General features: G+C 39.6%; 2 protein-coding genes, 3 long non-coding RNA genes and 1 pseudogene across 5 annotated transcripts; 5 read left to right on the plus strand and 1 right to left on the minus strand.

Annotated features, from left to right (window-relative positions):
• Positions 1-7,847: 7,847 nt before the first annotated feature.
• LOC139037689 (uncharacterized) lies at positions 7,848-25,128 on the plus strand. The gene is made up of 2 exons (XR_011490520.1): positions 7,848-8,092; positions 24,317-25,128. It is a non-coding gene; the product is annotated as an uncharacterized lncRNA (long non-coding RNA).
• A 26,360-nt stretch (positions 25,129-51,488) lies between these two features.
• Positions 51,489-153,605, plus strand: FREM3 (FRAS1 related extracellular matrix 3). The gene is given in 17 exon segments (XM_070475813.1): positions 51,489-51,529; positions 58,545-58,691; positions 59,070-59,952; positions 59,954-60,806; positions 60,809-60,873; positions 60,875-61,477; positions 61,480-61,677; positions 61,680-62,328; positions 62,331-64,319; positions 65,933-66,022; positions 118,821-118,967; positions 124,493-124,723; positions 127,823-127,964; positions 139,636-139,770; positions 139,772-139,884; positions 148,572-148,721; positions 152,962-153,605. Coding segments are annotated over 17 exon segments (6,678 nt in total). The 3' UTR covers positions 153,204-153,605.
• Positions 96,507-97,505, plus strand: LOC110127993 (malignant T-cell-amplified sequence 1 pseudogene; annotated as a pseudogene).
• Positions 153,606-159,018: 5,413 nt separating the features above from the next.
• SMARCA5 (SNF2 related chromatin remodeling ATPase 5) lies at positions 159,019-196,859 on the minus strand. The gene is made up of 24 exons (XM_070474811.1): positions 196,229-196,859; positions 192,598-192,672; positions 187,641-187,807; positions 185,519-185,619; positions 183,692-183,792; positions 182,745-182,924; positions 181,324-181,479; positions 181,095-181,226; positions 178,847-178,915; positions 176,006-176,115; positions 174,069-174,295; positions 172,409-172,530; positions 172,180-172,332; positions 170,824-170,956; positions 167,520-167,668; positions 167,223-167,342; positions 166,270-166,380; positions 165,804-165,917; positions 165,500-165,622; positions 164,631-164,763; positions 163,534-163,652; positions 162,895-163,107; positions 161,070-161,177; positions 159,019-160,293 (listed from the first exon to the last, which is right to left on the minus strand). The coding sequence occupies exons 1-24, from the start codon at positions 196,403-196,405 to the stop codon at positions 160,228-160,230; spliced, it is 3,159 nt and encodes a 1,052-aa protein (XP_070330912.1). The 5' UTR covers positions 196,406-196,859; the 3' UTR covers positions 159,019-160,227.
• A 136-nt stretch (positions 196,860-196,995) lies between these two features.
• On the plus strand, positions 196,996-199,873 carry LOC139037736 (uncharacterized). Its single transcript, XR_011490611.1, has 3 exons — positions 196,996-197,272; positions 198,465-198,513; positions 199,483-199,873. It is a non-coding gene; the product is annotated as an uncharacterized lncRNA (long non-coding RNA).
• Positions 199,874-218,862: 18,989 nt separating this feature from the next.
• LOC110140957 (uncharacterized) lies at positions 218,863-222,074 on the plus strand. Its single transcript, XR_002314932.2, has 2 exons — positions 218,863-219,020; positions 220,618-222,074. It is a non-coding gene; the product is annotated as an uncharacterized lncRNA (long non-coding RNA).
• Positions 222,075-224,423: the final 2,349 nt, after the last annotated feature.

Below are 224,423 nucleotides of genomic sequence, written 5' to 3' on the forward strand. Positions count from 1 at the left end.
AGGCTGTCTTAACTTTAAAGAAACACCTCCTGTTCCAAGGAAATATATTTCTAGTGAGAAAGCACAATCTCTTGATTTGTATAGATTCAAACTTAAATTACTTCAGAGAAACCTCTGAACTTCTTTATCTCACTCTTTTGAACTATTAAGTGATTTGATAGCACAAAAACAACATAAAAACCAAAATTGTATGGCAGAGCAACCAATATACTTAAAGAATGAGTATTGTTTATTAATTTGCATGTTTTCCTTCATGTGACATTATAACTATAAAGACATCTTCAGATATAAGTAATATCTTTATAAGTATTAAAATATTGAATATAAAGAAGAAAATACAAATTTTGCTGCTTCAAAAATTATTGTTTTAAATTGCACTCTTAATTTTCCTTGTGAGTAACCCTCTGGAATCATCAAATTAACTTCAGATACATTCAATGCTTGATAGATTATAATATATTTGACAATTTATTCTGAGAAAGTCAAGGTCTTAACATTTCAGTGTTTTTTTATACATTTACATGTGGCCTGAAATGGTCTTCTTAGAGTAAAAGGTTGATTTAAAATAATCAAAGCATAAAGATTCAATTCCATCCATTCATATCAAGAGCTACAGCTTCTCTCATTTGTAAAACTAAGTCAGACACTCAACAAGATCTATTTGGCCTGTATTGTATGTACCATCTTGGGCACACTAAGAATGTATTAACTTGCTCTTTGAAGTATTTAGTTCTCTGAGCAGAGGAGAATTCTGTATCATGCCTTCCAAGAAGAAAAGAAATAGAAGAAGAAGAAAACAAATGAATAATAAGACTTCAGATGCATATAAATGTTAAATTCAAGCAAAACCCTCCAAACAGGTAGAGTATTGCCAAAAATCATAATCCTGCCCTAACAAATGGATAATTGTCTCTATGGCCAAAATGCTGTAACACATAATTGGCTCTTTGGAATTCTATTCATATTGTCTTGTTATGCTTTTGGTATCATGTCCAAGAAATTATTGTCAAATCCAGCATTGTGCAGAATTTCCCTTGTTTTCTTCTAAGAATTGTATACTTTTAGGTCCTACCTTTAGGTCTTGAATCCATTCTGAGATAATTTTTGTAAATGGTGTCAGGAGAAGTACAGTTTCATTCTGGTGCATGTAAGTCAGTGTTGGTGAGGATATGAAAATATTGACACCCTGTGCACTGTTGATAGGAAAGGAAAATGGTACAGCCACGATGGAAAACAGTATGGAGCTTCCTTAAAAATAAAAACTAGAATTAGCATATGATCCAAAGAATTGAAAGCATGGCCTCAAAGAGAGATGTTTGCACACTCACATTCATAGCAGCATTATTCACAATAGCTAAGAGGCAGAAGTAAACCAAGGACACACCCACAAATGAGTGAATAAACAAAAGGTGGTGCATACATACAAATGGTAGATTCAGCCTTAAAAGAGGAAAAAGTGCAGGTACATGCTACAACATGGATGAAGCTTGCGGTAAAATTAATTGGTGACAAAAGAGAAACGATGTATGGTTTCACTTTTATGGGGTATATGAAGTAGTCATATTCATTGAGATAGAAAATAAATTGGTGGTTGCCAAGGGGTGAGGGGAGAGGGAGAAATGGTGATTTTTTTTTTTTTTTATTTAATAGGGATAGAGTTTTGCAAAGATTAAAGTACTGGAGGTCTGTTGCACAACAGTGTGAATAAAATTAACAGTACTGTACATTTAAAATAGCTAAGATGGTAAATTTTAAATTATGGTATTTCACTATAATTAAAATCAATTTTGAATATGTCACCTATAAATACAATTATATAACATACCTGGTTAAATTTTAAAAGATCAAAATGATACATAGTCCCATAGTGTATCTATTTGTGATTTTTGAAACAAGACAGTAAAATCTAGAAAATTCAAGGAGAAATAAAGAGAAAATTCTGTCATTTTACAAGATCTAGAGACTGAAATTTTTCTTGAATTTCCTTGAATTGCTTATTTCAAATTGTTTGCTACCATAACATCAGCGACTCAATGGCCATGCATTTCAGCAATCTCTGGGAGAAAATGAAGGGCAGGGAAGCCTGGTGTGCTGCACTCCACTGGGTTTCAAAGAGTTGGACATGACTTAGCAACGGAACAACAACAAAGATACACTTGTTATTAACAAAGTTAACAGTATACCAGTAATGATGCATGATAGTTTAGGGTAGCTTCTGAAAAGATCTTATTCTTCCATAGAGCATATTAAATATTTAATATTTACTTTATTGCATTTCTTTATAAAAGAATAAGCCAGAAACATACTAGCTTGTAGAAGTGGTCGGGTTTATTCACTTGGTTCAAGATCACAGATGCTGGCCTTGGGTAGCCTGGGTCAAAGTCCCTCCTCCACCACTACTAGCAGTAAGATTTAAGTGTATTAATTCTTCTTAGCCTCATCATCTTTATCTGTAAATTGAGGATAGTTTTCTTAGTATTAAAGTAAATAAGATAGTGCATGGTGTTCTTAACTGAGTAATTTGAATTGTAACAAGAAGAAAGATAATCTGGGAGATGGGAAATTACTGGCTAAAACTGATGGCTTTCAGAAATAAGCCTGCATGAATGGCAGATGACAAGGGTCCACAAATACAAGCTACATGGCAATGATTCAAAATTTAACTGGAACCCACTTCTTGGGGAGCTTCCCAGGTGACGCTAGTTGTAAAGACTCCCCTGCTGATGCGGGAGGCGTAAGAGACTGGGGTTTGATTCCTGGGTTGGGAAGATCCCTTGGAGAAGGGCATGGCAACCCACTCCAGTATTCTTGCCTGGAGAATCCCATGGACAGAAGAACCTGGCAGGGTACAGTCCATAGGGTTGCAAAGAGTCAGACATGACTAAAGCGATGGAGCAAAAGCATGCACTTTTTTCGGGGGAGAAAGAGAGCAACTTTCAACTGTGCTTTAAAACCTAGAAGTCATCCCCAACAATAAAATCTCAAAAGGAAACTTGATAAAGAAGGACTTTCAAAACCAAGATTATATTAGAGGAATCATGTAAGATTCTAAATTCCAAATAAGGTGATTGTTTCTCTTCATCTGGTCAATTTTGTCACATAGATGTAACAGATATCAGAATGAATCAGGATGTTGATAAGGTTTGGGAAAACTGCATCCAAAATGTTATTTTGATGTGAAAGGATGCCAAATACTAAGTGCTGATAGTAACCTTAAATATCTTTAAGAATTTCAATGTCTGCTTTTACATGCCCTTCAAATTGGACGGAGAAAGCTGCATTTCTCTAGGATTTTGTTTCTTTCATGGGAAAAACATATAAAAAAGAGATACTTTGTGATGTGAAATTCATCCAGGTGAGTAAGGGTGGCAATTGTCAACTAGATGCTTCGCTTTTTGCTCTCTACTAAAATGGGCATCAATGAGGTTATTGCAGGAAAGAAGCACGTTCACTGCTGTATATTACAAGAATTCTTAAAAATGTATTGCTAACACATATATGTAAACAGTATATTTGGCAGGATAGTGATAAACCAGTGCAGTTCCTTTGACTTTGCTCTAATGAGGATCTACATCCAAGGATTATAGGAAGTGATATACCTGGAATTTGGGTTATCTCCACAGTCAGTTAATTATATTATCATGATAGGAAGCCAGTTATAAAATAGAGTGACTTTGAGTCTTTGCATAGTTTATTTTTTCTGGTGATGGTATTTGATTTTTATTTCTATAGCACAGAGATTTAAATACTCTATGACATCAACCATTTGATCTTCTTTTATCATTATAATTTGTTATTTTTTAAGTCACAAGATAGTTAATGGACTTTTCAAAGGGATAAATGCAAACTTTCAGTCTTTGGGGTTATTTTTAAATTTTAGGTCTATGATCACTGTCAATTCAAAATCATGGTTTGACCACAAAGACAGATGACTAGACAGAGCTTTTCTTTTTCTGATCTTGTTCATTCAGCTCATCAAGGTGTGCAATCTGTACCTACACTCTTCCTTTTCCTTACAGGTGCCTGTGTCCTAATCCCCGGGATGCATGACTATGTTATGTGACATGGCAAAAGAGAAACAACATTATAGATGGAATTGAGGATGCTAGTGAGCTGACCCTGAGATGGGGAGACTAACCTGGACTAGCGGGTGAGCCTAATATAATCACGAGGTTCTTTAAAAGTGAAAGAGGGAGGCAGATGAGGGAGAACAAGAGACCTGGCAGCATGGAAACGACTTGGTCTGACATTGCTGGTGATTAAACGGGGCCACAAGCCAAGGAATGTGAGTGACCTCAAGAACTGGAAAAGACAAGGGAATCAATCTTCCTTACAGCCTCCAAAAGGCACCTGCTCTTGCCAACACCTTGATCTCATCACCCATTTTGGGCTTTGGCCTCCAGAAATGTAGGATAATAAATTCTTGTTGCTTTCAACCATTTCAACCATTTCAACCATGGTTGTTCCTAACCATTTGTTAGGAAATCAACAAATATTTATTGTCTACTCTGGACCCAGGGAGGTAGAGTTGGTCCCTAGGGGTCTCAGCAAAAACAGTAGAGGCAGCTTTCAGAGTAGGATCTCTAAGAAAGGGCTGTGAGGCTGAGAGGAAATGTGAGGAGTCTCTGGAAGATACCATTTAGGTCTGGAACAGCATGTCTTTGAACATCTTTTAATTTCTTCATCTTCTTCATGTTTTGGGTATTTGGTTTCCTCTCTCAGGAGACTGGCATTTTCTGCAGAAGCATTTTGTTTCATGGAAATACTTGTCTTTACAAAAGTAAATGAAGTCAACAATATGAGGTTCAGGCATCGAAGTAATTAGACATGGTCTTCTGTTGTTTAGTATCTTTTAAATTAATGGAAAATTAATTTTGTGCACTTCAATAGCATTTTTACTTTGAAGGATCAAAGAAAGTATGTTCTACAGACTTATTCAGGGTGCTTTCCTTCACTTTGCTCCCTGGGAATATGAGCTGTACCCTACTGAATGTCCAAAGGTCCCCCAGCAAATAAGGAATGCTCTGATGCTTAGCCAAGGAAAATGTTGGCAGAAACTGCAGGAAAGACTAGACTTATAGGAAGCTCCCTGAAGCAGAATCTTAAGAAACATTAAATGGAGGACATGAGAAAGTTGAAACCACAATCTACTCATTATCCTACGTAGTCACATTCTCCCATAAGCCTTATTTTTATGTCCAACTATAAACCTGGCTTCATTATGATTTTACTTGTCTGAAACTTGTCAAGTTTTTTGTTGACTTGCTTTTCTTCTTCTGTCCTTTTTCTGTGGCTTCCCTAGTGGCTTCAATGGTAAAGAATCTGCCTGCAAAGCAGGAGACCTGGATTTGATCCCTGGGTTGGGAAGATCCCCTCCCTGGAGGCGTGCATGGCTACCCTCTCCAGTATTCTTGCCTGGAGAATTCCATGGACAGAGGAGCTGGGCAGGCTACAGTCCATGGGGTCAGAAAGAGTCAGACATGACTGAGCAACTAACACTTTCACTTTTAAAGGACAGAGTTCTTTTACGAAACGTGTTCGGGCAGTATGCCGTAGTAGGAAGAGCAGCTACTTTGGCATCAGAAATCCTCCATGACAATATGGCATTGCCACTTCCTAAAGACAAGCTCCCCAGATGACTTCTATCTTAATTTCCTCCTCTGTAAAGTGGGAATGGTGATAAACACACACCTTGTGGGGCTGTTGTAATAATGACATGAAACACAACATATAAAGCCTCACGACATGGATGAAGTATTGAATTAATGGTAGGTGAATGAATGAATGCTAGCTCCCAGGACAGTGAAAGGTCATTGCATCCAGGTACCCCAGTCCTACCCTAGTAGTCATGTGATCCTCAACCGCTCAGGAAGGAAATTTCAACTTCCTCTATCTCCAAAAGAGAAATAATCTTAATACCCACCTCATAGGCTTACTGTGGGACTTCCCAGGTGGCTCAGTGGGTAAAGAATCTGCAATGCAGGAGACAAAAGAGACAGAGGTTTGATCCCTGGGTTGGGGAGATCCCCTGGAGGAGGAAATGACAACCCACTCCAGTAATCCAGCCTAAAGAATCCTGTGGATGGAGGAGCCTGGTGGGCTACAGCCCATGGGCCACAGAGAGTCGGACAGGACTAAAGCTACTGAGCACAGGCTTTCCGGGAGGCTTATTCAGGCCACGTATGTGAAGGCCTGGTGGTTTGTCTGATTTTAGCTGAATAAGAATCTGACTATATGGTTAATGATTACAATTATTGGGCTGGCTCACAGACACACACATGCATATCCATACACAGGCAGATAAATAGAGCTTTTCTACTCAAAGTTAAAATTTTCCGGAAGTTTTACATCTATTGTCAATATCACTTACCTGATTAGGGCCCAGAGTTCCAAGTCATAACTTGATAATGCCTTATAAATGCAGAGATATGCCTTGATGTGCTCAAGAGTTTTTAATCTTTCGTTAATGTTTATGAAACAATCTTATGTACAATGTGAAAAGACATCTAGCTCTCCCTCCACTGGAAGGTACTAGTTTTTCTTGTGCGTGTATTTGTTTTTCCCCATTAATCTTCCTTTATTTTCTGTTGAATTCTGAAATAAATGTGTCTTCCAATTTGTGGTGAGAGCATAAACCCAGATTTGATCTCCCAGGGTTTGGAGGAGGAATTAGATTTTGCTTTTATGCTTAGTGCAAAAGTCAGCCTCATGTATTGAGCAATAATTCTTTGTTTTTCTCGTCTTTCTCCTGAGAAAATAGGAAATTAAGTGTATCCCAGCAGAGTGACTTGGTATTGATGAAGTGGCACTTTGTCTCATTAAGCGGGAGTTTGGGGCTCAGTTGATTTTATTCAGGGACTGAGGCTGATGACAAGAAGATAAATGTTTCATTTCCACTGGCTGCTGCTTGGTTCACGTGACCCAGACACCTCACTGCTTCTAAGATGCCTCAAGGAGATGAACCACAGAACTGCAATGCATTTCATCATTTATACCAAAAATGTGTCAAGTACTGTCTGCAACTGCCAGCCTGTTTTCTTGTTTTCAGTCAAGCACTCAGCCTTGGGAAAAACATTCAGCCTTGAAATACCTGGCCTGAAGGACCGTCACTTTCATTTTATAGCCAGATCACCATTCATTATATGTATCTAGGATGACTGAATCTGTGTGTATTCTCTAAGTCGTCTCCTTTCAGAGAGAAAAGGGGCCTCTATTTAAGGGATAAATAAACATAGTGCAATTGGGTCAGCATGTTGTTTTAGAAACAGTTGCCGTTGCCACACAGTTCTGCAAAACTGCCCAAACCCATGCATTTGTCCCCAGATAAGAAGCGCTTCCTGCTTATCCACCACATACAAACCTGTAGATACAGAAATTTATCTCAGCTTCAGAATTGCACATAAAACCTGCCTGTGGTTTCTCTACATAGCTGCTTCAACCATCAGCCTGAGAGCAGAGGTCAGCAATGGAACACAGTAATATTTTTAAAGGAAGTCTGCAATTAGAGAGAAACAATAGGAAATGGAAGCATAAAGACAATGTCAGAGGCACTGGGAGAAAATTTGCGATGTTTACTGTATTGGACATGAGCCCTCCGTCCCCTTCAGGTTCCAGCCTCTTCCTGAAACCAATGCTTACAATATAATTAAATATTTATTCAGTTGCTTTCAACTCCAGTTGCACCACCCACAGAACCTGCTGTGTTGATCTGTGAATTTTGGCTTAACTAGAGCAAGGCTTCTGAGCTCTGCCCACAGTTCTAACTCCTCCCCTCTGTCCATCCTTACACCCCCATATTCCACAGAAGAGGTCCTGCCCATGAAGTGCATGTAGGGCCAAGTGGGTGGACATGGAACGGTAGCAGAGAGAAGCTCTAAATAAATGAGATTCCTGGGGAGTGGTCCTCAAGATCTTTTGGAAAAAGATGATGCAATATGCCCAGCAACCCTCTGAAATATTAAGGAAGGCATTGGTTTATGTATGGTACCACAGGCAGAAGCCACATGATTTACTCTGACCACCAAAGGAAATAATGACTTCAACAGGGTGGGAGAAGTGTGGAGCAACCTCCAGTCCACTGCTTCTCCATGAGGTATGGGCTTCTTGGGCAAGAATTCTATCCCTATCTTTATACTTCCATAGTGCTTATCATATAGAGTACATACATAGAACTGTATCCCTTTCTCTATATTTCTAACACTATTTAAATGGCTTACTTCCTAAGCCATGTCCAGCTCTTTGTGACCCCATGAACTTTAGCCCTCCAGGCTTCTTTGTCCACGGGATTTTTCCAGGCAAGAATCCCTATCTCTGTATTTCTGACATAGTTTTTATCATAGTAAGTTCCCTATATACAAGCCTTCAAGCTGCAAACTTTCCAAAGTTTGCAAAGATATGAGCATGTGTGCCAGCCCCTGTATGCCAGCTGTTTGTCCTGCCCTACTGTACTTTTCAAGGTACTGTACTGTAAGATTTTAAATGTTTTCTTTATTTCTTGTGTTTGTTTTTTATCTATGTATTTTTTGATGGAAAGCATCAAATCCTATTACAGAATAGAACTATATAGCTGATTGTGTTAGTTAGGTACCTAGGCTAACTTTTGGACTTACAAACAAATTGGACTTACAACCATGGTCTCCAAATGGAATTGGTTCATATATATATATGGGACTTTCTGTAATAAGTGACTAGTAATGTTGATTGTTTGGATAAATGATCAATTCCTTCATTCTATTTCACCTCTGAGACCACATTTTAAAAAAAAATTAATAGGTGACCATAATCTTCTTACTATGATAACCAGGGAGATTGCCTAAGAACCAACACTGGCTTGAACAGTACTTCTCAAACTAGGCATTTTTTCAATACAAAGATTCTGATTTAGGTGGTCTATGACGAGATCTGAGATCCTGTGTTTTTCATATGATCCCAGATGATGCTGGCTTTGCTTGTTCACAGAACACAAAAGATTAGAAGACATTGGGTCATCCAACAATATCATGATTACTATTCCAGAGTGATACTAGGCTGAAAATGATATGAGGATGAAGAGAGAGATTACAGAAAACTCACAGAGAATAGGTGAGCCATAGTACAGAATGCCCTGATTTTTGTGAGCCAAATAAGATTTTAGCCTACTATGGTTCAACTGTTGCAGAATATATAGTATTTGTTGATTCCTCTGTTCTTTTAAATGAGGTGTTCATTTGAAATGTAGCCAGCTGTCAGCAAGCTTGTAACAGCTTGCAAGTTTGGGGGTTGATGCCAATTTCCTGACCTTTCCATCCAGAAGAGAAATGTCTCCAGACTTTTTACAAAGCTTAGACTCTAGGACATGGTATTCTGTACAAACATACCAGAGGAATCAATCTATTGAATATGGAGTTAAGGAAAATAATATCAGATACTTAGAGCTAAAAATGAATTAAGTGTCAATAAACTTGTATAACTTTCTAGGCACTACCCAACAATCTCTTACAGATACAAAATCTTGAGCCCAGAATTTCTACGGGCCATTCTGCATTCTACTTTAACATACTTCCCATGTATTTCACACACACCTTGCTGTTCTTCTCACATCCATGAAAGTTGATTCCTCCAAAACTTTTGGGAAATCAGGGTAAAACAGCTTCACATATTTATCCACAGCACAAAGAAACATGTTAAACCCCAGAGAACATCTTAGGAGATGTTCCACACACATGGATTCCTCTTTCTCAAGTCCAGAGATCTTTCTGATTCTATGATCATCAAGATTTTGATCCTTTAGAACACATTTCTGTTCAGGTATTCATTTTTAAATGTTTTCCCTCTAAAACTGCTCTGCTTCTCAAAAATCTCTCAATTTAACCTCATGAAATCCAAAACTGACTTCTACTATTCATGTATTTTCTATTTTCTTGATTGTCACTGTAGCATAAACATCAAATGAATTTCATGTGGCCTGAAAGTGAAAGTCACTCAGTTGTGTCCATCTCTTTGTGATCCCATGGACTATACAGTCCACAGAATTCTCCAGGCCAGAATACTGGGGTGGGTAACCTCTCCCTTCTCCAGGTGATATTCCCAACCCAGGGAGTGAACCCAGGTCTCCCGCATTGCAGGTGGATTCTTTACTATCTGAACCACAAGGGAAGCCCAAGAGTACTGGAGTGGGTTGCCTACCCCTTCTCCAGCAAATCTTCCTGGCCTAAGAATCAAACCAAGGTCTCCTGCATTGCAGGCCGATATTTTGCTAACTGAACTATCAGGGAAGCCCAACCAAATGTCAATATTTCCAGATTTTACTCAATTATATATCTCACCAAACTCCAGGAGTCTCACCCCAAGGTATGTCACATTGATTGTGAGAAATGATATCAATTACAAAATACGGTGTACAATAAATCATTTCCTTGCATATTCTCTGGGCCTACTTTTTTAAAAGATGGCAATAAATAAAAACAAGGTGATTCTACCAAGCTGATTTATTATTTAATGAACTATTATGGCACTTCAGCTTAAATACTAAGTGTAAAAGGACTGAAATTTGATTTTTCAAGCCAGAGCTTATGATTGTAAGATAAGCAAGCAATGTAAGGAAATTTGCTAACAAAGTACCCAGGCCTCGCTCAGAATAGCTATCACTGAAACTATGGGAGGAGCCCAGCTCACCATGCAACCTACTGATTCCTCTGTTCCAGGTTATGTATCTCCTTTCCAGAATGGACTTTCTTCATTATTCCTTGTATGGTTACCAGATTCTTCACATCTGAGTGGGTACTATTCTGCAAATAGCCAGCTCACAGTATGATATCCTAATGGTGAAAGTAGAAGTGTTAGTCGCCCAGTCGTGTCCAACTCCTTGAGACGGACTTAGACCTCCAGGCTCCTCTGTCCATGGAATTCTCCAGGCAAGAATACTGGAGTGGGTTGCCATGCCCTTCTCCAGGGGATCTTCCTGACCCAGGGGTCAAATCCAGGTCTCCTGCATTGTAGGCAGATTCTTTACCATCTAAGCTACCAGGGAAGCCCAATCCTAATGGTACTAAGCCTTGTATCTAAAAGTTTGTCTAAGGTACCATTTGTATTGTGGTAGCAGCCATGACACATAGTTGGCTTGAGTTGATGTTTTAAGGTTTTATCAATGTATGTTGCTTTGAAAATATATATGAAGCAGCTCATCAGTCTTTATTCAGTATCATCCTTCAGGTTTCCTCTGATTATCTCATTTTTAAGCTTAAATACATCCTCTTAGATGTCATTTTTTACATATTTTATGCATAATTCTTTCTCAGTGGTAATGCAAATGCCTTAAAGACAGCAAGTGTCATATAAACCCATGTAATGTTTTCTATGGGTGGTTTAGCATGCAAGAAGTTCTAAAAAACAAACAAAAATGTTACTTAAATTACTATTTTACTAAATTTAACTTCTTTTTCAAATAAATATCCTTTATATACATTTGTGTGTAAATGTATTTGAGACATAAAGACTTAACACATGAAAATAATGTGATTAAAAGAAACTAAATACAATATGGACAAAGAAATTGTGGCATAGCTGTATAATAGAGCATTATTCTTTCAATAACTTCATGCTGCAGAAAATATTTAACTTTAAATGTTCAGAATATAATGTTAGAGTTTTAAAAATCAAGATAAAAAATAAATCTTTCCACCAATTGCTAATAATGATCTCTAGGGGCAGTAAATATATTGGTCAGAACTCTTAGATGATTCAGCAAAAAGAGGAATTTATTAATATAATGCCAGTTTATATCATGTGACCTCTTAAGGATGGCAGTGCACTGAGCCTCAGGAAAAACTAAAATGAGGAGTTCGGATGCTGTCAGGACTCTCTCTGGAAAGCAAAGAAAAAATAACAACAATAATAACCCAATCACATCAATAATTATATTAAATGTCAACACTTGAAATAAATCTTAGAGTGTGTCAGACTTGGTTTGAAAACACAAACCATAACACAGATCCATGTATATACTGGATTGGTAGTTAAGTTAAAAAGTTACACTTTAAAAATAAGGACACAGATAGGTTGAAAATAAAAGGATATAAAAAGATATTTTGTGTAAACACTAATCATAGGAAGATTGGTATGATTATACTGATATCAGAGAGGAAACTTAAGTATTAACCAGGGGTAAAGAAAAAAGGAAAAGAATCATCTGAAAGAAATAATGTATGAGCCTAGCAACTTAGCTTCTTAATATATGAATTGAAAATTTATCAAACTATAAAGGAAATTACAAAGGAAAAAAAACTATAAAGGAAAAGACACTTGCTCCTTGGAAGAAAAGCTATGACAAACCTAGACAGCATATTAAAAAACAGATACATTACTTTGCCAATAAAGGTCCATCGAGTCAAAGCTATGGTTTTTCCAAGTAGTCATGTATGGATGGGAGAGTTGGACTATAAAGAAAGCTGAGTGCCGAAGAATTGATGCTTTTGAACTGTGGTGTTGGAGGAGACTCTTGAGAGTCCCTTGGACTGCAAGGAGATCAAATCAGTCAATTCTAAAGGAAATCAGTCTTGAATATTCATTGCAATGACTGATGCTGAAGCTGGGACTCCAATACTTTGGCCACCTGATGCAAAGAGCTGACTCATTGGAAAAGACCCTGATGCTGGGAAAGATTGAAGGCAGGAGGCGAAGGGGACAACAGAGGATGAGATGATAGGATGGCATCACCAACTCGATGGACATGAGTTTGAGCAAGCTCTGGGAGTTGGTGATGGGCAGGGAAGCCTGGCATGCTGCAGCCCATGGCATCACAAAGACTTGGACATGACTGAGCAATTGAACTAAACGAAAGGAAATTTTTTTAATGCAAACATAGATGTAAAATATAGAACACTTGTCTCAGGAATTAACAGAAAACTCATACAAAAACTAGTGAAGACAGAATATTTCAACAAAACCATTAATCAATCTGCTCTGACTGATATTAGAAAATATCAGACAGTGATTGGGCTTCCCAGCTGGCTCACTGGTAAAAGAATTCCCCTGCCAATGCAGGAGATGCAGGAGACATGGGTTCGATCCCTCAGTGGATAAGATCCCCTGGAGGAAGAAACAGCAACCCACTCCAGTATTCTTGCCTGGGAAATCCCAAGGACAGAGGAACCTGGTGAGCTACAGTCCATGAGGTCACAAAGAGTTGGACACCTCTGAGCACACATGCCTGAGACAGTGATTGCAGAAAATATTCAAGTGTGCATTGAACATTTGCCAAAATGTAGTATATACTAAGCCATATTATAAATCTTAATAAATTATTTAAAAATTAATGTAATTTAAAGAGAACTCTAAGAACGTTAAAAGGCAAACCACAAAAACATGGAAATAAATACCATTTGGCGTAGCTAAAGGAGTACAAAGTGGATACCTCTAAGGAAGAGAACTCATAGAGGGAAAGAGATGTGGTAGGAGACACATATATAAATATATTTAAGTATAAATATTGGGCTTTTCCTGATGGCTCACACAGTAAAAGAAAAAAAAAAAACCACTTGCAATGCAGGAGACCTCGGTTCAATCTCTTGGGGAAGATTCCCCTGGAGAAGGGAATGACAACACACTCCAGTATTCTTGCTTGGAGAATTCCAGGGACAGAGGAACCTTGGTAGGTCACAAAGAGTTGGACACAACTGAGCGATTAACTCTTTTTCATATAAAATATGTTACTTTATGTGTATTATTTTTATAAAGATAAAGTTAAATACAAATTATATCAACAATGTGTGTGTATAGTCACTCAGTTGTGTCCGACTCTTTGTGACACCCTGGATTGTAGCCTGCCAGGCTCCTCTGTCCATGGAATTCTCCAGGCAAGAGTAACTGGTATGGGTTGCCATTCCCTTCTCCAAGGGATCTTCATTTAATAAAGTACAAAAAATACACTTAATCTTAATAAGTACTAATATCTTCTGTTTCAAATTAATCTTAATAAATTAGAGAAGAAAAGACACTAACTTGTTAAAGTACCTTTGTATTACTTCAAATACTGACATTGTGCTTAAAGCTAAAATGTGAGAAGCAATATTATTAAAGCAAGATACAGTATGCATTATCATCCTTAATATTTAACAATGTTCTAAAAATTCTAACTGATGTACAATGGAAATGAAAAGATAAAAGAAACATACATAGTTCTCATTATTTAACTGATATAATCATCTGTGTGACTGAGTGCATGATGTCACTTCAGTCATGTTCAGCTCTTTGCAATCCTATGGATTGTAGCCTGCCAGGCTTCTCTGTCAATGGGATTCTCCAGAATACTGGAGTGGGTTGCCATGCCCTCCTCCAGGGCATCTTCCCAACCCAGGGACTGAACTGCGTCTCTTATGTCTCTTGCATCGGCCAGGCAGTTTCTTTACCACTATGCCATCTGGGGAGCATGTAAAGTTAAAAATCTTAAATAAAAATGCCAGTTTTAAGTTTTCTCTGAAGGTACAATTACAGATTTTTTTAAACTTTTGCTTATCTGTATTCTTAATATTTGTAATAAAAAGCATTCTTTTATAATTTCAAAATTATAAATGTTAATTGTTCACTTGAAGTGCAAATGTGAGAACAATTCTGTTTATATTCACAATTCATTCATATTTTACTCAAGTGTAAATTCTAAGAATCAAAAAAGTTAGAGAAGCATTTACTGGAAGCATGTGTTTTATCAGTTTTCTGAGACAAAACATGTACTATGTACAAAAATATTAAAATTTCACCTATGTGTTGAAATTTATTGTAATTTTAGAAAATTTCCCCGAGACTGCAAAACACGACAATATAAATTCTTCATAGAGGAATGAGGTTAATCAGTTTATATTTTAAAGATACAATCAATTTAAAAGGATTTTAGGGGCAAGATGCACCAAATATATCCTAAGTTCAGTAAGTTTTGCCTCTGTAGTTCAATAGGTTATTCTATATTTCTTCAGAATTCATCCTCATTTTAGACATCTGAATTAATGTGAGTAAAAGAGACATTTGTTATTCTGAGTCCCCCTCTTCCCTCCCTTTAGACTCAGGAAAATAATATAACCATCTTTCATTTCCTCAGACAAAGCAGTTTAATAAATTAATGATGTGTCCTCCATGACATCAAATTTAAAGTAGTTGGCAGTACCTAAAGATGTAATTTCAACCCACTGTGACAAGGCTAATGGGTGATGCCTTGCTGGAATTCAATAACATCTATATCTGTGACGCTTAGTTGGCCAGGGCATACCATGACTTTTATAATTCTGCCCTTTGAAAGCAAATCAGACTATTGTTCAACTTAGAAAGTCTACAAAAAGCATATCTTGCCACTGTAATAGTGATCTCTATAATAGTGATCAATGGCATCTTCGTAATAATCTCATTTATTTCTGTTTGGCTGTGCTGGGTCTTCCTTGCTGCCAGGGATTTCTCTCTCATCTCAGTGAGAGGGGGCGTCTCTCCAGTTGAGGTGCGCAGGCATCTCAGTGCGGTAGCTTGCATTATTGCCCAGCTCAGGCACCAGGGCACTCAGGCTTCAGCAGCTGCGGCATGTGGACTCAATAGTTGCAGCTCCTGGGCTCTAGAGCACAGGCTCAGTAGTTGTGGTGCATGGACTTAGATGCTCCGAGGCATGTGGGATCTTTCCAGATCAAGGATCAAACCCAGGTCTCCTGCACTGACATGTGGATTCTTTACCACCGAGCCACCTGGGAAGCCCTGATCAACTGTATTTTAGAAACAATATCCAACAAACAAATTAAATGACCAACTTATGTGTTATTACTCTAAAAACTGGAGATCAGGTTTCACGGCATGGATATGCATGTCTCTGCATCAATTTTTTTTTTAATATTTAAAATCTTCCATGAAAAAGTCCTTAATGGAATTTTTTTCCTATTCTTTCATTTCAAATCCTCTCTATAATTCACATGGTTACCATTTAGATAGTTGAGCTATATGCTAATTTCTAACACAGGACCACCTTCTTTCTGAGACAAATACAGATTTATACAAGATTTGGATATATTTTAATTAAAGTCTTTTTATATGTTTATGATTTATTTAAAATTTTCAAACACTAATGATAGTAAAGTTAACCATAAAAAAAAAAAACTTACATATATATTTTATAGTATTTCCCTTCAAATCTTATCTTGTCACTCTGTAAATATAGGATCTGTTAATGTGAATTCATGGTCAAACCTCAGAAGGTCATGATCACTCTGAATATTTGGAGCAGTAAGCACATTTTTCAACAAAAGAGTTCCTAATTTTTCATCAGTTCAAAAAATATCAGTGAACTAGAAATGTGAAGGTAACAATTTTGGGGTCAAAGGAGAGGGCTTTATTTTTATTTGTTCTATAGTGACATTTCTCTGACTCCCCAGAATTATAAATTTGACCATTTTATAATTTTACTATAATTCTTAGTCAAGGACAAATTGTGTAACCAGACTTCTGTGTACTCAGTAGCTTCCTATCACATATGATAGTCTTTCAGATAAGATAACCTCGTGTTTTTACAACTCTTTCTTTGTGAATGTAAAATTGTTTATTTATATTTATCTATATTTACATTAGAGTTTCTAATTAATCAAGACTTTTGGTTATTACCATGTTCAATACATATGAATTAGAATCATAGCATTTTACAAAGGTAAGTTTAATAGATATTGGTTTTTATCTTCCAGGCAAAGGATGAATATTGTTCATATCACCCTTAAAAGATGATCAGTTTTCAGCCTCTATCTAGATGTTTCTAGTGACAAGGAACTCTCTACATGATAAGCTGATCCAATTCATTTTTGATAACTCTAGTTATTAGGAAGTTACGAATCCACATTAAGGAATCTGAATTTCATCCTAAGACTGAAAGGAAACCACTAAAAGTATTTATGCTTTAAAGTATGCACTAAAGTGTAAAGAATAAAGTAGGGCTTTTTAAAAAAAAATCAGCTAAGAGGCTGTTACAGATACTCAGGTATAATTTTTTGATGGTGATCTAAACAAGGCTAGCATAGAAACAAAAAATTTACAGTTTTTTAGGTGATTAAAAAAACAATATTTAGTACTTGTTTGCATTTAGAGGGAAAGAGAGTTGAAAGAATGACAGGTTTCTAAATGGAGAGTGATAATTTTAAAGAAATAAAATCTCAAAATGATGACTTTATGGTGGCTCTACGGCACTATGAAGCTCATATAAGAAACCCAGACTCAAAACATTCATTTTCAGAATCTTAAGAGTAAAACTGTAAATGAAGTCATAAAAGTGGATGAGATTGCAGTTCAATAATAAAAGAACAACCTAGCTCCTTAAAGGGCCAAAAATGTGAACAGACACTTCTCCAAAGATGAAATTTGTTGTTTAGTCGCCAAGTCACGCGCAACTCTTTTGCAACCCCATGGACTGCAGCCCACCAGGCTCCTCGGTCAATGGGGTTTCCCAGACAAGAATACTAGGGTGGGTTTCCATTTCCTTCTCCAGGAGATCTTCCCAACCCAGGAATCAAACTCACGTGTCTTCTGCACTGACAGGTGAATTCTTAACCACTGAGCCACTGCTCCTGCTGCTAGGTCGCGTCAGTTGTGTCTGACTCTGTGCTACCCCATAGACGGCAGCCCACCAGGCTCCCCCGTCCCTAGGATTCTCCAGGCAAGAACACTGGAGTGGGTTGCTATTTCCTTCTCCAATGCATGAAAGTGAAAGGTCAAAGTGAAGTCGCGCAGTCGTGTCTGACTCTTAGCAACCGCATGGACCACAGCCCACCAGGTTCCTCCGTCTATGGGATTTTCCACGCAAGAGTCCTGGAGTGGGGTGCCATTGCCTTCTCCGACTGAGTCACTAGACAACCCCAAAGATGAAAGTTGAAATTCAAACAACCAATAAGCATGTGAAAAGATGTCCAGTATCATCTGCCATCAGAGAAAAACATTAAAATGACAAAGAGAAACCATTTCACACTTATTAGCATGGCCATGGTGCTTCTTAGGTGGCGCAGTGGTAAAGAATACACAGGAGACTCAGAGATTTGGGTTCGATCTCTGGATGGAGAAGATCTCCTGGAGTAGGAAATGACAACCCACTCCAGTATCTTTGCCTGGAAATTTCATGGACAAATGAGCCTGGGGACTACAGTCCCTGGGGTCGCAAAGAGTCAGACACAACTGAGTAACTGAACACAGCACAGCATGGTTATAGTTAAAAAAAAAAGATAAATGTTGGCAAGAATATGGAGGCATCAAATCTCTTGTACACTGCAGGTGAAGTCATGTAATCTCTTTGGAAAACCGTTCGGCAATTTCTCAAAAAGTCAAACACAGATTTACTATATGGTCTAGTGATTCCACTCCTAGATATATATCCAAGAGGAAAAAAATATATGTCCACACAAAAACTTACACACAAAGGTTCATAGCAGCATTATTCATAACAGCCAAAAAGTAGAAAAAGCCTAATATCCATCAGCTGATGAATAAATAAGATGTGGCATCACAAGACAATGAAATATTATTTAGCATAAGAAAGGAATAAAGTACTGACACATGCTACAAATAGTTGAATGTTGAAAACACTATGCTGAGTGAAAGGAGATACAAAGGACCATATATTATATGGTTCCATTCACATGGAATGTCCAGAATTTGCAAATTTTTAGAAACAGAAAGTAGCTTAATAGTTGGATATGGGGAGGAGTGTGGGGAAATGAGGAGTGACCAACTGTTTATGGGTACTGAGTTTCTTTGGAAAATGATAAAATTGCTTTGAAATTAAAGACGATGATGGCTACACCATGCTATGAATATACTAAAAACCAGTGAGCTCTACACATTCAGTGGATGAATTCTATAATCTGTGAATTATATATCAATTTTTTAAGTGGATGAGATTGATCATAGAAAAATGTACGAAAGAAAACAACAGGAAAGCCTAGACAGACCCCTGAAGAGCAAAGATGTGTCAGAAATGGAAGAAGAGGAGCCCACAGTGGAAATCAGGCAGAGGAAATTGAAACGTCAAGGGGAAAGGTTGCTGTCAGGGGTGTGCCGAAATCAACTCCTGGGAGTGTGAGAGTCACTGAATCATGCTGTACTCTTTGTGACCCCATGGACTGTAGCCCACCAGGTGCCTCTGTCTGTGGAATTTTCCAGGCAAGAATACTGAAGTGGGCTGCCATTCCCTTCTCCAGGTGATCTTTCCAACCCAGGGATCGAACCTGGGTCTCCCACATGGCAGGCAGATTCTTTACCATGTGAGCCACTCCTGGGAAAGCCAACTGCTGAACGCTAAATAAAGGTAGGCATAATTAAGGCCACGGTGGAAGTATTTACACCAAAGAAACTCAACACTACAAATCAGGGCTTTCTTTTTCAAAAAGTCGGTTTATCAGCACACCATATGCTGTCACTTAAGGGTGCTGAAGTACCAAGTATAGTTTCAAATCATTTTACACATGCTTTTACATGAGTCCTCACACCTACCCTAAGAGCTGGGTCCTGTTATTATTCTTAACTATGAGAAAACTGGGGCTTTCCAGGTGGTTCAGACAGTAAAGAATCTGCCTGCATTGCAGGAGACGTGGGTTCGATCCCTGGGTTGGAAAGATCCCCTGGAGAAGGGAATGGCTACCCACACTAGTATTCTTGCCTGGAGAATTCCATGGACAGAGGAGCCTGGCAGGTTGCAGTCCATGGACTGGGAAGGAGTTGGACATGACTGAGCAACTAAGGGTCATGAGGAAACTGAATCCCAAAGATGTTGAGTGGCTTCCCAAGGTCATGCAGCTAATCAGTGTCAGAACTGAGAACAGACAGCCTGTCTTCAGAAACCTGAAACACACAGACAACAGGCTCCAATGCCAAGGGATGACACTGCTTCCAGAAAAGGGTTATCATCAGTTGTGCCAAATGCTTCTGAAAGGTCAAATAATTAAATAAAAATTCAAAAGTGTTCACTGGACTTAGCAAAAAATGAGTCATCAGTGACCTTGGCAAGAACACATTCAGTGGCCTGAAAAGATGTCTATTTCTGTGAAATGAGAGACAACAAAGGATTTTTAAAAATCATGTGGACTCTTCATTGACGTCCTTCAGTAACCGCTGGAGCTGTTCATAATCTCTAGTTGGAGTGAAGACTTGGACAAGAACAACAAGAGGAGCAGGAAGCCCGTGGCAATACCAGGGAAATCACCATTACTGGAAAAAACCTGAAATGAATAGACGCAAAAACAGTCTACAAACTTAGTTTTCATGAGCAATGCTCTTATCATAAGGAACCAGCAAGTGTTAAAGACACAGATAAGCAATTTGAACACACATTTAAACCCATAGTTATGTCTTGAAAGTGAGACAAATTACCATACATTTATGAAAACATTTTATCCACTATCTTTTTAAAAAACAACTCTATGTGTGCCAGTAGATACACAGATAGATATGTTTAATTTACTCCTTCTTTAAGAGAAAAAAATTTATTAAATCTTGTTTTTAATGTGTCCCTGGCTCCTTGAGTCATATAATAGCAGTCCCCAACTTTTTGAGCACCAGGAATGGATCTCATGGAAGACAATTTTTCCATGAAGCAAGGAGTAAGGGGATGGTTTGGGAATGATCCAAGTGCATCACATTTATCGTGCAATTTATTTCTATTATTATTACATCAGATCCACCTCAGATCATCAGGCATCAGATCTCAGAAGTTGGGGGCCCCTGTCATATACAGTTTTGTCCCCAATTTAAATTAAAATTTCCATGTGTCAATAATATTAACCACTGATGAAAGAAAAACATGATGATATCTATGGAAATACATAAAATTAATTGTGTTGGAGTTATATATTTTGTATATATATAGTGATTTAGTTGCTAAGTCATGTCTAACTCTTAAGACCCCATGGACTGTAGCCCACCAGGCCCCTCTGTCCATGGGGTTTTTAAAGGCAAATACACTGGAATGAGTTGCCATTTCCTTCTCCATGGAATCTTCTTGACCCAGAAATTGAACCTGGGTCTCCTGCATTGCAGGTGGTCTCCTTCATTGCATACAGACTCTTTACCGACTAAGTCACCAGGGAAACTATATACATACATATATATATGTCAACAGTGATGGTGAAACAGAGAAATCATAGGCCTTTAGAACCATGATAGGCAAAACTTTAAATATTACTTATGTGGCATTTACAAGTCCATCAGCAGCCTTCAAAATTTTCATTCTCTTTGGGCCAGTAATACCACTGCTGGAAATATATCCAAGAGGAATTAATCTGATATACCAAAATTTCTGGCTTAAAAAAATTATAAAAATTTTCAGAAACACAAATATGCTAGATATTCTCATTTGACCCACAAGAGATTGCCCCTTTCTTTCAAGCCTGCTTTATATAATGAGAGGCTGAGCTGATTAGATTGCATCAAAAGATTTCTTTTGCTTTGGCCTTCAGTTAGATCTGGCCAATGGCAGACGCAGGCAGGGGAATAATCAGGATCTGGGAAAAGAGTAAAAGTGGGATCTTTTCTACTGAGACTCTCTGCTTTTTGGACCCCCAGGGTTAGTGGGTTTGCTGTGCCCCTCTACCCACAGCCTTGTCAGCAGAGAAGCAGCTCACTCCATACACATGCTCTCTCCAGTTCCGTTTCCCTCCATCCATATTGTGGCTGGCTTCCGGGTGTTACACCACTTGTACCACTGTACAAAAAAGGAGGCAAGTGCTAGTCATTATTTTGTGCAGAGAAAAAAGAATTTAAAATATTTGGCAAAGCAGCCTTATCTTTATTTCCAATAGATTTGCTCTGATTTTTCTTCTTTAGCCCATTAGATTTTAGAATATTCTTTGGCTAGAGACATAATATAAGACAATATGTTTTGCTGTGTGTTTTTTTTAAGAAGACAGTCATTACATTGAATGATTTGTTTTCTTTTCTGTTGCATACCACTTCTGTGATTGTAGTGTTATTTCTTGGTTTTGATATCTTTGGACAGAAAAATAAATGCACATTATTTTAAATTAATTTTTCCTTGTCTTTGAAGCTCAGTCTATAAATGTGTTATTAAAACAGAAATTACTTGTTTTTCATCACTTAAATACTTGAAAACTGAAATTAATAACATATAAGATGAATTAAATTTTTCTGAACAGACTTCTTTTTTATGTGAAAGCTTTTCATATAGGAAACCTGAAGTTAGTATCATACTTAACAGTGAAATACTGAGTAATTTCTCCCTAATGTAGAAACATGATAAGAATGTCGACTCTTTCTGCCTCCACTCAACATTATGCTGGTTGACATAACCCTTCCAGTAAGGCAAGAAAAAGACATAAATTCAAGAAAATGAGAAAAAAGGAAATAAAACTGTCTTTACGTTCAAATTGTTTATTGTTTGCATAAAAAGTTATAAAGAATATAAAAAATAACTATTAGAATTAATGTCCTAACACAGCACAAGCTACAAGGTTAATTTACAAAAGTCATCAAAAATGTCCTGTTTCTGCATAAAGTGGTATCAATTTTACATTGAACAGACTGTTATCAAGCCCCAAGCCTTATTATTGGGTGGCTATTATATTCATATGCACATCATTTCACATATGAACAATTATTCACATATAAACAATTAGGCTTGAGTTTTAAAATAAATGGAGAGGCAAGAAAAACTGAGAGACATAAGGTTGCTGGGTCCAGACTGCAATTGTTTCTTGCAGAGATGTAATCAGACACCACCTCTCTGAAATATTTACAATATTTTTTCTTCTTCAGAGTTTTTAAAGTATACTTTAAGAGGACTATGATATCTAAATCCAATTCTCACTTCTATACAATTACAACAAAGCAGGAAATAGAATTCTATTCTCCAAGAGATAAGCTATCCTATGCTACAGATCTTAATAAGTTGCACTTCATAATTTACCTTAGTATTCTTAACAGCACCTTTACATCTATCTTACCCACACGCATCACATGGTTCTATTTTTCTGGTCATGGTGTTGTATTTTGTACTCTGTATTTTGGCCCTATTTAGGTGAGGCACATTTCTAACTGATTTCTTATTGAGAGGAACTGCAGCTTCCCTTTGGAGTTTTCTGAACAATTTGATTTCCATTTTCTCATCCTGCAAATTGCTGTTCTTTTCAAGAGCTCACGGAAGTCTTAGCTCTTCTGGGAGCCTTGGATTTAAAGGTCAGAGATTTACCCCCTGGCTAAACTGAACAGGAAGTGAGGAGATGGAATTGACCCAGATAGGATCTGACCTGAATTTGATCCTCACAGGCTGGCAATTTGTGTTTGTCCCCCAACTTTGCTTTCTCCTGAGTTTCCCGTTTATTTAAAAACTTCCTGGGGCCTAAGCTATTAAACACCAAATGGGCTTATGACTGTGCTCAGAGGCATTTAGTAAATGTTCATAGAATATAGCCTATTCAGCAAATGATCTTGGAAATTCCAACTTCTTATACCAATGGAAATTCTAACTCTTGACAAATAACTGCTTGAGAAATAACACCTAAGATTCTTTTTTTCTTTTTCCCAATTATTTTTATTAGTTGGAGGCTAATTACTTTACAATATTGTAGTGGTTTTTGCCATACATTGACATGAATCAGCCATGGATTTACATGTGTTCTCATCCTGAAACCCCCTCCCAGCTCCCTCCCCATCCCATCCCCATGGGTCTTCCCAGTCACCAGCCCCGAACACTTCTCTCATGCATCCAACCTGGGCTGGCGATCTGTTTCACACTTGATAATATACATGTTTCGATGCTGTTCTCTCAGATCATCCCACCCTCGCCTTCTCCCACAGAGTCTAAAAGTCTGTTCTATACATCTGTGTCTCTTTCTCTGTCTTGCATATAGGGTTATCGTTACCATCTTTCTAAATTCCATGTATATGCGTTAGTATACTGTATTGAACACCTGAGATTCTAACCCTTGAGAAATAACTGTTTTAAAAGGAACCTCTTAAAAGCCAAGAAGAAATTAAATCTTGTATTAAATTTTAAATGTTTAATATTTAATAATATTTCTTGTCCATTACAATGTCTATAATGCCTCCTCAACAAGAAACAGGTTGAGAACATAAGATGACCTGATGATCTCAGTTATCTTTTTAGTCTCAAAGTTTTATGAATACATAATACTCATCATTTTAATTAAGCCTACATTATCACCTCTTTTGATTCTAATCATGAATAAACATATTTCAAAGTGTACCATAGAATGTAGGACAAATGTTAATATGCTATTTATAAGTATAGATATATATATATGAATTACACTTTATTTCTCTACTTTTAAATTCTTTGATGTTAACATTACTTCTTTTTCTAACTTAGGGACTGTTTGGTTACTGTCAACAAAACTCAGTGAATAAAGTTTAAGCAATAGAAGAAATGTAAAAATATCTCTTGGGCTTCCCCAGTGGCTCAGTTATAAAGAATCTGCTTGCCAAAACGATTAAAAAAAAAAAAAGAATCTGCCTGCCAATGTAGGAGACACAGGTTCAATCCCTGGTCCAAGAAGATCCCATGCACCAAGGAGCCCTGAACCGCAACTATTGAGCCTGTGAACCATACTGACTGAGCCCAAGCGCCGGGGCTGCTGAAAGCTGCACACCCTGGACCCCGGCTCTGCACCAAGAGAGGCCGCGATGAGGAGCGTGTGCACTGCGCCTGGAGAGTAGCCCCCACTCGCCGCAACTAAAGAAAAAGCCCTCACCGCAACAAAGACTCAACACAGCCAAAAAAATAAATAATAAAATAAATGTGAGGCTGCCAGGGCTAACACCATGACAGGCAGCCCAGACCTAAGTTTCGGTTTCCCCCGAAATGGTAAGATTCCCTACCCCCATCAGGCCACCTGGAGCCAGCCAATCAACATGCGCCCAGTAAGAAAAAGGGAACCTATCAGGGGAAAGCTGAAAAGCCCGCGAACGCCCAAGTTTGAAAAAAGCCTGCAAAAGTTTGGACCAATAAAATTGCTTTGCAAACATGTAACCAAGCCGCTTAAGCCAGCTACCAACTGCTTATGCTCACCCTATAAATTTGTGTAACAGCTTGGGCTCGCGGCTCTCTGACCCCGCACCACTGCGTTGGATGCAGCAGGAGCCCTGACTCTAGTCAACAATAAACTTCCCTTTTTGCGAGTTGCATTGTCTTGGAAGCCTTCTCTCTTCCTGCTCGGGGATTCGGAAATCGGGCATAACAATAAATAAATAAAATTTTTTTAAAAAAGAATGTCTTGTAAAATTCAAGGGTAAATTTCAACAGTCAAATCTCAAAAAGAACTGGAACTAGGAACTGAAAGTCAATAAATAAGGTTATCTGCACCTTCTCTTCTGTGAGTGAAGTAAGTGACCGAAAGTTGCTCAGTCGTGTCTGACTCTTTGCGACCCCATGGACTATACAGTCCATGGAATTCTCCAGGCCAGAATGCTGGAGTGGGTAGCCTTTCCCCTCTCCAGGGTGGTAGAAATAAAAGGGAAAAGGGGGTGGGGGGAAGATTGTGAAAAATAAGTAGAAAATTCCTTTTTATGCCAACTAAATGTTTATCCTCTAAACCAGGGTTTCTCAACCTCAGCAACACTGTCATTTTGAGTTCAGTAATCCTTTGTTGTAGGGGTTGTTCTGTACATCGTAAGATGTTTCATAACATCTTACATCCTGGGACTTTACAGTAGATGCCAGCAGTATCCTCACTCACCCGTTCCTCCCCATCCATGTGATAACCAAAAAGTCTCGAGACACTACCAAGTGTCCCATTGGAGGAAAAATGCCCCTGCTTGAGAACCACTGCTCTAAAGTTACCCTAATAGCACTTTTAAGTAAATTATAAATAATTTAAATATACTCATATGTATGTACATATGTAAGATTGCATATGGGGTTCAAGTGTTAGTCACTCAGTCATGTCTGACTCTTTGCGACTGCATGGACTGTAGCCCACCAGGCTCCTCTGTCCATGGAATTCTCCAGGCAAGAATACTAGAGTGGGTAGCCATTCCCTTCGGCAGGGGAACTTCCCGATCCAGGGGCCGAACCTGGGTCTCCTGCGCTGCAGGCAGACTCTTTATCAGTTGAACCGCTAGGGAAGCCTCAAAGTTACCCTATTTAAATGCAGTCATATATATGTACACATGTAAGCATTCATATATGTATTAGATTTATCTCAGAGAACATTAGGCCAGTAGATCTTAATTAACTAAACGAACAGCTGTCAAAATTTTCCCTCAAATTATATTTTATTTACTTGTTTGTTTGCTTATTATTGATTGGCATCTCTCCCTTCTATAATTAGATACTCAAATCCCTGTGTCCTATAGAAAATCACAAAAAGCAATTCTATTACAATCAAAAAACAGCTGAATTCTCACCTTGTCTAGATCAATTCTAACATGAAAGTAAATTACACATAAAGTAAACAGACAAAATATTTTAACTGGTTTTAGTCAATAGCATCAGTTTTTTACCAGCACCTTAGTAAAAGTGTTTTTAAAATTACTAAAAGTTGAAAGATTTCACATCATGTACTATGAAATTTTGATTGTAACTGTTTCAGGTAATGAATTGAAAGCTAAAGTATTTGTGAGCTGGGACATGGGGAGCCAAGGGCATGATTAATCAACTGCTGAATCATACATACAAGCTTCTCTTTCCAGGAAAAGGCAATAAATAAAAGTTAAAGGAACAAAACAACGCCTTCATAAATATCGTGCATGTTCTCTGGGTTCTGTTCTCTTACCCATGAATCGTAAAATTTGTTTTCGGGAACACAGATTGTGTGAACATAATCATACCCTTTAGACTAAGAGATGGGTAAGGACATAGAAAAAATATTTCAGCAACTCTGGAGAAAAAAATCCAAAGATTTAGGGCTCTGCCCTCCACCCAGGAGGCTGGCAAACCTCCACAGAAAAATATAAAAGAGGTAGCAAATTGCAAAAAGTAATTGCTTTTATAAAATTTGTGCTCGAGTTGACCCTGCTCCATACCTCCCCCACATCTCTGCCCACTCTGTGTCTAACTCCAATTTGTTATTGAATCCTGCTGTTTATTTCAGCTTGGAAATTTCCAGCATCAATTTCTTGGTTGACCTGCTTCTCCAGTCTTCAGCCCATAACTTTGCCTCTGAGCTCTATTATCTCAAGCAATGAGACTACACTGAAATAGGGAAGAATGGCCTACCCTGGAAGGTAAACATTGAATGATTACAATACAGGTTGATGAGTTTTGTTGAAAGAAAATTATAAGGGTCTTCTGAATTGAACTATGCCCCCTAAAAATATATATTGAAGTTCTAACCCCTAGTCTCATGAATGCCACTGTATTTGGAAATAGTGTCTTTGCAGATGTAATCAAATTAAGTTGAAGTCATCAGATGGGCCCTAATCCAATATAATAAGTATCCTTGTAAGAAAAGAAAAACACTGTGTGAATGCAGAGACATGGAGGGGAAGCCATGTGATGACAGAGGCAGAGATTAGAGTGATGCAGTTATAAGCCAAGGAATGCCAACTATGCAGGCCACTTCCAGAAGCCAGAAAGAAACAAGAAAGGATTCTATCTAGTCTAGAGAGAGCGTGGCCCTGCTGACATCTTGAATTTATACCTCTAGCCTCCAGAACTGAAAAGAAAACAAATTTCTGTTGTTTTAAGTCACCCAATTTGTGGTACATTTTTTATGGTAGCTCTAGGAAACTGATCATAGAGCAGTGGGAGTGAATCCAATCTGAAATTCAAGCAAAATTTGCAAAGAATTTGTATTTAAGCTAAAATCTGAAGGATGAGTAAGAACCTATTAGGAAAGAAGAGGAGGGGGAACACTTCAGGCAAAGAGAATGGTAAGTGTAGGATGGAAATAAATGGACAAGTTTAGAGAAGAAGTATTTAGAGAACTGAGTCAGTAGCAGTTGAGGATTAACCAGACATGTAAATGAAGAGAAGGGAAGAGCACTTACTGATGAGTCCAAACTTTCCGCTAAGACAGTGGGTGGTAGTGCATTCACTGAGAAAGAACACAAGAGGGGCAGCATGATGTCCTACTGACTTTGAGGCGTCCATAAGGCTGTTAGACAAACTGGGCTCCGGAAAGGGGGGTAGGTTGGACGTGCAGACTTGGGATTCATTAGTCTATAGCTGAGAATTGACACTATGGAGTAGGATAAAGTAGACTAGAGAGAAGACATAAAATGAGTAGAAAAGATAGGAACATCCCTGGCAGTTCAGTGGTTAAGACTTGGCCTTTCAACGCAGGGAGTGTGAGTTCAATGCCTGGTCAGGGATGCAAGATCCCATATACCTTGTGGCCAAAAAGAAAAAAAAACAAAAACCTAAAACAGAAGCAATATTATAACAAATTCAATAAAGCCTTTTTTAAAAAATGAGAAGAAAAGAAGACCAAGAATAGACACAGAAAACACCAAATTTTAATGGCAATCAAATAAAGATGAACCTGTGAAAAAAAACTAATAGTGGATACTCACAGGGTAAGGGGAGAATAGGTTAGAAAGTGATGTCCTAGAAAACAAAGGAGCATTTCCATAATGATTCACAGCATCAAATAAGTAAGATCAAGATTGTCAGTCACTAAAACCATCAAACTGCCAGAGAGAGGAAAAGTGGAGGCTAAGATTTCAGTGGATTTAGAAAAGAATAGGGAGGAGAAATGAAATGCACTAATTCATTTTAAAAACTTGGGAGGGAAAAGAAGGCTACAGATGGAGCTGAGCTCAAGAGAGATGCAGGATTGATGTACATTTTTAACATAAAAGAGACTACAGAATCCCTGCTAGGAGAAAGGAGGGAACATTACTGATGGAGCTTTAGTGATGCAGGCGATAGAAGAGAAAAGTGATGGTTTGGGGAGGAAAGTTTCAGAGAAGAGAGAGTTTAGATTTTAGACCATATACAGGAGAATCATCACATCCTCTGAGATAAGAGGAGAGGAGATGAGAGGGGTAAGGGAGTTTTAAGTGAAGGTTTCTGATTTATAATAGGGAGAAAATTGACTGGGAGAGTTCTAGCTTGATGGCCTTAGTTTTCTCTGTTGAGAGTAGAAGGAACAGGGATTGGAAAGCTGAAAAGAGAGGTTAAAGTTGGTAATGACAGCTCTCTGTAGAATCAAAGAGGTCATCGAAGTTGACCTCTATACCTTTTTTTTTTCCATTTATTTTTATTAGTTGGAAGCTAATTACTTTACAATATTGTAGTGGTTTTTGCCATACATTGACATGAATCAGCCATCTATACCTTTATTAAATTTATTTTTCATAAAAAATATGAGCGACTTTGAGAGCAAGTAGTTTTAAAAGCTACCCAATAAAAACCAACAAGAACCTACTGTGTGGCTCAGGGAATCAAACTCAGGGCTCTGTGGTAACCTAAATAGGAAGGAAATCCAAAAATGAGGGGATATGTGTATATGTACAGCTGTTTCACTTTTCTCTACAGTAGAAACTAACGGAGCACTGCAAAGCAACTATGCGCCAATAAAAATTAATTTAAAAATAGATTAATACACTACATACTATGTTAATATGGTGGTTTAGTCGCTAAGTCAAGTCTGATTCTTGCGACCCCATGGACTATAGACTGCCAGCCTCCTCTGTCCATGGGATTCTCCAGGCAAGAATACTGGAGTGGGTTGCCATTTCCTTCTCCGGGGATCTTCCCGACCCCAGGATCGCACGCAGGTCTCCTGTGCTGCAGGCAGACTCTTACAGAGTTTTATAGATAAAAGATAGACTTTTGCGGGGGTCCAGCCTCCGCTGGTCCAGGGAACCCTTGGGATGAGCGGCGTCGGCGAATGCAAACACACACACACACACACTTGCAGTGGAAAAACTTCTTCTCTCTTTATTTTTTCTCTAACACCTTATATATCTTTTTTTCTACTGGGGCCAAGGTACGAATTATTGTTTTCAGATCTTTTCAGATGACGTCCCCCTTAGATCAGCAAAACAAGTCAGGGGATATTTTCCAAGACATAATTTCCCAGGGTACAAAATCTTCCGTCCCTAGTGGCGCGTGACAAGGATTGTTTTGGACCTCTTAGCCCACTCTGTTTTCAGGTTTAAACGTTCTTCTTGCTTCACTGCTTCACTTGAATAGACAAACATCAGCTACAAAGAAACACATAGCTACAGGCAAAAAATATTTTAACAGTTTTACAGTATAATCAATCACTTAACCACTATAGCTTCTATTATAATTTTACCTACTATAAAAACTTAACTTTTATATTATACACATACTACAATATCTTGCTTACTATTTAATCTACAAGCCATAATTCATTCTATTTTCACACAGCCGCCTATGATACCTATAGCATTAACACTACTTCCTAGTGTACTCCCAGGCACACCATGGGCAGGGGAAATGGAGTAGCAGCAGCGTCGCAGCTGCCTTAACCCTTACTCTACAATATGAGAATTATAGCATTGTGTGGTTATTAAACTTACAACTAAATCTAATGGTGTTTGCGTGTCCAGGGATGGGATTCACAACCACATTTATAAGCAGTTTTAACTTCTAATCTATTTCCATATTCCCTAATATATCTTCTATATATAAAATCCCACATATCTATAAATGGCCTAAATCTAAATACCTCCCGCATACCAGGTTATTCATATGGTTCCCATCTCCCTGGGGGCAGAGTAAGCCTAACTCTTCTGGGAAGCCCCCAGACGTTTACACCCTAGAGATGTCCCTGGGACCTTCCCCGAGGTCTACCAGGAACAGCGAAAAACCACCAAGAATTCCAAGAAAGAGTATTAGCACAGACAAGACACATATAGCAGGAATAGGGAGTGTCCCGGAGCCTACTGGACTCGGATTCCCCTGGGTTCATGGCCTCCTTGGGTCCATGACCTTTACCCAGAGCCTTGTCATGGGCGGGGCGTTCGCTTGTCCTCTTCTTGGCTCCCGACAGACTTTTATCTATCTATTTATTTATATTGCTATATTTATATTTTAAAAGTTACTCCAACACCATCAATAATAAAATATCCAAATATTACCCTACTAAGAAGGAAAAACAAATCAATGTCTATTGTGTACCTACTACATACTTAGACATTTTTATATAGTGTATTAGCTCATTTAATTCTTATAACAACACTAATGAGATAGGTAGTAAGTTATTATTCCCATTTTATAAAAGAGGAAACAGAATTTCAGAGCCATTAATATCAGATCACAGCTGATCAGGTTAAAAAGCATTGCAGGCTGCAAAGTCAGGGACACTTGTTATTCTGTGCAAGCAACTGGTGAAACTGTCACCTACAGTGTTTTAGACAGCGTGCCCCCATACCCATGCAAACTGTGAGTTCTATGAGAAGAGGTTAGGAAAAGCCGGCAGGCCAGTGTGTGATTTGTTGCTTCTAGAAAGACACTGTGGAAGGGAGAAGAGCTCTGGCAAGAATTAACCGGTTTACGAGCAGATGTAGAAGGAAACGCAGCTATCCTAAGGACTGCACTTGATAGGTGACCTGATAGTATAGTCAGTTTAGTGTCTTGCAGGGTTGGGAAGTCCATCTGTATCTGGTCCCCAAATAACAAGAGATGAGATCACCACATGGTCAAGGGGAGCTGATTTTGCTATGAAGATCAGATTGCTATAGGACTTCTTTGGTGATCCAGTGGTTAAGAACTTGCCCTCCAATGCAAAGGACTCAGGTTAGATCCCTGGTTGGGGAACTAAGATCACGCATGCTGCTGGGCAACTAAACCCACAGTGCACAACTAGAGAAACCTACACACCACAGCTACTGAGAGTGGGCAATCTAGAGCCTGAGCTCTGAAACAAGAGAAGCCCAAGCACCACAGTGAAGGTCCAGTGCAGCCAAAATACTTAGAAAAGAAAAAGGCAGACCAGATTATTGTCTTTGCACCCAAGCTTATTGGTTCAAATGCCCTGAAGGGGTGTGTGTGTGTGTGTGTTTGTGCATGTTGGTCACTCAGTAGTGTCTGACTCTTTGGGACTATAACCCTCCAGGCTCCTCTGTCCATGGAACTCTCCAGGCAACAATACTGGAGTGGTAGCCATTCCCTTCTCCAGGGGATCCCCACCCCCCAGACCCAGAGACTGAACCTATGTCTCCTGCAAAGCAGGAAGATTCTCTACCACCTAAGCCACCAGGAAAGCCCACCCTCAAAGTGGTCTCCATTTATTTGGGGGAAACGGAAATGATCTGAACAGAAGCCAATAAATTTTTTAGAAAGACGAGATTTAGAATATGTAAAATCTATGAACAGAAGGGAAATTTATATGCTATTTCTTTGACATGGAAATGACTGGAAGCAAATAGCCCATAAGACTATTAAATCTTACTGTAATCATATTGTCAAGAAAACAGCAAGCTTGGCTAAAGAAAAACCTGAAACTATTTGGCCTTGAAATAGTAAAAGCTGCACACATCCCTAAATCTGCACCAGGGAAAGAAACGAACAGGCTACAGAAGTTCTGTACCTCTTTTATAGGGCATATTCTCCAGCATCTTCATCAGATATGTGTGCGGAGGACGATAGAAAATGAAGAATCACACAGAGCGGAGAGCTGGGGAATGGGGGAAATAGATAATGGTGTCTATCCAGAGAGAAGAACCAGTCAGTCTAACCCGAGAATTAACTCCACAGCCAGGTCAAGCCCTCTTCATCATGATTTCCTCTTACTGTGGATAGTTAACTACTATGTGTTTCCTCTTCTTTCTTTTCTAAATGGTTGTTTTTTTACCATAGTTTTTCTCTAAATGGGGAAAGAAGGATGCTGGGGGGAAAACCAAGGCACCTGTCCTGTTCTGCCACGATAGACCAGGAAAGCCACATCCTGACCAGTCCTTCCCAGACCATTTCCTGGGGTTGTATTTTCAGCAAGCACCCTGAAGGGATGAAGTAATCTCTCCCTCCAGAGGAGGAGCTGCTGGCTGTACAAAGGGTGGATTCCCCAAACTCAGGGTTCCTCAACTGCGACAGAAACCCATTGCATTTGCCTTCTGGCACCCTGGGGCCCACTTGGACCCTTCTGAGTCACTCTCTGGGACTTAGAGAGCCAGGGAACCAGTGTAAACTTGCTGCTCCTGCTCCTGCTTTTCTGTGAGTTATAAAATTCTTTATTTCACACCCAGCATCCATGAAACAGCAACAGGCTGACTGAAGTGTCTTCAGGAGGGTCAAACCAAACCCCAGAGCTGACAGCTATGTGGTGAGATCTTAATGGGATGTGGGAAGAAGTGAGTGTAGTTTGAATGCGGGCAGAATGTGTAATATATATGACCACACAAAAATGTGAATGTACTTAATGGCACTGAATTGGACACTCAAAAATACTTAAAATGGCAAATTTTATGTTTTATTTTACTACAATAGACACACACACACACACAAACACAGCCAAAGAGCAGAATATAGTAGTTTTTAAAATATGATTATACATTTATTGACCATTTTCACTTCCGAAGGGAAAGCCAGATTCCCCTTCCTTTGAGTGTGGACTGGACTTAGTAACTTGTTTTAATGAACATAACATGGTGGGCATGATGGTGTGCGACATTCAAGGCTAGGTCACTAAAGGTGTTAAACTTCCTCCTTGTTATCTCTTGGATCACTTACGCAGGGGGAGAAGCTGCCAGGTCATAAAGACACTCAGACAGCCTTGTGAGGATGCCCATGTGGCAAAAAAAAGTTAGACCTACCAAGAGCCAGATGAGCGAGTCATCTTGGAAGTCAATTCCTCAATCAGGCCTTCACATCAGTGCAATCCTGGCCAAGGTCTTGACAACTCAGGAGAGACTCTGACCCAGAACCTTCCATCAAAGCCCCTCCTGAATTCTTGAACCACAAAAATTGTGAGATAATAGATGTTTGGTGCTTTAAACTGCTACGTTTTCAAGCAATTTGTATGTAGTAATAGATGATGGTTACAGATGGGAAGCTGGATATGAATAACTCATGTATTACTCTTTAAATCACCAGAGCACAAAGACCCACATTTGAAACTAATGGAAAGTACTATGTACCACTTAGAGTTCCTAGACTCTGAGCTGGAAGAGGAAACTTGATGGAAACTTGGATTATTGCCCTTAGCAGGAGGGTGTTGGTATTCTACAGTGAAAATAGTTGTGTGGATTAATACTTAGGTAGTCAGAAGAGCTACTTGTATCTATTTTCTTCTTCTTCCTTTTAGTAATAGAAGGTGGTCATAGGTCTACCATCTTAAGATACTTCTCACTGTTCATTTTCCACACAACCAGGTTCAAATTGATGAGACAGGGAAGGAAGTGCTGTGTGTAACCTTAATTAAAAAACTTCTTGCTTTGAACCCTCTTTTTCCCCTTCCTGAGGTCAGAAGGATGTGCAGAGAGGTGAATCAGCCTAAAATACTCAGACAAGGATAAGATGGCTGGGTGGCATCACTGACTCAATGGACACGAGCTTGAGCAAACTCCAGGAGATGGTGAAAGACAGGGAAGCCTGGTGTGCTGTAGTTCCTGGGGTAGCAAAGATTTGGACGCAACTTAGCGACTGAACAACAAAGGCTAATCTATAGTGGATGGCAATAAGCTGAGAGAATGCTTCTAAAGAGCTTGGCTGTGAATGGATCTCTTCTGTTTTTCTTACTAAGATGGATACAGATGGAAGACATGGGTCAGTTCTACTTGGACATTTTTTAAAGCTCACAGGAAAAGATCTCATGAACAAATAGCTGAGAAAGAAGATATTTTTGTGTAGGTTAGGGTTAGACTTACTGCTGTAACAAACAGATCCTGATAGTCAGCATTTTACACAATAAGAGTTTATTTCCTGTTCCCCTAACAATCTGATCTCTGGGTATTTCTAGTCAGGTAGATTTCCCCCCTGCAGTGTCAGGGACAATGAGTCCTTTCCATCTTATGTTCTCTTCTTCAACACTAGGTTTCCAAGGTCACCGTGGGGGTCATTTCCATTCCTGACACCTGGAAGTGGAAAGACCTTCCAGGTTGTGTTCAACACAACCTGAAAGAAGATTGTGTTTCAGAAATTTCAGGGTCTCAGCCAGGACTCAGCACATCTAGCTTCTGTTCACTTTCCATTGACTGAATTGAGTCATGGGGCCACACAACTGCAAGGAAAGCTGGGGAAATGGCCATTCAAAATGCCTGGGTGGGAGAGGACAAGCTTGGCAGCCTCTTCAACAAATTGAGCGTGGAATAAAGAAACTTTATTAAAACCCAATAGACTTGTATCTGTCTCCTGGAATCTAGATCTTTTATTCTCTAGTATAAAGCATTTGTACTGCAATCATCAATGCACAATCATTTGTGCATTATTTTTCTAGGATACATAACTAGAAGAGGAATTGAAGTGTTGTAGGATATATGAATTTCAGCAGATTATGCAGTATGATTTTATAAACTGGTTTTACCAATTTATGCTCCAAGGTGCAATGTTTTAAGAATTCTTGTAGCTCCAAACATTCCTCAATACCTATGGTTGTCAGACTTTTTCATTGTTAACCTGGCAGATCCTTAAAATATCAAAATACATATGAGTTTTCAATTTCCTTATTACTAGTGAAAAAGTTGGAACATCTTTTTATATGTTACTGCTTATTTGGAGTTAGGGTCTCATAAAATGGCTACTCAAGTCCTTTGCCAACTTCTCTACCAGGATATCTTTTTATCTTGTCAACTTATGAGTACTTTTTATATATTCTGGATACTAGTTCTTTGTCAACTATATGTATTGTATTTAGCTTAATCTATTCTACAGCTTGGTTTTTCTTTTTATAGAGATTTCTTATATGTATAGAAGTTCTCAATATTGCTTACTGATGCTGCTGCTGCTAAGTCGCTTCAGTCGTGTCCAACTCTGTGCTACCCCATAGACAGAAGCCCACTAGGCTCCCCTGTCCCTGGGATTCTCCAGGCAAGAACATTGGAGTGGGTTGCCATTTCCTTCTCCAATGTGTGAAAGTGAAGTTGCTCAGTTGTGTCCGACTGTTAGTCATCCCATGGACTGCAACCTCCCAGGCTCCTCCATCCATGGAATTTTCCAGGCAAGAGTACTGCAGTGGGGTGCCATTGCCTTCTCTGAATATTGCTTACTAGAATATATCAATAATTTCCTTTGTGGGTAATGGTTTTTATATCATGTCTGACAAAACCTTACCTACAGCAAGGTCACAAAGATATATTCTCATAATTTTTTCAAAAAGCTTTATGGCGTTGCCATTTACATTTAGGACTTTAAATGTAGCCCCCATGGTCCTCTTCCCTGGGGGGGTTGCTGGTGACCATGATCTTATTGGGAAGTGGTTGCATGATTATCCATTCACAGTTAAATTTAGGCATTGGAGTAGCAAGAGATGCCACTATGGATCCATTAAATCCAAGCACAATCAATCCTTTCTGCCCTTATCATGTGATAGCAATTATACCTTCTCATGATGGACTAAATCTCAATTGCCTGTTGATCTAACAGCGAGAGGGGCCCCAAGTACGACCAGGCCACCACCAGGGGTTTAGCCTTGGTCGCATTCTTCCTGAGTCCCCACTCTGGGAAGCAGACCTCTCCACCCACAGAACCTAAGCAAACCAGAAGCAGAAGCCAACCGCCACCCAAGGGAGTCAGAGAATGACGGCTGGTGGGGCCACCAAGCTGCGTACCAACCACCACTCAGTGATTTTGTTTCTTATCTCGGCAGTTTCAGGGCCACAAGGGGAAGGGTGCATTTTAAGAGCTTCCACTCAGCCTTCTCCTATAATGACAGTTTTTGTTTCATAAGTTGATAAATCGAAAATGAGAATTCTTCTAACTCACGGCTAATCACCAGGGCCAGGAATGTGTCTATCAGCTGACCTCTGCATGCCTCTGCTCGAACACAGGGGTCATGATGATAGTTTGGGTCCCTAGGTGTCAATATTAGCTCAGACTCTGTATCCAAGCACCCTCAAAACAGCTAGTGTACTGTGCACCTAAGTGCGCTTATATTAAGTGGCCTGATATTAAGTGGCCATAGATCCCTTTGGGGAGTCACCAGGGGAATGGCTACTGTACATGTTTGCTGTGCTATTACAAAGTCCTTTCCCAAGAGCATGCACCATGAGCTTTGTGTCTAAGAACTGGCTCATTTATGAAAACCCCCTGGAGTGGCCAACATCTGACTTGATGCTCATCTGTTCTGATATCTTCTGATTATATATAGTAAGTCATACTCTCTTCAGATGTCCTTATGAATGTAATGATGTATTAGTCATCAACATGCATCTCTATATTCTTGGTTGCCATTCTGACCCTGCTCCCATTACTTATTTCCATTTTGCCTCTGATGATTCAGTGCTATCATCTGACCCCTTCTGTTCTGAAATCCTGTCATTTCCATTACACTGGCAAGTCACATTCCATCACAGAAAACCTTGCAAAAAACCATTAGTATAGCAACAGCCGTTAGTAAGGTTCTAAATGACACCAGTAATATAATGATACCACTTTAGTGAAGGCAGTGTCCTCTGGACCCTCCTAAAGAATATCATCTGGAGATTCTCAGATGTATCTTATTAAATAAATTCATTCAAAAATTCATGTTTCTATGAGCCATTCCTTAACATTTAATGTGGGCTATTTTTTATTCCAAAGTTAGGCGTCATCCTAGCACTACAAGGATGGCTCCAGGAGCCCCTGCCTGAGCATTATAATCTAAGCCATTCAGTTCAGTTCAGCTCATTCACTCAGTTGTGTCCGACTCTCTGTGACCCCGTGAACAGCAGCACGCCAGGCCTCCCTGTCCATCATCAACTCCCGGAGTCCACCCAGACCCATGTCCATTGAGTTGGTGATACCAACCAACCACCTCATCCTCTGTCGTCCCCTTCTCCTCCTGCCCTCGATCTTTCCCGGCATCAGGGTCTTTTCAAATGAGTCAACTCTTTGCATCAGGTGGGCAAACTATTGGAGTTTCAGCTTCAGCATCATTCCTTCCAGTGAATATTCAGCACTGATTTCCTTTAGGATGGACTAGTTGGATCTCATTGCAGTCCAAGGGACTCTCAAGAGTCTTCTCCAACACCACAGTTCAAAAGCATCAATTCTTTGGCGCTCAGCTTTCTTTATAGCCCAACTCTTACATCCATACATGACCACTGGAAAAACCATAGCCTTGACTGGTGGACCTTTGTTGACAAAGTAATGTCTCTGTTTTTCAATATGCTGTCTAGGTTGGTCATAACTTTCCTTCCAAGGAGTAAGCGTCTTTTAATTTCATGGCTGCAACTACCATCTGCAGTGATTTTAGAGCCCAGAAAAATAAAGTCAGCCACTGTTTGCACTATTTCCCCATCTATTTCCCATGAAGTGATGGGACCGGATGCCATGGTCTTAGTTTTCTGAAAGTTGAGCTTTAAGCCAACTTTTTCACTCTCCTCTTTCACTTTCATCAAGAGGTTCTTTAGTTCTTCTTTGCTTCTGCTATAAGGGTGGTGTCATCTGCATATCTGAGGTTATTGATATTTCTCCCGGCAGTCTTGATTCCAGCTTGTGCTTCTTCCAGCCCAGCATTTCTCATGATGTACTCTGCATATAAGTTAAATAAGCAGGGTGACAATATACAGCCTTGACATACTCCTTTTCTATTTGGAACCTGTCTGTTGTTCCATGTCCAGTTCTAATTGTTGCTTCCTGACCTGCATACAGGTTTCTCAAGAGGCAGGTCAGGTGGTCTGGTATTCCATCTCTTTCAGAATTTTCCACAGTTTATTGTGATCCACACAGTCAAAGACTTTGGCATAGTCAATAAAGCAGAAATAGATGTTTTTCTGGAACTCCCTTGCTTTTTCGATGATCCAGAAAATGTTGGCAATTTGATCTCTGGTACCTCTGCCTTTTCTAAAACCAACTTTAATATCTGGAAGTTCACAGTTCACATATTGCTGAGGCCTGGCTTGGAGAATTTTGAGCATTATTTTACTAGCATGTGAGATGAGTGTGATTGTGCAGTAGTTTGAGCATTCTTTGGCATTGCCTGTCTTTGGGATTGGAACGAAAATTGACCTTTTCCAGACCTTTTGGAATTGAACTTTTCCTGTGGCCACTGCTGAGTTTTCCAAATTTGATGACATATTGAGTGCAGCCCTTTCACAGCATCATCTTTCAGGACTTGAATCTAAGCCATTGGAGAATGACATATATCAATAAATTCATCCTTACCAGCCTTACCTTCTGTCTCCACACCCTAGTCCAGCCCCCTCAACATCCATTTCCACACATTTGGGGGTTACTGTTCCCCAGCACATCTACCCTGACATTTCTCTCTGAATTTTGAGTCCCATTACTTCTCCATTAGGGTCTTGCTTTGGCTTAAAAGACTTGTCAAGGCTACAAATTCCATTCTTCTTCTCTGATATTCAGGTCCTAGACCAACATTTCTAGGAGACATAAGAACCAAATGTAGTGAATAGTTCTTGATTGGATTCTGAAGAAAACAGTTGTAAAAGACATTTGGAATGAATTTAAAAATATAAACAAGGACCGTTTGTTAAACAGTGTATAATATGGAGTTCTTGCCAGGGGGAGGGGTTATTTGGTATGGTGATGGTGGTGATGGCAGTGGTGGTCTGAGTATGTAAAAAGAAGTCTTTGTTTTTGAAGATTCACACTGTGATATTTAGAGATAGAGTGTGGTGGTATACACAGTCTTCTTTGGGGATAAAAAAGAAGCAAGTATTGCAGATCACTAATAATTGTTTTATCTGAGGGTTGTAGATATGGATGTTTGTTATGATATTCTTTCTACTTTGCTGTTTGGCATTTTCACAATAATAATAAAAAATATCGATAGATGAAGGAAAAGTTTAGACAGGTATGCTGGGTCAAGATGAGGAAACAACCAGGACTCTCACGAAAGAAACCTTTAGAATAGTATAGGATAAATGATGCTGAAACTATGTATTGGGTTCTTGGAGAATGAAAGAGTGGGCAATTTTTAAATGGATGACACCACTTGTCTGCAGAGGGAGGAAAGATCCCCTACTCTACATGAGTCAATGCTCTGAAAATATGTTTCAAAAGGAAATCAAGAAAAAATTTAAAATAATATATCTGCTCCTAAAATAGAATACTTGCTCTCTCCCCTCCTCCCAAAATAGTTCATTTTAAATGAGCCATTAAGGCTACAGACTATAAAAACGCCACATAAACTCTTTCTATAATTTTTCCTCAGATCTTAGAATACCTTTAATCCTTGGAAGGAAGTCCAAAACAGGATCACTTTATACTAAATTCAATTTTAGTATTAAGATTCTGATGTATAGAGGAAAAATTATTGCTCACACTGCTCTTAAGAAACATAATTTGTTCCAGCAATACACCCAGATATGTACATCTGCATATATACCCACAGGAAACAAAGTCATTATTTTGAAGAGATGTCTGAACTCCTGTGTTCACTGCAGCATTATTCATAACACATGGAAATAGTCTAAGTATCCATTGACAGATGAATGAATGAAAAAAATGCTATGCATACATAAAATATATATACAGTATTTTATATACATTAAAAAATATTTTTCAGTTTTTTATAAAAAATAGGAAATCCTGCCATCTGTGATGGCATGGAAGAACCTGGAGGGGATTACACAAGGTGAAATAAGCCAGACAAAGGAAGATAAACACTGTGCATTATCACTTATGAAAGGGGAAAGGGTTAGTTGCTCAGTCATGTCCAATGCTTTGTGACCCCATGAACTATAGCCCACCAGGCTTCTCCATCCTTGGAATTCTCCAGGCAAGAATACTGGAGTGGGTAGCCATTCCCTTTCCCCAGGGATCTTCCCAACCCAGGGATCGAACCTGTGTCTTCTGCATTGCAGGCAGATTCTTTACCATCACCCTGGAGAAGGAAATGGCAACCCACTCCAGTACTCTTGCCTGGAGAATCCCATGGACAGAGGAACCTGGCAGGCTATAGTCCATGGGGTTGCAAGAGTCAGACACGACTTAGCAGCTACACCACCCTTTACTATCAAAGCCACCAGTGAAGCCCATCACTTACGTGTGGAATCTAAAAAACAAGAGAAAAGAAAAAAATTCAAATTCATAGAACCAGAGAGTATAAGGGTGGTTTTCAGCAGCTTGGGGGTGGGGGGAAAATAGGGAAGACTTGATAAAAGGATACAAACTTTCAGGTTAAACGTGAATAAGGTTTGAAGATCTAACATGCAACATGGTGGTTATAGTTGACAACACTGTATTGTGTAATTGAAATTTGCTGAAAGAGTAGAATTTAGATGTTCTTCACACACACACACACACACACACACACACAAAGGTAAATGTGTGAGGTGATAGATGTGTTTATTAACTTGATGAAAAACCTTTCACAGTGTATACTTACATCAAATCATCAGATTGTATACTTTAAGTATATTAGCATTTAATTTGTCAATTATATCTTAATAGAGCTGAAGTGGGTGAGGAAAAGGAACACAATTTCTTAGTCAGATTAAATCAATCAGATAAATTATCTTTCCTTCCACAAATTACCTCTTTCTTGGAACCTGAGAATTTTTGAGACTCAGTTTCTACTTCTAACTGCACCTTAATTATCATAAATGAATTTCTAGGGGCTTAGGTCAGAAAGTCACAGAATTCCTAAAATATTGAGTGGTAAACTGTCTGGTGTACTTTATTGCTTAGTATCTTCATCTTGTAACAATTTAAGCCAACTCACTGGAAAAGACCCTAGTGCTGGGAAAAACTGAAGGCAAAAGGAGAAGAGGGCATCAGAGGATGAAATGGTTGGATGGTATCACTGATTCAGTGGACATGACTTTGAGTAAACTCTGGGAGATAATGAAGGACAGGGAAGTCTGGCAGGCGGCAGTCTATGGGTTCCCAAAAAGTTGGACGTGACTTAGCAACTCAACAACAACAATTTTAAGCATCCCTGTGAATATTCTATATTCTCAATCATTTTTCATCTCATAGAGAATAATCCCATTTAAGCACACTTGCCAATTCTTGACGGAGTGGGCTTTATTCATTCATTCTCTCACTGAAGTGTCCGAGCCTGAGCTATCTCCACCATTTAAGTGAGTGAATAAAATTCTGTGGTGTACACACGGTGTGCAATGTCCAGCCAGACCCTGTACCAGACATCAGAATGCCATGCACATTAGGCATAGCAGGTCCCTGTCCTCAGGAAGCTCACTGTCCTGATAAGGATTAATCAGACTTGCAAATAATTAATTAATTAAATTAATTTAACTTAATTTAATTAACTAAATCATTACAAAGTGTTGCAATGTGCTTTAAAAGAGAAGAACAAGAAAAGGGAGCTTCTTGGATTGTAAAATATGGAGGTAACAGGATATCTTTGTGGAATCTTCAAGGTGAATGACCAGGGAGTCAAACATGGTTGGGAAGAAAAAGAAAATTGCGTGTTTTTGGCAAAATGTAGGGTGTTGAAGAAAGTGAAAGTGTTAGTTACTCTGTGGTGTCTGACTGGTTGAGAAGCCATGAACCGTCACCTCTGTCCATGGGATTTCCCAGGCAAGAATACTGGAGTGGGTAGCGATTTCCTCCTCCAGTAAATCTTCCTGACCCAGGAATTGAAATCGGTGTCTCCCGCATTGCAAGCGGATTCTTGACTACCTGAGTCACCAGGGAAGCTGCTGCTAAGTCACTTCAGCCGTGTCTAACTCTGTGCGACCCCATAGACGGCAGCCCACCAGGCTCCCCCGTCCCTGGGATTCTCCAGGCAAGAACACTGGAGTGGGTTGCCATTTCCTTCTCCAATGCATGAAAGTGAAAAGTGAAAGTGAAGTTGCTCAGTCTTGTCCAACTCTTTGCGACCCCATGGACTGCAGCCCACCAGGCTCCTCCATCCATGGGATTTTCCAGGCAAGAGTACTGGAGTGGGGTGCCATTGCCTTCTCCACCAGGGAAGCTATAGAATATTAAAGCTGAGGGGAAATTCTTTAAAAGATAAAGAAACCATAAGACCCTTTCTACCAGTGGCCAAATGGAAGTTTAGCTAATATGGCATGCAACAAATGGTAAAATGTAGACATTTTGCTTTGTTTTGATTTGATGTTCATTTTTTACTTTTAATTGGAGTATAATTGTTCTACACTGTTGGGTTGGTTTCTGCCATACATCACCATAAATCGGTCATAGGTATGCGTATGTTCCCTCTCTCTTGAACCTCCCTCCCACTCCCATCCCATCCCTCTAGGTTGTCACACAGCACCAGGTTCAGCTTCCTGCATCACACAGCAAATTCCCACTGCTATGTATTTTACATGTGAAAATGTATACATTTTAATGCTACTATCTCAATTCCTCCCACCTTCCCCTTCCCCCAAGTGTGTCCACAAGTCCATTCTCTACGTCTGCATCTCTACTGCTGCCCTACAAATATGTTCATCTGTACCGTCTTTCTAGATTCCATACACATGTTAATATTCAATATTTGTTTACTCACTTCACTCTGGATAACAGGCTCTAGGTTCATCCACCTCACTAGAACTGACTCAAATCCTTTGCTTTTGATGGCTGAGTAATATCCCATTGTATATATGCACCACAACTCCTTTATCTGTTCATCTGCTGATGGACATCCGGAGTGCCTCCATGCCCTGGCTGTTGTAAATATACTGCAGTGAACACTGGAGTACATGTGTCTTTTAGAATTGTGGTTTGGTTTTCTCAGGGTACATGCCCAGTAGTGGGATTGCTAGGTCATATGGTAACTTTATTCCTAGTTTTTAAAGAAATCTCCATACTGTTCTTCACAGCAGCTGTGTCAATTTACATTCCCACCAACACTGCAAGAGGGTTCCTTTTCTCCACATCCTCTCCAGCATTTACTGTTTGTAGATTTTTAAAATATTTTCTCCAGCACATTCTATTTGTGATATTTGCCAAATTAACTGGTGCTATCCCAGAGAAATTATTCCATTTTTATCAATAAACTGACATCACATGAAATAATGCTTCACAGATTCATTGAAGATTACATTACTCACAAATGTAACACAAATTATCAAATAAAAGGTCTACTCTCAACTACAAATACTTCATTTTATTCCATAGTTCCTACTCTTCTTGCAGAAAGATTAAACCTGCTCTTTCTCTCTGCTCCCAAAGATTTAAATTATTTTTCCATAGCACACTGAGGATATAATTATGAAATAATTTCTCCTTTAGCATACACTGGATTTATAATCTCTCTTACTTGCTCCAGATTCTAGAAAGCTTAGTTTTCGTTCTTTCTCCCAACATACAGTGAAAATTCTAACTCATTTCTATTTTTTCAAATATAGAGACTGAGACAAAGATCCCATTACCTTCTAAAGTATTGCTGTTATTGTTGTTATTCAGTCACTAAGTCTTGTCCGCCTCTTTGTAACTCCATGACTGCAGCACTCCAGGCTTCCCTGCCCTTTACTCTCTCCTGGAGTTTGCTCAAATTCATGTCTGTTGAGTCAGTGATGTTACCTTAATCTCATCCTCTGCCAACCTCTTCTCCATTTGCCTTCAATCCTTCCCAGCATCAGGGTCTTTTCCAAGGAGCTGGCTCTTCCCATCAGGTGGCCAAAGTATTGGAGCATCGGCTTCAGCATCAGTCCTTCAAATGAATTCTCAGAGTTGATTTCCTTTAGGATTGACTGGTTAGATCTCCTTGCAGTCCAAGGGACTCTCAATTCTCCAACACCACAACTTGAAAGCATCAATTCTTAACTATTAGCACTATCATTATAATATTTCTTACTTTGGAGGAACTGAAATTCTTTATCTCCACCAAACACTCAGAAATTTTTAATCACTCTTCAAAAATGTATTTCTGAATTTAAAAATCATAAAGGTTGGACTATTACCAGGAGACTTTCTAAATCTGGGTAAAATTTCAGCGCCAGACATGAGTGACCCAGAGACAAACAAATTCTCCCTATAATTCATCATCTAATGCCAATGTGTAAGCTATATCTTTTGTTATCTCTGAAAGGACAAAGATGAAATATGGTAAGGGCAGCATTTCATAGCCCTTTACCAAATGTCTCATCTCAGGAATACAACATATCTCATGCCTCAAATCCACAGTTCAACATTCAACATTAAAAAACCCACCACAGATGTTGTCTATCTGTCGGGGAAGGGGAGGCTTAGGGAAGAGTCAGTTTGTTGAGGGAAGCCAAGAGCACCAAGGGTAACAGAGCAATTCCCAACTGCCAGGTCAGGTCAGAGGTCAGAAAACAGTCCCAGAGGACAGAGGTCGCTGCGCAAAGGAGAACATGGTAAAGGATACAGAAAACGGGCTTCTGGATCTGGTTGTCAGATCCCAAAAGCAGAAGAGCTTTTGCACAGTTGACTTTATCCAGACTTCATTGTGTCAAGGCAGGCATTATTAAGGGCTTCCCTGGCGGCTCAGATGGTAAACAATCCAGCTACAACGTAGGACACCCAGGTTCAATCCCTGGGTTGGGAAGATCCCCTGGAGGAGGAAATGGCAACCCACTCCAGTATTCTTGCCTGCAGAATCCCGTGGACAGAGGAGCCTGGTGGGCTGCAGTGAACAGGGCTACAAAGAGTCAGACACAACTGAGCGACTACCACTTTCACTTTCAGGCATTATCAACTACAGACTGCCATCAGGAGGACAGAGACCCAGAAGCGGACAGTGATCTGCAGCATTTGCCTGCAGGAACATCACTAATAAGCAGGGTCCAGATCTTCCCACCACAAGTCCAGGGCTCTTTCCAGTCACTCAGATTTGGACCCAACTGTCATAACCCGAGGCACTACACTTTACTGTTGGTAACTATCGCAGCTTCTCTTACTTACCATGAAAATTCTAGATGTTTCATGGGCTTGGGATCCTGTTTGTTTCTTTTTATGCGTGGAAAGAAATCTGTTTCAAACAGATACACAGTCATAAATAACAGGTTTTGAAGAGCTCCCATTGCAATTTCAGGAAAATTCCAATAAAGATCACAGGAAAGGCATTTTTCCAACAACTGCACAAAACTGAGATAAGCTAACTGCACATATTGTAGCCTTGATTGTCTCCAATAGCAAAGGTACAGAATTTAATGTGCCTGTCGCTTTTGTAACCCAGTTTAAATAGTGTCTGTGTGTACATACATACATATAGATATATATGCACATACAGAGATGCATATAAAGATGTGTATGTGTGTGTGAGTGCTCAGTCCTTTGTATCCGACTCTGTGACCTTATAGCCTGTGGCCAGCCAGTCTCCTCTACCCATGGGATTCTCCAGGCAAGAATACTGGAATGGGTCGCCATTTCCCTATCCAAGGAATCTTCCAGACCCAGGGATCGAACCTTTGTCTTCCTGCATCTTCTGCACTGGCAGGTGGATTCTTTACCACTGTGTCATCTGGGAAGCCCAAGCTACATATACACACAGTGACAAAATTAGAATCAAGTATTTGGAAAACAAGGTATTGTGCTAAGCCTATACCACTTCATGGCAAATAACAGAGACGCATGATCAGAGCAGAAGTCGTGCAAGATGTTAGAGACTTGGAAAATAGTATGATATTCCAGGCATAAAGTGACAATATCTGAAGGAGGGTAGTTACAGGGAAAAGGAAAGGCAGTTTGCAATATAAGAAAATGAAGTAATAACTAGCCAAAAGTCTGAGTACACTCTATGCCCCCTGCAGGCCAGATGCATGCATGCATGCTTAGGTGCTTCAATCGTGTCCCAACTCTTTGACTCTATGGACTGTGGCCCGCCAGGCTCCTCTGTCCATGGAATTCTCCAGTAAGTACAGAAGGCAAGGAAGGGGAAAGATTTTACTCACTTTTGAATGTGAGCCACTCAGAAGAACAATGTCACTATTCGTTAAAATGGGAAAAATCAGTGGTGAGAGAATTCTGATTTAAAAATTATAATGAAATTCCATGATGATGTAAACCTGGACTATTTCTGCTGCTCTATTCCTTTTAATGGGCCTCCCAGGTGGCACTAGTGGTAAAGAACCTGCCTGCCAAGGCAGGTGATGTAAGAGATGTGTGTCATCCCCTGGAGAAGGAAATGGCAACCCTCGCCAGTTTTCTTGCCTGGACAATCCCACGGTCTTAGGAGCCTGGCCGGCTACAATGCAGGGAATCGCAGAGTCAGACACAACTGAAGTGACTTAGCACGCATTCCTCTTAAACACACGTGACCTGTAATTGAACTATGAAAGTGTTCTTGGGTCCTGCTATCGTTTCTGCAATAATATGAGTCAGTACTTTCTTCATGATCACTGTCTTCTTTCCTAATTTCCTAGCACCCTTTAAAAACTTCTGTGACTCTATGAAGAAATTAAGGAGAGAAAGGGAAAAATGTGTTGATCATGCTTTGCCTAAAACTACAGCAGCCAAAAAGGCCCAATAGGTGGGAGTGCCATCTGGCTATGCTAAACATTGGAAATAAAAGATAACCCTGGCAATGGCTTTACGGATTTCAAGGACCTGTAATTATGCCAAACATGAGATGTATCTAGCACGTCTCTGACTGCATCACTGGTACAGAGAAATAGTTAAGACTGTTACTCAATGAGTCCTACCCATGAATTTAGCTATTTTAAAACCAAAAGAAGATTTCTTATTCCAGAAAACAGATTGTTTAGTTGGAAGCATTCTCTCAGTTGTTCATCATTTTCTATTAATGCTCTTGTGGGCCTTTTTATATAAAAGGAAATTCTCTATTTCTACCAAGTCTGGAAATGTTATCCAACTCTTTCTCATAAAGTCCACAGTTTGCAAACTTAGCTCACAAATGCAAATAGCTATGTAATTACCAACCACATATTTAATTTAGAGCATCTGACATTATAAGGCACACAAGTGAAAGTAATGGTATCGAATACCATAAGTGTTTTGAGAGCAAGTAAACCAATAAAAACATTATTCAAGATAATGTGTTCAGTAAGAAAACTCGTAGAGAATTTATGCATATGCTTAGAGCATCTATTCAACATTTGCTTTTACAGTCACTTTATTTTTTGTTTGTTTGTTTTCATTTATTTTTATTAGTTGGAGGCTAATTACTTTACATCATTGCAGTGGTTTTTGTCATACATTGAAATGAATTAGCCATGGATTTACATGTATTCCCCATCCCGGTCCCCCCTCCCACCTCCCTCTCCACCCGATCCCTCTGGGTCTTCCCAGTGCACCAGGCCCGAGCACTTGTCTCATGCACCCAACCTGGGCTGGTGATCTGTTTCACCCTAGATAATATACATGTTTCAATGCTGTTCTCTTGAAACATCCCACCCTCGCCTTCTCCCAGAGTCCACAACTCTGTTCTATACGTCTGAGTCTCTTTTCCTGTTTTGCATATAGGGTTATCATTACCATCTTTCTAAATTCCATATATATGTGTTAGTATACTGTAAAGGTCTTTATCTTTCTGGCTTAGTTCGCTCTGTATAATGGGCTCCAGTTTCATCCATCTCATTAGAACTGATTCAAATGAATTCTTTTTAATGGCTGAGTAATATTCCATGGTGTATATGTACCACAGCTTCCTCATCTATTCGTCTGCTGATGGGCATCTAGGTTGCTTCCATGTCCTGGCTATTATAAACAGCGTTGTGATGAACATTGGGGTGCACGTGTCTCTTTCAGATCTGGTTTCCTCTGTGTGTATGCCCAGAAGTGGGATTGCTGGGTCATATGGCAGTTCTATTTCCAGCTTTTTAAGAAATCTCCACACTGTTTTCCATAGTGGCTGTACTAATTTGCATTCCCACCAACAGTGTAAGAGGGTTCCCTTTTCTCCACACCCTCTCCAGCATTTATTGCTTGTAGACTTTTGGATAGCAGCCATCCTGACTGGCGTATAATGGTACCTCATTGTGGTTTTGATTTGCATTTCTCTGATAATGAGTGATGTTGAGCATCTTTTCATGTGTTTGTTAGCCATCTGTATGTCTTCCTTAGAGAAATGTCTGTTGAGTTCTTGGCCCATTTTTGGATTGGGTCATTTATTTTTCTGGAGTTGAGCTGGAGGCGTTGCTTATATATTTTTGAGATTAATCCTTTGTCTGTTGCTTCGTTTGCTATTATTTTCTCCCAATCTGAGGGCTGTCTTTTCACCTTGCTTATAGTTTCCTTTGTTGTGCAAAAGCTTTTAAGTTTCATTAGGTCCCATTTGTTTATTTTTGCTTTTATTTCTAAAATTCTGGGATGTGGGTCATAGAGGATCCTGCTGTGATTTATGTCGGAGAGTGTTTTGCCTATGTACTCCTCTAGGAGTTTGATAGTTTCTGGTCTTACATTTAGATCTTTAATCCATTTTGAGTTTATTTTTGTGTATGGTGTTAGAAAGTGTTCTAGTTTCATTCTTTTACAGGTGGTTGACCAGTTTTCCCAGCACCACTTGTTAAAGAGGTTGTCTTTTTTCCATTGTATATCCTTGCCTCCTTTGTCGAAGATAAGGTGTCCATAGGTTCGTGGATTTATCTCTGGGCTTTCTATTCTGTTCCATTGATCTATATTTCTGTCTTTGTGCCAGTACCATACTGTCTTGATGACTGTGGCTTTGTAGTATAGTCTGAAGTCAGGCAGATTGATTCCTCCAGTTCCATTCTTCTTTCTCAGGATTACTTTGGCTATTCGAGGTTTTTTGTATTTCCATACAAATTGTGAAATTATTTGTTCTAGTTCTGTGAAAAATACTGTTGGTAGCTTGATAGGGATTGCATTGAATCTATAGATTGCTTTGGGTAGTATAGCCATTTTGACAATATTGAGTCTTCCAATCCATGAACATGGTATATTTCTCCATCTGTTTGTGTCCTCTTTGATTTCTTTCATCAGTGTTTTATAGTTTTCTATGTATAGGTCTTTTGTTTCTTTATGTAGATATACTCCTAAGTATTTTATTCTTTTTGTTGCAATGGTGAATGGTATTGTTTCCTTAATTTCTCTTTCTGTTTTCTCATTGTTAGTGTATAGGAATGCAAGAGATTTCTGTGTGTTAATTTTATATCCTACAACTTTACTGTATTCGTTGATTAGCTCTAGTAATTTTCTGGTAGAGTCTTTAGGGTTTTCTATGTAGAGGATCATGTCATCTGCAAACAGAGAGAGGTAGAGAGGTAAAACTCATTCTATGAGGCCACCATCACCCTAATTCCCAAACCAGACAAAGATGCCACAAAAAAAGAAAACTACAGGCCAATATCACTGATGAACATAGATGCAAAAATCCTTAACAAAATTCTAGCAAACAGAATCCAACAACATATTTAAAAAATCATACATCATGACCAAGTGGGCTTTATCCCAGGAATGCAAGGATTCTTTAATATCCACAAATCAATCAATGTAATACACCACATTAACAAATTGAAAGATAAAAACCATATGATTATCTCAATAGATGCAGAAAAAGCCTTTGACAAAATTCAACATCCATTTATGATTAAAACTCTCCAGAAAGCAGGAATAGAATTAACATACCTCAACATAATAAAAGCTATATATGACAAACCCACAGCAAGCATCACCCTCAATGTTGAAAAATTGAAAGCATTTCCCCTGAAATCAAGAACAAGACAAGGGTGCCCACTCTCACCACTACTATTCAACATAGTTTTGGAAGTTTTGGCCACAGCAATCAGGGCAGAAAAAGAAGTAAAAGGAATCCAGATAGGAAAAGAAGAAGTGAAACTCTCTCTTTGCAGATGACATGATCCTTTACAGTCACTTTAAAAGAATAATCAACATGTCACATTACTAAAAATAAACCCATTCAACAACAATAACAAAAGAAGCAGCTGGTACGGTGTGCTTCTCTTCCACTGCAGCTGCTTTATATTATTAAAATTTTACATTTTGCAACTGACACCAGAGCAATCTAGACTTTTCAAAATGTGATATTCATTTGTACTACTTTAACAATTTTCTCTTAGAACTCAAAAATGTAACTTTTTAAACTTGAAAACATAAATTTTAATTGTTCTGTTGTAGTGTTCATATTGCAGTGTATACATGTTCAAATATATTAAATGGGTGTGGTTGAAACTTAATGCAATTCGTATACTATATATTTCATCTGTTTATAAGGTTTCTGTTTCAAAAAGTTCTGAGGAGGAAAATAGAAAAATAGAAACAATCTTCAAAATAGAAACCATATTTATTCTTCTGTGTATTATACAGAGAATAATGCTAAGCCTGGAAAAATCCACTTATAAAATATTGTATAATCATGTGACCCATGACAGTTGAACATAAATTTTGGAATAATTCAACTTTCAAAACTCATATTGAAATCAGTATGTTGTACACCTATAACTTCTTTAACATTGTCCTATACTTCAACAATACTTCAAAGCCAATCCACTAACACAATATTTTAGTGAGAGAAACACAGATAGAAAGTACTGTGTTTATTGGAAGGAACCAAACCTGGAGAATGGGCAGCTCAGGGCCAAAAGACCCAAACTCTTCAGTGGCTTTCAGGGAAGTGTTTTAAAGACAGTATGAGAGAGAGGGCCACAGGATGCAAGATCAGCTGGTGCTCAACTCTCTGTTGATGGTGAGGTAACAGGCTATGTTTAAAGAATCTTATTCATCAACCTTCTAGTTCCAACCAGTCAATATGCTGATGCTCAGCCCACAGTTGACTTCCTCCACCTATCAGGGATTTTAGTATCTGCAAAACTACTCAAGCATATGGCTCAGGATATTATCCACAGACATTGAGAAAGAACTAAAGGTCCTTGAGTTTGTTTTCTGACTAAACTATTATTTTGTCTTTCTTGATTTTTTTTCCCTTTGTTTACAGTTTCTCACTTCTTTGATTAAATTTGCTCTTTGGAACCCGGGGGAAATTTAGGAGGCCAAAATTTTTCTACAAACTAGAGATGTCTGCTCCCTGGGAAGTCAGGGTTCTGCTCAGTTTCAGATTTACAAGTTCACAGATGGAGAGGATTTTGCCCAGGATAAATCAGACCCCAAGCCTCACCCATAACTGATTTAGATGATATTTGGATATTTTGGACTTAGAGCTGATGATGGATTGGGTTAAAGACTTTCAGAGATAGTGAAATGGGGTGACTGTATTTTGCATATGAAAAGGGTATGAATTTAGAGGGACCGGAGTATGAATGTTCTGGGTTAAATTGTGCCAGATAACCATAGTACCTCAGAATGAGATCCTCTTTAGAGATGAGATTTTTACCCAGGTAATCAAGTTAAAGTGAGGTCATTAGAGTGGCCCTCAATCCAACATGACTGGTGTCCCAAGAAAAGTGGAATCTGGGCACAGAGACGTGCACAGAGGGAAGATGATGTAAAGAAACACAGGCAAGGGACTTCCCTGGTGGTCCAGGGGTTGAGACTCCATGTTCCCAATGCAGGGGTCTCGGGCTTGATCCCTGGTCAGAGAACTAGATCTGCATGCCACAACTGAAGCTCCTGCATGCCTCAACTAACACCTGGCACAGCCAAATAAATTTTTTAAAAAAGGATACACAGGGATGGGATGGCCATCTACAAGTCACAGAGAGAGGCCTGCAACAGAGCCTTCTCTCACAGCCCTTGGAAGGAATCAAGCTTGATTTCCAACCACGCACCTCCAGAGTTGTGAGACTATAAGCTTTGTTGTTTAAATCACCCAGTCTGTGGCACTGTGTTACAATAGCCCAAACAATACACACAACACCATTTAATTATAACAATTTAACATAGAAAACATATTGATATTAAAATCATAGAGTTTATGTGACATTTGAACATGTTTAACAACAATTGATAATTTCTTGCAGTAAGTTAGTGCTACTTTTAATCTCCTTATAAAATATATTTAATAAAGGTAGAATCATACCTTACTAGTTCTGTATTTCCTGTGCATATTCCATACTTATCTTATTGATTGAAAGAAAAAAAGTCAAAATATAACACTCTGAAAGCATAAGCAAAAGAAAAAATGCTGAGAGGTAATGTGGCTTAGCAACTGAACCACAGCAACAATAGTAACTATATGTAATTGATAAATACAGTAACAAAGCATTTTTAGAATTTGGCTGAGCTGTAAATTTTGGAGTGGAAACCATGATTATAAAACACCACAGATCAATTCTTAACAGAGAGAAACGCTGACACTAAAAATAAATAATTCCCCATCACATAAAACTTGAAGACAAATAAACAGAACTGCTTAAAAGCCAGACTTTCTATTAAATCATTCAAATTCTGTTAATGGACACCCAGGACAAAGAACAAAATATCACCTTCTTTAAATTATTCTGACATCAGATTCTACTAAGATTTCTTAAAAAAAAAAAAAAAAAAAAACACTGCTAGTTAAATAGTATTACTCTTCCTCATCATGTGAGCTTTGGCTTCTAAATCTTTGAAACTACTTTAAAGGAAATCACAGCTAAATGGACATGATGTCGAAATATACAATCAAGGAACAAAGAATATCAGTTAGATTAGAAAATCACTCAATTATTTAGCTCTGACTATTTTTTTAACATATAATTTTAACACCTTCCTTTGAAGTGAAATATAGTTACTTCCTTAAGTGTTGTATGATTTAAAGGAAGATAATCAATTATCATATGGCAGGTTAGAAGAAGCCTTCTGGTCTTCCAGGGTCTTATTTTCAAACGGGAATGAAAGCGTCTGAGTCAGTTCTCTGTCCTGATGCAAACTAGAAGAGTCCTTTCCTCTCTCACCTCCTTAAGCTCCCTGCCCTTAGCCCTTGGCCTTCAAGGCTGAGCTGCAGGCTTCCCTGAGCGGCTGCGACCTGCATGGGAGCCCTTTCTTTGGGAGGTCATGAGCCCAACAGCCTGAAGGGCAGCTCCCTCTGGCATGAGAGAGCCAGGACCATCTGCTCTCTTCCAGACATTAGCTGGAATCTCAGAAGAGCAGGAAAATGTATTCTGAATCCCCTCTTCCCTCTCCTTCCCCATACCATCCAGTTCCCAAATGTGCTGACTTCACATTAATAGCATGACTAGCACTATCAATATCAATAACTGGGAGAAATATCAACAACCTCAGATATGCAGATGACACCACCCTTATAGCAGAAAGCAAAGAGGAACTAAAGAGTCTCTTGATGATGGTGAAAGAGGAGAGTGAAAAGCTGGCTTAAAACTCAACATTCAAAAAACAAAGATCATGGCATCTGGTCCCATCACTTCATGGCACATAGGTGAGAAAACAATGGAAACAGTGACAGACTTTATTTTCTTGGGCTCCAAAATCACTGCAGATGCTGACTACTGCTGCAAAATTAGAAGGCGATTGCTCTTTGAAAGAAAAGCTATGACCAACCTAGACAGCATATTGAAAAGCAGAGACATTACTTTGCCAACAAAGCTCCATCTAGTCAAAGCTATGGTTTTTCCAGTAGTCATGTATGGATGTGAGAGTTGGACTATAAAGAAAGCTGAGCGCTGAAGAATTGATGTTTTTGAACTGTGGTGTTGGAAAAAACTCTTGAGTCCCTTGGACTGCAAGGAGATCCAACCAGTCCATCCTAAAGGAAATCAGTCCTGAATATTCATTGGAAGGACTGATGCTGAAGCTGAAGCTCCAATACTTTGACCACCTCATGCGAAGAGCTGACTCATTGGAAAAGACCCTGATACTGGGAAAGATTGAAGGCAGGAGGAGAAGGGGGCGACAGAGGATGAGATGGTTGGATGGCATCACTGACTCAATAGACATGAGTTTGAACAAGCTCCAGGGAGATGGTGATGGACAGGGAAGCCTGGTGTGCTGCCGTCCATGGGGTCACAAAGAGTTGGACATGACTGAGTGACTAAACAACAGCAGCAGTATTTATTGGGTGAGTTTAAATGAATGAGTGCTGCATCATATCTCTGATACAAGCTGTGTGGCTACTGCCGTTGGGTAGCCCAACTGGGTGGAGCCTGCCTTTAACAACACCCTGTAGTGTATGGAGGCACAGAAAACAGTAGTGCCATCCTGCAAGGCAGGGAGACCCTTGTCCATTATGCAAAGGAAGATGTGGTCCTGGGATACAGCCATTGAGGTGGAGCCGTGGCTGCTGAATTCTTCAGGTTGGGAGGGACCGATAGGAACATAGATGCCAATTAACTCCATGTGTAATGGGGGGCAAAGTTGGCTTGGCCAGTGCCAGACTGTGTACTTAACCCCTCTTGAAGCTGTTGTCTTGGCAGATGACATAGGACCTACACAGCCAATGGAGGTCATTTTAAAGTTTTGGGGAGGAGGGGGTTATTTTTTTTTAACCTGTTGCCTTACTGGAACATGTTTTTTAATGTCCAAGAATCCATTGTTGGCCCCAAGGTTGACTAGAGGAAAGCCTCTGGGTAGGTTTTACTGTGGTGAGGCATTCATCTTGCAAAATTTAGGGTTTAGGCCCTTTTATTTCTCCAGTTAGTAGAGAAAAAGCAACTTCAGCAAAGATCAGATTGAATAACTGGGCTCCTTTAGCCTTGAATGGGGAGCAGAGATACTGGTGTGGAACTTCCTAGTTCGTGAGGCACAGCCTTCCACCTGGTCTCAGTCATTTCTCCTGAAGTTGGATGTGATTTTACTGAAAATGGACTGTCTCCCTGCCGAAGCACAAGCACAATATTTGCATATACAGTCTCTTTTCTGTGACCTATTAAATACCATTTACGAACTTCAGGCAGAGCCAATTATTAATGGAGTGGGCATGATGGAAATTCTCCTGGGGCGACAGGGGCATGTGAGGACTCCTTTCACATCCTCTCACATGTCCTATTAAAAGTAGGACAACTTTTAGTGATAGTTGAATTAATTTACAAGGTAAAATTTTTCTACTTAACTCCTGTAAATCTCCACTTCTCATCTATAATTGTAACTTCATTATTGAACACTGTGTGCCAGGTACTACTCAAAGCTTTTTCTGTGCAGTAATCTATTTAATGTTTATAATAGCTGCATGAGATGGGGTCTATCATTACATATAAATTAAGACACATAGCCACCTTGCAGGGTTCCAAAAGAATCCAGCGACACAGGGCACATGAAAACCACCAGCATAGCACAGTCTGTAGTTCTTTTCTTTTCTGTTTCTTTATAATTGTTTTACAATGTTGTGTTGTGCTCATTTCTGCAGTACAACAAAATAATTCAGCTGTATGAATAAATATATCCCCTCTGTTTTGAGCCTCCCTCCCACTCCTCCATCCCAGTCTTCTCAGGTCATCACTGAGCACGGAGCTGAGATCCCTGTGTTATACTGCAGCCTCCCACTAGCTATTGTACATGTGGTAGTGTAGATATTTCAGTGCTACGCTCTCCGTTTGTCCCAATCTCTCCTTACCCCCCAACCCTGCCCCATGTCCACAAGTCCATTCTCTAGGTCAGCGTCTCTTCCTGCCCCGCAAATAGGTTCATCAGTACCATTTTTCTAGATTATATATATGCTGTAGTTCTTTTCTTTCCCACTTAATACAGACTTGAAATGCAGCTCAGGTTTAAAAGAGAAATTTGGGAAGGTAAGAGATAAAAGAAATACAATATGGATAACTGAAATTGCCCTGTGCAAAGAAAACTCTAATAAAATGAATAGTTGGTTAGAAATCAAATTTGTGTCCTCTGAACAGAACAATCACCAGCCTCTAATAAACTGTCATAGTATGAAGCAGAAAGAAAGAAGTGATCCTACATTTGCAGTGGGTTTTTTCTACCTAACACCTTGGCTTTATAGTATGTCAGTTACTAATTCTGAGACTTTCCTTCTTTTATTCATTCATTCAGTTAACAAATGGTTATCATGTACCTTCTACACATAAGCATTAGGTATCAGGTGTGAACAGAGCACACTCCCCACTCTCATGGAGCTTAAAAGTCTAGTGGAGAAGACAGATCTTAATCAAATGGTCTGTAAATGTATAATTGCAGAGATTTAATATGGCTTGGGGAGCATAGAAAAAAGACTTTTGAAAAATTAGGATTTGAGTGGAAAGCAAAGAGGAAAACCAGAAGGGTATAGCAAATGGACAATACCAACCATGGCTGTTGGATTTTTCCATCTAGGTTACTAATGACCTTAGCAGTTTTGTTGAAATGAAAGCATGCTAAGAGGGAGTTGGTAGGAGGTTATGAAATGGAGATAGTAAGCAAAAACAAACAAAGCACAGGAAGAAAAAGTACCACCTTCAAGAAGCTTCATAGTGAAGAAAAGGAATGTTAGCTGGATAGGGCAGATCCAAGGGCAAAAACATCAACATGTTTTAACTGTCAGCTCAACTGCCCACCCCATCTCTGCCTATAATGATAATAGCACATGAACAAGATAGTTGCCCAGATTGAGGGATGCTTGAATGGGAATCAAAATTACACTCACACAAGAATATTCACTTGGTAAAATTTAATATATGAAGACAAATGAGAGTTTTATTATTTTTAAAAAATTTGGACAAGGTAGGAGCTTTATAAAATATAATGCCTCTTTCATTTACAGTGAAATTTGACCTGTGTTTCAATTTAAAATATTCTTAATAATACTTTCCAGACACACCAGAGTAGCTCTGCACAATTAGGCTAATATATATTGTTTCAAGTTTACCATCTCTTAAAGTTCTGTTATATGAACAAATCTATGTGTTAAGTAGTATTCTACTTTGGTGGATTATATAGACCCATAGCATGTCACTGGTTGGTTAAATTAAATATTTAGGGAGAAAATTAACTATTTCAATCCACTAGCAGTTTATTCCTGCTCTGGGAGTCAGTCAGTTGTTGCTGCTGCTCAAGTGAATAAAACAGGCTGTTAAAAAAAAAATTATTTAAAAAAATCGAAAGAATAATTTAAGGATGATATTCTACAGATTTATATTCCCCTTAAAGCTATTTTTATCAGTACAGTTTTAGATGCATCTATTTCTCCATCATCAGTAGGTCTCTCTCACATTTGCATTAATTGCTTTCTAAAAATCACATTTTATTTATAGGAAGAAATTTCTCCACACTGTGGCTAAATGGACACCTCTGATACTTAAAACATGAGTATGAGGCTAAGAACCTAACCCCACACCAGGGAGGGCAGGTATCCCTCATCTGAAAGTCAAATTCCATCACAGATATTGAATGGGTTAGTTCACAGAAATTGATCCAAGTAACTGTGGTAAGTATTTTCCCTGTTACTGTTTCTCTTGACATCCTCCCCTCTGGCTATGATATATTTTTCTACAAAGAAAGTAATCAGGAAATAGCATATCTAATAAACTCACAGGCAGTCACTGTTGATCAGATATGGAAATCACGCCCTAAGAAAATAAAAGCCACCGGGTCCATCCAGTTGTGTGAGACGTGAGACCCACTGACTAGAAACAAATTAAAAGCTGTTCACCAGTCAGATGCTGGTGCTCTTCCCCCCAAAACTGAGGAGAAATGTTGGGGTTAGCAAGGAATCACAGGATCCGAAATAAGCTGCTTTATCAGGCAGACAGCTAGAAAATCCTATTTGCAAAATAGCTCCCACTAGTATCTTTTATGTCCGAAGCTTGAGACTCAGGTTTGGCTGGAAAGTGCACTCTTGTCAGCGGTAAGGAAGAGGAGTGGGGTTTCTCCCCACTCTCAGAAAGACCGTTGCCTGGATAAATGAACCGCGGGAGCGAAGTGTCTCACACAAGCAGAACCGACCCGGCGATGGTCACCGTCTCCGGCCCCGGAGGACAATCCCGTTGAGCCGCCCGGGAAGGAGAGTATCCAGACCGACTGGTCGGAGGTAGGCAGCCCAGGGTTGTACCTTGGCCGGCCACCCCTCCAGGCTTGAAGGTCGGTAAGATACCCTAGGTAAAGGTACCAAGGGGCAGAGGGGAATGCTCCTGCACGCTTCTAGGTCTCCGAGCGCTGGGGCACATCTGGACAACGCCTGGTGCCTGCAATGGACAGACTGGAGAGGGGGAGGAGCAGAGGAGGCTGCGCCCCTTCGCCCGCCCTCCCACCGGCACTCCGCTATCCACCCCCCGCTGCTTTTACCTGCTGCGGCTGAAGCGCAGCCCCTTGAAGGCTCTTGTTGAGTCCGCTCACCCGCTCCAGAGTGGACAGCAGCCACCGTCTCCACCGCCTGCACCTGCTGCTGAACGGGCCACTCTGAAGACAGGATACTCTCCAGGCAGCCCAGAGCCAACGTCCCATGGCGGGCACTTTTCCGCGCCCCGCTGGGACGCCCCCGGCAGCTCGCCGCCGCGCTCGCCTACCTGCTCCTGAGCTGCCCTGCCCTGCAGGGACAGACACCCTCGCCTGAGGCTGAGCCCCCTCGGGCGCCCTACCTGCCCACCTGGGGCGCCCTCGGTCCCACTAGCCCCGACGGCCCCAGCATCCTGATTGCCAACCCCGGGATCCGGGTACGCGTGGGCCGCTCGCTCTGGCTCGACCCGCTCCGGGACCTGGTGATTCGAGTGCAGCCGGGGGACCGGTGCGAGGTGACGGTGCTGGACGCCCTGCCGCCACGCCACGGCGCGCTCTCCCCGCGCCGCTTCCCCTGCGCCTTCGGGCCCCGCCAGGTCCGGTACACTCACTAGGGCGCCCGCAGCCCCGGACGCGCGCGGGTGAGGCTGCAGCTGCGCTACGACGCCGGGACTTCCACGCTCGCGCTGCCCTTCATGCTCGCGGTGGACGTGGTCTTCCACCGGCTGACGCTGGTGACGCGCAACCGGCCTTTGGCGGTGGAGAAGCTGCGCGGCTGGAGCCACGCCATTGACAGGAGAGTGCTGGCCTTTGCCTCCCCGGAGCCCGGGACCGCGGCCACCCGCAGGTGCCGGCTTACCCCTGTTCCCCCCGAGGGTGGCCCGCTGCCCAAGTATGGGCGTTTGGTGGATGCCACGGGGGCCCCTCTCCCCAGGGCCAAGGCCATAGACTGCGAGGCTTTTATCCGGGCTGGGGTGCGCTACCAGCACACCCCCACCACCCCCTCGCCCAACCGGGACTATGTGCCCATGGTGGCGGAGCTGCTAGGCCTAGGGGACCCAGGAGTCAGGGGAGTTGCTGCTCCGAGAGCATTTCCAGCGGCTGGTGAGGATCCGCGAGGGATCCGAGAACACGGCACCCAGGCCCAGCCTCGCAGCTCCGATGATGCTGGAGGTCCATCAGTTCCTGCTGACCTCCCTGACACCCGACGCCCTGGCTGCGGAGGACAAGGAGTCTAATGCCGATGACCTGGTCTTCAACATTCTCAATGCTCCCATCACCCCACCGGAGCACCAGGGCTACGTGGTCAGCACTGACGACCCCCTGGGCTTTCCAGTGTCGTTCTTCAGCCAGCAGGAGCTGCGGGAACTGAAAATTGCTTATCAGCCTCCTACGGAGAAATCGGATGCGGAGCACCTCTTCCAACTGGAGATGGAGGTGGTGGACGCAGACGGTGCCACCTCAGACCCCTTTACCTTTATGGTGGTCGTAAAACCCCTGAACAGCCTGGCCCCAGTGGCTAACTATGACCGGGGACTATTACTTTTTGAAGGTCAGTCAAGGCCCCTCTCCAGCGCCCGCAGCCTTCAGATCAGTGATAGTGATCACCTGGGAGAGGTGAAAGTGTCTGCCATCAGGGGCTTGAGACATGGGGAGCTGGTCGTGTTTGGGGCGCCAGCAGGGTGCAAGCATTTCACGCCAACAGACCTGGCAGCAGGGCGAGTGGTGTACCAGCATGATGGCAGCAACACCTACAGTGACAACATCGTCTTCCGGATGGAGAGTGGGCACCACCAGGTGGACTTCCTCTTCCCTCTCGCCATCATCCCTGTTGATGATGAACCACCAATGGTCACTGCCAACATCGGGCTCTCAGTGACTGAAGGGCAGGTGGTCCAGATCTCCCCCTTTGTCCTGAGTGTGACAGTTGTTGCTCTGAGGACTCAACCATCCACTTTGTGCTAGAGGACCAGCCGCTGGAAGGAGAAGAAGAAGAAAGAGGGGGCAGATCTGACTCCCGGTTCCTCCAGCTCAAGTCAGCACCTGGGGGAGATGCTGCTGCGGCAGTCAGAACCACCTCGGGCTCCTGAAGATGAAGGCTGGTATTACGTGGGAAAGGAAGGACTTTATGAGAAGGTGGTGACTGAGTGGCTTCAACAAGACATAGTGGAAGGGAGACTCTTCTACCGCCATCTTGGAGCCCTTGGTCCTCAATCCACAATGGCCCAGATAACTTTCCATGTGCAGGATGACCATGACCCACCCAATCTATCCAAGCAACATTTCTTCACCATCAGAGTCCAACCAGTGGATCTGCAGAGTCCAGAGCTGTTTCCAGGAACTACCCTAGAAATGACCGTGCAGCTCATGGTCACTACCAGCTACCAACTCACTCACTTCCAGAAGAAATTCCTCCAATATATTGACCGGGACTCAGATGACCAGCACCTGTGGTACTCCCTACTGATGCCCCCTACTGACACAGATGGCAACCACCAAGTCCGGGCTGGAGAAATTGTGCTCACTGCTTCACCAGACACACCCATTGTGCGCTTCACCCAGGCCCAGGTAAATCACCATGAAGTTGCCTACCAGCCCCCCCCCCCCCCCAGAGGAAGCTGGGTATTGTACCACGGATTGTGCGGTTCACCTACCAGGTGGAGGATGCTGCAGGAAATAGTGTACCTGGCACATTCACATTATTCCTGAAGCCTGTGGACAACCAGCCTCCCCAAGTCACCAACAGAGGCTTTACTGTCTCAGAAGGAGAGAGTTTCATCCTCAGCAGTAATGAGCTGAGGATGTAATGAGTAATGATGTTTCAGACCCTGACACAGACATCGACCAGATTGTCTTCATATTAGTTTGGGGTCCCCAACATGGACATTTGCAGTACTTAAAAAAGGGTATTGTCCCAGGGGAATATTTCACGCAAGCTGATATTGTTAATGGGAGTATCTCTTATCAGAACCACAGAAACCAGGCCACCAGCAATACCTTCCATCTGGAGGTAAGTGACAAGGTACATCACATACCTATCACTGTCCAGATTTCTGTGCATCCCACAGCAGCTGACAGAAGTCCCAGGATCTCTATTATAGGTAGCTCATTATTAGATGTGTCCATAGATGTACTAGAAAATATAGCCTCTGAGATTGCCATGGACATCATCCATGGTCAAAAGGACACAGGCGACTTGATGCTCTCTTTCACTGTGGAAGACAGCCCATAATTGGGCACTATTCTGGTGAATGGTTTACCCACAGAACAGTTCACCCAAGAGGACCTCATCAGTGGGACAGTAGTCTATGTCCACACAGGAGGGGAAGTTGGATTCCAGAAGCAGCATGATGCCTTCAGGCTTGCCCTCTCCAAGGATTCCAATCAGCGGATGATGGGAGACAGCACAGTGAAAGAAGTGCAGGTTCAAGTGGTTGTGCTGCCCGTCAACAATGTGGCCCCAAGGTCTTGATCAGGGAGCCTTACTCTGTCCATAAAGGTGGGAAGGGTGCCTTGACCTTACAACATCTCAGCATCGAAGATGCAGACACTCCCCAAGATGAAATTCTCTGCACAGTAACTGGTCAGCCAGTCTCTGGCTACCTGGAAAATATGACACCAGTTCCCAGATCAGAAGAGACCCAAGCTGGTTATCCCATCAGTGCTTTCTCCGTCAGAGATGTCCAGCTAAGCCACATCAACTATGTACAGAGTATCCACAAGGGGGTAGAACCACAAAAAGATCAGTTCACCTTTTATTGCTCTGACGGCATCAACTTCTCCCCAAAGGTCCTCTTTCCTATAATGACCTTACCCACCAATGATGAGCAGCCTGAACTTTTTGCCAGTGAGTTGGTGGTATTAGAGGAAATGAGCATTGTCATAGACACCCCACTTCTCAATGGAGCTGATGCTGACCTGCCACCAAACGAGCTTCACTTTCAGCTCACAGCCCTCCCTCGGCATGGGCGAATTATACAGCAGCTGGCCACAGAGAGCCAGCCCGTCCGTAGCTTCGCCTTACAGGAGATTCAGGAGGCCTCCACCATTGTGTATGCACACGATGACTCTGAGAGTGCAGAGGACAGTTTTGAGGTCTGGCTGAGTGACAGTAAGCACACCACCCACAGGACGGTGCCCGTTGTGGTGATCCTGGTGGACGATGAAACCCCTCGGCTGACCATCAGCAATGGGCTGGAAGTCGAGACTGGCCACGCTGGGGTCATCACCAGTCGGGTCCTCAAAGCCACAGATCTCGACTCAGATGATAAGAGCCTCAGTTTTATCCTCCGCTCTGGGCCTCAACAAGGGCTTCTACAGAGACTGAGAAAACCCAGAGGGGAAGTGAGGAACAACCTCACCCTAGGAATGAACTTCACCCAGGGTGAGAATGACCGAGGCCTCATCTGTTACACCCACACAGGCCAAGGGCTTTGTGACCTTATCAAGTCTGATGTGACTGATGGGATTAACCCTTTGCTAGACCGCTCTTTCAACATCACCATTGGCAGCTTAGACAGGGTCTTCTTCCCTGAGGTGGTTAGCAAAGGGGTCACCTTGACAGAAGGTGGCAGAGTGACCCTCACCACGGATCTGCTTAGCACCAATGACATCAACAGCTTTGATGAACAGCTGCACTTTAGCATCACACGGGCTCCTAGCCTGGGGCACTTGGAAGTCTCTGACCACCCTGGGGAGCCCATTACCTCTTTCACTCAGCGGCAGTTGGCTGGCAACAAGATAGCCTACGTTCACACTTCAAATGATGAGATAAAGATGGACAGCTTTGAGTTTCAAGAGGCTGATGAACATAATCCCGTGTTTCAAACCTTTAGGATCTTCATCACGGATGTAAATAATAAGAAACCTGTCATGACCATCCACAAACTGATATTGCAAGAAGGGGAAAGAAAATGCATTACTCCCTTCGAGTTGACAGCGGAAGACAAGGACACCCCAGATGACCTCCTCCTCTTTACCATCACCGAGGTGCCCATTCATGGCAGGATTTTGTATAATGGCAGTCATCCTGTGACCACCTTCACCCAACGGGACCTGAACGAGAACTTGGTTTGCTACTGGCATGATGGCAGTGAGACAACTGAAGACAGATTCTTCTTGACTGTGACAGATGACACTCATGCTGATTTCTATGTCTTCCCAATCACTGCTGTGGAGACACACAGACCTCAGGTAATGTGGATTCACGTAAGAAACTCCCTCGACAACAGGTTCTCCCAGACTGCCTTCAACAAAGATGCCCTGGCCTTGAAACACCTTCACCCTGGGCGTGTGGCCTTCTTGATTACCAGCAGGTCTCTGAAGACAGAGGATTGGGACAGTTCCCACAGGCTCCAGAAGTATAAAGTGACCAGAGGACCGGTGCACGGCTCCATTATCAACACTGGCCTTGGAAATGAGAACACGCGAGTTTTTACACAAGGTTAGTACACAGTGTCCCCTGATGCCTTTGTCCTGCTCCTTAAGTAGATCAGATCTCCCAGCTCTGCATGAAATTGTCCTGACCTCAGCTTTAGCAGAAAGATTCTAATTCTAATGAAATACAATGGAATGAGAAATTAACAAACAATGAAAGGCAACAGACCCATTATCAGCTCTTTCATCAGCATGCTGTTTACACTGGAACTCTCAGGCATTCAATCAGTTTTGTAGTTACACATTAAAACTGCCAAATATAGGTGGACAGCTTCTGCTTCTGAAATATTATAAGATTACAATGATTTTGAAAAGATCAGTTTAAGTTTGAATTTTTAGTAAAGAATGACATACCTAGGAATCACTTGCATAGTTTACCAATAAGTCTGGATTTCTGAAGATAGTGGTTTGATGTCTTGATTTCAGATATAAAAATTATACTGCATATTTTATTGTACTATTCAAATTCAATTTCTGTATCTAGAAAATGCATAGAACTAAGTTTGCCAAGAGCCACTTGCAATGCAGGAGACACAGGTTTGATCCCTGGATAATGAAAATCCCCTGGAGAGGGAAGTGGCAACCCAGTATTCTTGCCTGGGAAATCCCATGGGCACAGAGGCTTGGCAGACTATAGTCCATAGCAAAGAGTCTGACAGGACTGAGCGACTTAAGACACATGCATGCACACAAGTTTGCCTAACTATGGGAGTATATGTTTTCATGATCATTTTTCTTTATATTTGTTGTTACCACTAATGGTGAACTAAAGGCAGGTCCCTCTGGCTTCCCAAGTGATAAAACACTGGTACCTTGGGCTGCTCTTCACATAGTCATAAAACTTTTTCATGTAGCTCTGTGCATGAGATGTGAAGAGATACATGGAATTTTACACATACAATACACACAAAGCTGGATGCAATTTTAGAGTAAAACTAAAGAAGGTTGTTTAAAAAACAGTTTCTTTACATTTTCAGAATTGCTTCTAAACCAAGTGAAATCATATGAGGTTCTATAAAAATTGTTCTTGCAAATGAATACTCCAAAATGCAAATTGTCTTGAAAATACTAGTTTCAACAGTACAAAAACAGAATTATAGACCCAACTGGCATATTCTCAAATATCCAAGAGAATGGGCAATGGAAAAACATCATGATTTTATTCTTATTTCCTTTTTACTGAGGATGCAATAGTTATTCTTGTTTAAATTCATTTCAACAGTTAGTTCGTGAGTATCCGCGTATTTCAACCTTGGATAGAAGACCTAACACCCGCTGGACTAATCTGTCTGTAGAGGACCAGGGTATTGTGAAGCGTGCATAGGTAGAACCTGGGCATCCTTCTTGGATGCCCATCTCGTCATCCCAGAGATCATACACAGAGAAGAGCAGTTACAGAATTTAAAATTATAAGATTCCATTTTTTGCTATTGCAACTTTAAGAAAAAGTTAAATTCTTATTAACCTCGTTATTTTTTTTAAAGTTAGATTCGTGTTCATTTAATCATTTTTAAATTTACTAATTGCAGTATTTTCATGCCCTATAAAAAACAATGTTGTTCTTATCATATTCATTTTCTGTGTGCCGACATGGTATATGTATGATGCTTACTCTTTTAGCTGACATTGATGAGATGAGGATCTACTACATCTTGAATGAAGGCAGCAAGGCAACTAAAGACATCTTCTACTTCTCTGCTGAAGACAATGGTAAGTCAGTATTGAGACCATACCCAGCAGTCTTGGTTAACTAAAGTCAATATGAGATGGAAAAGAATTAAATCATGTACATAGTAACCACAATCAGTAATGCCATAATATCATCAAACGAATTCTTTTGGTTTTATTTGTAGTCTTCTGCCAAAGCATCCTTGACAAATCACTTTTTAGTGCAAAGCAATGAAAAATGTCAGTAATCAATATGAAGTATTTTACCTGACCAAGGTGATGCGGGACATCCTATAGGCAAGTAAATTTCCTCTTCAAGAGGATCTGAGAATGCAGCTGGTAGTGTTACTGCAGTAAGAATGCAGTCTTACTCTAAAACGAAAACAAATCTACAGAAGGGGAGGATGGGATGAATTGAATACTAGCATTGACATATATACATGACCATGTGTAAAATAGATAGCTGGTAGGCAGCTTCTGCATAGCACGGGGAGCTCAGCTACATGTTCTGTGATGACCCAGATGGGTGGGATGGGGGTGGGGGTGAGAAGGAGGTTCAAGAGGGAGTGGAAATATGTATATGTGCAGCTGATTCACTTTGCTGTACTGCACAAACTAACACAATATTGTAAAGCAACTATACACTAAATAAAAGAAAAGAAAAAATGAAAGTAAATTAATCTAAAAATCGATCATTAGATGTTGTTAGGCATTTTAGCCCCAGTACTGAATCTTAGTGACTCCTTGATCTTGCTGCTGCTAAGTCACTTCAGTCGTGTCCAACTCTGTGCCACCCCATAGACGGCAGCCCACAAGGCTGCCCCGTCCCTGGGATTCTCCAGGCAAGGACACTGGAGTGGGTTGCCATTTCCTTCTCCAATGAGTGAAAGTGAAGTCGCTCAGTCGTGTCCGACTCTTAGTGAACCCATGGACACAGCCCACCAGGCTCATCCGTCCATGGGATCCCCCAGGCAAGAGTACTGGAGTGGGGTGCCATTGCTTCTCCTTGATCTTAGAAGTGTAGTATTTCTGGGTAGGGTGAATGACTGGTGCACAGGAAAACCTTCATTTAAAAACATGCCTATTTATGCTGCGCCTCTGTGCGTGCACTGTGTCTTCAAAGTAGAATACTGGTCAGCAACTAGTTAACATAAGGCACTTTCTTTACTCAGCCAGGGATGTACTGATTATGTGGTCAAGAACAATCATTTTGCAGTAAGACAGGATAATTGCAGCAATTATGTCCATGTACCACTTGCCACTCTATAACCTCTTTTGGTATAAATCATTACTCATTCTCAGTAAATAACATGAATTTTCTGCCTACATCATGTGCAATCAGTCAGGACTATATTTACTGAAAACCAGTCTTCAATGAGAGGCAATGTGGTATACCGAGTTTGAATCCCAATTGGCCCCATGTGACCTTGAACAGGTTACCTTGTCCTTCTGGTGATTCATTTCCCTCATCTATTAAATGATGTGTCTTCATACCTCTTCCAAAGGGTCACTAAGAGAAATAAATGAGATAATGTGTGTAAAGCACTTGACTCACATTGTTTAGTCGCTAAGTCATGTCCAACTCTTTGCAACCCCATGGACTGTAGTCCACCAGACTCCTCTGTCCATGGGATTTCCCAGGCAAAGATAATGGAGTGGGTTGCCATCTCCTTCTCCAAAGAATCTTCCCAACCCAGGGATTGAGCTTATATCTCCTTCTTTTCCAGCAGATTCTTTAGCACTGGGCCACCTGGGAAGGCCATACTTGGCTCACAGCAGATGTGTAATAAGAGTTAGTTACCTTCTATGTTTCTGATGAGACTGACTACAGTGGCAACCACTGATCCCTCCTCTCCATCTTTTCACTTAGGGTTTACAGATCTTTCCTTCTTTCCCTAAGTTCTCAAAAAATCAAAATTACTACAAAGGTGAGGATGAATTTAAGCTTTCTCAACTGATTCACTAAGGTAAAACACTTGTAAGATTCAGATGGTTTATAATGATTTTTTTTTTCTGTTTTTGAGGATGATATAAAAAGATGTACGTCTAACTTGGACACTGTGCTTTCTGGGCAACATCAGAGACAAGGGTCAATCAGTGATGGTAATAATGTGAATTTTATATACCTACCATTGTTGAGTGCTTTTGTGGGCCAGTCACTGCAAAATAAAAAGCAAATGTTACTAGGCCCATTTTTAAATGAAGACACTGAGGCTGAATAACTTGCCTGAAGTCATATGCGTAATAAGCAAGTGAACTGGAATTAAACCCAGATCTCACAGATTTCAAAGCCAGGGCTTTTAACCACTAATAGTAGGCTGCTTTTGTTTTGGGAAACTAAAATCATGAGCAGAAGTCAGAGAACAGGGCAGATAGCACTGCCTAACCTGGCAAAGAAGCACCTTGTAAATTCCAGTGGTCAGAATGGCCAAACAGATTCCAGAACATTTGAGGACATGCTTGCTCACAGTTGGATCTTGAAAAGTATACATATCCATAAGCTAATTAAATATTTTTAACATTTATTTCTTTAGCATTCATTTAATTCAGTGGATGCTTTTAATTGTTTTCTAAGTACTATACACAGAGCTAAAATACATGTCTACCTATGTGGAGCATTCTTGGAATAGCTTACAAATTCTGATGAAAGACTCCCTTTAAACTTTTTTGTATTTGCTATTCTCAAATTTTATGAATGTCTGTCTTTACAATAGCCAACTTAATCTTTTTTTCTTTTTAAAATATCCCCACTTTTTAAGTATTTCCCAAATGGAATGTTTAATGAAACTTGCACTGTGATCTATTTTTTGTTTGTTTGTTCTATTTTATTGAAGTATAATTGATTTATAAGGTTGTATTAATTTCTACTGTACAGCAAAGTGATCCAGTTTTTTATATATATATATATATATATATACACACACACACACACATATATATATATATACATACATGCATACATACACATGTGTATATTCTTTGTTATATTCTTTTGCATTATGGTTTCTCCCAGGATGTTGAGTACAGTCCATGTGCTGTACAGAAGGGTCTTGTCCATCTTTTTTATATGTGGTGCTGTATACTTGTTAATCCCAAGTTCCTCTTTTATTCCTCCCCTACCTCCCCTTTGGAATGTTTGTTTTCTATGTCTGTGAGTCTCTTTCTGCTTTGTAGATAGGTTCATTTGCATCATAATTTATATTCCACCTAAAAATGATATCATGTGGTATTTGTCTTTCTCTTTATGACTTACTTCATTTAGTATGACAAACTCTAAATCCATCTATGTTGCTGCAAATGGCATTATTTAATTCATTTTTATAGCTGAGTAGTATTCCATTGTATATATATACACTATATCTTCTTTATCCATTCCTATGTTGATGGACATTTAGGTTGCTTCCATTTCTTGGCTACTGTAAATAGTGCTACAATGAACACAATGTGATCTATTAATAATTCTCTTTCCTAATAACATATAGCACTGGCAGGAAGTACTGCTTCCAGTTATTCAAGGAATTTGGATGGACACACTGTCCATGTAAGGCCTTGCACCAGAGTCTTACAGGTGGAGATACTGGCAGGATGACTCTAGAGTTGCAACTTACTGAAACCCCAAGACTGAAAGCAGGGAGGCTGCCAGCTCATAGGCTCTGAAACCAGGCTACCTGGATTCAAATCCCAGCTTCACTGCTCAATAGCTGTGTATCTTTGAGAAACTCTGCTTTGGTTTCCTCATCTGTGAACCAGAGGTAATTGTAGCAATTGCCTCATAGGATAACTACGAGGATGTTATTTGTTTCCTATTGCTCCTATAGTAAAGTATCACAAACTTAGTGGCTTAAAGCTATGCAAATTTATCATCCTATAGTTCAGCAGGTCAGAAGTCCAATATGGCTTTTATTGGGCTAAAATCAAGGTTTGGACAAAGATGTATTTCTTTATGGAAACTCTAGGGGAGAATCCATTTCCTTGCCCTTTCTAGCTGCTACAGGCTGTTCTCTTCCTCCAACTTTGAAGCTGGAAGCAGCTGGGTCTTTCTCAAGGTGCTTCACAGTGACATGTTTCTGTCTCCCTCTTTCACTTATAAGAACGCTTGTGATTTACATTGGTTTCACTTGTGTAATTCAGCCGAATTTCCCTCATCTCAAAATTCTGAATTTAACCATATCCTCAAAGTTCTTGTTACCATGTAGTATAACTTATTCACAAAGTCCAGAGATTAAAATATGGACATTTTTGTGCTAAGTTGCTTCAGTCGGGTCTGAAGTTTTTTGACCCTATGGATTGTAGCCCACCAGGCTCCTCTGTCCATGGGATTCTCCAGGCAAGAATGCTGGAGTGGGTTGCCATGCCCTCCTCCAGGGAACCTTCCCAACCCAGGGATGGAACCCACATCTAGTGTCTCCTACATTGGCAGATGGGTTCTTTGCCACTAGCACCACCTGGCAAGCCTAGGCGTCTTTAATTCAGATAGTTCAGTCGCTCAGTCGTGTCCTACTCTTTGTGACCCCATGAATTACAGCACACCAGCCCCCCCCCCCATCACCAACTCCCAGAGTTTACTCAAACTCATGTCCATTGAGTCGGTGAGACCATCCAAACATTTCTCCTCCTGCCCCCAATCCCTCCCAGCATCAGGGTCTTTTCCAGTGAGTCAACTCTTCACATGAGGTGGCCAAAGTATTGGAGTTTCAGCTTCACCATCAGTCCTTCCAATGAACAACCAGGACTGATTTCCTTTAGATGGACTGGTTGGATCTCCTTGCAGTCCAAGGGACTCTCAAGAGTCTTCTCCAACACCACAGTTCAAAAGCATCAATTCTTCAGCACTCAGCTTTCTTCACAGTCCAACTCTCACATCCATACATGACCACTGGAAAAACCATAGCCTTGACTAAATGAACCTTTGTTGGCAAAGCAATGTCTCTGCTTTTTAACATGCTGTCTAGGTTGGTCATAACTTTCCTTCCAAGGAGTAAGCGTCTTTTAATTCCATGGCTCCAGTCACCATCTGCAGTGATTTTGGAGCCCAAAAAAATAGTCTGACACTTTGCACTGTTTCCCCATCTATTTCCCACGAAGTTATGGGACCAGATGCCATGATCTTAGTTTTCTGAAAGTTGAGCTTTAAGTCAACTTTTTCACTCTCCTCTTTTACTTTCATCAAGAGGCTTTTTAGTTCCTCTTCACTTTCTGCCATAAGGGTGGTGTCATCTGCATATCTGAGGTTATTGATATTTCTCCTGGCAATCTTGATTCCAGCTTGTGCTTCTTCCAGCCCAGTGTTTCTCATGATGTACTCTGCATAGAAGTTAAATAAGCAGGGTGACAATATACAGCCTAGACATACTCCTTCTGTTGTTCCATTCCCAGTTCTAACTGTTGCTTCCTGATCTGCATATAGGTTTCTCAAGAGGCAGGTCAGGTGGTCAGGTATTCCCATCTCTTTCAGAATTTTCCACAGTTTATTGTGATCCACACAGTCAAAGGCTTTGGCATAATCAATAAAGCAGAAATAGATGTTTTTCTGAAACTCTCTCACTTTTTTGATGATCCAGCGGATATTGGCAATTTGACCTCTGGTTCCTCTGCCTTTTCTAAAACCAGCTTGAACATCTGGAAGTTCACGGTTTATGTATTGCTGAAACCTGGCTTGGAGAATTTTGAGCATCCCTTTACTAGCATGTGAGATGAGTGCAATTGTGCAGTAGTTTGAGCATTCTTTGGCATTGCCTTTCTTTGGGATTGGAATGAAAACTGACCTTTTCCAGTCCTGTGGCCACTGCTAAGTTTTCCACATTTGCTGGCATGTTGAGTGCAGCACTTTCACAGCATCATTTTTCAGGATTTGAAGTAGCTCAATTGGAATTTCATCACCTCCACTAGCTTTGTTCGTAGTGATGCTTTCTAAGGCCCACTTGACTTCACATTCCAGGATGTCTGGCTCTAGGTGAGAGATTATCATCATGGTTATCTGGGTCATTAAGATCTTTTTTGTATAGTTCTTCTGTGTATTCTTGCCACCTCTTCTTAATATCTTCTACTTCTGTTAGGTCCATACCATTTCTGTCCTTTATTGAACCCATTTTTGGATGAAATGTTCCTTTGGTATCTCTAATTTTCTTGAAGAGATCTCTAGTCTTTCCCATTCTGTTGTTTTCCTCTATTTCTTTGCATTGATCACTGAGGAAGGCTTTCTTATTTCTCCTGGCTACTCTTTTTGGAACTCTGCATTCAAATGGGAATATCTTTCCTTTTCTCCTTTGCTTTTCACTTCTCTTCTTTTCACAGCTATTTGTAAGGCCTGCTCAGCCAATTTGCTTTTTTGCATTTCTTTTCCAAGGAGATGGTCTTGATCCCTGTCTCCTGTACAATGTCACAAACCTCCGTCCATAGTTCATCAGGCACTCTGTCTATCAGATCTAGTCCCTTAAATCTATTTCTCACTTCCACTGTATAAGCATAAGGGATTTGGCTTAGGTCATACCTGAATGGTCTAGTGGTCTTTAGAGGACCATTATTCTGCCTACCACAAGCATTCAGGGAATCAACACACATCAGGCACTTAAGAACTCCTGGCACATATCAAGCACTCAATAAATATTATTATCTTTAGAATTATCACTTGGCCTACCAAATTTTGTATTTCTCTTCTAGATAAAGAGAATTTTAATCATTTATTCCTAGAAATCTATAATTAGGTCACTTGATTATAAAAGGTCAAATTTTATACTATTAGGGTAAGTTTCTTTATTGGGGTGCTGCCTGGAAAACTCCAGTTTTTATCTCTTTTTCTCTGCCCACTTCTAAACTGATTTCATATTTGGAAGTTCACCAAGGGGCCAAGGAAAAAGAGGAAGTAACTTAAATCCACTGTTCTTGTCTTTTCCACTACACACTATGCTGGTTTACACGGGAATGTCACGCCTGTTCTCACCTTGTTTTCCATCTCAGTTTTGCCTTTTCCCATCTGCTCTGCTATAGTCACATGAAGTAACATACCAAAAATATAATATAAGGCCTAGCATTATTATTCCCTAATAAATTTGAATTTTCTTTTTTTTCTTTCCTTTCACGTACTTATGAACATAACTATACTTGTGTATACAGATAAACTGGGAAGTCAAACAAAAAATTTTTACAATGTACCTAATTTGTAGATTCCATCAATTTCTGAAGTTTTGAATTATCCAGCCTAAGATTATTTCAGTACAAAATCACCATCTACTTTGTAACATTGATGGGAAATTTCATTATGTTCAAGGTTATCATGAAAGTCACTGGTAGATGGGAAATACATTTTAGATTTCTAAAGCTCTGAACTGTGCCAATTAAGCAAAGTGTCAAGTTCATTTATCATCCTCTCCCAAAGTTATTATACTCACAGATTTATGTTGAAGTTTTGCATAACTCTGCTATACATAATGATGAATAGTCTTTTCCACTTACCATAGAATATTACCTTAAATTTATATATTACTTAATATTTCTACACTTACCAGGTGGCTCAGTGGTAAAGAATTTGTCTTCCAAGCAGGAGATGCAGGTTTGATCCATGAGTCAGGAAGATTCCCCTGGAAAAGGAAATGGCAACCCACTCCAGTATTCTTGCCTGAAGAATCCCATGGACAGAGGAGCCTAGTAGTCTATAGTCCATGGGGTCACAAAAGAGTTGGACACGACTTAGTTGCTAAACCACAATAATATTTCTACAGAGTGTTTCACAAATGTTATTTCATTTGATCCTCACCATAACCTGTGAGATGGGAATTGTTACTTCAAATTTTAAGATGAGGAAATGAGCTTGAGGAGTTAAAGGATTCAGAGAAGGAAACCATCAGAGGAACCAAGTCAATTCTTTCTAATAAGTCAAACTTAATAGCTAAATGGCAGTGAGGCAATTTTAGTTTGAGGATGTACTGTGGATATTTAATTGTGTTCATAAGACCAAAAACAGATTGTTTCATTTTTCTCTTAATTTAAATTATTCAGTATTTAAAGCCAATTTGATCAACACTATGCATTTTAGTATTTGAATTTGACCTGGTACTTGTCTCATGGTCCATGTGAGTACTAATTTTCTGTTCCAATGAACTGACTTTTTCAAGCAAGTGTGAAAATAAAATACATAATAACAGATAAAAAGGGTTTGGGGGAACAATAATAGAACTAATCATAAATCCAGTGTGTCTGTCTAACATGCAATTAAGGTAATATCACATTTATTTAGAACTTTAACCTCTCTAAAATCCACTGAAAAATTCAAAAGCAAGGCAGAAATGTCACTGAATAGTCAAATTATCAAAATCTGTGGCCTGAAATTTTCACACCTGACTCAAATAAGCCTTTTCTTAGAGTCTGCTTACTCTTATTTCCCAAACAAGTGTAATTTTATTTTAAATAAAAGCAGCAGGAAAAAGTGAGTAGGAGTTAAAAGCAGAAAAAGTCACAGAATGCAGAAGACATAGGTTAAAATAAGCAGATAAAGAACTCAAATCCATGAGAATTCAAAAGGCAGTGTAACAACGGGATATATCTCAATGTATGTCTACAGCTACTTATAATACACATAACAGAAGTCAGAACAGAAGTAAGGCTAAAAAACATTTTGCAGGCCTTCAAGATGATGTCATAATAAATCTATATTTATCATTAAATGAAGAAAGCCCAGTGGGATATAGTGTAAAGTCATAAAGGATGTTACATTTTCATATAAGATAATTTATATACTACATAAACATGAAAATGTCTAAAACATAGATAGAAAGATGTTAAAATGATTTACAATGGCAATGATGGATTGTAAGTTGTTTTTATTTTCTTTTGATTTTTCCTTACATTTGCTTGGGTAAATACTTTTTCAGTGACCACGATTATTATCTGAAAAATTCAGTTTCCGTTTAAGAGAAATGTACTCTTGAATACATCAGAACCATCTGGTTCAATAATATAGATTTAAGTGGCTAACCATGTGATATTGGCTTATAAATGATTCAAAAATGTCCCACTTAATAATGCAAAGAATTCGAAAATTCAAACAAAAAAGAATCAGGGCAGATGCTTCTCAGGGAGAAAGTAATCAACAGTTAGGCTTGCTGACACCTTCCTTCATGAGTCCTTCCTGGCTGTTTCTTTAATTCCTTCGCAAAAGGTGGCCAGAAATGAGTTGCCAGCCCTTGGGCGATCTACAAGCAAGGTAGGAGCAGGAGGAATAGAGAAGACAGCTGGAGGGGCAGAGGGAGCTCACCCCAGTGTTTCCATGTTCAGTAGAACCAATCTCTGGAAGAATTTGTTCAGAGCTGTGAAATATACAGCCACACAGGGCCAAGTTTGCTGATCTGGTGTAAATATAATTTTGTATCAGCTATCACACTATCTATATGCTAGATAACATCTGTTTGTGTCATTCGTGATTCAATTAGATTTTGTTCATTTTTGTTTTATACTGAAACCATTGATTTTTTATTGTAGTTGATTTACAATGTATTAATTTTAGGTGTACAGGAAAATAATTCATTTATATATATATTTTATGTATATGTATATGTTTTAGATTCTTTTCCCTTATAGGTTAGAAATCATTGATTCTCTATAGAAAGATAGAAAAGGTACTTCCTATTTATTTTTAGATCACCTCAAAAGCTATTCAAAGTCCCCCCTCAGCCTCACTTCCTTTTTCTGTTATGGAAGCCAGGGCTGGAGTCTGACAGTTGCTGCTGGTATTTTTTTGGTTTGTTTCTACTACAAATTAATCATTTTAGAAGTGGCAACACCTTTTTACAATACCCATGATTGAGTCATACTGGGGAACCCATTCAATGAATGGGAGAATGATAAAGAACATATTGTTAACAACCTTAATGGCACACTACCACAGCCTTGCTTTCAGCATTGTTAATTATACATACAACTGAAAGCTTTAAGTCTAAAATTTTGCATTAAAATACATGAACGCATAAGCATTTGTAGTATACCTAATCTAAAAACATGTAAGTGCTTATAATTCCCCAGATGTCTTATCAATATTTTTTAAAAGATAAATGCATGTACCTGGTTAAAGAATAATAATTAATAGGGAATTCCCTGGTAGTCCAATGGTTAGGACTCCAAGCTTTCACTGCCAAGGGCATGAGTTCAATTCCCACTCACAGAACTAAGATCTCCCACAAGCCAAAAATATTTTTTAATTTTAATAAAATTTTTAATAAGAATAATAATAATTAAACTGTATTGATACCTAGTCCCTTTCCCCAAAGAGGAACTGTTCATATATTTCCTTACAAAAAGAAAATTATTCATAGCAGAATATCCTTTTTATTTACACAGAAGAAATTATTTTCTATTCTCAGTTCTAAGCCTGGCCTGCTTTAACTTAAAATGTATGTATATGATATATGATATATGTCCATATCAATTATGAACTAGAACAAATAGATATACCTTAACAGCCTTATTCTTTTTAAACAGTTATATAATATTTCATTTTATGGCTGCATTTTGCTTAATTAACTGGTTATTGAGTAAAAGGCATTTTTTTCTTTTTCGGTTTCAATGCTACTATGAACTTTATGTTAACTTACATTCAAATACAAATGTATACTTTTACTTAAGAGTGAAAATGCTGTTTTAACCTGGCTATTTGAATGTCTAAAACATTCTCACATTTTCTTAAATGTCATACTTGCTTCAAACATTAGAAACTTTTTTACAAACATGCCCAGACAGACATGAAACGGGCAGAAAATATGAGAGCAGTTTATTCCAAATTTAATAGTTAAATTTACTTCTAATCTTTAGAAGTTAAATAAAAGTATGAGCACGGGAAAAAACAATAAACAAAGGCATTTTTGCTGTTAGAGGCACCAAGAAACCTCTGGAATTGTAGACCGGTGGTAGTTCTTGCTTGTCTGGCTCTGCCAGGGCTGGCCCTGGAAGAGTCTCTATCTCCAGTACTTTCAAGGTATGTCGTGTTGAACATGCAAAGATTTGAGTCCGCAATTTAGAATTAAGTCTGCAGTTACAGTGTGGCCCAAGACAGACCTCTTGTCTGAGTACAGATCAAAATGAGTTTTGGTAATTAATTTCTAGTCAGTGGGGTCGTGGGCACCAATGTGCAGTAACAATGAGAGAGAGGAGAACCGCGTCCGTTTACATGTCACATAGCAGAGTTGGGTGTAATCCCCACCCTCTATAAAATATTACACATCTGTCCTGGGTGCTTGACTCTTGTACCTTATTCATGATGTAAGAACAAATGGCTCTTAAGCCTTCTATTTTGAATCAATGCCTGTGCTTTATTTTATATGATGTAGCTTGCCAGCACTCGAAAAAAAATAGCTGCTTTTCCCATGTCCTCATAACAATTAGAGTTCTTTAGACTTCATTTCCACATAGAAAATTAAGTGGGGATTCGAGATAAAAGCTCTTCGTTCATTGAGGCAAATGTGAAGTGACTTCCAGAGAACTTTCTCGGTTCTCTATTTGAAGCTGCTAGTGCTAAACCCTCTGGGTTTTGCGGTATTTTAAAAAAATAAAAGTATGTGCTCAAATAAAACAAATTCAAATAATGCAGAAGAGTATAAGATGAAACGCAAAAGTTTTCTTTCCTGTTCCCATTTGTGCTCCTATTCCACGGGAAGCCAAAAACTCTGTGTGTGTGTGGGGGGTGGGTGTGGGTGAGCAGGCATGCATGCACACATACATAGCTCTAGCTGTAACTTAGTTTTCCATTAATTTTTAAAGTCCTGGAAGCCTGGAAGATAGTAGATAAACTTAGACTTTACTTATTGGTGAAGTTTTAATCTTCCTGTAAGAGGAAACTGTTTAGAATCATACCTTGACCTATGTACACTAGCAAAAGAGGAAGAGAAGATAATCAGGCTAATTAAATTGCTTCAAACAGTGAAATAATATAACACTGGTCTGTGTCAGAATTGAAATGCCTCCCTGACAGTGCCTGACATATAATTGATGTGCAAACATGTTGGTTGATAGACGAATAAACACAAATTCATGAAAAAAATTCCAAAGATAAATTCATTTTATGACTGATAGAGGTTGAATGTTTAATTGTAGCTGTGATTTAAAAAAGAAGAGTGCTCTTTTAAAAATTGTGAATCACTGTGTCATACACCTGAAACATATAATATTGTATATCAACCATACCTCAGTTAAATATTTTTAATTTTAAAAAATTAAATAACATTGATCATAATTGTGGATTATTTGTAAGGAGACTTTTTATAAATAAATAAATGTGTATTGTCTGATCAACAATAAGGAGCCTCAAAGAAAAATAGCTTTGGTCTCTTTGAGTATTGCATGAAAGCATTTTTGTTCAATGTTTTTCCCTATAATATAAAACACGAGTTTATTTTTCATCAGTTTATTTTTTTTAATGGTGAAATTTCACACACAAAATTAGAAAGCCAGTTTGAGCATGCAATAACCTAAGAAAGTTTCAGCACAGGAAAATAATCACACTTTTCAAAAATGATTAATGAAAGGAGAAACCATTTGTGAAGGAAAAGAAGTGCTATGAATGATGGGTCTTTTAGTATTCTCTACCAGTAAAGCAATGCTTGCTATCCTCTGGTATATAGTGTATAATTTTGATCACATTTTTGCATATCTCTTGCTTTTCCTTTTCCAGTTGCTAAATATCATGAGTTGCACTCAGATTGATTTAAGAAACATTTTATTGCTTGAAAAGAAAATTTATTGCTTGAAAGAGTCACGACTGATCTTGTCTTGCATTATCTGGGCCCTTGAATAGTCACTTCAGGGACAAATTTAAAAGTTTACAACCTCAAGATTAAGTCTTAGATTCCACCTGCATGCATATATAGCTTCCCAGGTGGCACTACTGGTAAAGAATCCACCTGCCAAGGCAGGAGACACAAGAGCCAGCGGCACAGTCCCTGGGTCGGGAAGATCCGCTAAAGAAGGAAACGAGGAAATGGCAACCCGCTCCAATACTCTTGACTGGAGAATCCCATGGACAGAGGAGCCTGGCGGGCTATAGTCCAGGGGGGTCGCAAACAGTGGAACACAACTTAGCAGTTAAACAACAGCAACTCTTGTCCCAGGTATCATACTAGACATTTAAATACCTTAGTAAGGAAGGAAGGAAGTGTTAGTCGCTCACTTGTGTCCCACTCTTTGCAGCCCCATGGACTGTAGCCCACCAAGCTCCTCTGTCCATAGGATTTCCCAGGCAAGAATATTGGATTGGGTTTCCATTCCCTTCTCCAAGGGATCTTCCCAACCCAGGGATCAAACCTGGGTCACCTACATTACAGGAGGATTCTTTATCAACTGAGCCACCAGGGAAGCCTTCTCATTTAATCTCCAAAAATCATGAGATACATATTATTCCCCATTTTATGCATAAAGAAGGTAAACCTTGATGGCATTGAGTAAAATTTTTATTATTACTAAAGTTATTAGCACTCGAACATTCTAAGGGAGTCTTGTGGAAAGATAAGAAAATCACAAAATCCTAATCCTTCTAAAACTAAGTCACTATAAAAATTATCCTTAATGCATTGATCTGGTTTTTGTTCAAAAGTTACATGTTTCTCTGGAAAGCAGAAGACATTTAATTTATAAGAAAAACTACAAGGCTAACATCTGGAGGCTGATGTTTATATACAACACAGACATAAAACAGATCCTTTGTAAGGGGATGACAAGGGGCATGAGTGCCTGAATGATGCCATTTCCACTTTCAGGAATCAGAAATCACAGTGGTTTGGATGATCCATCCATAGTTTTGAATGACTGGAGCCACTGTAGACAATATTTTTATTTTTATTTTCCAATTCTAAATTGTTTTTTATTTTTTTTTTTTTATTAGTTGGAGGCTAATTACTTCACAATATTGTAGTGGTTTTTGTCATACATTGACATGAATCAGCCATGGATATACATGTATTCCCCATCCCGATCCCCCCTCCCACCTCCCTCTCCCTTATCTGCAGATTGCATTCTGACTAACCTTAAAATTAATCAAGCTGCTGGGCATTTTGTTTGTCTTTCTTCACCAGGACCCAGACACACTGGGTTATCTCTCTGTATGACAGTGACTCATGCTCTTCTAAACTGATTTATAAAAAAATAGGAATGAATATGTGTGTATCCATCTATACAGTTTCTCTCAGCCTAAATTGATGAGACGCTGGCAGAGAAACAAAATATATGTAAGAAGTGCAGAGTGGATATCAAACCCGGTACATGTAGTAAAACATTTAAGATACAGTAAAACATGTAAAATAGGGCTGATATTTTAACCTGGTTGAATTTCCTAGAGATAGCACAAAACTAGAACGTCAGTAGCCATATGTATCAGCCCCTTGATAAAATCTCAAGCCAACATTAGAGGTAAGGGATAACTGATTAGGTGATCAAGCATCACAGTATTTTGTCGTTGACATGCAAGTAGAATGCTCTGTTTTTGCTTATGTTTCTTGCCAGTCTTTTGAGACGGTGAGTACAGAAGTTATTGGCACATGGTGTCGCATAGCAGAGGGAGCGTTAGGGCTCCAGATCGTGGTTAGTGACATCATCAGTATTCCAACTCTTGGCCCTTACTGTCATGGTCTTCCTGACTCTCTGGCTATTCTCTATTCTCATTTTCTCCCTCTTTTTTCCATTTCTTCAGCCCAGTGTGTGGAATGAGCTCCGGATGCACATTGTGTTTATCTTGTTCCACTGTTCTTGGTTCCCTTTCCTGCCCCGCCTATGCTTCACCTGTGGTTTTGTTCACATTACTCAATCCTACTTACACCCAATTTTTCATTTGGCAAAATAGTTTTCAGGAGCTATAGCATCCTCTGATTAATTTATGAAAGAGTGTTTGCAGAAAGCCAACAATTCTGCTATTAAAATAATCCTGACATAACAACTCTCTGACCTGAGTCATATCTAATAAATGTGCTGAGGAAGGTGTGCAGGATATTTTTTTACTATTCATTTATTTGGCTGTGAGGTGCTAGATGCTAGATGAAGCATGCAGGATCTTCTTTGCATCTTGCAGGATCTCTCCTGTGGCACGCAGACTCTCTAGTTGCCGGGCATGGGCTTCATTTCTTCGTGGCATGTGGATCTTAGTTCCCCGAACAGGGACCGAACTCGAGTCCCCTACAAATCAAAGTGGATTCTTAACCACCAGACCACCCAGGAAGTCCCTAATTTACTATTTTTAGAAGTAAACATTCTCTGAAACAGAATGTGTTGTCATGATGTTTAAAAAAGCCAAGAACATTAGAAAACTCTACTAGAAAATAAAGTCCTAGAGAAGAGAGGGAAGCTGAATTCGCTTTGAGATTAGTACATAAGATGTTTCACTTATTCAGTGAGCTTCAAGGAGCTCCCACCTTCTGTTTAGCCATCAGAGACGGCACTAAGCCATCCTTAGGGCGGAGCCTCTGGAGACTGGCACTGTTGCATCTGGAAGTGTCTCTGGCTGGCAGTGACTCAACTGAAAAAGTTTAGGTAGACTGAAAATGGCCTTTGATCTCTGCTTCCTGTGATGAAAGAAATGTGGAATATGCACTAGTTGGTGAGGAGTTAGGAGAAAAGAAAATGGGTTTCTTGAGACAATGGCAGTCTAGTTTTGTGTTGTTTTTTTAAGTGACTGGATATAACTATTGGAGTTCAATGACTATTTGGGGAAAGACTTGTAATAGATTACCATTAGTATTCCACTGTACCTGCATATGCTATGTTTTATTTATCCATCCTATTGATGGATACTTTGGCTGTTTCTTCCTTTTAGCTGTTGTGAATAATGCTGTAATAAACACTGATGTACAAATGTCTATTCAAGTCCCTGCTTTCTGTTCCTTTGGGTATACACCTTCAAGTGGAATTGCTGGGTCTCATGCTTATTTTATGTTTCCTTTTTTTAAACAACTGTCAAACTGCTTCCCACAGCAGCTGGAGAAATTTCTCTTTTAATGTTCTGATAATTGTGTTACAATGTAATTGGTTTTTACATAATCCTATGCATTTTCTATAATCTATGCATTTACATGATCCTATGCGTTTAGAGATGTTGTTCTAAGAATGTAGACTGCCAAAGGGCTTCTGTGGCCCAAAAATGTCCAGAACCTCTGCACATTGCCTTCTCTTTCATCTAAGGCAAAATAATTTAAATCTGTAAAATCCTGTCAGGTGTTTGGTGTCAGGAATTAAAATGTATGGTCATTACAAAAATAATGATGTTGCATTATCTTAGAAGTACAGTACAAGTGGGCTATACTAATAACATTTTAAAAATGCTTTCAGAGCCAAGTTTTCCTGATTGGTAACATAATAAGCATCTTTACCAATAAACATATTCTAAGAAAACAAAACATGCAATCCAATGGATAAGTAGAAGTTCAGGCCTTTAAATATACCAGAACCTAAGGGCCAGTTAGGTGCATACACTTTGAGAAGTGAGACAGTTCCTAAAATGTGGTTGATTTAATCATCGATTCTATTGGAGTTCTGCAAAGAGAGGATGAAATGGTTGGGTGGCATCGTGACTCAAGGGACATGAGTCTGAACAAACTCTGGGAGATAGTGGAGGACAGGAAAGATTGGCATACTGCAGTCCATGGGTCACAGAGAGTTGGACACAACTTAGTGAATGAACAACAAAAAAAGTGAAAAATACAGTGTTTCAACAATTTGCATCTCTTGTGCAGAGCTGTAGTCAGTGTAAAACATTATGAAACACGTTCATTCACAATGTGCAACCAACACCCTGTAACCATTACATGGTATCTTACTCTGCCATCACTATGGGCTTCCTCTAACTTCTGTTTTAAATGAGAAAACTTCTTTAACCACTTAATTTTCACTGCCCAGGATTCAGAATATGATTATCATCAAGTGCAGAATGAGACAAACAGCTCGAATTCTAGAATAGGCATGGTCCTGTTCTGACTTGACTGTAGCATCGTTCATCCAATTAACAAATATTTATTGAGTACCTGCCCTACTCTAGACACATGGGATGTGACAGGAAATAAGAAAAGACAGCTTTCTCTGCTTTCAAGGAACTTGCAGTTTAACTGGGGATAAGTTAAAAGGCTGTGTAAATGCTATATTATTGAATAAGAGTGAGCTTGGGCTGTTTATAATAACCTAGACATGGGAAAAAACCCACATGCCTATCAACAGATGATTGGTTTAACAAGATGTGATGTGTGTGTGTATGAGAGAGAGAGTGTGTTTGTATAGGAATATCACTCCATACATAAACACACATACATAATATATATATATATATGTGTGTGTGTGTGTCTGTGTGTGTGTGTGTGTGTTTATATATATCTGTGGTGTTGGAGAAGGCTCTTGAGAGTCCCTTGGACTGCAAGGAGATCCAAGCAGTCCATCCTAAAGGAGATCAGTCCTGAGTGTTCATTGGAAGGACTGATGCTGAAGCTGAAACTCCAGTACTTTGGCCACCTCATGCGAAGAGTTGACTCACTGGAAAAGACCCTGATGCTGGGAGGGTTGGAGGCAGGAGGAGAAGGGGACAACAGAGGATGAGATGGCTGGATGGCATCACCGACTCGATGGGTATGAGTTTGAGTAAACTCCGGGAGTTGGTGATGGACAGGGAGGCCTGGCGTGCTGCGATTCATGGGGTTGCAAAGCATCAGACTGAGCGACTGAACTTAACTGAAACATATATATATATATACACACACATATATATATATTGATCTTTTTTCTTAAGAGACTTCAAAGCTTCGACAATACTTGTTGCAAGTGATTGATGTTGTTTAGTTACTAAGTCGTGTCTGACTCTTTGCAACCCCAGGGACTGAAGCACGCCAGGCTTTCCTGTCCATCACCAGCTCCTGGAGCTTGCTCAAATTCATTTCCATCGAGTCGGTGATGACATCCAACCATCTCATCCTGCTCCTTGGAATAAAGGCTTTGACCAACCTAGACAGCATATTTAAAGCAGAGACATTACTTTGCTCAGAAAAGTCCATCTGGTCAAAGCTATAGTTTTTCCAGTAGTCATGTATGGATGTGAGAATTGGAATATAAATTTAAGCACCAAAGAATTGATGCTTTTGAACTGTGTTGTTGGAGAAGACTCTTGAGAGTCCCTTGGACTGCAAGGAGATCCAACCAGTCCATCCTCAAGGAAATCAGTCCTGAATACTCATTGGAAGGACTGATGCTGAAGCTGAAACTCCCAATACTATGGCCACCTGATGCAAAGAACAGACTCATTGAAAAAGACCCTGATGCTGGGAAAGGTTGACGGCAGGAGGACATGGGGATGACAGAGGATGAGCTAGCAGGGAAGCCCTTTATTGGTCTTTAATAAAAGTTGTGTCCATGAGCAAGAGGGTGTGGGAAGACTCAGTAAATTTGGCACAAATCCAGCAAGCAGAATTTTACTTTTCTTTGAATATAAGTGCTTATATTTCCTGATAGCTCAGTTGGTAAAGAAGCTGCCTGCAATGCAGGAGGCCCTGTTTGATTCCTGGGTCAGGAAGATCTGCTGGAGAAGGGATAGGCTACCCACTCCAGTATTCTGGTCTGGAGAATTCCGTGGACTGTATAGTCCATGGGTTTGCAAAGAGTTGGACACGACTGAGTGACTTTCACTTTCACATGTTATGAAGTGAAGTGAAGTGAAATTGCTCAATCGTGTCCGACTCTTTGTGACCCCATGGACTGTAGCCTACCAGGATCCTCGGTCCATGGGATTTTCCAGGCAAGGATACTGGAGTGGGTTGCCATTTCCTTCTCAAACAGAGTTCAAAATTCATAGGGAATTTTTAAAAGTATCTCTGAGACTTCCAAGCTCACAGCCTGTAGCTATGCCCCAGGTCCTGCTCCCTTCCCCTCCTCAGAACTGGTTCATTTTCATATGCCCCGAGAGTTATTCCGGTTTTGAGAAACCCTGATGGAATGAATCTATTTTCTTCAGGTAGTTAAAACTTTAAAGACTTCAAATAATTTAAATGTTATTTCCTGAATGGAGTCCTGTAGAACTAGTTGTTAAAAGGAGTTTGCATTAAAGTAAAAAAAAAAAAAACCCTGTGTTTAAGTATATTTAAGAAATAATGGGTTTATCAAATGTACAGGTGTTTTTTTTTTTTTTAATTTGAAACTTCTCAGATGGTGGAGAGAGTTCTCTTAGTTCTTGATCAAAATGAAAGACTAGAACCACCTGGTATGATCTTTAAACTGTGACCACTGTCAATGGCCCACAAACCTGTAGACATTTCACCAAAATTACCACTTTGCCTTTTGGGGGAGTGAGGATTAACATTATGTAAGTTTTGCTTGTGCAATATTATATTTCTGCTTCTGTATACACTACAGGGTGCTCACCACTAAAAGCTTATTTTCCATCCATCACCATATAGTTGATCCCCTTTACCTGTTTCACCCTCACCTACCATCCCACTCCACTCACTCCTCTGATAATCACTACTCTGTTCTCTGTATTTATATCTTTGCTGTTGTTTGGTTTGGTTTGTTCATTTTTTTAAGAATTTATTTTCTTATATTTCACATATGAATGAAATCATATAGTATTTGTAATCTCTTTTTCTTTCTTTTTTTTTCTTGGTTGCGCTGTGTGGCATGTGGGATTTAGTTCCTGACCAGGGATCATACCCCTATCCCTTGTAGTAGAAGCACTAAGTATTAGCCATCGGACCACCAGGAAAGTCCTAGTCCTTGTTGTTCAGTCACTAAGTCATGTCTGACTCTGCAACCCCGTGGACCGCAGCACACCAGGCTTCCCTGTCCTTCACCATCTCCTGGAGCTTGCTCAGACTCATGTTCACTGAGTCAGTGATGCCATCCAACCGTCTCATCCTGTGTCACTCACTTCTCCTCCTGCCCTCAATCTTTCCCAGCATCAGGGTCTTTTCCAGTGAGTCAGCTCATCACATCAGGTGGCCAGAGTATTGGAGCTTCAGCTTCAGCATCAGCCCTTCCAATGAATATTCAGGACTGCTTTCCTTTAGGTTGACTGATTAGATCCCCTTGCTGTCCAAGGGACTACTAAGAGTCTTCTCCAACACCACAGTTCCAAAGCATCAATTCTTCAGCACTAAACCTTTTTTGTTTTCCAACTCTCACATCCATATATGACTACTGGAAAAACCATAACTTTGACTAGATGGACCTTTATGGGCAAAGTATTGTCTCTCCTTTTTATACACTGTCTAGATTTGTCATAACTTTTTTTCCAAGGAGCAAGCATCGTTTAATTTCATGGCTGCAGTCACTATCTGCAGCGATTTTGGAGCATACAAAAAGAAAGTCTGTCACTGTTTCCATTTTTCCCCCATCTATTTGCCATGAAGTCATGATGGGACCAGATTCCAGCTCCTTTTCCCAGTTTTTTTTTTTAATTAGATTGTTTCTTTTACTCTTGTTAAGTTGTATGAGTTTTTTAATACATTTTGGATATTAACATCTTATCAGATATATGATTTGCAAATCTCTTCTCCCATTTAGTAAGTTTTTTTTTTAATTTATTGATAATTTCTTTGCTCAACAGAAGCTTTTTAGTTTAAGATGTAGTTCCATTTGTTTGTTTTTGCTTTTGTTCCCCTGCCTGAGGAGACATCCAGAAAGATAGAAACAAACACACTGCCTATGTTTCCTTCCGGAGTTTTATGCTTTCAGGTCTTACATTCAAGTCTTTAATCTTTTTGAGTTGAATTCTGTGTATGGTATGAGACAGTGGACTAGTTTCACTTTTTCACATGTGGTTTTCCAATTTTCCCAACACCATTTATTGAAGAGACTGTCCTTTCTCCATTGCATGTTCTTTTCCCTTTTATTGTAAATTAATTGTCCAGGTACATCTAGATTTATTTTAGGACTGTCAGTTCTGGTCCATTTGTCTGTGTGTCTCTTTTTTTGGCCAAATACCACACTGCTTTGATTACCATAGCTTTCTAATATAATGTGAATATATAACATTGTGAAACCTCTAACTTTGTTCTTTTTTCTAAGGATTGTTATTGGGGTTTTTTGGTGGTTTTTCTTTTTGTTTGTTCTATTTCTGTGAATAATGTCATTGAGATGTTGATGGAGCTTACGTTGAATCTGTAGATTGCTGTAGGTAATGTAGATTACCTCTAGGTAATACAAACATTTTAACAATGTCAGTTCTTCCATTCATTCTTACAAGCACAGAATATCTTCCCATTTCTTTGTATCATGTCCAGTTTCTTTCAACAGTGTCTTGTAGTTTCCAGTGTACAGGTCTTTCACCTTCTTGGTTAAATTTATTCCTAGGTATTTTCTTCTTTCTTCTTTTTTGCCATTGTAAATGGAGTTGTTTTCTGAGTTTACACCTTTGCTCTTCATTTCAAAAATTAAGTTGACTGGAACAGTTAAGTAGAAATCATCCAAATGTTAATTTTGGTGCACTGAGAAGAGATTCATGAGAAAGTACCCTCTATATGTAAAACCCTCCGATTTTACGAAGCTCTGAACACAGTTTAGTTTGTCTGCAATGTTTCTCTTCTGTCAACTTGTCACATGTGACAGAGTTGGACTTGGCAATGCCCTTTCCTCTCACTGTTTCACCTGGGCTATTTTCTGGTAAAATTGCTTCATGCTGGCAAATACATTTTCTTTGATTCATTAAGCATGAAGGGGTGATATTTTTCTACATAATTTCATCTTTCATGCTTTAAATTGATTTTCCTTTGTATTTTTCTTTCCCATGAATTCATTTGTTAGGAAAAAGAGTCCCAAGTAGGAGGTTGCTGGTGCATGAATGATAAGGTTATCTGGAGGGGATCTGTGACATTGCTACAGAGACTGTAGGTCCTAGCCACAGCCTCACAGTTCTAGGACTCACTGACCTGAAAGAACCACCTGATGTGGGAATGAAGAGAACAGCTCTACTACAACCATTCCCACCAGCCATTTGCTCCTTGCATTCTCGCTTTAATTCCAGCCCGGTTCCTTACCTGGCCCAACGTACTCTCTGCACAGTTTATCGCAAAGTAGCATGGCATAATGGATAAAACACAGGTTTGGAAATACTGTTTCACAAGTTACCACTGGGCAAGTTCAGGATGGTTGAGTCTTCCTTTTCTTTAAGGAGGAATTCCAAATGTCAAGGAAAATGAGGCCAGTCCAGATTAGTGGTTAGCACTACCTTAGTCATAGTTGTTTAGGAAGAACATGGTATATACATCACATGCCAAAATCTATAAGCCACATATGATGGGAAGCAAGTAAAGCTAGAAGACTGGAAAGAATTGGGTTCACTCTGCTTATCTCTTCCTTTTACATCTACCAACAATCATTTTATTATTTTACCATTGCACTTCAAGTTGCTAATGTTAATTTGTAGACAAAAATGTGTCATACTAAATATATTTAAACCAGTAGTCCTCCTAAGGATATTAGTCCACTGCTAGCCATTGTTTAGCTTGTATAAAAATTCTTACTGTATGTACCACCTACTGAAAAGAGCTTTTTTAAAAAATTTTTGATGTTTCAATCATTCTGGCAAGCAAAAGAGGAGGGTCCCCTACTTCCAGAATTACTTAATAGACATACATTATCCTTGTGACAATATTTTTTTGTCTAATTAAATTACCTGGAAAGTTTTATAGAAACTTAAGTCTGTTCCCAGCCCTCCAAATACACTTATTTAATTTGTCTGAAGTAAATCCTACACATCAATGTTTGCTAGCAACTCCATAGGCAAATGTGATGTGTAGTCAAGTTGGAAACTGTAGTAGGCAAAATTTTGAAATAACCCGAGTGTGCACTTCCCGTATAACTTTTCTCCCTTGAGTGTAGGTGTGATCCGTTTGTTTCTTGACGTGTGTGTGTGTGTGTGTGTGTGTGTGTGTGTGCACTCATGTACTCAGTCACTCAGTTGTGTCCAACTCTTTGCGACCCCATGGACTGCAGCCTGCCAGGCTCCTCTGTCCAAGGAATTCTCCAGGCAAGAATACTGGAATGGGTTGCCATTTCCCCCTCCAGGGGATCTTCCTGACCCAGGGATCAACCCCATGTATCCTGGATCTCCTGCTTTGGCAGGCAGATTCTTTACCACTGAGCCACCCAGGAAGCCATATATATATATACATGCATATTTATATATGCAACCTCCACCTTACTAGCACATGCTGGAGAGATTCTCCATTGGCCTTGAAAAACCAAACTGCCGTGTTGCAAGTAAGCTACCTGCTGAAAGATCCATATGACAGGAGACTTTTGGAGGCCTCTAGGAACCAAGAGCAGCCTCCAACCAATAAACAGTAAGAAGCCGGAACTCTCAGTCCTACAGCCAGAAGAAAATGAATTCTGCCAGGAACTAGAGAGAGCTTGGAAGCAGATTCTTCCTAGTCAAGAATTTGGATGAGAATGCAGTACTGCTGCTCACATTCTGATCGCTATTTTGTGAGACCCTGAGCAGAGGACTCATCGAAGCCTAGTCTGGACTCCTGACCCACAGAAGCTATGAGATAGTGAATATGTGTTTGATTCAACTCCGTAGTTTGTGGCAATTTTTACATGGCAGTAGGGGGCCAACTGGGCTGCCCCGGTGGCTCAGACAGTAAAGAATCTGCCTGCAGTGCAGGCGGTGTGGGCTCGATCCCTGGTTGGGAAGATGCCCTGGAGAAGGGAATGGCTACCCACTCCAGTATTCTTGCCTGGGAAACCCCACAGACAGTGGAGCCTGTGTCCATGGGGTCGCAAAGAGTCAGACGTGACTGAGTGACTAACACGCATAGAGAGCCAACCATGTGATTACAGGGCTGGAACCTTCAGAACCACCCTCCTGACTTCCCCAGAAGGGAGAGGGACTGGGTCCGTCAGCAGTGGTCAGTGACTGGGCCATCCATGCCTGTGGAATGAAGCTTCCATAAAGCCCAAAGGACAGGGTTTGAAGAGCTTCCAGGTTGGTGAACACAGATTTGGAGAGAATGCCACATCCAGAGATCACGAGCTCCTGCCCTTTCCCATATACGTTGCCCACACATCTCTTCCATCCAGTTGTCCTGAGTTACCTTCTTTTGTTACAAACTGATGATCTAGGAAAATGTTTCTCTGAGTTCTGCAGGCCTCTCCATCAAGTTAATTGAAGATGAGGAAGGGGTTCATCGGGACCTTCAGTCTATAGTCACTGATCAGATGCAGAGGTGACAACATGTACTTGTGACTGACTTCTAAAGATGGCAGAGGTGGGGAGGGGGTGCAGTGTTGTAGGACTGAGCCCTTAACCTGAGCGCTCTGGTGCTATTTCCAGGTAGACCGTGTCAGAACTGGGCCTCCCAGGTAGGGCAAGTGGTCAAGAACCCACCTGCCAGTGCAGGAGACATAAGAGACACGGGTTCAATCCTAGGTCAAGAAGGTCCCCTGGAGGAAGGCATGGCAGCCTGCTCCAGTATCCTCACCTGGAGAATCCCATGGACAGAGGAGCCCGTCGGGCTCAAGTCCACAGGGCTGCAAAGAGTCAGACACGACTGAAGTGACTTAGCACACAGCTCAGCAGTTATCAGAACTGTGTTAAACGGTTGGACACCCAGCTAGCGTCGAAGAGCTGTTGGATGGTGTTGAGAAGAACACACACTGGAGTTGGTGTCAGAATCATAACAAGCATGGTCTTTGCCTCAGTCTACCCACCTCACAAAATTCAAGATCCAAAGGGACTGAGAGACTGAATGGACTTTTTTTCTATATTCCATTTCATCTGCCAGCTTCATTTTCTATTGTTCATCATGGCTTTTAGAACTCTCATGTTTTATTATTTTCTCTTCAAGGCGGATAAAAGCACTTTTGAATGAATTGCTTAGTTATTTTTAAAACTATGTCTTTACGTAACACCAGAAAAAAAAATAAAAAAGAATAAACAAGGAAGAAATTGGCAACAGTTAAAATTAGGCACAAAATAGTGAGATGCTATGCACAGCTGTGGACTTACACAGAAATATAAAACATGGAAAAAGTGTAAATTGTTTGTTTCTCAGAGACTGAAAAAAATGTAGCTCCAAGAACTGGCTCATTGAAATGGAAATATTAATACTATTACATTAAAATACAGTTTCATTCGGCCCGCAATTGATTCTTCTGTATAAAAGCAAATGTATGCTGTCTTTGCCTCCCTTGTCCCCTTCATCCTCCAAGAGGTACAAAGAGAAACTGCTTTCTCACGGGTCAGAATACTTTCTGATGTTCTTCTTGAGTGCACACAGTTCTAATTATGTAGAAGCTAGATCTTTTGTAGGGTCTGACCAACTTGTTAATAAAGAAACAGATTTATAGCATCTTATTTGACCACTTTACTAATCAGGAACCCCTAAAATGAAAGCCAAATTACCCTCTGGCGGCAAATGAATTCCAAGCCCTTTCCCACCCCCAGAGCATCCTGTTCTGTGCAACTGTGTCCCTCCACATCCCCATCAAGGGCGATGGGATTGTTCGCTCATCATCACTGAGTATTTGAGAACTGAAATGTTGGTCTCTTGTCAGGGTACTTCCACCATCCTCTGAGCGCCCACTGAATTCATTGGAAATCAAAGGTCTGTGTCTTGCTTGATTCATGTACAGCAAGCCAAATGCTTAAAGAGATGTAGCAAAGCAGTAATTACAGAAGCCATCTACTTGGTTAGCATTAACTATTGGGTCGTAGAGTCTGTGATGATTTAGAGTAAAACAAGTGACAGTTCAGAACAGGGAAATGAGATGTGTTTTTTAAACCCCTCAAGGCTCCGTTGTTTCTCAAGTCCAGGTTTAACACTGTGGACTTACCTTATTAGTGCTTCTGGCAAAAACCACAGAGCATTATCTCCTGTTTAATAGTGAGTAATAGGAAAGCATACAAATATTAGTAAAAGAAGTGTTCCGACCACTGCAGGAATCAAAACAACAGTGCAACAATGAGCACTGAGTTCAGTGACTTGCCAAGAAAGGAAATGAAGAGTTCAGAGAGGTTCACCGAGAGGAGATGATGGGGCCTGTGCACCCCAGAAGGAGGCAGCTCATTGTGACGGTGCTATTTAAGGGCGGGGCACAGGAGCCGGTGCAAGGATCCCATAGCACGGATATCATAGCTGAAACAAACACCATTGTTCAACAACCAGAAAGACTCTTCAGTTGGGTCTGGTGAGGGTCTAGCATACCAAAGTCATCGGTGCTCTTCAGCTGCTGGGAGGTTTAAGTTCATAGTCATTTATTTTCTCTGGCTGGCTAGAAAAAACTGTGAGTAGTACAGTATCCAATTCTGATATCTCTTAAGGGCAAGAGCTGCTGCAACTGGGAAATTCTTCTGCAGTCCCTTCTTCTGATTTTCATCTCTGACAAAACCAAGTGACTACAGGATAGGAAAATCATCAAATTTTCAAGTCTATAACACTATTCTGATGGGATGCTGGTGGTTTAATTGCTAAGTCGTGGCTGAATCTTGCAACTGCATAGACTGTACCCCAAAGGCTCTTCTGTCCATGGGGAAAGGTTGTTGCTGAACGATAAGATGCCGGGATTCTTGGCCTCCGGAGGAGACGAATTCAATCCGGGGCCAGAGACGAGGCTGGATCGCTCAGAGCTTTTGTGTAATAAAGTTTTATTAAAGTATAAAGGAGATAGAGAAAGCTTCTGACATAGGCATCAGAAGGGGGCAAAAGAGTACCCCTTTGCTAGTATCAGCAATGGAGTTATATACTCTCCAATGAATCCAAAGAATGTCACCAGACCTACTCCCATAATTTACATTTTAAGATAACAGAGTTGGCCAGAAGGTTTAATCCAAAGATTGTCCTCAGGCAGGATACATCCTTGTAAAGACCAGACCTACTCCCATAATTTATGTTTTAAGATAACAGAATTAGCCAGAGGGTTTAATCCAAAGACTGTCCTCAGGCAGGATACATTATTGTTATATAGTCACTCACAATCTGTTAATGAAAAGAAAGGCATGTCATAAAACTTAGAATGGCACCAGATAATTCATCCCTGGCCATAAAACTTGAATTGACTTGAGTCTTGTAGAAGGGCAGATTACCGACAAATAGTTTCGTTTACATAGATTAGGGGAACAATACCTGAGTAAGTAGGTTGGGCCATTTGGCAGAACCAACTTGAAGATAGAGTCATAGCTTAAGACAACATTTCCATAAGAAAAAGAAATGTATTGGTTAACTCAAGGTTTGAGAGTAGTTAGCTTCAGGTGAAACTAGGTGTCATGGCAACACAGCATTTTAAGAGAAACCTCCTTTTAAATTTATATAGAGAAGAAAAAATATCGCTGGTTTGTTTCCTCCTGCCACTTAAGAGAGAGAAAAATGTCTGGCACTTGCAGCCTATTTCCTCCGTTTGGAGACCCCTGGCCTTCCTAAGCCTGTTACCCTTTCAGTGGGATTCTCCAAGAAAGAATGCTAGAGTTGGCAGTCATTTCCTTCTCCAGGGATTCTGATGGGGGGTAGGGGCTAAATTCATGCAATATAATTGTCTTTATCAGCATAACTCCAGATTTCCTTTATTGTAGACTCATTAGTTGTATTAATAGATGGAATAGTGACTGCGCTATAGCATTTGTGACTTTGTTAGCAATTGACCTGACCAATGAAACTATGAGCCATGCCATGTAGGACCACCCAAGACGGAGGAGTCATGGTGTAGAAGTCTGACAAAACGTAGTCCACTGGAGACGGCAATGGCAAACCACTTCAGTATTCTTGCCTTGAGAACCCCATGAACAGCATGAAAAGGCAAAAAGATAAGACACTGAAAGATGAACTCCCCAGATCAGTAGGTGCCTAATATGCTACTGGAGAAGAGTGGAGAAGTAACTCCAGAAAGAATGAAGACATGGAGCCAAACCAAAAACAACTCTCAGTCGTGACTGTGACTGGCAATGGAAGTAAAGTCTGATGCTGTAAAGAACAAAATTGCATAGGAACCTGGAATGTTAGATCCAAGAATCCAGGTAAATTGGAAGTAATCAAACAGGAAATAGCAAGAGTAAACATCGACATTTTAAGAATCAGTGAACTAAAATGGACTGGAATGGGCAAATTTAATTCAGATGACCATTATATCTAATACTGTGGGCAAAGAAACCCTTAGAAGAAATGGAGTAGCCATCATAATCAGCAGAAGAGTTCAAAATGCACTACTTGGGTGCAACCTCAGAAATGACAGAATGATCTCTGTTCATTTCCAAGGCAAATCATTCAATATCACAGTAATTGAAGTCTATGCCCAAACCATTAATGCCAAAGGAGCTGAAGTTGAATGGTTCTATGAAGACCTACAAGACCTTCTAGAACTAACACCCAAAAAAGATGTCCTTTTCATTATAGGGAACTGGAATGCAAAAGTAGGAAGTCAAGAGATACCCAGAGTAACAGGCAAATTTGGCCTTGGAGTACAAAACAAAACAGAACAAAGGCTAACAGAGTTTTGCCAAGAGAACGCACTGGGCATAGCAAACACCCTCTTCCAACAACACAAGAGAAGACTCTACACATGGACATCACCAGATGGTCAATACCGAAATCAGATTGATTATATTCTTTGCAGCTGAAGATGGAGAAGCTCTATACAGTCAGCAAAAACAAGACCAGGAGCTGGCTTTGGCTCAGATCATGAACTCCTTATTGCCAAATTCAGACTTAAATTGAAGAAAGTAGGGAAAACCACTAGACCATTCAGGTATGACCTAAATGCAAATCCCTATGATTAAACAGTGGAAGTGACATATAGATTCAAGAGATTAGATTGGATAGAGTGCCTGAATGACTATAGATGGAGGTTTATGACATCATACAGGAAGCAGTGATCAAGACCATCCCCAAGAAAAAGAAATGCACAAAGGCAAAATGATTGTCGTAGGAGGCCTTACAAATAGCTGAGAGAAGAAAAGAAGTGAAAAGCAAAGGAGAAAAGGAAAGATATAACCATTTGAACACAGAGTTCCAAAGAATAGCAAGGAGAGATAAGAAAGCCTTCCTCAGTGATCAATGCAAAGAGATGGAGGATAAGAATAGAATGGGAAAGACTAGAGATCTCATCAAGGAAATTAGTGATACCAAGGGAACATTTCATGCAAACATGAGCACAAAAAAGGACAGAAATGGTATGGACCTAACAACAGAAGTAGAAGATATTAAGAAGAGGTGGCAAGAATACACAGAAGAGCTATACACAAGATGATCTTAATGACCCAGATAACCATAATGGTGTGATCACTCACCTAGAGTCAGATATCCTGGAAAGTGCAGGCAAGTGGACCTTAGGAAGCATCACTATGAACAAGGCTAGTGGAGATGATGGAATTCCAGCTGAACTATTTCAAATCCTAAAAGATGATGCTGTGAAAGTGTTGCACTTAATATGCCAGCAAATTTGGAAAATTCAGCAGTGCCCACAGGACTGGGAAATGTCAGTTTTCATCCCAATCCCAAAGAAAGGCAATGCCAAGGAATGCTCAAACTCCTGCACAATTGCACTCATCTCACATGCTAATAAATTAATGCTCAAAATTCTCCAAGTTAGGCTTCAACAGTACATGAACTGAGAACTTCCAGATGTTCAAGATGGATTTAGAAAAGGCAGAGGAACCAGAGATCAAATTGCCAACATCCATTATATCATAGAAAAAGCAAGAGAATTCCAGAAAAGCATCAATTTCTGCTTTATTGACTAGACCAAAGCCTTTGACTGTGTGAAAGTGAAAGTTTAGTTGCTCAGTCATGTCCGACTCTTTTCAACCCCATGGACTATAGCCTACCAGGCTCCTCAGTCCACAGGACTTTCCAGGCAAGAGTACTGGAGTGAATTGCCATTTCCTTCTCCAGGGGATCTTCCTGACCCAGGGATTGAACCCAGGTCTCCCACATTGTAGGCAAACAAACACTTTACCATCTGAGCCACCAGGGAAGTCCGGGTAGGTAAGACTGTGTGGATCACAGTGAACTGTGGAAAATTCTTCAAGAGATGGGAATACCAGACCACCTTACTTGCCTCCTGAGAAATCTGTATACAGGTCAAGAGGCAACAGTTAGAGCTGGACATGGAACAATGGACTGGTTCCAAATTGGGAAAGAAGTACATCAAGGCTGTGTATTGTCACCCTGCTTATTTAACGTATATGCAGAGTATATCATGCAAAATGCCAGGCTGGATGAAGCACAAGTCAGAATCAAGATTTCTGGGAGAAATATCAATAACCTCAGATATGCAGGAGACACCACCCTTGGTGGCAGAAAGCAAAAAAGAACTAAAGAGCCTCTTGAAAGTGAAAGAGGAAAGTGAAAAGCTGGCTTAACATTCAACATTCAAAAAACTAAGATCATGGCATCTGGTCCCATCGCTTCATGGAAAATAGGGAAACAATGGAAACGGTGACAGACTTTATTTGGGGGCTCCAAAATCACTGCAGATGGTGACTGCAGCCATGAAATTAAAAGATGCTTGCTCCTTGGAAGAAAATTATGACAAATTAGACAGCATATTAAAAAGCAGAGACAAGGGCTTTTATTGATTGCAGGGTGTGCGTCGTTCTTCTCTTTCTGCTACTAGAATGATGGCTCTATCTGTCTTCCTTCTCTAGTCCCGCCCTTTCAGCTACGGGCTCTGGATAGGGATCGGTAACCCAGAAAGGGCCAGCAAAAGCGGTGACGTGTTTAGAGGAGTGGAAGTAGTCAAATGTCTCCGAACACCGTAAAGTGCAGCTGGCTGTCTCCCTTTCCAGATAAAGACAGCAGCTCCGACTGTCAGTGCCAGCCTTCCTCCTGTAAGGGGATCTGCTGGACCCTTGCTAATTCAGTTTTTCTTCCCCATTCCGGGCCCTTCCCTATCGTCACCCCCTTCACCTTGGATCATGTTCAAGAAATTTGATGAAAAAGAAAATGTGTCCAATTGCATCCAGTTGAAAACCTCAGTTATAAAGGGTATTAAGAATCAATTGATAGAACAATTTACAGGTATTGAACCATGGCTTAATCAAATCATGCCTAAGAAAGATCCTATCAAAATAGTGCAATGCCATGAACATATAGAAATCCTTACAGTAAATGGAGAGTTACTATTTTTTAGACAAAGAGAAGGGCCTTTTTATCCAACCCTAAGATTACTTCACAAATATCCTTTTATCCTGCCACATCAGCAGGTTGACAAAGGAGCCATCAAATTTGTACTCAGTGGAGCAAATATCATGTGTCCAGGCTTAACTTCTCCTGGAGCTAAGCTTTACCCTGCTGCAGTAGATACGATTGTTGCAATCATGGCAGAAGGAAAACAGCATGCTCTGTGTGTTGGAGTCATGAAGATGTCTGAAGAAGATATTAAGAAAGTCAACAAAGGAATTGGCATTGAAAATATTCATTATTAAATGATGGGCTGTGGCATATGAAGACATATAAATGAGCCTCAGAAGAAATGCACTTGGGCTAAAAATGGATATTGTGCTGTATCTGTGTTTGTCTCTATGTGTGACAGCATGAATACAATACCTCTGTGGTTATGCTGAATAAATTCAACAGATGCTAAAATTAAAAAAATAAATAAATTAAAAGCAGAGACAATACTTTGCCCACAAAGGTCCATCTAGTCAAAGCTATGGTTTTTCCAGTAGTCATATATGGATGTGAGAGTTGGACAACAACAAAGGCTGAGCGCTGAAGAATTGATGCTTTTGAGCTGTGCTGTTGGAGAAGACTCTAGAGAGTCCCCTGGACTGCAAGGCGATCCAACCAGTCAAACCTAAAGGAAACCAGTCCTGAATATTTTCAGTCCTGAATATTCTCTGGAAGGACTGATGCTGAAGATGAAGTTCCAATACTTTGGCCACCTGCTGTGAAGAACTGACTCGTTGGAAAAGACCCTCATGTTGGGAAAGATTGAAGGTGGGAGGAGAAGGGGACGACAGAGGGTGAGATGGTTAGATGGCATCACCAACTTGATAGACACGAATCTGAGCAGCTCGGGGAGTTGGTGATGGACAGGGAAGCCTGGTGTCCATAGGGTGGCAAAGAGTTGAACATGACTGAGCAATTGAACTGAACTGACCTAACCTGACCATAACAATAATGAGGAACAGGAAAAGAAGCTATGTAATTCATCTGGATAGAATACTCCCAATTAACTTCCTGATGTGCCAAGTCCAAGCCATGAATGTAGATGTCATGGATTGGTTTTGTCAACTTAAAAAAAAATTAATAATCACAACCCAAAAGTTGAGAGTCATGTTTTATTCAGTGGACAAAACTGGCCACTTAAGTCTAACATGTAGCCTTTCATATACTTCTAAGGGACTGCATCAAAGAAGTAAGGGAGGAGCCAGGGTATATATAAAGAAGTTTTTGCATTGAAGACCAGATTGTCAGAACACCAAAGAGTACTTTTAATTAAAGAAAACCAGGCATCTCAAGTTAAAGAATTTAATTTCCCATTCTTTTCCATGCATGGGAAGATGCAAGAGTCTGGGCTTACTGAAATTATTCCTTTGACATGCACCTCAGCTACGTGAGGCAAGTATCCTCTGCCTTCTCATCCAGACTCTCCTCAGGATACATCACTGAGGGTGTCTGCAGTGTGATGAACTGATGGATGCAACAGCCTTTATTTACTAATATGGCAGACAATATTTTTTCATTAATAATTCGTTCAATTTGAACAACCAATTGGTTTGTTCTTAAATTTTATGCAAATTCCCCTCAACTGGTCCTGAAACATTCATCCAGAAGCAACAGAAGCTATTAACCAGCATGGAAGCAGAGCTTTGATTCGCCAGTAAATTGTATGGAGCAATTCTGTTGCCTGGTACACTATAGCAAGAATGTGGAGGCGCCTTGGTCACTCCTGGACTGCAAATAGGGTTCCATTTGACAGGCAAGGTGAGAGAATGGTGTATACACAGCTTTCTAACTCAACTACCCAAAGCCAAGGAAGAAAGCCTCATTCCAAGAGTCGAATGTCGAACTCTTCCAGGAAGGGTTAAAGTAAAATGAGTAAATTGTGATCAGCATGAATTATTGGTACCTCAAGGTGATGGGAAATTTAAATCTTGTGAAAGGGCTTATTAACATTTCCAGGCTGACATTTCTTATTTCTGGGTTGGCATGAATACACAGCTGACCTTTGAACAACATTGGTTTGAATTATGCAGTTCCACTTGTATTGATTACACCCAACTTCCATAAAGCTATCATTTTGCTGCTTCTTTGTTATCAATGCATGAACTGTTATACCTGTAAATAAATGTGAACTTCTTTTTCACATTATCTTTTCATTTTGGTATCTGATGTTAAAAATACATATAACATCTACAGTGTTTTGTATAAGATAATATTGATGTAAATCCCAACAGACGATTCATCTTGTAAATGGATGACAAACTTGTGATATTGAGACTTCCTGGTGGTCCAGCAGTTAAGACTCCATACTCCCAGTGCAGTGGGCCCATATTTGATCCCTGGGCAGGGAACTAGATCCCACATGCCCTCAGATTTTACATGTCTCAACTAAAGATCCCTCATGCCACAACTAAGACCTGGTGCAGCCAAAGAAATAAATAATTTAAAAAAATTTTTTTAACTTATGATATTGATATAGTACAGTATATAAATGTACTTTTTCTTCCTTATGATTTTCTTAATAACATTTTTTCTTTATTTTATTGTAAGAATACAGTATATAATACATATAACATATAAAATGTGTGTTGATCGACTATGTTATTGATAAGGCTTTCAGTCAACAGTGTAGGCTTAGTCAATCAGCCGCGTCTGACTCTTTGCAACCCCATGGACTATAGCCCACCAGACTCGTCTCTCTGTGGCATTCTCCAGGCAAGAATACTGGAGTGGGTAGCCATCCCCTTCTCCAGGGGATCTTCCCGACCCAGGGGTCGAACTTGGGTCTGCAGATTCTTTACCATCTGAGCCACCAGGGAAGTCCTCAGTCAACAATAGGCGATTAATGATTATATTTTGAGGGAGTCAAAAGTTATACATGGGTTTTTGACTGAACAAGGGTCAGCACTCAGCACTCCTAACCTCCACATCAAGGGTCAACTGTGTTTAATTTTACAAAGAAAGATAAACAAGAGTCTATACAGCCATGTATGGTGTCAGGAGAAAGGCAGAGGTTTCCAGAAAACTGAAGTGCTGATCAGAAGTTTGCCTGAGGGACAAGATGAGCAGAGGATCATAGGATGTGAAACACGGGGTGACTAGAGAGAATTTAGTTACCATGAGGAGTTGATAGCTGCGTGAAACCGGGTGCCGTCTCTGGGTAGACAGTGTCAGAACTGAGTTGGACTTTTGCTCACCTTGATGTTATGTGGAAAGTCCTCCCACACATGTGTTACAATTGCAGCCAGGAACCTAATTTAACTATCCTTATTAAGATCATAAGCCCCAGAACTTAATTTTATAAAAAACCAATCCTTAGCTCCAGAAAATACACTGGGACATATCCCCACACAACACTTTAAATAAACTTGTTAATGCATCACTTTCACAACTCAAGTTTTCCTCTGTAGGATCTTTGAGGGGATATTAGATATATTTTATATATATTAGGTGTATTTTATATAAAAACACTCTTAAGCCTTTGTGTTATATTGTTAATCTTTCATAGTATTTTCAAGCCACACTAAATGTTCATTGGTTTTAGAAACATAGATTTCTTTTCCTTTCCACCAATTATGTTTTCTTTTATGATTGATCTGGGTTTAAAGCATCTTGATAGCTCACGGCTAACTGAGTAGCATTAAAGTGTTTTATCTCTCTCATTGGGGAAGGGCGAGAATTCTCCCTACAGAGCATTTCTGCAACAAAGCCTATATGCTAAATACTTCTGATCGGATTAAAATAAGCAAATAAAACAAGAAGACAGGGTCTGAACGTGTAAATATGATGAAAATTAACTAGGGCAAGCCATGAGGGGAGGCCTTGCATCTAGAAAAGTTCAGAAAAGTGTAATGTATCAGAAAAAAAGAGCTGGAAGAGAATATTGTGGTGACTGTATTAGTCAGGGTTCTCCAGAGAAACAGAACAGTAAGAGGGGTGTGTGTGTGTGGCAGAGACATAGGTTTATTGACTCACATAGCTATGGGACTGGTGAATCTGAAATTTCCAGCAGGCAAGAAACTCCAGCAGGCTTTCTGTGTTGAAGTCTTGAAGCAGAATTGCTTATTTTTTTCTTTTTTAATTTATTTATTTATTTTAATTGGAGGCTAATTACTTCACAATATTGTAGTGGTTTTTGCCATACATTCACATGAATCACACATGTTCCCCATCCTGAACCCCCCTCCCACCTGCCTCCCCATCCCATCCCTCAGGGTCGTCCCAGTGCACCAGCCCTGAGCACCCTGTCTCATGCATCAAACCTGGACTGGCAATCTATTTCACATATGATAATATATAAGTTTCAATGCTATTCTCTCAAATCATCCCACCCTCACCTTCTCCCAGAGTCCAAAAGACTGTTCTATACATCTGTATCTCTTTTGCTGTCTCACATATAGGGTCATCGTTACCATCTTTCTAAATTCCATACATTTGCATTAGTATACTGTACTGGTGTTTTTCTTTCTGACTTACTTCACTTTGTAAAATAGGCTCCCATATATGCTGTCTACAAGAGATCCACCTCAAAACAAGGGACACATACAGAATGAAAGTGAAGGAATGGAAAAAGATATTTCATGCAAATGGAGACCAAAAGAAAGCAGGATTAGCAATACTCATATCAGATAAAATAGACTTTGAAATAAAGGCTGTGAAAAGAGACAAAGAAGGACACTATATAATGATCAAAGGATCAATCCAATAAGAAGATATAACAATTATAAATATATATGCACCCAACATAGGGTGTGGTGGCAATATGTAAAGCAAATGCTAACAAGTATGAAAAGGGAAACTAACAGTAACACAATAATAGTGGGAGACGTTAACACCCTACTCACACCTATGGCTAGATCAACTAAACAGAAAATTAGCAAAGAAACACAAACTTTAAATGATACAATGGAGCAGTTAGACCTAATTGATATCTATAGGACACTTCAACCCAAAACAATGAAGTTCACCTTTTTCTCAAGTGCACACGGAACCTTCTCCAGGATAGATCACATCCTGGGCCATAAATCTAGTTTTGGTAAAATAAAAAAAAAAAATGAAATCATTCCAAACATCTTTTCTGACCACAATGCAGTAAGATTAGATGTCAACTACAGGTCCGTTTTCATTCCAATCCCTAAGAAAGGCAATCCCAAAGAATGCTCAAACTACTGCACAATCGCACTCATCTCACACGCTAGTAAAGTAATGCTCAAAATTCTCCAAGCCAGGCTTCAGCAATACGTGAACCGAGAACTTCCAGATGTTCAAGCTGGTTTTAGAAAAGGCAGAGGAACCAGAGATCAAATATTGGATCATCGAAAAAGCAAGAGAGTTCCAGAAAAACATCTATTTCTGCTTTATTGACTACGCCAAAGCCTTCGACTGTGTGGATCACAATAAACTGTGGAAAATTCTGATCACAATAAACTGTGGAAAATTCTGAAGGAGATGGGAATACCAGACCACCTGACCTGCCTCTTGAGAAACCTGTATGCAGGTCAGGAAGCAACAGTTAGAACTGGACGTGAAACACCAGACTGGTTCCAAATAGGAAAAGGACTATATACTGACACCCTGCTTATTTAACTTCTATGCAGAGTACATCATGAGAAATGCTGGGCTGGAAGAAGCACAAGCTGGAATCAAGATTGCTGGGAGAAATATCAATAACCTCAGATATGTAATGACACCACCCTTATGGCAGAAAGTGAAGAGGAACTAAAAAGCCTCTTGAAGAAAGTGAAAGAGGAGAGTGAAAAAGTTGGGTTAAAGCTCAACATTCAGAAAACTAAGATCATGGCATCTGGTCCCATCATTTCATGGGAAATAGATGGGGAGAGAGTGGAAACAGTGTCAGATTTTATTTTTTTTTGGAAATCACTGCAGATGGTGACTGCAGCCATGAAATTAAAAGACACTCACTCATTGGAAGGAAAGTTATGACCAACCTAGATAGCATATTAAGAAGCAGAGACATTACTTTGCCAACAAAGGTCCATCTGGTCAAGGCTATGGTTTTTCCAGTGGTCATGTATGGATGTGAGAAGTTGGACTGTGAAGAAAGCTGAGCGCTGAAAAATTGATGCTTTTGAACTGTGGTGTTGGAGAAGACTCTTGAGAGTCCCTTGGACTGCAAGGAGATCCAACCAGTTCATCCTGAAGGAGATAAGTCCTGGGTGTTCATTGGAAGAACTGATGCTGAACCTGAAACTCCAATACTTTGGCCACCTCATGTGAAGAGTTGACTCATTGGAAAAGACCCTGATGCTTGCAGGGATTGAGGGCAGGAGGAGAAGGGGACAACAGAGGATGAGATGGCTGGATGGCATCACTGACTCAATGGGCATGAGTTTGAGTAAACTCCAGGAGTTTGTGATGGACAGGGAGGCCTGGCATGCTGCGATTCATGGGGTTGCAAAGAGTCGGACATGACTGAGCAACTGAACTGAACTGAACAGGAAAAAAAAAACTATTAAAATACAAACATATGGAGGCTAAACAACACACTTCTGAATAACCAACAAATCACTGAAGAAATCAAAGAAGAAATCAAATATGCATAGAAACAAATGAAAATGAAAACACAACAACCCCAAACCTATGGGACTCAGTAAAAGCAGTGCTAAGGGGAAGGTTCATAGCAATACAAGCTTACCTCAAGAAACAAGAGAAAAATCAAATAAATAGCCTAACTCTATACCTAAAGCAACTAGAAAAGGAAGAAATGAAGAACTCCAGGGTTAGCAGAAGGAAAGAAATCATAAAAATTAGGGCAGAAATAAATGGAAAAGAAACAAAGGAGACCATAGCAAAAATCAACAAAGCTAAAAACTGGTTCTTTGAGAAAATAAATAAAATAGACAAACCATTAGCCAGACTCATCAAGAAAAAAAGGGAGAAGAATCAAATCAGCAAAATTAGAAATGAAAATGGAGAAATCACAACAGACAACACAGAAATACAAAGGATCATGAGAGACTACTATCAGCAACTCTATGCAAATAAAATGGACAAATTCTTAGAAAAGTATAACGTTCCAAAACTGAATCAGGAAGAAATAGAAAATCTTAACAGACCCATCACAAGCATGGAGAGGAAACTGTAATCAGAAATCTTCCAACAAACAAAACCCCAGGACCAGATGGCTTCACAGCTGAGTTCTACCAAAAATTTAGAGAAGAATTAACACCTATCCTACTCAAACTCTTCCAGAATTGCTTCTTGAGGAAAACTCAGTCCGTCCTTTTTTGGCCATCACCTAATTGGATGAAATCCACCCACACTGTGCTTTACTTAAGGTCAACTCAATAGCAGCACTATTTACAATAGCCAAGACATGAAAACAGCTTAAGTGTCTATCAATTTATTATATCTCTTATACCTTCTTTATCATTCATCTGTTGATAGGCACTTATCTATATATAGGAGAAGGAAATGGCTACCCACTACAGTATTCTTGCCTGGAGAATTCTCCCATGGATAGAGGAGCCTGGTGGACTACAGTCCGTGGGTCGAAAGAGTTAGACATGACTGAGTGATATATATATATGTGTGTGTATATACACACACACACACAGGAATATTACCCAGTCATAAAATAGAACAAAATAATATCTTTTCCAGCAACATGTTTGGAGCTGGAAATGATTGTATTAAGTCAGACAAAGACAAATATCATATCATTTTTATGTGGAATCTAAAAAAATGATACAAATGAACTTCTTTACAAAACAGAAACAGACTCACAGACATAGGAAATAAACTTATGGTTACTGAAGGGAAGGGGGGAGGGATAAATAAGGAGTTTGGGATTAACAGATACATACTACTATATATAAAATAGATTGCCAACAAGGACCCACTGTATAGCACAGGGAACTCTATTCAATATCTTGTAATAGCCCATAATGGAAAAGAACTTGAAAAGGATATATGTATGTATGCATATGTATAACTGAATCACTTTGCCATTCATCAGAAACTAGCACTACATTTTAAACCAACTATACTTCAGTCAATAACTAAATAACTTTTTTTTAAAGTCAACTGGTGTGTTAATCACATCTGCAAAAATCACAGTAACATCTAGACTAGTGCTTAACCAAACACCTGGGCACAATAGCCTCACCAGGTTAACATGAAATTAACCATCACAGTGACGATTCTGTCAAAAAGTTCTAACCATTTCTGAAGCAAATAGAAGTACCTTCACTTGATGAAAAGACAATCAGGGTCAATCAGTGTCTGTTTTTCTCAAGCTTGACTGCTAGGGGCGCTCAAAAGAACTGATAAGCAAGTTCAGAAACCGCTGAACTCTTCACTCACCCCAGCAAAATCCCAGTGCTTTCCCTGATCATCTCACCATCCGCCCAAAGCGGTGTTTCCCTGATCTCAAGTCAGGTGACATGTCTACTGTCAGCCCAGCTGAGAGCCCATGCACACAGGCTGCTTGAGAAAAGCAGCCTCATACGGACAGAGGAGTCTGACGGGCTAAGGTCCATGGTGTCGAAAAGAGTCAGACACAACTGAGCGATTTACCACCCAAGCACATAGCTCATACACCCATGGCGGATTCATGTCAATGTATGGCAAAACCAATACAATATTGTAAAGTAAATAAATAAACACAACTGAAAAAAAAAAAGAAGAAGTATTTCTTCTCTTTTCCCCAGTGATACTTATTCCCAGCTTGTCATGTCACCCATTACTGATATGAAGGGAGTGGGCTACTCTCTGGGCAATGATGAAAATAATCATTGTAGGAAGGGTAGTCTTGACAGAAACAGCATATTTTAACTCTTATTTTTAATATTTTTTGATGTGGACCATTTTTAAAGTTCTTTATTCAATTTGTCACAATATTGTTTCTGTCTCAAGGTTTTTTTTGGTTTGTTTTTGGTTTGGGTTTTGTTTTTTTTTGTTTTTTTTTGGTGAAGGCATGTGGCTCCTCAACCAGGAATAAATATAGACAAGTATTGGAAGGTGAAGTCTTAACCACTGGACCACCAGGGAAATCCCCATTATATTTTAATTCTTGATTCATGACTTCTTCATGGGCTTGCCTGGAGAAACCCAAAATCCACCTACTGTGTATAACCATAAAACTACTCTACTATAACAATGGAAGCTCCATGCTGGGCAAAGAAATGACCTTGGCTTAAGGGGCAGTCATGTGACAAAAAGTCATACACTTTTAGTGGAAAAATGTTTCTTTTCCTTACAGACTCCAAGACATACTTTCCCAAAGAAATCATGTGCTTTTCTGAGTTTTTATTTTTTATTTAAAAAAGAGCAAAATTGTAGAAACTATTATTGTTATTATTGTGTTCACTTAAAATCATAGACCTAAAGACTGGAAATGACATCACAGATTATACCCATTTCTGTTTCTTTGTTCAACGAAAGATAAGGGAGATTTACCTTGAGATCTTATCACAAACTTCAAGGGAAATACTAAGTTTGATTCCAGTGGTAGGATAAAGGCAAAGAATAAAGTAAGAGACTTCTTTGCAGATGCTGCTTATTAAATAATTTCTTATGTTTTAAATTTTAAAAAGAGAGTGTATAGAAATACTAACCAGTGTTCTAGAGCTGGGAAGAGTTCATGTTTATATAAAGAAATAGAACTATAGAAGGAGAGGCAGATACATGAGAGCAGGGTTAGATAAAAGAGACAGGAGAAGGGGCTTTGGCAAAAAAAATTTTTTTAAAAATACATGTCACACACACACAGTCACAACCACACACAATCAGAAAGGGAATAAGAGAGAAAGAAAGACACAGAAGACAGAAAGCCTAGACTATTCTGTGTGTTTGGCCCCAGTTACAACATTTCTTTCCATTTTAAGTGTCCCCTGATCATTATATAATAGCATCCCCATATCCGATTACACAGCAACGTAATTCAAACAATGATACATATAATCCACAGTTACCAAAATAATTTTTTCCTGGTGGCTCAGATGGTAAAGAATCCTCTTGCCATGTGGAAGACCTGGGCTCTTTCCCTGGGTCGGGAAAAGCACCTGGAGAAGGGAATGGCAACCCACTGCAGTATTCTTGCCTGGAGAATCACATGGACAGAGGAGCCTGGTGGGCTACAGCCCATGGTGGGTGGCAAGGAGTCAGACACGTCTGAGCAATTAACACTTCCACTTTCAGAATATACTGTAAATGACTTTTTAAACTGAATTTTCCTTTACCATTAATATAGACAAGTATCAAGGATTCAGTCCGGATAGTCACAGACCTATGAGCTATGACCTATTCTGCTATCTTTTATTCTTGCTAGTCATTTCCTTTCTATTTTCCTTAAGGGTCCACAAGATTTATGGATTTGACATTTGATCGCTTTAGTGGAAACCACTGGGATTGTTTATAGCTTGTGTTATTTTAAAAAGGACTTTTACTTTCAAGAAAATGAATATTCTACCCAAGAGTTTGTAAGTTGAGTGGAAGCTTTTCATTTATCTAGCAATTGTTGATTGGTGGTCTGGCAAAAAGGATTTGCTGACAAATGGAAGACTTCCCTTGGAAGGAAAAGTTCAGCTTATATGCTTCGCCTGATAAGTGCTTGCCAAGGACGAGGCTAATGACATCTGTTGGCTCTCTGGCTTGACCATTTCTGTAAAGAGCTGACTAACAATGGAGATGACTGCTACAGAGTTGTATCTGTGGTTTATTTTAACTCTCAATCTTTCCTCCATAATTATTGTTTTGTCAAACCTCAAGAAGAGCTCTCAACCAGAGGTCATCCTCCATTCATTTAGAGATTTGTTGGAGGGTTCTAAGTTTTGACCAAACCCACTTACAATAGCATGTCCATGCACTTGGCTCTAAAGTCTGGTCTGTAAACAGTAGAAGTTTATTTTTACGCCTCCGTGAGGCTTCCTTTTGGTCTCCTTTTTCTTCATGTGAAACTTCATGTGATTTCTCCTTTCCTGTGATAATATGTATGAATCGAATTGCTCTTGGAACAGTCTTGTATCTCTTTGGAGCATACAATGTTCATAAGTTGGGTTGGGATGTGAAAATGATCTCTTTCTTCTTAGGAGAATAGGTGATTCTGGGTGCTATGTCCACTATTTGAGTCACTTGTCACTGGCCTTAGCATAGTCACTCTGGTGCCTGTGTGTGTCCTTGGACACTTATAAGGAGCTGAGCGACTTGGTTTAGTAAGGGATTACATCTTCCTAAAGCATACAGTGCATTAGGGCTTTTCAGAAAATGATCTTTTTCTTTCTTTTCTTCCTTCCTCCCTTCCTTCCTTCCCTCCTTCTTTCCTTATGCTATCTCATTTCTAATGCCAGTCAAGCACAAATTTATGTGACCAGTGTCATGGGATCAATTTCTAGAACATGAGAAGAATTCTGACTATGAGAAGTTTAAATAATAGGTACTCTGGAAATGTAAAGCATTTTTTTAAATCATTTTAAAGATTTCTGTAGAACAATCAAACTTACAGAACAATCAAACTTAGATTATTTCATACTCTATGTCCATAGTATTTTGTAGAAGAAAAAGCTCAAAGTTAATCTAAAAGCCTGGCATGCAGGCATGCAGAATAAAACTACAGCTTTATACTATGATAGTAATAGATTTTTTAAATCATTATCTACATTCTCACAAAGCAAGGCAATAGAGTAATACATTCACAGATTGTACATAGGTTAAATTATTAGCAGTTCTCATCCTACTCTTCAAATCTACATTTATGTCAGTTTTCCTCCAGGAGGCATTTCAGTTCAGCTCAGTTCAATTGCTCAGTCATGTCTGACACTTTGTGACCCCATGGACTCCAGCATGCCAGGCTTCACTGTCCATCACCAACTCACAAAACTTGCTCAAACTCATGTCCATTGAGTCAGTGATGCCATCCAATCACCTCATCCTCTGTCGGCCCTTCTTCTCCTGCATTCAATCTCACCAAGGATCAGGATCTTTTCCAATGAGTCAGTTCTTCACATCAAGTGGCCAAAGTATTGACGTTTCAACTTCAGCATCAATCCTTCCAATGAATATTCAGGACTGATTTCCTTCAGCATTGACTGGGGTTTGATCTCCTTGCAGCCCAAGGGACTCTCAAGAGTCTTCTCCAACACCATAGTTCAAAAGCATCAATTCTTCGGGGCTCAGCTTTCTTTAGAGTCCAACTCTCACATCCATACATAACTACTGGAAAAACCATAGCTTTGATTAGATGGACCCTTGTGGGCAAAGTAATGTCTCTGCTTTTTAATATGCTGACTAGGTTGGGCATAGCTTTTCCCTCAAGGAGCAAGCATCTTTTAATTTCATGGCTGCAGTCACCATCTACAGTGATTTTGGAGCCCTCAAAAATAAAGTCTGTCACTGTTTCCACTGTTTCCCCATCTATTTCCAATGAAGGGATGGGACTGGATCTTCATTTTTTGAATGTTGAGTTTTAAGGTAACTTTTTCACTCTCCTCTTTCACTTTCATCAGGAGACTTTTTAGGTTCTTCTTCACTTTCTGCCATAAGGGTGGTGTCATCTGCATATCTGAGGTTATTGATATTTCTCCTGACAATCTTGATTACAACTGTGCTTCATCCAGTCCAGTATTTCACATAATATACTCTGCATATAAGTTAAATAAGCAGGGTGTCAGTATACAGTCTTGACGTACTCCTTTTCCTATTTCGAACCAGTCTGTTGTTGCATGTCCAGTTCTAATTGTTGCTTCTTGACCTACACACAAATATCTCAAGAGGCTGGTAAAGTGATCTGGTATTCCCATCTCTCAAAGAATTTTCCACAGTTTGTTGTGATCTACACAGTCAAAGGCTTTGGTGTAGTCAATAAAGCAGAAGTAGTTTGTTTTTTTTTTAACTCTCTTGCTTTTTCTATGATCCAGCAGAAGTTGGCAATTTGATTTCTGATTCCTCTGCCTTTTCTAAATCCATCTAGAACATCTGGAAGCTCTCAGTTCATGTGTTGAAGCCTAGCTTGGAGAATTTTGAGCATTACTTTTCTACTGTGTGAGATGAGTGCAATTGTGCAGTAGTTTGAACATTCTTTGGCATTGGCTTTCTTTGGGATTTCCAGTCCTGTGGGCACTGCTGGATTTTCCAAATTTGCTGGCATATTGAGTGCAGCACTTTCACAGCATCATCTTTTAGGATTTGAAATAGTTCAGCTGGAATTCCATCACCTCCAGTAGCTTTGTTCCTAGTGATGCTTCCTATCACCCTCTTGACTTTGCATTCCAGGATGTCTGGCTCTAGGTGAGTGATCACACCATCATGATTATCTGGGTCGTGAAGAGGTTTTTTGTACAGTTCTTCCGTGTATCCTTGCCACCTCTTAATATCTTCTGCTTCTATTGTTAGGTCCATACCATTTCTGTCCTTTATTGTCCCATCTTTGCATGAAATTTTCCCTTGGTATCACTAATTTCCTTGACAAGATCTCTAGTCTTTCCCATTCTATTGTTTTCCTCTGTCTCTTTGCATTTATCACTCAGGAAGGCTTTCTTATCTCTCCTTGCTAGTCTTTGGAACTCTGCATTCAAATGGTTATATATTTCCTTTTCTCCTTTTCCTTTCACTTCTCTTCGTCTCTCAGCAATTTGTAAAACCTCCTCAGACAACCATTTTGCCTTTTTGCATCTCTTTTTCTTGGCGATGATCTTGATCACTGCCTCCTGTATGATGTCATAAACCTCCATCCATAGTTCTTCAGGCACTCTGTCTATCAGATCTAATCTCTTGAATCTTTATGTCACTTCCACTGTATAATTGTAAGGGATTTGACTTAGGTCATACCTGAATGATCTAGCGGTTTTCCCTACTTTCTTCAATTTAAGTCTGAATTTTGCAATAAGGAGTTCATGGTCTGAGCCACAGTCAGCTCCTGGTCCTGTTTTTGCTGACTGTATAGAGCTTCTCCATCTTCAGCTGCAAAGAATATAATCAATCTGATTTCAGTATTGACCATCTGGTGATGTCCATGTGTAGAGTCTTCTCTGGTGTTGTTGGAAGAGGGTGTTTGCTATGACCAGTGTGTTCTCTTGGCAAAACTCTGTTAGTATTTGCCCTGCTTCATTTGGTATTCCGAAGCCAAATTTGCCTGTTACTCCGGGTATCTCTTGACTTCCTACTTTTGCATTCCAGTTCCCTATAATGGAAAAGGACATCTTTTTTTGGGTGTTAGTTGTAGAAGGTCTTGTAGGTCTTCATAGAACCGTTCAACTTCAGCTTCTTCAGCATTACTGGTTGGGGCATAGACTTGGATTACTGTGATATTGAATGGTTTGCTTTGGAAATGAACAGAAATCATTCTGTCATTTTTGAGGTTGCATCCAAGTACTGCATTTCAAACTCTTTTGCCAACTATGATGGCTACTCCATTTCTTCTAAGGGTTTCTTTGCCCACAGTAGTAGATATAATGGTCATCTGAATTAAATTTGTCCATTCCAGTCCATTTTAGTTCACTGATTCTTAAAATGTTAATGTTCACTCATGCCATCTCCTCTTTGACCACTTCCAATTTACCTTGATTCATGGACCTAACATTCCAGGTTCCTGTGCAATATTGTTCTTTATAGCACCAGACTTTATTTCCATACCAGTCACATCCACAACTGGGCATTGTTTTCACTTTGGCTCCATGTCTTCATTCTTTCTGGAGTTATTTCTCCACTCTTCTCCAGTAGTATATTGGGCACCTACCGACCTGGGGAGTTCATATTTCAGTGTCCTATCTTTTTGCCTTTTCATACTATTCATGGGGTTTTCCAGGGAAGAACACTGAAGTGATTTGCCATTCCCTTCTCCAGTGGACCACATTTTGTCAGAACTCTCCACCATGAACTTTCCATTTTAGGTGCTCATACATGGCATGGCTCATAGTTTCATGGAATTAGACAAGGCTGTGGCCCATGTGATCCTTTTGATTAGTTTGGTCATTTAGTCATTCAGTAAGTATTTATTAAGTCCCAATTAATTGCTGGGAACTATGCTATGTACTATGTGCTTGGAGAAGGAAATGGCAACCCACTCCAGTATTCTCGCCTAGAGAATCCCGTGGACAGAGGAGCCTGGCAGGCTACAGTCCATGGGGTCACAAGAGTAGGACAAAACTTAGTGACTAAACCACCAAACCACCATGCTATGTGGTAGGGACTGCATTATAAAAAGCCACAAGCAGTCAACTCCAAATATACAATAGAAAGAGAATCGGACATGGAGACAATTAACTGCAGTGCCACGAGAGGCACTATCAAGGAAGTATGTATATGAGGGGCAGAGATGAGAGGTTGCCCAGGGAAGTTTCATCAATAAGTAATGCCCAATCTGGGCTTTGAAGGATGAATAAGAGTTTTCAGAGCTGAACTCAAACAGCACCATGAGTTTGGCAAACTGCACATAGCTTAGTATAGTTAGCTTACACATTCCAAGGCAGCTAGAGAGTAGGAGATAATGGAGAGGTGGAGAGGATCCAGATTGCAGAGAACTTTTCATATTTTTTAGTTTATTGACTTGCTCTGTGACCTCGAGTGAGGCATAGTTACTGAACCATAAGTACTTAATTTGTCAAGCAGGTGATATCATTTGTATAATGTCAACTGGGCTCCTCAAGGTTGCTGTGCTAATTGGATTTTCATGTGAGGTAATGGATATGAAAGGACCAGGTTATAATATGCAGCTGGGGTGATGATCATGCCTCTAGATAAGCCAGTGCACTTCTGTGCCCAGATAGTTCGTGTGCCTTCAGAGATTTCCTTCTCCTTGCCTGTCTTAGGGCTCAGGAGAGCTCACCACTCACATTTAATATATCAAGTTACACCAGCTTGCTGCTGCTGCTGCTGCTAAGTCGCTTCAATCGTGTCCAACTCTGTGCAACCCCACAGACGGCAGCCCACCAGACTCCCCCGTCCCTGGGATTCTCCAGGCAAGAACACTGGAGTGGGTTGCCATTTCCTTCTCCAACGCAAGAAAGTGAAAAGTGAAAGTGAAGTAGCTCAGTCGTGTCCGACTCTCAGCGACCCCATGGACTGCAGCCCACCAGGCTCCTCCATCCATGGGATTTTCCAGGCAAGAGTACTGGAGTGGGGTGCCACTGCCTACTCCGTACACCAGCTTAGACTAGTAATATTATTGTTCATCCAAACTGGGACAGAATAAGTTAATATGTTTTCTCTATAGCTGTGATGGTACCAGCTAACAAGTAAAGCAGAAAAATCAGGAAACATTAAAACTGGACAGGAAAGATTCTAATTCCACATGCTCATTTGAGAGAAGGAAAAATGAGGTCTTGAGAAGGAAGCATCTCCTCCAGGGCTACCCCTCTAGTTCGTGGAGCCCCTAAGACCACAACCTCTGTCTCCTTCTCCTGAGTCCAGCTGTCTTCTTACTGCATCCTGACACCTCGCTACGTGTCAAGTTGAGCTACATAAAATTCCTAACATTTCTGATCTGAAGAAAACAAGCATTTCCCGTGGTTTGATCTAATAGGACCACCTGCCTATCTGGCCAGCTAACTGCCTGAATTCCTCTTCCTCCGTGACCTCTGTCCATGGAGGAGGCTCTCTGCCCACTCAGACTCCTGCCAGGCTGCGTTAAGGGAAATTCAAACTTTTCCAAAGCTTCCGCATCCATTATCACACTTGATCTTCATAACAATTTCAACACAGAGGGAAGAATCTCTGAAAGAAAAGTTGTGTTAAGATATTGCCAAATAAACATTTTAGAAATAAGAGTAAATTGCTTGTTTCACACAATGTTTCAGTAATCAGAAACATGAAACTGAAGTGTGATATACAGATGATGTGCCTGGATGTGGTACTTACCTAGTCAGCCACCGACTGGCTCTCCAGGATGCTGAGGGCCATGACGCCTCTTGCTGCCTCCACACCCCCATTGGTCTGGTGGGTGGAACTGGAATCCGTCACATGTGTCTCCTTGATAATGATAAATCAGAACTCTGGCGAGGGCAACTTATTTAGATTGCTAGATTGTTGAGGGAACAAAGACCGCTAACATCACTGATTTAAAGCATAGTAATCAAATATAGTGTTCACCTCCAACGGGGAGGGAAAAGAAAATAGCATGAGATTAATTTAGAAGAAAAGATTTTTTAGTTCAATACAGGAGGTTAGCTGGACACTTTGTATGGATCTATCTAGATTGTATCCAAATATGAGAATGATTACTCTGATCACCAAATAGGAAGTTGCTATATTACATTACATTGTATTACATTACACTACACTACTATACTATACTATACTATACTACATTACATTACATTCTCTGGAATGAACAATATGTTTCATATCTTCCTTGAATCCTGTACACTCTAGAGAAGGAAGGCACAATGTTTTCTGTCTTCCAGTTAAGCCATATGGAACCCCAAATCCCAGGCAGAAATGGCATTGCAGCTGGTCATGCGATCAGTGTATTTCTACTTTCCTACTATTAATAGTTGGAAAATAGGAAGTTGACATTGATATATTGGGTCTGTATCTTTTTATCACAAATGTAGATTTGTGTAATCATATAATTAACAAACAGAAACTTTTTAAACTTTACTACTATTATTATCTAAAGTCTTGCTGTGAGAATTTGGGGGGTGATTTTATTTTGTGCCAAAAGCAACATATGGTGATGCCCCTACTGAGGCATACAAAAGAATCTAAGAAAAGCTCATGGCCTATTTTTTTTACCCTGCTTCCACTGAGTTTATATTGAAAAACTCTAACAAGGACGCAAAGGGCACAGAAAACTTGTATTGTTATCCATAGCAGTAACATGTTGAGTTCATAGCCTTTGAAATGGAGAGCCAAATATATCATCAAAACAGTTTGGGGATATCTCCAAAAAGAATATACCAAATACCTCTTTTTAAAACACATTAAACCTGCCACCCTCTGTGGCTCACACCTGCCCAGCAGGTGACCACAAAGATCTCTCCCTCCACCACCTGCCCCCAGATTTCCAAAGACTGAAGAAAGGGATTTAGAAGCATTGCACGGAAGGAAGCTTGCTGTACCTTAGGAGAACCCAGCGAAAGCCATGGCTGCTGGTAGCTTATCTGTCTGCTCTGGATTACCCCTGCCAACTCCTTTCTGAAAAACCTGATGTGAGCATACACAAAACAGCCAGTCATTTCTCAAAAAGAGAATGGGCATGACCCTTTGCAGCTGGAAATTTCAAGAGGAGACAGTTATCCTTCCCAGTCCCGGAACATGAGTACTTGTATCCACTAAAGGGAGAAAAGCAGGCAGGCCAAGGAATCACCGAATAGAAGTGAATTACACAAAAGAAATAGAAACGGAATAATCAGTATTCTTGTGCAGGAAGGGGAAGTGGCATATTTCAGCTAACAAAGCACATTTCTTAAATTACCACCTACAGCTCCAAGATCAAAGGGAGACAGACGGGTTGAAAATGGTGATCTGTCTGATATGCAATTTGACTTTTTCTCTTACCCAATTTTCTAATTCTTTTATCTCAAGTTACTCGCTTTTCCCTGAATGTATAACTCTATTTTTAAAACCCACTCTATTTATAATCTGTGGACATGATTATATGGAGTTGTATATATCAAGTCACAATCCATGGGAGCATGTTTCCCCCCAAGGAGGCACCACAAAGCATTTTCCAAATGACTAATGACATAAGCTGACACTTTGCGACAATCATCAGTTATAGGTATTATTTCCAAATGCATGACGAATAGGTGCTTATGGAGTTCAAATACATTATCAAGTTATATTATGCAGGTAGCCATAGAAGCTAAATGCTTATGACAATGAAGCTATTTGAAAATGGCATGGAGTAGTAGAAACAAAAGTACACGCAACATTACATTTTTATTGGGTAATTATTAAATATTTAAGATCAAATATCCTATTCAGTTAAATCTTTTTCCAAGTTCAGGGTCATAAACCACTAACATTTGACAATGGCTGCTACTTTATCCTTCAGGATTTGATTTTGCCTATTTGAGCATCTGCATTCATTAAATTCGTTTTCACAGTTGTCTTCAGGCATGTGTAATCTCTTCTTTTGGGTTTTAAAACTTAATTTTGATTTTTAAATCATTGCATTTTTGAAAGAATTAGTAAATCATTTATATCAAAATGAAATATTCCTGAATACAGTATTTAAATAAAATACTTTTTGTATGATTCCTTTTTTTTAACCTAATAGGATATAATTGTGAAACATAAAAGCATTATGCCTTTCAAACTCAGCAAACTATGAGTTCCACATTTGGTTGTTTTTCTCCATTATTATTTTAATTGTTGCTTTTTTTTCTTTTTTAATTTTTATTAGTTGGAGGCTAATTACTTTACATCATTACAGTAGTTTTTGTTATACATTGATATGAATTAGCCATGGATTTACATATACTCCCCATCCCAGTCCCCCCTCCCACCTCCCTCTCCACCCGATCCCTCTGGGTCTTCCCAGTGCACCAGGCCCGAGCACTTGTCTCATGTACCTAACCTGAGCGGGTTATCCGTTTCACCCTAGATAATATACATGTTTCAATGCTGTTCTCTTGAAACATCCCACCCTCGCCTTCTCCCAGAGTCCACAAGTCTGTTCCATACATCTGAGTCTCTTTTTCTGTTTTGCATATAGGGTTATCGTTACCATCTTTCTAAAGTCCATATATATGTGTTAGTGTACTGTAATGGTCTTTAATTGTTGCTTTTTAAATCATTCCTTTTCCAAAGTTCACCTTTTGTTCACTCAGGCACTTTCCTTGTCCTGGTGGGTCCGGTCAGTGCCTGTTCACTGACTCCTGTCTCCTTCATCTTGTTTGCCTCCATCTTTTCTTTTTTGCTTGCAAACTATACTGCCTAGCTCAGTGCCTGGCACATGAAGCGTGCATGTTGCTCCCTCTTTATCCCCATCGCCTATTATGAGCTTACATTCTCTTTTTAGAACATTCAGTTCAGTTCAGTTCAGTTGCTCAGTCATGTCCAACTCTTTGCAACCCCATGGACTGCAGCATACCAGGCTTCCCTGTCCATCACCAATTCCCGGAGGTTGCTCAGACTCATGTCCATCTAGTCGGTGTTGCCATCCAACAGCCTCATCCTCTGCTGTCCCCTTCTCCTCCCTCCTTCAACCTGTCCCAGCATCAGGGTCTTTTCAAATGAGTCAGTTCTTCGCATCAGGTGGCCAAAGTATTGAACTTTCAGCTTCAGCATCAGTCCTTCCAATGAATATTCAAGGCTGATTTCCTTTAGGATGGACTGGTTGAATCTCCTTGAGGTCCGAGGGACTCTCAAGAGTCTTCTCCAACAACACAATTCAAAAGCATTATTTTTTTGTCACTCAACCTTCTTTATAGTTCAACTCTCACATCCATACATGACCACTGGAAAAACCTTAACTTTGACTAATATGGGCCTTTGTTGGCAGAGTGGTGTCTCTACTTTTTAAAATGCTGTCTAGGTTTGTCATAACCTTTCTTCCAAGGGGCAAGTATCTTCTTATTTCATGGCTGCAGTCACCATCTGCAGTGATTTTGGAGCCCAGGAAAATAAAGTAACTGTTTCCATTGTTTTCCCATCTATTTGCCATGAAGTGATGGGACCATGATCTTAGTTTTTTTGAATGTTGTATAATGTATACATTGCACATCACCAATAAGGCTGACCATCAACAGAGACCTGTGACCTAGTGTGGGTGAGACAAAATCAGATAGAGACCTTATAGCCTTGTCTGCATTATGCATTATGCAACCCTCTACTTGCATAATTTTTAGACTTTTAACACATCCGAGTTCAAGACACATTACTAGGTTTCTATAGTGATAAAATAAGAAAATATATAGTGGGCACTGTCTTCAAGGAACCTCTAGACCAGTGTGGGAGCAAATGGATACACAAATAGTACAAAGTATTAAATCAGAGGGCAGAGGAAGAAAGCCAAGCAAAGAGGCATGGAGAAAGGAAGCAAACAAGGGAGGCAGCAAGGGAAGGATGGAGACCAAGGGCAGGATGGAGACGTTAAACAAACTGAATTTAAACAACCAAGCTTGGGACTTCCCTGGAAGTCCAGTGGTTAAGACTTTACCTTCCAATGCAGGAGGCACAGGTTCAATCCTTGGTCAGGGAGTTATGATCCCACATGCCTCACAGCCAAAATGCCAAAACATAAAACAGAGGCAATATTGTAACAAACTCAATGAAGACTTTAAAAATGGTCCACACCAAAAAAATCTTTTAAAAAATAAAATTAAGCTGCCTAGTTTTAGTAGTAGTTTGGTCGCTAAGTCGTGTCAGACTCCTGTGACCACATAGCCTGTAGCCTGCCAGGATCCTCTGTCCTTGGGATTCTCCAGGCAAGAGTACTGGAGTGGGTTGCCATTCCCTTCTCCAGGGGATCTTCCCAACCCAGGAATTGAACCCAGGTCTCCTGCACTGCAGGCAGGTTCTTTACAAATTGAGCCAACAGGGGAGCCCTAGAATTCTGGTGCCTTAGGCCTTTCAGGAACAGACCCACAGTAATAATCCCACACTAAGCAGGGGAAACAGGGCTCTAAATGGTGCTCATAGCACTCTAAAAAAAGCAAAGCCCTTTTCCTATCTATATAAAAGTGAACACTTATTTTTATTTTTTTTTTTTGGTCTTCATTCTTTTTTTTAAGCACTTATTTTTAAAAACTCGACTTCAGAAGCAAAATGCAAACTTTGGTCATTCATATTTTTTCATCCAATAGTTCATCTAACATCTCTTTGACCCCTGTCAATTACAGGAGGAAATAAGCTAACAAATCAGCCTTTCCACCTCTCCTGGGCTTGCATTGCGTTAGAGAAAGAGTATTACATTGTGGATGAAGACTCCGTGTTCTTAGAAGTGACCCTGACACGCAGAGGATCCCTTGGAGAAACATCCTTTATCAGTAAGTAACTTTGAGTTGCTTGTTGGCCAAAGTTAACAGAAACATGAAACTAAGGCTTAAAACTAAGTATAAGAGAATAGATTGGAAGAGAATCAGTAACAGATCTGGGGGAACCTCTAAAAAATTAATGTGTGAAATTATGCCATGGTTTTCACTCCATGTGAGTTACAGGTTTATATATGGCAATGTTTTCTTCTTCTATTTTCCCCCTTTCTCTTTCAAGTCAAAGGATTCTAGGAAAATTAAGACATTTCATAACCGTATACCACAATCCCCAAATCACTCAGTTTATTTCAAAATTCTTTTTAAGCATAGAATACATTATTATGCTCAGTTCTAGCTATTTCTTTTAAAAAATTATTTACTGAGTGCATGACACATTATTGTGTTTAGCTGTAGCTATTTCTTTTGATTATGTATAATTGTTTCTACCCTGCTATCAGGTTATAAATTCCTCCAATATGTGTACAGTGTGAAATTTTTCTGTGTTCTATAAAGATCTATGCCTCTTTGGGGTAAATGGATATATAATGCCTACATAATACATCCCATTATCATCACTAATAATCAGCAGTAATTGCTCTAAAGATGCATTACGTTTTTATAACATCTCTATCTGCCAGAAATTTCAGAGATCATTTTATCTTTTTCACAATCTGTTGTGAAGACAAATAGAAGACAGTAAAATGCCTTCATTTTACAAGTGTGCATTGTGAATTTCTGAGACCTTTGGGGTCTAATTAGAGTCCTGCCAAAACCACTGGAGAGAAGCCAAGAGGGAGATGGCTGGGAACAGGCAATCAAGGAATGGCAAGCTTTTCCCAGATCTATTCTCCAGGCTCAGGGTGTCTGAGTTAGGACCACTCTCCCAGAAGACGAGGTCAGCCAGAGAGCACCATGATTTCTGCATGGCCCTTGGTCTCAGTTACTTCCCAGAGGTTACTTCATCAACACACAGGGGAACTTTCTGCCAAGAACTTCAGCTGAAACACACATCCCTTCTCTTGTAGGGTTCTGTCTCCACAGTTCTTTATTTTGGGGATGTCTCATAGGCAAAGATTTGGGTTTTTATGTCAAGAGGTTTTTATATCCTGTCTGACTCAGGGGGAAAAACTGTCCATCTTCCCAGAGTCATTTGAATATTTGTAGAAGAACTAAACTCCTCAGTTCAGTTCAGTTGCTCAGTTGTGTCCGACTGGAGATCCAACCAGTCCATCCTAAAGGAAATCAGTCCTGGGTGTTCATTGGAAGGACTGATGCTGAAGCTGAAACTCCAATACTTTGGCCACCTCATGCGAAGAGCTGACTCATTGGAAAAGACCCTGATGCTGGGAAAGATTGAGGGCAGGGGGAGAAGGGGACGACAGAGGATGAGATGGCTGGATGGCATCACCGACTCGATAGACATGAGTTTGAGTAAACTCCAGGAGTTTGTAATGGACAGGGAGGCCTGGCGTGCTGCGATTCATGGGGTCTCAAAGAGTCGGACATGACTGAGTGACTGAACTGAACTGATGTATATATAGACACTATATATATAGACAAGCTAGTGAATATAACAAAAGGGAAACCATTCAGATACAGAGAGCAAATTAGTAGGTTATCTGTAGGGGTTGGAGCAGTATAGGGATAGAGGAGTAAGAGATATGAACTATTACATGTAAAATAAGCTGAAAGGATATACTGTACAACATGGGGAATATAGCAAATATTTTATAACAACTACAAATGGAGAATTACCTTTAAAAATTGTGACTATTTTTTACATGTACATCATTGTACATCTGTAACCTATATAATATTGTAACAACTTTCCTCCAATTTTTAAAAATGAGTGAAAATAAAGTGTAACTGAGGATACACCCCTCTTCCATATCTTCTTCACCTCAACATGGGACCAAAGGAGGCGCTTCAAAACTGGACATCCATTCTCAGTTACCAAACCAGGATTAATCCAGACTTTCTTCAACACTTTTGAAAAGTCGTCTCCAGCTCTTCTATCCTGGAAATTATTTTCACACTTTAGAGCTTTGGGTATCTTTTACATGAGATCAGATTCTCTGAGAATGAGACAGAGCAAATGGCAAAGGGGTTATGAGGCTCATTTTATGTAAAGCTTTTCTCATGATAACTGGTGTCAGGTCATGATATCTGATTTCACACATCCAAACAACTGCAGAGTCTAAACCTTATAATGAGGCCTGAAGTGATGAGACATGGGTGTTTGTGCTCCACTGGATATTCATTGGGGTATCAAATCAAAGCCAAATGATACTAGAATACTTCTTGAACATTCTATGGAGAGGGGAGGATCAATTCAGTCTTGAGGGGCTACCATCTGCCACCCTTGTATCTCACACTGAATATTTTTCTTGATTTTTAAAAAACTACTTATTTTTGGCTGTGTTGGGTCTTCATTGCTGCTCGGGCCTTTCTTTAGTTGTGGCGAGGGAGGGCTACTTTCTAGCTGCTGTATGCCAGCTTCTCATTGTGTGGAGCACAGCTTCTCTTTTTGTGGAGCACGGGCTCAAGGGTGCTGGGCTTCTGTAGATGCAGCACATGGCCCCAGTATTTGGGTTCACTAGGCTCTAGAGCACAGGCTCAATAGTCATGGCGCACTAACTACCCTGGCTGCTCTGCGTCATGTGGCATCTTCCTGGACCAGGGATCGAACCCATGTCTCCTGCATCTGCATTCAGATTCTTTACCACTGAGCCACCGGAGAAGCCCCTTGATTTTTTTTAATGTATTTATTTATTTTTGGCCGCCTCGTGCTGCATGTTGGATCTTAATTCCCTAAACAGGGATCAAACCCATGTTCCCTGCATTGAAAGGTGGAGTCTTAACCATTCACAGTGGTCATTTTAAAACTACTATGTTGTTCATTTGCTTCAGTAATTTGTTAGTTCTTATTTCCTAACACTGCTGAAATCTATTCCCAGCTCTCCATCTCTACCAACGGTGCCCTAATTGTCTGGAAAATTACTAACAAATTTCTCACCATCAAAAATCAGTAAGCACACAACACTGTAAAGTAACTATGCTTCAATTTTTTAAATGGTTAAAAAAATCACACATAGGGGAAATCCTTGGCAGTCTAGTGAGTGTGATAGACGCTCAGCACTTCCTCTGCAGGGACATGAGTTCGACCCCTGGTCAGGGAACTAAGATCCCAAATAAATAAATAAGTAAAAATAAAGTTTTTCTTTAAAAAAATATGACTACAAAGGTTTTTTTTTAAATCACACACAAAAGAAACACATCAGTAGATTAAGACAAAAAAATCAGTAAATGCATGAAAAATTAAGCCACCATGACTAAATGTCTGTCTGAGAAAATAAACTATAGTTATCCTCCCAGAAGGGCTTCCCAAGTGGCTCAGTGGTAAAGAATTTGCCTGCAACGCAGGAGATATGCATTCAATCCCTGGGTCAGATGATCCCCTACAGAAGGAAATGGCAACCCACTCCAGTATTCTTGCCTGGGAAATCCCATGGACAGAGGTGTCTGGCAGGATATGGTCCATGGAGTCACAGTTAGACTCGACTTAGAGACTAAACAATAAATGCTCTCAGGGATTGCAGAAATGATTGGATACAAAATATTAACTCAGAAATGCCCAGCACTGTTGTAGTCACCAGTTCTCCAGTGAAACAAACAGCCCAAGGTCTCTACCTCCATGGGGTTCACATTCTAGAGTCCAGATGTTGTAGCCGCGCGTTCCGGGAAACAACTCACTCAGCAGGACAATGCAGATAGTGAAATGCAGTTTATTACACCGGCAGGCCCAAGGCAGAGTCTCCTCTTAGCCAAGGACCCCGACCGACTTTTGTGAAAACCTTACATACCTTAAGTGTACTGCTCAAGCCCACATCCCCAGATTCCTTAAACCTAGCCTGAAAAGTGTTAAAGGGAGACACAATCAGGTTATAGCCGTGATTCACAATCAGAAGGGTCAGCTGGTTATGCATTCATTGTAGCCTACACCATGAAGATTACAAAGCTGACTGACTGCACAAGGGGTTATTACATTCTTTTTGGCAACGGGAAACCTGGGTATGGAATCTGATGTTTATCAGTCTGGGAGGCCAGTTCGGCTGTATATATGTTATCCCCATGGCTACCAGGCACATAGTCCAAAGCTCACTGAAAGGGCAAGATCTAGTTTCCTTCTTTTTCAAGATGGAGTGAGCTCAGCCTGTTCTTCTCCTCTCTCACAGAGACTCTGAGCTTTCTGGAACTGGGGCATTTTCATACTCATTTCTGAATCCCAAGCATCCAGCAGAGTGTGGCACATCAGATGCCCTCACGAGACATTTGATAAAATATCCTTATTTTATGAATGCCTGTTCCCTTTTTCTGTCACTCCTCTTTTTGTCTGCCTCTCTGCTTAGACACACTCTCTTAGCCAAAAGTAGTTTATAACTCTAATTCGAAAAGATACAGGTACCCCAGTGTTTCTAGCAGCACCATTTACAATAGCCAAGATGTGGAAACAGCCCAAGTGCCTATCAAAAGACAATTGGATTAAGAGGATGTAGTACATATATATATATGTACTGTGTACATAGTACTATATTACTATGTACTATATGTAGTATATATATATATATGTGAGTACATGTATATACAATATTGCTGCTGCTAAGTCACTTCAGTCGTGTCCGACTCTGTGCGACCCCATAGACGGCAGCCCACCAGTCTCTGCTGTCCCTGGGATTTTCCAGGCAAGAACACTGGAGTGGGTTGCCATTTCCTTCTCCAATGCATGAATTACTCAGCCACTAAAAAAAGAATGAAATAATGCCATTTTCAGCCATGTGAATGAACCTAGAGAATATTGTACTTGGTTGAGTAAGTCAGACAGAGAAAGACAAATACTGTGTTATATCATTTATGTATAGAATTTAAAAAATAATGAAATATATCTATAAATGGTAAATAATAAATTAAAAAATAATGAAACAATATATAAAATAGAAGCAGGCTCACAGACACAGAAAGTAACTTTATAGTTAGCAAAGGAGGAAGGGAGTGAGGAGGGACAAGTTAGGAGTATGGGATTAACAAACAGCTATGCATAAACTAGATTAGCAACAAGGAGTTACTGTATATCACAGGAAACTGTATTCCGTATCTCATGATAACATACAATCAGAAATAATCTGAAATATATATTATAGATATATATAACTGAACCACTTTGCTATACATGGGAAACTAACACAATATTGTAAATCAACTATATTTCAATCCAAGGAAATCACAAAAGTGGTAGCTTCTGGTGGCTCTGTGGTTAGGATTCCAGACTTTCACTGCTGTGACCTGGGTTCGGTCCCTGGTTAGAGATCTGGGATTTCACATGCCACACAGCCAGAATATATATTTAGCTTATAAGTGTCTGCTGAGAACATTAAAAGAAGCAATTTCTGTGCTGTTAGCGTTTCATTGACAGCAGAACCCACTGTGAAAACCTCCCTTCAGTTACTTGGCTTTATATTCATAGTTTCCTGATTTTTGTTCAGGCATTGTAATGAAAGATGAAACTGCAAAAAAAGATAAAGATTTTAAAGGAAAGGCCCAGAAAGAAGTCCAGTTCAGTCCCGGACAGACTACAGCCATGTGGAAAGTGAGAATTCTATCAGACAATGAATACGAGGCTTCAGAGACCTTCCAGATCATTCTGACAAACCCTGTCAGGGGTGTACTGGAGTTTCCTGAAATGGCAATTGTTGAAATTGTGGATCCTGAAGACGGTATGTGATTCCTATTGGTATAATCTATTAATGGGTTCCTGGGTTCATTTCAGGTGTTTATACCTCCACCAAGCTCCATAAGCCACTGGGACACATTCATATCACTTAGGATTTCAAATTAAGTAACGCACCTCAATGCAGTCATTTTTCTTTGTTTTTAGGGTCTTTGAATAGGGATGTAGGAGAGTGAAACAGACAAGACTTTGCCAAGCTTACTTTAACAAATGCCCAGTCCTCCCTCCCAGCGCTCCGCACACTCAGTAGGGCAGAGCTTTGACCCCAAATGGCTAAGCCTCAGGGCTTGCTCCATCTTCTCACAATTTTCTGGGAGCTCCCCACCAGATCAGGTGGGAACCTCACATATTCCTCACCCTAGATGCGGCTGCTGGGAACCAGCCAACTGATTCACATTAGCATGCGTTCTACAAAGTTCTGTTATAGCTCTGCATAACACTCTTGAATTCATCAGTTCATTATTGGTTCATTCATTCAGCAAATATCTCCCCAGAGAAATTAAAAAAGTAATTAGTCAGTGATTGTGACTTTTTTTCCTGCTCCTTTTTGTGAAAGTAGAAGAATAGATCCTAAAAGAGGATTTCAGTATTCACATCTGAATGTTAGACATATCGATTATCATGAGAACTGAAAGAATTTGCATACCCCCCAGAGTGGGTGACTTAACTATCAGGAAGGAAGTCTTAGTTAAATGCCATAAGAATCATTGACGAATCCCCTGTATCAGCATGTCCCAAACTGCAGAGCAGAAAATATAATACAATTTATACAGTATGGTCAGTAAACTTTCCATGGACCAAAGAAGTCTAGGAAACTTTTCAAATATCTCCTTTGAAGCATCATAATTCACACTAGCTTATTAGGTTCCTGAGAAAACTCTTCTACAAAGAAACCTGTTTAAACTAAGGCAACATTGTAAATCAATTATATCTCAATTAAAAAAAAAAAGAAATCTGTTTGACTTTGTTTAACCAGTTTTCTCAAATTAGAATATAGATTTTTTTTTTAATTTGTCATACCCAAGGAATATCTTTTAAAATCTTTAAGTTCTAGTTTTCTTGGAACACAATTTGAGAACCACTGTTTTTCATGTGCTTGGCACTCCAGTAGACAAAAATAGAAATCACGGCCTTCACCACCCAATGAAGAGGTATTTCATTAGTTTTGTTGATAACAACGCTTAAACACATTAATCAATTAAGAAAGCTACATGTGAGGGTACATGGCAAAAACAGTGTTCTGAGCTAAGAAACTGGAAAGATCACCATCATTTCAAACTATTAAGCTTTTTGTAGTAAGCAGGATTCCAGCTGAGTCTTGAAGAATAAAATGGGATTTGGATTCATAGATGGATAGGAGCAGCTTTTCAGAATGGGAAAATAGAGAATGTGATTGGATAACTAAGTCCCAACGTATCGGTTTTTTTCACTTAACATTAATAACATTACTTTTAGCTTCTTCCATGGTGACAATCCTTTGAATCAAGAGATGTCCAGACAGTAGAATACCACAGGGGGGTAAAATAGCAGAATGAAAATGATCACTGGTCTTTTCCCTCTGTAATCAGGACCAGTGTTTTCTAAAGACTGATACCAGCATCTGTTGAGATCAGTTTAGGCAGGAAAATAAAGGAGAAAAAATTAACATATGATAACTAGATAATAACATTGAATTCTGGGTAAACTTGTAGTGAAGCGAAATGAAAGTCACCCAGTCATGTCTGACTCTTTGCAACCCCAGGACTATACAGTGCATGGAATTCTCCAGGCCAGAGTACTCGAGTGGGTAGCCTTTCCCTTCTCCAAGGGGTCTTCCCAACCCAGGGATTGAACTCAGGTCTCCCGCATTGCAGGAAGATTCTTTACCAACTGAGCCGCAGGGAAGCCCAAACTCAGTTCCAAAAGAAGAACAGATGGTGTACTACAGTATTTTTCCTTCATGCTTCCATTGTCAAGAGGAAGAATTTGTGTATGTGCATATGGCACAGTGGTAAAGAATCCGCCTGCCAAGAGATGCAGGTTCTATCCCTGAGTCAGGAAGATCCCCTGGAGGAGGTCATGGCAACCCTCTCCAGTATTCTTGCCTGGAGAATCCTATGGACAGAGGTGCCTCGTAGGCTACAGTCCATGGGGTCGCTAGGAGTTGGAGATGACTGACCGGACTGGGCACTGTTTGTGTGTGTGTGTGTGTGTGTGTGTGTGTGTGTGTGTATATATATATATATATATATATGTATATATACAGAGGAGATATTTCAGTCTATTAAATGTGGTTTGACTCAGAAAGTCACTCAGTTCGCCACTTGATTCTATGAGTAGAAACAATCCACTTCAAATTTTTATTTTTTCTAAAACAAACACAGGTATTTCAACTATGCATTGCATTCTTAATGTAAAGCCTTGGAAAACATTGAAAAACCCCAAGAAAAATAGTACACATCAAGAAATGACCAGTATTCATACCCATATTGCAGCAACTGTTCTGATGATGCCTATGTGCATGTTTTTACATCCCAAACTGCATGACAGAGAACGGTAATGTAACAGGTGTTCACACACACACATCCAGCTCAGAAAATTTCAATGGGAATATTATCTTAAGAATTAAGAGCAGAATGAGTAGCTTATTTTTCTCAGCCCTGTGTCTTATCCATGGTGTCTGCTTGATAAGTGTTGAATCAAATGTTTGTTGAATAAAGCAGAAAACATTTCTTTATACTCATGAATAGATGACTTGATTGTTCAAAAGCATTTAAAAAAATAAACATTAAAAGTAAAACATGGAAATCTGTGATCTTTATTTAGAAAACATAAAATGTGACCTCCAAAAAAGAAACCAAATTGCTGATATTCCTTCCCATTTCAGTGCTAGATAACCCTTTTAACATTTCAAAGGGAACCTCCTAAACTTAATTTCACTACCTCTCCAGCTCCGCTTAATGACAGATATTTCCTATTCTTACTATATTCCATAGAGTTGGAATATAAAGAGGTCAAGATCATGTACATTTCCACTCAGGCTGAAATATCACCAATAATCACCAAACTTAAGTCTTGCTAAAAAGTAATCTATCCTCTTTTCTAGAATCAACAGTTTATATTCCAGAGGCAGAATACAAAATAGAAGAGGATGCTGGGGAGCTTTTGATTCCTGTAAGACGGTCTGGAGACATAAGCCAGGAACTCACGGTCATTTGCTCTACACATCAAGGTATGAGACTTTGCTGGTACTGATATCCAGGAATAGGGTCCCAGTGGTGATGCTGGGGATGGCTGAGTGGTGAGTCAGATGCTGGGGAGGACAGGGAAGCCTGGACCATTCACAGTGACTCCCACACAACCCCGTGAAGGTATCCTAAGATACCTGGTCTCCGAGATCAGGGATAGAATCGTATTCAAAATCAGAATTACATTACATTACCATAGGTGAAATAGATAGCCAGTGGAAGTGTGATGTAGGAGGCAGGGACCCAAAGCAGGTGCTCTGTGACAACCTGGAGGGATTGGGTGAAGAGGGAGATGGGAAGGGAGGGATTCAGGATGTGGGGGACACATGTGTGCCTATGGTCAATCCATATTGATGTATGGCAAAACCCATCACAATGTTGCAGAGCAAAATAATTTAAAATATAAGCCCCTCTGTTGTGAGATTTCCATGGTGGTCTAGTCGTTAAGACTCTGAGCTTGTAATGCCAGGGATGCAGGTTCGATTCCTGGTCAGGAAACTGTTAATAAGATCCCACGTGCTGTAAAGCAACTAAGTCCATGGGCCACAAGTATAGAAGCCCACTTATCACAGCAAAGACCCAGTGCAGCCAGTAATAATAACAGTAATAAAAAAAAACTTCAATTGTGAATACCCACAAAATTTTGTGAGGGTCAAATGAGACATTTTATGTAAACTAGTTTATATATGCTGGTGGAAAATATAATAAGGATTCTTATTTTTAATAGTCATGTTTGCATCTTAGAAACAATGTGAAGTAGTCTCTATATACTCAGTCTCTTTCTTCTCCTCCCTCCAGCCCCCCAACAACTAAAAATGCCCCCCAATTATAGGCCACAACGCCCTGTGCTTTCTGACCTCACCACTACTGTACAGTCAGAATTTAGCTATTCTCTGTCCACTCCCTAAAGGTCATGTTTTCTAGCTCATTAGAATTATGTGATGGGCAAAAATGATGGAACCACATGCAAATTCTGTAAAAGTTAGCTACACTTTCCTGTACTCATTTCACTTTTGACACCAGATGTGTGCAGGTTTTTCCCACACCAAGTAATTCTCCAGTTTATGCAGACTCCAAGTGGGTATCCTAAAATTCTATTCAATTCTGACACTATCTCCCCAGAGACAACAGAGAACCCACAGTTTAAAGACTCAGTCCCACAAGACTGCTCCCACTTCAGATGCCAAAAGCAAGTCCAAGTTCTCACCTGTGCTTCTAATTGATGGGGTATAAATTGGAGGTTCCCACCACCTCTTCTTTGGGTCCAGTGATTTTCTGGACAGCTAACATAACCTGGGAAAACAGATCACTTATTAGATTGCAGGTTTATCAGAAAGGTTAGGCTTCCCTGGTGGCTCAGAGGGTAAAGAATCCGCCGACGGTTCAGGAGACCTGGGTTCGGGTCCTGGATCAGGAAGATCCCCTGGAGAAGGGAATGGCTATCCACTCCAGTATTCTTGCCTGGAGAATCCCATGAACAGAGGAGCCTCAGTATTGGCAGAAGGAAGAGATACATAAGCTAAGGTGGGTGGAAGGGACACAGAACTTTCATGCCCTCTGAGTAAGTCACCCTCCCAGCAACCTAGAAGCTCTCTGAATTCCTTCACTAGGACTATTTTATGGAGGCTTCATTACTTAGGCACGATTGGTAATTAACTCAACCTCCAGCCTTCCTCTCCCTGGAGGTCAGGGAGCGGGACTGAAAGTTACAATGATCACCTGGTTGGTTTCCCTGGCAACCAGTCCCCATCCAGTGGCTCTGAGAGCTCCAGCTAGCAGTCATTTCATTGTTTGTTTTCAGTCGCTAAGTCGTGACTCTTTTGCCCCTCCATGGACTGTAGCCTGCTAGGCTCCTGTGTCCACGGGATTTCCTAGGCCAGAATATGCTGGAGCGAGTTGCTATTTCCTTCTGCAGGGGATCTTCCTGACCCAGGGATTGAACCAGTGTCTCCTTCATTGGCAGGCAGATTCTTTACTCCTAAGTCACAAGGTAAGCCCATCATTTCATTAGCATACAAAAGGTACCTGGCTTCAAAGACTTATGAACTGTGTGTCAGGAAATGGGGACAAAAACCAAAACTTTATTACATCACAGGCTAATTTATTCAGAGTTCACTATAGCAAGAGGGTCAACCACTATCACTGCACTTGGCAGAGACTCAAAGGCAGGCATCATTTCATGCAAATAGATCAGGAAAAGTGGAAACAGTGACAGATTTCATCTTCTTGAATTTCAAAATCAATGCGGACAGTGACCGCAGCCATCAAATAAAAAGACACTTGCTCCTTGCAAGAAAAGCTATGACAAGCCTAGACAACGTATTAAAAAGCAGAGACATCACTTTGCCAACAAAGTCCATATAGTGAAAGCTACAGTTTTTCCAGTAGTCATGCACGGATGTGAGTTGGACCATAAAGAAGACTGAGTGCTGAAGAACTGATGCTTTTGAATTGTGGTGCTAGAGAAGACTCTTGATAATCTCCTGGAAAACAAGGAGATCAAACCAGAGAATCCTAAAGGAAATCAACTCTGAATATTTATTGGAAGGACTGATGCTGAAGCTGAAGCTCAAATACTTTGACCACCTGTTGGGAAGAGCTGACTCATTGGAAAAGACCCTAATGCTGGGAAAGACTGAGGGCAGGAGGAGAAGCGGGTGACAGAGGATGAGATGGTGGGATGGAATCACCAACTCAATGGACATGAGTTTGAACAAGTTCCGGGAGATGGTGAAGGACAGAGGAGTCTTAGTGGTTGAATGACAATAATGACAAAGGTAGGCAGAGGAGTGGGAAGCTTCATAGTGAAGAAAGGGTATGCCCTGATTAGATGCTGTCGTCGTGGGTAAACTGGAGGCAGTTGGATGGACAGGGGAGCATATTTGGCTTTCTCTGGTTGCTCCCAAATTGGAAGCCAGGCACGAATCAGGAAAGCTGGGGGTTATTGATTAAGTTCTGGCAACTTGGGGCAGATAATTCATAGAGGTTGTGGTTTGACGCCCTGTGCTAGCTGCTGCAGGTTGTGTGTCAGAGTTCTATTTTTATACATGATCTGACCTTCCATATGTCCAGTCTGTCAGAATCTATGCTTATGCTCACTAAACATTTGACAACACAAAGCATAGCCACAACAATAAACAATTATCTATCTAAAATACAGGGACTTCCTGGTAGCTCATACTGTAAAGAATCCGCCTGCAATGCAGGAGACCTGGGTTCGATCCCTGGGTTGGGAAGATCCCCTGGAGAAGGGAAAGGCAACCCACTCCAGTATTCTGGCCTGGAAAATCCCATGGACAGAGGAGCCTGATGGGCTACAGTCCATGAGGTCACAAAGAGTCGGACACAACTGAGAAACTAACACGACTACTGTCTAAAATATCAGTTTTGAGCATAACCTTGCTAGCATGTGAAATGAGTGCAATTGCTCAATAGTTTGAACATTGCTTGGCATGTTCCTTGGTATTCCTTTGAGACTTGAATGAAAACTGACCTTTTCCAGTCCTGTAGCTACTGCTGAGTTTTCCAAATTTGCTGATGTATTGAATGCAGCACTTTAACAGCATCATCTGTTTAGGATTTTAAATAGCTCAGCTGGAATTCCATTACTTCCACTAGCTTTGTTTGTAGTAATGCTTCCTAAGGCCCACTTGACTACACACTCCAGGCTGACTCAGCTTTTCCCTGGTATTACCCCATGGGAAAGGCAGCAGGAAAAACAAGGTGAGGCAGTCCTTGAGGACTTCTGGCTAGCTGATCCTCAGGAGGATGTGCCAGCCCTCTCTCCCAAGTCCACACAGAGCTTCAGTCGGGGTCTTTGCAGAGGAACAAGAGCCTGGGTCTTTGGGGCAGTGGCCGCAGGTGGGCGGAGCCGCTGATGGAGGAAGTGCCCTCATCCTCTGCTCAGGATTCCCGCTGGGCTACTTCCGGTACCAGTGGCATATTTTGCGTCCGCAAGCAGAGTGTCTGGAGGACAATGATTCTATGCATGGGAGAAATAAAGTGATAAACAATCCAATTTGGAAGATTGTATATAATTGCTAAAATGGGAGAGGCCACCTCTCTCTCTGGAAAGAGCTACACTGTGGGATGACAAGCAGAAGAAATAGAGAGCTCAGAGGGTCTGACAGTGTGATATGGAGATGTCTCCACCTCAAGTGGGAAAAGTTACACACAAACTCGCCTCCCCGCAAGGGCATTAGGTTCAAAAGAGCTGGTGTTCCCAGAAAACTCCCTGCATAGCTGACACGCACAGCTCAGACCACTTGACACCGGAGCTTTACCCTTTGACTCCTCACCCTAAGGACTGTTCTCATGCTTGCAGCAAGAAGTTCAAAGAGAGACAGTGTAACAGAGCCAGGGTCCTCACCTAGAGTATGGAACCAGGACGTGCACAGTCGCATCCTGATTCTTCTACCCCTCTGTGAGATTATAAGACAGCAAGAACTTGTTCAGTTTGCATGCACATTCAGGTAGCACTGTGGCAGTCCTCGTCACCTAGTCTCCATAGATACTTAAGTATCTCAGTACATAAAAGTTTAATTTGGCTATTTAAACCTTTCTGAAAGTCTTGCTAAAATAAATGCTTACCAATTACTTATTTTCATGACTGAAATAAGCATGAGCTGATGTATAAACAGTTGAATGGAAAGCAGACTTATTCTTTGTACATTAATAATAATTTACAGATGCTAAACATGTATTATACTTACAAGAGGTGAAAGAAGTAACTAGTTTTATGCTGTGATTTCATGGGAACCTCAAGGTCCCAAAATGTTATCAGTGTTCTCAGACAATGATGTAGAGGTATTGTAAAAAAAAATAAATAAAAAAAAAACTGTTTGGGAGAGGAAAAGAGCTAGAGGAATAAATTCTCCCTCATTGGCTATGTTGGAAAAGGACATGCAAATTAGACGCTTCTTAGCCCTGTCTTATTCTCAAGATAAATGTCATCTGTCTGTTTCTTCTTTTAGTCACTTTCTCATTAGGAAATTGCTCTTATTGGAAAGACAGCCAGTGAAGAGCAAACCACAGGATGTAAAACCAAGAGAACAGGAACAGTGTTGAATCATCCTGTGGTTTTGGTCAACCCCAAGTCAAACATGCTGAGGCTTTTAAATAATCAACTTTATCCAGCTGAAAGGGATGGTGTGGTCAGCCACAGTCATGTCACCCCACTTCTCTGATTGGCTGCTTCTCTGTTGGCTGTGTCGCTAGGTAAAGTTAAGGAGGAAGTGAACAGCAGTTTCCAAGCACATTCAGCAAAAGACTTTCTTTTTTCTTTCCTTTAAAAAAAAATCTGTTTATTTATTTGGTCATAGTTGTGTATGTTAAGTTATAGAAATTATACCTTGCACCTCAGAGGAGTTCTTTGGATGATTTAAAAGCTCCTTGACTCTAGGTCTACTGAGGGTAAATGCTCTTGCATATCAAAACATGTCTTTATTTCAACCTCATTCTTAAAAACTCTAGATTGACAGTTACTATCTCAAACCACTTTGAAGTTATTATTCCATTGTCTTCCAGCTTCCATTGTCTTGTCAAGAAGTCTGCTCTTAGTTTAAAAGTCATCCTTGTAATGAATTATCTTTTTTATGCATTTAAGATATTTCTCACATGATTTGATCTGAATCTGTGAAAGATCTGGGGGCTTTCCTTGAGGAAGTTTTTCTCCAAGGAGGATTTGCATTGCTTCATCTGGCATCTGAGAACAATGCTGACCCAGAAACACTCCTGCTCCCCTGCATCCCGGACCAGATCCCAGAGTTTCAAGCTCAGCTCCCTGATGGGCCACAGCACAATCTCCCTTCAGTGTCGACTCTGAATTCCAGCTAGAGTGGGATTTGCTCCTCTAGCTATAGAGGGGTTAGGGCTCGGTGGTTTTAGGGTATTGTTTTTGTTTTGTCTTGTTTTTTGCCCCCTTGATAATTTCTCTTTCTTCCTATGAGCACAGAAAAGGTGGAATAGTTAGTTCTTCTAGATATTTTGTAATGGAAGAGCGTCTCAGCATACCTAGCCAAGCCAAATTGCTGGGAACAGAAGTCTCAATGACTCCTCCAGACAGACAGTCCCATGCTTCTCCAACCCTGTCCCCCGTCTCCCCCAAGTCATGGACTTTTCTAGACATGAACTGAACTGTGCCAGGGGCTTCTGACACCGTCTGATTTAATCAGGAATTAGATGCTGTGCTTTAAAAGAAAGGTGATTTCTTGTCTCACTGCCCTATTAAAAATACACATTAAAGGAACTTTGTGTGCTTTAAAGAATGTATAATGTATAATAAAGATTGTATAATCAAGTAGTATAGTAAGACAAAGTGGGGAAGTTAAGAAATACTCTAATCAAAAGATGAAGCTTTGACTCCTGGACAAGACACTGGGGTGTTCTCTGCCTCAGTTTCTTCATTGATAAAATACCCTGCATGCTTAGTCGCTCAGTCATGTCCAACTCTTTAGGACCCTTCAGACTGTAGCCCACCAGGCTTCCCTGTCCATGAGATTCTCCAGGCAAGAATACTGGAGTGGGTTGCCATTTCCTCCTCCAGGGGATCTTCCTGACCCAGGGACCGAACCCATGTCTCCTGCATGTCCTGCATTGGTAGGTGGATTCTTTACCACTAGTGCCACTTGAGAAGCTTCCCTCACAGCTTGAGACCCAGCTGCTAACGTGTCTTTATGAAAACAGCCTGGAAATGACACACCAGCACTCCTTGGAGACTGTTAAGTAAGGGATTTATCCAGATCATAACCAGAGACCTCAGTTTGTATCTCAAGTTACATTTGATATTTTGGGAACAAAACTTTCTCCTCTAGCTCTTGGGGATTCTTAACTTGCTATCAATAAAATAGAGCCCTTTTTATGACTAAAATAAATACTAGTATTCCATGTTCTTGACTGTTCCATATAACTGATCAAATGGTTTCCCAAAGTAAAATTTCCAGAATCCTAGGAAGAATGGGCCATTTAGGCAAACTGAATATTTTGATTACCTGAGACATAATTAAACTATCTTTTTTCCCCTGTCAACTCTCATTGTTAAAAGCTTGTATGGATTGTTTTGCTTTCTGTTTTAGCAGAATTCCTCAAGTCATGATTTTCAATAAGAGTTATATTTCAGTCTTATTATTTAACCCAGAAATCTCCCTACTTAAGTGCATTTTTATTTCAACCAGTGGAGCTGTCAGCTGAAAGAAAGTTAAACAGGAAGGGGAAAAATACCAATTACTTTTGTTTCATGAATTGTGATAAATCAATATTTGACTATTCATTAGGTGAAATATATTGAGAAATATATTTAATAAAGATTTATAGAGATAGTATTGGGTACTTACTCTGCAAGTCTAGTGTGTACCTGCTTTTAATATTTATTCAAAATGGCTAAATGTGTAGTTTCTGACAGAGATTTTTTTTTTTACACTGCCTTTCTTACCAACATTCTGCATTCTAGATGACTAGGGGAAAATTAAAAAGTATACTCTCCAATGTAAGTGTCTTTTTAAATTTCAGGCTCGTAAAAAAACATATCAACCATTGCTTGTCACTTAATCAGATTGTTATAAGAATTTATGACTTTTTTCCTTTTTGTGTGTATACCTTGGAACATAAAAAGTCTCCTTGACAGAGCCTCTCATCACTTCCTATGGGCTTTCTAGATTGCCAGCCACTTACTTTCTTATTTACTTGGGGACTGCCTGTCTCTAGTACTTGATAGCTCTTGCCTCTGACAGCCTAAGAACCAGCTTCTCCTTCCTTGCTAGAGTTTAGAGAGCGCTTTCATAAGTAGATATACCAGGACTGAACAGGGTGGAAATGTCATACAGGAATAAAATTTCAAAGGGCAGGCTGGCGCTGGAACGTGGCTGATTTCCTGACCGCGTGATAATCCCCCTTGTAAGCCGTCCATTTCTAACAGCTCCTCTCTGCCCCAGCCAATGTGTTTTACGCTCATTGATTTTTCCAGCTCTAGTCTTCTAGGTTCCTGGAATGACAAAACAGTTAACTTGTTGTTTCCTAGTAATTCTAAAACTTGTTCCATTGAAAAATCATCCTGAGACACTTTGTGAGTCAGTGCGCTTCTGGGCACATCCTCTGAAGTCAATTTGGAAACAATTCTTATTTTTTAACAAGCCATATTTATATGTGTAGTGCACACTCATAGATGTCAACTTGTATGTGTGTTGATTCATATTAGCAAGAAGAAGGTGGATATTGGTGTCAGCATGCATATATGCACTTACCTTAGCTATAAGCAAGACAGACCCTTGCAGGACCTAGAATGTCCCATCTAGAAGCTCACTCTCATATCCCCATTGCTTCTTGTTAAGAAGTGTGGTGGAAAATAACTGTGCTTTGCAAAAATCACTTATTTGATATATTGAGTTATTTTTTTTTCTTAAATGGGTGTTTCCAGTTTTGATATCGGATTGTAGAAGTTCATTGTATATTCTGGAGTCAGAATCTCCCCCCTCACCCCCCTCCCCACACACAGCATGTGGGATCTTAATTTCCCAGCCAGAATTCAAAACTGTGTCCCCTGCAGTGGAAGTATGCTTCCTGGACCACCAAGGAAGTCCCTGTGGAGTTATTTTAAACAGTCTTTGTCTCCTAAAACTGTTGTAAAACATTTCAATTACTGTGACTACTCTCTACTCTTTTAGCTCTATACTTGTGCGTTACTATGTTTTTAACACCGAAAAAAAAATGCATTAAATTGCACTGTTGGTGGGATTGTAACATGGTATCTAACTGCTATGGAAAACAGTACAAAGGGGCCTCAAAAAATTAAACATAGACTTACCATATGGCTTCCCTGATAGCTCAGTAGGTAAAAAAAAATCTGCCTTCAATGCAGGAGACCCCAATTTGATTGCTGGGTCAGGAAGATCTGCTGGAGAAGGGATAGGCTACTCACTCCAGTATTCCTGGGCTTCCCTTGTGGCTCAGCTGGTAAAGAAATCCACCTGCAATACAGGAGACTGGAATTTGATCCCTCGGTTGGGGAGATACCCTGGAGAAGGGAAAGGCTACCCACTCCAGTATTCTGGCCTAGAGAATCCATGGACTGTATAATCCATGGGGTCCCAAAGAGTCAGACACGATTGAGCGACTTTCACTTTCATGGTCCAGCAATTCTACATCTAGGTGAGTGAAAATTGCTCAGTCATGTCTGACTCTTTGCAACCCCATGGACTATACTATACAGTCCATGGAGTTCTTCAGGCCAGAATACTGGAGGGAATAGCTGTTCCCTTCTCCAGGGGATCTTCCCAACCCAGGGATTGAACCCAGGTCTCCCACACTGCAGGAGGATTCTTTACCAGCTGAGCCACCAGGGAAGCCCAATACATATACCTATACATCTAGGTATGTATCTAGAAAAATTAAAAGCAAGGTCTCAATATATTTGCACACCTGTGTTTGTAGCAACATTATTCGTAATAACCAAGAGGTGAAACCACCCAAGTATCCATGACCCGATGAATAGATAAACAAAATGTGGTATATCCATACAATGAAACATTGTTCAACCTTAAGAAAGAAGGAAAATTCTTGCAACATAGGTGAAACTTGAGGACATTACACTAAGTGAAATAAGCCAGTAACACAAAGACAAGTACTGTAAGATTCCACTTAACTGAAGTACCCAGAATAGACAAATTCATAGAGACAAAAAGTAGAAAGGTAGCTGCCAGAGATGGAGGCAGGAGGGAGTGGCAAGGTGTTTAATGGGGACATACTTTCAGTATTTTTGTAAGATGAAAAAAGACATGAAGATCTGTTAAATAACATAAACAGACAACCCTACCGAACTATATGCTTAAAAATAGCTAAGATGGTACATTTAGGGTATGTTTATTTTATCACAGGGAAAATAATGCACTAGATCCCAGAAATCCCACTCCTAAGTATTTACTCAAGAGAAATAAAGATGACATACTGACTCAAAGACCTGAACTTGAATATCTGTGGCATTATATCTTAGCTATTATTCAGAATAGCTAAAAAAATTGGGAACAACCTAAATTATCAACTGGTAAATGGAAAAACAAATTGTGATGTAACCACACAATGGAGAACCCTATTCAAGAACCCTATTCAAGAGTAAGAAGGAATAAAATCCTGACACATTGATGAATCTTAAATGCATTATGCTAAATGAAACAAATTAGATGCAAAAGACTAAAAAATGCATGATTTTATTTACACAGAATTCTCATCAAGCAAATACATCTATAGTGACAGAAAAAATCTATAGCGCCAGAAAAAATTAGGGTTGGGGTTACGGTTAAAGAGAAAGAAAATGGATGAGTGGTTTCCAGGGCCTGGAGACAGGGAAGAAGATGGATTACAAGGGGTACATGTGTTGGTGGATAAAAAATATTCTATACTATGCTTGTGGTAATGGGTGCATGATTATATGTATTTGTTAAAACTCATCAAATAGTGCATTTAAATTAGGGAATCTTGATGTATGTAAATTACTATAATAAAATTTTCAATGCACTGTCTCTAAACTGAAAGTCAGTCAATCTTGTATTCTTTATAAAATAACAAATAATTCCATGGCTATATTATAGTACCACACAAAGAACTCCATCAGGGCATGAGGGTCAGATTACTGAGATACAACACATTGGAAAAGACCCTGATGCTGGGAAAAATTGAGGGCAAGAGAAGAGGGAGGCAACAGAGGATGAGATGGTTGGATGGCATCACTGACTCAATGGATATGAGTTTGAGCAAACTCAGGGAGATAGTGAAGGACAGGGTAGCCTGGCATGCTACAGTTCATGGAGTCACAAAGTCAGACACAACTTAGAGACTGAACAAGAATGACAACTTACAGCTCTGCTGCTGTGGGAAGGGCAGGGGCGGAAGCAAATCTACACATTATCATGGTATAGACTCTCTGGTCATAATTTATCTGTACTTCAGTTTTCCAGTCTATGACATGAACAAACCACTCTCTGATCCTTCAGTTTATTTAGCCCCTAATATAAACAAAACTTATTCAATATATACCCTATTCAAAGATCCTGATGCTGGGAAAGACTGAGGGCAGGAGGAGAAAGGAGAGACAAAGGATGAGATGGTTGGATGGGATCACCGACTAAATGGACATAAGTTTGAGCAAACTCCGGGAGATGGTGAAGGACAGGGAGGCCTGGCGTGCTGCAGTCCATGGGGTCGCAAAGAGTCAGACAAGACTGAGCGACTGAATAACAACAGTTCAAAAACCACTAACTGTGAATCGTGCCAAAATAGCCAGGTCTGTTTTAAAAGTCTTCTAATTACCATATTAATATTCGTGACTGTAAGGGATAAGCATGCCTTATAACTCAGAGAGCTGTTATTTTAAAAATGCCATTTCCTGGTGGCTCAGACAATAAAGAATCTGCAATCTGCATGCAATGCAGGAGTCCTGGATTCAATTCCTGGGTCAGGAAGATCCCCTGGAGAAGGGAATGGCAACCCACCCCAGTATTCTCGCCTAGAGAATTCCATGGACAAAGGAGTCTGGCAGCTACAGTTGAACACGAGTCAAACACGGTTGAGCAACTATTCTCATTCTCTATTATCTAAAAATAGTCTGAAGACCCCAGGGGCAACAGGTTTCCTGTTCAGAATTGTTTCTTCTTACTCCCTCTGTTCTACCTTCTGTCTCCACAAGTTCTGCCATAGGCGCCATTTCTTCTGCAGGGTTATCTTTCTCTGACTACATCTCACGCCCCAAAGACCACACCAGCATCCTCCGCTTTGCCAAGGATGAGGCTGAGAACACCTTCTGGGTCCTCATCATCAATGACTCTCTATGAAGAGGAGGGACCCTTCAGCGTTTCACTGAGCCTGCCAGTGGGAGGGAAAGTGGGGGCCCAATTCCCCACCGCCAAGGTGATTGTCCTGGCTGATCGTGGTGATGGTAAGCCTATTTCCTGTTTTCCACTCTTGGTAATAGCTGCCTTCTTCTCATCCTTTCCCTCAACAGTTGAAGAATAAATCAAGCTTAAATGACCTATGAAAGGAATTGTTGATGTTGCTTCTCTAACATCTCTGAGTGGCTTGTCTGATACATAGTTTTCACCAACACCGAGGACAATGCAGCGATGCAGAAAGATTAAATATTTGTGTGTGAGTGTGTTAAATTATTTTTAAAAAGAACATCCCAAGGAAGTGACCTAAGACTTTAAGGCAGCCAAGAAGAGGACCTATGTTAAATGTGTGATCACCCAACCAGAACTGCCCCACAGGACACTCATCCTAGCCAGCCAAGGACCCTCCCTCCAACAACAGGAACAGGAGTCTACAAGTGGTACAGGGTACCATGAAGCTCCCATGAGTAGGCACCCAGATCTCTTTTCCTAGCCCTACCCAGCTGGGAGTTTGGCTCTAGTCCCAGCTGAAGCACAGAATCAGAAAAGAATAGGATGCTCTTCATGCCTCGAAACCAACCCCTCCCAACCCCTGACTCCCAATACTAAGCCCAGTATTACTTTCTTAGTAATTGCCCTTTCTATAAGAGACACTTTTAAGAGAAAATATTGATAAAGACAAGACCAGGATCTGACTATTTTATTATGAGTCTCAAATTCGATTGACCACTTCATCTCTCAAATATACTTCTGTCAGGATTTGAGTGGCTATGAGTTGCTGTGTTCAGATCTAGATAGGATCAGACTGGGCGGCTATCACAGACCCAAAATTTGTGTGAATGTGTAGATACAGTGCAGAGCTTCCAAGAAACTGAGAGCCATGTCAAGAGATGAACCAGATGGAGCAGAGGTTGAAAAGTATATGTGCTCTTCAGTTGGGGATGAAAATTTATCATGTATTATATCATTCTGGGGCTTCCCTGGTGGCTCAGATGGTAAAGAATCTGCCTGCAAAGCAGGAGGCCCAGGTTTGATCCCTGGGTCAGGAAGATCCCCTGGAAAAGGAAATGGCAGCCCACTCCAGTATTTTTGCCTGGGAAATCCCACAGACAGTGGAGCCTGGAGGGCTACAGTCCCAGGGTCCTATTGTTCTAGGACAAAGGAAAATATCAGTGAGATTAAAGTTGGTTTGGTTTTTGTTTGTTTGGTCTCCTAAATTTTGTTTGTTATTACATCCTGTGGACAAGATCTCAGAATGCTGTGAAAGGCCAATTTTGCTCTATTTAAAAAAAAAAAATTGCCAGGGACTAAGTTCAGTTCCCAAATATATTTTCACAAGTCTCAAGAGCTAAGAGTAAGTATAGACTCTGATGTCTATGCATTCTTCATTGTGTAATTTCTTTTTAAATATTGCCCCCTTAGAATTAAGATAACTGTCATTTTTCTTAAAATAATGCATATGACAGTCCAGTATAAAAGATGCTAACAACTCAATCAAAAAATAAGCAGAAGACCTAAATAGACATTTCTCCAAAGAAGACATGGAGAAGGAAGTAGCAACCCACTCCAGTATTCTTGCCTAGAGAATCCTGTGGACGGAGGAGCCTGGTGGGCTGCTGTCTATGGGGTCGCACAGAGTCGGACACGACTGAAGCGACTTAGCAGCAGCAGCCGCCGCCAAAGAAGACATACAGATGGTCAATAAATACATGAAAAATTGCTCAACGTCACTAACTACTAGAAATGGCAAGTCAAAACTACAGTGAGACATCACCTCACTCCAGTCAGAATGACCACCATCAAAAAGCCTACAACTAATAAATGTTGGAGAGGGTGTGGAGAAATAGAAGCCCTCCTACACTGTTGGTGGGAATGTAAATTGGTGTAGCCGCTATGGAGAACAGTATGGCGGTCCCTGAAGAAATCAGAAACACAGTTGTCATAGGATCCTGCATTCCTATTTCTGGCTATGTATCCGGAGAAAATTGTAATTCAAAAAGATACATGCTTCCCAGTGTTGAATGCAGCACTGATTACAACAGCCAAGACGTGGAAGCAACCTGAACGTCCATCAGCCAATGAATGGATAAAGATGTGGTGTGTATACACACACAACAGAATATTGCTCAGCGCACTCAATTTTCAGTATACTCAACAGAAATTTAGAATTTCTATTCTATTCTCTGTGAAACCAAAGAGATATTAGGGGCTGACTACTAAGAACAAATTTCGCCATTCATGACACTAATGGTTCCGAATGGTGCCATTGTATTTTGGCCTTGAGGAAACAACCACAGTGGTTACTAGCACACCACTACATGATTATCATCTTTTGGACTGCTTTTGTGAAGTGAAAAGTGCCCTAATTCAGCATTTAAACAAAAACATTGATCAAATTCTATCACAGCTCAGGAAGTAGTTCCATTGCCCTTTCAGCCAGGAATGAAAACATGTGTCCTACAAAACCGACTACTTGAAAGAAATTGGGAAAAGTCCACACTCATTTTCTGGCTAAGTATTTGTGTCTAGAAGGTCAGTCTGAGCACATGTTAAATACCAGTAATGCTTCCTTTTTTCAGAAGTATTAAGTCCATCATCTTATAGCAAAAGCTTGTTTTTCTTTAGGCCAAGTGATGACATGCTATCTAGCAACACAAAGATGTAACCAAGCAGCTCAAGAGTTAGAACTGGGATGAAATGTTTTTATTCTCTTTAGCTAGAGCCTGGGAAATGTTTAGCTTTCTTAAACAGAGATCAACTATCCCCTCATCAAATGGGTCACCTGCAGGAATGTATTTGTAAAGGCAACTACTGTGGAGTGATGCTACGCAAAGAAATGGCACCGGAGCAGAGACGATCTAACAGCTCAAGACCCTGGCCCTGCACTGACAGGAAAGTCATGATACGTCAGCTCCGTGCAGACAGAGGCCACAGAATATGGCCAGTAAGTGTTAACTGAACTAATGCATAGTGAGCTTCCTGTGCATTCACCTACTAAAGACCTTAGCTTCCATTTGCACTTCACAAGGTCAAGATGAAACTAAAGACCCTGGTTAATTAGCACAATGTGTCTGTTCTGTTTGTAAACACATTATAGTAGGTCTCCACCTAACTGCTGAAGACATTGCACTTTTAACGTGCAATTAGAAAATTCTTGTATCTGCCACAAAAAAGAATTGATGTCCAATTTCAGATGGCTCTTAGTTTTGTCCTGAGGTAATAAGATTTGTATAAACATGCATAAAATTTGCCTATATGGGAGGGGAGTTTGGCAAAGAATAGATACATGCATATATATGGCTGAGTTCCTTTGCTCTTCACCTGAAACTATCACAACGTTATTAATTGGCTATACTCCAATACAAAAAAAATAATAAGTTTAAATTTGCCTGTAAAGATTGTCAGCTAGATTAGTGTCTTTGTCAGTAATGGTCATTTAACAGAATAATGACAGATTTAAGAAAACGCTGCAAGGAAAACTTGCACAGAAACAAAGTGTTATTTTGGTGAAATTACATCCAGTTTTGTTTTTTTTTTCGCTGTGGTTAATACTATTGCTATGGGCCAAGATAAACTTCAACACAAAATGTTTTTAGAACTAGAAAGACAGATTGCTGTACTTTAAAACCCAGAAAACTGTTTGGAAGAAAGAGTAACACTATGCTTTAGAAGGTTAGTCATATTATAATACAGTTGTTAAAGGTTTTAAATGCAGAAAAAATTTTATTTCGTTTCTTATTTTTTAATTTAGGCATTATAGTTCAGTTGACACAGTTTTAAGTTTAATAAGGTATATTTTGGTTGTTGTGCCACTGATTACCGCTATTGGCTTACACACATCTTTCTGCCGATACTTGCTGAATTTAACATTGTGGTCACTTATATTTCTCAATTTTTCCTATTCTCTCGATTTTCCTGGATCCACTCTTGTCTCCGTCACTCTTCCTCTGTCTCTTTTTTTGAGTTCCTTCCCCTCTGCCAATCTCTCCAGTGGTTGACACCGCTACACCCGTTCTCTTTACTCATTCACATTGGATGATCATATCCTCTAAAACAGTACAAGATTGTCCACAACTTGTACACTAGTGACTCCTAAATCTCCAGCCCTGACTAGATTCTCAAACTCCAGATTCACACATTAAAGCCTTTCCACCCCTAGCCAAGACTGTTTCCCCACCCATCTTCCCAACTGAGTTTATGATGATCCCATCCGCACACTGGCGGGGCATCCTAGAAGCCACCTACGTCCAATCACTGGATGCTGCTTAGGACACTAACTACATCCATCTCTCCCACTCCATCATTAGTATACACACCAGTGAACACTTCAAACCATCCTCATGTCTCACCTGTATAATTGCAATAGCTTCCTAACCAGTAGCCCTAGCTTTTCCTTAAATCTGTGACGCAAACCAAAGTTGGACAGATGTACAGAAAACAAAAAAAAACCAACCACCTTTCCACTACTTCAAATTGGCCCCTATATTCTAAGCAGAGTCTAGAATGTGAAGTCCTATCTACTTAAAGTGGATCCAAGTTTATGTAGGATCTGATTTCTCCCTTCCTCTCAAAACTCATCCCCTCATTCATCCACTGTCACCTTAAACATTTCCAAGAAACGCTCTCTTTTATTCCTTCCCAAACACTAGGCTTTGTCGTGCTTCTGGGCTTTTCTTTTTCATATGAGCCACTCTGTTGGGGACATCCTTCCCACCTTTCTCCTGGATCAATTCTCATTCATTGTTTGAGTCTAGCACAGTTATTTTCTTCCAAGACTCCTCCCTCTGAGCCTTGAGTTGGTTGCTCCTTTTGTTGGAGCACTCAGGCTTAGCTGATAGGCATCAGTGTGGCTGCCCTGTTACACCAGAAACACCTTAACAGGAAGAACACACTTCTCTTTACATCCCCATAGTGAGAACACACGGAGGATGCTCAAAAGGTGTCTGTTTAGCTGAACCAAAAAAACACTAAACTTAACTTCATGAAACCAGATGTTAAAAAACCGATACTGACTCATCGGCATTGCCTCTTCCGTTTCTAAAGATCCAAAAACTGTTGAAATAAACTTCCAGAATTTTTCTAGTGATTAAGCTTACCTTCTTGTTTCCAGAATCTATTTTGTCTTCCGAGGTAACTTAAAAAACGTTTTCCAATCTTCCATCTCTCGGCATCTATCCTGTTCAGGGTGGTTTGTCAAAGTTTAACAGCAGCGTGTCTGTGTCTTCAGCTGTAAGTCCTCTTTGGATCTTGGTATGAAATTTCTCTGAATCTGCATAGTGAGCTCATTTTAAAATGATGGTCATATCTCTTTCAAAAGTTTCCCTTTCCACTTTGTCATATTTCTTTTTCTTATTTCCATTTAAGGGACATTTTCTTTTAAAGGAGAGAAAAACACCGCTATGGCTGTGGAATCCACTTAACATAAGTGGTCAACATATTCTACTCTCATAACTGCCCACCCATAAGAATTATTGCCAGCATCTCAGATTTTTAAACAGACCTTGAGTGACAACTACTTAGAGATACTGCTGGCTGCCCAGTGCATCTCTTTCCTCTATTTGAACAAATCTCCTTATGCTCAGTATACAGAGCATCTCAGAAGAATTTCATGATTTCTCTTCTAAGTCACGCTGTCCTCCTCTTATATTCTGTATCTTAAGGTATTCAGAGAGGCTTGATTCTTGGGCTCCCCTTGTGGCTCAGCTGGTAAAGAGTCTTGATTCTTACATTTTTTTTTTCTGAACAGTGACATTACTCAATTTTTTTTTATCTTTCTTATCTTTCTTCCTTCCCTAATACCACACACAGTAAATTCTCTGCTAAATAAGCAGATCCATTAGTCTCAACTTTAAAAAATATTATTTGTAGTAAGTTCAAAGTATATCAGAAGTGAGTTAAAATTAGCCACTCGACCAATTCTTTAATACTTATAACACAGCAACCGAACTATTTCTAAGGGGATGTGGAATGTGGTCCCTGGTCTGGAGGTATTGGTAAGGCTCTGATAACACAGAACAGTGTGTGAGAATGGCGGCTTTAACATTTTAACTTTTTAAAGAGGTGGTGAGTCACGAGACCGTGATAAGGGTGATGTGTGTCACCTACAGTGTGGAGGAAACTGGCTCTATCTGGAAAATCTCAGTGTAGGAGATATGCTGATTAGCTGCTCTGATAGATGAGCAAACAAGAGATGCATTAAGATGAGGCAGTATCCCTAGGGTGTATCAAGCAAAGGATGCAGGAAGCTTGTCCTGGACCAGCTGTGAGCCACGCTCGCGGCAGAGAGCCAGAATGGACCCGTCTTAGGCCTTGTCCAACAGCGCCATCTAGAGGGATGAACAATCCCCACAGAAGCACCGCCAAATCCTAATATATGAGGAAGGTTTAGCGATCAGCCCGGACAGGGATGCAGACTGAAGGGGCTTAGCACACATACATCCTTATCAAAGGGATGGCAGATGAGAAGCACTCAGCCATGGGAATGAGAGATCTCCAAAGAACACACCGAAGTGCCCATGAGAAACAGAATCTGCTTTCTTCCATCTTCTAAGACCCAAGAGTGTGGTCACCATAATAAAACCCATCAAGATCTTGTCTGCTTCTCTTGCTTCTCCACCCTGTGTCCTGTCCAAGCTTAGAGGTCTCCAAAACATCCGCCAGCAGCAATGGGGAGGTGGATGAAACTTCTGAGTCAAAAAGAGAGAATGGGGACTTCGCTGGTGATCCAGAGGCTAAGACTTGGCATGTTTCCAATGCTGGGCGTCTGGCTTCCATCCCTGGTCAGGGAACTAGACCCCACCTGCAGCAACTGAAGATCCTGCATGCTGCAACCAAGACCCGGTGCAGCCACAAAAAGAAACAAAAAGTTTTAAGAGAGAATGACCTCCCCACACCCTTTTCTGAGTGCAGACCCCACCTGTGATACAGCTGAGGACAGCAAATAGCCAGAGTGACCCATCACTGCATCTAGTGAGCTGTGCAGAGTGTCAGGGGAGCACGGGATAAGGAACAACTCCCCCCTTAAGGGCATATACGGCCTCCCAGGGGCTTCCCAGGTGACACTAGGGGTAAAGAACCTGATTGCCAATGCAGGAGACACAAGAGACATGGGTTCGATCCCTGGGTCAGGAAGAGAACATGGCAACCCAATCCAGTATTCTTGCCTGGAGAATCCCATGGATTGAGGAGCCTGGCAGGCTACACAGTCCATAGGATAGCAAAGAGTCGGACACGACTGAGCGACTTAGCATGTACGCGCACACGCACATGACCTCCCAGAGCAGGTTACTCAGTCAAAGTCTTACAAAAGGAGTGTGTGAAATTAGCATGTTGAGAAGGGAGTTTCAGCTCAGAGGACATCACCAGTGAAGATGGAGGCCCTGACCACGTGCTGTGCTGGCTGCCTGGAGAGCTATTCTGTGTAACAGGGTCACGAATGTTACATGAAGACTCCAGAAAGAACAAGACGCTAGTCAGATTACGAGAACTCTTGTGCACTACCGTCAAACGTTTGGTAAAGCTCTCTGCAGCACGAAGAGATCTGCTAAAACATATCCTGGGCAAATACTGCTTGTTACAGTGGATTTCTACCTTCCAAAATCCAAATTCCATCCTGACATGCTTCTGTGTTGTATCGTGCTTGCCGAGGTTTCGTCTCTGTCGTGTTGATTTTCCATTTATCATCTCAGTGGTCACGCCTCTGTGGTGAAGCTGCTGCCTGGTGTTGATATCTTTTTGCCTCTGAATTTCACAGTCTGAGGAAAAGCATTCATTTCTGACCTTTATCATGTCAAATGTAACAGCTGGCCCTTGTATAAGCTTTGAAGAGTCAGCTAAGCTCATAGGCTGCGTTTTAGAACCGAGAGAGCTAGCAGTGGATGAGTACATCTGCTTGGCCAAGTCTTGGCTTGTCAAACTTTCCCCCCATTAGATGTTTTCCTCTCTTCCACCTACTCTTGGGCTTCCCTGGCGGTTCAGATGGTAAAGCGTCTGCCTGCAATGCAGGAGACCCGGGTTCGATCCCTGGGTGGGGAAGATGCCCTGGAGACAGCAATGGCTACCCACTCCAGTATTCTTGCCTGGAGAATTCCCAGGGACAGAGAAGCCTGGTGGACTACAGACCATGGGGTCACACAGAGCCGGACATGACTCGGCAACTAGCACATTCACTTTCACCTGCTCTCAGAGCCTGATGCCCACCCTGGCTGCCCCCAGCCTTCTATTCTAGGGGACCCCTTCCCTGCCTCTGCGGGTAGCAGCTCAGGAATAGAGTTTCTGTCTGTCTTTGTGACAAACAAACATATGGGATAAGGTGCAGCAGCAGACGCCGAGTTCAGACCCCTGGCTGGACTGTGCCTCAACATGAAGGGCCCTTCTCCCTTGAGAAAAAAAGCCTCCCTAATTCCCCACCATCTCTTTCCAAACGATAGCTGGCTTGCCGGAGTTACAGCTAGTTGACCAGTTTCCCCAACTGGGAAACTTCTTTGCACGACAGATCTCTCTTAAAGGAGGAAAATGAATAGAATTGTGATTTTCTCTCACTGCACTTCCTGGAATCTAAGCCATCATGGCATGAGACTCCTTGATGTGGTCTTTTGTGTGTTTTGCCTGTTTCCTCTCGAGCCCGTGGAACCTGTCAAGTCTGGTGATTGTGAGAAACACCCAGGCTCCCGCGGGGCCAGAGATGAGGGTCCTGGGAGGCTGCAGCGTTCTTACTCGTCCCTTCACGTCTCCCCAGAGCCTGCCTTGCACTTTGGGGACACTAAATATCACATTGATGAAAGTGCTGGCTCCGTGGAGGTTTGCGTCCAGAGGACAGGCACGGACCTTTCCCAAGCGTCCTCTGTCACCGTGAGCTCCAAGAGAACAGAGCCAGCCTCAGCAGAAGGTGAGCAGCCCATTTTTAAAATATGTCATCATCCTGACATTCATATAGGGTGAGGTCTAGTCTGTTCTAGTGTAGCATGCCAAGTCTTTGTGGAGAGGCTCTGATTTAAATTTTCTCTTCCCTGGGCATATAGAATGACTTCTGCTGTTTACGGAAGAAACAGAATATTCAAGTAGCAGCCTTATGACTTGCTGATTCGTTCATTAACTACTTAGGAAAGTGAAGTCGCTCAGCCGTGTCCGACTCTGCGACCCCATGAACTCTAGCCCACCAGGCTCCTCCGTCCATGGGATTTTGGGATTTTCCAGACAAGAATACTGGAGTGGGCTGCCATTTCCTTCTCCAGGAGATCTTCCCAACCCAGGGATTGAACGCAGGTCTCCTGCATTGTAGGCAGACGCTTTACCGTCTGAGCCACGAGGGAAGTCCCATTAACTACTTGCTTGGGTCCAAATTAACCTTCCCAAGTTAAGAATATTCGCTGTGACAACCTAGAGGGGTAGGTAGAATGGGGTGGGAAGTGGAGGGAGACTCGAGAGGGAGGGGACATAAGTATTTATTGGCATAAAACAACACAATATTGTGAAGCAGTTACACTCCAATTAAAAATAAATACATTTTTGAAAAAGGAATATTTGTAGGACTTCCCTGGTGAGCCAGCAGGTAAGACTGCACCCGCCAAAGTAGGGGGCATGGGCTCCTTCTCTGGGCCGGGGGGATTGCACGCCCCGCGGGGCAGCTGAGCCCGCGCACCACGACCGCCGAGACCACGTGCCCTGGAGCCTGTGCCCCCAGCGAGGAGCCCGTTCTCGAAACTAGGGAATGCACGCGCGGAGGAACAAGGACCAGCACAGCCCCAAATCAACTAATTTAAAAAAGAGTACTTGTGGATACTAGAAGCTGCTCAGAAACACTATGTCATACCAAGGTGTCCCTGTGATGACTGAGCAGGTATGCCAGCTCCTGGGAGTCTCCAGGCACCTATTGGCCCCCCAGGAGCGTAGGAGGCTCTCACGTCTGACTCTCCAGCATTTTCCTTGGCTTCAAGCAGCATGTTCTCACACCCCACTCCCCTTTGCCTTTCCTGATGTGGACAATCAAAGCCTGGCTGGCAGTAGAGTTAAATGGTTCTGAGCATCACTTTCCCTGTATTGAAGCTGCTTTACCAACCAAAACAAATAAACAAAGACAAAAAAAAAAAAACAAAAAAACAGTAGGATTCAGGAAGAGAAAGGGAAATTTCCATCTGCGTTGAAATCCACATTTTTTTCATTGTTACCAGGGACCTTAATCTCCTGGGACGTGACAGGCAGCATAGGATTAGTGTCATACAGTCCAAGACACATGAGGATACGTGAAGATAAAAACTAAGTAAAAGCACAAATCTTGCAAATAAAACCCAGCAATCTAAAAACCTGCAGGAACAGGACATGAAGAGAAAATGTTTCTATGAAAATGTGCACCCAGTTTCAACATGTACCCAAGAAACAGTTAAGGGAACGGAAGACAATTTGCTCTTGGGAGTATTACCATATTATAACACGCCAGTGAATATATCACATCATACTACATGATGCCAGTGATGGTGGGCCTTCTGCTGAGTTCTTTTGTTGTTGTCTTGCTTTTTTTTTACTTTTCTTTCTTCCTTCCTTTGCTTAATTTTCAGGCCAGGCTCTTTCTCACTCTATATATGTTTGTGAAACCAAAAGTGAATAGATCAGTTGGTTCCTTGGACTCTTTTTATGGTTGGAAAAAAAATTAAAATTTATTTGGGTGAATTCCTTTTTATACCAGTAATGACCCTCTGCTAGCCCTCAGAGAGGGATGGACAGATAGAAGTGATCTATGCTTGAGGTCATGACTCATGGGTTTGAACTGGAGCTATGCAGAGGTAACAGTTTAGACTTGATAATCTCTAGAGTCTAGAAAATGACATCTGCTCAGGCTGGTGAATTAGCAATAATAATGATGCATACATAGATCATCATTATTTATGACATAAATAATAATTTCTGTGTACTGAATGCTTGCTATTTGACAGACTCTGTGCTAGCATCCTTGCTGTATTATCTCTAATCTTCACAACAACTTTGGAAAATAACAATAATCTTCCCCATTTTGATGTTAAAGAAATTGAGACTCAAACAATGAAATAGTTTATACAAGTAAACAGCAGAATTAACATGTGAACCAAAACTCATAAGATCCCAAATCCCCTTTCTTTTACTCTCCTGCCTTGGTGCTTTTCACCATCATCTTGTCTTATTTTTTTCTTAATGTAATTATCTCAAACTTACAGAAAAGAAATAAGTACAGTAAAAAAAAAAAAACCACTTTGTTTTTCTTGAACCACTGAGAGCAGGTTGCCAATAAATCTCGAACCATCTCTTCAAAAATGTGGAGGTCATCTCCTATAGAGACGTTCTCCTGTGTACCCACAATACAAGCTTAAAATCAGGATACTGATACATGACTACACTCTTATCTTCAGACCTCATTCAAATTCTACCAGTTGTCCCCCAAATCACTCATAAAGCAAGAAAGTTCAGTTCAAAATCACATTGTATTTAGTGCCATGTCGTTTAGTTTTGTATACCATCTGGACAGTTTCTTGGCTTTCTTTGACTTCCATGACTTTTCTATTTTTCAAGATTATAAACCAGGGGGAGGGATAAATTAGGAGTTTGGCATTAACAGATGGACACTAATATATATAAAAATAGATGATCAACAAGGACCTACTGTATAGCACAAAGAATTGTATTTAATAGTCTTGTAATGACCTAAGTGGGAAAAGACTTTGGGAGAGAATAGATATGCATGTATGTGTAACTGAAATGTCCTGTTGTACACCTGAAACTAACAGCATTGTGAATCAACTACGGGGCTTTCCTGGGAGCTCAGACGGTAAGGAGTCTGCCTGCATTGTAGGAGACCTGGGTTCGACACTTGGGTCAGGAAGATCCCCTGGCGTAAGGAAGGTCAACCACTCCAGTATTCTTGGCTGGAAATCCCATGGGCAGAGGAACCTGGTGGGCTGCTGTAAGCCACCCGGCTTCTCTGTGCATGGCGTCACAGAGTCAGACACAACTATACTATACTCTAATATAAAATAAAAATCTAAAAGAAATATTACTAATTAGTTTTGTAAAATACCCAGCAGGTTGGGCGTGTCTGATTTTCCTCATCATTAGATTCAGGCTCTGCATCTTCAGAAGGAATATCACAGAAATGGTACTGCCTTTTCACTGCCTTCTAGCCAGTGGGACACAATTGCCATTTATCCCGCCATTGGTGATATGAACTTTGATCACTTGGCTAAGGTGGTTAAGGTGGTATGTGCCAGGTTTCCTTACTATGAAGTTACTTTTCTTCCTTTGTAATTGAGAAGTCTTTTTGTGTTAGTCGCTCAGTTGCATCCGACTCTTTGCAGCCCCATGGACCTGCCAGGCTCCTCTGTCCATGGGGATTCTCTGAGCAAGAATACTGGAGTGGGTTGCCATTCCCTTCTCCAGGGGATCTTGCCAACCCAGGGATCAAACCCAAGTCTCCCACATTGCAGGCAGATTCTTTACCATCTGAGCCACAAGGGTGGCCCCCAAGAAGTCTTTTATGGGGAGATAATTTGAGACAATGTAAATATTCTATTCTTCCATTTATTTATGTATATTACTCAGGGTTTCTTATTCTATTCTCTTTGACTATAATTTGTCATGACATTGGATGACCTTTTAAATAAATAGCAAATAAGTGATATAATGAGGTGAGCCAGCTTACAAAATGATTAATAATTGAGAAAATGGCAGAAACTTCATGGCCCAATAAAACTGAGCAGAATATTGTTAAGTTTAAACTAGATGTCTGGGAAAGGTGAATGAGTGAAACCTGGTCAAAACGAAAGTCACAATCATGATCTTAACGGTTCCAAATAGAAAAGGGAAATGCCTTCATTAAAACTTAAGTTGCCTTGAGAGCCTTCAGTGTATCGGTGGGATTTTTGTGGAAGTGCTTGGAAGCTGATGGAGAGCATTGGTGGGGATCGCACGTGGTGACAGATGTGTGGTGGTTGTGGCATTTTGTAGAATGTGGAGATTGCCCCTTTCTGAGGATCAAGCCAAAAAAAATGAGTTTGAGGGTGCCATATACATAGGACAATGCTAAGGACCACCCATCTTTCTCTGAAGGAAAACGTCGGGCAGTGACTCCTGCATCTTACTCTTGGCTTTTCCTTTCCCACTAGCTGGATTAGATTATATTGGCATCAGCCAAAAACTGAACTTCGCTCCAGGAGTGCGTGTTCAGATGTTCCGAGTGACAATCCTTGCGGACCTGGGACAGCCCATCTTTGAGGGTTCAGAGCGGTTTGAACTACTTCTTCAGATGCCACTGGGTGCAGCACTTGGAGAACCCAATAAAACCACCATTTTCATCAATGACACCATCGCTGACTGTAAGCAGAGTGCTTGTCCTCCTTTTGGTTGAAAGACTTTAAAGGAGAGGAAGCAGCCAAAACAGTTCTCCTAACAACAGTTTCCAAATCACTGCAACCCTGGGATATCATTGGTATTGTACTGTCCTTGGTGTTACATACATTCTGGTGATATGTGCAAGTGTAGTTTATGCAACTGTATGAAAACATAAAGAGCAAGAATAAGCCTACAAAGCATTATTAGACTGGGCTCTGTTTTTTCCTTTTTTGTCACCAAGGCCAGTGAAACCCATTGTCATCAATTAAATCAACAGTTAAGAACAAAAGGCTGAACCTTTCTTTGTCCACTGATGCTGGGCAAAAAGCACATTTCAACTACAGTGATGCCCTCACCCTCTTCCAGTTTTTCAGGTTATAGTGCTGAGGGTGCCCTTAGCACTCGTTCCTGACCCTCTCTCCAGATACAGGAGCTGATAAAAAGAAGGGCACTCATACTCAGCATATCACCCTGAACCACTCTAAAAAAGCCAGACTTCCTTCCAGACTGGTTCCCAGGTGGCGTGGCTCATCAGCAAATAGGAATGGAAGCTGTAGGTTGGGATCCTTCAGGCAGCACCACGTCCATCTGTGGGGTGCATCTGGGCTCCTGCTCTTGAGCTGCCTCGTGCTACCAGCCTCCCTTCTCCTCAGACCTAAGGCTGATGCCACAGATGAGGAAAATGGCCCATCTGTAAGCTGCTTTAACAGCAACCAGACAGGAACGCCGCTTGGAGGTTATGGTGACTCCCCAGAAGTCAGCGCAGACTCTGCGCTGCAGGGTGAAAGGTCTTCTCTCCAAGTTGACCTTGACCATCCCTAGGAGATGTTGTCTGTGCATCAACACAGAGACATGTTTCTGACTTCAGACCAGATCAATCATGTCTCCAAAGTGACAATACACAGGGAAAACGTGCTCAGAATGGTAAAAATGGTATTAAAAAAAAAGGGTCCTTTCTGTGAAAGATGACACAATCAACCAAAAGCATTCTGTCACCGAGTCCAGTTGACCACTGTCTATTCATCACATTATCCCTATAAGGAGAGGCACTTATCTCTCTACCAATGAACATCTCATCTTCGCTATGACTCAGCCATTATTCATTTAATGACCCACACACTCAGCATGCTGCCTTTTATAGTTTCATAAGTGGATTTACAAAATTGAGTAGAAAAAAGCAAGTCACAATCCAAGGTTATGTAGCATTTGTCCCACGTAAAGGAAAGGGAAACCAACAAGTATAGTGAGAGGTGCTAACTCGGTGCATCTCCAACTTCGGTAAGCATCACCGGGAGGGCTTGAGACAGAAATGCAAAGCCGCCCCGCCAGGTTTCAGTTCAGCAAAACGGAGGACGGTCTGAGTGAGTATCTGTAATTTTAACAGCTCCCGGGCGTTGCCGCTGCTGCTGCTCCTCCAACCGCACACCTGCCTCAAGGTAACCGCGAGGCAATGACTGATGCTAGACCGTTACAACTCACCAGAAAAACCTCTTCTAAAACTATCTGCAGATCCAAAATTCAACTTAAAAGCATTTTGGGGTTTCCCAGGTGGTGCTAAAGAACCCACCCTGCCATTGCAGGAGACATAAGAGATGCGGGTTCTATCCCTGCGTCAGGAAGATCCCCTGAAGGGCATGGCAACCCACTCCAGTATTCATGCCTAGAGAATCCCAGACAGAGGAGCCTGGCAAGCTACAGTTCAGAGGGCTGCAGAGTCGAACATGACTGAAGGACTCAGCACACTCTGAAATAATATTGGATCTTCCTCACCTAAACTAAAAAATGTTACCCTGTTGTTATATGTTAATCTTCACGTTAATACGAAGACATTTGTATTGAACAACTATTAAGGTTTCATTACTTTGCTTTGGTAAAATGAGTTTGAAGCAGTACTTTTCAGATTTCCTGTGCATGAGTCACCTTTGAGCATCTTATTAAAATGCAGATTCTAGTGCAGCAGGTCTGACGTGAGGCCTCAGATTCTACATTTCTAACAAGTTCCCATGTGAAGGTTTTAGTCTATCACTGCAAGTACAAAGATGACCATGTTCATCGTTTTCAAAATACATCAGATTCAGGGTGATATATCTTTCCAAGTCAAACTTGCAGTACTGAGTGATACCTGAGACACAAGCAGAAAAGTGGCTTCAGAGAGAGGTATACGTGGTGAGGATAGCAGAAAGCTACCCTGATCGCTTCTGCTGTCAAGTTCCACCAATGTTCAGTGAGTGACTGCCCAAACACATGCAGTAACGTTCAACGTGCACAAATCCACGTGTGAGGGCTATGCTGTATTCTGGCTTCAGACAGACTGAGATAGGTTATGCTATTATTTTTACAAAGAGCTGCACCTGCCTTTAAAATGGCTACAGGACAAAGAGGACACAAACAGATGGAGAAATATACCATGTTCATGGAATGGAAGAATCAATATTGTCAAAATGGCTATACTACCCAAAGCAATCTATAGATTCAATGCAATCCCTATCAAACTACCAACGGTATTTTTCACAGAACTAGAACAAATAATTTCACAATTTGTATGGAAATACAAAAAACCTCGAATAGCCAAAGTAATCCTGAGAAAGAAGAATGGAACTGGAGGAATCAACCTGCCTGACTTCAGACTATACTACAAAGCCATAGTCATCAAGACAGTATGGTACTGGCACAAAGACAGAAATATAGATCAATGGAACAGAATAGAAAGCCCAGAGATAAAGCCATGAACCTATGGTCACCTTATCTTCGACAAAGGAGGCAAGGATATACAATGGAAAAAAGACAACCTCTTTAACAAGTGGTGCTGGGAAAACTGGTCAACCACCTGTAAAAGAATGAAACTAGAACACTTTCTAACACCATACACAATAATAAACTCAAAATGGATTAAAGATCTAAATTTAAGACCAGAAACTCTAAAACTCCTAGAGGAGAACATAGGCAAAACACTCTCCGACATAAATCACAGCAGGATCCTCTGTGACCCAGATCCCAGAATTTTAGAAATAAAAGCAAAAATAAACAAATGGGACCTAATGAAACTTAAAAGCTTTTGTACAACAAAAGAAACTATAAGCAAGGTGAAAAGACAGCCCTCAGATTGGGAGAAAATAATAGCAAACGAAGCAACAAAGGATTAATCTCAAAAATATACAAGCAACTCCTCCAGCTCAACTCCAGAAAAATAAATGACCCAATCAAAAAATGGGCCAAAAAACTAAACAGACATTTCTCCAAGGAAGACATACAGATGGCACAGAAACACATGAAAAGATGCTCAACATCACTCATTATCAGAGAAATGCAAATCAAAACCACAATGAGGTACCATTATACGCCAGTCAGGATGGCTGCTATCCAAGTCTACAAGCAATAAATGCTGGAGAGGGTGTGGAGAAAAGGGAACCCTCTTACACTGTTGGTGGGAATGCAAATTAGTACAGCCACTATGGAAAATAGTGTGGAGATTTCTTAAAAAGCTGGGAATAGAACTGCCGTATGACCCAGCAATCCCTCTTCTGGGCATACACATCGAGGAAACCAGATCTGAAAGAGACATGTGCACCCCAATGTTCATCGCAGCACTGTTTATAATAGCCAGGACATGGAAGCAACCTAGATGCCCATCAGCAGATGAATGGATGAGGAAGCTGTGGTACATATACACCATGGAATATTACTCAGCCATTAAAAAGAATTCATTTGAATCAGTTCTAATGAGATGGATGAAACTGGGGCCCATTATACAGAGCGAAGTAAGCCAGAAAGATAAAGACCATTACAGTATACTAACACATATATATGGAATTTAGAAAGATGGTAACGATAACCCTATATGCAAAACAGAAAAAGAGACTCAGATGTATAGAACAGACCTGTGGACTCTGGGAGAAGGTGAGGGTGGGATGTTTCAAGAGAACAGCATTGAAACATGTATATTATCTAGGGTGAAACAGATCACCAGCCCAGGTTGGGTGCATGAGACAAGTGCTCGGGCCTGGTGCACTGGGAAGACCCAGAGGAATCGGGTGGAGAGGGAGGTGGGAGGGGGGACTGGGATGGGGAATACATGTAAATCCATGGCTAATTCATTTCAATGTATGACAAAAACCACTGCAATGATGTAAAGTAATTAGCCTCCAACTAATAAAAATAAATGGAAAAAAAAATAAAATAAAATGGCTACAGGAACCAAGATAACTATGCCTGAAACAAGTGCATTATTTTGGACTTGGCTCTTCCTACTTTTCCCAATTTGAACCTGCCTGTCCACTGAGTTAATTCCCCCAGGGAAACTGACAGGAACAGTGTTCAGTGTTAAGGACTGGTGGTTCCTCAGAAATGAGATTTATGTATGTTCCTTAAAATGTCACTACAACTGAACTTATCCACAACACTAAGACGTCTTTAACCGTTTTTTAAAATCACATGTTCACAGAGTCAAATATTATAAAGCGTAATCACATTTGAAATAATTACTTAAAACCAACAAATTGGTATTAGCTGGTTTAATATTAATGTATTGACCCTTTTTACTATCATGTTCCTGTCACACTTGACACTGAATGTTCTACAACATGTAGGTATCCATAAATGCCACTTACCCTAAATTAGGGTATTGAGTTCAGATTAAAACATTATAATGAGCATATGTAAGCCCTGCAATAAAATTAAAGCACATACTTTAAGTCTACTATATGAATGAAATACCCTAAATTAAAAAAAAAGTTTGCTACTGGAAAATTTTCCATTTTTCCCTCCCAAGGTTACATTAATATTTAAAACACTGAAGTTGAAATGTAACATTAATTTTACTAGATATCTTCCCAATAAAATATAATCTTCCCAACAGAGCAATACATAATTATTTATTAAATGAAATAGTCTAACAACTGTGACCCTGTGGTCACCTAGGTAAACACCTAGCCTCTTCTAAGCTGGCTTTAGGACCATTCATTTCACCCATTTAAACTTCCTATTCCTCAACTGTAAACTGAGGAAATCAAATGGGTTCCAATTTTGAGTCTCCTCTACCATCAATTCCTCTTTTAAAATAGTTGGTTTGGCTTAGTCATCATGTTTCCTTAACTAGCAATATAAATAAAAACTTGGCTCTATTCTAGATAAACGTCCAACAGTGATATCGTAACTGACCTGTGAACCACAATGCTAAACGTTGTTGTTTCTTTTCATGCTTTTTTCAAGTGTTTCAATTTACACATGTACCTCCCAGTGTCCCTGAGCTCTGAAGGGCTGGCACTAGCTTCCTTTTACATTTCCACTCTCTCCATTCCCTCCCAACACACACACACACACACACACACACACACACACACACGGCATTAGCTGTTTTTGTCTTGAAAACACTTCTCCTGTGATCTCTGTAAAGTTTTCTTCAACCTTGTTTTTCCCAATTATTTCTTCCAAAATAAAGCCACCACTCTCAGTAGCTTTTTCCATGGAAAGAGTAACCATTCCTCAATTTCTGCATACATTATATCTGTAATTGTTGTTTTAAGAATCCAAGGTGAGAAGTCAATGGGGGGGGGGGGGGGGGGAAGAAAACACAAACAGATCACTCCATAAATTGCTATAAACACTGCATTCTGCTTGACACCGCCAGCAACAATCCCGCTTTTTAGAAGTAAGCAGTATTAGTAATATTATAGAAATCAGCATTATAAATAGAAATCTCAATTATGTGTGGGCAGATAAAAGCAACTGATATGGGGAGAAAATCTAAGGAAAAAAGATAACATCCCAAGGGGAAAAAGTGAATAAAAATCAAATGAGAAAAGAAAATTAAAGAAATGGAAAGAAAAGACCACTTAAGGATTATAAAAGTTATATTTATTCACGATGCTACATTTATTGCATTCCCTTAGAAAAATGGAGAACTATTTATGTACCCAATTTGCACATATAAAACTTTATACAAATTATGTGTAGCACATAAAGGCCTCTGGTACAGCTAAAATCCTGACACTACAATTTGGGTAATCCTGCTTCAGGGTCTCCAGTTTATCAAGTCTGTCCATAGAAAATAAAAACTGGAATTAATTCATTCTTGCTGTTCACACTTAGAAATTATTTTAAATATAATAAAATAAAATTTTCAATTACTCTAAAACCCAAAAATGGTTAAACCGGAAAGGGATACATTTTGTTACCAATTTCAATTTAACAGTACGACAAATTGACACCTTATTTTGGCTGGGTCTTTTTAAAAAAAGAAAAATCATCTTAAGTTTTGACATTATCTTTCCAAGTTGTGGCTGCTTCAGAAGGTTAATTTGTCAAAAATATTTACCAAACAATTAAAAAAAATAATAATAATATTCCTTTTACAAAATGGTACAATAACACCTTAAGGAACCAGAAAATACTAAATGTCTTTGGCTATACAACTAAAAGGCCATTCTTCCAAACAGAACAGGGCATATTCACCTCAGAACTATAGAAACAGCGCAACAGAAATATGCATAGAATTTCATGAGAATTTGTCTTGCCTTTTTTTCCCATTCTACCCATATAACAAGCAAGGAGAATGCAATGTACATAATCTTCCTGGATGAGACTCAATAGCACTACAAAGAAGATACCCAAACTTCTGCAAAGGCAAAGTCAATTAAAACAATTACACAACTAAGTGAAGACTGAAGGGACATGTGTTATCTGCAATTTTCTTTTTTTAACTTGTTTGCTTCTTTTTAAGCGTCACAAGTATAGAAATTATAGCTCATAAACAAAGTCACAATCCTCACAAATGGAACTATAATAGAAAAATAAATCAACTGAAACATTTATTAATAAATGAAGCCTATTTTATTACTTCAAGTGTTAATGATAAAAAAATTTCAGCACAGCTGTTGCATTTAAAAAAGTGAAACTACATACTATGTTTCTAGCTCGGTAAACAGATGAACCTGATGTCGTTGAATGACATAACAATTGAGCATTGTACAGTACATCTTATGAAGACCCGTAAATTAAAGAACTACTGGTTTAAAGTTAGTGATTATGAAACAAATATGTATTCATAGTTTCAGCTTCTTTTTTCTTCCTCGGCCATCAGGTGCTCCATCCATTTTACGCTTCTGTGTCTAGTAACAAACAAAAGGATTTCCTTCATCACACGAGTAATATTAACATGAAATACATTGGAAGACACACGATAGCACTTTACTAATAACTGCCACTTGGTAACAGGTATTAATTTTCTTAACCCGAAGAACCTTAATTCTCTAAATAATCTTATCTACATATTTTACTAACACAAAAATTTTACTGCTATTAATGAAGTAATGAGTAATTCACAATTAGCAACAGTAAGTCAATACACCAAACAAATGTACAACACATGCTTCTTATTAAAAAAAAGCAGTAATGAGAAATACTTCGTGAGGTTACATGAACACCAGATTTTCTGCAGATGTTCATTTACTCATGACCCTATAAGTTATTACTAAATAACAAAATTAAAACTTTTCCTCTCTTGTAATTTTTGCCTTCACAATGCTAAGAGGTCACTGGGGAAAGAAATCATAGTCTAGAAGTGAACAGTAAAAGGTCACTGCTTTCCTAATATTTCTTTAAATATTCTAACATTGTAACCTGTATTCTCATAGTCAAGGGTAGACTCATGGCATTCACAAGACAGACCTTACCAAACTTTTACAGATCCCCACATTGTGAATTACCATAACATGATATTCCCCACACAATGCAATCAAGTTTGTTTATACTTTTTAAGCAATTTAGGTTATGCTATCTACCAAAAAACAAGATTAATGCATTAGTGGTAAGCCAAGTAATATTCAAATTCTTGAAAAAATTTAAGTCTCCCAAGAAAACATTTACATTTTTCATCAGTACTTACTGAAGGTTTTGGTCCTCTTTTCTTTTTCTCTGCCTTCTCCTTTTCTTCTAGTTCCATATTTTCTCTTTCAATCAAGGTAATTAAGGTGTTACACCTCCTCTGCAGTTCCTAAGTTATAAACACAACTTTACATGATAAATCTGTATTCTCCATCTATAAGTTTTCATGAATACAATTTCAAAACCAAAGGTATGTTTTAATAGCATAATATCATTTACACTCCCAATAGATTAAAATTTTTGAAAGCAAAAAACTACTAATTTTCATACACATTCCATGCCAGGAGGATTAAAAAAAGATGTGTACATCTTTCACTTCATTATTTAAGGCCATGCTACTGTGTATTCTACATACATCCTTCCTTCACTCAGGAACTGAAGCAGTGAAAATGACCATCTCTTAATATGTGCAATACTGCTACTAGCATTGATGCCTGAGAACTGTCATCTATATATAAACTTAAAATACTGCCAATTAATATTAATATTTGAGGGTTAAAACCAACTTAAACTGTAAAACTGGTGTTTTCCTTGTTGTGACAGTACTACACAAACAATCACAACAAAATCATTTAAAAATATCATATAGGACACAACCATACAAGGTTTGGAAATATCTGCAATAGTACATATAGAGAGAAGGTACACTACATCCAAGTTCTGAATTTACTGAGATACACAAACCAGAATGTTTTACAGATGTGCTATGATATGAATCTGCTTGGCTTATAGACAAAGATTATGCCTCAACTGTTTCACCACAAGGGGAAGGGGCCATACACATATTATCATTTTGTATGTGTGCCTTAACATGAAACATGTTAGGAAATAACAGTTTTAGACTATGGTATTATACCAGTAATGTGACACTGCATCTTGCTTCACTTAATATAAAATCACTTACTATAAATTGTTCCTACTTTAAAAGATATAATACAGAGCTTACAGCAACTGAATCTGTCTCCTCTAACTGTATATTTATAATGCATTTATAGAGCAACATTTCCCAACCTAGAGTTTCATAAAACACCAGCCTCCAATGACATTTAATGGAAAAAAAAAAACCCTTCAGTGGTCAAACACTTAGAGATTGCAAACTATCCCATCCTGAAGAGCAAAAATGTATTTTAAATACACTGAGAGAAATTAAGTCTCAAAATTAAGACTACAGAACTTTTTTGGCATTAAATAATCCTGAAGAACAAAAGATGAAGCTAAAAATTAAAAGGTGGTAAAATACATAAGGGAAGAGCAATTCATCAAAGCTGTATTTTTCTGAATTCTAATTTTAGGTCATAAAAATGGAAGTTGCTGATCAGAACCTAGCATTAAAACGGTAGTGTTTTACCACACTATGCTCTTTTTAATTAACTGAAAATTCAGTATTCTGATGGGCAGATACATGAGAAGTCCTTTCTTTATAAAAATGTGTATTATTTACAAAAGCAAAAGTCAAATTTTAAACTGTGATCATCTTATTCACAAGTTAATTGATGCGACTTTTCCTTCTACTTAAAGCTTGATTAAAATTCACACAAAAAAACTAATCCTATTGTATATAGTGATGTTAAAAGAAGTGCTATCAAACGATGGAAAAAATAAACTTTGTAAGTGACTTATAACATTAGGTTTATAACTGTGGAGGTGAACTGTTTCTTAAGGAACTACTTTAACCTATGATACAAACAGTAATCTAACAAAAATTTACTTCAAAGATACACAAATTTTCTCTTAATAAAATTTTAAAAGTTACCTTAAACAATACTACATTATCTACTTCCTCTGAATTATCTGCTTCATTCCACAAAAAGGCCCCCAGTGCTCACCATTGCGGTTCTGGACTTTAGAAACCAGTCGAATCTGAACTGAGGAGAGTTGCGAATACACTGCCGCAATTCATCATACACGTTTTCTTTGTCGAATCCAAGCTTGTGAAGCATACAGATCAGAAAGCGGTCTTCCTCTTCAGTATAGTTTTTTCCTTTGTTAGTACCATAAGATATTCTCAGCTGATGAAAAGGTGCTTTGTACCGTCCAATCTATGAAAATCAGATTTCCCATTATACAAAATACAAATCCTACATAACCTATATTTCAAACTCAGTTTTAGTAAAGTTAGCTATAAATGTTGCATTTCACATCCATTTTCTATCCAAAGCACTTCCATCATTCTTAACCTTTGTCCTGAAACAACTTTGGTCTTTATTATTCTAAAAAGAAATACAGACTCAGATTTTCTAGTACTATTTAGCAAAGAGCTAAATCACAGAGACTCTGACTCACATATACCAACTGAAATACTGAGGTAAATCCTGTTGAGAATCCCCATGAAGTTTGAATGTTGTTCTCTGAAGAAATTTTTCATTCTAAATCATTTCTTTTCCTTTTAAATAGTTACTTTAACTCTTATACTTACAGACAGGAGTTATTTTATTAACTACAATACTTATTAATATTCAAAGTACCTTCGTGTCAAGTGCTTTTTTGATACTAATTCTTCTTTGAATTCTTGCCTCTCCTCTTTCAATCTGAGCCATAATCTTTTCTATGTCCTGCAGCTCATTGCATCTTTCCCAGAACACAGCTGTTAAGAGTAAAATTGGGCAGAGGGGATAGGTGGAGAAAGGGAAGAAATATAAGTAACTTGTTTTTATAAATGCTCTGATCTATTTTATTTGCTAAGGATTAAGAAATGTTTCCCTTCTTCCCACATCTAACACTACTAAGTCACACAATTACCTCTCTTTCCTTAACTTTAAAAAAAAAAAAAAGGTGAACTGCATGATTTAAGTATCTCCCAACACTTAATTCTCTGCTCTTTTGAAATTTTCAGCAATCACCATAGCACAACTTACACACATCCACTTGTCAACCCAACAGACTTCAGGAAACAGAATTATATAGTATTTGAAAAGTTATAAAGAGAAATGAAGTAAAAAGAAAGCACAATTATCCAGTGGCCTATTCTTGTTTTCTTGGCTACAGTTAGTTAACGAGGGTAAAAAAAAGAAAAATTAATGATGCCATTTTAAAGAAGGGGAGATTTTCTAACTCAATTTTTAAAAAACAAAATGAGACACCATTGTGGCAAACTTTAGCTTATCAAAACATCATTCACGGACTCCCCTGGTGGTTCAGATGCTCAGACTGTGCTTCCAGCCCAGGAGGTGTGGGTTCAATCCCTGGCCAGGGAGCCAAGACTCCACACGCCACATGTGTGCTGTGCGCAACCTCTCAGGCGTGTGTGACTCTGTGACCCCAAGGACTGTAGCCCGCAGGCTTGTCTGTCCATGGGGATTCTCCAGGCAAGAATATTGGAATGGGTTACCATGCCCTCCTCAGGGGATCTTCCCGACCCAGGGATGGAAACTAGGCCTCCCGCATTGCGGGCAGATTCTTTACCATCTGAGCCACCAGGAAGTCCACATGCCACATGTGTGGCCAAAAATTTTTTAAAAATTAGGAAAACAAATGCATCATTCAGAGTAAGAAAATCTCAACTTTCCAACTGCCCTCCAAAAGCCTGAGAACATTCTTATACCTATTAAAATAACAGAAGTACCTGAGTATTCAATGACTTCTTCTGGAGTTTTGCCTTCTACTTCTCTTGCTATATTTTCAATATCATCACGACCCCACTTCTCATTAGCTTTGATAAACTGGTTAAAATCTCTCTTATTCCAATTGGTAAATCCCTTCAAAGCAAAGAAAACAAAGCATATAGTCCCTGAGCTTGGGGGAAAAGCTATTAAAACTTTACCAATCCTGCTAAGTATTATGGAAAAATTTCAGTTGCTCCAAGTTCTAAGTTATTTTAAAGTGGTAACTAGGCACTTTAACAATACATCATATACATTACTTAGACAGCCAACCAACTAAGTCTGAGTCGGAGAGTAAGAAATGCTGCACAAAAAAGTGACATTTTCACTGCGTTTTCAAGGAGAAATTGTTTGTCAGGAGGAAAGAATGTAAAGAGCCAGAATGAACATACAGAGCAAACATATAAACCAAGCGGCAAAACAAAGTAATAATAAAGCTTTAAAGGTAGGTTAAAGCTAGATTCTCAAAGGCCTTAATTGAATCCTAAAGGATGTTTACAAAAAGCACCAAGCAGATACTTGTAATTGAGAACAACGACATAGTAAAAATGAGAAGATCCCCAGGAAAGGGGAGGTGGGAGAGCTGGAAAAAAGGTGATCAAAGATACTGACTCCACAACAATCAATTTGGTGCACATCTACCCTCTTCTCTCCTACCTCCACAACTAATGACAATCACAACGTAGCATATACCCAGATGCCCATGCTCATCACCTCCAATTATTCCACTTGTGAAAAGAGAAACTTTACTTCTTTTGTTTACCCGCACAGAACCTAACAGGGCACCTTACAAAAGACCTGTCACTAAACCTGGTTCTGGTTGAAAGCGCACCTGCGTCAGGAGCTTCTCCTTCTCCTCTAACTCTTCATCATTGAGGGGCTCGGCTTCATCAATTTTAAGCTGCTCTTCCTTCTGTGCCTGTGCTGCATTCGGTAGGTCAGGATTTCGAGGGACCTAAAAACATACGTATTTTTTCCGTGTCATCAGTCAATAGATTTCAGGAAACACGTGATGAACTAAACTCTTAACCAACTACATGAAATTTTATAAGTTTTAATCCAAGAAAATATATTGATATCATGCATTTAGTAAGTAAAAACAAATGAGATTAGTTACAAAGTGTTACTTCTGTTACCTTGTAACCAATTGTTTTTCTGTAATATAGAATTTCTTTTTCCAATAATTCAAATAGACGTGGAGGAAAGAACTGGAAATCCTGAACATTGGGTTGTTTTGGAGGTCGAGGAGCCTAAAAAAAAAAACAGCATTGTTTGTAAAAAAAAAAAAAAAGAAAGAAAGAAAAACACAAACCTATTTTGCTTTAAATCTATCTGAAATCTTTCTGCACTCTATAAAACCATGACAGCCAATTCTCCAAGCAACTGAATGCATCTTCCATAAAATTTAACAAACATCAAGCAAATGTTAAATGCTTACATTTAAAATTAACTTTTAGAAAACTTTCAACAAAAGTTGAAGGAGGTATACTGGAAGAAACCACATAAAATTGTAATTCTCAATCTGATTTTATTGCAAGAATATAAGAAGAAAACTAATCTGCATTTCCAATATTTTTAGATATCTGTGTCCTGTCAACTCACCTTGGGTGCTTTAGGTTCACTGACGCGAAGCGCTTCCCTGAAATAGGCGTCAACAGCATAGTTGGCTTTTCTTTCCCGTTTAGGAGGCTCGATCCACTCTGTGAATGCAATCTAACCCGTGGGAGACAATTCAAATCACCAGCTTTTATTACACAGTCACAGATCTTACATGAAGGCAACTCCTACTGTGCACATTAATATGACCTATTTAAGAATGCAGGTGTTCATACACCCTAGACTACATGAGGCTAGGAACCATGCAACTAACACACAAGAGGATATCTAGGGAACAGCACAAACATTCAGTGATTGTTTCCTAACCAAATGAATAATGATTGGGTGAAAAAAGAAATGCTACAGATGGCATGCTAGAACCAAAATTAGGAGAGAAATGTAGATAAATATTTAGCCTAGAAAAAATTCAAAGGATATAAATGTCTAAATGTTAAAAGGGAAATCATTAGGTTGAATTATTTTCCTTCTGCCCAGCAGGAATTTTCTAATTTCACTATATAATACCAATTAGGAAGGAAATAGCAATTTAGAAATTAGAAGTTCATCCCTTTAATTACTAATAGCCAATTCTGCTTTAAAAAAACTCCACAACTAATAAGGTTGTGACAGATTTTACTTTTGGCAGTAGTTTTAATTTCCAAATATCCCCAATTACTATAATCACCCCACACAATATACTTTACTATAACAGTACACATAAATTTTTATAACATTTCAGCGTTTACCAACTGAAAATGTGGCATTAAATTTAACACACAAATGAAAATAATTCAGATGTGAGCAAACAGAATTGACTGCTATTTGAGATAAGGCATCACACCTAACACTTAAATTCCAGACTAAAATATTAAGTCTTAATATTCCAGACTTAATATTCCACTTAAATTCCATACTAAAATATTAAGTCTTAAGGTAACCAAAATCTCTTTCTAAATTACCTTTTGTTTTTCTCTATAATCTTCTCCTTCAAAGTTATAAACGCTTGACTCTGTATCCATTGTAAAATTTCTAAGTGAGCTTTCACCCATCTTGGAGAGCTTTTCATTCATCTCTGCGGTCTAAGGAGACAAAAGAAACATCTTATTAGATTTGAGAATTTTAAAAAAGCATGAGAACTGTAGTCAAAATGAATTGGACTTTATAACTTCTGTAGAAGTATAACTTACATAGCCATTTCCTCAGTTTTGGTTTAAAATATTTTATATACTAGAAATACCATTTAATCTGCATCTCACCTTCTTTGCACCTCTTTCCAAAATACCATCAATATCCTCATCAGTAATCTCACTCTCCTTTGAAGCAAATACATGTGTTGCCCCATGCCTTATCATTTGAAGCATTTCATCTTTCCCAATTTTGTTCAGATTCTGATCCACAAGTCTTCCTGAAAAAAGATATTGTGTAATGTTAATCAAACTTCTGGAATTTTAAATGTTCGATATAAGCCCTCAATCATTTCTTAATCATTTCTATTTATTTACATTTGATAACCTTCACTTTTACATAAAATGCCAAATTTTAAGTTGTTAATATTTAACATATTATAAATATTATATTATTTTATAAATATAAAATATTATATTTAAAGCTTACACGTTATGTAATGAAGTCTACTGAATACCATCTCAATAAAATATATTCTCATGTGAGAATAACAGCAATTTGGGATATCTGAAAATCCAATTACCAAAACCTAGATGAGAGTATTATAAATACAGGAAGTTTCTGATAAGCAGAAACTGATTAGTATTATCACTAATAATCCCAAATCAGCCTTTTTTACTTAGAAAATGAAGTACAAAAACCTTCACATTGCCAAACTACAAGAGCTATTCACATTTACTTGTGTTTCAATTTTTCTACTTCAATCAACTTGTAATGAGTGCATAAAGATACAAGTTGTTTTCTGGGATCTTAAATCCTTGTATCATGGTTTTAGGTCCCTCACAGAATACACGATCAAATATTTGTGACTTTCAAAGTTAAGACACATATTTAATATAAAGAACATGACTCCTGAAAGCTATCTCAATGCTACAAAAATGTTCTTAGGCTTACAGGAATTACTTTCCTCTTGGTGGGAAGGAACTTTTCAGATGTAAGTACTTCTATATATTCCCATTTTTTTTTTTATTATATCCCTTAGTACACAAAACATAACCCGGCCGCATACACCAAAGGCTTGCTGTTTGACTAGTATGTCTATAAATGGGATTAATAAAGCTATTAGCACAAATTTGTTCCAAAATTTGCCCTAAAAAAAAAAAAACCAAAGTCAAAAGACTTTTTCTCAGCTGACTGTAAAAGAATTAGTTTAACCTTTTTAAAAAAAAAAAAAAAAATGCTGTTTCAGAGATGAAAATAATTGACAACAAGAACCACAAGGCAGATGTCTTTCTAAAACCATGCATGAGTGTGAGGACCATTACATCACTCATAAGAAATTTCACTGTTTGGCAGTCCCCAGAGACTTTCGTAATTAGACATTTCACTGTAGTAATTTATACAGCTTTGGAGGCCCTGGATGACTCACTTCCTAGCTATATACATGATAGACAAGCGACTCACTTTTATCTCTGATGCCAACCTCCAGCTGCCATGAAGACTAAAGATAATACTCTGTATTTAAATATTGAGCACATCACTTGGTACAAAATAAGCCCAATATGTTAAACAATTATTAACAAAAATAACTAACAGTATACAATCATGTATTGTCTTTATGTATACAACACATGGCTAACTTTATGGATGGCATTCAGTTCAGTTCAGTCGTCTCCTACTCTTTGCAACCCCAACGACTGCAGCACGCCAGGCCTCCCTGTCCATTACCAACTCCCAGAGTTTACTCAAACTCATCTCCATTGAGTGGCTGATGCCAGCCAGCCATCTCATCCTCGTCCCCTTCTCCTCCTGTCCTCAATCTTTCCCAGCATCAGGGTCTTTTCCAATGTGTCAGTTCTTCGCATCAGGTGGCCAAAGTATTGGAGTTTCAGCTTCAGCATCAGTCCTTCCAATGAATATTCAGGACTGATCTCCTTTAGGATGGACTAGTTGGATCTCCTTGTAGTCCAAGGGACTCTCAAGAGTCTTCTCCAACACCACAGTTCAAAAGCATCAATTCTTCAGCACTCAGCCTTCTTTATCTAGTCCAACTCTCACATCCATATAGGACTACTGGAAAAACCACAGCTTTGACTAGATGGACCTTTGTTGGCAAAGTAACGTCTGTTTTTTAATATGCTGTCTAGGTTGGTCATAACTTCTCTTCCAAGGAGCAAGGGCCTTTTAATATCATGGCTTCAGTCACCATCTGCAGTGATTTTGGAGCCTCCAAAAATAAAGTCTCTCATTGTTTGCAGTTTCCCCATCTATTTGCCATGACGTGATGGCGCATTATGGGATATCAAAGAAATGTAACATTCCCTTCCTTATAAGAAACCTAAGACACTGCCTGACAAAACCAAAACACACAAACGGAATAATCAGTAGATAACATGACAGCTCCCTGGTGGCCCAGAGCTTAGGATTCTGGGCTTTCACTTCTGCGGCCTGGGTTCAATTCCTGGTCGGGGAACTGAGATTCCACAAACTACATGGCAAAAAAAAAAAGTTCTGATGTAAAGAATTTTCTGATTTCAACAAAGTCCATTGGACTTCTCTGGTGGCTCAGACGGTAAAGAATTTGCCTGCAATACGAAAGACACGGGTTCAACCCCTGGGTAGGGAAGATGCCATGGAGAGCTGGACACAACTGAGCAACCAACATTACTGGTGCACAGGCGGTTGAGCGGAGAGTTCTCGCCTGCCATGTGGGAGGCCCACGTTCGTTCCCGGCCCGTGAAGCCACAGCATCCCCCTGGGGGCTTTCCTGGTGGCTCCGACAGCAAAGAATCTGCCTGAAGTGCAGGAGAGTCAGGTTCCATCCCTGGGTTGGGAAGATCCCCTGGAGAGGGAATGTCTACCCACTCCAGTATTCCTGCCTGGAGATTCCAAGGGCAGAGAGCCTGGCGGGCTACAGTCCACGGGGTCGCAAAGAGCTGGACAAGGCTGAGCGACTACCACGACAACACGACAGTATACCTCTCCGCTTCAGGGACAGAGAAAATGTATTTGGTCACAACAGTTTGGGAGGAAAAGACACCAATGCAGGCAAGAGGCTGAGGGTTTGTTTTCATTTTTACATTTTACATATCCCATCACTAAAAGATGCATCTTAAGCTTCATGAAAACACAAATGTCTTCCTTGAAAGCTGATCTGGCCCAAGAACCTGAAGTTCCCTTCAGTTCATCCAAAATAAAATCCCACTCTCACCATCTAGTCCTACTTACATATAAGTTTATTCTGTGTCTCACTCTCACTGAATTACAAACACCTTGAAAGTAAAAACACTGGTTGGTTTCAAGTCACCTTTGTATTCTCAGCACTGAGAACAACGCCTGGCATCTGTGGTTGTTCAATAAATAATTCTGAACTAGGAAATCCAGGGGAAAGTGTTATAAATTCAACCTGGTAAATGTTCAAAGTCCTAGGCTCACCCTGCTGGATGACGATTGAATCCAGCCTGAGTTTCATCTCAGCACGCTCCACTATTCTCTCTTCTACAGTGTTGTCAGTTATGAAGCGGAACACTCTGACTGTCTTGGTCTGTCCAATTCTGTGTGCTCGGTCCTAAGAAAATAACTAGGTTACTCTGAATCCAGTTGAAAATTCACATAAATAACATTTGAATGTGTATCTTGAGAAACAAAATGAAAATATTCTCAAGTTCAAGATGGTTTTAGAAATATGAAACAAAACACTGATGAATTCATAACATTTCATTAACATTTCTTAAAGTCTCAATTTCAATCAAATTAATCAGTTATCTCACAAGAAATCCTTCCAGAAGCATAGAATGTGTTGAATCTGTGAGAAACTACCATAATAATTTTACCAGGTTATATGGAAATAAAATACAGTGTCTTCAGACAACACAGACAAAATTATAATCTTTAAGTATGACAATAAAACTTTTTTTAAAATTCTTTTTAAGTTTAAATTCAAAATGTTTCTCTACTAAAGCAAATCTAAATTTTCACTACAATTAAGGGGAAAAAGTGACACAAATAAACAAACTCCACAAACAATATAAAAATCCTAGTCTAAATAGTACCCAATCAACTACATATAAGAAGTCAAACGAATTTGAATTCCATTTTCTGTTTCACTTCTGTTAAGTTCAGAAAACACATTCTTATAAAGCATCCCTATTTCTAATTTATCGATTTCCCCCAGCCACCTTTACAAAGAGTCACAGGATGAAAGTGGCCAACAAGAAAGATGTAAACACCACAGGTCAAGTTATTAGCAGTACCAACTTACAAACTTTTATGTTTTTGTATTACTCTATAGATCAATAAGTTTTCTCAACATAAGAACGATTCTCTTGATCAGGCCAAAATACTCAAGATGCATGGGCCTAAAATTTTAAAAATCAAACATGACAGGCAGTTTAGCAGCTCCCAAACCTGCTTACCGTCCCACCTAGGACACAACTATACTATTAGTTACCAACTCTTATGCAGTAAGTTATACTGTGTGATTGAGTACTGGCCAGTGAAAGTGGGGACACTGTCAGTTCTGACCCATAAAAAATTCCCTGGGCAATTCCCAGTTTTCTCTCCTGATGCAAACGATATAACAAAACTCTAAGGTCCTAAGATACGGCAAAGATGTAAGATGGAAATAACCTGATTTAGATGGATGATCACCTGCAAAATACCCTCACTGAACTATTAGGTCAGAGAAAGTACAATTCTATTGGATTCAGTCACTGACATTTGTAGACTGCTCGTTAGCTTACTTTAAGTGAAAACATCTATTAAGCACAGAGAATATTTGTTATCTCTTACCATGGCCTGAAGATCTACTTGGGGATTCCAATCTGAGTCATACAAAATCACAACATCAGCAGTAGCAAGATTGATGCCAAGACCACCAGCTCGTGTGCTTAACATGAAAACAAACTTTGTGCTGTTTGGTTCATTGTATGCATTGATGGACTCCTATGATATAAAATAAAAGTCAGAAGAGTATTTTATCTGATACTTTTGCCATCTCCCTTCCCCAAATTCTACTCACTTGTCTCTCATCATGCGGTGTCTGTCCATCCAATCTACAGTACTCATAATTCCTCCACATGCAGTAATCTTCCAAAATATCCAATACCCTGGTCATCTGACTGAAGATCAGTACTCGCGAACCTGTTGGCAAATATAACAGACCACTATCAGAAGCTTCGGAAGTAAAACAAATTTATTTAAATTTACGGCTAACCAAAACCAAGACTAACCAATTACCCCTTAATTTCAGGTAATGTAGTTACAAGGAAAAGACTACACATCATTTATTATCCAAGTCAGTCACTCCCCACATTTTTCCCATCAAGGCACAAACAGAAAAGGGTAGTATTTATAAAAACACACTGAAGTAAACAAGAAAGGCTATTTGCCTCTGGCCTGGGAAATCTTGCCATCCCAAAGACAGCTTTATATCCCACATATTTAAAAATAAGCCTCCACCACAACAACCCTTCCCTGTGCAAGGCCCCAGGCATCCCTTGACACACACCCAGTACCCTGATTTCACTCTAGTTCTGAAGACCCAACTCCAAACGGAAGGACCATCCAGATGTGCCTAACACCTGCACCATCATCCTTCATTTAGGCCACAACTCAAATTATCCAATGCTTCCATTTCTTTAGCTAGCTGCACAATGCCTTCAGTAGGATATAAGACCAGTGGATCATTTTGGAAAATAGTAACTATGAAACTATTTTGTCTCAGAATCTGAGGCTGATAATCTGCTCATGTTCCACGTTCTCATGCCCGAAATGCGTAAGGATGTTCAGTAGTCTCCTACCAAGTTCTTGCCACCCTTCCCTGCATACTCAATTTCTTCAATTACTTAACTTTTAAAGAAAGCATTTTAGAAAATACATTTCTCAAGAAAGGTATAAAAAGAAAACAAATTCACTGACAACTCTAATAATGTTTTCAACAGTCAATATCCTAAAACAGATTCATCTACTGGTACAATTATCATTCTTATAAAAACATACAGAGAAACACAAATGGAGAAATTTGAAACCTGTGTACTTCATTTTATAGAAGGAATAATTTGTTCATGAAATGCCTTGATGTCTGGGATATGGTTCAAGAGTCCAAAAGGAGGAAACAGGTACAGTACAGATGAAAACAAGTTTTGCCATTAGTTTATAGTTGTTGAAGCTGGCTTCATATAAAATTCGCTCTACACTCATGTAATTTAAATCAATCTGTACACATACTCATTTTCATATAAAACTCAGCATATTGTAAATAAAATTGCTTTGGGTCCATGCATATAATGTTTAATTAAATTAAAAAACACACATAAACTGAAGAGCACCACCATGAACACACCACCACTGTCTATCAAAGGCTCTGTGAACTGTATGAGTGGGAAGAGCACTCTTGACATAACAAAAAAATGCTATTTCTAGGAACGTGTATAGAAAATGAGAATTTTCCCTCAAAATCCAGTGAGTGTGACTGCCCTAACTATAGATCGCTTTCTGAAAAATTTGAGGCTTAAAACTGGGGGGTTGGCAGGGTGTGGTGTGAAGCTCAGATTAATGGATAGGAGTTTTTCAATGTCCAAACTTCAGCTTCACAAAGTGCCGTGTAGGGGAGCCCCCTCATTTTAACATCAGAATCTTAAGCTTCCACGGCTTCTCCGTTTGATGCCAGCAAGAGGTACCTTGTTCCTTTAACTTAGGGAGCAGCTTGTCCAGCACCACCATTTTGCCACTGTTGGTGACCAGATGCATGTCTGTTGTGTAAGGTGGACCCGGCTCAGCGCCATCAAAGAGATAGGGGTGGTTACAGCACTTCCTCAACTGCATCAGGATGTTCAGCAGCCGCATTTTGTCCATCTTCCCTGCAGAGTTCAGTATATCTATGTCCTTCATTAATATCCGAGTGTACCTAGCAAAAAGAAAAACATTTTACGATGGCTCAAATGTTCCTGGACAGGTCCCCGCCATTTTATATACTTAACCCCATCTCAACCTGAAAATACCCATACAAAACAACCCATCAACTTCTAATGTGTGCTGAGGAGTGTTATCACCCGAACGTCTTTTTTCTTCCGTTTCTCCTTGCTGCCTCCAACCCCACCCTCGGTGTTCTAATGTGCACCTATAACGCTTGGGCCTAGGGGCCCAAAAGAGTAAATTCATCTTCTTGGGATGAACTGAAACAAAAATATAATGATACAACATTTTTAAGTAATAAAGCCAAACTTTAAAAGTAAGTTTTAAACATAATTTTAATCTGTAGTCTTTTCCGAAAGAAGAATGCTACTATCCATTATTATTCAGTGTAGCCAGTGTATCATTTGGGTAACAAGGAAATAAGAATTATGAGAACATAAGGCATGATGATGAAAATAAAATACAATAGCTCTAAATGTTCAAGTGCATGGGCTAAGGGAGAGAAGGGGGCAGTTAGGCTAAGGTTGGATTATTATGAAAAGCCTTGACTGTATACACTAAAAAGTTAAGACACTATCCTAAAGGAAAGAGTAATCTGTCCAAATACCAAAGTTTCAGGACCCTGAATTCTCTGAGCAACAACTTAAATAACCAAAGCCATCTATGCTTAACAACTCCAATTAGGAGGCACAAAATAGTCAAGGCAGACCTTTCCATCACAATTCTAATGTAAAATTCACCAATGTGGTTATAAACGAAAAAAAAGTTTGCTTTACCTCAGCACTGATTCATGTCTTAATTCTGTATTTTAGAGCCATATAAGACAAGCCTAACTCTTTGCTACTCTATTAAAACCTTTCAAAATTTTTGAGGACATTTAGAATGGGCTACCTTTTGCCCATTTCTTTGCTTTGTATCTTTTCTGTCCTTTTACCAACAACTCCAGCCCCTTAAAAATACTGATCAATGCTGAGCACTGAACTGAACATACTTGAGATGCAGTAAGAACAGAGTGGCTAGATTATTTCCCTCCTCTGAACACTTAAATCAGCAGTTTCTAGCCTTTTAAGATTTCATACACCCATAAAACTTTTAAAAAAGGAAAACAGGAAAGACAAAAACAACAGAAACTTAGAAGGTTTTCAGCTTTCTTAGTATGCCCAATTTAGGTGCTTTTAAAATAGCTATCATGTGTCATTACTGTAAATTCACAAAAGGACATTTTAATCTTACCTAAAACAAAACATCAGCTCAAAATGGACTTATAAACTAAATAAATATGGCTTTCTGAGATAAGAGAAAGCACTTAACTTTTCTCAGACCTCTACAATCTCCAACTTCATCAGGGACTAGCAGGAACCCATGGGCCAGTATTTATGACCCACCTGTTAACCACGTCTCACATCCGTGCCACCATAGTTTCTTTTTTAAAAACCCATGTAGAGAGCTTTACACCCATCTCTGTTAAATGCCAAGTTTAACTTTTGAATTCATAAACTTCCCAAGCTGATTCTGTCATCTTTAACAGAGACTTGGTATCATAAATTTGCTGATAACTCCCAGGTTCTATATCCGGGAAACTGGTCAGGCTGAGCGCACACCAGCAGACTGAATCCCTTGATGACACAAGCACAAAAGCAAAGTACAAATGAAAGTCAGTGAAGAATTAAGAATGATTTCAAAAACGTCTCAAAACACATACCATTCCCTTTGCATTTTGCTGAGGCCCACATAGATTTTTACTTCCTTCTTTGGAGGTAAACTCTTTTCAACATCAGCCTTAATTCGACGAAGGAGGAATGGACGCAAAACCTTAAAAGAGCAGAAAGAAATGGAGATGACCTTATTGGTAACATAAGCAACAGTTCAGGATCTCAAAATGTCCACTAAATACACAGAAATGTGCCGTCTGAATATCAAAAGATTCTTAGGACTTCTTTTTAAATATATAATTTATTATTGCAGACTTCCTCAAGAGTATGTTAAGAGGGTTATTCAATATATAATAAGTAAACACTTGATACACTTGTCATATAAGTGTAAAAAAAATAGTAAATTTTAAAGATGATATTTTCAACATTCACTGCCTTTCAAATTTAAAACTAGTTACTTAAGAAAAGGCTAGGTCCACATTATGATGTCATCATGGTTACTGTTCCCTCATTTATCTTTTTCTCATGGAAGTAGACAAATATAAAGTATACAAATTGTAAATATACAGTTCAATACATTTTAATCAAGCAAACATAGCCATGTAACTATCTCCTAGATAAACAGAACATCCCATAAATCCTTCTGTAACCTTTCCAGTCACAATCCCCTCGCCTTCCTTCCCAAAGGTAAGCAATATTCAGTTTTTAACATCATACATTAGTTTTGCTGGTTTTTAACTTTATTTATATACAAAGACTGACAGTATATGCCCAATTTATAGCTGGTTTCTTTTACACAATATTACATTTGTGAGACATACCCCTGTTATATATAGCTAATTAATTTTCATAAAATAATTTTAAGACAGCTATAAAGCAAAAGATATCCTTTTATATATTCCTTTGTTCTATTTACCACTAGCTTATAAAAATGTGATCAAACAACAAAAATTGTTGAGAAAATAAGCAACGCTTCTCGAGTATCATCCCATAAGGAAGCTGGTGCAGCCCAACCAAAAGCTGGCACCAACTGCCAGCATGTGAGTGAGGACCTTTGGCCCCACGAGCCCTCTTCCAGAGCTGTCTATGTACATGCAGCTGGGTAAAACTGGGCAAAACCAGCAAAGAACTCACTCAGCTGACTCGTGAATTCTGGGGCTAACATACACAAGGTAGGCTCTGGTGCGGGACTGTTTACAACTAAAGAAAACTCCTTTATCAAGGAAGAATCCTCTCATGCCCAAGTACACCATGTGATTGTGAACACACTCTTTCATTACAAGACACAGGAGCTACAGTGGGAATCTCAGGACAGCTCGGAGAGGCAGCTACCGGACCTGTACCCCCTCCCCCGATTTGAGAAGCATCTTCATGCTACTATCTAAGTAAAATAAACAAATGCCAAAACTGGTATTCTGTTGTGCTTTAGTATGCTTTACCTACATGTACCTATCTATTTATTAAGCAAAGTCTACGCATACACCCCACAACCCTCTGAACAAATAAATCTAAATTGAGTGCTTACATGCTTGAATGCCATCTAAACTGAAACAAAGGTGTCTAGGAGACCATTACCTTAAAACATGTAGAAAAATAAAATTTCAGTACACAGAATTTTAGAGAACCTTAAAATTAATTTATACACAAATATTTGAATACTCAAAAGTTTTAAATTTTTCCCCTTCATCAAATATCCACTTTGAGCCAGGCATTATGCTAGGGATACAAAGGCAAATATAAGACATATCCTGCCTTTGTGCTTACAATCCAGAGGGAAAGCATTTGTAAAGGAGTCATTTCAGTAGCCTGTGCAAAGTCCTATAATGTTAGAATGTTGGACTATTAAAGACAGGCTAGAGAGGAGTCTCTAGGCTGGCCTCAGCCTGGGTACTCATGGAGAAGGTGACATCACCACCGAATCCTGGCTGAAGTATTATTTGTAAAGGCAGGGAAGAGAATACTGAATGTGGAAGAAAAGATAAGCAGAGACGCAGAAATTAGCACAGTGGTTATAGAAAACCTGACAGTGGGGTCAGCAATTTTAGCAAAGTAAAGCTTGACTAAGAAATGAATCAGCAGCTGGAGAACACTGTTAACAGAAACATTAACTCTCTAGAGGAGGAGTGATGTTGCCCCACAGGACATGTTTCTAGGGCCTTGAAACATTTCTGATCGTCACAAATGAGGGCCTACTACTGGCATATACTGAGCAGAAATGTCCAGGATGCTGCTACTCAACAAGAAAACCACCTTCCCATCCTCCAAAAACTGCACCAAAGGTCAACACAAGTTGAGAAACGCTGAGTTAGGTCATGAAAGGCCTTGTATGTCATGCTTACATGCTTTATCCTGCTGGTCCTGGTATTATAATCTGGGGTCTGTTAAAGAAATTTCTATCTTCCTACCAACTTTCACTTGTGAATCTTCACAGGAAGGAACAAAGCTGTATGTCACAGTAAAAACATCAACTCTGTTGACACTGCACTATTAGCAGTTGCTTGTACACAATCGATTTAAGAGCAACAGATGGACCTTTAGCCTTTCAGAAGCAAATCTGTTAGATTCTCCTATGGAAGGTTAAATAGAACTAAAGATTCCAAAACTTGTTCATGTTAAGTTCTTATGTAACTCTTCTTCCCCTCACTGTACATTAACTCTAAGGGATTAATTAATTAATTTACTAAGTTAGAATTTCACCCTAGGTTCTAAGACTGAAACTGCCATACATTACCCCCTCCTCCCATCATAAGAATAAGAACGAAAGTGGGCAGATTCAAACAGATCTGACTCTAAAGCCACTGTGCTTTTTGTTAACAGAAAAATAATCTACTAATCTGTATCATTTTTCCCATTAGAAACATGCTTTTTTAACCCTACTCCAAAATACTTACCATATGAAGCCTCTCAACTAGCTTTTGATCCCCAAGGCAATTATTTGTATCAAACCAGGAATCAAAGTCCTAGATTAACAAACAAAAAAATACATCAAGATTAGAGATAATAGTAACATTGTGTGTGTTCAGTCGCTAAGGTGTGTCCAAGACTCTGCAATCCCATGGACTGCAACACACCAAGCCTCCGGACCTTCACGACCTCCCTGTTTGCTCAAATTCATGTTCTTAATAGTAACTGCAAACACCTTATTATGCTAGGTTATATAGCACATAACAACTTCTCAATTAATAGTTGAACTGTGAACTGCAAAAATCACTTAGTTCCTTTTTTTAATGTGTGTTATTGTTAGCAATTCATTTTAGAGTCATGTATTTCCTAAACATCAAGATGACAAGTTTCAAAATGAAAAAAAAATAATTGGAGACAGTTTGTAGATATGAAAATCAATATTCTTGAAAAAAAAAGTTTGTTTCAGAAAATCTTAAAGGTTAAAACCACTTTATAGTTTGCTCTCTAAGACCACTCATATACCTCAAACACAAGGTTTCTAGAGCAACGTCAATTTTTGTTAAACTTACTGAAAGTAAAATTGAGAATACCAACATTTCATTAGTATTTGGGTAGGATTTAAAAAGGACAGTTTCCCTAGCTTTACCTCTTTAGCATGTGTGTTATATACAGTTGGCTCCTGACCACCACAGAGGTTAGGAGCACCAACACTCCATGCAACTGAAAATCCACATGTAACTTATAGTCAGGTTAACCACTGCATATCATGCAGAACTGTAGTATTTACCACTGAAAAAAAATTCATGCACGTGGACCCACCCACTTCTATTGTTCAAGCATTAACTGTATTTGCTGTCTTAGTAAACATAATCTTAGAACTGTGTCAACTAAAACAAAGTTTTAACAGAGATTATTAAACAAATAAACATGTCAATGGGGTAAGAAAAATTATCTCAAAAAGAAAAATCAAAATATGTAAAAGCAGAAATAAAGGAGCTGGCTGACAAGGATTAAATTGTCTTTCAAGAATACAATCTTCTCAAAAAAAATTTAAAATGTAAAAATAAAAATAATAAAATCTACTCTTAAAATGATCCTTACATAACACACCCAATCAAAATTAACACCTTTTTACTTATTTGAATAAGCTCTTCAAAGCCACACACACACACACTCTCTCCAGAAATGGGAGCAAAGGTTCAAAAATGAAGTCGAGCCTGAGAGAAAACCAAAATTACTAATTGCACAGACTGCTGACATAATGTACATTTTGTTAAGAGCAACCAAGAGTTCAAATTGTCAATCAACCATTTCTATCACCACAAATAACCTAATCAAAGGTAAGGATTAGTCTCTATGCTTATTAGACCAAAAGAAAATATGGCTAGACAGACTTCACCAAATTTGAAGGCCATCCTTGGAAGAGGCCATCCTGGGGACTTAAAACTCAGGCAACAGGAAGTACCCAAATTCACTTGGGGAATATCCTGAGCACCACCTTAAGAACAAAAGCAGTCTACCTAGAGCAGTGTCAGGCCAACGTGACCACCTGATAAGAATGCAAATCTATGACATTCCAGAGAGAACAAGTCATGACTTCAAAAATGAGACTGAAATCAAAGGCACAAAGTAAATAAATTCTCGGATGCCAAAAAAAACTTGGTTGGTTACATGAGGCTAACTACCTAAAAGAGTGAAAAAGTAATGATTACCTCAAGCAGTACGAAAAGGTAGGCCAAACTCTTTAATTCTTCTGGTTTTACTGAGATAAACTGACAGCTCTGGATGAGGTTTAAAGTGTACAGCGCAATGACAATGTTTAGAGAACATCCATCATTTAATACAGATATAAAATTTTTAACAGAAAAAATATTGTGAAGAGAACTTTAGGATTTATTGTTATTTACCTTTTTTTTTGTTTTTTGGGGGGTTTTTTTGTTGTTGTTGTTTACTCTTAACAATTTTCATATATAACACGCAGCAGTGTTACATTTATCATGCTGTACATCTCAAGTACTTAATTATCTTATAAATGGAAGATAAATAAGTACAATGAACTTTGTACCTTTTAACTGCCTTCATCCAATTCTGCTTCTCCCCTAGTTCCCACCTCTGATAACCAAAATTCTGATCTCTTTCTATATAAATTTGTATGTTTCTTGAAGCAGGCCAGTTCTATTACAAAAATATTTAATATCAAAATATTACTCCAAGAAAATAATAAAAAATACTTACATCAGCTGAATTAAAGACATCTGGTAACAAAAAATTAAGAAGTGACCAAAGCTCATGCAAGTTGTTTTGAAGAGGTGTTCCAGTTAATAATAGTCGATTTGTAGTCTTGAATTCCCTCACTATTTCTGACAACTGAAAAAACAAATTCATCATTAGAATGAATATTCTGCATATTGATCAAATTCGAAACTAAGGCACAAATGATTTTCAAATCTAAATATCAAATTACCTTGGATTTTTCATTTTTGATCCTGTGAGCTTCATCAATAACTAAGTACCTCCAATTAAATTTTTTGAAAACAGACTTTTCTTTAATAAGCATTTCATAAGAAGTTACACATACATCCCATTCTCCTGGTAACAAAACATCTCTGACAAAAGCAGCCTGTTTAACAAAAGAAAAAAAATTCCATCATGCGGAAATAAACTATATATTAAATTTACTAATGACAAGGACATAATCTACTATATAAAGGGGGGTGGGAATATTAAAAAAGAAAAAAGAATTAAGAGTTATCTATAGTACACAAGCAGCTAGAACTAGCTCAAAGTAACTTCATCAATCTTGTCACAGCCATGTAATAAATAACTGACAAAATTCTTTGGTGCAAAAGTCAATAGACTAATTCCTAAAATGTCTTCTTTCCACAATGCCACTAAGTGTTGAAATTTTTTGGACACAGGTTTAGAAAAGGATAAAGAGTTTTCTGACATAAAGATAGATAAGGACTAAAGGTTAGTTTTCAGTAAGCATTTTCATTCATTTTAAGTTTATAGATCTATTAAGACATTGCTATGAATTTTCTCATTTTACAGCTGAGGAAACTAAAGCAAAGACTGGTTAAACCACTGGGTTTCAAACCATAGTAAGGATTCTGTAACTAAAAATACCCAAAGCAGCTAAAAAGGGAGAAAAGAAAAGAAATCTAATCATCACTGATAGCTGAATGAAGGGAAAACAAAATTTAATACATAGTCCTTCGATACATTATGAGTCCATTTTTTAATCCAAATTTTATATTCTTAATAGCGTCAATTATTTCCATTGTTGGTGGTGCTATTTTAGTCTCTAAGTTGCCTGATTTTGTGACTCCATGGACTGTAACCCACAAGGCTCCTCTGTCCACAGGATCTTCAAGGCAAGAATATGGAGTGGGTTGCCATTTCCTTCTCCAGGGGATCTTCCTGACTCAAGGATCAAACATTCTTTACCGCTGTGTCACTAGGGAAGCCCACATTATTTCCATTTCTGCTCCCAAAAAGGATGTGTTAACTGATCAATATTTTAACTTATTCTGATCAATATGACACCAACTTGTCAAGTTACTATTTCCATTTTTACCACTTACATTATTATGAAGAAATTGCTCTAGAATGGGAATAAAGCCTTCAACTTTATAACCACCCCCAAAAAAGCAGGAGAAACAAACTATACTCTTATAGCTTTCTACAGTCTACAATTCCTTTTTCCCCAGTATGAATCTTAGCCATCAAGCTAACATTCCACTTACAAATTACTAATATTTATGAAGACCAGGCTTATTACTGGGACCCTTCCTCTTCTTTTATCCCTCCTCTAGTTATCCCCTTTCCCCAACCTAAATTCAAATTCTTTTAACAGCAAACACGTAATGAATATGAGAAGCTCACCCTTTGTTCTTTATCTCCTATTAAACAAACAGATCTAAGCGTTGGCACCCATCTCTTGAATTCACTCATCCAGTTGTGTAGCGTAGACTTAGGCACCAAAACCATATGAGGACCAGGAATGTTCCTATAGTGTTTCATGTACCCAAGAAGAGAAATTGTTTGAAGTGTCTTTCCCAGGCCCTGAAAGAAAAAATAACCACAAAGCAATGAAACAGAGAACAAAACAGACTCCTGCATTTATATTTCCTGACTGGTACAGAAACATTTAAAAGAAAAACTGTATGTACACCTAACAAATAGCAAGAGTTTGATATGTGTCAAGTGTGCAAGCGTTAACGGCATTTAACCTTCACCAGTCTGTGAAGGATGTACCATTACCACCTCCACAAAGCTCAGATACAAGCTTTCCCAGAGTCACCCAGCAGAGCTAGAATTGAGACCTATTTCTTTTGACTCCATTACTTTCTCCAAGCAGTTGTTTTAGCGCTGCAGCTATAGAGAAACTTAAAACATTCACTATATAACTAGTCAATAGTAAACAAGATATAATGTTTTACAAGATAGAACTGTACAACGTGCCATCAGAGAGAAAATATTGATAACATTCCATTAATCCCCCATGTGTCTCACAGAAGTGGGGGGAAGGGAGCAAGGGGAGATGGTCAGACCATTGTATTACAAAAGTCAACCAAAGGCATGCTTCTCAAAATGTATTATTTTTAAATTTATTACACTTTCATAGCCAATTTCTCACAATTGAAGTATATAGATATAGATCCCACTTAGGCAACTAAAGTGAGCTTTATTAGTGTGACACAGGATTAGTTTGCTAACAGTCTATAGTATAATCAATAAACTATATCTTACAAATCTTTTATAAATCTAAGTGGTATACAAGGTTTTAAATTATAAAATGTGGACCTCTACAAAAGCTACCAAACACATACCATTTCATCTGCAAGGATACCATTGATGCCGTTCTCATACAAAGAAATGAGCCAATTTAATCCTCGGACCTGATAATCTCTCAGTTTACCCCATTTTACATCTAAGAACAAAAGAAAAATGACATGCACATTTTAAAGACAAGAAATACAAGTGGGCAGCCCTTCCTTCATTTGATACGCAGAGGTTTAACGTGGGCCTACACCTCTTTATTCTGACTGTGCCTTCTTCACTAGATTTTAAGAATGGGAGTTTTCCAAGTCCCGCGTTAGGAAAGGGAGCTACTGCGGCGTGGAGCAGAGAAGGAGCAGATGGATACGGAAGACAAGAAACACGACGGAAGGCGTCAGAGTGCCCGGCCACTCAGGCCTTACGTTACCATGTATCGGTCTTAGGGATTCTCTGACCGAGTTCCTTTTTCAATGTCTGCACAAGTGTTTCTTAACAAGTGTTTTCACCTTCCCTGATGACCAAAACAGAGGTTTACTGGGGACTGTGTTTTTCTCTTAACAAAGGGGAAATAAATAGAAATTATTAATAAAAGACTGTTTTTCCTTTACCCTTTCAAGAGGTCCTACAAAGAGGAACAATATCTTTTTCAGGGTTTACTATACATTTCCCATCCCAGAATAACTGCTAAATATATGGATCACAAATAACCCAACTTTTAAAAAAAAATACATCTTTTAAAAAATGTATATTCTATACTCCATCCCCTTTGACAAACACTGCTCTGAGATGAAACGTTAATCAACACTAGGAAAACTGGTTACACTGTAAGAATGTGAGGAAGAGACAACTCAAATACTTCAAATTTACTTTCTCTCTGCACCACAAATCTGGCCCTGGCCTCTACCTTCATTATAAGAAATGAAAACTGGGTACTCTGTAGCCAAAAGAAAAAAAAAAAAAATTTGGAGATACATACTTTAACCAGACTGGTGCATTTCTAACCAGATCCTATCCTCCCTGAAGTTTAGTCTGCTAAGAGTTCAAGGTGACAGTTAATTATTAAAACAACCAATCCAAATTGTAAATCCTATACTATTATAAATTTTTTTTTTTTTGCTCACAACCACTATGATCATACAAACTTGTCATCAAGTGAGAAAGACAAAGGAGGTCAGAGGAAAAAAATTACTGGCCTTCAGTAAAGAAAACTGTGCCACCAGACAACCAAAATTATACACGCATACATGCTATGTCGCTTCAGTCGTATCCTACTCTTTGCAACTTCATGGACTGCAGCGTGTCAGACTCCTCTGCCCATGCGACTCTCCAGGCAAGAATACTGGAATGGGTTACCATGCCCTCCTCCAGGGGACCTCCTGACCCAGGGGTCGGACCAATGTGTCAGTCTCTTGCACTGGCAGGTGGGCTCTTTACCACTAATGCCACTTGGGAAACCCAAGATTATATATAAGTAAAACCTAAACCTGGTTAACCATGTTTTCTTTTGGAAAACCACTTACAAACTTTAAAACAAATACAAAATCCGGAGATGAGTAAACAAAGTCTTTAACAAGTACGTTTTCCTACACATCTTTCTTCCTGGGGCAAATACACGGCAAATTCTATTCCCATTTTTACATATACATTCAGGAAACAAGCACAGTGGTTTTATGCCCTTTTGAAATACAGCATCACTATCATAATGATACACCATCACTTCTAGCCAAAAAGTATCTGAAGTTCATTTTACAATCGATAAATTTCAAAAGATTACTTAAAATTCCCTTTATAAATTACAGCCAAGAAAAACCCCAACATTAACCAAAGGCTACAAGGAGATGTTTTAAAGATGAAGGAATTAAATATGCACAACATACATGACGGAGAGTCTTCAAACCGAGTGCAAACGTTGGTCGCTTTGGAGCTCTCCGTTAGTAATTCTTCATCTTCCTCTTGCTCTGTCCTTCGGTGCCGGTAGCTGCCAGGTTTGAAATGAAACCAAGCGATATGAGTCTTGGCTTTGATTACCAGCTTTCAACATAAGAGTCAACAGGCTGACCAATATTTCACAGGGTCTTAAAAGGCATGTAAATGAAGACTATAGAGTAATACCTTAGGTTAACCAGAACCTGATAAACATAAATGTGATCATCTAATTTCAATGAAAGATGCAGTAAGAAAAACCTCCTAGTTCATATTTTAATGTTAAGTATTTTGCTCCCACCCCAAAAATAGTTCCCCCAGAAATCACATTTTAAAAACTATAACTTTCACCAAAAGCTGCAGAATTTGCAGAACAGAGACTTAGGGCTTAGGCAATGACATCTTTAACTACAGATTCATCAGAATTACTTAAAGCTTGTTAAATACACATGCCCAGATTTTACATCCCAACACAGTCAGATACAGTCTCCTAAAAACTAAATTTTTGTAGCTATAATATTGCCAGATTTCTTAATCTCTAAAGGACTCAGGTTAGTAAAACTACTTACTCCCCAGTTTTCAAATTTCCAATTATACCTGTATACTTTCAACAAATATTTTCATTCAAATCAGAAAACAGTAGATTATATTCCACTCTTGTGGTCTCTAAACCTAAATTATTGCTTGATTTCTATTAAAACTACATGCTTTGTGGGAAAGATAATCAGCCTTCCCAGATAGAGAGACATTCCTCAGAAATGCAAGCGAAGGCAATAAAAATCCAAGGATTTTTTTTTAATAGCGCTTTTTTTTTTTCACATTTATCTGGCTGCACCGGATCTTGGCTGTGGCATGTAGGATCTCTGATCTTTGCTGTGGCATACAAACTCTTAGTTGCGGCATGTGGGATCTACAGTTTCCTGACCAGGAGTGGACCCCAGGCCCTCTGCACTGGGGGTGTGGAGTCTCAGCCACTGGACCACCTGGGAAGTCCCTTCCTGCTTGTCACATGTGTTTACTTCTTGTGCTTCTCTGCACTCCAATCTTATGAAAACTTAATTCAAAGATCTACCCCTCAACCCCAAGTTACTCTCCATAAACTAAGAGAGAATCTTAACTTTGCTTTTTTTAAAAAATAATATCTCCTTCATAATGTTATTATCAAGATGACTGATTATTGTGGTTGTTAAACTAAAGATAAAAGCTGGCATATGCTTTGTTACTTCAGTTAACGCTTACTTTCAAGCAATGAGAGTGCCCTAAATTTATTATTACTAACCAAACATCTTAGTTAGGGCTTCCCTCAGAGCTCAGTTGGTAAAGACTACGCCTGCAATACAGGAGACACAGGTTCAATTCCTGGGTCGGGAAGATCCCCTGAAGAAAATGGAAACCCACTCCAGTATTCCTGCCTGGAAAATCCCATGGACAAAGAGGAGCCTGGCAGGCTACAGTCCATGGGGTCGCAAGAGTTGGACACAACTTAGCATTTAGCAACTAAACCACCACCAAACATCTTAGTTATCCAACCAGAACAAATTCTAAGAATGAATCTATAATTCAACATGTAAGAATTACTTTAAAATTTTTGCACCACCACCTAACAATGGCACCATACAACTTGACATTTCCCTTTATATAAACAAATTAAGTATATAACAAAAATTTTAAGCAGACTACCATGACATAAATCATACCATCTACACACAAACAGAGACTTCAGATAAAAGCAGTACTCTCAATTCACATACATGGTTTAGGAGACTAGAGAATGCCCCAAGTCAGATCTAAGTTCAAAGTCAGATTATTCTAATTCTTTCTAGATGATGTTAAGCAGGCCACTTAACCTTTGCATTTGTTTTCACTTCAAGGAGAAGGTAACATCTGAATTCCCTACTCAATCCATATAAAAATAAAACCATTATGCCTATTTTTATTTATTTATACATGTATGGCTATATCCTGCCAAGCCAACTGGGCCAAATAAATAATAGCACTATAACTATTTTTTTAATAAAATGATTCTGTGCTTCTAATGAAGTCTGGTTCAACTATTAACTATCAACTATTACTCACTCGCCAACTGATAGCAAGTTCTGTTTCTCATCCTTCTTGATTCGTGGACGCCCTGGTTTCATCTTCAAAGGTGAGGTTGGCGTCTTCTGAGCAGCAGGCTGAATGAAATGTGCAAACAGTTCTGTCTGCTTTAATAAATACTCAAATCTATTTGCCCGGTCAGTTTGCTGGAAGAAATGTGAAAACACATTTTATCAGAATATCAATAAAAATTCAGAAATCAAAATTTCAACATCTCCATACAACAATCTCAGCAATAAAAAGGAACTACTGCTACATGCAAGAACACAGATGAGATTCAAAAGTATTATACTATGCGAAAGAAAGCAAACATGAAACTACATATTATACAATCCAAAATTCTAAGTAGTGATTTTCTCTATGAAATTCTAAATAGTGATTTCTCAGAAAGGAGATCTGAAGCGTCAAAGGGATGAGAGCAGGAGCAATCATTTCGGGGATGACAGAACTGTTCTACATCTTGACTGTACGGTGTTTAAATGGCCTCAGCTATTTGCCAAAACTCACTGAACTAAAAACATAAAACTACTGTGTGTCAGTTATACTTGAATGTAGTTGAAGAAAAAATATCAAAAAAATAAAGACACTGCAATACAGGTGTATTTATTCAGAAGAGGGGGAAATGCTGTGCCAAATTTTAAAACGCTATCAGGCTTGAAAAACATCTATTAATTTCATGAAATATTCATTAACCCTATGTAGTTCTTAATACCATTTCTTATTTTCATATCTAAGATCTGCTAATTTGATTGTTTCCTATTATCACACAAAGAGAACGGAAGACCAAAATGTTTAAAATGTCAACTTTACAATGAATCACAAAACACTTTACCTAGCAAATACCAAAGGATGTGCTTTTTAAATGAAAACATAGTTTTCAAACATCACACCAATGTAAAACTGAAGCCCAGTTTGATACTGAAGCCACATGGAGACAGCGTGTCACTGGATGAAATGCAGCCCAATCCACACCACGGACAACAGGCTGTCAGCGTGCTTCTCCTTAGTAATGTCCTACCAATGACAAGCTTCAGTCGTTTCTGCTTTAAAGTACTGAACTGAGATCCATATATACCTATTTTGCACAATTTTATTTTCCAATACATATACAGTAAAAGAAAAACCAAAAACATGCAATGAGAAAATGATGCTATTTTAAAAAGACTACTCTATTATTGTAATTATGTTTGGATCAAGCTAAATAAGCTCTGGAAATAAATTCAGATAGGTCAGAGTGTAAGATATTTTAAAGCAAAAGTTACTCTACAGTACTCAAGTCACTGAATATATACACTCTTCTTTAAAAACATTTTCAAATCAACATTTTCTTCTTAAATGTCTACTCAATTCAAAAAATACTTTTGTGTGCAGACCAGAAAAGTATTTTGTTTATGAAGTCTTCATTATAGTACAATATTGAAAATAAAACATAACAAGTAAATTACGAAGACTGTCAGAAAACAAAAACTCAGAAGTAAAAATAAAGCACAGTAAGAACACATGGGAAGTGGAAATAGCACCAAATTTTAAGCAGGATGATTAGGAAAATGCCAAGAGATGATGTTTCAGAGAAGGGAGGAGTCCTCCCAATTCTTAGACCTTATCACACCTCTCTAGTGCTCAAGATCCTTTAATGGTTCTAGCTGTCTTAAGATGGTATTTTTTCAAACTGTGGTTCATGATCCGTTAGATCAGAAATATCCAAAATCTTTGTTAGCTTCTACAAGGTCAAGTCTGAGAACTACTACCTTAAAGATCGAAGTATAAACTTCACGAGAGCTCTACAAAAGATATCATAATTTCCAAAATCCTCTCACTGATTCAAGTAGTGGTGGAGTTACAAACTGTTGCAAAAAAACAAGGAGTTTAGAACATTTACAGAGTAAGCTTTCAGTAGAACTGCAGCAAAGGTTTAAGGGGATTAACAGGCAAAGACCTCATTGCTTGAAAAATGAAAACGTTAAGATAAAAATGACAGAAGAGGTGCAAAGAAAATGAAATTATCTACAAAACAAGACACAGAGATCTGACGTGCGGTTGCCAAGGCAGAGGGGAGGAAAGGGATGCACGGAGAATCTGGAGCTGACAGTTGCAATGTATCACATTTAGAATGAATAGACATCACAGGTCCTACTGTGTAACACAGGGAACTATATCCAACTTCCCTAAAATAAACCATAACAGAAAAGAATATTTAAAAGATTGTATACACCTGTTAAACTGAATCACTCTTCTGTATAGCAGAGATAGACACATTATAAATCAACTATACTTCAATTAAAATAAGAGGTGTAAGGAGAAAAACTACTTCCTAAAGAGCAAAAGCAATAAGATCAAGAACCTAAAAAAAAAAATGAATTGTAAAATTAAAGCAAAGGCTAAAATCAATGGCCTTGGAAAAAGCATCTTTCTCTAAGAAAATGACCAGGATAGTGGAAGCCATACATGTTTGGAAATAAAGAGGAAATAAATTGACAATGGACCTGTAATTCTTTGTGGAGGAAGACTGAAAGTGAGAACATGACAGAAAAGAAGTAGAAACTTAATCAGAGTGGCAAAGTATTAGAATGGCTAAAGGATTGTTAGAAATAACACAGTGAAAGCCAAAGAAAGTGAAAACCATAAATTTATCCCAGTACCAATCAGAGTAATTACTTTAGTTTTCACAAGCAGTACTTGGCATCTTGGGTTCAAGAATAAAAAGTGAGTATCAAGACTTACCCATGAATAGGATCTAGCAGATGATAAGGAGTCTGCTCAGAAGAAAACTGCCTGTCAAGGTCATGATTTTGAAAAAGAAAATTAAAATAGGAGACTGAAAAATTTGTAGGAAGTGAGAAAAAAAATTGCAATAAAGGGAGCTGTGGAGATGAGAAGCATTGTAAAGAATCACTGAAAACCTCCATTATATAACCAGATCAGTGTCACAGACTTCACAAAAACACAGATCTGGAAGAAGCTAGATCATGAGAAAGGAGCCAAATGAAGATGCCAATGAAATAATTCATGAAACAGAGAATAATGAACTAGGGTGATGGGGAAAAGATAAAAGAAATATTTATGAAGTTAAATCTGCCAAGACTATTAAAACTATGACAAACTGTCATAAACAGCTTGGGTATTTACTATGAAAAACTTTCATTCATTGAGAGAACACTAAATAACTGCGTGGGAAAGAGATAATGAATTCAATTTTGGATATTCCTAAATAAGACTTACCAAAGGGATTTAAATGTTCAACAAGCAAATGAAAATACAATGATTGGAGGCATCTGAGTTAAATATTCAGAAGTACTCATTTAAACATGGCAGATGAAAACCAGTGACAAGGCTAAAACTGTCCAAGAACAAGTGTTCAAAATGTAATGAAGGACAAACAAATAATCAAGTAAATAAGGTATCATCAAAGAAAAAAGATCTCTCAAGGCAAGAAAAAATTTTGTGGAGTGGCCAATGCTGTCAAATACAAGTATGATTAAGGAGAATGTAACTAAAAATAAGCCAAAGAATTGGCCATTAAAATTACTAGTATATCACTTCTTAGCCTTTTGGCTAAGATCAAGTAGAGAATCACTAATATAGTGTTAATGACAGAATCTAAGTTGTGAAGATTTAGAGGAATGACTGGGAAAAGTAAAAATGGAAAAACATCTTTTCTTCAAATAAGACTGACAGCAAAGAAAGGTGACAGGACAGTTACAGATATACACAAAATGTATATATACAAAACGTAACAGAAATCATAGAGAGTAATAAATCACTTATACTGCACATATTACAATATGCATTATGTACATTATATATGTGTATACAGATACATATATGCAACTTTTAGGACTTTGAAGCTATTTTTAGAAATTTCAAAAATATTTGCTGATATTGATGAGAAAGTCAAAGAACAAGGGGAAAGTAATACTTGTTAAAATCAGTATTCTATGAGCCAGATACTATTCTGGATGCTGAAGACAGAAAGACTAAGACACTGTTTCCACTCTTAAGGAGGATACTGTATTGTGTAGTGATGATATTCTTACACATGCTATTTTAACTTTTTAAGATTAAAAAAAAATTAAGTTTAATCTATATAAAGCACATAGAACAGGGCCCAGTACATACTATTCATTCACTGTCAGTCATTATTATTTAATCTAAACTTAAATTCAAAGCTCTTTGTAGGTACTGGTTAACTCATGGTAAAATAAAGATTCCCAAGAGGATGTGAAATGTGAGCTGGATCTTTAGCAAGTATAATATTCATATTCTCTTTTGTAAAGCTTTCATCCATATTATAAAAAGGCAGTAGGCAAGAAATATTACTATTCTATATACCATATATTTCTGTATTTTATATTGTAAGCATACGTGCGTGAGTGCGTGCTCAGTTGCTTCAGTCATGTCAGACTCTGCAACCCTATGGACTGTCAGCTCCTCTGTCCATGAGACTTTCCAGGCAAGATCACTGGAGTGGGTTGCCATGCTCTCCTCCAGGGGATGTTCCCTAACCAGCGATCGAATGTGTGTCTCCTGCATTATAGGTAGATTCTTTACCCACTGAACCACCTGGGAAGCTCATTATATAGTGTATATGTTATTATAAATTATACATGTATTACTCGCTTTATAACCAGTAGAGTACAATGCTAGACAGATGCAGAATAAACACATCTTGAATAGTTACTTCTCTAGTCTTTTAACTCATCTCACTCCCAATGCTAAATCTAAAAAGGAATATTAATATAATCCACATATTTATATACTATGTGAATTCATGAAATACATCTGTATTTGCTTTACATAATCAAGTAAGTCGAGTAAGATAAAAAAGTTACAGTACTCCATGTTACACATATTTAAATTAGATATCTGTGCCTCAACTTCAGTAAATTTAATCACCTAATAAAAAACTATTATGATTATTCATATACCTAGAACATACCATTTTTTCTTCATAGGTGGGATCTGGTTCTTGGATTTCTTTTTGCTTTCCAGGAGATGCATTGTCAAATACTTCCTGGTAAGAGGGAAAAACCATGGTTTGTTCTTCAAGAATACTCAACATATCATTATTACACTGATTTCAGCCCAAAACACATTCAAAGTAATAAACTCCTGTCCTGAATTCCTAGATACCTAAATGGCAGCCTATCTCATAGGAAACCTTGATGCAAAATATGACAATAATAACAATTCACTTAACCCAAATACGTAAACCGCATGGCCACTGCCAAGATTAAAGCACAAGGTTATTATCTCCAACACCCTAGAACAAAAACTTCAAGCAAATCTGTTTTGTTTTCTAACCAAAAATTATAAAGCGAAATTGAGCAATATAAATTGTGAAGGAAATGTTCCCTTTTAATAAAAGTGCAGTGTCTACTGTACTACTAACCAAATGTATACCTGGGAAGTCACAGTCACCCTAAATTTCCATCTAAAACATTAAAAAAATTCATCATGCACCCTACAGTGAATACTTTAACTATAATTTGATTACTTAATTGATAATAAATGTGCTATTTTTGCAAGTTTATTCACCCTGACATTCAGAAAGTCACAAAAACCAAAAAAACAGCACCAACTTCACTGCAAAGTTCCACCCATCAATTAAAAGAACACAAGAACAGCTGGTGAAAAGTACAATTTTCATTAATGATGTACTGGTCTGTGGTGCTACATACTATAACAAAGTTACCTATGATTAAAAAGCTGAGAGGATGGGCCTGGTACAGCACTAATATTAAGAAATCAAATGACCCAAATTCAAGTCTAACTTCAGTGCTAAGACCTTTATGAACGTGTATAACCTTAAGCTCATCACAAATCTCTGGTCTCCAGAGTAAAAGTGAAAAAGCCACCTATCTAGAATAATTCAGAAAATGGTACTGGGATACCATGAAAAGTCGAATATTTCTTTCACAGTCTTAACTAAAACAGGCAAATGATTTGGATTTAGGACTCTTGAGGTCATATGGTTATTGGTATATAGTGTACCTACCTATCAGTCCAGGTAGGTATCAGAAATGAGAATGACCAAGACAGGCCCCATTCAGGTTGACAAAAAGATCACACTAATAAAAAAAAATGTGACTGCTCCCAACACCTACCAATACCAACCAAAAGAAAAAATTAATCTAATACATAGGAAAGCTAACTAATGTTCCTAGGAAAGTGGGCTTTGTCAGAAAATAAATGATTTTGGAAAAATGCAACTTAAAAAGAAAAAAAAAAAAAATCACACTATAATGTGAAGGAAAAAACAAAAACCAGTCAGTGAAAAGACTGGTAAAATATAAAATCACTGATGTTACTATCCTGAGAAGGCGAAAAATAATGAAGCCATTTTTCAATCAATGAAACTGTTAAACAACACATTTTTGGTAAAAATATGACAGGGCAAGATATTTGGGGAAGGGTCAGCTTCAGAGCCACCCACTCCAGTGCTCTTCTTGCCTTAAGAATCCCAGGGACGGGGGAGCCTGGAGGGCTGCCGTCTACGGGGTCGCACAGCCGGACACCACTGAAGCGACTTAGCAGCAGCAGCTTCAGAGCCAGATGTGGGTTCTATCACAGATTCTACTTACAAGAAGGCTCAATCTACCCATCTGGCAAAAATACTACTGACAGTCATCGGGTACTTGTTACATCATTAATATTCATAATTAAACTCTAATTCCACTTTACCTTAAAAACAGCAACTGAAAGCCAAAATATTTAGTTTAGGCTTTAAATTATTCTGCTTTCTGGTATTTCCTTAACACTTCTAGTGAGACTTTGGTTGCTACTCCAAAATTTGAATGACAGCCTCTTGAGAGGCTGACAACAGTGGACAGCAATTTGCAGAGAAGTGCAGTGAGTGTTCTGTCGCTTCAGCCTTGTCTGACTCTTTGCCAACCCACCAGGCTCTTTGTAGCTCGCCAGGCTCTTCCATCCATGCGATTCTTCAGGCAAGAACACTGGAGTGTGTTGCCGTGCCCCACCTCCAGGGGCTCTTCCCAACCCAGGGATCGAACCCACGTCTCTTTTGTCTCTTGCACTGGCAGGCGGGTTCTTTAACACTAGCGCCACCTGGGAAGCCCTGAGAACTGCGTATTTCATACCATTGCTTTCAGTGTCAAACTTTCAAACCCCCTTAAACCAGGAAGCGGCAATCCAAGTTAACCCTGGCAATTCAAAAGAATCATTTAAAACCTAAAGAAAAAGAAAACAAGTAACACTGACATGAGCTGAAAACAAACTTCAAGTCGCTGAAAGCTATAGAATACCAAAGGTCCTAGTCCACCAAAACCCACTGACCTAAAAGTTCTTTCAAAAATTAGTAACACGTTACTTCACCCTAGGTAAGGCCGCTGGCTGCAGAGAGTAGGACACGACTGAACTGACTTAAGACTTAGTACAGCACCCAAATAAAACTACTGAGCCAAATGCTCTATGGTAAACTGCCCTACCATTTCCTTATTGTGTTAATTCTGCAGCAACATTCCCTTTTAAAGCAGTATTACCTTTGCTCAATCTATTCAAGGATGGAAAAATTCCAGAAATCTCTGGGCTGCGACTATAAAATATCTCAAAACAGATCGAAGGCCAAGAATAAAATTGGAAGGAGCAAGCAACACTTTGTTCCCAGACATCGCAAAACCTTGGAGCACACCCAAGAGACCCGCCTGGCAGTTCCCCAATCTCTCCACCCTCGAGGTAGTTACCATTCCCTGACCCTCCAAGCCCCAGGCCAGAAGGTAGGTAACCATAGAGAGCGGTACCAATTTTCAAAATAAGGCCAAGGCCCCCAAAGAGGAAATGCGCTGGTCTGAGAGCAAACTACCCGCCCCCTCACTCACTAATTCATTCATCCATCCATCCACCACACCCCCCCCACACACACACACAAAATGAAATGGGGGGTTCAAGACAGCTGCTGCCGCCTTGGTCGCTTCCCTTCCCCATGGAACAGTGCCTGGGAGGAGCCTCCTCTCCCTTCGAGGTAGCAGCTGTGCCCCGCTTATCCCCACTGCGCCCTCGGCCATCCAGCCCTCGCCATTGTTTCTGCGGAACACATACCGCCCCCGCAAAGAACGGGATGAAGAAAAGGAGGCCCAAGTCCTCGGATGCGCTGCTTTTAAATGCCTTCCCCACCCCGCCTGTCTACCCCCGTTCCTAGAGGGAAATTTCCCTCGCCCTCCCCCCAAGTTTAGCGGAAAGTAAAATCGAGATTCAGAGATGCGCGAGGGAATTATGGGAGTCCAGCTCTTAAAAAAAAAAAGAAAAAAGAGGTAGCTCCTCACTCGGCCTCAGTAATCAAGAACATGTGTCTAATAAGAGCGTTCGAGGATTTGGCAAGGTTCGCCAAAGAGACAAATAATATAAATGTGAAGTGCCAGAAACCCACTTGAGGTTGCCTGCATAGCTTAAGCGCAAGGGTGAGAGCATCATTTCCGACCCAAAGGGTCTGAGGCCGAGTTGGAGTGCGAAGGGGTGAAGTTTGGCTCTGCGTCTCATCACTGCTACAGAGGCGAGGGAACCAGTTCCTCCTCCCCATCCTGCCCTCTTTCCAAGCCACGAGCCGCCCTCACCTCCATCTCCGAGTCCGCGGGGCCGGCGCTGGCCACGGAGGGAGCCGCCTGGGCTGCGACGCCCTCGGGGCCGCCTTTGTTGCTGCTGTTGCTCCCGCTGCCGGCGGCCGAGGCTGCGGGCTTGGAAGGCGCGCTCTCGGGAGGCGGGGGTGGCGGAGGATCGGCCGCGGACGACATGATGTTCCGTCTGCGTCACCCGCTGCTGCCAGAGGCCGGGCCCGGCAGGGAGGAGGAGGAGGAGGCCTAGGCCTGGGTGGCTACGTCGCAACGAGCAGATGGAGAAGCGAGAGGACTACCCGAAAGCCCCCTGCGCCGCGGCTCGGCGACGAGCCCAGACCAGGCCCAGCAACCTCCCCCTCTAGTCGTCCTCCTCTTCCGCGGGGCTCCGGGTTCGACCGGCGCTTTACCCCACGGCGGGAATCACGTCGACGAGAGTGGGCGGGGCCACTCGGGTCACTGAGGTCAGGGAAGGCGGGCCGATTCACAGGAGGGCGGAGGGTTGGGGGGAAAAGAAAGGAAAGCAAAAGAGGGGAAGAGTCTGGGAACTGGCTTGGCTGCCTCCTCTTCTTCCTCTGGTAGATATCATCTATCTCGCCAGCACTCAGGTCTACTACCTACGCCACCGACTATCAACACTCGCGAGATTGATAGTTAGCTACAAGACTGGGTTCCCAGTGCGCATGCGCATTCGCCCCTCCTTGCCCTTGGCCACGCCTCCTCCGAGACCACCACAGGGCTCTTGGGTAAGGAGTGGGCGGGGCCTCGAGGGAGAGCTTGGAGACGTAGATTTGTGCGTCGGCTCCCCGGCGTGACGCGAGCGCTGTCTTCCAGGCGTTCTTAACGGCTCACGGTCCACCGGCGCCTCGTCTGCCCTGCTTGGCAAGGGTCTGAGGCACTCCCTGAAAACTTGCCCAGGTTTTGCGCCGCCTACTGCGGCATAGAGGCCTGTGCAGGCCTTAACACTTTCACTGCCGCCGCTTATTGGTGTGACGCCAGTTTGTTGAAGATGGTGTAGTTATCCCAGTTGTCTAAGCAAAAGGGCCCGTTAGTGTAATTTTTTTTGTCTACACGTTGGCTGTTTGAATCATTTATAAATTCCTTCTATTTCTCTTTGGTACAGAGTTAAACGATATTTTCTCTGAATTTACATGCTAAGCATAAGCAAACTGCCCATCACCATGTAAATGAGAATCATGAGTAATCGATAGATAAGAGAGGCTATGGGTTGTATCTTTTTCTCAACCACTAAATATTAAATTAAAATGTACAGACTTCTGTACATTTCTTTCTCCTTAAGAAATATTTCGAATAGTCACCAGTGGTTACGCCTTCCGCTGGCCTCAACACAGCCTGTGGGTCTTTTGCGCACGGATCTGCTGCAGATTATCAAGAACATCGTGTTCTACTCAATAGAAAATCGTACTGCTGTAAATTGCTATCTGCCCTGCACAGGCTCTTATGCATCTTTTTATCCCCATAGCCAGTATTCTATATCAGTATGTATTGAATAGAGGAGACACACTTTTCAAGAGTTAAGATTTGAGCAAACTGTTGATTATGTTGAATTTCAAACAGAAGGGCTCTCCTCTGAATCAAGAGCCTGCAAACTTTTAACTGATCAAATGATAATTTTTTAATTGAAATCTGGAAAAATGCCCCCAGCCCATCAGAAATGCTATTTGTGAGACTATAAAGAACCATCTAAGGATATGCGAACAGAAAAATACACAAATGATGTTTGTTGTAGTCTTCGCCTGTTACTGCAAAAAGCTAGCAGTAGTGAGTCCAACATAGAAAGTATGATTTTAAAGCTATTGTACACCCACACAGTGAACTATTATTGATCTTTAACAACCATTAATGTAGAAATGTTTATTATATAGCATTAACTTAAAAAAATTAAGTTCAAAAACATGAATAAAACATTGGAAGGATAATCATAAAAGTATTGAAAGTGATTGTTGTTGGCATGTATTTCCTAATTCTTTTCAGTTTGTATTTTTATTTTTTGCTGAAGTGAATCTGTATATTACTATATTGAGCAAACTTATTTTTAATATTTAAAAAATAATTTCACCAGAAAAAGATTATGTGGAAGTAAAAAGTTAGTGTCTAGGGTAACAGACACTGACATACAGTCAACAAATACTTAGGAACAGATATTTATTTAATATTGACATTAAGAAGAAAGTGTATAATATGTATTTAATATTCAGACTATTTCTTCACTCTCCAGGTAAATATCTTGGATCTTGGTTTGGAAACCCTAAAACTACACTGAATATGTAAGTGGATGAATCTTGAAGGCTGACAATAAGAAAAACAAGTAGCAAGAGAAACAATAAAATTACCTCCAAAATCACACCTGTCTCTCTTAACATAGACATTCATACTATGACTGCGTTTCTCATACAAAAGCTATATGAGAATCCTGTGGGGGTAATAACAGAGGAAAGGAGGAAGAGGAAACAGAATGTTTGAACCCAGTAATCCAACCACAGGGACAGAGAAACATTTTGATCAAGGTCTAGGAGCAGATAGGAAAGGGAGCGAGGAGCTACAGAAAAGACAGTGTCTGAAAACCAAGTGGCAGACAGTAGTGCCCATTTAGTGGCCAAATGACAAAGGGCTATTGTTCTTCAAATGCTGACAGGCTGAAACTTCTAGCTAGTTCTGAAATTGATAGCATTGTATAAGATTAGTGTAGTTAGTAAGAGTAGCTTGGAGAGTCAGGCAAGTCTGGAATCTCATGTATGTACAAGAACTTAATATTTGTGTGAATTCAGGCAAATTCACTGACTTCTTTGAAGTCAGTCTTTTCCTCATCTTTTTATTATTCCAACTTTATATTTGGATGACATTCTTACAATGTTATAAGAATTATAATTATAATCATAAGCTAATAGTTATATTAACCTAATTATAACATAATAATGTCATAAGAATTAAATGAGATCGAGTATGCAGGGTGTTTAATACAGTGCCTGACATAACACTGAGCTCTGGGTTCAAGTGTTAGGTGTTCTAATACTGACGAATCATAAGCCTAAGGGTCAGAGTAGGGTCATCTACTGTTTTTATTAATAAGGAGGAGGGTAAAGGGAATAGTGTCACGAAAACACTAGAAAGAAATACTTCTTTAAACATGTTCCCAGAAATAAATACTATAATGTAACATCATGATAGTTTATCTCAAATATGCAAATACATGTTGTCTGCACCTAAAATTCTCTCTGCTGGATTTCGTGTACTAGAACGGTATGTGCTGTGCTGAGCAGAGTGGAGCCGAGAGATAACTGCCACAGGACGAAAGATGCCAACGAGCTGGGACTCTTTCAACATTTTGGCCTTGAATGGTAACAAAAAGGATTTTATTAAGTTTATCAAGAACACGGGAGGAATGCTGAGCCTGAATGCTGAGCCTGTCTTTATCACATGCTCATTTTATTTTGTGAAAACCTAGAAAAGTAAGTCTGGTTACTACCTGACAACAATAAAACAGTATTGAGTTTGTGAGTATCTTAAGAATGGGCGTTTCCAACACTAGATACCAATGATCGCATGTACATCTTTTTCAGAATTCTGTTACTTAGGTCATTTGCCATATGAGGGGATTTCAATTAAAGAAAAGTATTAAGTAAAGTTCCAATGCGTCTCCCTCATGTTTGGTCACCAACTCATATCAGTGGGTGACTCTGTCTGCTTGGTGTTTGTACATGTATTTATGCCGTCATTTAAACTTGCCTTTTCTCCCCTACTATTTACAAGTTAAAAATTCAAGTTCTCTGTGCATTTCCTCCCTTGTAAAAAAAAATTTTTTTTTCTTCTTACTTGAATGCTTACTTTCAAAAAAGGGGAATAGTCTCAAATCTAAGCTTCCATCTCAGAAGCCTAGAAAAAGAAGAGCAAAATAAATCCAAAGTAAGCAGAAGGAAAAAATAAACGCAAGAGCAGAAATCACTGAAATTAAAATCAGAAAAACTTAGACAAAATAAAGCAAGGAACTGGTTCTTGACAGGATAAAATTGACAAAATGTTTGGAAAACTAACAAAGACAACACAAATCATCAATATTAGGAATTAAACAGAACTCATAGTTACTGACATTGAAAACATCAAAAAGATAAAGGGAATACTACAAGCATAAATTTGACAAATTAAATAGACCACTTTTTGGAAAAATAACTCAGACAATATGAAGTAGATAATTTGAATAGTGTTATAACTATTTAGGAAATTAAATTCATAAGGTAAAAGCTCCTCAAAAGAAATCTCTAAACCCAGATGGTTTCACTGGTGATTTCTATCATCTATTTCTACACAATTCTACACAAATTTTATACAATCTCTTCCCAAAATATAGAAAAGGATACACTTCCCAAATCATTTTATGAAGCTACTATAACCCTCATACCAAACCAAGGATATTGTATAAAAGAAAATGAAAGCCCAATATCTTAATGAATATAGATGTAAATATCCTTAACAAAATATTAGCAAATACAATTATGCAATGGGTAAAAAGAACTGTGTAAATAGAATTTATTCCAGAGATGCAAAAGTAGTTCAATACTTGAAAATTAATGTTATCTGCCGTATTAACAGGTTAGAGAAGAAAACTCACTTGATTATATCAAGCAATGCAGAAAAGGCATTTGACAAAATTTCAACATCTTTTCATAATAAAAACTCGCAGGAAAAAAGGTATATAGGGACACTTCCTCCACTTGATAAAGAGCATCTAAAATACCTACAACCCAACATGATACTTTGTGAGACTGAATGTTTTTCCTCTAAGATCAGAAACAGGCAAAGATCCTGCTCACACCCCTGTGTGAGTGCTGGAAAGGAAAAATAAAACTGTCTCCATTTGCCAATGACACGATTATCTACATAGAAAATCCCAAGAAATCTGCCAGAAAAATCCAAAGGCCTAATAAGTGGATTCTGAAAGTTTTCAGGGTAAAGAATAAGCATTCAAAAATCAACTGTAGTTCTACAAATCAGCAATGAACATGTGGACTCGGTGCAGAGGTTTTTCAACAAATGGTCCTGGAGAAATCTCCATGGGGTGGGGGAGTGGGGAGAGAAGCAACCTTGACCTAAGTCTCACACCTCACACTCTGTGCAAAAATTAACTCAAAATAGATGGTAGACTTAATGGAAAACAGAAAACTAAAAAGTTTTAGAGAAAAATAGGGGAAAATGCTAAGGATCTAGGGTTGGGCATAGATTTATCTTTGACACCAAACACATGATCAGTAGAAGGAAAAATTAATAAATTGAATAAAAAATTAAAAGCTTTTGCTCTATAAGAGAATGTCAAGGAGATGACAAGTTGCAGAGTGGGAGAAAAATATTTACAAACACATGTCAAACAAAGAATGAGTATCGAATTTTATAAAGAACTCTCAAAATTCAACAGGAAAAAAAGCAAGCAGTAAAACATGGGAAAAATAAATGAAGAGACATTTTGCTGAAAAAGGCATACAGATGGCAAATTAGCACATTAAAGATGCTCAAAAGCATTAGTCATTAGAAAAATGCAAATTTAAACCACAATAAGATATTCCTTCATACCTAACAGAATGGCTAAAATTAAAAACAATGACAACATGAAATGCTGGTGAGTATACCAAGAAAATGAATCACTCATACGTTGCTGGTGGAAATGTGGTGCTAAGGAGCTCGTAGGCCCCAAACCCTGAGAATGGGTGCTTTAGGAAAAAGCTATTTTCCTCAAAAAACAAAAACATGTGCACAGCTGTATTTCTCTGAAACTATTGCTCCTAAGTGTGTGATCCCAATCATTTGCTTTAATCGTGACTTCCCTGTGCCTCAGATGGTAAAGCAATGCAGGAGACCCAGGCTCCATCCCTGGGTTGGGAAGATCCCCTGGAGAAGGAAGTGGCCACCCGCTCCAGTAGTCTTGCCTGAAAAACTCCAAGGACTGTCGCCTGAGGAGTCTGGTAAGCGATAGTCCATGGACTCGCGAAGAGTCGGACGCAACTCAGTGACTTCACTTTCACTTTCTTTAATCAAAGAAATTTTTTTTTCCAGAAAACTAAAGGGTAAGTCATTGTGAACTGTATGATCTACATTTTAGCAAACTAGCAAAGCTTATGAATACATAGAACACAACTTTCTGCAGCCACACACATCCTTTATAAGGTTTCACAAAGTGGCAAAAGTAAGCATGTTCATTTAACAGACACAAAGAAATAGTCTCTTTGTAGCGTTTAAAATACAAAGTGAAATGGTATACACTGAAAATTATGCTTAGTGATCAATGTTTCAATGTCATGTCTTAGAAATGACTTAGGCATCCAAGGAATATCTGGGAATCAGTTTGTTACAAGTCTAAAGTATTAAGTTATCTAAGTAAATTATCCTTAAGCTAACATACTGTAAAATGTAGCTTCTATTGAAAATCAAAATAATAATTCATTTTGGCTGGAGTTCAACTCGAGTCCTTGCTGGTAACCACTGTGGGATATATTTTTATTCATTTTCCTGCATGTCTCTCTAGAATGGCTTTCTCCACTTTGTCTTGGTTCCTCTGCTCTTGATTAATTAAGTACAATGTATTTGGTTTGTCCCAGTTTCCAGTTGGCTGTGCATTCTAGTACTTCATAGATTACTATCAATATTTCAATTTCAAATTCCCAGTGTTGGGAAATGGATCAACCCGGCTCAGATCAGATGCTCATTCCAGATTTATTAGGTGTTAAAAGGGGTCCGGCTGCTAGATACAAATATAGTTACCCAGGTCTGCCTCTTGAGCAGGAGCCAGGATGGGAAGCAGGTTCTCGAAGAAGAGTCGGAGATGCAAAGCATTGACTGGCATCTCCAGCATAGGTTTGCAGTCTATATGCGTCACAGAAAGTTAAAATTTTTATTAAAAATAAAATCTACTCGTGTTTCCATTCAAGCACTATGATTCAAGTTACAAGTCTAAAGTATTAAGTTATCTAAGTAAATTATCCTTAAGCTAACATACTGTAAAATGTAGCTTCTATTGAAAATCAAAATAATAATTCATTTTGGCTGGAGTTCAACTCAAGTCATTCATGGGCAGGGCCGAGAGCCGGCACCAGGTGGACCACGGGAAAAATAAATTTTCATTCATGGTTTAAATTCCATCAAAGGTATCAATTCTAAGCTCAATTGCATTTGAAGTACATTCAGCTAAATTGTATTTGAAATATATTTTGTGAGAGCTTTAATTTCACATCTGAGCTCTTTTAGGTATGTGTGTGTGTGCTCAGTCGTGTCTGACTCTTTGTGACCCCACGGACTGTAGCACGCCAGGCTCCTCTGTCCATGGAATTTTCCAGGCAAGAATACTGGAGTGGGTTACAATTTCCTTCCCCAGGGAATCTTCATAAAAACAGATGTAAACTTAGCATCTTGTCAATTCTAAAACTTCCTTCATCAGCTTTCGACCTCTCTCAAAATAGATGCTCTTCACAAGTGTTGAAGGTAATCTTCTGTCCACAGTAAATGCCCCAGAGGGCTTGGGAGGGGGAATTCCTGTCACTTGGTTACCAGTCAAGAGACCACTGAGTTGCATTCTTAAAATAGCACCACTTTTGGTTCTGCCCTGGGAAGATGGGCTACTTCAGAGCCTAGCTAGGGGAAGGAAGTGGAGATTATGTAAGTCTCACATTCAGACATTAAAGAGAAGGCCGGAAGTCAAAGGGGGCATCCATTCACTATTTTGTAAGAGAAGCAGGAATTATGGAGCAGGGACCGTGACTTTACAAGAAGTTTGTAAGACTCTCTAACCTTTGCAGGCCACTCTTGCTTGTCGTTTTTATCACTCTTTTTGGTGTACACTTAAAATCTGAACTCTTTTACCACTGAACTGTCTTCTTCTATAGTCCTTTCAGCACTTTGATGAACCACTGATATTTGGAAATAGTCTGAATTATTTGCAAATATTTAAAACTTTTTATTATTGGAAGATAATGGCTTTACAATGGTGTGTTAATTCCTGATGAACAGCAACAGGAATCAATTATCTGTATACACATATCTTCTCCCTCCTGAGCCTCCCTCTCACCCCACCTCCCCATCCCCCCACCCGCCCCCCAGGCCATCACAGAGAGTAGAGTTGAGCTCTTTGTGCTATATAGCAGGTTCCCACTATTTATTTTGCACATGCTATTGTATATAAGTCAATGCTACTCTCCCAATTAATGGTCCAAATTTTAATTCTGGATTAAACTCTCAATGAAGTGCTTATTTTCATGATGCTGTAATTTCCTTTATGAAACTGGTAAGTCTTATGCAACTTCAATTCCAACTCAGAACCTTAAGGTGGAAATAGTGATTGTAATTGTATCTTCAGATGGTTGGCATTTTATTTACATATGGTAATCATGTCCTTAGAGCAGTAGACACATACGAAAGGTTTGCTGGGTGGAGACACCGGTTAGGGATAAAGGGGGAATGCAGGAGCAGGCAGGGAGTGCCTTCAGAGATGCAGGAGGAACAGTTGTGAACAAAAGGGGGAACACATGTGAACACTTGTGAACGGGAGGACTGGGAAGGAAGACGCTCAGCTTTCAGCAGAGCTCTAAGAAAGATGGCGGCCAGGCTGATGCGGAATTTTTAAGCCACAGTCTCTTGTGAGGTCAGTGCCATGTTGCATGCTAATGCCCCTATTCTAATAGCAGTGCCTGCTTGGACAGACTGGAAGGGTACACAGCAGTACGGGGGTCAGTAGTTTGGGGGTGTTTTGAGGGGTGGGGGTAATAAGCTGGGGGTCAGGAAGGTGGGCCAAGATGGGCAGTCGCTGAGGCTACCGTTGTAGCACATGGTAGTTTCATGATGTTGAACCAGAAACTGTCACTCCAAAATATGCTGGTTTGGCGTGATTATTATTGTGATCTGGAGGCAAATGAGAATCAGAGCCAACAGATGCAGAAAGAAGTCTTCCTAGAGCTAAAAGCAGAAACCTCTGAAAAATGAAGAAAGCCATGACTTCCCTCTCCCGGGGAAGTTTTATAGCTAGGAGGAAGACAGAAAGTCGACATATACACACTACTGATACTATGTATATTGACAAAATAGATAACTAATGAGAACTTACCGTAGCACAGGGAAGGCTCTGTGGTGACCTCAGTGGGAAGGAAATCCAAAAAAGAGGAGAAATGTGTATACGCATGACTGATTCACTTTCCTGTATAGTAGAAACAAACACAACATTGTAAAGCAACAATATTCCAGTAAAAATTAAAAAAAATAAAACAGAAAGTCAGCACCAAGATGAACCTACACAAACCCTAGTCCATTCTTTTCCTGCATATATTTACCTTCCTACATTTTGCAGCCCTTGAAAGCCTAAAATCTAGTCCTTTGTCTTGTCACTACTCAGCAAATTTATCATTCTTTTGTTAAGATACTGTAGAAGCTCAAGTTCTAAGCACTCCCTTTAATTACTCTTCATTGAGGTTTCTCCTGCAGTTTGTACACAACACATTTATAAGCTGTTTGGTTTTTCTCTTGTTAAGCTTTTGTCAGTCTAATATTGTAGGGCCCCAGACAAGGAACTTTGGATGGTAGAAAGAACTTTTTTTTTTTCCCTAGCAAGGCCACAAACATATATGACATATTTTAGCAAGAGAAAGGTACACTTTTAATAAATTTGTCTTCCAATTTTACTTAACTAATTTCAAATGAGTTTATACACACAAATATACACACACGTAGGGCTTCCCAGCTGGCACTAGTGGTAAGGAATTCACCTGCCAATGCAGGAGACCCCAGAGACACGGGGTTTCAATCCCTGGGTTGGGAAGATCCCCTGGAGGAGGGCATGGCAACCCACTCCAGTATTCTTGCCTGGAGAATTCCATGGACAGAGGAGCCTGGTGAGCTACAGTCCTTAGGGTCACAAAGTCGGACACAACTAAGGAGACTTAGCACGCCTACAATCTTCCATCAAAGCACAAACATATACACAAACACTCACAATCTTCAGTGTAGAAAAATCAAACATCAACTTATTCTTGAACCTTTAATTTGGACTTACAAAGCTCCCAGGTATTCAGAGGAAGGTAAAATCTAGATGAAAGGAGGTTTGCACTTTGATGAAGGTGATATCTAACGCTTATTTGTTAGCTACATGTATCATGCCAAGTGCTGGTCCAAGTGTTTTATTAACACAGTGTTAACTTATTTGGCCCTCACATTGTTATTGTTGTTTAGTTGCTGAGTTTTAGACTGTAGCCCGTCAGGCCCCTCTGCCCATGGGATCCCATTAGCCCTTGAGAAAAGGGTAACATCTGTTCCCATTCTGCAGAGAGAGAAACAGACAGAGAAGGTAAAGTGGTTTATACATTGTATAGCCAGTGTGTGATACGGAAGAGAAGTTAGACCAAATTACGTTAGAGTAAAAGATGAGAAACCCTATGGTTCAAGGCTGGTAGCTTATTATGAGTGTGGAAATCAGTGAAGACTACACAAATGAGAACAAAAAGAAGTTATTTATTCAGAGCTGACTATACCACAGAAGTTCACAGCCATCACTTGCTCTAGGTGGAGTGGGAAAGCTTTATAGTGGTACATTCTTACCCTGCCGGCTACACAGCACCACCTAAAAAAAAAAAGGGGAACCTGTGTGCCCAGCTCTCTGGTGAAGGAAAAATTCAAACACAGGAAAGAGGAGATGGAAAATACAGTTTCAGAAAAGTAATACTCAAAGCCAAGCATATCCCCAGGGGCATGTCAACTCAGCTCCAAGGCAGATATCAAGAAAGAGACTATTCCAACGGAAAAAAAAGATTGTCAGATTGGATAACGCAATATAACTAATCTAAACGCCACTCATAAGAGACACATGTTAAAATAAGGATTCTTGAAGGTTGAAAATAGAGATAGAAAAAGATAGTCCTTGCAAATACTTAACCCGGAGCAAACTGTTATCATTATAATAACAAGAAGCATTACTAGAAATAAAAAGAGATGATACTTCATAGAGATGAAAGAAGCAATTTAGCAGGAAAACATAAAAATTCTGCTTGTATGCATCTACTGACAAAGCCTCAAAATACACAAAGCAAAATAATTAGAAAAATCTATCATCAAGTGGGAAATTTCACATTCTTTTCTGAGAAACTGATACAACAAACAGCAAAAAGAAGTCAGTATGGATAGATATAAAACTGATATCAAGCTTGACCTAATTAACATATGTATAAAATTGCACCTGCCAACTGTAGGTACTCATTCTTTTCAGGAACACATTTGCCAAATTTGAGGCTATGCTGAATCATAAAGCACCTGTTAATAAATTTCAAATACTTGAAATCAAGAGCATTTTCTCTGATCATACAGGAATTGAGCTAGAAAACAGTAATTTTAAAATTACTATAAGTCTCTCATGTTCAGTAATTAGTCAGTGTAGCTCTGAAAAAGTAAAAATGGCAATTACAAAATATTTTGAACTAAATGGTGGTAAAAATATGAAATTCCAAATTTGTAGAATAATAGCTAAAGCCAGAATCAATAATCCAAGTATTCATCTCTGTAAATTATGAAAAACTCAGCAAAGTAAATTCATACTGAAAGGAAGGATATGGTGAAAGTAATGTTAGACATTAATGAAAGAGAAAAGAGATGTACAATAAGTATCAGCATTGCCAAAAACTACCTCTTTGGAAAAACTAATAAAATTAACAAACTCCCAGAAAGGCCAGGTAAGAAAAGCGGAAGCACAGTAAAATAACAAGAGTGAAAAACAACATTGCTACAGAGTCACCTGGCTTTTAAAAGACAATAAAAGCTTGTTATGGACATTTTTCTAAGAATTTGAATTTTTTGAAAAGGACAAATTTCTAGAAAAATATGAAATCCAAAACTGGCAAAAGGACAAGTAGAAATTTTGAACAGTTTTCTGTTTGTGTGAAGTATTCCTGTTTCCATCAAAGTCTTCCTGGGCTCTGAATTCCATCTGAATTCCATCTGAATTCCATCTGAATTCCATCTCAAGGAGTTTACTTCTACAGTTAGTCCTTTTTTAAAAAATTATGTGTTTATTTGGTTGTGCCGAGCCTTAGTTTCGGCACTTGGGATCCTTGATCTTCACTGCAGCACGAAGGATCTTTAGTTGTAGCACATAAACTCTTAATTGTGGCATGTGGAACCTAATTCCCTGACCAAGGATTGAACCTGTGCCCCCTGCATTGGGAGGAGTCTTAGCTACACCTCCAGGACTACCAGGGAGGGAGGTCCCCAGTTAAACCTTCTCTTCTCTGTATCATAGATTTTTTTTTTTCCTTCTCTATTAGATCTTTGCCACCAGCATGTGAACATGGGTTAATGTCTGATACTCTAAACAAACCTCCCCCACCCCCCACACACAACTAACCCCTCTAATATCTTTGATATCACATCCCTCAATATTTTTTTTAATCTTTTCGTAGAAAAATTTCTTGAAAGGGCTGTTACACGGATTGAAGTCTGTACTTGGGAACCATCTGGACTGCCCTAACCACACTCTTGTCTCCAGCACTGTACTGAAAATGCTTGTGTCAATCAATGATTTTCATGGCGTCAAATCAAATGGCTGTTTCTCTGTTCTTTCACCTCTCAGTAGGATTTCACATGTTTGATCACTCCCTTTGTCCTGAAATACTCTGTTCATAAGACTACAAACTCCTGGTTTCCTTCCTGCTTTAACACCCATTCTTTCTCATTCTCCGTTGCTGACTCCTTGTCCTCTGCTCGATTTCTCCATGTTGGACTGAGCCATGCAATCAACTCTTTTTTCTAACTGCACATTCTCCCTACGTATTCATCCATTTCCAGGATTTTGTATACATCTATACTGTGAGGATTCCCTACTATATATCTTTGTGTGTGCGTGTGTGTTTGCTGTCGTGTCAGACTCTTTGTGAGACCACGTACTATAGCCTGCCGGGCTCCTCTGTCCATGGGATTTCCCAGGTGAGAATGCTGCTGTGGGTTACCATTTCCTTCTCCAGTCCATCTTCCCAACCCAGGTATCCAACCTGAGTCTTTTGTGTCGCCTACATTGGCAGGCTGATTCTTTACCACTGAGCCACCTGGGAAGCCCATATGTATCTTTTATCCACTCCCTGAGATTTTATCACATTCAATAGACTGTCCATCACAATGAGACACACCTCACATCAGAATGGACATCATCAAAAAGACGACAAATAACAAATGTTGGTAAGCATGTGGAGAAAAGGAAACCCTTGTACACTGTTGCTGGGGATGTAAATTGGTGCAAACACAGCGGAAAACAGTATGGAGGCTTCTCAAAAAAACTAAAATTAGAACTACCATATGACCCAATGTCATGTGGTATGGAGTAATTCCACTCCTGGGTGTATATCTGAAAAACATAAAAAACACCAATTTGAAATGATACATGCACCCCAATGTTTATGGCAGCATTATTTACAGTTGCCAAGATATGGAAGCAACCTAGGTGTTCATTGACAGATGAATGGATAAAGATGTGATTGATATATCTCTATATACAAAGAAATACTTCTCAGCCATAAAAAAGAATGAAATTTTGCCATTTGGAACAACATGGATAGACCCATAGAGTACTATGTGAAATAGTACCATAAGTACTATTTCACTTATGGCTAAGTGAAATAAGCCAGACAGAATAAGACAAACTCTGTATGATGTCATTTATATGGAATCAGAAAGATACAAAGTGAAAGTGAAAGTGAAGTCAGTCAGTTGTGTCCAACTCTTTGCCACCCCATGGACTGTAGCCTACCAGGCTCCTCAGTCCATGGGATTTTCCAGGCAAGAGTACTGGAGTGGGTTGTCGTTTCCTTCTCCAGGGGATCTTCCCGACCCAGGGACCGAACCTGGGTCTCCTGCATTATAGGCAGACGCTTTACCATCTGAGCCACCAGGGAAACCCCCTAAAAAGATACAATAAACTAGCAATGGCAATGAAAAAGAAATAGATTCCCAAATATAGAGAACAAACTAGTGGTTACAAGTGGAGAGAGGAAGCAGAAAGATGCAACATGGGGTAAGAGATTAAGAGATACAATTATGTATAAAATAAGCTTCAAGGATATACTGTATTGCACAGGGAATATAGCTAATATTTTAGGATAACTATAAGTACAATATAATCTTAAAACATTATGAATCACTCTGCTGTACACCATATTGTACACAAACTATGTGTGCTTGCTAAATTGCTTCAGTCATTTGCTGACTCTTTGTGACTCTATAGACTGCAGCCCACCAGGCTCCTCTGTCCATGGGATTCTCCAGGCAAGAACACTGGAGCGGGTTGCCGTTGCCTTCTCCAGACAGATAGGCTGAGAAGAGCCCTATCTAGAGTTAAGAGGGGCCAGGTGAGAGAAAACACGGGAGTAAATAAAGGCAGGAGCAGAAGAGAAGAGAATGGACTGAAGACAGAGGAGAATTCAGTATATTGAGTAGAGAGAAACGACTGAGGGGTTTTGCAACGTTTGAGAAGAATCCCTCACGATCAGAACATCACAGCACGTGCGCTGATAAAACGAATGTGTCAGGAGCACCTTTCTCCTGAGCAGTCCCAGCTCCCCTTCATCCCTGCCATTTAGTCTGCACGTGATGCCCAGTCCCTTCTCCAGCTTTTCTCCATCTTTGCTCTGCTCTGTCTTCCTGCAGCTACAAAAACAGGGAGTTAGAGCAGAGTTAAAGCTGAGTAAAACTAAACTGTCACAGGAAATCATCAAAGGCTATTCAGTCTACTGCATCCAGTATGGCACATGATTGTAAACTTTATTAATAGCAGCGAGAATTAAGTCAGTTCTGCCAATGGTTCATTTGGTAAACTGGTCTGATTCCGTGAGCCCTAGGGTGGAAACTTGGTGCTGGATGGCTGAAGGAGGTGGAGGGAGAAGGTCATTAGAGCTCAAGGAGCTGAGAGAAGCTAGTGTTCTGTGTGGGCTGCTCAGGAGGCTGTTAAAGTCACACGCAGACCTGAAAAAAGTGGGGAGAGGAGAAGATAGTGATCTATGGGGTGAGGGTGGGGGGCAAGATGGCATGACCACCGAATGAGACGGGTGACCAGGAGTCACTAGATCGTAGCCACAAGTGCAGTGGTTTCTTAAACTAAACTGCTAGAGATCTGGGAGGAGGAGGGAGTCTTGTCCCAAGCACTGTTGGCCAAGAAGGGAACTTACTTCCTGCTCCCAGGGCTGGGGCTCTGACAGGAAATAGTTCCATTTGAAAGAGCTGGGAACACGATATTCTCAGGGTAGCCCACATCCCATCAAGGCAAATTGGGCGTGAAGTGGAAATAAAGTTTTTTACAGAACCAGAGGAAAGGCTTGGCCAAAGGAAAGGGGTGGGAGATGGTTGCTGATGGAATGATCATTTGGGGGTTGGAGATGCTAACAGGAATTCAGGGAAAGTTGGGAAGATGGAGAATGATGGGAGCCCTCAAGTGCGATGACTGGTGCTGTGTTTGGAGTAGTGTTGGTGATGTTCAAAGAGCAGTCCAGAGCAGGAGCATCCTTCTCTTCTATTGTAAGCCTCTGAGGGATCATCTCAGCTCAGAAGTTTTCCATTTTTGCAGCTGTAAAAGGAGGACAATTGAATGTTTGTAGCAGCATAATGCATAACAGTCAGAGTGGAAATGATCCAAATGCCCGTCAACTGATGAACAGATAATTAAATGTAGCTGAGTGGAATATTACTCAGCTGTAAAAAGGAAGGAAATGCTGATACATACTACAACATGGGTGGACCTTGTACATGCTAAGCCTAGTGAAAAAAGAAAGTCACAGAAGACCACCTATCATACTATATGGTTCTATGTATACTAAATGCCTAGAAAAGGGGACTCTACAGAGACACAATAGATCAGCGGTTGCCTAGGGTTTATGGGTAGGGTTGGGGAAACGGGTAGTGACTGCTAACAGGTAAGAAGTTTCTCTTTGGAGTGATGAAAGTGTTCTAAAATAAATTGTGGTGACAGTTGCAAATCCTGAATGTACTAAAAACCGCTGAGTTGTACACTTTAAATGAGTGAGGTGTATGGTATGTGAATTATATCTCAATAGAAGAGGAGGGCAATAACTCCTGTTCTAATCAAACAAAATATGAATGTGAGAATTCTTTAGAGACCAAAAGGTACAAAGTACCTATGAGATTGCTAAGGCAAGTGTGGGGATTCCTTCCTTGAGAGCATCAAGAAAGGGTTAAAATTTGGGGGCTGGTCATAACTGAGTAATTGAAGGTGTGATGAGAGACTATATGGCTTCAAGGAACTTTTATATTTGTAATTCTGTGAAAGAAGTCATAAGTTTATTCCATTGTCTGGATTTGCCTTGCAGATTCAGTTTTATGCACAAGGGGGCGATGTCCACTAAATAACAAATGCTCAAGTGGCTGGAAATACACAAATATAATCTTAGGGGAAAAACAAAGTATCATTAAGAACAACTGAAATTTATTAGTTCCATTAATACATATGAATTTGCTTATGAGTATACATATGGGTAAACAAATGATATGAAAGGAATACTTTTTGGTGCATAATATTGTTTGCTTTCTGTGTTTTGAACTGTCATTGTGTTCTTTGTTCAAAATATTATATAGAAAAATAATTCATAAGGAAGATTATTTTGTGCTCTTATTCAGATTAAAATATTAACTTTTTAAAAGGGATGTAAAGAATATATGCAAATTGTAGACATTATTTAAAAAGTATTTTCAGAGATTGGCAATTCATACTAATAACTTAAAAACATATTCCAGTTAACTTAAGGTTTTAGTCTTACCATTCTGTTGTCTCTCTCTTCCTTCTTTCCTTTCTTTCTTTCTCCCTTTCTTTCTCACTTTTTTTCTTTCTCTCTCTCTTTTTCTACAGGAAATATCTATTAGCTTTTCAATTATTTTTTAATTTTCTGCAACCAAAGTCTTCAATAGAAAGGTTAAAGAATACTGCAGAAAGTACTCACTCCCTTGACAACAATTATTAATATTTTGCTTTATTTAAATCTGTTTCTCTACAAATGTATATATTGTGAGCAATTTTTTCAGATTTGTTTCAGGATTATTTTTTTTAGATGCTCTCACTTAAGTATTTCAAAATGCATATATTTGATGAAGGCTAACCAACTTCAACTACAGTACCATAATACTATTACTACACCTGAGAATATTGACTAATTCCTCAATATTGCTTAGCTTCTAGCCCACTTACAATTTTCTATTTGTGCCTAAAACGTTTTATACAGCTTTTCCCCTCCATTCAAGGTTTACACATGGTGTGGTGGTTGTTATGCATTGGAAGACAGTTCAGTTCAGTTCAGTCGCTCAGTCGTGTCCGACTCTTTGCGACCCCATGAATGCAGCACGCCAGGCCTCCCTGTCTATCACCAACACCCAGAGTTTACTCAGACTCATGCCCATCGAGTCAGTGATGCCATCCAGCCATCTCATCCTCTGTTGTCCCCTTCTCTTCCTATCCCCAATCCCTCCCAGCATCAGGGTCTTTTCCAATGAGTCAGCTCTTCACATGAGGTGGCCAAAGTATTGGAGTTTCAGCTTCAGCGTCAGTCCTTCCAGTGAACACCCAGGACTGATCTCCTTTAGTATGAACTGGTTGGATCTCCTTGCTGTCCAAGGACAGAGGGAATGAAAAGTGCCCACTGAACTGAGAAGACCTCCTGAGACCAAAAAAATGAGACAGACCGTTCCATATAATCAGTGGATCAGTGTATTCTAGAGTAACTTTCAGGGTGGGACTGGATGGACAGTGATCCCAAAGCATTCATAGCTGCACTCCATACCGCCAAGGGGCCACTGTGACAATTCTGTAGTTAACCTAGAGCAACAGAGGAGAGTGAGAAAGCTGGTTTAAAACTCAACATTCAGAAAATGAAGATCATGGCATCTGGTCCCATCATTTCCTGGCAAATAGAATATATTTAAAATAGTATATATTAATGTTCATTTTTGCCTATTTGTCTCTAGCAATCTTTTATCTATAGATTTGCTTGAATTTTCTACATGCATAATCATATCATTTGAATAATAGCAGTTTTATTTATTTTGTTCAAATCCCCTACTTCTCTCTGGTAGAGTCCCTAGTTCATAATGAATGAAAATGCTAATAGTGAACATACTGGTCTTGCTTTAGGTCTCAAGGAGAAAGTTGTCAATATTTCATCTTATGAAGTATCATGTTTGATGATGGATTTTTAAAATAGATATTCTTTTCTTGGTAATACATTTCTTTTTTTTCATGTTACTAAGAGTTTTGTTTTCAGTATATATGAAACTAAGCATGGAGATTGAAATTATCAACAGGTTTTCTGCATTAGTTAAAATGACTGTGTGTATTTTCCCCTTTATTTTACTAATGTGGTGTATTGCCTTGTATTCTTTTCCTTTTTTTTTTTTTTTTTGTTAAAGTAGTTCTGTTTTTAATTTTTGAGGAACAACATACTGTTTTCCATAGTGGCTTCATCAATTTATATTCCAAACAACACTATTCAAAGTTTCTTTTTTTTCACATTCTCTACCACATTTATTATTTCGTCTTTTTTTTTTTTTTTGCCTTGTATTCTTGAACTCATGTAGGACTGGCATTCTTTCTTAAACATATGGTAGTATCTATTGGAGATTTTATCTTAGCCCAGAATTCTCTTTGTAAAAAAGGTTTTTAACTATAAAATTCATTTTAGTTGATAATTCATTTTAGTTGATATAGGACTATTCAAAATTTTTTCTTTTCTCAGCTGTAGTGTTTTTTTTTAATAGCAATTTGCTCATTTTATAAAATTTTCAAATTAATTTGCCTAAGGTTGCCCATAGTATCTTTTTTATTGTTATTTTAATGTCTGTAATATCTGTAGGGCTATCTGGCTATTTTAATTCTATTAGTTACATACAAACATAGACTTATATTATGCTTAGTTACATAGACAATTTTTACATAGCAGTATATCTTGAAAAACCATTGATGACATCAAATATTCTTTTATTACAATGGTTAGAATGTTTTCCAGTAGCAGGAACTAGTTTTCAAATAGAATCTTACACTTACCTTCAAACATGGAAACAGAAGCACCCTAATTAAAGCAAGGTGAAAAGGCATTGGATCTCACCAACTTGGACTCCCTTTTATTTCAGAGGTTTCTCTTATTGAGGAACACACTTGAAAATTATTGTTGTATATTGTAAATGACTACATACATATGTATGCACAATTTAACCAACCCTCCAATGTTGGATACATTTCCAACTCCTTGGAGATAAATTATTGTGCACATGTTTAATTCTTCAGGGTTGGTGGTAGTGGTTTAGTCGCTAAGTCACCTGCAACTCTTGTGACCCCACGAACTGTACCCCGCCAGGCTCCTCTGTCCATGGGATTTCCCAGGCAAGAATACCGAAGTGGGTTGCTATTCCCTTCTCCAGGGAATCTTCCTGACCCGGGGATTGAGCCCATGTCTTCTGTGTTTTGCAGGCAGTCTTCTGCATTGCAGGCAGATTCTTTACCACTGAGCCACTAATCTTCAGGGTTAATTACTTGATATTCAGTTACTATATGGTTGCTATATGGTTAAATATAGTTTCAAGACATTAAAATTGTAATAATAAACTGCTCTTTAAAAACAGTTGTACCGATTTATGTTCCCAGTGGTAGTATATGCTAGTGTTTCACTTCCCATGCCTGTATCCAAATTGGATCTTTTCATTGAGTATTTTAAAATGCTGAAAACAATATTATGCAGTCTTTAAAGATGACAATTCAGATACATGTTTAACACCTGGGAAGATATTTATAACAGCAGTTGGTGCAGAAAGCAGACTCCAGCTGCACATTTGCAGGCAAAGAAAGGGAAGTAACACAGCTTGAGTGTTTTCCTCTTACTCTTACCCCTCCCCCTCAATTTTCTTTAATTATACAGTTTTGCAATATGAGAATAGGAAAAATATTCCAGAATGCAAGGGGCGGAAAATGACCCCAATGTAATTTTCAACAGAGGCAAGCCACTCTAGCAATTTTAAACAAAATGGGATTTAATATAGAGAATAAAGAATTTACAATCACTCAAGTGTGTATGGCCTTTAGCAATGATTCTCAGGACAATGCCATCAAAGGGCCAGACTTGGGAACAATCAGAAATCTGGATTCAGGAAACCACTTCACTAGTGGCTGATTCCAGGATCACTTGCCCATGGTTCCATGAGGGTGCAGGGAGCTGCCACAGATGATGGCTCCCAGAATTCACCATCTTAGCTGTCAGCCAAGGCTCAAACACACTGCTTCATCTGCCAAATGTAAGTGGCTAGATTTAACAGTAAGGATGCTTTGCAGAGTTCTGCCTCCCTCTCCAACGAACTGTTTCTGAATTTAAGTGATTGTTACTGGTGGAAAGTGGATGATGGGCAGAGTGCTAGCTGCAAGGAAGTCTGGGAAATGTAGTTTTTCTTCTTACAGCTTCTGAAGGACAGGTTGTTGCTGTTCAGTCCCTAAGTCATGTCTGACTCTGCGACTCCACGGGCTGCAGCTCGCCAGGCTTCCCTGCCCTTCACTATCTCCTGGAGTTCGCTCAAACTCATGTCTATTGAGTCGGTGATGCCATCCAACCATCTCATCCTCTGTCACCCCTTTCTCCTCCTGCCCTCAATCTTTCCAAGCATCAGGGTCTTTTGCAATTAGTTGACTCTTCACATCAGGTGGTCAAAGTATTGGAGCTTCAACTTCAGCATCAGTCCCTCCAATGAATATTCAGGGTTGATTGCATTTAGGATGCTGTCCAAGGGACACCCGAGAGTCTTCTCCACCTCAACAGTTTGAAAGTATCAATTCTTTGGTGCTCGACCTTAATGGTCCAACTGTACATGACTGCTGGAAAAGCTATAGCTCTATTACAGACCTTTGTCTAAAGAGTTTTGATCAGGTGTTTAAGCAAGCTAATCTTCCACAGACCCTTTATTTCTTTGATGGTTTGATATGTGAATATGAAACCATGAAAATATGAAGGTTGTGAAGGATTTTCTCTGTTGGCTCTTAGCCTACTCTGCCTTGCCATTTGCCCTGAGAAGATGACGTCTGTGTATTATACATCTCCTGGGCTGGTGGTTGCTTCTAGCCACTGGCAAGTCATAGGAGAGGTAACCTCACTCTCTTGCAGCGGGTTTGCATTTGGGAGTGGTTGTGTCCTTCTACCTAAGACTCAAGTGTGGACAGCTCTTGCTGGATGTCAGTAGCGTCACCTTCCATCTGCCCCTTAGATCTAAAAGTGGTGCTGGCTAGTTACTGTCACTAAGAGTTTTTAACTTCCCTTCACCCAATGCACAGATTTGCAATTGCTTCTTCATTCAACTCCCTTCAGTTACTCCTCAGAGTGTGCCATCTCTTCTTGCTGGGGATGTGATGGATGAGACAGATATTAAATAAAACATAGTTTTTATTCTAAGGTGCATACAGCTAGGTTGATGAGCTAAACATAGCTAATTATTATGAACTGAACTGTGTCCCAAAATTCATATTGAAGACTCAACCCCCATACCTAAGAATATGTTTTTGGAGATGGGACCTTTAAAGAAACAGTTAAGGTTAAATGAGTCATAAAGATGGGGGGACTCATTCAATATGGTTGGTGTCCTTATAATGAGAGAATGTGACACCAGGGTTCCAAAGGCCAAGTGAAAAGGCCAAGTGAGAAGGCAGCCATCTATAAACCAAGGAAAGAAGCTTCAGAAGAAACTAAATCTGCCTACACCTTGACCTTGAACTTCCAGCCTCCAGAACTGTGAAAAAATAAATCCGTTATTTAAGCTCCCCAGTCTGTGGTACTTTGAGATAGCAGCCCTAGCAAATTAATATTCCAGCACAAAGGCCAAATATGAAAAACAGAAGAGATTTACCAGTATTGATCCTTTCAAGGGGAGGAGGAGCATCTCTGGGTGGGGGAGTTAAGGGAAGTCCTTGTGGAATTGTTTTTGCTGGAACTTCAAGGTTGGAGAGAATAACTACTTTGCAGTGTCATGGGGATTAAGTAAGTGTAAATATAAAACACAGCATCTCAAGACTTCCCTGTTGGTCCAGTGACTAAGACTCTTGTGTTCCCAATGCAGTGGGCCCAGGTGTGATTCCTGGTCAGGGAACTAAATCCCATATCCAGTAACTAAAGAGTTCACATACTGCAACTAAAGATTCAACATGCTGCAACTAAGACCCAGTGCAAGTAAACAAATAAATAATAAATATTAAAAAATATAAAATGTCTCAATATCTGTTGAATCGCTTTGTAATTTATAAGGACCCACAGCTAAACTCACAGATGCCATTTCAGGGCTATTTCCTGACTTCCTGTGGCCTACTCTTTCCAGTGGAGCAGTAAGATGTTCTAACATCTTAAAGTTCTTAACTCTCAATAAACCTAAGTTCCTTGGTCCTTAAGGCCATCTTCTTTTGGTGTCATCTCTTAACACTCCACTCTGTGAAAACTAGCCTCTAAGATTCTTCCAGTAATCCCAGTTTCTGGTATTCACATCCTTGTATGTCTCCTCCTACAATGAATAGGGAGTAGACCAGATGACCCAGTAGAGTGCATGACATTGTAAGGCTTCCAAACCTAGGTCACAAAAGGCATGGAAGCCTCTGCTGGGTCTTGGGGATCACTAGCTTGGGTGGAGCCAGCAGCCATGCCATGAGGACACTCAAGCAGCTCTGGAAGAAGTCCACGTGAAGAGGACACAGGCTTGCTGCCACTTCCCAGCCATGTGCTTTAACCTTCTTGGGAACACATCCTTCATCTCAAGGGTACTGCAGTCTCAACTGATGCGACTTCATTTCACCAGAGACTGAGCCAGAATTGCCACGCCAAGATACTCCTTAACTTCTGACTGTGGGAAACTGCGAGAATGGATGATGATGATTACTTTTTAAGCCACTACATTTTGGCTTATTACATAGCATTAGATGATTAACACAGTATTTATAACATTCCATCTAACACACAGGGGCTTCCCAGGTGTTTCAGTGGTAGAAGAATCTGCCTGCAGCATTAAAGACACAGGAGATGTGGGTTCAGTCCCCAGGTCGAGAAGATGCCCTGGAGGAGGGCCTGGCAACCTGCTCCAGGATTCTCGCCTGGAGAATCCCCATGGACAGAGGAGCCTGGTGGGCTCCAGCCCATGGGGCGTAAAGAGTCAGACGTGATGAGCGCACACATCTAATACACAACACAGTTCTCCGCATTCTACTTCTTCTCTCTTTACACCCCTCTTCCCAGAAAATGAAACTAATAGCAAACAGATATATGAATTGTCCATATTGTTCTTCTTTGTATAAAATGACTCCTTTTTCCTTCTTGCCAGTCATCCAAAGTTTGGCTCAATCTCCACTTCTATGAAGCTTTTGACCTACTATATTTTAACAGTCTTTGCCTCAGTACCTCACTGGTGGTACTTCAGACTTACTATTGACCATCCTCTATCATTTATTTTACACGTATCCTTGTAAAGATAAGACTGATGCAGATTTCTTCTGTGTCTCCCACAGCACCTAGCATAATGCTACACAAGTAGCAGCTACTCTGGTGAAGTGATTTAATTTTTAACAGATCATCAATCCAGTCGAATCAAAATCTGGAAAAACAGTACTTCTGTCTTAGTCTGAATTACAAAGTTATTGATTTAAAGATTGAAATAAGCAATTTTCAGACTGTTTTTAGGTATATAGGGTTTATGTTCTACATACAAAAGGGAAATTTAAAGCAAGGATAATTAAATAAGCATATTAAAGCCATAGCATATGACAAGGGCCAAGACTACAAAAAAAAGGTGCAGCAAATGAACTTGTGTTCGTAATAGGATCCTGTATACCATCCAACAAGAATCCAGTAATCTTTCTGTTCCTCTTAGCTTCTGTTCTCTCCCCTTTGGGATGCTAATATAATGATTCCTGAAAGAAAAAAAAAAAATTATGGTCCACAGAAGTGGAAATCTGTTTCACTGTACGTAAATGGCTTCAGAAATTCAACACTTTAATTTCAGAAAACATTTTTGGAGTAGATTGTCAACATATTCAAATTGTTTTTGTAACTTGCATTTCAAATTAAACCTCAAAATCATTGCTTGCTCTCTCTATAAATACGTAGATATCTCAGAATAATGAATTAACAGAGGTTTCCAGAGAAAGACCTATCCATCCATCCCTGTATCTATTTAACTACTGAGATAGAACCAATATAATCTATTTGTCTATCTCTCTGTCCATCTCCTCAAGAGATTTTAAGGAACTGGCTGACACAATTGTGAGGTGGCAAGTTTGAAATTCGTAGGCTAAATCAGTAGGCTGCAAATTCACACAGGATTTCTATGTTACAGTCTTGAGGCAAAAATTCCTTCTTTGGTAGGAAACTTCAGTTTTTGCTTTGAAGACCTTCAACTAATTGGATGAGGACCACCCACCCTCTGGAAGGTGATGGGCTTTGCCTAAATTGATTGTAATGTTAAACACATCTACACAGCACTTTTGCAGCAACATCTAAACCAGTGTTTGAACAAACACATGGGCACCACAGCTTTGTCAAGTTGAAACATTAATCATTTGATACACTACCTGAGAATGTAGGCTTTTAAAACATTTATTTGACTTTTTTGTTTTCTGTACCACCACATACTGAGTCCTCCAAACACTTTGGGAATCACACACAAAATCAGAGACACACGAGCCATGAGTGAATCATCAACACAACCATGATTAGTTGGAATAAATCCTGTTTAGTGAGTTATAGGAACAAGCTTCAGAAACATAATTTTCTATAGGTGTTTATTAATAAATAACTTTGTATAATATTAAAACAGAATCTAAGGGGAGAATGTGATTCACCATGAGAGCTAATAAAATGCCTTCTGCTACTGACTCAGCTTTTAAATATGCAATGATATGCATTCACAGAATGACCAAAGTATTCTCCAGAAAACTCTAACAAAACTCTAATTCAAAACATGTACTGGTATCAGAGAAGCAGCTTTCCCCCCAAAGAAGGTATATGCAAATATCCAGAGATTTCACCATGTACAGGGTGACAGACAGATGGGGAAGAATGATCTCAGAAATGTCACATTCTCGAACTTCCCAAATATGATCTAATGACACAGTCAGAGTTGCACATTGCCACAACTTAACGGTAATTCTTGGGGTCTAATGAAGCACTGGAGGCGCCTGAAAATGTTCCTAGATATGGAAAGGTCGATCCTGTTACAATTGCCCAAGTCATGTTGGAAATGTGTTTCCTGACCCAAAGGTTCTCACTTACTGGCCTTTTACTCAACAAAGTGCCGCTAGGACTGAACAGATGAAGAAATAAAGGGTATATGCATGGGGCAACAGTCTCAGGAGGCTTTTGTATTTAGTTAGAGCATGACTGTAACATTTTAGCATGGTTTAGTGGGATATTTGGGGTTTCCCCGGTGGCTCAGATGATAAAGAATCCACATTTCCTGCAATGCAGGAGACCTGAATTTGATCCCTGGGTCGGGAAGATCCCCCGGAGAAGGAAATGGCAACCCATTCCAGCATTCTTGCCTGGAGAATTCCATGGACAGAGGAGCTTGGTGGGCTACAGTCCATGGGGTTGCAAAGAGTTGGACACGACTGAGCAACTAACACTCATTCAGTCAGTGGGATCTTTATTGTAGAAAATGAGTGACCCTCTAGAAGCAGAACTGGGAAGCATAGTTAACAGCAGAATCATGTTTTTGATTTAGATAAAGATTCTAAGGAAGGGTTTGAAAATAGAAATTTACACGTCCTTATTGGTTCACAGTCTCAGAATCCAAATTAAGTATTTAAGGTCTTGAAACCAAATTGTTTGAAAAGTTTTATTTGGTAGCAGAAAATATCAACAATCGGATCTTTACAAAAAAAGATGTGCAAGAAGGTAGAAATAAATTTATACATAAGATTCTGCTGTGGAAATTTGGGATGGTTATCAACAATCGATTTAGGTTACAAGAACTCACACAAAGCCATGTCTTTTTAGTAAAGCAAGCAAGAAGCTAGGTTAATCCCTTGATGAAACAGACTGTTGAAACTCATAATATACACCATACTGAACCTAAAGAAAGATAGATCTATGGAGGATGAATTATTTCAAGTTGCAGTAATATAGAAACATATTTATCAGATTAAAATCAATCATCTCAAAACCTGACAAGTGATTTTTCATCATCACAAGCCCATGGTGTCTAAAATATTCATTTGCACCATGGCTTTTCATCTCACAGTTGTTAGTATTTTAAATTATGTACAGATTTACATAAAGCAGATGTTATTGTTTTTCTGGAGTATGACCCCCCTCTCTCTGGATCCACTTGGTTTGGTCATGTTATGTCAATCCTGTTAAAAAGTTGACTGCTTATCTAACAATGGAGGATGAGACCAACCACAATGACCCGAAGATAGGAATAAAAAGAATTGGCCCACATTGCTGTTTCTAAAATTTTTAAAAAGATAATTCACTTGAAATACTAACACTGATGCTTCCAATGGGTCAAATAAAGAGGCACTAAGAGTGTCTGGGAGTATCTAAGCATTATGCCTAAGGTATAGGGTACAGGCATAAAATAGTGAATAGCGAAACAAAACAAAAAATACTATTTTTGCTAAAGAAATGCAGGCAACTTCCCACTAGTAGAAAAACAAACACTGGGGTTCAATTTCCAGTTTGAGTGAGTTTATGAATATGATGATTATAAGCGCCCATGAATTAAATATAAAGAGTTCAGAGGGAATTATGACCAATGACATAACTGTATAAGCATGGCAGTATTTCTGTATCTAATTAGTCTGTGATTAAATACAATGCTATGTATACATACACACACTCATAGTACCTTTATGGAAGTCTCTAAAATGCCTACAGTGGCTTATACAGTATTGATGAAAAATAAAGATGAAAATGTATAGCATGTACATAAAAACCATTTTTATAGCTTACTGAGTGATACCTCCTGTGGGTTAAGTAGCTTAAATTATTCAAGTTCAAATTTTGATTTTTTAAAGTGGCACTGCACACTGGTATTCAAACTTTCATGAAATTGTACAGTTTTTCAAAAGAAAGACTAGAAGGGAGAGAGCATAAATGTGGTAGAAAAAGACTTCTGATTCATAACTCAACTGTTACATGGTTAACAAGTGGTGTTCAACACATGTCTGGTCAAAACTCAGCTTCTTGTAGGGATTAAGGGTATTAAGGGGTCTGTTCCCCCAATGGCTTAATGGTAAAGAATCTGTCTACAATGCAGGAGGCACAAGAGACATGGGTTTGATCCCTGGGTCAGGCAGATCCCCTGGAGAAGGAAATGGCAACCCACTCCAGTATTCTTGCCTGGAAAATTCCATGGACAGAGGAGTTTGGCAGGGCTACAGTCCATGGAGTTGCAAAGAGTCAGACACAACTTGAGCATGCTCGCATATGTGTGTGTATATATATATACACACATGCACACATATAGGTATTAAAAATGTTTGATTCAAATTTGGTTTTTATAAAAGTGCATAGTTTAAAAACTTACTAAAAATTCTACCACACTGGAGACCACTTATATATAAATTTCTACTACCAGGATAATTTACTTTTGTATAAACTGGGAACACGACTATAACTATCTCTAGTTAGAGAATCTCCTGTAATGTGTGTTTAAACCCTATTATTTTACTTACTTACATTTGCATGAATCGAAATTCTCTTGATAGTACTTAAATAACAAGGCAAAGAAACAGACTGGCAGCTGAGGCTTCACCAACTATAATCTCAACTTCACATTTGTGTTACTTAGAGATCAATGTTAGATTCTTAGTAATGGACTAAGACAAGCACACATAAATGTGGACTCAAGATATGATTACACTGATTAAACGGACTTTTCAGGCTTTATGTATTGGACTTATACAAAGTTTACTTTAAAAAGATTCTAGTGCTAAAAAATGTTTGGGAGATACTGTTCTGTAAGAGACTGTCTTTCCATTTAATTTGTTAATCCAGTATTTAATGCGATTTACTTTAACATACTGCCTAATACATTTCAATTCTTAAATTACTCAGCCTAATGGGAAAATTTCTACAAACTAGTGTTGCGGGTCTTCAAAAATGATAACTTGTAAAATATTGAGGAATTCCACTAAAAATTCATAATTGCCTTAGGCTTTTCTGAT

Source organism: Odocoileus virginianus, chromosome 12, assembly GCF_023699985.2.
Source record: "Odocoileus virginianus isolate 20LAN1187 ecotype Illinois chromosome 12, Ovbor_1.2, whole genome shotgun sequence".
NCBI lineage: Eukaryota > Metazoa > Chordata > Mammalia > Artiodactyla > Cervidae > Odocoileus > Odocoileus virginianus.

Excerpts from the sequence above, each read along its gene's own strand:
- SMARCA5 (XM_070474811.1), bottom strand. The coding sequence starts at position 196,405 with ATGTCGTCCGCGGCCGATCCTCCGCCACCCCCGCCTCCCGAGAGCGCG. Across the intron at positions 192,673-196,228 it reads CCGCGGACTCGGAGATGGAG|GAAGTATTTGACAATGCATC; the intron begins GTGAGGGCGGCT and ends CCCTCTTACCAG. Across the intron at positions 163,108-163,533 it reads AAAAAGCACTTGACACGAAG|ATTGGACGGTACAAAGCACC; the intron begins GTACTTTGAATA and ends TGATTTTCATAG.